Genomic DNA, 224,576 nt, shown 5'->3' with positions numbered 1-224,576 from the left:
ACTTGATGGAAAACGTTAGTCTACAACTACATTTTTAATTTAACTCATTAGCACTCCGAAGTCATGCAAACAAAGAAATTGGAAAGCATAAAGTACACTTTAGCGGAAGTAGAAAGGCATAACTCTGCGCGTAATTTTAAACTTGCTAATTTTGCGCAAGATGAATATCTGTAGCTGCTTATCTAGTCTAAGTATAAAAATAAAATCTACACTTGGGAGAACTTACTGCTCATCGTTGCAAACCAAAAAAACTGGTGATGTTATATCTGATTTATTACATATCAACATGCCATATAACAGTTTGATGTAACTTATATTAAAGTTGATCTATGTGTACCAAGTACGGTGTATTTTAAACTGTGTAAGGGTGTAATAAAGTGTAGAAGGCAGTGTGGCATTGTATTGTGCCACCACATAAAAAAGGCAAGTGTACAAGAAATAAAAAGCACTTCCATAAAATATATAAACACGCAAAAAAGCAACAGTTACTTTAAAAATTAGGCAATAAAAACAAGCCACATGTGGCTTATGAAAACGTAATCACATCACGATAACCCAAGATGCACCAAAAATATTCCCTGCTTCGGCGAACATGTTGAGCGAAAAATTTCTATTTTACGACTACTTCCTTGTAGATTGCTGCACATTCGCCTGTAAAAAAAACATATAATTAAAACATACGCATTTCTAAACTTGTCCAAATTGTGGCGTTCTTACCTCAAGGTTCCCTCGAGCTTTGCGTAAAACAGTGTGTGTACGTGACAGTTGCTGAACAATGGCATTCTCTATGCCTTCCTTGAGACGATTGGTCGTGTGAAGTCTTTCCACAGTGCTCTGCAGCAGGCGATCCTGGGTGGACAGTCGGTGACGTAACTTGCCAACCTCTCGACGCAACCCATCAGCCTAACAATACAATGGTTTGTTAAACGGTTCTTTGCTGAATTTTGTTATTCGATTATATTTTACAAAGATTCAATCTCCCCTTTGGCGCCTCTATCTGTAAGTTTAATGGTCAGGGCGCAGAAAGCAACACTTTTAATTGGTTCTGCTCCTCCATATATCTTCTGGGCAAACCGTCACACTTTTTGATTTGCTTTGGTTTTACTCTATAAAATCAATGATTGTGAAAATTACCTCTGAACTAGTTGTGCGTTCATCGATGGATCGCTGGCCGTTTACAGGGCCAACTACGTCAGAACCCGAACAGGAACACTGCCCTCCAGTGGCGACTCCGGACGAGCTGAATGACGTAGTTCGGCCCTGTGGTGGTGAGATTTTCTCAGAGGAAAGATCCACTGGCCAAAAATTTTTCTCCAGTAGTTTGTCATTTTGAGCCAGGTTATGCAACAAAGCTCCAACTTTTCTGGAAAGCTCCTTCCCTGATCGTTTGTCTACAGTCTGCAGCCAAAGAAGTCCAGTTTAATTAAATTTATACCTTGGTCGGATTTTTTTATACGTACCTTTTTGGCAAAAGCACCAGTAATATTTTCTTGCATGGAATGGGCCAAAATGCCGCTGTCCAGCAGGTTCTTCTGCAAATGGGAAAAATCTTCGGATTTGCACATCGTATATTCACCTGCAGAAATCATAACTTTAAAGGCTTGCTTTTATGCTGAGTGTAACCCACGGTTGGAAAATATCATACCGCCTTTAAAGAAGTGTGGCTTGTTTTTGGAGTGAGATTTGGCGAAGCTTTCATCATTTGGAAAGAATTGGTTGTGAAGATCTTCTGCACCGGATGAAGCGGAGGCTGGTGGCGTCATAAGTGCACTTCCACCTTCAACATCTAAATAATATAACATAATGAGTAAACCACAGTGGAATAGACATAAACTGCCGAGTACATGTTTACTTTATGATCATACATAAACGATCAATATTGAAAACCCATGAACTTCCAGTTTAATTTTAACTTTCAGATTTAGACAAATGACGTTCTTATACACCACGACTTTCATGTACGGCCAGTGGCACACAGATTGGAAACCATTTAAACAAAAACTGAACAGCAGTTTTGTTCGACTGTTGTTAAAATTTGAACATACCCAATCTCAACTTTCGTCTAGCGCTGTTTTGTCCAGATCTCGGAGAACTTTGACGGGATGATTTTCTCGGTGACATGTGATGGATGTTGATGGTGGTTAACACTGGATCCTGTTCACTTTTCTGCCCCTTCAGTTGTTCTTCCAGCTGCTTTCGAAGGGCGCTGTTGGCATCGATGCTCCGCTCCAGTTGAGTGCGCAGGGAACGAATCTCTTGCAGAAGTTCAGTGAGGTCAAGTTCGCCGTCACTTTCACCCCGACCTTAACGAGAAGAGTTGAAAGTTTAAGTCCAGATTTTGCCAATAAAAGCTTTACTGAGCTGTGCGACAAACCAATACCAATGTTTATAAACGGCGATAGCTTTCGCTTCGCTCGAACAAACTGGTTACAATATTGTGTTCTGTTGCAACCAACCTGTACGGGAGTTGCTTCTTGAGAGTTTTTCGTGCAAAGCAACCTCAGATTTGAGCGTATCTATCAGGTTTCGCGATTCTTCAAGTTGATTTTCCAGCGCGCCAAGATCATTGTGCAATCTGTCCAACAATGTTTGGTTAAAAACGGTGCTCTATATAATTTGAACTCTAACACCATCGAAACTTAAGTTTACCTGTTTGCAACGTTTTTCTCGTGCCTCAATTGGTTGACAGCACTCTGCTTTTCGTTTTCATTCTCTTCCACTTTCGCTTTAAGTTGGCGCAACTGCTGGTCACGTGACGCAAGCTCATTGGTCAAGCGTTCACTCTGCAAAAAAGCAGTATTTTATGCCAAAACTCTTTTACTTCCACAATGGTGTTAGAGTAAAGTTTTGTCACTAGCAAGAAGTTGTTCTGTTCATTAGAAATGCTAACGTGCGACAAAAGTTGCACCAGACAATTTAAAATGATATATAAAACTTCACGCATTAACAATTTGCACTTACGAATTGATTTTGCTGCTGTAGTTCGTTCTGAAGTTGGTCGATGTGTTGCGCCAATACATCGGTTTGACTTGACTTTTCAAACAAACGTTGTTCGAGTTTGTTCATTTGGTTCAAAGCGTCTGATAAAAATGTCGGGGAATTAGCCTCAATAAAATACTGTTAGCACATACTTCAAGATTTTTTCCGCCAAACAGGACAATAAAAAAATATAGTCAACGAATTTGCATTCATAAACCATGTACAACACGCTTACCTTCGTATGCCTTTCGTCCCTTTTCAGCAACGACAAGTCGATCAGACAGGTTCACGTTTTCATCTTCCAAATCATGCAAGCGTTGTCGTAAATCAGCTTGATTGCGAGGGGAATTCCCATTTTCAGACGACACATAAATATTTGCTGCCACTGAAGTATAAAGTAAGTTTTAGGCTCAAACAGATGGAAGCAAGCTAAGAACCTAGCGCTAAATTAAAGAAGAGCAATTTATTCAATTAGGGCGATAAAAAGTCTTGAAAAAACTTGTAATATTTAACTTCACCGGCGTGCATTTCCGTTTATACTTGCTTACCATGGTCGGTGTTCTTTGTATCAGCTTGCTTTAATCTTTCTTCCAACTTCACTCTCAGGTTGTCATTGGTAGCAATGCTGGCCTCCAACCTCTGCCTAAGTCCTCGAATCTCACTTAAATGCTGAGCCAGCATGTCTGAAATAACACTAAGTTATTAATTCGTCCTAACTTGTCCATGCTATAGTCAAACCCACCATAAGTCTTGCACGAAACACAACTCAACACTCTGCGGTTATAGTAAACACGAAATGGTTTAATGTTTGACATATTTGGTTTGCATATTTTTGCTTTTTGTTGATTAGATTGCTCGCAACAAACCTTAAACTCGACATGAAACATTTTGCAACAGAACTTAATGCATGTGTGCTGTTTTAAGGTTCAGGCGTAAGTCGCATCAATAAGTAATGAAACACTGCACAGTCTAACCATCAATAATTCAAAACAGCGACAGGTTTCTTTTTATATTAGAGAAATTGCGTACGATGTTATTGAACATATTGTATGTGACCGAAACATTACTTAAAAGTTCCTAATACTATTTTATAATAGTGTTATACCTGTAGTACGATGGGGCGATCTTTGGTAACCAGGTACAATGCTGTCCTTTGCTCTTTGCAAACTCCGCGTTGCAAGTTCCAACTCCTCTTTCAACGTCCTTTTAAAAACAAATACAGCACATTGTAAATTGTTGAAAGTTATTGCCATGCCAAAGTACTTCAATCCTCGGTCCAATGTTTACAATCTGTGCCTTAAAATCGAGTTTCCTCTCTACCTGTTAATTCGCTTGCTGTCCGACAACCTCCGTCGCAGTCGATCCAACTCTCTTGACATTCTGTGTTCATCCTGACCTATTTCATCATCACACGAACTGGGGGCGCAGGCACGGGAATAGCTGCACGATCAAATACACAAGTTATAACGTCTATCTATCACATTCATAGAATATACGGTGTTAAGGATATGACTTCTTATATGTCAGAAAAATAATATTAGATATGATTTTCGCATCAAAATATTACAGACACCTTTAAAGCAAGATTTCCACACACCTGCTTTACAAAACAACATATGTCGTTTGTTGTTTACCTTAATCTATGCTTTGGTGGACTGGTGACTGTTTCAAACTTCTGAGGCGTCACTGGAATCCACGCCCCCGCATAAGCAGCTGTGCATTCCGCTTCTTCACTGTTTGTCTGCAAATGTTTCCGTCTGCTGCCTGTTTTTCTTTCATCCATGCTACTACTAGAATGTTTTGGATCTGGAAACGAAAAAATACAAAATCATTTACATTTCCCAAATTTTAGGGTCATTAATAGCCTGTAAAAACACTCCTTACACGCACCAAATATTTTATTTCAATCTTTAAGACTGACAGAACTATTTCAAATTGTTTAAATGGTTTTATTGTTTATTTAATACATTCAGAATGAAATGCGTTTGTGTGACATAAAAAATCATCACTACCAACCTTTCCTGGACTTGAGGTTGGGTGGGAGATATTCCGTCACTGCGATTGTCTTTTGATACATTGGCATCGATCTGCGAGGAGATTTCCCATCAACATTGGGTGAATGGTTTTGTGTCAGTGGCCACGACAATCTGGGCGGGGTTTTCTCAAACATACTCGGCAAGGACACAAACCTGTCATCATTGTCAGTCTGCAACGTACCAAAATACTTTTGTTCAACTTACAACTACCAGACTATGCTCAAGGAATAGTAATTTAATAACCGTACCACATTTGTTGTTAAAATTAAAATTTTAAATCGATTTAGGTTTAACTGAGATTTTGATTTGCCACGTTTCGACGGAAACCAAGACAACGATCTTAAGACACACCTCGAGTTTATGCTTGAACTTTTCCAATGCCAGATATCTGTTACAATGACAAGGTTATAGGTAAAAGCAGGGCAAACGTACCAGAGCTGACGGCAGACGTGACGACTCATCCTGTGTGACAAGAAGCTCATCCTCTTGAGCTGTGTGCAATGATGGATGAGACGAAGACAGGAACGATTTTCCTGGTTCACCACGTAAATGATGCTAAAAAACAAGACCACAAACTGACAACGCGGTTTTTACAAAAAACGTTCAAAAACACTTGAATGTAGAGATTTTGTAATTACCGATAGTTCAAAAAAACCCATAAAAATACATTTAATAAAATTGAAAAGATTTAAATGTTCAAGAAAACTTGGTTTTACCTGTTTAGCACCAATGATTGATGGTGAAGAATGAGATGAGTAGGTGATTGATTCATTAGGAACTTGCAACCATCTTTCTGCTGTGTAAGTGTCACCAGACAAAGCTTGACTTTCTGTTCGGTGATCATCAATTCCATCATTCAGTTTCTCAAGTTGACTTTGCAATTCGTTGATGTAAATGTTTTTCTCGTGGAGCTGCATGGTTAGTCTATGCAAAAAACAACAAAACGTTCATGGCAAATCATGAATATACATTTCCCCAAACCAGATGGTTTCTAAAAACAAAACTAACCTTTGAACCTGTGCTGAATGACGTTTTACAACAGATTCCTGCTCAGAAGAATAAAGTCGATCGCTATCTGAGTTGGATGTGTCATCAGTATTATCTGCACAATTCCAAAAAATACTTTTCTGCAATAGAGTCCAATGTAAGACATTGCCAACAAATGGTTTTTACTTGAAAATGCACTTCGAAGTTTTCTGATCAGTGACTTGCTGTGTTCAATTTCGTTTTTCACACCATTAGCTAAAGCAGGATCAGGATTGTCATATCCATTCAGTAATGACTCAACATACTGATTGAGAACATCTGTAAACAACACATTTAACTCAACAACTAGAAGGGTGGCTTAGCACATATTGCCCTTGCACATACACTATAGCATATTTTGAAACATTAATATATTTCCTACACTTATTTATATTGGGTCCCATATTAGCCATCATCTTTTATAACCTTGGTTGTTTCTGCAAGCAAAAACTCATGGACACATGCAAAGTTGTAGATAATGCATTTCAATAGATAACAATGAGTAAGTAGGATAACTAATTGAGGTTCAACACACACAAACTTAAAAGTAGGAAACCACAATGACTCAATCAATAGTACTGCAAAATTTCAGTCCAATCTGCCAACGTTTAAAATTTCAACCACTAGAGGTGTTTTGAGCAACAACCATTAATGTTTGTGACGTCAAAGGGCTGTTAACAACCCCCGAACTGCAATGGCGCAATAACGATAATTGGCATACTTTACAAGCTATCCAAATTTTAGCCAATTCTGACATTGTTTACAAACTCACCCCTTTTAGGGGGCTAGCGGGGTAAATACTGGGGTTATCCGGACAATGTGGGATGCACATCTACATAACTATATCTACCATCTGTATAAGTTTCAGCCACATTCATCAAGCATTTAATGGCAAAACGAGTCAGACAAACTTCGGGGAAAAAAACATTTTAGGGGGCTAGCCGGGTAAATACTGGGGTTATCAACAAAAACAAAGTGGGATGCACATCTACATAACTACAATCTGTGTAAATTTCAGCCGAATCCATCAAACATTTGATAGAAAAACGTGTCGGACAAAGTTCGGGGGAAAATACCCATTTTAGTGGGCTAGCGGGGTGAATACTGGGGTTATCAACAAAAACAAAGTGGGATGTACATCTACATAACTACATCTACCATCTGTATAAGTTTCAGCCACATCCATCAAGCATTTGATGGCAAAACGAGTCAGACAAACTTCGGGAGAAAAAAACATTTTAGGGGGCTAGCGGGGTAAATACTGGGGTTATCAACAAAAACAAAGTGGGATGCACATCTACATAATTACATCTACCATCCGTGTAAATTTCAGCTGAATCCATCAAACATTTGATAGAAAAACGAGTCGGACAAACTGTGGGGGGAAATACCCATTTTAGGGGGCTAGCGGGGTAAATACTGGGGTTATCAACAAAAACAAAGTGGGATGCACATCTACATAACTACATCCACCATCTGTGTAAATTTCAGCCAAATCCATCAAACATTTGATGGAAAAACGAGTCTGGCAAACTTCGGGGGAAAAATACCCATTTTAGGGGGCTAGCGGGGTAAATACTGGGGTTATGAACAAAAACAAAGTGGGATGCACATCTACATAACTACATCTATCATCTGTGTAAATTTCATCCAAATCCATCAAGGATTTGATGGAAAAACGAGTCGGACAAACTTTGGGGAGAAGAAAAATGAAAGAAAAAACAAAGAAAAAAAACAAAAACATTTTGAGTAAAATCTTCCCTGAAGGGGACCCATAAAAACAGCTGCCAAGCATCTACCTCAAGCTGGGCTAACTTTTAAGGTACTGTTGTGCAGTATGAACTGAATTTGTTTGTAGTTCAGCCATCTGTATTAAGCGCGCAAAACTTTTTTCTACAACACATAATATAAACTGTGCAAAAAAAGGAAATTATGAATGCTTGTTACCAACCATGATAATAAAGTTTTGAAAACAGTCATTTACCCATTTCAGAGTCCAGAGCAGCTGTGTTTTCCCTGGCTTGTTGTATCTGCTGACGTATATCTGACAATTCCTTTGCTTGTGCTTGTATTAATGAATTGTACCTTGAAATATAAACCAAAAAATCATAACACAAACAAAATCCTCATACTATATATTATAAAACTGCTACTGTCTACCCTGGATCAACATTTACATGAAAACTAAATGGCAAAAAATTGAAATGAGCCAGTGATGCCAAAGAGCAGCTGCATTGAACTGAGCTGTGCAAGCAGATTGACAAACTCCCAAGGGAGACATTTAATTACATTAGGAGATACAAGGGTAGGTGAGTCATCGATCAATAAATCCCATGGCAAACTGTGCCAGAGAGTAATGATTATTTTACAGTGCTTACTTTTGTTCAACTTTGGGAGAGACGATTTGAATTCCACTGTCCACAGTTGATGTTTGTGTGCCGACATCACTAGTGTCTGAACTGGAACTTGATGAATGGTCATGGGCAGCATTTGCCTTTATGTCTGAAATATACAAACCAATTTTCTAAAGCTCTGATATATTTGAAATGACATAAAATCGATACATGCCAACAAAATTAAAAAAAACTTTATGCTAATGAACAACTGACCATCATAGGGTGTTAATTCCGGGGACATTGTTAGCATGTTTCCACTCTGAAACAAATTTGGGACACTTCGAGCAGCCCGGATCGGAGACAGTGGTGGGCTCACAATACCTGCCTCTTCTGAAATGAAACAGATTTTTAGTAAAATACATTGTTTAAGCTAATTTATAGTTTTCGCATGAAACTATACTTACTTAATGCAATTTTGCATTTGTTTAGTTTCTCTGCCTGCTGCCGAACTGTTTGTTCAGTAGATGCAAGTCGTTCATTCAATTTTCGATTGTGCATCCGAGCTCGATCAAGTTCTTGCTGTAAACTGTTGTTTCCAAGCAACCCATTTCCCACCTGGGAATAATACACAACCGTTAATACAATCTTGTTTTTGTATAGTTATGAGACAAAAAAATAAGACCACTAACCTTGTCTTTTGGTACTGGCAATTTACTTCGAAGCAGCAATGCTTTTTTGTTAAGCAGTGGTTCGTGTTTGGCAACTATTGGCTGATTTCTAAATGAAAAAGCAATTGTTAGTTAGATACTTTAACAAAAATTTAGGCCAATCTATAACTTACTTTGTAGGATAAATTTGTTTTATAACCAAAACCTTATCAAAGAACACCCGTTTCACCTGTCATTTTCTTGCAATTTTGCCTTTAATCGTTCCACTTCAGCAGATAATTCATCAACCAGTTTTGGATTGGCAGCAGAAAGTTCAGCTTGTTGTTTAGCTTCTGCAGCTTGTTGTTGAAGATGGTGTTTAAGCAAGTCATTCACCTGAACATTAACCCATGATCATTACCAACTTTAAGCATCATGTTCAATAAAAACAACCAATTCAAAGCAAGAATTGGCCAAAAAATGTACCTTTTCAGCATTATCTAGTTTCTTTCTCAAATTCCCAATAACATCACGCAGCTCCTTTCTCTTCAGACTACTCATTCCATCAGATTCATCACCAGACAAATTTCTGAGGAAACAAATTGTAACAATGATTGAAAAGTTATTTTTTTTGCCAGTACAATTACTGCCATATTTCAAATTCAAACCTGCTAAATAACATGTTAACCCAAATATAAAACACTTTACCTTGACATTTGTGAAGACACTGAAACACTGTCATCACTAAATCCATTTTCAACATTGTCATTCGATGTCTTGGATTTAGGTTTTAGCTGTCCATCTTTTATTCTGGCCAATAAGCCAAGAATCTCAGCCTCTTTTTCCATCCTACAAAACAATTGATAAAAGCATTCTGGCCAATTCTCCTTCACATAAATCCTGTGCTTACATCTTTTTCTTGGTTGCATTAAGCTCATCAGCCAAACTTGTCTTTTCTGCAATTTGCTGATTAAGATAATTGTGAAATTCTTCCAATTTCTTATCTTGTTCAATGCACACTTTTCTTAAATCTGATGCTTCTTTTATGGCATTGGACAATTCATTTCTAAAAAACAACAAAATTATGAAAGAGAAAATTAAGTTCATGAGACAAAATGCCCCACTGCTGTTGAAATAAAATTTCTGTAACTGGTTAAGTGCTTTTATGGCCTTTTAAAAGAGAGTGGACAATTAAATGGAAAGAAGTGTTCGTATTGTGAACAGAGAGACAGAAAGAACAATAGATTGCTGGTAGTTGATCTTCTTCAATGGTAACTGTAAACATTACGAGGAATTTCAAGACAGACCAATGAAACTTTACTCCAGTGGTCAAATATTTTGCACAGTTTTCTAGTGCTTTTTAATCAAAACAAACTGAAACTCCACTAAATAAAAAAGTAATTGACTTTTCATCACAAGAAAAGCTTTGTATTAACAGTAAATTATTTGTACTTTGCTTTAGTAATCACAGGCCATTAAGGCAGAAGGGTTTTGAAATGTTTACCTAGTTTGTTGAAGAATGTCTCGTAGCTCACGAACTGCATTCTCACCACTGTTTAATGACTCATCAAAATCTTGTTCAGGATTACCTCTGTATCCATCAGGCATCCCCAAGTATGATGTTTGATCAAGAGGAATACCAATTGTGTTTGACAATGTTTGATTTCCAGAACAGTTCTACAAAATCAAATGGCAAAAATGAACCAACAAAAAATTAAAAACAAACTAGAAGGGTGGCTTAGCACATTTTACTATAGCATATACACTACAACCTATTCTGCAAACTGTAATATATTCTCTATATTTATTTATATTGGGTCCTATATTAGCCAACATTTTTTATAATCTTGATTTGTTTCTGCAGGCAGAAACTCATGGGTCCCCAAAACCGCAAAGTTGTAAACAGACAACCATAAGAAACGATGCTATAAAGTCAAACACAGTGATTGGTAGTGTTCCTAAAAAAAAAGTTATGTAAAGTACAAACTGTCTAAATCTCATGCAATTGAGACATTGTTATAAGTTTGTGTGCCTAAATACCATAAAACACTGACATCTCAAAATGGCATATTATACAAACTGTCAAAATGTATTGTTGATTAATTCACACATTTTGGGGGGTTGGTAGGGTAAATAATAGGGCTGCAGGGTGAAACACAATATTCGACAGCTACAAATGCCAAATTCAAAAAAACTATCAAAAATTCATCCAAATCGGCCGTTTTTTAAAAAATAGGTGGCTTAAGCAGTAAATATTGGGCTACATGGTGAAACACAATAATCGACGCCCTAAAATGGCATAATGAAGAAACTGTCCAAATTTTATCCGAATCGGCCATTGTTTAAAAAATCACCCATTTTAGGGGTCTACTGGGGTAAATATTGGGGCTACAGTGTAAAACACAACAAATGATGCCCTAAAAAAGCACAATGAACAAACTGTCCAAATTTCATCCGAATCGGACATTGTTTAAAAAAATCACCCATTTTAGGGGTCTACTGGGGTAAATATTGGGGCTACAGTGTAAAACACAACAAACGATGCCCTAAAAAAGCACAATGAACAAACTGTCCAAATTTCATCCAAATCGGACATTGTTTAAAAAATCACCCATTTTAGGGGTCTAGTGGGGTAAATATTGGGGCTACAGGGTAAAACGCAACAAACGATGCCCTAAAATGGCACAATGAACAAACTTTTCAAATTTCATCCAATTCGGACATTGTTCAAAATTTACCCATTTTAGGGGGCTAGTGGGGTAAACACTGGGGCTATCGAGTCAAACTAAACAAATGGCACATCTACATAACTATATCTACCATCTGTGAAAATTTCATCCAAATCCATCAAACATTTCAAGGCAAAACGAGGTGGACAAACTTTAGGCAGAAAAAAAAAAAGAAAAAAAAAGAATAAAAAGAAAAAAAAAAAAAATCGAGTAAAATCAATATGTGTCCCCTTCAGGGAAGGGGACCCATAAAAAGTGAATACCTCTGGAACAATTTGTGATTGTCTCCGTGGTGTGTCTCGAGCACCATCAGTTGCAACTGCATTCAACTTGCGCGGAGATGATCTGTATGTCATGATCAAGTTAAAAGCAAACAAAACCACAATAGTTTGTTATGTATGTTACTAATTTATTTAAAATCTCATGATAAGATTTTTTGCGTTGAATATCTTAAATGATTTATTTGCAGCACCTTTCTCAATGAATTGTTAAACCACTTACTTCTTAAAGTATTTTCACTTACCTTGACCGCCTCTTTCTACTTTTTGAAGGTTTATAATGGTATGATGAGTGATATTCAAACCCATATTCATCCTCAAATTCATTACTGGATGATGAACTTTCTGAAGGAATATCTTCATGGAAACTTGTGTGGTATTTATGCTGTCTCTTCTTTGTGCGTAAATCCTGGTAAAAGTTTTAAGTTTTTAATTGTTTGATCATAGTAGTATCAATGTGTAAAAGATTGCAAGAGATCGTACCTGGATAATTTTATCTTTTGTAGCAATTTTTTTCAAAAGTTTGTGAATTTGTTGTTGTAGATCTGAAATGTTTTCATGGGCAATGTTTGGTTCTTCTTCTCCACTTGAACTAAAACAAAAAATCTATCAGTTATCATTTCAAGCTTAACACTTCCTTCAAATCAATAAAAAAAAAAACTTACCAAAAAGTTAAAACACTGCAGGAAGAAAGAAGAATGGGCCTTAAAGAATGAGAGTAAAAGAAAATGTGCAGTGAAAGAAATTTTGAGTGCAAGTAAAAAACAAACATGCAAAGAGGTAGTAATAACAAGAATTCAGACTTACTTTTCTGGTTGTTCATTCTGTGTATTGTTGAAGAATCTCTTCGTTTGCTGGTTTCTCAACTTGTCCTGAAGATCCTTGTTTATTCTGTTTTAAAAAGTTTGTAGTTTTATAATCACTACTTGCACCTTAGTTAGTAAGTTATGTACATCCCTGCCAAATGTGTAGAAAAAGTATTGAATTCAAAATTACCAACCTGGCTAATTTGTCAAGTTCTAATCTGAGCTTTGTTTCCAAATTCTGCAAAAAGAGAGTAATTTTATTGATCACTTACGAATTACTTAAATCAAATATCTTACATTCATTTCTTGTTCCTTTCTTTTTAAAAGCTCTTCAACTTGATGAATTCGAACATCTTGATGTGCAAGTTTCTGACTACTTATTTCTGCTTTTTTTTCTCCAGTTTGCAATGCCCTTTCAAGTTCGTCTCGAAGTTCATTTATATCAAGTAACGCTTTATCTTTTTCTTCATTTGCATTCTGAAAAGTTGCCATGTAGTTAGCAAAAAGTAAAAAAAAATGACAAATCATTGTCTGTTGACATTAAGCCCACTTACTTGTAGCTGTTGCTCTAAAGTTTTGATTTTAGATTCATAATCATTCTCACAAAGGCTTGTAAGGGAACCAAATTCACTGCTAGAGCGGCGGCGCAAAGTACGTTGCGCTAATTCAGCAAACTTTCGCTTTTCTTCATCAATTAACTGTTGCAGTTCATCACGTTCATTTAAGGTTTTTAAATATTCCTCTTCTTTTGCCTACAAACATTTTTTTAAACAAATTAAACTGGGAACAACAAAAGTTTAATCACAAACAACTTTAATTCACCTTCAGTTGACGAACTAATGACTTATAATCATTTTTCATTGACTCCATTGCAGCATCTCTTTCTTTAATTTGAGTGTCCAAGTGTGCAAGAGATTCATTGTACTCTTCCAACTAAAAGAAATAATATAATTTTTTTTTGGACAAAGTTCTCAAATAATACAACTTAAAAATGTTTTTTACCTGCTGTTGTAAGCTTTCTATAAGCCGGTCTTTTTCTCGTACTTGAATGTTTGTCTCCCGCTTAAATTTCTGATGTTCATCTTCTGAATGTAGCTTACCATCCAATGCATCCTACAAAGGACACAAGGTAAAAAAGAGAGCAAATATAAAAGATATTTGAACAGAAAAACAAAGTAAACACCTGCAGAGCACCATCACTGTCTTGAAGTTGACTTCTCAAGGCAGCAATCAAGGAATCCCTACTTGATGACTGTGGCTGAAGCACCACAAACACAAAATAAGTAAAAAAGTACAAAATTTTTAAATAGACACCACAAACAGAAAAAAAGTAGTTTCAACAAAAATTCAAGAAATGCCACATACAAAACAAATAACTGTCATAAACATTCTAGATTGCAATTGATCACAGAAAGGAAAATGGGTCACAGTTATTTATTTACAACCTTTTGTCTTTCAAGCTTTTCCATATTTGACAGAAATTCTTCTTCTTTCAACTCATAGGTTTTTAATTCTTCAATCAACCGTTGGATTTCTTCATCTTTCTTTTTCAACATTTGGGTTAGACCCTGAAAGATGTAAATGGTTTAGTTTTTCGTTTTTTTGCCAGATATAAATATTTTAACATACAGTTATGGCTCGGTCCCGTTTGTTCATGTCTTTTTTCATTTGACCTTCAACACCTTCCAGATTTTTTAACTGCTGTTCAAGTTCAGATTTGAGTTGATCATTTGCTTCATCTGAGTCTTTAAGAGCATCCTTTAAATCCTGCATAGATTTTGTTTTGTTACTGAATACAGGATTTTTTTATCTTCAGGAAAACAATATTACTTACCTTCACTTCTGTCTCCCTTTTCTCCAGCTCTTCTGTAATTTGTCTTGTAGCCAATTCATATTCATCAAGTTTTTGTTGCTGCTCCGTAATATGTTCCTGTGCAAAGTATGTAGACTAAAGTGATATGTTTTACAGATAATAATATGTTCGTTAAATTGCATGAATCAAGCATGCACATCACACAAAACATGTCAAACATATAATCCCAGCGATGTAAAACACACATGACATGCTTTAAATACAGAACCCAAACATAAAAGAACAAGTAAAAAAGTAAAAACAAGTTTAAAATGCATTTCCTCTTTACAGAATGTTGCATTTGCAGCAATGATTAGGAAGCATTTGCTCTTTTTCAGAATCCCAAAAGAAATATAAAATCATGAAAAACACACGATAAGAGTATCAAAAAAGAATATCTTCATGATGCAGAAATGTACACAAAATTACAAAACAATAGCATAATTTACTAGGATTTGGATACTCCAAATCACAAAAGTAAGCTATGTAATTTTTGAAGAACACCTGAAACAAGAGACAATTTTTATCATGCTTGGCACTGAAAATCTGAAACAATCCATTCATGATGCCAGCCAATTTACCTGGTATTCATCTTGTAACATCAGCATATCCTAATGATTCACAATTGACAAAATTCTACTAAACACCAATGCAGAAAACACAAGAATACAACACATGATGGGACAGGACTTTCACAGATTCATTTAGTTTTGCACCAACACTTCTGTCTTTTGTACCCAAATTTTGCTCAAGTTAATGTTGTTTAAATACATTTTATTTTAAAACAATAATTATCCTAGGTTATGTGTGTTTAAATACTAGCGCTTCATATGTTTCTGTTAGTTGTTGTTTTTTGAAAAATATTTGTTAGGTTTCAGTTACACTGCTCACATCTAGCATTGTCTCAGGGCACAAAAGTGTGGCAGTTACATGTTGTGATATGCTTGGTAGTTATATATGTGTAGTGAAGAGGTAGCCTACATAAACACAAACAAAAGACAGACAAAACTGGACAAAACAAGCGAGTCTTTTTTATGGCAAAGCTGAAACCCAGAAGTGCTCATATAGTTTTCTCTTTTGTTCTAAGTATGTGGAGGACATTCAAATACTAACATACCTGGTATGCTGTTTGTGTCACATCTTCATGCCTCTGGCTCTGTTTAAGTTTTTCTTCAGTTTCCTAAACACAAACATTCATCACATAATAAAATTTAGAAGATGACTTTCCCTGCCATTTCACTGTAATATATTTTGGCTTAATAAATGTTATTTTCCACATGTACATTTTTCACAGCAGATAAAATTTTAAACACTTTTATTGCATTATAATTTCCTTTGCATATTACATACATTTTTACTGACAGAATAACATCAAAATTTAAACATAGAATACACTAAAACACTGTTTTTGTTCAACAGAAGAATCACACATTCCCAGGTTATTTACTGTTACCACACAATCTGGCTTAAAATTTGATGCTTTAAGGCAATTTTTGTACCTTTAATGCCTTTCGAAGGTTCTCAGTTTCTTTTTGTAACGGCACAACCTCCTGATTGTAAATAGTTTCTTTTTCTTCATTCATAAGTTCTATGAGGGTTTGTTTTGAGCTTAGACTGTTTTTCAATTGTACTATTGTGCTGCAAAAAATATTTGTAAATACTTAGATGTGATTTTTTCATTATTAAAAGTTAGTTTACCTGTCCTTGGTCGTCAGTTCATCATTTAAAAACTGCATTTGTTCTGACATTTCTTTTATCTTTTTCTCATCCTCATTCAAACTTTTACCAACTGCGACAAAAAGTCATTTATCATTTTGTTACACTATTTACACTGGATCCAGAAGAGATTTTACATTACCTCGTGCTTTGTCAGCCAATTCATCTCGTAGTTTTTGAGTCTCATTTTTTTCTTGCTCAAGCTCATCAAGAAGATTTTGACGTTCCTCTTTTATTTCCTCCAGTTGCTTTTTCATTTCCAGGGCCTGTTGTAAACATTCCTCAGCATCTTGCTTGGCTGCCCGGAATTCCTGAAGTTTCCAAGCAACAAGCAACAAACAATTAACAAGTAATGTAGCTGATAAACTTGCAAGCAACACTTGTAGCGGCACGAATGATTGTTGCAACACACGAAAAATAATTGCAAGTCAAGCCTGGAACTCATTCTTTATTGTTAAATATTTTGCCCAGACAAGTGTTTATTTTAGCTCTTGGAAAAAAATAATACCTTTTCAGCATACTGTACTTTATCATTCATCATTTCACGGAGTTGTATTACTTCTTGTTCTGCCTCATTTCGAGCCCTTTGCATTTCAGCTGGTCCAGCTGATTCCATGCATGCAACTGCATTCCTAAATATTTTGTGTAGTGATAAATATTTGGTACATTTTGAACACATAACAGAATAGCATAACATACGATGCTTTAATAAGAAGGCCATTTTTATCCTGCAGATCCTTTTTGAGACTGTCACATTCAACCTTCAATTCAATATTCTGCAGAAAAAGCGAAAATTGTTAACACACAGAAACAGGTTACCATTAAAAACAGATATTTTACAACAAGAGCACAATATAAATATATAATAAAAAAGATTAACAATGCACTAATTAGCAAAAACTTCTAAAAAGCACCTGTGTAATTTTGCCAATATGAAGTCTATGTAAAGCCATTGAAACAAATATGAAAAACACTAATGTTTTTCAGGCTAATCAGCACAGTTCCTATATTGTATTCAAAAATTATCTGAAAACGCAATAAACTAATAGAAGACAAGAAAATGATAGAAAGTCGCTTAACTACAATCTTGACTGCCAACCTACTTGGCAGAACTACGCATCAAAGCACCTAACAGCAAATTGTGGGAGCGAGAAAGGGCAAATAAATTTGGAACAGTAAGAAGGACATTATGAGAGTAAGTCTGTTTGTAATTCATTTGTTTTGGATGAGTCGCAAAGCTTATAGCAGTTAAGTCTAAACTTGCCCATTCAGTGGTGCCAGTGGCTTTATAAGACATGATAGACGATGTGTTCTTCAGCCACACAATATTTGCCTTTAGTAAATAGAGTGGAAAACAATGAAATGGCCATAAATGTCAGCAGTGGTGGTTACACAATTATGGCTGGATAAATATTTGACAATTCTTGACCAAAAAAATCTCTTTTAAAATCAAAAAACAAATATATATGCCTAAAAACTTAGGGGAAGTGCAATTACGACACAATAAACACTTCAGAGTGGTTTTCCCTACAAAACCATTCCGTTTACTCTAAAGTCCACATGACATCCCTAAAAACTTATATCCTGCATGAAAACAAACTTTTATCAAAATTTGATGATTTTAAAAAAATGTTGTCATCACCAAATCCAGCCATTGCTTTTTACAAAATTTACTCATTTCTGGACAATAACAGTTAAATGGGGGTAAAAATGTTCACACAATTTGAACTAACATTATAAGAATCTTGATTAAAAATGGCAAATGGCTACAAACAAATAAATATTAATAAGAGTGAAAAACAATGAGCCTTTCTGTAAATTAGGATCAAAAATAATAAGTTGCTTTAAAACTGTACTATTTTTATTGGATAAACACACTGCTTACTGTTTTTAATAGTTGTTCATGGTCACCATCAAACTGTTCCTGCATTCGTTCCTCCATGTAAAATATCCGAAGCTTTAAACTGAAGTTTTCTTTTTTCAGGTCAGATATTTGCTGAAAAGTGATTTATGTTGATTTTGTTTACGGTGCTACTTTAGGGTGAGCTAGGCAATGCCTGATAACAAATTTCCAAGCCAACATGTTTCATTAATCATGACAAACTATAACATTAAGTACAACTTACTGTGCTGTAGTCTTTCATGTTGTGGTTGGTAACAGGGGAAAGTCTTTCTCCAACAACTTTTAGGACTATAAAACAACAATTTCTTACGTTGAACAATTTAGTAACAAACACTAATTTATGGATCGAAGAAAAACTTATTAGGTTCTTAGTCTTCGTTGCATTTTTTTTAAAGAGGTTTTGACAGTAGCGAAACTATTGTGAAGGTTAGTTTATCAATACTTTTTTAAGTCCTGTATTAACAGATTTTAAATACAATTTTGTCTGGTAAACCAACTTTTAACAATAATAATGTACCTGCAGGATAGATGACACCAGGGTCACTGTTGGGTGTATCAACATTTGCTTCTCTGCTTGCCTTGACTGGAGTGGCAAACCCAGATGTGTTGGGGTATTGAGACATATTCATGCTAAAGATACAAAATTGTTATTTATACAATTCAACCATAGTGAATACAAATTGTAGTTATGGATGTCATTAGTCCGTAATTTATCTAAAATTTTACATACATAGGCAAACTTATGAAGCTAAAAACATAAACTTTCAGCAGCAAACAATTATTATGATACAATCCTGAACAACAAAAACACAAAATATAGGATTCAAAAGTCTGTGACAAACATTTATAAAATACAACACTTATCAGTCAAGGGGCAATTCATGGTTGAATTGTTCACCTCAAATGTTGTCAAGTACTTGTTAACAAAATTAAGTGTTATTTAAGAATGCACTTCCAATCTTACATACAATATATATATTTTATTTATGCCTTTTACAAGCACAATGTTGGAATCCTACAAAAATGTCTTTAATTTCAGTGGACATAGAGTACATATAGACCCCTTTAAAATAAGGTGCATAATAAGATTTGAACAAAACCTGTATAATACACTATACAGAAGTCTTGAATTGTGCAAAGTTTAAAAACAGTACATTTTTGTGCCCCCAAAAAATGTCTTTAAAGCTCAGTTTTGTGTTTAATCAAGGATATATGTGCTAAAATAAAATTAGAATGTCAATGTATGTAGTTACACACATAGAATAAGTTGATACAAGACAATAAACTTAGTGGATACATATATTATATTCATATGCTATGCTAAAATTATGTCAAGAACAGTGTTTAACAAGTTGACCTAATATTGGGTGACACTAATTTGAAGCAGTTAGTATACATCAATGACTCAGTCAACAACTATTGAATATATGGATCATAACATTCTGATACTGTATTGAAACTATCCCAATAAACTTGAAAGACATACACAAGGGGTTTGTGAATTAACCAGTCTGTTGTCCAAGTCCAACTGTGCCATTCGAAGACTGCCTAAAGACATTTGCTAACATAATCACAATAAGCACAAAGCTATTTGCAACCAACTGTTAAGTATATACTGCACAAAATTATCGCTGGTGCATCAAAATAGAGCAGACAGACCACTAAAATGTGGGAGCACAGAATGACTAATTTATGACATTGCAGTCTGCACTGCACAAGCTCCTTTGAAGTATAATAGTATTAAGGATATTTGTTATAGTAATCTTTAATAGAATTAAAGAGGGTTGAACAGGAATTAGTCATACTTCAATACAACCTAGAAGATATCATAATCTTTGAAGTCATGCCTTAACATTAATTTAAATCAAATCCTATGCATTTTTATTCGAATTAGATTAAAAATGAAAAATTCATTTCAACACTGCAATATAATTTCATGGGGGCATGTTTAATAATAAAGTGATAAATAATTTACTGCAATAGTTACAAATAATGTAAGGTAAAAGCAACACAGAGCATAACAACTATCAAAACTTAATAACTTTTAAAAGGTAACAACTTACACTGCTCAAAACATAAACTGACCAGACTAGGTGGTAGCCATCACCGATTAATTACCCACTATCCAAATAATTGCACTAATTTTCCCATTTGAAACATCACACATGATTCACACTTGACAGACAAGTTATTTACCTGTTCTTTGCCTCAGTCCAAGATTTCAAAAAAGGAAACATCACTGGTAAAAAAATAATCCTAATCCAGATAAAATCCACAGCAGAAAGTTTTGATATTACAGTTTCAGCCGATGCCGTTTCATTTTGCTCAGAAACTTCATTGGTATTAAGGCAAATTCAACACGTAAGTGTGAACCGTGCGTTCAACAACGCAACAAACTGATGAATCGGAAAACTAAACAGATGCAATCAACGACTCAGGGAATATCAGCTGGATGTCGCGAGCATAAATGAACTTCAGTTTTAAAATATCCTGTTAATACAGATTAGAGAGTGTAAAAACTCATCGGTATTATGGTGACGAATGTACCCCCTTCGTCCAATGACACTCCGCAATTACGACACAAAAGGAAACGAACACAAACCGACCCTAGACGTTTATCACACTGTCAAACCGTCATTAGTCAAACTGCCGCCGGCAATGTTATCTAGATTTACGTGAGTTGCTGTTGTCACTGTCTTTGCTGTTCACACAATAAATTTTGTAAACCCTAACTGCGAAAAACACGTGTCACTATTGTTAATCTGCACTAACACAAGTAGTTTCCTGCAGCTCTATGTCTGTTATATCAGCGTAGCAAACCGTTCATAGGAAACCAACAGGGGCAAGTCGAACTAAAGGTGAATGCGGTTGTCGCTTAACACACCCGTTGCAAGCCATCAATGTCACTGCTTAATGAACGTCGATGTCCTTAGTCAGCTTTTCCCTCGAGTATCCTCGCCCCGCATTACGAAGCGCTGACGCGATTCAGCCAATCTTACGAGTCGAATTAGCAACCCTTCTATAACCGTGTTACAGGACACAATGCCGACTTCCAATTTTAGTCATAAATAAGCTCACAAATCTTCACACGATTTTTCAAGCCCTGCGCATCGAACAATGAAGCTCTCCAGAGACGCAAAGGTCGTTTAGTCAGCTGGTCACACTTCGTCAGCTTTGGCATTACACTTACTTTGGGTTTGTTATGCCGCGAGGAGTTCATCTTCCCGGTGGTGCCATATGTTTTTGTCACAGTACGTATGTTCGCTCAAAGATTTTATTTATCAAATTTTAGACGGACTTTAGCGTGCTTTTAACATTGAATAACCTGATTTTGTTTCAATTAAAATTCCCGAGACAAATTGCGTAGCTGGAGATTAAGAAAACACGATGGTTTAATGTCAAAGGCAGATTGCGACGTTTATTCTCTATGTATAGAGTTGATGGCAGTTGCGCAGTGAAAGCGCTGAAGTGGCATTTTTGTCTGGTAAAGATGTAGTGAAGTTCACACTGTGCTTGACGTATCCGAGACCACAATGTTGAATAGAATCGATAATTAGTAGGGCGATTATTTTTTGACCAAAAAAGCGAAAATTTTTGACTTACAAATTAAAAATGTTGACTTTAAAAAAAAAATTGACAAAATTTTGACGCATGAAGAACTCAAGTAGTTAAATTACGCATTATTGAACAAAAAAGTAAAATATAGCTGTAGGCTAATCTAACTACAACAAAGAATGTGCACAAATATAGCAGAAGGGCAAAAATCTGAACACAACAAAAATTGTTCAATACATTTGTCTAAGGAAAGATTTATGAAGTATCTAAAGCAAAACCGAAGCAAGAGCTGCACTTAAACTACAGCTGCCGTAAAATGACTTAGGACCTTCCAAAAATTTTACACGTTTTGAGGTGTGTTGAGCATCACACCAGGGGCTGATCTAGAAAAAAATGGATGGGGGGGTCCAACAATTATTTGGGAAATTCCCTGATGCGAGACTGACGTTATATAATACGATTTGGGTATTCATAACAGAGATTTGGGGTTGGGAAAAACTGTTTTTCTATCATGGACGCACAAAGCTTGTGATGTTGCATTATTTATAAATTCAAAAACATAATCCATAGTTACCGCCCTGATCATTCGCGTTTCTTTGAGTAAGAAGTTTAAACGACATTGCTTTAACACAACACAAAATGTTTACCGATAAATTTTCTCAGCGGGCCGCAAAATGAGGAACTTTTTTACACTTAAACCTGAATTTGCTGTTTAATCGTCATGGCGTTTTGAGACCTGAATATAATTACCCCAATGCACCTTTGAAGTCGCTCTGTTCTGATGTTTGCTGAAAAAAATCAACGCGTTTACATCCCAATACGCCTGACGCGAAATACTTAATTTAACTTCAAAAGGCAAGTGGTTCGTTGCCAATTTCGTTTTCTAGTTCAAAACGACGCGTTAAGCGGCAGAGTGCTTTGTCCAGAATTGCAAGCAGGTTCAAACCAGAAAGTATAAGACCTCCACATAACTCGCAACTTTGGCATGCCGCAAAGGCGAGCGAAATCTTTTTTTACCAGTTGTCCAATACATAAAAAAAAGAAAAACAACTATTGATTTTATAGCGAAATCGTCAAAATTTACAATTATGGGTCTTGGCTTCACTATCTAGCAAAAACTGCTGTTGCAAGATAAACGCGACTGTCAGGTAATCAAAATACATTGGTTGCTTAATTTTTTTTACAAGGACTGAACGCCTTTTTGAAACGATGGTTAACCTTTAAAGTTGCCCAACGTTACGATTTACATCCTCGAATATTTGTGACAAACAATTACGTGTTTGGTACGTCATAAACAATTCAGCATTAAACGATTTAATTTTAAACAGTTCAGTTTAGATTTGACATTGTTTAAATGCGAAAACAGTTTAATACATTACATTTAGTGCAGTCAGCACTTTTGACTTCAGCGTCCTTGGCGGATAATCACTTTTGTATTGTCAGCGCAATAAACTCTTCATGTTAACTCTTGTTACTTTTTTTTTAAAGTCAAAAAATAATCGCTCTAATAATAAGTTAACTTTAATCAAGTATCACTTTACTTCTAAGAACAAAATATTGTAAGTCTCAATACAATCTGACTCTGATTTTAAATGCATTTATCAATGCACTTAAAAGTTGTTTTTTTAACTTAATTTTGCTCCACTAGTATTTACACCACAAGCATCTTACCAAATATTTTATTGCCGAAAGCAGGATTTCTCAAGCGGGTGCTCCATGGCCTCCTAAGGGAGGCACCAACATATATAGTGACACCAATTTATAGACAAGTGTTTTAGGCATTCTCATGCTAAATAAGGCTGTGTGCTATGCGACATAACACATTACTTAAAGTTTCACAAGTTTACTATCTACATCTTTGATAGAAAGAAGCCACTGGCTCTGAGTTTAGTTTTAGGTAAAAGTACCTTGGTTCCCATTAGGTAAAAGTAGCTGGTACTTCTTGTGACATTAAAATGCCTTCTTTTTTGTACTGTAAGTATCTGTTTTTGGAGATAAAGACTCCACACATGTTTATGCATGATATTTTTTGTCAACATTTAAAGTTGAACTTGACCACACAAAATAGCACAGCTTAACCTTGTGGCACAGCTAACTGTTGCCATTACATCATAGATGTAGATGTTGTGCAAATTGTGAATCGCCACAGTTAAACAAAATTGTCAGGCTAGACAACTGGTGGCATGACCAGATCAGTTTGTAATGCATCATCTTTACCACAAACATGTCATATGAACTGACAATTTTAAGATTAGAAGATATGTTACAACAGGACAACAAACATACATGTATCAATAAAGCAATTTATTCATTGACTGGTTAACCAAACCTTGCCACTCTAAATAAAGAAAAAATACTCTGTGGGTTAACCAACGGAAAATGGAGGTCAAAGGTTACAAGCTGTTATATTTTGCAGGGCACATGTGCATCACAAGCTTGTTAAATTTTGATAATTTATTGAACATATTTTTTGAGTGTATTTGTCACATATTTAACGATGCCCTACACTGATACTTTGCCTTTTTCCTTGTTCATTTCGTTGCATGTCATACTTATGTTACGTCACATAGCTGATTGTGTCGATATGTGGTGTGATGTTGTTTACATACGGGACATTCATTCTATTATTGAGTTGATGAAAACACCATGTGTTGTAACAGCGTGTGGCCTGATTATAAATATAAATACAGAGCAAGGTAAAAATTGAAGTGTCCGAACCCTCACGTGTATGCAAGGCAGGCAAACCGTGACAGTATTGCAAAACATGTCCCATACCCCAAGACAATGGTTCTTAACCGGTGGAAAATTTCCCACTAGTGGGAACAAGACAGTGGTTCTTAACCGGTGGGAAATTTAATGTTTTCAGAGGGAAATTATCTAAGACAGGTAACCAAACTCGGGCCCGAGGGTCGAACCCGGCTTTGAATTAATCGTTGAAAGTTACTTTACTAATATTTTTCCGCAAAAAGATGTAAGATTTCAGCAGGGCTTACAAGACACATATTAATCCAAAGGCCGTTTGTTACATCACAGACAAGACAAAAAGTATCAATGACTTTGCTATTGTGCGCGAATAAAAGCCTTTCCTTTATTGATTGTGATGCAATAAATTACTATTGCAAGTAGAGGACACTCTTCAAAATTCCAAAAATGTAATCTCTCACAGAAGCACTATTTAAACTAAATAAGATTGCAGTATACCTTTGGAGTTCCAGACCAAATCACTTCACAAAATTATTTCATTAAAGAATATTTTTTTTGTTAGCGGAGGGCACAAAACATCATTATAAAAATAGCAGGGGGGGAATTCGAAGTTGGTGGTTGACTTTAGTGGGAAACCTCACCAAAAAGGTTAAGAACCACTGCCCCAAGATTTCGTAAATCTTTTTTCAACAAACAAAAAGTAACAATTCCCAACATTTCTAATAATCACTATGAATATTACCTCATGTCAAAGTTGAGAGGAAGAGTGGGATCTTCCCCAATTATGGAATCCATTTGTGTATATTTGTGGAGGCAAGAAGTTGCATCAAATGCTGTTGACAGATGATTGTTCACATATGATTGTATTTGCACAAAAATGGCTTTAAAGTTAGCAGCAAATATTAGACCTACATACTGAAACAAAACAGAAACAAAATGTTAAGACTGCAAGGTAAAATGTAATATACTGTGCACCTGAATATTTAATTCCCATTCACGCAAATCTATATCAATTGGCACACAGTGAACATAACAAACCCTTTTGGCAAACTTATTTTGTTCTTAACGCTAGCAAGAGGCATTAAAACTGCATTAAAAATGCAAACTAGTCACTTTCTCTTAATTCACTGGTAAACACACTATCGTATATCGTTGCAGACCAACTTCAATGCAAATGTGTGTTTGACTATGTTATGCTTATTGCTTAGGCCTGCCATACGTCCTCTTTTTGGAGGACATATCCTCCTTTTTAACAAAAAACAAGTTGTCCTCCGAGAACAAGAAAAATGCCCAAATGTCCTCCTTTTAAAGGAATTTCTGATTTATCAAATACATATGTGACAATTGTGCTATTCAAAACAGCAAAATATAGATCTCCAGCTTATTTTTTAAAGAATACAGGTTTTCCTTTTTAAAAATACAAGCTTATTTTAATGTTGTGGTGTGATAAACGTCAAACTTTATCCAAACTATATTGTATATAATTTAATTTCTGAAGCTTTTATTTTTTTGGGGCCTTAAATTGTTTTTCCATGTTCTTTTCAACAATGTGTCCTCCTTTTGGGGGATGGAAATTATGGTAGGCCTATTATTGCTTCTTGTAACACAATAACACATTACACATGCAAAACAATCATTGATAAATAATATTAGAATCTTTCCGGTACGAATAAAGTCACATAGGGTTAATTTATGTCAGCTTGCAGTGACAAACTACACATAGATAACGACCAAATTCTTCAAACATACACTCACCCACACACCCCAACACAAAAGCATACCTAAAGGTAATGCGTGATGACAAAAGTGCAATTTAAATTATTTTACGCCAACACAATAATATACATACAAAAACGTAACCGATAAAAGTTTTGAACGATTTCGTTCGCCATTTTCTCAGAATAAAAAAATACCACACTTTATTTCATACAGAGAAAAACTACTGAAAAAAGGAGTATTTCCTTTGTAAAATGAGTTGCCATTCAAAAGAGAGTAAAGTGCGATTCCGATTAAACTGTTTTGTTGGTCCACTTTTCACTATTTTTGCGGCGGTTCGGATTTCTTTTTAAAAAAGCAAGGCTGCTAGATGATTTCGAATCCAAAGGCTTAGCGATTTTCTCTGCGTACGTGGTTTAAACTATTCCTCTTTCGTTTGCTTATCTCAAAACTTCGGATGAATTTATCTGCTGAATAGTTTAATGTAGAAAAAATAAGCTGCAGAAAGGTGAATCTTGATTTCCAAATGAACTTTCCTTTTGGGCAACATTTATTTACATGCCTAGAAACCCAAAGTAAATAATAAAGTTTTTTTTTAAATTCGACCTTTTCAACAACTATAAATACAAAACAGCTAAAAATAAACGATAAACACACATCTATGGTTTCCATTCAGGTCGATTTAGGCCATGTTTTCTCTGCTTTAACATTTTCTTCATTTCTGATTCAGAAATAGTTTTATGTGGCCAATTTAGGGCTGGTTTTAGTGTTGCTGCAAGATAATTCGGTGTTTGTGTGGCAACACCACTCTTTGGTCGACATTTGACGTGGTTTTTGCATAGCTTTTGCGCCATTGACGCTTGCTCTACGTAGGTTGAAGATGGTCTTTTGTCTTGGCTGGTGTCGTTGGGCTTAGATAATGATGTGGCTGATTTAACGGACTGCAACGAAACTTCAGAGACGGTATTAGAAGAAAGGGGTGAAGATACGTCTGGAGACGTGCTTTGGTCAAGGCAGCAATCCCGGTTAGTTCCAGTTTTCATGTCAGAAACGGGACACCTAGCAGATTGGGATCTCTGTTGACTTCTGTTGGCACAGCGTACATCGGTTGTGAAACCTGAATTGACCAAAAAATTTTTTCGCAGATATTAAATATTGTATAAAATCCATCAAAAAAGAATATGGTGTTTTAACATCGTTGACTATCAATTACTTCATTCTTGTTAGTTAGAGCCTATACCTTCTGTTGGTTTGATGTCAGTTTTTCTGTAGGCGCGTATGATTTCAATCCGTTCAACAGCATCCCTCGCACATTCCATGGCCACAGGTATGACACTGACGATTCCACCGAAATGATTTTTAGCTTCGTCGCAACTGAGATGATTAACATGACTATATGGAAACCTTGCTCGTAGACGAGATATGTCCTATGAGATGAAAACACTTTTCCTAATACCAGAATGAATTGGAGGCAACTTAATTGCTTTCGTTTTACCTGGCGGCTTTCCAATATTCGTTTCCATGTGAAGAAGGTTTTGTTCAATTTTTCGTCACAGTTTTGCTTTGTAAGCTTGGAGAGCAGTCGTCGAAATTCAGTAAGGTCTCTGACCAAGGTCAAAAATATATTAAAGATCCATTTGTCTGTTGCGTTATCCGAAACTTGCTCCGCGTAGTGGTAAACCTAGGACATTCAGCAGATTTTTAGCTTAACGGATTTAAGGATCCAAAGGCAAACTTTCAGTACAGTTTGGTGCACTATGTAAAAAAATATCCCTGTTTGTTTAATCCTCGTCAACTGGGACGTTTGGAATCGAAATTAGGTCTGCTGTCAAATCTTATTACCTGAGCAATCGTTGAGATTTGTCTTGCAGGTTCAAAGGCTATTTTGCGGCATCGATCCAAAGCTGTTACAAATATTAGCTGCTGCTGAGAGAATGTTTGAAAACGACTTTCCAAGTTCGTTAAAATGCCCCTTGTCTCGTTCATGATTCGCTTTGAGCAAAACAGTTAAACAAAAGTAGTTAGTGGTAAGATTATTTATGTATTAAACATAAATCGCAGTTTTACTGCCAGCAATAGTTACTTTTTGTTGGATTCGCTGGACAGCAGCTATTTGACAAATCCTGTGAAGCTAATCTCAACAAGAATCTAGCTGAATATGCCACTCGTTCGAAAAGGCACTTCAACACTCAACAGCCTTACCTTTTCTACAATGATTTTTCGCAAGGGGCAATGGCTTCTCGCCGCATAGCTGCCATAGTAAACACTTTAAATAGAGGAGAAACGGCCGAGTTTCTTTCCGCATGTCACGGATTTGAAACACTACAAGCGCGTTTGAAAGGGTTTATTATCTGACCACAGAGGTGGAATTGTTCAGGAACAATTGTGATGAACGCGAAACAACGCCTATCACTCATAGTTCTGTATCCAACGTAAGACGCCAAAACTGCTATCTAGTTTCAATCGAGTTTTCGCTCAGCACCGTAAACTACAATCGTCGTTTTGTTGCATAAAACTGCCTATTTTTTACGTAAACACTTACCTCATATATCAGGCTCTTATTTGGGAAATATCCTTGCGCCATGGCGACGGCCTTGCGGGCCGAAAACATCGTGACAACACAAGCCGACCCGTGTGAGCTAAGTAAATACTTATTTCATACAGGTCTATGACACAACAATCACTTTTGTATGACGTGTATTACAACTAATTATTTTGTTGGGTATTTTAAAACCTAGCTCTACTGACCCGTTTCATTATAGTTTATCAGTGATTTTACCCCTTTTTAGAATATTGCACACTTTTCTTTTTGTTTTCAGTCGTCAGGATAAAGTTAGCCATTAAATGACATAGGTGGGCCAAACCAAATTTAACCAACCAATTATTGTAAATCAATGAATATATGACTGTGATGTGATAAAAGCAGCTCGCCTGTGCGAACACGGGAAAGTCTAACTGCTCCAGACGACAGTACAAAACGGCTCTGCTTGAAGTTATAGATCTTATAAATAAATATCCGGAATGTTTTAACACTATTTACTTTGCCAACAACATTAAATATCCGTAAACTTGTGACAAGAAACACGAAAGTAAACATTCACAGTAAAACACAAATAATTAAAAAATATTAACAGAAAAAATGCGGTTTGTGCAAAGTATATAATTTAAGAATGATAGGTACTCCTCACATCAAAGCAACAAAAACGTAAAAAATCTGATTGCAACTAAAATCACCAAATACAACAAAAGACAGTGGACATATGAACATTTCATTGACATGGTGGATTTATTGGGCAGTTTTCACAGTATTTAGAAAGAAAACAAAAAATATTGCAAAAGTGAGAAAATAAAATTATTCAACAGTTAACAGTAACTATAGTGAACACCAAAACATAAACATGCATATAAGACTAAACATCAGAAACAATTCATCTTTTTCCGTCTTGTTTCGAAACATAGAGGCCACGTTTGATGATGTAATTCAAAACAGAAGGATCCAACATACCTTCCACTTCATCAAGTCTTTTCTCTTTGATAGCATTTCTGCACAAAAATATAAAACTGTCAGCAGAATACCGACATGTTGACCAGCCATTTCCGTTCATTATAAACTCCACAAATTTGAATTTGATCTGAGATTGCATATGTCAAGTCCCCTACTTTAAAATTCAAATTGACGTTGCATGTTTGTTATGTATACAAAGTAGATGTAGAATAACAAGGTATTTTTTAGTAGCAAACCTGCATTTAGTTGAACTAATATGTGCTATAGCAGCCCGTCTTGCATCATTAACAATGATCACTGTGCCTTGGACATGACAAAAAATCTTCTGAAGTCTGTCAAGTGCATTCCGCATGTATTGACCTTTGTTACCATTGTCAGAAACAACAACTCGGGGAATGCAAACAATGCCATATTCCGACACTATTTCACTGATCTAGAAAAAACATACACTTTTAAAGTTTTTACAAAATTTACATACTACTGTATATACTGTAAGTTATACATTTCATGTTTGAGCTATCCTCAGGTCATGTTTGTTTGTTTGTTTTCCATTCTACAGGCAAGTTCACAGACAGTTGATTTATAGGCAATGCCCACAAAAAGAAGTATGAGTAAAACAACTTTAAACTAGGCCAACACACACCTCTTCGTCAGTCCATAAACCAGGGAGTCCAAATGATTCCAGAAAATCCCCACCACATAATAACATCACCTTAGTGCGACGAAGATCGTAAGCTGCCCCATATATCAGGTTGTCCTAAAATATCAATATTAGTCATTAGAATCAAATAAATCATTTCATGTGTTTTCTTCTTATTTTTCTGCTTTTACCTGCAAATTGAATGCAACTGCAGGAGGAGCACAACACATTTTGTGAAAATTGTTGCTCAACCGATTAAAGGCAATACCTTGAAAATAAAAACATGTGTTATAACAAAGATTAAACAAATCCTTGAACAAAACCCAATTTTGGATTACATTATTTAGTTAAAACACCATTCTCACATTTTTCATATCAAACAATAATAGTAAATACAACCTTCTTCTGCTTCAGATGCTTCATTTAATTCCAAACCATCATCCTGTTTAACAGAATTGATCATAGTGCAAGGCATAATTGAAGAGGATCTCACGGCGGTGGTTCCATTTTGCAGAACTTGATGTTGTAGCGAACCATTAGGTTGAAGTGTAACTGCACTGTGTGCATACTTTGAGTGCTTGAAGTTGATATTGTTGACTTTTGAATCCTCCACACCATAATCTGACTGTAATTTATTACGTTACCACAACATCAGTAAATTGTATGAAACTTCTCTGTTCATCCATTGAATTATTTAATCATACAATTTTCCTTGTTTTGAAATATATTTAAGTCAGGGTCATGCACAGCCTTTCTTATCAATGGCCACATCACAGGTCCAGTGTCTCCATGTTTTTTGTTTATAAATTAATGATGCAAAAATTTAGATTTATCTCATAATATCCCATCTACTAGTGCTTAAAGGTCCAGATTGATTTCTTACTTTCCCATTAGCTAAACTAATCATTTAACAAAAAAACTTTTTGTCCATGATTTTTTACATTGTTAGCATGGTTGTCAAACAAATACCAATTTTATTAGAATTATTTTTTAGCTTATGCCTAACTACTTGTGCCCAGAGCCTGTTAAACAGTCAAACTGTAATTTTTTACCCGTTGAACTAACTGAAAATCAGTTTAGGACAAGTTACTTATCTCACACTGATGAGGTTAGTTTTGGGGCACTCTTTAAAACAAACTGTGTTGCCTGCTTTTTTCAACCAACTGTTAAAAATGAGAGAATTTCTATGGTGCCAGCACAGGTAATTTACAATGACTGCGACCCCACAGATTTTAAGTTGGGTGGCACTTCACTCCTGCAACCCCAGAATCGACCATATAAATAGGTATATGTGACTATACCTTAATCCGATTAGAAACTTGGTGTAGAACTTTAATAATCTTTACCCATCCACTTTGTGAAGATTCCCAAGTATCCACACTGAAAGATATATGCATATTTTTGTAAACCTGACAAATAGGCATTATTATTTGATTTGGTTCGGCAAAATGGTTGCGTAAGATGTGTTTGTAAAATGTTATAGGACCAGAGCAACATCACAAGCATAAAAGAGCATCAATAATTGATGCAGCCAGGCATTGATCAGATCTCACATGTGGCCAAAAAAGGTGAGTGCTGGCCAATTAAACATTACGTCATTGGACAAATTGGTGACAAAACAAACTTTCCCAAAAGGGTAATTTTAAAAACAAAAAAAACTAGAATAGTGGTTTTCCTATATATTGCCAGTTTATATATACTACATCATATTTAACGATGTATCACATATACCATTTACTATATTTATAATGGATATATATTTGGCATTGGGTCCGTATCTTTTTCCTGGCACTTTATAACATAATTGTTTCTGCAAGCATAATCTAATGGGTCCCCACACATATGCATATGCAATTTGGTAACAGTAAAAATAGGGCACAATCAGTGTTAGATATTTACCAGTTTACTATGCACATCATTTGATCTACACATATGATTGTTTTTGCAAGCAAAAACGAATGGGTCCCCACACGCGTGTTTGTGCGGATTTATGGCAAACAAACATCCTGGTTATTTTTAGAATTCTCAAGTAAAAATTAACCAACTTAACCTTAACCCAACTTTAAAAGTTTTGTCCGTATTCTTTTTGCATCATTATTGTCATATAATTACAAAAAACAGTTAATAAGAACAGGAAAAATACTTTCAATTTAATCTCATGCTTTGACCTTGATATTGTCGTTCAAGGTCAGTTTTTAAACACAATTTTCCAAAACTGAAAATGAGCTTGATAACTTAATAAAACGACATAGCATGGCTGCGCAAAAACAGCTGATTTGTAATCACCAACACGACTGTCTCATAAAACGTCCGTCCGGACGTCAAGCTGAGCACTCCCGCTGCATTCACCCGTCTTAATCGTAAACGTGTGAGTTCTGAGCACTCCCGCTGTATTCACCCGCCTTAATCGTAAACAAGTGAATTACTACCTTGAGATTTGAGACTTCTATCTGACTGACATTGTACACACGTTATGGACTGTAAAAGTAACTGTTTGGCCGATTAAGGCAAATTTTTAAATACTAAACGAATAACCTACTGCAAACAATTGTTTAACATTTCAGTACATTGGGGCTTGTATTTCTGGCCTTACTTATTATTTTGGGGTTTAAGGGGCAGACATGGGTGAATCCAATAAAAAGTTACAAAATTCTTTAGAATAGCTTACATTGCATCAACCAACAAAGCATGAAACCTTTAGATTATGTACTTGGGTCAGTACAGCCGTTTATAATTTTTTTCGTTTTGGGGGCCTGTGGGTGAACCGCTGGGTCGTTTGGGGTCAAACTTCAGGAGGATCAAATTCGGAGCAATAACTAACATCTGTGCAAATTTGAATTTTTTTTGACCAAACGCACTAACAAACCAGCGTAAGACAGAAACGAATATTTTGGGGGTTAAGGGGTGAAAATGGGTAAATCTATTTTTAAGGTACAAAATTCTTTGAAATACCTTATATTGAACCAAACAACAAATCATATAACTCCAAAATGAAGTACTTTAGCAAGAACAGCCGTTTCAAAAAATTCACGTTTGGGGGGCTGTGGGTGAACCGAGGGATCAAACGGGGTCAAAATTCACATGGACCATCTTTAGACCAATATCTATAATGTGTGTAAATTTGAAAAAGTTTGAACCATTCTTTCTTGACCAAAACGTGGGAACAAATCCGCGTTAGAAAGAAAAAAAGAAAAAAAAAATATAGACAAAAACAAAATGTGTCCCCTTCAGGGAAGGACCCATAACTAATACAGCTTTTAAATATGCAGTGGATCTAAACCTACATATTTATATTTATTGTATGAAGGTATGTTCTTCACAATATTTTAAACATCTACACTTTAGTTTTATGCAAGCTACAATAACTGAAAAGTTTTAATAAACTTTTCAAAAAGAAGCATATGAAAAACATTTATGTTGACTTTTTATCGAACAACATGTGCATATTTCATTCTACATTTTAGAACATTACATTCTGTGTAAATGTCAGTTTAAAATAAAAATAAGTTGAATTGTCTGTTGTTCACTTGCACCAGATTAACTTCAAAATGTAAATGTTTTTAAAACCTTAGCCAAAGATGTTTTTTCACCGCCATGTTGCACATTGCAATGCGATCAGTTGATGACACTACAGTTGACATTGGATGAGAATCATGGCTAGGTGAAATAACTCCGCTTATCACGATATGATTGCCAGTTCGCTCCAGAAAATTTCTTGCTATCTCTGCGTGAATGACATTCGGTATGTTTCTCTCAATAAAGGATAATGTACATATAAATCAGTGAAACAACAAGATCCATCTAATAAACAACAACAATCTCATTTCATAAAAATTAATTTCAAAAAGGTTTGTAAAGCAAAAAAATAATTCTTACCAAACATTTCAGTGTGACCATGTGTGATAGGGCTGAATGCCCCACAACATAACAACACAACTGGACATCTTTGTTCCAAGGCCATATTTCGTACTTAATTTGCCAGATCACATTCCAATTGCAACAACAAAAACTTGCACCTCTTGGTATACAAGCATGGATTAAAATATAGTAAATGGGAAACTGCAATCAACAGTACACTCTTTGTACTTAGTTCTCTTTTACTAATGTGACTCGGCCTGTAGGCTGCTTTATGTGACTCAAATCCACCACTCATATACAACAATAAGGCATTAAAAAATGATGCACATTGTGGAATGCATTGTTTGAGGATAAGGATTTTGGTGTAATACTACAGTGTGCATACATTTACAGAACAGCGACAGTGGTCACCAACATAGGCATTAGGCATCAAGTAGGCAGTGGCGCAGGCACCATGGGTTTTCAAGCATGGTTTGGCTAGTGTCTTGTTAATGATGCCAAACCTGCAATTGTTTGCCAGTAAATCAATAACCATTTTGCGTACAATGTGAATGTTTTGTAATTATTGGTTATCTCAGTGATAGCGATTGTTTTTTTCTTGTTCCTTACTTTAGAGACGCCACAATAAGTTAACTATAAGTAACTGAATTCAGTTTAATTTTTCATTTGTCACCTTGTATTTTTGTAAAACTCAGCGCCTATGGTCTCCAAGTACTTACAATTTGGCTACAGCATTCTGGTTGTCTTTACAGGTTGTGTAACAGTTATAGTGTTACCCACCAGGCACCAGAAAGTGCTATTTACTGCAGATACCCAGCCGCTTTACCCTTTTTTTGGTAGCCCTCTTACCTAATTAAACATTTTGTAAAAAAATAAATATTTACAACTCAGGGAACCAAAGTTGCATAAATTTGTGAATTTAAAGGGACTACTTAATCTAAATTTTATTTCTAGCTGCAAATACATGAGCTGCATGCAGCTGCAGCTGTGTTTATTGGCCAACCAGCTTAAATGCAACAAATTATTCTTCCATCTGCACTTCTTTTCTGTTGGAAAGTTGTAAGAGACAATTAAATACTACAAACTGTTTCAATACTTGACCACTAAATTCATCTCATTCATCAATCCCAATGAACACTACAGTTACACTATCATAGCTTTTAGCTTCAATGAAATGTTTGCAGCTTCATGGTCAATTGGTCACAAATTACACTTTTCTAATCGTTAGAGCGAAGAGTTTTTAACTCACTCAAGGCAAAGCACGAGACGCGCAAATTTTTTGTTTGTCGTTTGTAACCGCATTGATGATAAAAACAACTACAACATCCTTTTTTGAATTATATTCTGCCTTTAATGAATAAAAAAACTTGAATACATGTTTGGAACTATGGCAGTATGTTTAATCCCTGCTTTTTATCCCATGATCACACGTTGGTTTCTGAAGCAATGGAGCGTGAAATGTAAACTTCCAAAGTTCTCGTGCTGTGTTTTGCTTTTTTGGATTTTGCAAACGTCTTTAATTCTTGAAAAATTATTGCACTATGCTTGAAATTTTTCAGCGAGCCTGATAACGTTACAACAACCTTAACTTTGCATATATTCAATTAGGATTATTTAAAAGTGGTATATACAGAAATAAGTTAATTGTTATTGCATTTGCATTTTTAGTTGCGACATTATAACAAAAATAGCCATCAATGTTGCAATAGTTTGTCTGTAATAGGAAATATTTAAAGACCTGTTGTATTTTGAGTTGACATTTATTGCCAACTAATGTAATAAAATCTTGCCAAACATTCACAAAAGTTCAACAACAAAAAACTAAACAGATACAAAGTTTACAAACCTAACAATTTTAGAGCCTGATTTTGGAACAGTTTTATTTGGATCAAACTTAAAGCATTTTTTTATCAATAAACAACACCTTTTTTGAAAAAAAGTATACAAATAACAAATGTTTAGAGCTGGAGTGATGTGTGGGTAATGAAGAAAAATTTTGGGCCAAAATTACTACTGGTTCTAAACTAAGTTGTGGTAAACTTTTTCTATGAAACTAATGCACCAGGTTGCTTTTACTTGTTGTTCCACCAGATTTTAATATGTACATGTACATTCTGTCACCTTTAGCACTGACTGAATAGGTGTGTATGTTATGTGTTTCTCCCAAATTGTGATCTTTCTTATTCTTGTGTAAGTTTATAAACTTTGGTGATCATGGATTCCACGGTGCAGCATTTTGTTCAAGGCCTTAAAAGTCGAAATGAGGAAAGTAGACTGTCAACAGCAATTGCGTTGCAACACTACATTAACACAGGTATCAGCTCGTGTACCCGTACTTTAGAATCACCACAAGTGAAAGGTGTAACACCGGTATTTTATTTCAGAGGTGCAAGAGCTCTCTTCTGACCAATCAACACAATTTATGAGTGATTTAAACACATGCATTTATGAGATGGTTTCTAGCTCTGATAACAATGAAAAGAAAGGAGGAATTTTAGGAATTGGTATGGAACTGATACCTAAGATATGTCACATATTCTTTCACTAGCACTAAAACTTGAGTTTTAAGATAGACAACTTAAATGACTTAAAAAATAAACATGCTTTTTTGCAGTAAGTCAAGTGGAAGTAGATGAAGCTAGCCAAGTTCAGTTGCTACGTTTCTATAATTTACTCCGAAATTTGTTTCCATCATCGGATGTAGGTAAGCTAAAATACAATTTACACAGATAAATATGTTTAATGGCAATCTAGTAATTAGTAAATTATGTTTTGTTGCAAGGTTATCATAAACCTCTAGTCGCTGTCTATCATTTGTTTTGACAAAAAAATTCTTGCTACATGCAATCCACCAAACTGAGGATCGGTGGGTAAATGTAAGCAACTATGTTGATTTCCCTTTGAAAGTAGATTTGCACAGTCCAAAATTGAGGAGTACATTGCTGATTTTTCTTGAAACTAAATAGAACAATTCAACCTCGGAAAAAAGTTTTTTTTTTAACCCTGCACATTAACAATAGTGCTTTTCCATTCGCACATATTCTCCAAAGATGTTCATGTACATCATTAGGTTAAGGTTGACATAGATTTTGACAAAAAATAAATGATATTTGATTTTTCATTTGGCACCTTACATTTTTGTAAAACTTTGTACCTATGTATATACGCATGTGGAGGGACCCATCTGTTACTGCTTGCGACTATGCTGTGAAATGTTATTTTATTGTTGGGACCCAATTAAGAATAGGTGACACATGTACATTTGTTGAAGGTATATATGAAACATTGTAACATCAACAACATAACATTATACTGTCCAATTTCACATAGAAGTCAAAATAATCATTTGAATTTGTCTTATTTATCCAGAAATATTTTCATAACAAATGATGTGTGGTGACTTGAAAGCGGCCCTGCTAAAGCGGCTATTGTTTTCTTTAACGAATGATGGGCAGTGGTTTGGGATTTGCCAAAGCATTGCTATTAACCAGATTGCTATTAATTGGTTTTTTCTGTGTTTACAAATTAAAGATTGTTAGAATTGCTTTGGAAATATGTGTTTGTGGTAACTTTTCTTCAACTATTTTACACATTGTAGGTGTAATGGAAATTGCTGCCCAAGCAATGGGTAGAATGGCAGCATGCAGTGGAACTTATAGAACTGAATATATAGATTTTCAAGTTCGGCGATCAATTGAATGGTTGGGAACTGAAAAAACTGAAGGGAAAAGGCATGCTGCTGTAAGAAAATGCTTTTATTTATATGACTAGAAATTTTAGTCCTGTTATTTAGGTGTTAATCTTGCGGGAAATGGCATTCAGTGCCCCTACAATCTTTTATCAACAAATACAGACATTTTTTGACAACATTTTTTATGCTGTGCATGACACAAAGGTATGTAAATACATTTTGTTTGAAAAAAAATTAAACTTGGCAGCCTTGTTTTTTTCTTTTTCACTGTAACATTAACAATGCCATGTTATCTAAAAAAAATTGAAGTAATAAGTAGCATGTTTTTTGTCCCCATGTCTGTTATAACACTCTTAAGCTTTTTAATAGATGAATTGTCACAGAACATGATTGATCAATTATAAAATGCATAAAAAGTTCAATTTGTTTTAGCAAACTATTCGAGAGTGTGCAATAGAGGCATTAAGGGCAGCTTTGTTTCTTGTGGTGCAACGTGAAGTGAAGGATACAAAACACAAACCAGTGTGGTACAAGGTACTGAAATGTCTGAAAAGGATTGCGTAAAAAAGTTTTTTTGGTTGAAACAAATATTTTTAGAAATGTTACAATGAAGCTATTTCAATAACTGAGTCGACCATGCATGAAAAATCTAGAGATGAACGGATTCATTCCTCGTTACTTATTTTGTTGGAACTTCTGCAAATTTGTAGTTATGCAGGTTTGTTGCAAAATTAGACCTCTTTTATTTTGTAACCATAGGTTAGCAATAGAACACAGACTGCACAAAGTAAGGTTTGTGCCATGCTTTTGCAACGATAACAATGTTTTATGTTCAGCTATACTATCAATAGCAAATGGTTTGCAACTACCATGGAGCACATAAATGCCAAAACTGGTGTTTGGCTTGATTTCTCTTTGCTTTAGTACAAAATTAAACTAAGTTTTTGCAATGAAAACAGTATATTGTGTTTAGATGATTTTGTTCTTGGTGATTTAACCCCCCCACATCAATTCAAACAAAATGGAGCGTCTTTTGAAAAGGTACTTTGCAATGGTAACCAAACAGTATTTCAAAAAATAGCAGAATCATTTGTTGTTTTTTTAGTCTAAGGTTTCCAAGAGTGGAAAGGTGTCAAGACTGTATCCTGGCCTTTATGCACCATCTTCTAAAACTCAACGTAATTATCACTGTTTTTTACCATCAGCTTTTTTGGTGGGTCCCCAACTCTGAAGGGGACACAATGTTTTCATTTGTTTATTTTCTACTTAGGGCAGATATTTTTCACAATTCGTTCAAGTAAATGAGGTTGAAATTTTTTTACAAGGAAATTCAACAATTGCATCACTTTTTTTAACAGAACAAGGGTATAGTGCAGACAAATCCAGTTAATCACTTACTGGTTACTAGGGATGTTCAAAGTAGAATAACGAATCCTTTGGATTCGAATCCAGTTAGATTCGAATCCATTTTTGCCGTTTATATCGGGTAATTGGAACCGATATAAATGTGTGCTCTGGTCGTTGGTAAAAACGTAAACACATGCGTTACGTTTTTACGTCGACGCCCGGTCATTGTACCAGTTGCAAAAGACGGCAAGTGACTCGTCGCCGTCAAATCAGTGAGCGCTATACAACGTTATAACGCCAAGTCACGAGTCACTATAACAACGCCATAGCGACGGTTGTGCGTTGGAGGCATAATTAACGATTAGCGCACTTGTTGCGCTTTTGATCACGTGATTATGCTTATGCCATTAAACGACGTACCGGCGACTTTTTGCAACGTCTAACCGGCATCTAATTGTTTCCGATTTTTTTTCCCGACACAACAAACATTTAACGGTCATGGCGTTAGGCAGCGATTGGAAGCATGGGATTGTCTGTTAATATCGCAAAAACAGTGACGGAATCCCATAACATATGACGTTTGCATCATTTTTTAACCCTATACGAACATAAGAATGCAGTTAGTACACGCTGCAAAGTTCACATTTTGTGTTGCAAAATCGCTGGTAGCTTAATTGGAATTTAAAATCACCCAATGTCCCAGCTTTACATCACCCAATGTTTTAACTTTGCTAGGGTGCCTGTTTTTGCAGTTGTTTTAGGTTAACAAACGTTATATATTAGTACACTAGGAGGGAGTCTTTGTCAGTCCTCTACCATCAACAAATCAAATTACCACAGCATGCTTACAACATAGTTACTTCTACTGAAGGCAATAATAATCACTAAATAAAATCGGAAAAGTTATTTTTTAACCTTATGCTAATTTTTCTGGCTTTGTGGATTTTGGGTCATTTAGTTTCAATGCAGTTGTGCAAAGTTTTTTTACAGTGTTTTGTTTTGTTTTGTTTGGTTCTTTTTTTACATTATAAATGAAAAATATGTTTTATAATGTATTAAACTGGTCTACTTTAGTTGTTGTCAAGGTTAATGATTGCTCAGTCAAAAATAATATAAGAATTGGATTCGATATTCTAGATTCGCATCAATTATTCTAGAATACCCAATTATTCTACTTTGAACATCCCTACTGGTTACTCAAATTGGTTGTGTGAAAAACCGGATTGGTCGAAATAAAAAAAAGCAACGGGTAGAAAAGCCATTTTTGTTGTTGAAATAGTACTCAACTACTTCTATAAATTTATGTTTTCTGATTTTGTTTATAGTTTTTTTTTTTTTTCAAAAGTTGAAAACTTTTTCCTAGTTTCCTGTTTTGTCTTGTTTTGTTTTTAGTTTTAGAACAAGTTTGGTTTTTAATAATCAATGTCCCTTGTTTGCAGCACTATTGCCTCCAATTCTAAATGGAAATGATTACAATCAAGGCCACGCTCCAAGCAAAAGCTTAAGCTGCTGTGATCTTATTGCTGAAAATTTTGATGATGTAATGTATGATGTTGTTTATGTTTTCGGATTACAGATTTTGATATTTTTTGTTGCGTAGATTTGTAAGTTTGTATTGTTGCATCGAACATCAAGAAATGTCCTTATTCAACATTCCATAATGTCGTTACTTCCAAGACTCGCTGCATTTGATACAGAAAAGTTTTCTGTGTCTTATTTCAATGATTCAATGACGTTTCTCTTTTCATGCCTGAAAAAGGTGACATCATGTTGTACTTCATCAATAAGCTGTAATATCTGTAATCTGTTCTTCCTCTATTGTTCAGGAAAGAGACAGGTCTGCATCTTTTCATGCCATAGGCCTGATGGCAGTTGCAACCGGAACTGCTATAAATCAGTTTATTTCCAAAATATTTGAATTTGTCAAGCACCACTTGCCACCCAAAGATCCCAATGCAAAGTAGGTATTAAATGACGAAATAATATATATAATGGCTATGTTTTATGCAATTTTATGTCAATTTTGTTATTGGTTAAGCTATGTTTTAAAATTAGGTCATGTGTACCTAGATTGTGTTGCTTTAAATTTGATTTAGTATAAAAAAGCAATGATTTTCATTGAAATACCTTTATTATTTGCAGGAGACAAAGAAACTTTACTGTGGAACCAGCAGTATTTGGATGTGTTGCGATGTTGGCAAGATCTGGTTCAGCTGACACAATCAGTTTTATACATGATGAGTTACTGCAATCAATGTTCAATGTTGGTTTGAAGTAGGTCCATAGTTGCGGAATGTAGTATCTGTGGCTGACAAATGATCACATTTTACCAATTGTACTTTCAACTTGTGTTTGACAGTGCTTCACTCATGCAAGCTCTGCACGAACTAAATGTGAAAACTCCATCATTGAGGCAAACAATTCGTGAGGGTGTTGTCAAAACACTTTCCTCTGTCTTTCTACCCAAAAACCTTGCATCAGGGGATCAAAATGGTAAAACAGACAATTTGGAAAATTTGGGAGTTTTAAACTAAATCTTTGGTATGTTGGCAGTTTCCAGCAATGTTGATGCTATTGACGTACCAACAATCATCCTAGCATTGCAAACTCTAGCCACATTCAAGTTTTATGTCAACCAACCTAGAAAATTAAAAACACCACCATCCCCTTTCATGGAGTTTTGTGTGGAATGCTCATCACCAAAATATCTGGGTCATGAAAACAAAGAAGTTAGATTGAATGCGATCGCAACAGTCATTTCACTGATGAGACCTTCTATTCCAGCCCCTTGCACTTCTGCTAACCAAACTACTGTAAGTACTGATAAGAAAAATACAATTGTTTTGCCACAAATTGAGGCCTTGATCATGTGGTTAGCACTGACCTGAACAATTTGTTTTTGTGAAGGTATATCCAGTCCTGTCACCGAAACTTGCAAAAATTATAGGCAGCGTTTTAAACTTAGCACTATGTGACACAGGTAAGTTTTTTTTTGTTGGTAAGTTTAGTGGCGAAACTTAAAATCATGAAACAATTTTCAGAAAAACAAGTGCGATTGCAAGTATTGACGATGCTTGATGAAAGATTTGACAGTTATTCCATTTTGGTACTTGTAACAAAAGTTTTAAAGTTAACACCAACTTTACCAATAAATCTTTTTGTTGTTTAGTCTGAAAATTTAAACATACTTTTTGTGGCTCTGCATGATGAGGCATATGAAGTTCAAGAACAAGCGATTCAAACCATTGGAAGATTGTCAGAACTTAATCCTGCTTATGTCATGCCTTTGTTAAGAAAAACACTTATCCAGGTTATTATTCTGGACTACCAAAATACCCAACACCAATGCTAATTGTAAGCTATTTTGTTTAAAGCTTGTGGCAGAATTAGAACATAGTGGAATTGGTCGCAACAAATTGCAAGCAGCAAGACTCATTGGTCACCTTGCCCGCAATGCTCCAAGCGTGATGAAGGCTTATGTTGTTCCTACTATAAAGGTGCTTACTATCAGTCAATAAAAATGACGAACAAGCTAAAATTGTTTGTGCCCTAATGACAAGTGATATAGTTTTAGTTTGGTTGCCACATATTTTTATTGATACACACATTGATGGAATGGGCCCAACTAAATAACTTGTATTTTTTATGTTTAGACCCTTATCTCCAAATTACAAGATGATGAACAGACTGCTTCAGTGTCAGTTGGCATTATGAAGGCAATAGGTGACCTTTCTGAGGTCGGTGGGTCAGAAGTTCTAGGTGTCATTGACCAGCTGACTCCCATCATTTTATCCATGCTTCAAGCCATGACATGTTTTGCGAAACGAGAGGTCAGGGAAGTTTTGTTTGAAACAAGTGCATATGTGCTCCACTTTAAATACAAAAATGTGAAATTTTAGGTTGCTTTGATTACCCTGGGAAAGGTTGTTGAAAGCACAGGTTATGTTGTGAAGCCCTACTACAAGTATCCCCAGCTGCTCAACATACTACTGGCTTTCCTAAAAAGCGAACCAAGTCTAATGTTTCGAAAAGAGGTCAGATGCACCAATTTTGGTAAATTTAGCTCATTACCAATGCTGGTTTTTAATTTGTAGGTCATGAAAGTTTTGGGGTTAATTGGAACTCTTGATCCATACAAACATAAAATCAACCAAGGAAGTGTTGAAGATGGTTCAATAGGGGCAAATGAAAGAAGAGTGAAAAAGGACCCTAGCAGTGGTATTAGAAGTTTTTTGTTTGTGCTCCCTGTTTGTTGTCATATTGTACATAGCTCAATGCACTTTCTGATTGTTCACAGAGTTTAATGTGAGTGACATGTTGATTTCTATTGGAACTGCATCAGAGGAATTTTACCCTGCAGTTGCAATTTCAACTTTAATGCGAGTTCTGAGAGATCCTCTTTTATCTTCACACCACAAAGATGTTATTCAGGTAGGATTTGGCCAACCTATTTTTTCAGTCCAACCTATTTTGCCTTATTATGGGTTCCCTGAAGGGGACACATATTGTTTTTGTCCGTATTTTTTTTTTCTTTTTCTGTCTAACGCTGGTTTGTTAAACGCATTTGGTCAAGAAAGAGTGCTTCAAATTTGTTTAAATTTTGTCAGATGTTAGTTATTAACCAAAATTTGATCCTCCTGAAGTTTGACCCTGAATGACCCAGCAGTTCACCCACAGGCCCTGAAAACGTAAAAATTTTAACGCTGGTTTGTAACGCTGGTTTGGTAAAGAAAGAGTGCTTCAAATTTATTCAAATTTGGACATATGTTAGTTATTAATCCAAACTTGATCCTCCAGAAGTTTGACCCCTAATTACCCAGCGGTTTACCCACAGGCCCCCGAAACGTAAATGTGTCTAACGCTCGTTTGGTCAAGAAAGACACTGTAGGCAGAAGTCCCAAGAGAGTAACTCACTGGTTTACGATAGCAGGAGGGCTCAGCTTGACGTCGGACAGACGTTTTACGAGACGTCGTTTCGGTGATTAGAAATTAGCTGTTTTGCACAGCAATGCTATTTCGTTTTATTAAGTGGTCACTCACATTTTCAGTTTTGGCGAAGGTTTCACACCTATGACGTGATTTAAACCTAATAAGCGTGCTTCGGTTTCGTATATGTCAAGCAAAACTTGTTAATCAAAATAAAGTTGAAAAATCAAACTTGACATTTTTGCAAGATAAATGTGTTTTTTTAAATGCTCGTTGTCAGGTTGGCCGCCGCATGACCATGGGTTACTTAAGGTCAACTAGTAGGTATTATTACACAGTTCAGAACTTTCTTTCATCATAATGTAGTGTTTTTTTGCTATAAATTTAGGAATCAACACTCAAGGCATGTATAAATTAGGTTAAACGGTTTTGTTGAACAGTAAGGACGGCGTCTATTGAAAACGGTGTCAATAGGTCAAACAGTCGTTTGGCGTGTGCACCCTGAGAGGTTACTACAGGTCAATGGTACGACAATATCTGGGTCAAAGCAAGAGATTAAATTAAAGTATTTGTTTTGTTCTTTTTTAATGTTTTTGTAATTATACGACAATAATAGTGCAAAAAGAATACGAACAATTTTTTTATTGGGTTAATGCTTTCTAAAAATTTGTTTTTAAAAATCTAAAAGTCACCGCAACATTTGTTTACCGTAAATCCGCACAAACACGCGTGTGGGGACCCATTAGTTTTTGTTTACAAAAACAATCATATGTGTAGATCAAATGATGTGTATAGTAAATTGGTAAATATCGTATAGAATATATAAAATGGAAGTATATCAGAAAGCCACCCTTCTAGTTTTTTATGGGGATTAAACCCTGTAATCCCGATAGTTTTATACATGAGAGTTTTTTTAAAAGTGGATGCATTGTAATGATTCATGACCAGTAACAAAATTGGCCAACATCTGGAGAAATGAAAGAGATTTGTTTATTCTACATACTGTAGTTAACAAGTGGATATGTGGCATCATTTTCAACCATCCATAATATTTGATGAAATAGTGTTTGAGGTTATGTGTGACACACTTGTAGACCACCCTAAACCACCTTACTATAGTTATTTGGAAGAATTTGTTTTCTAAAAGGCAACCAGATGTTAAAAGACTTTAACCATCAGCATTTGTACCACTAAGTTTCGCATTGTTTCTTAAAACAAAAAGGCACCGGTGTTTTGGTTGCAAATAATGTCATGTTGAGGGGGAAAGTATAGATAAAAAGTTAAAACGCACCTCTCTATAATTATACAGGTACAAGAAGAAAATGTCCGTCTTTGTCATAGATGAAAAAAATCCCAATTGATATTTTAATTGTTTGTTTAGGCTGTTGACTATATGTTCCAGTCCCTCGGTGTCAGATGTGTACCCTATTTGTCTGAAATTATACCCACCTACTTGGCAACCATACAAAATTGTGACCCCAGCATTCGAGAGGTTTGTGCAATTTAATAAAATCTTGTGTTTTGTTTTAACCAAATTTTCATTGCAGTTTTTGTTTAAAAACCTTGGGCTTATCATATCAACAGTGAAGCAACATGTTCGAGGATTTATGGACAGCATATTTGCAGTCATTAAGGTATGGCATGTTTTAGACATATTGCAGAAATATCTTCATGAAATATAGATTCCTTGCTCCAAGAGAATATAAGTTATAACTAATTCTGCATACTTGTGTATGTTTCAAGGAAGGAATTTGAAACCTAAATTGCCAGCATTTTTACATGGTTTATTCTGCCAATTACTTCTCTTTTGGCAGTGTTAGCTAGCTATGGTGACAAGTTTGCTTTTCACCAGGAATACTGGAACATGGGTAGTGGAATGCAAAGCACCCTAATTTCATTGACGGAACAAATTGCTGCAGCCCTTGCTTCTGATTTCAAGCTTTATTTGCCTCAAATTATTCCTTATGCACTAAAGATTTTCATGTATGATGACAGCATGGGAAAAACTGTAACACTGCAGGTTTGTATAGTGTACCATACAATATTACTTAATGAACCATCATCTATCTTTGCTACATGTATTTAGCTTTTGCATGCAATGCAAGTTTTTGGTACAAATCTGGATGACTACAGTCACATCCTGCTTCCACCAATGTTACAGCAACTAAGAGCAGCGGAAACACCAACCAACATCAGAAGGTTGAAAGACGACATGTAACTTTTTGTTGTAAATGTTTGGATTCCAGCATTGCTTTCATGTTTCAGTTCTGTGCTTGAGACGTTGTCCAAGTTATGTGAGTGCATTGACTTGCGGGAATACATGTCCCAAATTGTTCATCCACTTGCTTTCGTTCTTGACACTTCTCCTGATCTCCAACAACCAGCAGTTAAAACTCTTTGTGCTGCAATTCGACAATTTGGGCCCAGGTTTGTACTAAATTAAATTATGTAGCTCACAGCCATCTAATCTACTTGAAACAAAAATATGTTTATGTCATATCCTTAAGCTGTTGATAAATGTTTTCGTTCCATCGCAATGGTTAGTCTTCACCTCACAAACAACTCCATACATTTGTGAATCCAACTGATTCTGTTGAAGCATTGTTGCAAGTTATCTTATCTCTGTGTACAAAGATTGTATTTAAGTAGTTGACATTTCCTAAGCTTGAAGTCTGGTAAATTTCAACTTTTCACAACATGGTAAATAGTAAATAGAAGGAATTTATTTAAGTCTTACAATTGCAGTCTAGAACTTTTAGGCTCTGCACTGCTACCAAACCTAGTGTCAAAACAATACAAAAAATACTGACTTACTGAAATACCTTAGTGGGTCATAATGTTTTTTTCAGCATAAAATACACTTGATTGTTTGTATTTTGCAGGTTTGCTGTGTTTGTGCCCATGATTGATTCCATTTTGTTAAAACACAAAATAGTGAATCCTACATATGAAAATCTGGTTTCACAAATAACGAAGGTACTTTAAGTTAGTGTCATTTGTTTATAAAAGGTCACAACTGTTTTTTTATCTGTTGTGTTAGGGTTCACCTAGGACTGGTGGTGATGCATTCTTATGGAGTGGACAAGAAAAAAGTGATGAAGTTACCCCAAATGCTGCTGACATTACTGTCACTAAGAAAAGTCATGTACACACAAGTAGCCTGCAAAAGGTATTGTAATTTCTGAAATTTGCAGTTGGTACAATAAACATCACATAGGATTCTTGGTAACAACAAGTTAAATTTCCAAAAATACCAAAATATTATCCAGAATATCCTGAGATTAATGACAGCCCAAAGCAGGGATATTTAAAGTTTTTTACGTTTTTTTTAGGCATGGATTGTTACCAGACAAATATCCAAAGATGATTGGCTTGAATGGTTGAGACATCTTAGTTTGGAGTTACTCAAAGAGTCACCATCAATGGCTCTGAAAGCCTGTGGTGCTCTTGCCAAATCATACACACCTCTGGCCAGGTATTCCCAAAAATAAATTACATATGGTTTTAAAACTTGCATAAATATTCTTAATAAACTGTCAGAAATCAATTAATCAATTAAGGAACTAAGATAATACTTTTTACTTAGGGACTACCATGTCAGCAGGACTTTCTATCACCTAAAATTCAATCTGTTTGTTAAGTCTTCATCATATTCTGGGCATAAAACTTGGTTGTTTGTGCTTACAATAGTTTTATAGCTTGAAATATTGTTTTTTTAGGCAGTTGTTCAATGCTGCATTTTTATCATGCTGGAGTGAACTTGATGAAGGACAACAAGATGAGTTGGTTCATTATATTCAACTTGCACTTGATGCGAATGATGTTCCACCTGAAGTCACCCACACTTTACTCAATCTTGCTGAGTTTATGGAACATACTGACAAGGTAAAACTTGGTTTACAAACGCTAATACCAATCGTCATGCAAAGCAGTCAAGTAAAAATTTTGGATTTAACGAAATTTGTTATCATTCCTTGTCGTTGAACTTATGAATGTACAAGCAAATTGCAGTGATTTTTAACTTGTTTCATTGTTTATTTAAAATGAGTCTATCATACAGGGTCCACTGCCAATGGGAGATGATAATGGCATAGCATTGCTTGGTGAAACAGCCTCCCGTTGTAGAGCATATGCAAAAGCGTTGCACTACAAAGAACTTGAGTTCCATAAAAACCCAACTGATCAAGTTATTGGTGATTTAATTAAGTAAGTTTTACCACAACTTTTATTTTCTAAAAGACAAATATTATGTTGCATGATCATCAATTCAAGTAACTTTTATTATGGGTCCCCTTCCCTGAAGGGGACACATATTGATTTTACTCCAATTGTTTTTGTTTTTTTTCTTCTTTTTTCTTCTCCCCAAAGTTTGTCCGACTCGTTTTTCCATCAAATCCTTGATGGATTTGCATGAAATTTACACAGATGGTAGATGTAGTTATGTAGATGTGCATCCCACTTTGTTTTTGTTGATAACCCCAGTATTTACCCCGCTAGCCCCCTAAAATGGGTATTTTTTCCCCAAAGTTTGTCCGACTCGTTTTTCCATCAAATGTTTGATGGATTTGGCTGAAATTTACACAGATGGTAGATGTAGTTATGTAGATGTGCACCCCACTTTGTTTTTGTTGATAACCCCAGTATTTACCCCGCTAGCCCCCTAAAATGGGTATTTTTCCCCGAAGTTTGTCAGACTCGTTTTTTCTATCAAATCCTTGATGGATTTGGATGAAATTTACACAGATGGTAGATGTAGTTATGTAGATGTGCACCCCACTTTGTTTTTGTTGATAACCCCAGTATTTACCCCGCTAGCCCCCTAAAATGGGTGAGTTTTTAAACAGTGTCAGAATTGGCTGAAATTTGGATAGCTTGTAGAGTATGCCATTTATAGATGTCGATTGGTGTGTTCAACCATGTAGCCCCATCATTTACCCCACAAGCCCCTAAAGTGTAAAACGTATTTGTATGTTACTGGGCACCACAAACGAAAGATTTCTGTTGCTCAATAGTGTTACAAGGGCAAGCAGTTGTATGTTACTCTTTTATGACTTTGTGGATTGCTTGGTGAACGTTAGTTAGGGGGTTGTTAACAGCCCTATGACATCTGAAACATTAACGGTTGTCGCTCAAAACACCTCTAGTGGTCGAAATTTTAAACATTGGCGGATTGGGCTGAAATTTTGCAGTACTATTGATTGAGTCATTGAGATTTCATATTTTTTTAATTTGAGTGTCTGACCCCATTAGTTACCCCACTAGTCCCCTACAAAGGGTCAGTTTTTTAAACAGTGTCGGGATTGGATAAAATTTGGGGTAGTATGTGGACTATGCTATTTGTAGGTTTCAGTTGATGTGTTTTACCTTTAGCCCCAACATTTACTCAACTAGCCCCCTAAAATAAATGAACTTTTAAAAAACATTCTAATTATATGAAATTTTGCAAAGTTTATTAAACATACTCAAATGTTATGTTTTTACATAGTATTATTATTTAAGCCCAGTGCCGATCACTGCGTTTACCTTACAACACCAAACTTTCACATGGTTATCTCTTGAAATGCATTATCTACAACTTTGCATGTGTGGGGACCCATGAGCTTCTGCTTGCAGAAACAACTAAGGTTATAAAAGATAGTGGATGGTATGGGACCCAATATAAAATAAGCATAGGAAATATATCAATGTTTTAAAATAGGTTATAGTGTATATGCAAGGGCAATATGTGCTAAGCCACCCTTCTAGTTTTATGAGCAATAAACAATAACATATATTTTCATGTGTATCTTTTTTAGCATAAACAGCAAGTTAGGACAACCAGAAGCTGCAAATGGAGTTTTACAGTATCACATTAACAATATTCAACTGCCAAATGTATGTATTTACCTGTCTTTAGAAAGCAGGCGACTTAATAAACGATTTATTTTTAGCCTCAGCACAATATTAATGTAGAATGGTATGAGAGGCTGCACAAATGGGAAGAGGCAAAACAAGCTTATCACTACAAACTGAGGGTACCATTGGTTGGAAAAGAGGGTCAGAATGACAAGAGTAGAGAGGAACAGTTGATTGAGAACAAGCTGGGATACATGAGATGTCTGGATGCACTGGGAGAATGGTATGACATTACTATTCACAAATGAATAATTTATTGTCTAGCTTATATGGGGGAAAATTTATGGCACACTTAAGGATTCTTGAAACATCAAGTTGTATATGGAAACATTACATATCTTGTTTCTGTTTGTTTTTCTGTTATTTTCCAAACAATTTTGGAATTGGAAAAAGAAACTTTGTAGAAAATGTTTTTCTGACTGTTTTCTATCACTTCCCATCTATTGGTTACATTGCATTGTACTTACCAGTTATCCCACTAGCACATGAGTTGGCTGCAACAATAATTGAGTATTTGTAACATTTTCAAGGGATTCACTGTACACATGTGCTGAGGAGCAGTGGTACACATGTGAGGGAGATGCACAAAAAAAGATGGCTCGTCTTGCTGCTGCAGCTGCTTGGGGTCTTGGTAAATGGGGCAGTATGGATGAATACACATGTATGATTCCAAGAGAACATTACGATGGATCACTGTATCGTGCTGTTATTGCCATCCATCAAAATCACTTTGGTCAAGCACAAGAGGTACTTAATGTGTACACTCTCTGCCATAACGTTAGTTTTTTTATTGCAGTGATATTAAATTTAAAAAATACAAATAAGCTGAATCGCAACCTTTTGAACATTACATGCCAAATACTGTACATCTTGTGTGGAATTAATAATCACATTATGACGTGATAGTGGTTGTGTAACATTTTTTGACTTAATAGTGGTTTGTGCCAGCTGATTTGAATATCAAACAGAATAGAGGCAAAATTGGGTATGTATGCTGACATTTTGAGACTACATAATAATCATCTGAAAACAAGCAACATAATGTATATGTGCAATCAAAATTATAGGCGAATTTGCAAGTTGGGCAAGTCATAAAAAATCACCTAACATGCATGTTTATGTATGCCAGGAGTTGCCGACCCCAGTACAACCGTATGAATCTAATGCTTGTATTACCATTTTATTTGCAAGCCTGCACAAAGTTATGTATATAATAAGGTTAAAAGAATTTCACACAGAAAAAAATTGTACCACACAAAGTTTGTTAAACCCTATTGTCAGGTTTTAACTAATCTTCGGTAATCTTTTAAAGTTTTGCTTTTATTTTTTCCTCCAAAAAAACTGATTATTCCAATTCAGTGCATCGCTGAGGCCCGGGAGATACTTGACAGTGAGTTAACTGCACTCGCTGGTGAATCTCACAGTCGAGCATACCCAGCATTGGTCAACTGTCAACTTTTGGCTGAACTGGAAGAGGTTGTTCAATACAAACTTATGCCTGAAAGGAGACCAATCATCAGACAGGCCTGGTGGGACCGACTGCAGGTTTGTACAATTTAAATGTTTACTGAATCTGTGACCCCTGTCAATATGCAATGTTAGCTTGTTATTTACTTCAATACTGATGGCAACTTTCCACGGTTGGTAGATTCTAATAAAATTGTATTGATACATTGCAGGGTTGCCAAAGGCAGCTGGAAGATTGGCAGCGAATTATCCAAGTTCGTTCACTGGTCGTTTCACCCCATGAAGATATGAGGACATTGCTCAAGTTTGCAAGTCTCTGCATGAAAAGTGGCAGACAGGTAAACATTTACTGGAATAATAAAGCTCAGTTTAACTAAAATAGCACACAGTCTTGCCTGGATGTGCAGATTAAATTATGATTTTACAAACTGAAGTTTTAAATCTGATGCATGTTTCCAACTTATACATTGTGTGTTTCTATCGCAGATGCTAGCCCATAAAACATTGGTAAAACTCCTGGAAATGGATCCAGAAATGGATCCAAGCAAACCTCTTCCAACCACATACCCATATGTTTCATTTGCTTACATCAAACATGTATGGAAGCAACATAAAAAGGTGATTATTTTTTGTACTGCTTAAAAAGATTTGTGCTCTGTTGATTTTAATCCTTTTATTTGCTGTCACTTTAGGAGGAAGCTTTAGCGCAAATGCACAAATTTGTAGCAAGTATTCAAAATGTTCCGCACACTTTGTCTGACCCAGAACAAAGGAGTGAACTCAAACATTTGCTTTCAAGGTAATAAACCTAAATTTCATGTTGAATCTGTTTTTCAGCAAAGTTTTTGAAATGTTTTGTTCCAGGTGTTACTTGAAATGTGGTGAGTGGCAACAAGATGTTTATGGAATTAACGAAAAAACAATTCCAAACATAATCAAGTATCACATGTTATCTACAGAACATGACAGAAGCTGGTACAAGGTAAAATTATTGTTGAAATATTACTAGCTTGGGATTTAGACTTTGGTTGTCATGTTTTTGTAACTTATTTTTGTGACAAGGCATGGCATTCCTGGGCAGTGGTGAATTTCGAGTGTGTTCTCTTCTACAAAAACAAAATGGACACCCCAAGTGATGTGTCGACTAGGAGCGGAGTTGGTAAGTACAGTGATTAGAATAAGCGTTATAGTGGCGTGAAACCGTAGCCCAGGGTTTTGCAAAGTTGAACGCTGCGTCTCAGTTAACTTGTCATGTTAAAATGGTAACAGAAACTAAAAACAAGCCGTGTAAAAATTTAAAAAAGTAAGTCAAAAAGTGCTCTTTAATTTCTGCACCTTAAAACACCTTGCGTGTCACTGGGCATGAAGTTCGTCCGCCTAATATTCTGGTTAATTACATAAGAAAGCTTGTAAAGTTCGTTAAACGATTACCTAGGTTCGTCGGCACTTTTAAACTGTGATACGCAGTGGAATCACCAATTTAACGCATGACGCACAGTGCTGTGCATACTGCGAAACTGAGAGATAATGCTGTGAATTTGCCTAAGAGAATGTTTTAACTTTAAAATCTTGAATTTAAAGAAAAAGATGATGAAAGCAGCCTTGACTCTGAATCGGAAGTATCGGATCTGGAAATGGAAACGAAGAAAGACTTAAGTGTTGTAAGAGCAATGGCTGACACAGCTTCTTTTAGAGTTTATACTAAACGTATGTTATTTATTTCAGCATGATTGTATTTCGACTATCTTGAAGTACGCTGTTCCATCCGTACAAGGGTTCTTCAGATCTATCGCTTTATCACAGGGCAATTCTTTGCAAGATACGTTGAGGTATTATTACAAAAGCTGGCGTTTTTTAATATACCACAAATTTTATTCACAATATATGTTGTTGTCACCATATCAGGGTTCTCACACTTTGGTTCGAATATGGCCACTGGCAAGATCTTAATGAGGTACTGGTTGAAGGAATTAAAAGTATTCAGATTGAAAATTGGCTGCAAGTAAGTCAAGTTATTCAACATAAACAGTTCACTGTTTAGTCTAACTCTAACATCTTATAAATATTCAGGTGATTCCTCAATTGATTGCTCGCATTGATACACCCAGGTCGTTAGTTTCCCACATCAACCATCAGCTGCTGGCTGACATCGGAAAGCATCATCCACAGGTATTTGTTATGTACTTGATTACTTTATTTTTTAAGAACAAAAGTATATTTTGTGAAAATAATTAATTTTTTAGTCACGCAGTTTGGTGCCAATTATTAGTGGTCATACAGGGTTGTAGTTGACTATAATAGTCTCATGTAACTGGAATGGTTACTAACCATATGCCAGAAAATTGTTATGTTGTAACTTTTTCAGGCTTTAATTTACCCACTTGCGGTGGCATCGAAATCAGCGATTGTGCAACGAAATCAGGCTGCAAACAAAATACTCAACAAAATGTGTGACCATTCCAACAACCTCGTGCAACAAGCTATACTGGTACAAAATTATTTTATCGTGTATAGACCTGCAAAAAAGCTACTGTAGATTTGTGTTTCCTAGTAGTTTTTTGGAGTAAGTTTTGGACAAAAAATAACCAATGATTAAAGTTTTTTTTATCATTAACGTAACATTATATTGGAAATATTTTTGCAGTTGTTTTTTTCAGAATTTTTAAAGATGCGAATTTCACATTACAAAACCGGTCTTATGCTCTTTGAGCAGATTGACTGTTTAAAAACAATTCTCAAAGAAAATCTAGAAAAAAGTGTCAATTTTAATTGCAAGATTATTTTTTAAGGTGTCTGAGGAACTGATTCGTGTAGCAATTCTGTGGCATGAATTGTGGCACGAAGGTTTGGAGGAAGCTTCCCGTCTCTACTTTGGTGAAAGAGATGTGCGTGCAATGCTCGCGACACTTGAACCGCTTCATCTCCTTCTCGAGAAAGGACCGCAAACTTTAAAGGAAATCAGTTTCAACCAGGTCTGTCAAAAAACTGGTTATGTATTTTGGTTTAATGTATATTTTTATTTTTACTGTGAAGTATTTTTGTGTTTAAAACGAGATTGAATTATGAATGTCAGTTCAAATTAGTTTTGATTCGAACTGATTTCACTCGGCACATACCTCTGCATCATAGTTTTGGCGTTGTTTAACAAATCTGTTGTGTTGCATGTTGCTGGTCTAAGCCCACCATTTCTCACAAACAGCACTGTCTAGCAAACATTTTATATATAATCCTGCAAGATGTTTATTTTGTAAAAAGTAAAACTTTTTCGTAGATCAATTAGTACATGTGTCGCCTGTAATGCTTAGAAATTGCCTATGTGGGGATAGTACTATCAGAATCACACCTACTCTTAGACTTAAAAATTTGTTCCACTTTTCTTGCGTTTTTTGTGTTTTATCATATTGTTTTGTGTAACGATGTTTCAGGCGTATGGACGCGATCTTCAAGAAGCACAGGAGTGGTGCAGAAAGTTCATGCAATCAGGAAACATCAAAGATCTCAATCAAGCATGGGATCTCTACTATCACGTGTTCAGGCGAATTTCCAAGCAGCTTCCACAGGTTATAAATTGATCTTGGCATTATTTCATTTTTTTCTGACCAGTTTGTGTTAAAACAAAAAAAAGGGTTCATGCACTTCACAAAACTTAAGCTAAATGTATTTTTGTGAATTCGAATAAAAATATAAACAGGTAATGGAAAACCATGGTAGAGCCGTGAGGTAATGTATTGTATTATGGGGTATTATGCTGCGTAAACCAAAGGCGATTTACAAGCACACAGCAAAAAAGGGGGTTGGCTGTTGCCATGTTTTTACCTGCATGCACTTGTTGATGCAAATTGATTATTTTGCAGCTTACGACGATCGAACTGCAGTATGTTTCCCCTAAGTTGATGGTTTGTAAAGATCTTGAACTTGCTGTGCCTGGAACATACGACCCACATCGACCTATTGTTCGTATAAGATCCATACAACACACATTACAAGTTATAACATCGAAACAGAGGCCTCGAAAACTCTCCATTAAAGGTCAGTTGCTGTATATTTTATCTGCTTTGTGTGGGTCGAACATAGGGCCTTTTTCCGGTTGTTTTTGTTTTGTTTAAAACCTTTAAAACGGCTCGGTAATACAGTCACCAACTGAGCTTGTCTATTTGTGATTTAACAGGTGGCAATGGAAAAGACTACACTTTCCTTCTGAAAGGACACGAAGATTTGCGTCAGGATGAGCGCGTCATGCAGTTGTTTGGATTGGTTAACGCACTTTTAGCCACTGATCAAGCTTGCAGTCGTAAAAACCTGAGGTATGCCACGCAAATGGTCGTTGATAGTGATTTGTAATACCTTTGCGACATTTACCACCAAAAATGCTATTGGGTCGCGTACAAAGATTACAATAAATAATGACAAACGATATTGTTTTTCTGTTTTGAATTTGTGCTGCTTACGTTTTAGCGAAAACATTTTACATGGGTGTTTTGACCAACAATCAAAAAAATAAATGATCTTTCTGACCACGTAACTATCTCACTTTTAAATTGCGACTTTTTATTGCTACGATTTTTTACAGCATACAACGTTTTTCGGTGGTCCCCCTATCCACAAACTCTGGTTTAATTGGCTGGGTGCCAAATTGTGATACATTGCATGCGCTTATTCGTGATTACCGAGACAAAAAGAAGATCCTGCTAAATATTGAGCATCGTATAATGCTGAGGGTAAGTTGACCTTCACCGACTGTGCATAACAATTCGCACAAAAATCGTTTACCTCTTTCGTTTATAGATGGCTCCGGACTACGACCATCTATCACTGATGCAGAAGGTTGAGGTGTTCGAACACGCTATTAACAACACAGCAGGCGACGATTTATCGAAATTATTGTGGTTGAAGAGCCCGACTTCGGAGGTACTTCACAAAAAAACTATAATTTGACACAACCTGTTTACTCTAGGATTTACATTTGTTTTTGTTGCATGTGTTTAGGCATGGTTCGATCGGCGCACAAACTACACAAGGTCATTGGCTGTAATGTCGATGGTTGGTCACGTGCTTGGTCTTGGTGACCGTCACCCTAGCAACCTGATGCTTGATCGAGTTAGTGGCAAAGTTTTACACATAGACTTTGGTGATTGCTTCGAGGTAGGCGTCGCTTCTTAATGTGTTGTTATTGCCTCAGCTCTTGCTTACATTAAGATTGCTTTCACTAGGTGGCGATGGCGAGAGAAAAGTTCCCTGAGAAAATTCCTTTTCGTCTTACTCGAATGTTAACCAATGCGATGGAGGTGACTGGAATTGAAGGGAACTACAAACATACTTGCCATATTGTAATGGACGTACTTCGGCAACACAGGGAAAGTGTCATGGCCGTGCTTGAAGCGTTTGTTTATGATCCACTTCTCAATTGGAGACTCGTTGACAGTACGTATTATAAAATTTGTTCAGTCTGTTCTTACATTGGTTAATGATTTGTACGCTCTGTCGTTTCAGGTAATGCTGAACATTCTACTCGTGGGAGCGAAACGCCGATTCAAGAACCACCACCCCTGCCTCTACAAACACCAGGTTTGTAATAAATTCACAAGGAACTATAAGTCACATGCTATATATTGCCAAAATAGTGTACATTTAAATGCCGCTGTTTTGTTTTAACTTTATGACAGGTTTTGTGTTCGTATGTGAGTGTGTGTGTAATCTGCAGACTCTGATAGAATTTTGGAATGTTTTTTGCGTTAAACTTTTTAACATGTATCCCGTTTATTTAGGTGATAGCAACACTACTTACAGACCAGAAGTTCTGAACAAGAAGGCTCTGACTATCGTTAAACGGGTTAGAGATAAACTTACAGGTAAGTTACCGTTTAAAGCGAGACACAAGAAAAATTTAGAATGTCCTGGAAACTAAGCAAAACCTTTCTTCTTGCACCCTGCTGCTTGTTCCAATAGTATTTTAAAAGGATGTTGTATTAACACTTTTTATTCCTTGTTTTGAAAAAAGACGTGTTACGAGCAAATTCAAAAAGGAGGACACATTGTCTAAAAGAACATGAAAAAACAATTGCCCCCCCCCCCCCCCAAAAAAAAAGGCCCCCCAAAAAATAAAAGCTTCAGAAATTAAATGATATACACTGTAGTTTGGATAAAGTTTGACGTTTATCACGCCACAACATTAAAATAAGCTTGTATTTTTAAAAAGGAAAGCATGTATTGTTTAAAAAATAAGCTGAAGATCTATATTTTGCTGTTTTGAATAGCACAGTTGTCACATATGTATGATAAATCAGAAATTCCTTTAAAAGGAGGACATTTGGGTATTTTTTCTTGTCCTCGGGGGACAACTTGTTTTTTTTTGTCCTCCAAAAAGAGGACGTATGGCAGGCCTAAATTAAACGCTTTGAAATATGTATATAATGCTAATATTACCCGATAAAGTTTTGTTGCTTCTTTACCGTTTCTATGATTAATTGTGTTGTGTGATAGGATGCGATTTCAGCTCGGAACCAATGGATATTCCAAGTCAGGTTGAGCTGCTTATTGCACAGGCAACATCACACGAAAATCTTTGCCAGTGTTATATTGGTTGGTAAGTTGACAGTTTTCATTTCGTGAGGTTTCTTATTAAGCAAAACGAAGTTCAACATTTTTAATCGTTTTTAAACTTACATCTAAATACTGGCGTACATGCCTTCCACTTTATTTAATGTGAAAGTAAAAACGATTAATTTGTGTTTGGTTATGTTGAAACTATAGGGCTGTATTTCTTGCTCTATTGGCAGGAAAACCTAATATGGCCTTACTAGTAGGCAATGATATTAAAGTTAGCTTTCAAACAAACTTCATGTGGACAAGATTAAAACTGTTTTAACATTTTTTTTTGATGAATGTTTACGCTAGCATTTCTTTGTATGTTTGTTTGTGCATCAAATAATTACAGGTTTATCTATTTTTAGGTGTCCGTTTTGGTGAGAGGAAGAAAATGAGAATTACAAATGGCCATGACGTTTTGTTTGCTTTTTGATCAATGAAAATTATCTGAATGTAATAAATTATGTTCTCGTCACATTAGACTTTGTAATGAAAAAGAGTGAACAAAATCTTGTCATTTAGGTTATTATGCTCCCCTTGCCGTAAAGAAAAACATGGCCTATTGTCTTTGTTAGTATTTTTTCTGTCAAACGCAGATTTGTTTCCCACATTTCGAAAAGTTGTTCAAAATTACACGTATTGTAGGTCAGTGTTTAAAGTTGCCTGTAAATCTTTACCCAGTTATATATCAACGAGCCCCTTAAAAGGTAAAAAATTACATAGTACGAACTTCCTAGATCACACAAGTGTGACGAAATGTCCTTCGTCATTGGTTGGTTTTGCATAGTAAATTTTTTTGTAAAGTAGTTAAATTTATCCTTTAAACCCTAAATATTGGTTTCGATGATCACTGGCCTCATTAGATGAGAATTGTAAGCTACACTTTAGTTTGCTTAAGTTTTTGTGAAATACAAACATGATAGTCGAAAAACTCCAAACTTGGAGTAGGCTACGTGGTGTACAGAAGTAACACGAGTGCATAGGTGTTTCCTGAAAATGTAGGTTTAAGAGTTGCAGATGCCAAAGTTCACATTTGTGAGTTGTGGCAGGTTAGATAAATATTAACGAACAGTATAGTCCGTAGCCTATTCTCGGTTATGCAACAAAGTCCAATGTGATCGATTATTGTAGAGTGTAGATGTAGACCAATGGTTCTTAATCGGGGTTCGACGAAGGTCTTTTTGATGTACATTGTACAATACAAATTATACCAGTTTTCGTCAAACTTTAGGGTCTATAGTCGCTAGCAATTTAGCAATTTTTATTTAAGTATCAAAACACTGAAAGGTTACACTAAGATTTTGTTTTCTTTTTTTGACGTAATAATAAGCATTGTGTGCGTTTTTCGTAAGCAGCAAAACAACGAGATTTTGTTGGCAGTAAAACTTATTGCTTGATCTTTTTTAACAAGGTGCTTGTATTATTATGCCAGAATTTAACAAAATGACAAACAGTAACTGTTGCAACTACGTTTGATCAAAAGCTAATTACGTTTTCATTTACTTCTCTTTCCGTAAGTGTTGGCACCATGCCCCCCCCCCCACATTGGAATTTCAAAAATTACAATATTTTCTCGAAAAACGCGATGACTGAAAAACGATAATACTCTAAGAATGGAAGTTAGAATAGTCAAAGCAAATGTCTGAACAAGCGACTTTAACGACGTGTTCATTGTTTACGTATCTGGTGTTGTTTCCATATAGCCTCTGTCGTTTTCATGCATTTTAAACGGCCAAAATGGGTCGTTGCGTGGCTGTGCGGGGATTTTTCATCGTTGACGCAAATCTACTGCCTATATTTTATGCCATGTGTGCATAATTACTTGATATAGTAATCTATCCCTGCAAGTGTGTTTTTGTCAAAAATTGACCCCCCCTGGAAAAATTTCTGCCGGCGCCCATGGTTGGCAATGTTAATGCTTATTGTCCTGACAATTAAAATTACAAGAACCCATACTGCGCAAATATATTGTTTTATTTTAAGGGACAATAACAATACATCTTTGTTGTTGTTAGTCACTACGCAATAGCTCGATGTAAGCCTACGATCCGGAAGAATTGTATACGTGCTAGTTTCGGCCATTTGTTTACGTTTACACCGCGTGGAAAAGGTGACGTCGTTAATCGTTTTAGAAGCCTCTTTGCAAGTTTGCATGATTGGCACCAGGAAACCTAAATCAAAACGCTGATTTAGATAAAAAACGTTGCATTACTACATTTTAATTTTGAACTTTAAAATATTTCATGTAAATTAGGTCTGCGTTTGTTGTGTAATGTGTATAATACGCATTTTTTTATTATTTTATTTCAAACAAGCAATGCCACATAGCTGGCAGTATCAAGGTATGTGTTGAATAATGTCGGACAGCTTTAAAGCAGCTAATTTCAAATAAAGTATTATTTAGAAGTGACACATTAGGACCGTTTTTTCGTTGCAAATACCTTTAAACATAATTCCGGTGTTGAAGTCAACAAGGCAATGTACAGTTTGGTGCAAAACCTTTGAGTGTTAAACCTTGTGTCTTTACATGCTCATAATGTGCTGTTTAGGTAGATATAGTAAAGAAATTATGATTTAGTAAGCCTTAGGAACCATGTAGTGTTTTTAATTGTTGGTTCGATTTGTGCTGAGGTATGCGGTACTTACTTACATTTAACCTTATGTTGTCATCAGCAGTTGCTGTACAAAATACTGTAACAAACAGTTATGAAATCTTTATGGATTGGTCTTTAGAACAGTGTTTCTCCCAACCGGAACTTAGGTCGCCTGTTTTTGTTGACTTGGCTTCATTTTTCGGTTGTTGTCTGACTCTAAAAACATTAAACTATCTTAAATATTTGGGCTGAATCAGGATGTATGGCCAATCAGGCAAATATTATGGCTGAAACTACCTAACAAACTGACAGTATTTTTTGCAAAAACATAATTTCTGAAATGCTTTTACATTTAACAGATAAATATCGATTAAAATCACGAAATTTAAATTTAAAAAATATTTGGGTCGCATCCAAAAAAGTTTGGGAACCTCTGCACTTAAACTCCTATTATATGCATTTACCTAATATTTACCCCAATTAATACCTACATGAGCTAATTAATTATTTATATAATTAATTTCTGTTACAGAAATTGTCCAAACCTATTTTCACACAAAATAAGGTATAGAATGGACGCTGAGTTTAATGATAATATGGACCCCAATATTACTGAGGGTATTTCAGAAGGTATCGCTCATGATCACTTTGCTGAAGTGGATGAAGTCAACAATCTTATTGATAACATTCCCAATGCTGTAAGCGACCTCACATCAAAGGAAATGTCAGATGAAAAATTTACAGAAATTGTTGACAAGTATCTCGAGCAACCTCACTTACTTGACCCACACCTGGATAATTTACTCCAGAAACTACTTTCTTATGTCCAAAACAAGTCAACACCAGTTGATCAGTTTCACTGTGCATTTAAATACATCTACCTTCTGACAAAAGTTCGAGGACATAAAATCATGATTCGAAAGTTTCCTCATGAAGTTTCAGACCTTGAGCCTGTTTTAGAAATGCTCAGTAGACAATCAGTGCATGACCAAAACACTTGGGAAACACGCTACATGCTGTTGCTATGGCTTTCTATGATTTGTTTGATACCATTCAATATGAAAAAGTTTGATGTTCCAGAAAATATAGGTGGCAAGAAGCAGTCTGTTACAGAACGAATTTTGGAGTTTGGTAAAATGTATCTTACAATGTCTTCTGACAACTGCCAAGAGGCTGCTGTACTTCTTCTTGCAAAGTTTGTGACAAGGCCTGATATTTATAAGGATCAACTATCAACTCTTGTAAACTGGTGCATGGATAAACTTGAAAACAATGATCCTGGATTAATGGTTGGCTTAACTCAAATGAAAGGAGCTCTTTCAGTTATGGCAATGGTGTTTAAACATGGCAAAAGAGATGACTTGCTTCCATATTGTAAACTGGTACTAGATAAGGTGCAATCTTGCAATGTTCAGCAAATTAACAATACTGTTCTCCGGAAATTAAATACGAAACTTGTGCAACGACTTGGGATGACATTGCTGAAACCAAAAGTGGCTACATGGAGATATAAACGAGGAAATAGAAGTTTGGACGATACACTTAGATTATCTAATGTACCAAAACCAGAATGCGTTGTTGTTGAAGAAGAGGAAGATGAGGATTATGACATACCGGATGAAGTTGAATCTGTTTTGGAACTTGTTTTAAATGCTTTGAAGGATAAAGATACTGTTGTGCGTTGGTCTGCAGCTAAAGGAGTTGGCAGAATCACAGGAAGATTGCCAAAGGAGTTGGCAAATGAAATTGTTGAAAGTGTGTTAGAGAATTTCTCCTTTTCACAATCTGATGGTGCTTGGCATGGGGGCTGTCTGGCTTTAGCTGAACTTGGCCGTAGGGGATTGCTGTTACCAGAATGCCTTGGCAATGTTGTTCCAATTTTGCTAAAAGCTCTTACTTATGATGAGCGTAGGGGTGCAAGTAGTGTAGGTTCCCATGTTCGTGATGCAGCCTGTTATTTGGCTTGGTCCTTTGCCAGGGCGTACTCTGCAGATACTTTAAAAAAATATGTCAACGAGATTGCAGAAACCTTGTTGGTTACTACTGTTTTTGACCGAGAAGTAAATTGCAGACGAGCCGCTTCTGCAGCATTTCAAGAAAATGTTGGTCGACAAGGTCATTTTCCTCATGGAATTGCAATATTAACCATAGCTGACTACTTTGCTGTGAGCAACAGATCAAACACATACTTAAAAGTCAGTCCAATGATTGGTGAGTACAAAGAATACACCACGGCTCTAATAAACAACTTGACAACACAAAAACGCGATCATTGGGATGACAGCATCCGATGGTTGACAGCACAGTCTATGCACAAACTCACCAAGCTTAAGTCAGACTATGTTGCAACTACAGTTTTAAATAAGCTTGTTCCTTTGTGTACTGGTATGGATCTGATTACTCGCCATGGAAGCATTCTTATCGTTGCTGAAGTGTTTCATTCATTACATGAAGTTGAACAAAATGGAAAAGTGGGTTTGTTGTCTCGCAACCCTTCTGTAAAAGGTATTTTGAGAATTGTGAAACAATTATCGGATTCAAAATTGTTTCGAGGTTCTGGTGGAGAACTGATGCGTGTGGCTGCATGTCATTTGATATTCAGGGTTTCACAGTGTAGTGAAACTGTCAGTGTTCCTAAACTTGTTATTGATCAATGGACAGAACTGCTTCATGAAACTCTCTCCAACTTACATACATTTACCCGCACTGAAGAAATTTGCAATACAGCAATTAGTGCTCTTTCATCGATCAATGACATCACTCTGGTCTCAGACCCTTTTAAAGCAGTATCAACATCCAACCAGGAATGTCATGTTGAAGCTGTGGATCAGTATTTATCTCATCTTTCAAGTAATACGGAGCGCCAAAGATGTGGTTATGCACAGGCAGTTGCCTCTCTTCCAAAACCCATTCTTCAAAACTGTTTTACTAAAGTTTGCAGTGGACTTATACGTGCCACAACAGTATGTGAACCTGCTGAAACTGCATTCGCAGAGTCCAGAAGAGATGCTGTTCAAGCCTTAGCTCGAGTTTGTGCCACTGTAGGAGTTTCTCCTGAAAACAACAGCAATGTTGGTTTATGTGGGGAAAATGTGGAGGTGATAGTTCAAGCTATTTTGGATGCAATGTGTGATTATACCAGAGACAAAAGAGGTGATATTGGGTCAGAGGTGAGAAAGGCTGCAGTAAAGGCAATTGGTGGAATAACTGTTATGGTTGCACAAAAAGACACCAGTCTCATAGGTGAGAAACTTATCACACAGATAATGTGTGGTGTTCTACAACAAGCTGGAGAAAAAATTCATAAAGTAAGAGATTTAGCGGTTGCCACTTTTGTCACACTTTTACATGACAAACACATTACAAATATTCCACGAAAAAAAGATTTGACTGCTGTGTTTCCAAAAAAATTGGCCTCATTTTCCATGATTCAATTGTTTGAGAGATTGGCTAAATTATTAAGCATTGAGGTATATTCCTATCACATTTTACTAGGAATGGTTGTGTCATCTGGTGATCTAACTCAATCTTTGGCGGAAGCAAGCAGTGCTGCTCTTTTTACTTACATGGATTCCATTCGGGAAAACAGGAATGCTCTAGATCAATTTTGTGGTGACCTTCTTGAAGTCTTTAAAAACCATGTCAAACAAGACAGAGTATCTGTTCCATTGTTAAAGACCCTAAATCACCTTTTGATACAGGATTGCTTTTCTTTGCTGATTGATAATGAATCCTCCTTTCCAACAGAGCTTTTGACTTTGGTTAAGTCTGAAATATCAAAGTCAAAAGATGCACAAAAGCTATTGGTATCAATAAATGTTTTTTGTAGTTTGCTGCAGTTTAGACAAAAAGAATTTCGAATGTCAGTCATGAGCCAGTTGATGATTATGCTGTGCCATAGATTTCCAGTGGTGCGTCGAGCAACTTCATCTCAACTTTATGAAACCATTTTGACATATGATGACCTATGTGACCCAGAAAATATGGACGCTGTAGTTAATGCACTGAGTGAAACAGAATGGGATCAACCTGTTGGGGAGCTACGTTCATTGCGAAATGAACTGTGCACTATGTTTGGGGTCCAGGTTCCACGACTGGCCAAGAAAGTGGCACAATGATCTTAGTGTCAAAGTAGTTATGCTTATATCACTGTTTTTTAGTCCAGCATGTTGTTTTATTATCCGTATATCTTTGTGGAGTAATTTAAATAACTAGTACTGTGTTTAATTTTGGCTGCTTTTCTATGCCTGCTAATGTATTTATGTTTAGCCATCAATTGTATTTGAAAACTATTATTGATTTCTTTGCGCATTTTTGATTAACGGACATAACATCAAGTATTATACTACGCTGTAGAAAATTTGGGGATTGGAATTTGGAAGCACTCAATTTGCTGTACAATCGCATGTGCCTCAGTTTAAATGTTTTATTTTTTTAAGTGTTGCGTAGATTTATAATTTCACAATAAATAATTATCTGCATTTGTAGTGCTACATTGTTTAAACACAAAGAAACTAAACAAATAGATCTTAAAGTTCGCATTGAGTTAAGATTGCGACAGCAAAGTTGTGGTATAAATTGTTGTTAAACGTTACCAACCCAAACAGTGCTATTTATGATAAAATATCATTACTATCATGGTGAGAAAAGGCGCAGTTTTTTTTCCGAAAAAGTTACGGAACAGAAACTTTTACAAGATCCGGTCATTTTAACAGAGTTTTGTTAGCTTTCAACACGCGTTGTTTTGTATCAATGTATGCGGTAGGATGCGTCGTGCAGAAAACTACTGTATGTTAGGCTACTTGACGCTAAAACTCCGTACATTATAGGTGTTTTTTTGTTTTTTTAGAATATAATTTCCGGACACAGATTTTACTCCGGAATGTCCGGGAAGCTACGGACGTCTGGTTACCCTAAGTATAATATGTGCTGCCAATACGGGTTGTAAGCTAACTTAGTATAGCCTACATTAACATTGTGTTAAATTTGCAGGGTTGAGTAACGAGTCCTATCAGTCGAGTCTCAAGTCAAGTCACTGGGGGTTCGAGTCAAAAGTCAAGTCACTGGGGACTCGAGTCCCAAGTCAAGTCAAATGAGGTTCGCGTCTCAAGTCATTAGAGGTTAGAGTCAAGGCAAGTCCTAAAAAGTTCTTGAAAGGAAGTTTTTAAAGGTTAGGATAGGTATTCTTTTGGGACGGTTCGTCGCAACACTTCTGCCATTAAACTGACACTAATTCATAACAGTGATCATAACCCATCAACGGCGTCCCCTTCTTTTGAGTCTATAGAGTCACCTTTAATGAAACACGTTAATTGACAATCATTAAACATCGTGGACAAAAACCTCAAACCTTGGAGTTTTTGAAAACCTAAAAATCAAATTTTTACTAGCGCGCTAGAGCGTTCGTATAGTAAAATAGGCGATTAAAAGCAAATATTTGGTCTTGACACGTATATACTGCATTCGCTTAAAACAGGCGGCAACTAAAACGCTTAATGCAAGCGGAAAAAAGTTTTTTGCACGCAGAAGGGACTTCACATGCAAAAGCAAGGAAGTTACGTGAAAATTTGGCAAGTATAACTACGCATCACACAGTAAACTGCTGCTGTTGTTTGATTAAAGCCAAATGCTATTATCTGAACATGCTATCTGAAAATTTCCTTTTGTTGGTGAAAGTCGAGTCACTACTGTGACGAATCCAAGTCAAGTCTTTTCACAACTGAGACTTGTAGCGGCAACATGCCAATACCCGCCATTTTGTATAGCTTTTACCACAACAAAAGCACAGCCGCGTACAGCAGGCTAGAAAACTAGCTTCCCGCACGTCATAGAAGATACATCGCGCTCCATAAACGGCGCCGAGTTCCTCCTGACCAATCAATATACACTTGACCGCAAAGGCGCCGAGTTTTACAAAAATGCAAGGTGGCGGGCATAAAATGTGACCTCACTTTGTGTGACGTCACTAATGCGTGCAACCACAAGAACTCAAATTCAAAGCCAACCAAACTTCCCATAGAATGCAACTTTCGTCAAAATCAGAAAAAATATATGTTTAAAATAATGTTTAGTTCGTAATTGCAACACGTTGCTGTAACCTAACGTTTTTGAACCATTTATTACAATGACCCACTGGCAGACAATTGTGTGTTTGGCGTCACAAACAAAGCACTAACCAAAACAGGTTGCAGTTTTAAGTCACGTTTTGTGGGTTAATGGCAAGCCCGTTTGTTTAAAAGCAAAATTGTTCCTAATTTTCTTCAGATTTGACGATATTTCTTATGTTACCGCTGCAAACTAACCAAAATATCCACTAACCAAAAAAAAAAACGTTTTGGTGAAAAATGCCCTTTTTATGCTAACGTTTGGATAGGCTTGAGCTAAGTAAAGGCAAACCTGTGTCAGCTTAGATGGGCTCGAAAAAATGACAAAGTGTTTGAATTTGACTTGACGCGTTTGGACTTAGTTTAAATAGAGGCGCGCGGAATTAGCCGATTTTAACTGAAATCTGCGCGCGGGCCAGCGGCCCTTAATTGCCGGCCAAACCAAAATGGCGGCCCCGACCTCGAGTCTTCCCGCGGCCATTAGGCATACTAGGCCGAGAAGAAATAATTAATTAACCGGCAAATATAAGTCTAACTAATTAGAACTGAGACATAGAATTGCAAGTTAATACTTAACCGTGTTTGTGAAACATTACCTTTACCATTATTAAATATTTAAATCAAGTTTTGGATTCTTTTATACTTTTGCGTTAATTGCTATCTACTATTTTCTCTTTAATTACGATTCTATTTGAATAAGACTTCTTGAAATATTTCTGTCGCTGATAATAAAATAAACCAATAATGTAGTCAACGGATTATACAAGTGGTGTTTTCTGGAGTTTATCTCCAAGGAATTTTGAGGCATCAGTTTGAACTATAAACTTAGTGAGGCTCATTGCGCAAACGATTGCGTCGTTAATTCGTGAGAGTAGCATTAGCAGTAGGCTACATTGAAAAACCCGCGCGAACCTCTACAGACTCGAGTCAAGTCAAGTCTTTGAAAAAGGTGAGTCGAGTCTACTCATCACAGAAAATTTGACATACAAAATTAAAAATATTACAGCAAAATAAATAAATCGTTTTTTAACATCACGTTGATAAGGAAGGGCGGTCCAACATTTTTATCTCGGAATTTTACTCGTGACGTTTCCTAATGAATATGCTCGTTTCTTTGCCTATTCCGTTTTTCGATCTCAAACGACTTTTCAAGTGGGAAGATTGTTTTTACAGACGGGAAAGCAGGCCCGAGACCCGCTCCAACTTGCGGAGACCGGCATCAGCTTTTATTTTATTCTCGTTCCTTAATAAAAAAGAAAATGCAAGATTTTGTATTTTAATTTAAATAGTCCCGGTGTAGTTGTTACATCTTTTTTGGCAGGAAAATGCATCCCTGCTGGGTTGATGCAGGGGAATTTTTTGAAATTTTTTTATATGGCTCTTTGCAGTTAAAATCACGAGCTGAATCTCCTCTGTACTGCAAAGTTAAATTAATTTTGTGACTTCTTCTTTAGACCATATTCGTTCGTTCATTTCTAAACTCCTTGTCAGGACTGCCATGCACTCCTTGGGATTTTTCCCAAGATCTTGGGATTTCAGTTGTGATCTTGGGAAAAACCTTTGACATCTTGGATTTTTTTACATTACGCAATTAAAAATATCATAATTCTAACAACACTATATAATTTTCTTAAGTTTGAGCAACGTTTTGCGCGAAACTCCGTGTTGCAACTACTTATGGCAAGTCTGTACTGTAGGCTATTTGACGTCATAATTGTTATAACAGTTCCTTTGTCTGTGTCACACCACGTTTATAGGATGGTGGTCAATTGGTGAATATAGGTTGACTGAAAAGGTGTATTTTTTTGCTCGATCAACAATGTAAACACCACCAATCAAAAAAGTAAATGGTGTGAGCAAACTTTTGACAATGCTTGGTTAAGTGATCCGGAATTTAAAGATTGGCTGACTCAAGACGAAGAAAAAAAAGATCTCTTGTTTCGCGTCTGGGTGAAAACAAAGCGCAAAACACAAAAAAAGGTTGTCCGCAATTTCACGGTTTCGCTTCCGTCAACGTAATCACAATGTCCATTGTTAACATGGCGCGAAACAATAACGAGGCTATCGCTGTGCGTATTACCCGCTCTACGAATTGATAAGCAGTGGAATATAACCGCTTGTAGCGGAAAAGTGTTGTTGTATTCCACTGCCTATCGGCTTGCACCCGCTGTGCATTGAGCTGTAAATCAGTAAATCACTCCCCTGGGACCAGAGTGATATAGCGTTAAACTCCATCAGAAGATTTAGTAAACAGTTTAACAAATATTTGGGGCTGTAGGTTTCGGATAACCACTTGATAGATTTGACCGATATTTTAAATAACAATCGAGTAACCCAATGTTAAACATTTCAGCACATTAGGGCATGTATTTCTGGCCTAAAATTAAAACCGATTATTTAGGGGTGAATCCAATAAAAAGTTGGAAAATTCTTTGGAATACATTACATTGCATCAACTAACACAGCATGAAACCCCTAGATTATGTACTTTACTCAGTAAAGTCGATATAAATAATTTACGTTTTGGGGGGCTGTGGGTGATGAACCGCTGGTCATTCGGGGTCAAACTTCTGGAGGATCAAATCCGCTAGCATTTCTTTGTATGTTTGTTTGTGCATCAAATAATTACAGGTTTATCTATTTTTTAGGTGTCCGTTTTGGTGAGAGGAAGAAAATGAGAATTACAAATGGCCATGACGTTTTGTTTGCTTTTTGATCAATGAAAATTATCTGAATGTAATAAATTATGTTCTCGTCACATTAGACTTTGTAATGAAAAAGAGTGAACAAAATCTTGTCATTTAGGTTATTATGCTCCCCTTGCCGTAAAGAAAAACATGGCCTATTGTCTTTGTTAGTATTTTTTCTGTCAAACGCAGATTTGTTTCCCACATTTCGAAAAGTTGTTCAAAATTACACGTATTGTAGGTCAGTGTTTAAAGTTGCCTGTAAATCTTTACCCAGTTATATATCAACGAGCCCCTTAAAAGGTAAAAAATTACATAGTACGAACTTCCTAGATCACACAAGTGTGACGAAATGTCCTTCGTCATTGGTTGGTTTTGCATAGCAAATTTTTTTGTAAAGTAGTTAAATTTATCCTTTAAACCCTAAATATTGGTTTCGATGATCACTGGCCTCATTAGATGAGAATTGTAGGCTACACTTTAGTTTGCTTAAGTTTTTGTGAAATACAAACATGATAGTTGTTTTTTGTTTAATCGTTTCAGCGACCCAGTGATAACACTTACAGGCTCAAATATGTATCAAAACTCCAAACTTGGAGTAGGCTACGTGGTGTACAGAAGTAACACGAGTGCATAGGTGTTTCCTGAAAATGTAGGTTTAAGAGTTGCAGATGCCAAAGTTCACATTTGTGAGTTGTGGCAGGTTAGATAAATATTAACGAACAGTATAGTCCGTAGCCTATTCTCGGTTATGCAACAAAGTCCAATGTGATCGATTATTGTAGAGTGTAGATGTAGACCAATGGTTCTTATTCGGGGTTCGACGAAGGTCTTTTTGATGTACATTGTACAATACAAATTATACCAGTTTTCGTCAAACTTTAGGGTCTATAGTCGCTAGCAATTTAGCAATTTTTATTTAAGTATCAAAACACTGAAAGGTTACACTAAGATTTTGTTTTCTTTTTTTGACGTAATAATAAGCATTGTGTGCGTTTTTCGTAAGCAGCAAAACAACGAGATTTTGTTGGCAGTAAAACTTATTGCTTGATCTTTTTTAACAAGGTGCTTGTATTATTATGCCAGAATTTAACAAAATGACAAACAGTAACTGTTGCAACTACGTTTGATCAAAAGCTAATTACGTTTTCATTTACTTCTCTTTCCGTAAGTGTTGGCACCATGCCCCCCCCCCACATTGGAATTTCAAAAATTACAATATTTTCTCGAAAAACGCGATGACTGAAAAACGATAATACTCTAAGAATGGAAGTTAGAATAGTCAAAGCAAATGTCTGAACAAGCGACTTTAACGACGTGTTCATTGTTTACGTATCTGGTGTTGTTTCCATATAGCCTCTGTCGTTTTCATGCATTTTAAACGGCCAAAATGGGTCGTTGCGTGGCTGTGCGGGGATTTTTCATCGTTGACGCAAATCTACTGCCTATATTTTATGCCATGTGTGCATAATTACTTGATATAGTAATCTATCCCTGCAAGTGTGTTTTTGTCAAAAATTAACCCCCCCTGGAAAAATTTCTGCCGGCGCCCATGGTTGGCAATGTTAATGCTTATTGTCCTGACAATTAAAATTACAAGAACCCATACTGCGCAAATATATTGTTTTATTTTAAGGGACAATAATAATACATCTTTGTTGTTGTTAGTCACTACGCAATAGCTCGATGTAAGCCTACGATCCGGAAGAATTGTATACGTGCTAGTTTCGGCCATTTGTTTACGTTTACACCGCGTGGAAAAGGTGACGTCGTTAATCGTTTTAGAAGCCTCTTTGCAAGTTTGCATGATTGGCACCAGGAAACCTAAATCAAAACGCTGATTTAGATAAAAAAAACGTTGCATTACTACATTTTAATTTTGAACTTTAAAATATTTCATGTAAATTAGGTCTGCGTTTGTTGTGTAATGTGTATAAATAATTAATCACATGCGTATAATACGCATTTTTTTATTATTTTATTTCAAACAAGCAATGCCACATAGCTGGCAGTATCAAGGTATGTGTTGAATAATGTCGGACAGCTTTAAAGCAGCTAATTTCAAATAAAGTATTATTTAGAAGTGACACATTAGGACTGTTTTTTCGTTGCAAATACCTTTAAACATAATTCCGGTGTTGAAGTCAACAAGGCAATGTACAGTTTGGTGCAAAACCTTTGAGTGTTAAACCTTGTGTCTTTACATTAGGGTTCCTTCCCGGGAATGTCTCGACGGGAAATTCCCGGGATTTCCCGGCAAAGTTACGTTCCCGAATCCCGGGAAATTTGTTTTGAATTCCCGGGAAACAGACAATTAAGCAATTACGTGTTAATTTTGTGAAAAAATAACGGAAATGTTCAAATTTCTGCTAACTGTTACCAAAATATGGCGTTTTGTAATTTTAATCACGAAGTAAGTAAGCGTTTTTATACGAGGTGGTAAACTATTTTCGCGAAAATGCGCTTCCTAGCGGTACTAGAAATAACGAATTTATTTTTCGTAATTTTCGAATGTTGTTAACGTTAAAGAAGCTTGCAAATATAGTTTTAATCGACAAAATCATGACTAATTAGATGCCCCTATCGAAAATAAACTAATTTTAGCGTTGCAATGACGTAATTATTCACGAAAAAGTAGGCACTTTTTCGGTCGGGAATTCCCGGGAAATGAAAAAATTATTTCCCGATTCCCGGGAATGAAAAAATCCGGGAAATAGAGGAACCCTACTTTACATGCTCATAATGTGCTGTTTAGGTAGATATAGTAAAGAAATTATGATTTAGTAAGCCTTAGGAACCATGTAGTGTTTTTAATTGTTGGTTCGATTTGTGCTGAGGTATGCGGTACTTACTTACATTTAACCTTATGTTGTCATCAGCAGTTGCTGTACAAAATACTGTAACAAACAGTCATGAAATCTTTATGGATTGGTCTTTAGAACAGTGTTTCTCCCAACCGGAACTTAGGTCGCCTGTTTTTGTTGACTTGGCTTCATTTTTCGGTTGTTGTCTGACTCTAAAAACATTAAACTATCTTAAATATTTGGGCTGAATCAGGATGTATGGCCAATCAGGCAAATATTATGGCTGAAACTACCTAACAAACTGACAGTAATTTTTGCAAAAACATAATTTCTGAAATGCTTTTACATTTAACAGATAAATATCGATTGAAATCACGAAATTTAAATTTAAAAAATATTTGGGTCGCATCCAAAAAAGTTTGGGAACCTCTGCACTTAAACTCCTATTATATGCATTTACCTAATATTTACCCCAATTAATACCTACATGAGCTAATTAATTATTTATATAATTAATTTCTGTTACAGAAATTGTCCAAACCTATTTTCACACAAAATAAGGTATAGAATGGACGCTGAGTTTAATGATAATATGGACCCCAATATTACTGAGGGTATTTCAGAAGGTATCGCTCATGATCACTTTGCTGAAGTGGATGAAGTCAACAATCTTATTGATAACATTCCCAATGCTGTAAGCGACCTCACATCAAAGGAAATGTCAGATGAAAAATTTACAGAAATTGTTGACAAGTATCTCGAGCAACCTCACTTACTTGACCCACACCTGGATAATTTACTCCAGAAACTACTTTCTTATGTCCAAAACAAGTCAACACCAGTTGATCAGTTTCACTGTGCATTTAAATACATCTACCTTCTGACAAAAGTTCGAGGACATAAAATCATGATTCGAAAGTTTCCTCATGAAGTTTCAGACCTTGAGCCTGTTTTAGAAATGCTCAGTAGACAATCAGTGCATGACCAAAACACTTGGGAAACACGCTACATGCTGTTGCTATGGCTTTCTATGATTTGTTTGATACCATTCAATATGAAAAAGTTTGATGTTCCAGAAAATATAGGTGGCAAGAAGCAGTCTGTTACAGAACGAATTTTGGAGTTTGGTAAAATGTATCTTACAATGTCTTCTGACAACTGCCAAGAGGCTGCTGTACTTCTTCTTGCAAAGTTTGTGACAAGGCCTGATATTTATAAGGATCAACTATCAACTCTTGTAAACTGGTGCATGGATAAACTTGAAAACAATGATCCTGGATTAATGGTTGGCTTAACTCAAATGAAAGGAGCTCTTTCAGTTATGGCAATGGTGTTTAAACATGGCAAAAGAGATGACTTGCTTCCATATTGTAAACTGGTACTAGATAAGGTGCAATCTTGCAATGTTCAGCAAATTAACAATACTGTTCTCCGGAAATTAAATACGAAACTTGTGCAACGACTTGGGATGACATTGCTGAAACCAAAAGTGGCTACATGGAGATATAAACGAGGAAATAGAAGTTTGGACGATACACTTAGATTATCTAATGTACCAAAACCAGAATGCGTTGTTGTTGAAGAAGAGGAAGATGAGGATTATGACATACCGGATGAAGTTGAATCTGTTTTGGAACTTGTTTTAAATGCTTTGAAGGATAAAGATACTGTTGTGCGTTGGTCTGCAGCTAAAGGAGTTGGCAGAATCACAGGAAGATTGCCAAAGGAGTTGGCAAATGAAATTGTTGAAAGTGTGTTAGAGAATTTCTCCTTTTCACAATCTGATGGTGCTTGGCATGGGGGCTGTCTGGCTTTAGCTGAACTTGGCCGTAGGGGATTGCTGTTACCAGAATGCCTTGGCAATGTTGTTCCAATTTTGCTAAAAGCTCTTACTTATGATGAGCGTAGGGGTGCAAGTAGTGTAGGTTCCCATGTTCGTGATGCAGCCTGTTATTTGGCTTGGTCCTTTGCCAGGGCGTACTCTGCAGATACTTTAAAAAAATATGTCAACGAGATTGCAGAAACCTTGTTGGTTACTACTGTTTTTGACCGAGAAGTAAATTGCAGACGAGCCGCTTCTGCAGCATTTCAAGAAAATGTTGGTCGACAAGGTCATTTTCCTCATGGAATTGCAATATTAACCATAGCTGACTACTTTGCTGTGAGCAACAGATCAAACACATACTTAAAAGTCAGTCCAATGATTGGTGAGTACAAAGAATACACCACGGCTCTAATAAACAACTTGACAACACAAAAACGCGATCATTGGGATGACAGCATCCGATGGTTGACAGCACAGTCTATGCACAAACTCACCAAGCTTAAGTCAGACTATGTTGCAACTACAGTTTTAAATAAGCTTGTTCCTTTGTGTACTGGTATGGATCTGATTACTCGCCATGGAAGCATTCTTATCGTTGCTGAAGTGTTTCATTCATTACATGAAGTTGAACAAAATGGAAAAGTGGGTTTGTTGTCTCGCAACCCTTCTGTAAAAGGTATTTTGAGAATTGTGAAACAATTATCGGATTCAAAATTGTTTCGAGGTTCTGGTGGAGAACTGATGCGTGTGGCTGCATGTCATTTGATATTCAGGGTTTCACAGTGTAGTGAAACTGTCAGTGTTCCTAAACTTGTTATTGATCAATGGACAGAACTGCTTCATGAAACTCTCTCCAACTTACATACATTTACCCGCACTGAAGAAATTTGCAATACAGCAATTAGTGCTCTTTCATCGATCAATGACATCACTCTGGTCTCAGACCCTTTTAAAGCAGTATCAACATCCAACCAGGAATGTCATGTTGAAGCTGTGGATCAGTATTTATCTCATCTTTCAAGTAATACGGAGCGCCAAAGATGTGGTTATGCACAGGCAGTTGCCTCTCTTCCAAAACCCATTCTTCAAAACTGTTTTACTAAAGTTTGCAGTGGACTTATACGTGCCACAACAGTATGTGAACCTGCTGAAACTGCATTCGCAGAGTCCAGAAGAGATGCTGTTCAAGCCTTAGCTCGAGTTTGTGCCACTGTAGGAGTTTCTCCTGAAAACAACAGCAATGTTGGTTTATGTGGGGAAAATGTGGAGGTGATAGTTCAAGCTATTTTGAATGCAATGTGTGATTATACCAGAGACAAAAGAGGTGATATTGGGTCAGAGGTGAGAAAGGCTGCAGTAAAGGCAATTGGTGGAATAACTGTTATGGTTGCACAAAAAGACACCAGTCTCATAGGTGAGAAACTTATCACACAGATAATGTGTGGTGTTCTACAACAAGCTGGAGAAAAAATTCATAAAGTAAGAGATTTAGCGGTTGCCACTTTTGTCACACTTTTACATGACAAACACATTACAAATATTCCACGAAAAAAAGATTTGACTGCTGTGTTTCCAAAAAAATTGGCCTCATTTTCCATGATTCAATTGTTTGAGAGATTGGCTAAATTATTAAGCATTGAGGTATATTCCTATCACATTTTACTAGGAATGGTTGTGTCATCTGGTGATCTAACTCAATCTTTGGCGGAAGCAAGCAGTGCTGCTCTTTTTACTTACATGGATTCCATTCGGGAAAACAGGAATGCTCTAGATCAATTTTGTGGTGACCTTCTTGAAGTCTTTAAAAACCATGTCAAACAAGACAGAGTATCTGTTCCATTGTTAAAGACCCTAAATCACCTTTTGATACAGGATTGCTTTTCTTTGCTGATTGATAATGAATCCTCCTTTCCAACAGAGCTTTTGACTTTGGTTAAGTCTGAAATATCAAAGTCAAAAGATGCACAAAAGCTATTGGTATCAATAAATGTTTTTTGTAGTTTGCTGCAGTTTAGACAAAAAGAATTTCGAATGTCAGTCATGAGCCAGTTGATGATTATGCTGTGCCATAGATTTCCAGTGGTGCGTCGAGCAACTTCATCTCAACTTTATGAAACCATTTTGACATATGATGACCTATGTGACCCAGAAAATATGGACGCTGTAGTTAATGCACTGAGTGAAACAGAATGGGATCAACCTGTTGGGGAGCTACGTTCATTGCGAAATGAACTGTGCACTATGTTTGGGGTCCAGGTTCCACGACTGGCCAAGAAAGTGGCACAATGATCTTAGTGTCAAAGTAGTTATGCTTATATCACTGTTTTTTAGTCCAGCATGTTGTTTTATTATCCGTATATCTTTGTGGAGTAATTTAAATAACTAGTACTGTGTTTAATTTTGGCTGCTTTTCTATGCCTGCTAATGTATTTATGTTTAGCCATCAATTGTATTTGAAAACTATTATTGATTTCTTTGCGCATTTTTGATTAACGGACATAACATCAAGTATTATACTACGCTGTAGAAAATTTGGGGATTGGAATTTGGAAGCACTCAATTTGCTGTACAATCGCATGTGCCTCAGTTTAAATGTTTTATTGTTTTAAGTGTTGCGTAGATTTATAATTTCACAATAAATAATTATCTGCATTTGTAGTGCTACATTGTTTAAACACAAAGAAACTAAACAAATCTTTTCCGGTCCAACAAATAGATCTTAAAGTTCGCATTGAGTTAAGATTGCGACAGCAAAGTTGTGGTATAAATTGTTGTTAAACGTTACCAACCCAAACAGTGCTATTTATGATAAAATATCATTACTATCATGGTGAGAAAAGGCGCAGTTTTTTTTCCGAAAAAGTTACGGAATAGAAACTTTTACAAGATCCGGTCATTTTAACAGAGTTTTGTTAGCTTTCAACACGCGTTGTTTTGTATCAATGTATGCGGTAGGATGCGTCGTGCAGAAAACTACTGTATGTTAGGCTACTTGACGCTAAAACTCCGTACATTATAGGTGTTTTTTTGTTTTTTTAGAATATAATTTCCGGACACAGATTTTACTCCGGAATGTCCGGGAAGCTACGGACGTCTGGTTACCCTAAGTATAATATGTGCTGCCAATACGGGTTGTAAGCTAACTTAGTATAGCCTACATTAACATTGTGTTAAATTTGCAGGGTTGAGTAACGAGTCCTATCAGTCGAGTCTCAAGTCAAGTCACTGGGGGTTCGAGTCAAAAGTCAAGTCACTGGGGACTCGAGTCCCAAGTCAAGTCAAATGAGGTTCGCGTCTCAAGTCATTAGAGGTTAGAGTCAAGGCAAGTCCTAAAAAGTTCTTGAAAGGAAGTTTTTAAAGGTTAGGATAGGTATTCTTTTGGGACGGTTCGTCGCAACACTTCTGCCATTAAACTGACACTAATTCATAACAGTGATCATAACCCATCAACGGCGTCCCCTTCTTTTGAGTCTATAGAGTCACCTTTAATGAAACACGTTAATTGACAATCATTAAACATCGTGGACAAAAACCTCAAACCTTGGAGTTTTTGAAAACCTAAAAATCAAATTTTTACTAGCGCGCTAGAGCGTTCGTATAGTAAAATAGGCGATTAAAAGCAAATATTTGGTCTTGACACGTATATACTGCATTCGCTTAAAACAGGCGGCAACTAAAACGCTTAATGCAAGCGGAAAAAAGTTTTTTGCACGCAGAAGGGACTTCACATGCAAAAGCAAGGAAGTTACGTGAAAATTTGGCAAGTATAACTACGCATCACACAGTAAACTGCTGCTGTTGTTTGATTAAAGCCAAATGCTATTATCTGAACATGTTATCTGAAAATTTCCTTTTGTTGGTGAAATAACGAGTCCAAGTCGAGTCACTACTGTGACGAATCCAAGTCAAGTCTTTTCACAACTGAGACTTGTAGCGGCAACATGCCAATACCCGCCATTTTGTATAGCTTTTACCACAACAAAAGCACAGCCGCGTACAGCAGGCTAGAAAACTAGCTTCCCGCACGTCATAGAAGATACATCGCGCTCCATAAACAGCGCCGAGTTCCTCCTGACCAATCAATATACACTTGACCGCAAAGGCGCCGAGTTTTACAAAAATGCAAGGTGGCGGGCATAAAATGTGACCTCACTTTGTGTGACGTCACTAATGCGTGCAACCACAAGAACTCAAATTCAAAGCCAACCAAACTTCCCATAGAATGCAACTTTCGTCAAAATCAGAAAAAATATATGTTTAAAATAATGTTTAGTTCGCAATTGCAACACGTTGCTGTAACCTAACGTTTTTGAACCATTTATTACAATGACCCACTGGCAGACAATTGTGTGTTTGGCGTCATAAACAAAGCACTAACCAAAACAGGTTGCAGTTTTAAGTCACGTTTTGTGGGTTAATCGCAAGCACGTTTGTTTAAAAGCAAAATTTTACGTTGATAAGGAAGGGCGGTCCAACATTTTTATCTCGGAATTTTACTCGTGACGTTTCCTAATGAATATGCTCGTTTCTTTGCCTATTCCATTTTTCGATCTCAAACGACTTTTCAAGTGGCAAGATGGTTTTTACAGACGGGAAAGCAGGCCCGAGACCCGCTCCAACTTGCGGAGACCGGCATCAGCTTTTATTTTATTCTCGTTCCTTAATAAAAAAGAAAATGCAAGATTTTGTATTTTAATTTAAATAGTCCCGGTGTAGTTGTTACATCTTTTTTGGCAGGAAAATGCATCCCTGCTGGGTTGATGCACGGGAATTTTTTGAATTTTTTTATATGGCTCTTTGCAGTTAAAATCACGAGCTGAATCTCCTCTGTACTGCAAAGTTAAATTAATTTTGTGACTTCTTCTTTAGACCATATTCGTTCGTTCATTTCTAAACTCCTTGTCAGGACTGCCATGCACTCCTTGGGATTTTCCCAAGATCTTGGGATTTCAGTTGTGATCTTGGGAAAAACCTTTGACATCTTGGATTTTTTTACATTACGCAATTAAAAATATCATAATTCTAACAACACTATATAATTTTCTTAAGTTTGAGCAACGTTTTGCGCGAAACTCCGTGTTGCAACTACTTATGGCAAGTCTGTACTGTAGGCATATTTCCAAAATGTTTCCGAATTCGAACCACAGGGCTTTTTCAGCCAATCACAGCAGCGGAAATCTGCGGGTTGCCGTTACGTCACGTCTAGGTTGCTAAGCGGTTATTTTGACTTCAGTATTGTCGACGTTGCAAGTGTTATGTCAGTTTTGATTCAAAAAAACGTTTTTACAAGTCAGAACATGGTGAAGACTCATGCATTTTAGATGTTTGAACTGAAGGTAATGTTTATTAGGTTATGTATAGCAGTAAATTATACACACATAATTTTTATTGAGTGTAAAATAGCTTTTGTGCAAAATATTTTCTATTATTAATGGTATGTTTGTTTAGGATAGCAACGCATCCCCTTCAATCAATCGATGTTAAAATTTTACTTTGTATATGATGAGCACTGCATGCAGGCAAGTTTGCATGGCATAAAAACAGTGTATTATGCCTCATTGTCTCTAGTGCAAGCACCTATGATCAACGCAATTTAACACATTATGCATGCCATACCTTGGGATCAACAAACTGTTCCTAATCTACAAAGAAGAATGGTTTATAATTGTACACAGTGCAGTTCTGACATAAGTGTACACTAGGCACACCATTTGCATAGTTGTTCCAAACAACTCCCAGTATTTTCAGTTTTGAATGTTGTTCTGTGCCACCAATGTATATGTTATTTTTATTGTGCATGCTGGAATTTTGTCGTAAGTTTACAATAAAACAGAAGTGATCTTGAATAGCAAATTGAAGTAGTGTGCTTGAGAGCAAATGCAGGATTAAAAAAGACTACTACAGTATAAAGTAAATGATGAGAAGAATTACTTGTGCTAGCATATTCATTGTTTTTCTTTTGACATTGAAATGATAATAGTCACAAAAAATGTTGTACAGAATAGCTACCACCTAAAAACAGCTATGCAGCAGTGTCAGAAATTTATTTTCCTTATCTCACCTCATGTGAGCAGCTTTTTCTCAGTTATATTATCTTTTCTTGTTTACACCAGTTTTTTTTTATTTGCAATCTCATGTATGAAACAAAACACCTTTTTACCTACAATGCTCTAAATTAGGCTTAGCAAGGTTGGCTATTGACAGTACTCTATATGACCAGTCTTATTTGTCAGCAAGTTAAATTAATTTGTCTTGTCCTTGCTACACAGGCTATTTATTTTCCTTCATGGTTTACATTAGTTTATTTATTTGCAATTCTTTATGTGGAACAAAACAGCTGTACCTAAATTAAAACATTATATCACTCATTTCAACAGTCCTCCAAAAGTTTGTTTATTATGCATGCAGTAACCACAGTTAATAATAATCTGTCAACACAGTTCTATAAAGTAGATCCAATGATCTATTGGTATCACATTCTCCATGATAGTCAATATGTTTACTTGTACAATAACTTTAGTTACAGCTAAATGTCAAGCAAATGCTGCCCTGCCCTGCCCTTTCATGTAGTCCATCCCTTCTCAAGGTTTTATTTGTTTGGGCAGTGCAACTGCTCTTCCTTGATTCCAGACATACAGGCCTAAGCTCTGGTGGCTTAAGGCACACTAAGCTATAGGTAATCACTTTGGAGCATGGAAAAGTCAATTCTAATTGTTAAACAGCAAATATGATTATGCATCCATGCAGGTTCTCGGATAGCAAATAGCCCAACCTACAATCCAATAAATTAATCAAAAGCCAATTGCCCTAATCTACAAAATTACAAACCAAATTAGGTAATAATAGTAAGCAATATGATATCTACCAGCAGTAACAATTTTATCCAAGACCATTTAACAATTTATACAAAAATACATGGAAAAGCTGCAAGAAAAAAAGTAAAACACAAAAGGAAATGAATTTTTGTACCAACCATACCAAGAAAATATATAATTTTAATGTCAGTACCAAAAAAAACAATGTATTTTGCTCAAGGCATTGCGGCTGCCAATTGAGTTTCTTCCAAATGAATGAAGTGCTGATCTTATTTGTGCAACGAAATGAGCAGAAGAGGTAGAGTTCTTAAACCTTTCTAATGTTTTTTTAGTTTCCTTTTAATTAAAGTCACTAGAGTGCTTGGTCTTTATAAACTCAGAACACTATTAAATTTAAGAAAAGTTCTCTGCAGTGTAGTCCGGACATTCAGTCACTGGTTTATGAAATGGTCCAGCAATGCTATCAGACAATGAAGCGGTTGGATTGATTTTCATGGCATTTGAACAGCCACCATGATCTAATGTAGATGTGTAGTGGCCAAATCACTAAAGAATTCCACAGATGGTGCCTGCTCCTCACCCAATGCAATGCCTGCTCCTCACCCAATGCAATGCCTGCATACATTTGCTTCTGAGGTGCTGATCCCTGATACGTCCCCAATTGGACTACCACATAACAGGACTGTAAGTGAGGCATTAGTCTGATCCAGATTGGTTGTAGAAGCCACAAACACTATCTCAGAAGATTGTAACATCATTTTGTGGATTCTTTCAAAGCGGATCTTAGCCTCAGATTCTTCAACAAACTTCTGTATGGCACAAAACAAATTTATACCACTTTATGCCCAAAAGTTACATTTATGCCACTGATCTCAGAGATAGTACACAGAGCAGGGTTTTGGATTATGGCAGTTGTTAGTGACTGTACTCATTCCATCTGTAACAAGCAACTTTAATTGGTCTCATGGGTTTGTAATGTTTGAGACACTGACAATCATTGCCAAAAATACAGGAAGAAAATCTTTTTAGTAGATTCACTGATGTTTAGCTAACCAAGGTTTCCGGCAGCTTTAAGCAAGTGATTGTGGTTAACTGTCACACTTACTATACATGGATGAGTAGAAACCAACTTATGTGATGTTTAGTTGACTTGGTGTAAAGTTTGATCATAACATCCATAGACACAGGACACAAAGTGTTGAATTTGATACACCAGCTTCCTGTTGGCAAAACTGATTAAGATGGCATTTAAAGGTTTCCCCAAAATATTTTAGGGTTGAGAAATGTTTTGTATTCATTCCAGCTAGTAATAGAAAATACACAAAAAGACTCAAGCCACTCGTCCCATTCTTTTGCTGATTGTAAGGTCAATCTAAAAACCATTTCTTCATTTCCTTTTGTTACTAATTTTTCTCCAAGTTCCACCATTTGCTGCAGGGAATCCACTTAACAATATCAGATGATTATTTACAAAAAAAGCTTATAAGTAATTATCAAAAATGCCTTTTAAAATGCTTATATTTTAGTAATACAATAATAAAACCACGCACAACCTTAACTTCCAAATATTGTGACTCAAGGCAGATTGACTGGTTACTACGCAAGCTGTCGTCTGATTGGTTCAATGAGTCGACTAGGCTGATTGGTTAAAAAGTTACATGGCCCGGGAAAATCCGCCTTTGTGATTGGCTTAAAAAGCCCTGTGGTTCGAATTCGGAAACATTTTGGAAATATGCGTACTGCAGGCTATTTGACGTCATAATTGTTATAACAGTTCCTTTGTCTGTGTCACACCACGTTTATAGGATGGTGGTCAATTGGTGAATATAGGTTGACTGAAAAGGTGTATTTTTTTGCTCGATCAACAATGTAAACACCACCAATCAAAAAAGTAAATGGTGTGAGCAAACTTTTGACAATGCTTGGTTAAGTGATCCGGAATTTAAAGATTGGCTGACTCAAGACGAAGAAAAAAAGATCTCTTGTTTCGCGTCTGGGTGAAAACAAAGCGCAAAACACAAAAAAGGTTGTCCGCAATTTCACGGTTTCGCTTCCGTCAACGTAATCACAATGTCCATTGTTAACATGGCGCGAAACAATAACGAGGCTATCGCTGTGCGTATTACCCGCTCTACGAATTGATAAGCAGTGGAATATAACCGCTTGTAGCGGAAAAGTGTTGTTATATTCCATTGCCTATCGGCTTGCACCCGCTGTGCATTGAGCTGTAAATCAGTAAATCACTCCCCTGGGACCAGTGGCGTAGCCAGGGAGGGGCCAAAGGGGCCATGGCCCCTCCCAAATTTTCAAAGTTGTACATTGATAAACTTTAATTTAGTGTAGTTTCGTCACTCATCATTGTGGTTTCGTCTCTTAACTATCAAAGGAATATATAAATTACTAAAAATGACTTTTGTCACCAAATTGTAAGCCGAAATCCATGCTTTTCATAGTTATGCAGACATGAAATAAATCAATAAAGCGCTTGGCTGTAGTTACGTGTTTGGTAAAAGCACGCCGAAGGTTAGCAAAAAGTTGTATAAGACAACAAATTATTTGGCCCCTCCCAAAATTTTTGGCTGCCTACTCCACTGCCTGGGACCAGAGTGATATAGCGTTAAACTCCATCAGAAGATTTAGTAAACAGTTTAACAAATATTTGGGGCTGTAGGTTTCCGATAACCACTTGATAGATTTGACCGATATTTTAAATAACAATCGAGTAACCCAATGTTAAACATTTCAGCACATTAGGGCATGTATTTCTGGCCTAAAATTAAAACCGATTATTTAGGGGTGAATCCAATAAAAAGTTGGAAAATTCTTTGGAATACCTTACATTGCATCAACTAACACGGCATGAAACCCCTAGATTATGTACTTTACTCAGTAAAGTCGATATAAATAATTTACGTTTTGGGGGGCTGTGGGTGATGAACCGCTGGTCATTCGGGGTCAAACTTCTGGAGGATCAAATCCGGAATAATAACTAACATCTGGCGAAATTTGAATAAATTTAAAGCACTCTTTCTTTACCAAACCAGCGTTAAAAAATTTACGTTTCGGGGGCCCGTGGGCGAACCGCTGGGTCATTCGGGGTCAAACTTCTGGAGGATCAAGTTCAGATTAATAGCTAACGTATGCCCAAATTTGAAGCACTCTTTCTTGGCCAAACGAGCGTTAGAGAGAAAAAAATACGGACAAAAACAATATGTGTCCCCTTCATGGAAGGGGACCCATAATAAAAGATTCCTAGCATTAGAAACAACTCCTTAATTGTTATTCTTAATTGTCAAGCACCGGCAAACGGGACAATTTCGGCGTATTTATTTTAACCAGCAGTGCAGGTTTTCGACAAAACGCAGCGAGCTCATCATCAGTATCGAAATCAGACATTTTGTTGGACTCACGTAATACTGAATGCGAGTAACCGCATCAAACGGTCGGTTGAGCCACACGATTATGCACAGTCCTATATGTTGGTATTCTGGGCAATGAATGGACTAATCGACTGAAACAAACCGTTTTTGTACGTACTTGGGCATTATTCGTCTTAGCCCTTCGATAACAAATATATACGTAGGTCGCAGTGTTGGATTTTGATCAAATTTATCGCAGAACCTTACCATTGCTATGGCCCTGAAACCCTCAATCTTACAAACCAAACTAATTAGTGGAACAAACGCAGTTGCGTAGCGGCGTATGAGTAACGTTAGACGCGTCAACATCCGTTCAAGAAAGGTGTGCACCGGCACAAATCATACGCCAGAGGCGTCATAACGCAATAAAGACGAATACAGTTCTGCCTTTTTGGCGCAGTCATTAAACCGACGATGGGACCAGTGTTTATCTACAACAGAAGAAAAGCCACTTAAACAAAATTTTTCACAGTCGATTTGACCTAAAGCTTGTATTTTTATCCCATTGCAAAGACATCTTTTGAAAAACGTTTTCAAATTACTTTTTAAAATGGAAAGCCATTTGCAGTCTTGGCTGATCAACGAGATAAATAAAAAATAAAGAATCATTTTTATTTTTAAGGTATATATATGCCAGTAAATAATAAATGCAACACAGATATTGCAGCCAAAAATGGTCCAGATTTATTACCGAAATTTAAACAAGTTCTTGAAAGTAGTTTAGGATCCTTTGGAAATAAAATTGTTTTGTCACTGATGGAGTTAAATTTACTTTAAGTTAGTTGCAAAGATACTCGGGGCAAACATAAAAACTGTTTAACAACTAAAACAAAATTTACTGTGTCTGCCTGAAATAACATAAATGACACATCCTGCAACAAAAACCCATGTCAAAGGTCAAACCCTTAACAGTTGCACAATAAACATCATAAAGATAAAAGCTATGTTGAAAAATTAAACTCTGAATGTATTTTTTTAATGCCATTATTAAAAAAGTATGGCATTTATATCACTCGGCAGCATAATTGCTAGCTACCAGGAAACATTTTAGTAATATGTCCCATCAATGCAGAAAGAGTGCCTTGCTGTTCCTGTTTCCTTCTTTGTACTTGTACAGCAGCACAATATGCTGGAATCATAACGTTCTTTGCAGCCTTAAGTCTTTCTTTTCGGCGCAATAACCTGTGTCTGAGAACATCAGCATCTGAATGGCCATTTAAGGAAGATGTAAATGAACTTTTCCTTGATGATGGACTTGCACTTGAAGAAATAAAATCTGACGAAAAGCTAAAATTGTCCCGAAGTGCATATTGATGTCCATTTTCTGGTGAGGCAATCATCTGCCAACTACTACCAGGTTCAGCTGCAGTACAATTGGCTGGACTATCTGATCGTTTTTCCCCTATTCCATTTTCAACGCTTGCCGATTTTTCACCATTGCTTAATGGAATCCTTATAGGGTTGCTTTTACTTTGGGAATGTTGAGCTGAGCTTGTCATTTTTTTCTCATCCAATTTTTTTTGTAAAGCAAGTGAAATGTTCAATTTTGCTGTTTCATAGCTTGATGATAGGACAGAGGCTGGCAGTTGGGTTGTTGCTATGTTACCATTGCAAACAGATTCTTTTCTGTCCAAATTTTCAGTTGAGAAACAGTTGTTATTAGTTCCTAACACTGCAGCATTATTGTTAACTTGCCACATTGAGGCTTTAGTTTCATTTGCTAAGTCAAGTTCAATTTTTTTACTATTGCTGCAGCAATTTCCCACAATAACGTCATCACATAGTTGAGATACAACTTCAGATAGGATGTCATTAAGACTTTGTTGCACTTCTACATCAATGTCTGTTGCACTACAGTTTGCAATGCTTTCAACAAAAGGTTGTTCACTTTGGTGATTAGAATGGTTGTCCAGTTGGCCATTAACGTTTGCACCATTATTAAAATAAGAAAAACTCGTATCATTTTCAGAAGATTCCAGGTAAAACATTTCCTCACCCCCTGGATCCTTTTCTTCAAGTAAAACCAATTCTATGCAATTTCCTTCATTGAGAAGTGAAAACTCCTCTGACACAATGTGTTCCAAGAAATCAAAACAAAATCTCATGATCTCCTCACTTTTCTCAATTCTGTCAGAAAATTGATGACTGAATAAGAGCCAATCGTAGGCCAAAGTAAGAAACACAATGTTTTCTGCATTTAGAGATTGATGAATAAACCCATCAGCCCAAAGTGACAACCTCAACAATGAAACAAACAATGGTGTTCTATCCCAGCCAGATATGCAGTGCAGCAATATTCCTGTGCATCCTTCTTTCGATAAGCAATTCAGCAACAGTTTAAGGTAATTTTGTGTCAGTTGAACTAAATCCCAGTGAACATATTCTTTCCAGTCCACTTCTGATAGCTTTTTCATGTTATCAGGCACCTGAAGCTGAGCATCTACAAACTGTTGGGTCCAGTCGAACTTAAGACCGACACCTGTATAGTTGTTGTTAGTATAGTCAGCGAAAAACTCACAACCAGGGTAAGGAAAGCTAATCAAGTCAAATTTAGAATATCGTTGCTGCCTGTCAACCTTCTCAGATGATGTCACATTCATCCCAAACTTGACTTTCTTTTTTTCCACCATGAAATCACAAATGACATTCGTCTTTAGCAAGCACAGTAAATCAATATCAGTGTTCCGCATTTTGTCAATCAGCCATTGTTTGTTCTGATTACTTCCATTGATAGGCGATGATTGCGTGGCCACTTTTCTTTTGTGGTTATTTCCATTTAACACTACCGAACAATCCATTACACTATTTCCCATGTTTGCTTTATAATGGACTGGGGTGCTTGCTGCTTCTGTTTCAGAATAAACAGAGTTGCTTTTTAGTCCATTACTTACCAGTCTCTCATTACTTTCCTGCTGTTGAGATTGGTTTTCATTGTCTGTCACATGAGGGTCTCCATGAATGAAGTAGTGATAACCTGTCCTCGTATATATTTCTGGTGATCTGGCCAGAGTTGAGGAACGACAAATAAACTTGTCGCCAAATAGTAAGACTGGAGCAGGAAACCTTCCCCTTGTTCTGGCAAATTTTCCTCTTTGAATCAGATCAATCATTTCATCCAATTCATACTCAGGCAGATGCTTTTTGGAGTTGGGCACTTTTTGCCTCACTGGTACAATCAATTGTACAGGATAAGTACTGCAAAGAATTCCTTTTGTATTGTCAATTGTAGTGCATACATAATCCTTGGAGTACAAATCTAAGCAGTCTTGAACAAGGTCACTTGCAAATTTTTCTCCTGGCAGGACATTGTTTGTTTTACTTAACACAAAATTTAACAGCTGGTAGATTTTGCTACTTTCTCCAGTCATTTTGAAACCAAATCTGTGTGTAAGGAATGCATAGTTAAAAGAGATAAAACTAATTATTAGGGACGGGTCAGTCATTGCTGGTCAGACACAGGATAAAACTTATTGTCTGGACTAAAACAAAATTTGCTTAATGTTGATTAGCTTAGGCCAGGGGCGCACAACCTTTTTGCTATGATGGCCGCATCATAGATCTTTATTTCACCAACTACTAGGTTGGTAATACTCTTAAGTTACACAAAATGTGTTTAGAGCAGTTTGAAAATCAAAGTATTTGGCAAAAGAGTTTTTATTTAGGTCACAGCCGCACAAACTCATCTCTGCGGCCGTGAGTCGTACGGCCACAGGTTGTGCACCCCTGGTTTAGGCCTTTTACGCTCAACAAGGACACTTTACATTATGCACAACCCCAAGCATTGTGTATGGGTGCTTTGGCAAACAGAGCCTGTGCATTTTGGGGCTATACCACCATTTGCAATAAATGTATTTGGATTTGTTAGTTACTTTGTCAAACTAAAACCAGTAACTTCACTTCTGATACAAGTAGTGCATAGTCCAGTATAACCAACAATAATTTTTACTTAAGGGTTAAAAATACAGCCAAGTTTTACTGAAGTCCCAGTCTGCATGTATGGCAACTGCATGCACAATTTTTGTTGAAAAAAATATTTTGCATGCCAATTTTGCACCAAAGGCATTTTATCATTTGCTTTTCACCTGCTGAAATTGGTCTTGTAGATGGATATTATGGTCATGTACGCGCGGACGTAGGACATGTTGGTCCTACACGCCCGAGATTTCATCGGAAACTGCCATGAATGCAGACTGGCTGAGTAAGGCAGCAGCACAATAAAACTGGTCATTGTAATTGGTTTAGTCAGCATTCACTACATGTACAAAAACATTTCTGAAGTGTACAGAGTTTCATCTTTGTCTATAATCGTGGAGCACAGCTGTCATCTTACCCAGTCTGCTTGCTTGCTGCTGAATTTTACTTTACATAAAATGAGTTTATGTTGTCTTCTTAGTCAACTAAACGTGGAATCACTATAATTACTGCTCACATACTTTGAAACTCCTCAGCACAAACCAATTCTAACGTGTTCAACACAAATTTGCAACTTTAATTTTGCATGTTACATATTGTGCATAACGTATAACAGGGGACAATTCTGCAAGTACTTTTCTTTTTTTCAAACCGATTTAGTTATTTTATACAGTGTTAAAATTGCACACATTTTAATAGATTTTTTGCGACGTATTTGGAATGCAAGCTTTGCCAAAAGAGGTTATCTTTTACTGAAGCCCAACTTGCCCCTTAACATGCATGCATTTTGTATGCTTTGATTTTGTTCTGTGACAAAGCACAATTTAAAACAAGCGTAAATCATTCCATTTCGAGCCAAATCAATTAATCTCGCGCTTTTGCTACTTCCTTTTCAGAAACCATTTAACCATCCTTCCATGTAAGCAGCGCAAGCAGTGAACTTTGACCCTTAAAACAAACAGTCTTTTAGTATGTGACGTCAAATTTCCGGGTGCTTCCTTTATTAAAAAAGGAAGCATTTACTTTACTGTTTAAATTAAACCCTTATGCTTGAAAAATTTAGAAACTAATGCTGCATAGGAAAAACATATAAGTTTAATTTTACAACTTTCAGTTCAAACCAATTTTATAATTACGTACCCTGCTTGCATGCAGAAAACAATGTTTGGTTGGCAATGTTCGGCCAAACACGAAATTGCCGAAAACTGCTTCGATTTGAAAAGTAATTGTACCGGGGAAAAAACTTAAGAGGTAGTTTAACAAATAATTAGATGTATGACCAAGTATTGCTCATCCAGCAGTTTTATTGTAAACAATCGACGTTTCGACGTCCTATACAAGACGCCTTCAAATAATTAGATGTTTTTAAATATTGAGACAGAATATCACAATAGACTTTGTAACTATGCAACAGATAAAATATCAACTGACATTTTGCGTACATTTTCCTTGGTAAAATTGGATTAGCGATGCGGTTGAATGGAGATTGTGATTGTTGTGATGTCGCGTTGGCCGACGAGCAAAGACCCGAACACGCAACACGGCGTTTACACGCAAGCAGTGAAACAGCGTTGAATTTTGAATTTTTGATTGCTTAAAAGTGTACTTTTTAGTAGCATAGGAAATACTTTTCATTTTGATTTCATCTGTAATATGTGGATGGGTGAAGTGCAGCCTGTCAAACACATGAGGTTGGAATTCATTTCCCTCAGGTTTGTATTTCCTTCAAATTGTTGACATAAAATTAAAATCAGCACACTCACGAAGAAATGAATAGAGAAGAAAAACTTGCGGCGGCCAAACGAAAGGTAAAAACAGACAAGTTATAGTTACATATTACAAAACTATCATATTGAGCTAATGTAAGCCGGAAAAAGTATGAAAGTATTTTGTTTTAACAAACGAATAGTTAGTGGAATATTTCCTTATCTTTGGGTTTAACTATCTATCTCAGGGGTGTCAAACTCAAACTGCTTTGGGGGCCAAAATCAAACTTTTAAGTATGTCGAGGGCCGCACTATCGATATCGAAAATATTGATATCAAGATTAAAAAGTATAATGTTCATTTATGCCATTAGCTACATTAAAAAACAATATTATAATAAATAACAAACAGATCCACAGTGTAGCAAAGTGAAAGAGTCAACTGTGCTATATTGCTTTGTGTGCTGGAAACAATGGCCTACAATGACGCAACAATGTATAAAATATGACGCAGCAATTGCAATAGCTGATTTTAAAAATGGGCTAGTTCGATCATCCTGTAGAAATGTTGCATATACCACTACTAGGAAATGATTGTATTACGTAAACACACTTGTTTGAAAGAGTATTGTGCCTGAGTAAAACACATATTATAACTTCTAAAAATTGCTTAGCGGGCCGCACAAATACCCTTAGAGGGCCGCATGTGGCCCGCGGGCCGCGTGTTTGAGACCCCTGATCTATCTTGTGTGTGTTATGTTTTTTTTTTAAATTGAATAAGCTTGTTTCTAGCATCAAAAATTGTAAAACAACTACTACTTAATAATTAACCCACTAAAACCACCAAACTTAAAAGATTAAAACTTTAGCTAAAACTTTTCCTAAATAATGAAACAAATTCCTAAACATTGAATCTTTACTACTTTTGCTCTTCTGCATATAATTGTCTAAAAGCAAACCATAAAGGTGTTGTTTTCGAAATCATTTTGCTTGTATATTTTCAATTGTCAGTGATGTGTTAGGTAAAGTAAAAAAATAAGTTTTTTGTTCCCACTCTCTTCAATGCCACAACCCATTGCTGCAAGCACAGATAAAATATTGTTTAACATTATTATATGCACTGGATAATGTTATGTCAAGCCTGTTAGATGGGCTTGACAAATTGGTTTATTGTTGTAGGAAACGTGATGCTTGTAATACAAATGTTTCACAGGAAATCCTTAGTAGATATGTAGAGCTACCCCAGTGGTTCCCAAACATTTTCATATTTTTTTCAAAACGGTCCCTTTGCCATTATTTCGAGGGCTCGCGGTCCTTAAGCCTAAATGTGTATTTCATAAAAACGAAAGTTGATTGCAGGATTTTAGCTAGTTAGCAAAATTGCATTTTTTTTAACAATCATTCAAAGACAGCATGTGACATCACAAACAGGACAAAAAACATTACGATTATGCGTGAACAATTGCATTTTTGATAGTTGTCATTCAATAAAGGCCATTGTTTAGCAATGGAGACAGTCGATTCTCAATTCTACTTTGATTTAAACTTATTTAGTGGCACAAACTGACGCCAGATAAGATTATAGAATTACTTCAACCGCTTCGCGGTCCCCCCCAAATTGCCTCGCGGACCCCAGTTTGGGAACCGCTGAGCTACCCCAATATGTACAAACAACATTTTTTTACACCAATTAAACACCGAAGATCAGAAGTTTGTACAATTATATTTTCCAGTATGACAAAGCTATTAAAACATGAAACCTTTTTTTGCCGAAAAAATGGTCAACAATTTTATCTTTCTATTTTTTACTTATCATGTTGTTGTTTTTGTATTTTTAGCTGCGTCAATTCAAGCAAAAACGCACTAAAGAAACAAAAGCTGTACAAGCATCAAAGCCTAATGACCAAGAAAAGGTACGTGAATTAAAAAAATCTGTTCAAATTGATGGCATGTTTTGAGTGTATATTTTACTGATATGATTTTGTTGGTTCCATTGATACTTTTACCTAGAAACTTTTTACTAAGACTACTCAATGTAATAATTTATTAAAATGTTAATGTTTGGTTGTTTTGTCTTCTGTTTTTTTTAAACTGTTTTTTTTTTGTGGTAGCAACACTACTTCATCTAATGCAAAAAATATATGACACAACTTTACACTAAAGCACCAACTCAGTGTGCTCATAATAATCAAACACGTGTTGTTGTTTATTGTGGCAATTATTTTTACTTTATCTGTTTGCAGAACCAAAGAGAAAATTCAGTTGAAGCCAAACCCTTTGACATTAATAAGTTAAATTCATATGCAAGTGCTGCTTCTGAAGAGCCTGCATCTAATACTGAGGTGGTACTTAAGAACACTTTTCCTGAGAGCATAGTGGTGCATGAAAATGGATTTACTGCTGAGGGAAAAGAATTGGAATCTACAAGCTTAAATGCTTCATTCGATTCAGACCATGTATTAGAAAAGGATACAAGTATATCAACAGCAAGTTCAAAACTTGATAGAAATGCTACCGAAAAAAGTGTAGGTTTCAAGTATACCAAACAAGTAAAATTACTTTTAAAAATTGTATAAATTTAATTAAAAGTTATACAATTAGGTAGTTTTCAAAATAAGCACCCATAGTGTCACTCTGCTGAACAATAGCAGTTTGAAGTAAATTCCCAAGAGATTAGTCCCAAAATACCTTCAAGCTCTATGAGTCAGCTTGCTTGATATCATCAGCCAAGGCTTATGTGTAGGATGTTATACCAAATTTTTATTACTGCAGAAATAATGTTTTATCTTTCCGGCAGATAAATGTCGATGAAATGCCACAAACAATGACCAGCAATGGCCATGTCTCCACATCCGAGCATTTAGACAGGTATGAATTGTTTTTTATTACTGATAATTCCAGAAATATAGAGAATTCTTTTGTTGGTTTAGATGTTGTATCATTGGCTCTTTACTTAACACATATACACATGCTTTCTCTTTGTTCCTGTTTGTAAACTGAAACAAATAATATTTTACAGTGGGACAACCACTGAAACGCTTCTTCAAATTTCCACCAAACTGAATGGAATTGCTGCAGAGGTAGATAATGTGATGCAGCATGGGAATGGTGATGTAGAAGAAAATCAGTACGTTTTATCAGAATTGGAGGTTTGTTGGATGCTTTTACTTGTTAAATTTTTTTAAATACACTTAAATACAAGCTGCAATTATTGACTTATGTAAATACTAGTCACGCAACCGGCAACTTGCTGAACAACTTGCAAGCATCAAAAGACAAAAGCAGGAGCTTTCAATGCAAGTGGAAAAGCTTAACCAGCAAATGATAGAACTGCAGACTCGTATGGAATCGGTATGTGTGCAATTTACTGTGTGTTCACATTAAAGCTTATCACCGATGGCAATAAAAGCCCCCATTTATAAATGAGCCTTACAGTTTTATAATTTAACTCAGTTTCTGATAAACCTAAAAAACCCCAACTACTAACTACGGGACATTTATTGATGCTGCTAGTCTAGTGGACATGATCAAGCTATTCTTAGATTTTTACAAAAAGCCCACCAAAATCCAATACATAGTACAAAAAACATTTTATTAAAATAAAACAGTTGTTTGACAACACTACATTGTACTAAACAACCTATATCACGTATAGATTGCCATTAGCATCAGGGCCCACCATAAAATCATGCCTAACCTGTGAAATTTTTGACATATTTTTTACTTGCTTACCACCAAGCCTGTATGAAAACACCAGGCACTTCAGGCTGATAGTGGCTATGTATCAGTGATGAACATTTTGAATAAGTCAAAAGTAAACTGTTGTAAAACCTTTTTTCTGTTCTATATTTTTCAGGAAAAGAAACATATCCATGACCAAGGCGTTCAAGAACAAACTATGCTAAAACAGCAAATTCAGGTATGTTATGAAACTGAAACTTAATAATTTGGTGGGTGTGCTAATTGCAAACTCTATGTAAAGGTACAAATGCAAACAATTGGAATTTTGGTGGCTGAAAAGCAGGAAATGCAACATCAGGTTCATGAAGCACGAACAAGTGCAAATCATGATGAGCACACACGACAACGATGTCAGGATGAACTGCAGGATGCCAAAGTGAAAATTCAAGCCCTAAATCGGGAAATTACTCAAAAATCAGATTTGGTGGAGGTGCTCAGCTCTGTAAGTTCGTTCTCATTTGTTGGACTGTATTTGCATTCACTTTGGCTGTTATCAAACAAATAATTATTTGTATTTTTTATCATTTTTAAATTGATTAATTGATCTTTGATTCCATTCGCTTTATCCTACTGGCTCCTTAAATTGGTCTAAAATTAAATCTTAAAACAATGTCCAGTTTGGATAATGTTCATTTTTGTGTAAATATTTTTTAAAGTGTATACCTCTAGGTGCATTATTTATTTCCAACCTTATATACTACTGATTGCTCAAGATGCATTGGACAAGAAACTTGGCAATTTACTGTCAATTCCAGTATTATTAATGCCTAATAATAATTCAGAGTAATTAAGTGAATATGATGTTGTAATGTTAAAACTCTGTTAAGCTAGTAATAAACAGAAAGCAGTTGAAATAAAATGAAAATTTTTTTGGAAAAATATCAATGACAGGGATCATTTTCTGATAAATAGTGATTTGCTCAAAAACTGCAAATATTGTTCAAAATAAATTGAACAGAATAGCAGCAACGTCTCCACTTTTTTTCTTTTATAGCAGAAACATTACAAAGCAATTATGTTGCTATTTGATAACTTTTAAAACCTTCTTGATAACAGTCCAAGACTCCACTGTGCTTTTTGTCTACTGACCAACCTTATCACTGCTACAAACAAAATTCCTGTATAATTTTTTGTTCAGTCAAAAGCTGATTTGGAATCGGAACACAAGAAGCTTCAACTTGAACTTTCAAGACAGAAAAAAAGCAAAGATGATTCTTCCATGCACGTCACAGAACTCGCACAAAAATTAACAGCAAAGGTTTAAAAATATTTATGGGTCCCCTTCCCTGAAGGGGACACATATTGTTTTTGTCTATATTTTTTTTTTCTTTTTTTCTTTCTAACGCAGATTTGTTCCCACCTTTTGGTCAAGAAAGAATGGTTCAAACTTTTTCAAATTTACACACATTATAGATATTGGTCTAAAGATGGTCCATGTGAATTTTGACCCCATTTGATCCCTCGGTTTACCCACAGCCCCCCAAAACGTGAAATTTTTAATGTGGATTTGTTCCCACGTTTTGGTCAAGAAAGAATGGTTCAAACTTTTTCAAATTTACACACATATAGATATTGGTCTAAAGATGGTGAATGTGAATTTTGACCCTGTTTGATCTCTCGGGTCACCCATAACCCCCCAAAACGTGAAATTTTTAAAACGGCTATACTTGCTAAAGTACTTCATTAAGGAGTTATATGCTTTGTTGTTTGGTGCAATATAAGGTATTTCAAAGAATTTTTACCTTAAAAAAAGATTTACCCATTTTCACCCCTTAACCCCCAAAATATTCATTTCTGTCTAACGCTGGTTTGTTAAATGCGTTTGGTCAAGAAAGAGTGCTTTAAATTTATTCAAATTCGCACAGATGTTAGATATTGTTCCGAATTTGATCCTCCTGAAGTTTGACCCCAAACAACCCAGTGGTTCACCCACGGGCCCCCAAAACAAAAAAAATTAAAAACGGCTGTACTGACCCAAGTACATAATCTGAGGGTTTCATGCTTTGTTGGTTGGTACAATGTAAGCTATTCTAAAGAATTTTGTAACTTTTTATTGGATTCACCAATTTTTACCCCTTAAACCCCAAAATAATGAGTTTTAGGCCAGAAATACAAGCCCTAATGTGCTAAAATGTTAAACAATTGTTTGCAGTAGGTTATTCGTTTAGTATTTACAAATTTGCCCTAATCGGCCAAATAGTTACTTTTACAGCCCATAATATGTGTACACTGTCAGTCAGATAGAAGTCTCAACTCTCAAGTTAGTAATTCACTTGTTTACGATTAAGGCATGTGAATGCAGCGGGAGTGCTCAGCTTGACGTCCGGACGGACGTTTTACGAGACAGTCGTGTTGGTGATTAGAAATCAGCTGTTTTTGCGCAGCTATGCTATGTCGTTTTATCAAGTTATCAAGCACATTTTCAGTTTTGGAAAATTGTGTTTAAAAACTGACCTTCAACGACAATATCAAGGTCAAAGCATGAGATTAAATTGAAAGTATTTTTCCTGCTCTTATTTACTGTTTTTTTGTAATTATATGACAACACTGATGCAAAAAGAATACGGACAAAACTTTTAAATTTGGGTGAAGGCTAAAGTTGGTTAGTTTTTCCTTAAGAATCTAAAAATAACCAGGATGTTTGTTTGCCATAAATCCACACAAACGCGCGTGTGGGGACCCATTCGTTTTTGCTTGCAAAAACAATCATATGTGTAGATCAAATGATGTGTATAGTAAATATCTAACAATGATTGTGCCCTATTTTTACTGTTACCAAATCGCATATGCATATGTGTGGGGACCCATTAGATTATGCTTGCAGAAACAATTATGTTATAAAGTGCCAGGAAAAAGATAGGGACCCAATGAAATGTAGGTGCCAAATATATATCCATTATAAATATAGTAAATGGATATGTGATACATCGTTAAATATGATGTAGTATATATAAACTGGCAATATATAGGAAAACCACTATTCTAGTTTTTTCTGGTCTTTTTGAAGGAAGCATAACACTACACTATTGTACATGTGTGAAATAAATTGAAAATTTTGAACTGACACAGTATTTATGGGTCCCCTTCCCTGAAGGGGACACATATTGTTTTTGTCCGTATTTTTTTTCTTTTTTCTGTTTAACGCTGGTTTGTAACGCTGGTTTGGTAAAGAAAGAGTGCTTCAAATTTATACAAATTTGGACATATGTTAGTTATTAATTCAACCTTGATCCTCCAGAAGTTTGACCCCGAATTACACAGCGGCTCACCCACAGGCCCCCGAAACGTAAAATTTTTAACGCTGGTTTGTAACGCTCGTTTGGTAAAGAAAGAGTGCTTCAAATTTGAACATATGTTAGTTATTAATCCAACCTTGATCCTCCAGAAGTTTGACCCCGACTTACCCAGCGGTTCACCCACAGGCCCCCGAAACGTAAATGTGTGTAACGCTCGTTTGGTCAAGAAAGACACTGTAGGCAGAAGTACCAAGAGAGTAACTCATTGGTTTACGATAACAGGAGGGCTCAGCTTGACGTCGGACAGACGTTTTACGAGACTTCGTTTCGGTGATTAGAAATCAGCTGTTTTGCACAGCAATGCTATGTCGTTTTATTAAGTTATCACTCACATTTTTAGTTTTGGCGAAGGTTTTACACCTATGACGTGATTTAGACCTAATAAGCGTGCTTCGGTTTTTGTACATGTCAAGCAAAACTTCGTTAATCAAAGTAAAGATGAAAAAATAAACTTGACTTTTTTGCAAAATAAATGTTTTTTTAAATGCTCGTTGTCTGGGTGGCCGCCGCATGATCACGGGTTACTTAAGGTTAACTGGTAGGTATTACAAACACAGTTCAGTACTTTCTTTCGTCATAACGTAGCGTTTTTTTGACAATCAATTTAGGAATCAATACACAAGGCATGTATAAATTAGGCTTAACGGTATTGTTGAACACTAAGGACGGCGTGCTATTGAAAACGGTGTCAAAAGGTCAAACAGTCGTTTGGCGTGTGCACCCTGAAAGGTTACTACAGGTCAATGGTACTTGTTTTGCGAAACAAAGTTAAATGAAAAACAATTTGTTATGACAGTATCTGGTTCAAAGCAAGAGATTAAATTAAAGTATTTGCTACGTTTTTTTAATGTTTTTGTAATTACATGACAATAATAGTGCAAAAAGAATACGAACAAATTTTTTTATTGTTGGGTTGATGCTTTCTAAAAATTTGTCCTTAACAACCTAAAAATCACCGCAACATTTGTTTACTGTAAATCTGCACAAACACGCGTGTGGGGACCCATTAGTTTTTGTTTACAAAAACAATCGTATGTGTAGATCAAATGATGTGTATAGTAAATTGGTAAATATCGTATAGAATATATAAAATGGAAGTATATCAGAAAGCCACTCTTCAAGTTATTTTTTATTTTAAAGGAAAGTGAATGTGCTCAACTATCATCAGAAGTTGGAGATTTACATGAAAAACTGGCTATGGCTGAGGTTTTGTTGCAACAAGTAAGAAAAATGTTTTTTTGCAAAGCTTTAAGTAAAAAGACACAGAATTGCATTGGAAATAATTTTCGCATATGCACAAGTCTTGACACATTTCATTTCGTCTAAATCAAAAATTGATAAAAAATTAAGGTTTCAAGTGACGAAGACAAAAAAACTTTTTTTAAAGGACTTGTCAATCACACACAATGATTGTGCAATTAGAACTTACATGCAGACATTTTTTGCCAATTTTTGAGATCAGACTCATTACAATAGCTTGGTTGACATGTTTGCTATAAACTACAAGTGCATTACACAAAATGTCTGAAACAAGAAAAACTTTAAGCACAAAAAACAAAACAGGATTTGGTATTCTGGATTCAATACAGATGATTTAAAATAATTCTGGAATAGTAACTTATTGTGATTGCTTAAGCAAGACCACTGCTTGTCCGAGATTTTTTTGTTTTAGTTATCAAGCCCAACAGGAGAAACAGCTGAAGATCAAGTTTCCCAACTTCAGGGTGAAAGAGAAAATCTTAACCAGAAACTGATTGAGGTTAAAGTCGCATTAGATTTGGTATATATGTGTTTTTAGGGCATGGGTCAAATGCATGCTTGCAAGATGCTGCATGTGCCTGATCTTCCAAGTGACGACTCATCAATCTCTCTTTTCATGAAGATAAGATATGCCAACTTCTCTAACATTTTCACTTTCTATATTTTCTGTTTTGTGGTTAATTAATTACTTACAGTACCATCATTGCAAATAATGCTGATTATTTACTAACTCAATTATTTTGTTCTGCATGAATACTAATGTTCATAGAACCCATATAAGTTGTAGTCCTTTTTCGTTACACTATAGCCAAGGTTTCATATCATATGTCAAAAACAATAAAATTACTTTACATTCACTAAAATCGCATACATTGTTAGAAACTTTTAAAGTTTGAGTGCCCTGTGTTGTTTTGAGTATAATTTCTTAAGTAGACAATAAAAGAAAACATTTTTAAACATCTATGCTTAAGGTGAAGTTTTTTGCTCAAATAGAAAACTACATTTCCAACAACATTTTTTGCCCTATTGGTTGACGAACATAATTTATTGTTATTAGTATCAGCAAGCTTTTGAGCAATTGACAAGTGAAAGAGAACAACTATCGCGACAGTATGAGGATGTGAATCAACAAATGCAGCATCAAGTAGCAGAACTATCTGAACAAGTAATTAATATATTTTTAATTGATCAAAATATTTCTATAACACATCATTACTTATGTTAAAGGTTGATGTTCTTGAAAATGAGAAATCATCACTTTTATCTGAGCAGCAAAGTTTGACATTAAAAATTCAACAGTTGGAAACAGACAGAAAAGATGTTGTTAATGTTCAACAAACTCAGGTAGCACAATTATGAACATTGTTAAGTAACATTTTACATCAACAAGTTTGTTTGAAATAATATTATATATATTTATTGCCTTTACAGACTTCACCTTCAGATGATTTGCATGTTAAAATTGAAATGTTGCAAACAAATTTTTCCAAGATAAGTGAGGAGCGAGATGACCTTCTACAAAAATTGAACACACAATTGCGCAACAATGAGAGACTGGCAAGGTACATGGAACTTGTAAAAACTATTTACTGCTTACACTATATAGACACCGCAATCATACTTTAAACAAGATTTCATGTTAGTGAAAGAATATTGAAAAAAGTCTCATATATATAATTATTTGATGAACAATGTGTTAAAAATTAATTTACATTTAAAACAATGTCAAAAATGTTTTGTGTAGACTAAATGAGGAACAGGAATTGCAGTTAATTGAACTGAATGAAACTCTAAGCAACACTAATGTATCAGCTGAAGAACATGCAAGATTACTAGAACAGTCTCAAAATGACAAAAGCACAATATCACGTGCATTGCTACAAAACAAACAACTAAAACAACAGTTGGAAGAAATGCATGATGGATTTATTAAACTGGTTTGTAACTTTAATGTTTAGCAATTACTAATTAAAAATAAAGTAAAAGCTATAGTCAAAATGCACTTTCACCAGTAAAGACATACACCATTGCAATAATTTACCAGAATGGTGACAAATTTTGTATGTTTAAACAGAGTAATGACAAAATGGAACTTGCCACCAAGTTATCTACACAAAGTCATTCTGGCAATGAAACGAAAGAGGAAAATGAAAGATACAAAGTATTGCTGTCAGAAATGAAACTGGAGGTTAAAAAATTGTTTTTTTTCAGTTTCAGTCAATATTTATTGTATCATTGTATGTGTTAACAAAAACCTTAAAATTTCTGTATTTAAATTCAGCTTGAATCAAAAAATCGGAGCCTGATTGAAATGCAAAATGCAATAATGGAAACCCAGAGCAACAATGCTGAGCTTCAGGAGTCACAACATGAAAGTCAAAACGACACAATAAATGAAGAAATAAAAGCTTTGGAAGATACTATCAGCTTGCTAAGGTATGTGACATTTACAGTTAGTGACAACAGAGCTACAGAAGTGTTTAACCCAAATATTTTTACACAGTGAGCAAAACATGCAATTGAAGGAAATGGTTTCCCAACTCCAAAACAAGGTAGACATGAAAGATTTGGAAATTAAAAATTTGTCAGAAACTCTTCCTGTCTCTCCCTCAGCTGATCATTCGGTAAATGTCAAATGTGCCTTGTTTTGTTTAAAAGTTACAAACCAACAAATTTCAGTTTGTGAATTTGTTAAGTGAGCAGTGGCATTACTTAATATCCATCTATTGAAAGCCACTTTATTTTTAGGGTGCACAAATGGATGTTTCCTTGGAAGTCTTGCAGCAAGAAAACAAAACATTGCTTCAAAAAGTGGAAAACCAGAAACTGGAAAATCAAAAATTATCCCAAAGTTTACTACAGAGTGAATCACCCTCATCAGAAAGTGTGATTTCACAAGAAGAACATGATTCATTAGCGAAAAACATGTCTTTGCTTCAGGTTTGTTCTTCTTTACAAAGTGTTTGTTGCATTATTCCAAAAGCTAAATTTAGTGCATTTTACAGGAGCGATTTTCAAAAGTAATGACAGAAAAAGTTGATGCATTAAATAAGATTGAGGATTTAGAGCACATCAACCTACAGCTACAGAATGAGTGTGACACAATAGGTACAAAGTCTAAATGTGCTATAATGTTTTGCTTATTATGCAATGACATAACTCAAAGATTTAGTAATCAACATGTGTTGTTCTGCACACTAAGGTTTATTGGAAATGAATATGTATTACACAAATAAAACTTTTTTTCCAGATATCACTCCAACATTTCATCAGATTTATTGATAAAAATGCTGTTAAATCCATTTTTAAGGCTTAAAAATATTTTGCAACTTTTTAAGCTGTTGTTTGTTTGCAGGTGAATACATAACACTTTATCACAATCAACGGCAGTTGCTAAAACAGAGACATCATGAAAAAGATGAATATGTGTCGTCTATTGCCCAAGAACGTGAACAGATGCAGGTAGAGTATTAAACTTGAAACACCTCTAGCACTTAAAGATGTAGTCAGTGACAAATCCACTTTTTTAGAATAAACTTGACAAGCTTCAAACATTGGTTTTGACACTGGTAAACTCGAAACAGCAATCTAGCACAGACAGCCCTCATCATCAACAATCATCTACCCCACATAAAACTGCTGGCTCTGAAGAACATTTTAATGACACCTTTTCTTCAGGTAAACCTGTAACTGTGATATTAAGTTTTTTTCATTTTCCTCATACCAATAATCATGGCACCAACTTGTACTAAAAAGATCACCAGGAGAAATATTTATACACCAATTTAAATAATTTTCTCCAATAGAAATATGGTTAAATATTATGCTTATACTGTACTATGAAAATGTATGATGTTAATTGTGTATTTAAGGTAACATAAAAAGCCTTGCTAATCTTGCCTTCCTATAACGTAATGCCAATTAATAGAACTGTCTGTTATCACCCCTCATGATTGGCCAGACATGCTTGAAGAAGATGAAGTGAAGCACAGACTAAAGTCACGACCTGACATCCTTCCTGCTAATGCTTCCCTACCTGCTGATGAACACAATGCAGGAGATAACAGACAAAATTCGAGTGAAAGTTATCCTGGGAAGTCATTAAGGTTGAGTGAAGAATCTCCCACAGAAGAAAAAAACGCTGCAACAGAAATCATTAGTTTGCTAGAACAAATCCAAAAACCCTCTTATGTCAGTCAAAAAGACCGACCTCAAGGGTTTTGCCTTAAATACATGGGTCAATATACAGCAATATAATGCAGTTATGACAACACTTTAAATTGGTTTTAAGTAGCTGGTAATGTTAGCAAAGACTCCCACAAGCAATATCCCATAATCATGACTGCTTTCTTGTGCAATAAGCCATGGACTTGCATGGTAACTGGTGCTGTGTATTGGTGACTCTAGTATGCAAACTGTTTGTTTCTTGCTTTTTTCTGTATTTTTAGTTAATCTCGCATTTTGTGTACTGTATTATTTTAGAATGCAATTATTTGATAAATATATGGTGACGATGTTTTTGTGGTGTAAATCATTGTACAGGTCTGGTTGAGATATTCATTATGTGTGATAAAGACTAACTGTAATCAATCTATAATGTGTCTTAAACTCATTAACTGCATGCAGCCTTAAGCCTGTACAAGGTCACGCATGGCAGGTCCATGCCGAATTGAAGATAGCCAGAAGCACAGGCAATTAACTAGAAACAAGGATCCCATTACACTCATTGTTGTGCCAGTCTGTGACTTTGTTTTCAAAGATAGTGATAGCTGAGCTTCGTATGTCAGTTATCTCCTACACTTTTTTAACATTGTATATGACATGAATACAATATTTTTAAAGATCACTGTAACAAAAGTTCTCATAGTGCCCCTTCGGGTTACATTGATATTTATTCTTGGCCTTTTAAAGAAGCTTTGGTTTGAGAACCTGGGTCTGGCAAGCTGGCGTTTTTCCTGGTAGTAAGTTTTACATGACTGTTTCCAAAACTTTCGTTTTTTTCTGGTACAGTAGTAAGTTTTACATAACAGCTTCCATTTTCTTCACACAGAAATATCACTGAAACAAAACAATTTCCAGGCAACTACAGCATGGACAAACAATAAGTTCATGTTGTACATTTGTTTTCCAACATATCATTACTGTCTAAAACACATTTTGAAACATTTGTCAAACACACACACACACAGGCAATATGAAGGCCCCAAGATTATAAACCATAAAAAACACTACGCTGTTTTTCAATTTTTGTGTTGTCCAAGTTCCTTAAACTGTAGTTTAAAACAAAGGGGAAAGTAAAAAAAAGCAACACACTTCATTATAAACCACAATTTTTGTAAAAAAGCAACTTACAAATACAATTTATAAATCAAAAGTGTCATAAAAGCATCAATAAATAAATGTGTGCTCACGAAATTTGGTCAATTTATGTTTATTGCACTGAATATCTGTCTGCAATAAAATCATTGGAAAATCAATTATAAACACATAAAAGGTAAAAATTGAAAACATTTTTTTCTAGGAATCACAGGCAACAACATCATTCTTTTGAATTGATTCAACTGACTCCTCAGCTTTGTTTACTTTTTCCCTCCTCATAAGTAGTTGAGCAAATAGAAAAAACACAGCACCTACAAAAAAATTAAATCAAGAGCCAAATGTAACATGTGTAAAAAAGAGTGCAATAAAACTATTAAAACCCTTGTGCCTTTTTTAGATATATTAAAACAAACTATATTAGATTTAAAAGAATGAGGTAGATGTATTAGAACATTCAATTTACTTACTGTTAATGACTTTCTGGGTATTGTTTAAGGCAGGGGTGTCCAAAGTGCGGCCCCCGACGGCATTTCGCGTGGCCCGCGGCTGTTTTTTTTTAAATTGTAATGCATATGGCCCGCCATAGTTTGGAATAGGTTTTTGGGTTTTGGCCACTTGCGACTTCACGCAAAAGCCTTCCATGGAACTTTATTTACCAGTAAAATGGAAGCATACATAGTGCTGACACAACAAAATCCCACAAATTCCCTAAATCCCATGTATTTGGGTTTAATTCTAAAATAACGTTGGCCCGCGGGCGTCTTCACCTGGTAAAAATTGGCCCCCATCAAAAATAGTTTGGACACCCCTGGTTTAAGGTATTACTTTGCTAATAATAAAGCAACTAATAACTCACATACAAGCGTTACAAATAAAAAAACATGACATTCAAACAAAAATAAACAACCTCTTCAAACAAGTTTTGTGCACAAAATAAACATTCTAAATAACAAGGAAAAAGTGTAAGAAGTGCTTACTTAAAAGGTAAAAGCCAGCATACATGATGTAAAGAGCGTTTCGCAGCCCCCCAACCGCCCCTTTAAGAGATGTTACAGCTACTGGTGCATTGCCACCAACATTGCTTATCACAAAAGCACTGAGGGCAACAGCAGTTGATCTAATGTGCATAGGAACTTTTTCCACAATGACAGTTAAAGCAACACCAAACCACATTTCAGCTGCATGCAGAAAGTTAATGTATTTAAGCTTGCTGTTCTCTAAAGCGTTTTTGAGAATTTAAAGAGGTGCCCCAAATGACAGGTAGTATGGCAAATTGTGTTTGTTACAATTGTTTAAACTGGGATTTCAGCCACAAATAAAAATCATGATGTCAAACAAAACCGTGCAATCAAATACATGCAGCTGTTAGTAAAATGAGTTCAAAAAATTCAAGTAACTTTTCAGATAGTTTAAACTTACATAAACCATAAAATCCTGCATAAGTGACATACAGTGTACTTCTGAATCCAATCACAGTGCGAAAAAATGGGACAAGTAACTGAAACCCACTCGCAATATTGTTCATGACAAAGATGAAGAGAGCAATGCCTGTGGACCTTACAGTAGGTGGAAGATATTCAACAAGCACAGTAAACAAAATTCCAAACCACATTTCAGCTGAACATAATGCAAACACCCATTAGCTTTCCATTGGTGCATGCACAAATTACATACATGACATGTTGTTGGAATTAAAATTATTAAATCATATTGAGACACTTAATTTTTTTTGAGATATTATAGTTCCAATTCACATAATTTTCAATTCGCCAAATTAAGCATAGGTTAAAATTGTCTTTGAGGCACCTCCTTAACAATATATTTAAACATAAATTTATTTTGCAAAATTTTCAAACTACTTTTTAAACAATTTATTTATGTACATAAATGTAACTTATTTTTAGTTTAAATGTTTTGTCACTTCTATTGGTAGTTTTACCAAATAAATAGGCAGAGAGCAAAGCAATAAAACAATATGGTGGAGAAAGGTATAAAACAAGAGCTGCAAGTGGAGCTGCAATTGATTGGCTAATGACAAGAACCCACAATCTTGAGGTAACTCCTAAAAAATGCATGTTAGTTAGTTAGTTATGAACCAACAGCAACTTTTAATAAGTGTATGTCACATAAATTTAAGCTTTTTACTTACCAAACTTTGACACTACTTTATCAGATATAAGACCTCCTGACGCAATACCAATTAGTCCACCAATTATTGAACATAAAGTCATCCAAAATCCAAGATCAGTACCGGGATAATAATGATCAAAATATAACTGCGTATTGTAAGCCCAGCAAAAACTTGCTAAAGTATGTACAGTTAAATATACAGTTGGTACTGCAACAAAATTTATCACCTTCTTCATGTACCTGTGTGGCGAATGGATGCAGCTAACAATAAAACCAACAAAGCTGGACTTAAGGCAAATGTTTTGATTGCAAACCACAATGTAGAAAGAGGTTTTCCTTAGAAATCAACAAAATACACAAATTAATTACATTAATAACACATTTCTTATGAATAAAAAATAAGTTTATTTTGTAAGAAGTTTTGTTACTGGGTGTATGCTTTGTTTCAATCTCCTTATCCAAAGCATTATCGACAGGCTGGTTAATTAAAGTGGAGGCGGCATCCTCATTTTCCTGTTGTTTTTCTGTGTTGTTACCAATTGCCTTTCTCTGTGGCTCCTTTACAGTAAAAAATAACACAGCAGCAAGAAAAAAACCTGGGATACCTATAAGGTAATATGCCCATCGCCAGCTCTGCACACAAATTGAAAATTGTGTTGCAGTGTACAAACTTATTTCAAAGATTATTGTCATGATTTTTGCTTTCACCTGGTTAAACAATTCACTTTTGGGGACATAATTTCCAATGGTAAATGCAAGACCATACCCAATGTAGATTCCCCAATTAAAAACACTCATTCCAAGACCACGACTTTGGGAACCAAACTTATCAGCAACAATGCTTGATGTTAGTGGGGTACAAGCTGCTTCCCTGCAAAAAGTTTGGAATTATTTCCTGACAATTAAACATCTGGTGCAACTTCCATCTATTGTCAGTAAATGTCCTTTTGGAACTAATTATATGTAACACAAGACTGATAGCGATTGAGCAACAAAAAAGAAGCACATAATATGTGTGGTGATGACAAATTTGTGCCTGGCAGATTTTTACTTTGAATGCATATATCATAAGCAAAAAATGCCACTCGGTTGTTTGGGAAAAAAGGTTTTTTATTTTCTTGTCTATTTTATCAATAAGTTTTATAATTCTGTGATTAAAGTCTCTCACTCACAAATTTTTTTTGTTAAGCTGTATTATACATTTTTTGGAATGGTTATCCACCGCACATATTTAATTCAGTGATGCTGAGTACCAATAATGAATTAAAGACTTCATTTTTCATGTACTGGTATTCAGGTAAAATTTATGTTGAATTTAACATGACAGTTATAAAATTTGAAAGTAAAGCAATATGAAACATCTTACCCTGCACCAAATCCAAATCGCAACAGCACAAGTTGCCAGTATTCTGTGGCCCAACCAGTAAGAAATGCCATCAATGAGTAAAAACAAACACATGTTGATAACAATCGCACCCTGCATAAAATGCATTATACAGTTTATTACTACACAAAGTAAGCCATCATTACCTGAATCACCTATAAATGGCTTTAAGCAAAACAAATACAGTGTATACCTGTTGTACACATCTCCAAGAACCCCAATAATAATTCCTGTGACAGTAAATATTGCGATGAAACAAGGGCCTGCCAAAAGTTGATATTCAATGCCAGACCCAAGGTAGTTCCATTCACAATAGGATTCATTTTGATTTTTCAAAGACATACACCTGTTGGTTACATAAAAATAGTAAATATTTTGTGTAATTCATTATTTATTAAACCTGTGGGTTTTAACAGGTGTTTCGTAGAACATTAGCGGTCCATAAAAGGTCGTCCGGTGTTCCGTAAAAAAAATATTAATTTGATTAGTGTTCTATGAAACACCGGTCGAAATTCATTGGTTTTACACAATGGGTGTAAAAAGCTTTTCATTTAAGAAAGTAATTATTAAATTTCAATAGTTTTATTTGTTCATCCGAATTGCTTCATTTATTGTTGTGTAATATTTAGACTCTTGTGTAATAATGAGATTGTAATTGCGTTGGTGTTCCACAAGATTATTTAATGCATATTGTGTTTCGGTGCTCCCAAAAGGTTGAAAAACACTGTATAAAAATCTTCATCTTTAGTTAACAATATTACCCTTATTGTTAGCTATAATCTCAAGCTCAGAGTAAAAATGCTTGCAGTCATTTGCAACCCAAAGATTATGTAAAACTTTTAAATGTAAATTGTCAGACTGGTTAAAAAAAAACGATTTTACAAGTAGTAATCACCTGGTATAATTTGCATCAGTACATTTTTCACTAACATTATAAGCACTTGAATTGGAAATGCACCCTTTATCTCCAAATTCAATATCTTGGGCTAGTGGTTTGGATACAATACCAATGATAAAATGTCCAATTTCTCCAACAGCATAACAACTCATACACACCAAAACATAATACCAAGTATATGGTGTTTCTCCAAAAACACGAACACCCATTTCTAATTTTTTTTCAAATCAATTTTATGAAGAAATACAAGCAAAGCTGAAAAATGAAAAAATATAAGCCTACATCACAATATTGCATCACATCAGAATCACTTAGCCCCTCAAATTGGGTTCAAAAACACAGATTTTATGTCTGTACAGTCATTACCTGTATATATATATATGTACAAATATAAATGGCACTTGCTTCGTTCGCCAACAGCTACAGCTACGCACGAAAATTTGCACAATCATCTATTTTTTTAGTGGCGTGGTTGGTTGAGTCTGCGGTTTGAATTTGGGACATTCAATCGCCTGGGGTCATCAAAGGTCAAACAACGCAAACAAATAAAAACCCTCATTGCGCAGTTTATGCTATCAGTTTATTAAGAAAGAAACCAACAAACGTTTTGCTGAATCCCTGTTTTAAAGTAAACCCTTGTTAAAACTTTTAATTGATAATACCGCATAAAAATCGAAGTTGTTTCAATTTGGGTTTTTTCCCAAAATGGATAAACTTGTTTTTTTTCGTTATTTTTTCCAAAAAACTGGTAGTTTAAGTGAGATTTGTACTAAAGTCCTTTTGAATATTTTTTCAAAAAAACAAATCGGGCTAATAAAACTGTGTCAATATTTGTTGTGTTGTAATAAAATACTACTTCAGTCGTTTATTGTTAGCGGCAAACTTGGTGAACCATGGTTAAACATTATTTTGTTTTTGTCTAAAAGCACTTTAATCGGTTTAGTTAGTTCTTTCTTTTCTTATCTAATCAAGCGCGGTTGTCAAACTGAGGTTCGTGAAGAGTTTAAAGTCATTGTATACAATCAATTTTGATGTCTACTAAACTGCCATCTGTTTCCATTGCGTAATTAAATTTAAGGTCTGTCACAGTTAACAAAAATACCAATTATTTTCGCACAATTCTGATGTTTGTTTTTTCTTGTCTGTGATGTCAAACTAATGATTGTAAAGCATATTTTGGCTAAATCCTGCACCTTGCTGTTGAAAATGGGCAAATTAGCGATTGCATAATTAGGCTCTCACTTTCAAAACCGTACATTCTGGTTTATACACGAGTACACGAAATAATCGCAAAGGGGCCGTTATAAAAATAAAGTTAAAAGTTTGAGAACTAAAACTGATGTTAGCCAGTTTAAAGTTTCATAATTTAACTATGTTGTACCTTGAAAGAAGATTATTTGTTTTGTTTAGCTTACCCATTACATGGTTACTTCGAAGTGTCATTAATAAGTACACAGTTTAAGGTTCAATTGAAAACACCTTTCGGGATTTAGGTTCGGCGTGATTTTAGACGACCTCATCGCAGGTCCTTATTTCACCATCCGACAATTACCTGCTTGTTTTTGTTTTAAAATCACTAATGTAAAGAATATAGTTTATATCATATACATACCATATATAAAGGCGCCGAAAAAGCCGAGATTAATTTCTAACTTGATGCACAGATTGAGCTGCACAGTGTGAAGACCATCAGTCATTTATGGCGTCATAATCTGTATTGACGCTTGTGGTACTTCCAGGGCTGCCAAAGCTTGGGTTTTGCCCCAAGATCTTGGGTCTTTACTTGACATCTTGGGTTCTTGGGTTTTATTTTGAAAATTATAGCAATTCTTGGGTTTTGAGTCTTATTGATGAAATAAATATATGTAAGAACTATTTTAACGAGAAAAGTTTTTCGGGTAGCTGCAGTGTTTAGGCCATTTTATCATCTCTTTTATTTTCTTTATTTTCTAGACCCTAATTCTTTCCAGATAAGTATACAGGGAAAGCAATCGTTACACTTAAAAATGCAAATAAATCAATGCTTGTTAAACATAAAAACTCTAAATATACTATAGACATTACTAATTTTATGAAAAAGAAAACAGATTATGATCATCAAACAGCCAAGAGTGAAATGGCGATTGCTGCATATTTTATTGAACATAATATTCCCTTTGCTTGCATTGACCATTTCCTACCAGTTTGTAAAGTTGCATTTCTGGACTGTAAATTGTCAAAAATTTGTCAATGAACCGAGTAAATTTCCTAATTAATTGCATTTCTAACCACATTTTGCAATCTTGGGTTTTCATTTAAATTCTTGGGTTATTTTGCTGTGAGTCTTGGGTTTTGTTGAAAATCTCATTGGCAGCCCTGGGTACTTCTTTTTCTCTTATTTGCACACAATTATGCGTACAAAACGTCTGACGCATGTGGCTACTAGGCAGGTAATACTCTTTTCATTACCTCAAATTTTGTTAGAGCAGTTTAAAAGTCAAAATAGATAGCAAAAGAGTTTTATTTACGTAACAGCCGCCAGTACGTATATTTTAATAAACATGTACACGGCCGCACAAACTCGTCTCTACGGCCGTACCCCTGTGATAGACGAATATTCGGTTTTGGCCCGAACCTTTTGAGAAGGGTTCTGCGTATCACTACTAACCCGCGGGCTGTTTTGTCGTAGTTCCGGTAATGGAGAATGTCGACAAGCTATTGAAGCCTTTAGCTGGAAGTCGGGGACAAGCACAGCGTACAATACAACGCGCAAATTAGCAGCGTATTTGTGTTGATAAGGCCGTGTGTAAAGGTGGTAACTTTGTGATAAAAATTTTAAATCATTTACTTCGCAAGTTTAGCGCAACCTTTAAGGTGTTCTTTGGCAAAGTAAATCTGTTTTCTGACGAGACCTTGTATGTAGAAGTTGTATACACATCAGTCAGTAGCTAGATTTTCTTCAATGTTTTACGGTACAAAACACAGAACACAGCTAGACAGTGTCAAGTGGTTTCCATCTGAAACCTAAAGAGGTAAAATATTTTGGAACCGTCTTAAATAGTATGTTTTCAAAAAAAGCAAGAACGAATTCGGGTCTTTTCTCTTGTGTACAATTGTGCGTTGCGTTCAACGAAACATCACAAAATTAAAAATGCGTCAGCAAATCTTTGCACAAATATGATAATATCGTGCAAAATCTCACATCTTTGACGGCGCCACCCTTGTTTACACAAGCACAAACTTCGTTAAAAGTCACAATGCCAACAAAACGCTATGATAGCCACAGAAGACGTAAAAGAATAAGGTACTGTGACAAAGCACAAAAACAAGCGACAAGAAAAATTTGCTCTACCGGTATTTATCTTTTTTAGTATTAAAATATACCGCAGAATAGATAAGGAAATGGGGAACGACAGACTAAACATTTTGCATTTCAGTGATGTTGTCATTTTCTCATTTAATTGGAGAAAGGGCCAGTTAATTGTCTTTCCTTGTGATACTCGTGTCGGGTTTACTTTTGGGACCGCAGAAAATCAAACAGATGCGCAGAGTAAATAAAGTTGCAAGTTTTAGTAAAATATAGCAAACGCCGCCGTCCGTTACGCGATCATTCGTGACGAGTTCTCTCGTTTTCGCACTTTTTTCTTTTTATTGTGGCAAAATAACGTAAACGCGGGAAATCTAGAAAGCAGCCCAGAGTTGGGATTGTTGGAAATAAGAAAAAAGAAATACATTAACATCTGATCGAAGTCTATGGTTTTCTGTCATATGTAAGAACAGTCTAAATTAAAGCTGTGTCTATTTGCATTTAGATCAAATTATTTTGGTATCGTACCTTATTGGTTTGTACACATTTATTTCTGCTGTGCGTGACAAAAAAGGATCTACTGTGCTTTGATGTTTTGTTTCTAGTTGTCGTCTAGCTTGTCATTAGTTGGTACAAAATGGAAACAGAAGCTCCCAGCACAAGCAAATCTTCGCGTAGAAACGTTCCAGAGGTATTTTAACGCTGAGTATATGCCCACAAGAAACAATGGCACCCAAAATTGTCACTTTATGTGGATATCAGTGGTATTAATTTGAAACATGTCTTGATATAATGCAGTGGTTCTCAAACTTTTTTTGTTGCGACGCCTCTGGAAAAGTTTTCTGGACTTGCGAGTTGCGACGCACCAGAAAATAAATGTTAATGAGGAAACTTATTATGAAAGTTGTGTTTATTGATACAACAACAAAAAGTTACGAAACGTTACTATTCTGCGACGCCCTTAGAAAATTTAAACGACGCACAGTTTGAGAACTACTGATATAATGTATCAAAATCAATGGTGATAATTTAGTGCTTTGAAATGTGATGTTTCGGAAAATACGTTTGTTTAGACTAAGAGCAAAGCATTTTGTGATCATGACGATTCCGTGGCATTGGAAGGCGGCTGGGGTTGGGTCGTTGTTGCTGCATCGTTTTTTGTTTATGTGATGGTATTTGGTTCTTTACGGTAAGTTGTTTTGTTAAAGCCGAAATATGCTCGAAACAAACGATTTTAAAGAGCGCGCTGGTGTTTATCTTTATGCAAGTGTATGTGTAAATCAAACTGGTACATCGATTTATAACCACGCAGTACAAACAGCTGATTGTATTAAAACTGTCAACAACGCAACTTTTTACGCGCATTTGTGAAAACACCAAATGCGTAACGAGTATTCGCCCACTCATAACCAAGCCCAACAAAAACTTGACTCTTCTCCCTGACCCATTTTGTTACTAATGGGTGCGGTAAGTGAACGAAAATTGTGCGACCCACAAAAAGCTTCGACTTTCGTGTGACCAAAGTGCTTCTTTTTAGGGAAAAATCCAATTGTATCAATCGGCAATGTAGGCTCCAGTGTTTCCCAACCTATGGGTCGCCTGTAAATTCTGTTGGGTCGCCAGTTTTTGTGACAATAAGAGCATCTACCTTTCGTAGCGTTATTTTTTATTTCCCAAGGCTATAAATTGTTTCCCAATAACAATTTCATAACAATATGGCGGAATAGTAGTTACGGTAATTCTGCTTGTGACGTCATAATGTTTGTGTGAGATCACTGTTAAGCGTTGTCTGGCTCATAATGCTTTGAACCAGCTCTAAAGTTGGCGGAAAAACGAATAATTGTGTTTTGATGTTTTTTATTTTTCAAACTGGCGTAGTAATTTTCGAAAAACTTTCCTGATTTGCAAACAAAAATACAACCCAAATAGTAAGAATGCATATCCATGGGTCGCGAGAAGCCACAAAACAAAATTTTAGTAAGTATTTGGGTCGCGACCAAAAAAGGTTGGGAACCACTGGGCTATACTGTGTTATCGAGTTCTAATACCCTCGATCACATTATTCAGATGCCAGAGTGTCTTGTTTGTTCCGATCATGCAAGAGTTCGGCGCTCTTTATTCGACCGTTGGCTGGGTCGCGGCATTGGCGACCCTTGGATTGGCATTTGCAGGTAGTTCCACATTCGTTTTCAAATGTGTGATTTAGCTTCAGGGAACAGAACTCTCAACCTTTTTTGCAAAGGAATATTGTCGGCGCCTTTAATGTCGAAATTCGGTCACCGGACTACTATTATGATCGGCGGGATAATTGCATGTGCGTCATCGGTAATTGCACATTTTCTTCCTTCGTTGGAACTTTTTGACATTTTTGCCGGATTATTGACAGGTAAGACTAGGTCCACGAACAATTTTGTACCGCTAAAGTCACACTAAGCATGTTTTTAGGTGTTGGACTGGGTGTGTCTTTTGTTTCAGCACCTGTTTTAATTGGATTCTATTTTAAACGACGACGTTCTCTGGCTACAAACATTGCAAGCATAGGTAAATGCTTACATCAGTCACATATACCCGTAAAAACTATTTGTCTGTGTTACGGTCTGCCTCATTTTGTCCGTTATATAGGGTGCGAAAAGTTCTATCGGCACGAATTATCCGTCTTAATCTTTCACCAGGTGCATCCATTGGAACGTTTATTGTTTGTCCTCTTAACGGTTGGCTTATCGATTCTTTTGGTCTTCGTGGATATTTTTTGATATTGGCTGGGTTGTTTCTCAATCTTTCGGTTGCTGGAGCGTTGATGCGCCCAGTTGCCTTGTCAAACCGCTTGGCGAAAGGTCGACGTGACAAGACACAAACTCTAAAGGTGTTGGAAGTGTCGGCACAAGGAGAACAAGAAAAAGAAGACGAGCTTGCATCTGCAGTGAAATCCCCTGAACCAAAACCATGGCATTCACTGTTTAAAAGTCCCGCTTTTGTCGTGTATTGCCTAAGTCAGGTCGTTTTTCTTGGTGGATTTTTGGTTTATCAATTATACATAGTCCCATTTGCGGAGCTTGAGGTATGTTGTTTTTGACATCGTATCAAAATAGATTGTGACTTTTTTTGATAGAAACTGGGATTTGCTTTCAGCTCGGCATTTCAAACCTCAAGGCACCGCTTATTATGTCAATCACGGCAGCAACTGAAGTGATTTCAAGAATCGTGTTTGGAATCTTAGGCGACATTAAGCGGTAAATATGTTAACCGATAGATAAATGAAACCGTCCCTTACCGTTATGTCATAACATTAACCTTGGTGCTGGGTAAAACAACCTCAAAAAGCGTTATCTCAAAGGTTCATGCCTTCAAAATACCAACTCAATTCAAATCACTTTATTCAACTTTGTTTGGCTTTTTTTTTAAATTAAACCTTCGGGTTCCACTGTTTGAGCAAAGCTGATGTTTCTTGAAACAAAACGGAAGCGGATGTAAAATCTACAAACGTGCATGACGACAGTGATTGGTTAAAGGCGGAAACTTGTTTTCGTTTTTCCTAATAACTCTGATACGCTAAACATCATTAGGGTGCAAACTCTAAATAGATGAATAAAACTGATACACTTTAAATTACGATAATCAGAAGTTTTTGTTTTTTCAATAAAGTTCCATTTAAAGCGCCAAAATGTGTTTTTGTTTTCAGCATCAACCGAGTTCTCATGTTTGCTGCAGTTCAATTGATTCTTGCCGTCTGTGCTTTTATCTTACCTTTCACCAATTCGTTTGAAACACTAGCAGTGATCGCAGCTGTGACGGGTTTATTTCAGGTACGGTCGCATTTTTGTCGCTCTGCCACAATGAAGACGCGTAAATGTGTACCGAAACGGTGTATCGTATTTATCGTGTCTGTTTTCTGGTGGTATTCCACCGTAAAAAATAGTTCGAAACCGAATATTCGAAGGGCAAACAAATCTGGCCAAAAGCACACAAAAAGTCGTCCAGGATGTTTTGTAGGAAATTGCAGGTACTGGCGGAAGTAAAGTCGTTTTTATACACGTGATATTGTCGTTGATGGTCGCATCAGTTGTTTCCGAAAGTCAACGATATAAATATAAATAGTCATGTTTTATTTTAAAAACCTAGCAATGATACGTTTTGTTAAGACCGTAAATTTTTGGTCTATTTAACTAAATTGCCAAAGCGTTGTGTTTTGTGTTAAAACAATTGGTTTTGGAATTAAAATTGGATAAAAATGGAGGATTTTGGGCAAAAATCGATTTGGACAACCAAAACTTGAATCCAGTACTGTGTTTATGAGTTTTTTTGGGGTCCTTTCCTTGTAGCTTTACAACGTTTTTCTGCACAAGCTCCACCAAAATGTCTATTTTTTAAAGCTACATTGAGTCAAATAATGAGCTACTTATTTTTAGGGTGGATTTTCCGGTATATCGGTTGTTATCCTTGCTGACATCGTCGGATTAGAGTTGTACGGCACAGCTCTAGGTATCAGCACATTTCTGAACGGTTTTGCCACTCTCGCGTCGCCTCCTTTAGTTGGTAAGAGCAATTGGTCGATGAATTTGCCCAGAACCTCGTTTGTAAAATTGTAGTAGTTACCGCTTTGCATTTGTGTGCAGGTATTGCTGTGGACATAACAAAAAAGCCGAGCACAGCTTTGTTCATCAGTGCTGGAATTTTACTGCTGGGTGCTATTTTATCTTTTCTTATTCAGGTATGTGATCGCTTGTGGTATGTTTTTCATCAGACACACTAAAACCAAACTATATTTGTTTTCAAAATCATTTCTTCCTAAACCGAAAAGGTTTTAGACCGGTAATTCGCAGTTACATTTTGAAATAATTGGCTTTAAATAGCTCATACATCTCTCTGAAATTCCACAGGTGGCAATTAACTTCGAACGCAGGGAAAGACGACGCAGAAGAGATACCTGAAGAAACCATAGTTCTTCAAAACTTTTTTTGTATTTCTTAAATAAACATGTAGCCCCGAACAACACACCTACGGTTAGACTGCAAAATTTAAATTTATTCACGGTGAAATTGTTTGTACTTTGGCACACAAACTTTACGGAAATGTGATGGCCTACTTAACCATATCCGAACTACAATACCTATCAAAAAATTTAAAAGTATACTAAAATGCTATTTAGGAGAAAATGCCCGGTTATGCTGTCACCATTTGACTTGTAAATACTAAACAGTTCCAAGCTGTAACAAATGTGTTGGGTTGATAATACAAGCTTTTTGGGCAGCACTTGTTAACTAAAATTGCACATAAAAAACTTGCAATCGTAACCAAATATATAACGTTCCCACTACAAACAAATCCCTGGCACCCAACGCCATAGTATAAAATAGTTCACAACTAGAACGTGTATCGTCGCAGCTCTTTGGGGTCACGTGCCACGTATATGATTGGCTAATGCGATTTTTAATGAAGCCGCCTAAGTCGTCCTGTGCCAATAACGAATCGTAGCGAGCGGTCAATTGTCCAGGACAAAAGCAAAATGGATCCAATCACTTGTAACAATATCAAACGGTACTGCAAACAACAATAAATTTTTGTAAAGATTAATAACGAAAAAGATTATTAAATTAATATGAAATTTTGTGCATTTTACTGAAAATACTTCTTCGCTACCTCATTTTCAAATTCCACAATTTCAAACTGTTGATTTACTTCCGGAAGTGCATTGGTGACAAGAGCAACAAGGAAACTCCCCGCACCAACTAAACTGTAGAGAAGTGGTTTGTTTTCCCACAAACTCTCCATAAACGGATGCCCCTGGTAAAAAAAGCATATCGCTTTTTTGACAAAATACAAACATGTGACAAAATACAAACACATTGACAGTCGCAGTTTTTTTATAATGCTTATAAACTGACATTTTATTATTGGTGCATAAATAGTGCTAAAACAAGAGTTCCACTGTTGTAACCCCTATATTTATTTTTTTGCCAATTTGAATTGAACTTTCGAACTGCATTTTCTGTTCGCTTATTAGTTCAGACTTTTGAATTGCATGTTATGTTCCAGAAAAGTGAATCTTACCGTAACACCCTATGTGCGTCAAGCTTCGATTATAATAATACTATGTGTCAAGTAAACATGGAAACTGTAACGCCTTTTGACATCAGCTCTTATATTGAATTATGTGATGTGATTTGTTACTGATTTTTGCGCTTTTATATTATTAAAACAAAATTAAAGGAAGACTTAAAAAATGGCAAACATGACAGCTAACGTACCCTGTAATTGATGGCAAATGTAATAATTTGTGTAGCAAGTGACAGAACATATACTGTAGAATTGAGCAGATTAGCTTTAAAGTCAGCTTCAAAATCAACTTTCTCCCTGTAAAATCACAAGCAACAATGCTGCGAGGTTAAACTATACAATAAACCTTTATGTATGACTTTTAGGAAAATTCACTTGCCTTGGCTCACGTTCTTTTGCCTGGCCAACAAGGTATACAAGTGATGCAAAGTGAAGAGAGAACTGCCCACATATAGTGAGAATTGTATAAGCATTGAATATGTTGGGCAGTGGACGTTGCTTTGAGAGAACTTTCAAGGGCTAAAAACCACATAGTGAAAGAAGAGATTAAAAATTTTGGAATTTGATAAAAAAATTGGCTTCTTGCATTACCTTGTGATTTAAAATTCCTTACACTATGTTTGTTTAGAAATAAAACAGCATGGTTGTACCTTGCTTCGTGAAATGAACAAAAAGCATCCAGCCAATAGCAATCCCTGTAAAGTTGCCTGAGCATCAGAAAACTTTACACCATCCAGATACAACACAGACTGACTATAAGCCAAGACCAAAGCATTCAGGGCAAGAATTTTGAACATTTGTAGTGTGGTGACCAAAGTACACCGACCTTGCTTGATTATGTGACAAACTGAAACAGAATAAATCTAGACTCAAGCTGACCAAAAATAGAATTTTTTAACCTCTGTGATTAGTCAAACATAGTATGTATAAAACAGGACTTTACACTAAAGCTTAAGCTTTGTTGAATGTGTTATGTCTGAAAACCAGATGTCTTGATTTTTGACAAAATATATCTATTACAATTTTTGCTTGTCTAAATATATTAAAAACACTTTCTATAAGACTCATGACAAACTCACTTGCAGCAGTGCTGGACAATTTGTATGAAAAGGGAGCAGCAATACTAGCATCACCCATTTTCACAACCTGTGGGTCAGGTTCCATCTCATTTATCAAGTCCTGCATTTTCTTTTGTTTTCGTGCCAGCTCATCCTGCTTTTGTTGCATCCTAAATTAAACATTGCTACAGTTGTACCAAACATGACTTGAAAAGACACCACCCACATAAGTCCTTAAAATGTGAATACTTTTTACAATTTACCTGTTTCTCAATGCCCTTGGCTGACCCTTGTCTACAGCTTTCACTTGTCGCTGTCTTCCTTTAGCAGACGATTTTCCAGAATCAGGTTTGTCTGAAGAGCTACTCGCCTTTGGAATATCAGTTTTCGATTCTGTTTCATTGGCTTGACTTTTTTTCAGCACACTTTCTGGTGGATTGCTAAGCAAGGCAACACCTAAAAAAAATTTGCTAACAACCAAGTTCTTGTAAATATTTTTTTGTTACTTACCAACATGGGCGTGTTTAAGTGCACCAACATCATTCGTACCATCTCCACACATCAGAACATTAAATCCCAGCTGCTTTAGCGAGATAATTACCTATTGAACAAAAGGTTGATCAAATAGATTTTGTGCAATTGTACTTGATTTATACCTGTTCCTTTTGCTTAGGGCTTGTCCGAGCAAAAATTCTTACACTGGGTAAAATTTTCTTCAAGTATTTTTCATCAAAGTTTTGAAGATAAGACATTGCCTGCAAACATGAAAAAAAATTGCAGCAGCCATAGGTACAGATATATATATAAATACTTACATTGCCAGTTAAACACAAGTCATAATTTTGGGTAAAAAGTGATTTTAAATTGCTTGTATCCAATGGAAGTTCAACTTTACTATCCACTGATTGCCAAAACCATTGGCCATCTGAAAAACACTTCTTTTAAAATTTAGCTTTGAAATACTTTATTACATCATAATATGTTACCCTCATCTGATCCTTTGTTGGTCAAAATTAAACAACCACTTTTGCCAGTGAAATGTAAGACTTTGCCAACATGACAAGCTGTCAATGGGTTGTCACCTGTGATCATTGTCATCTGTCCAAAGAAACCAGTAAGTTGTACAAAAGATGCTTCGATTCAGCATATTAGAGCAAATTAACTTACATGATGAGAAGCATTCCTCAACTCTTTCATTACTGCTTTGGAGTCAGATTTTAATGGACAGGAAATAATCACAAACCCAACAAATGTCAAGTCACGTTCCACATCATCGCGTTTCATGCCTCTTATCTGCAACAAAAGAAAAAAATGAACACTTAAAAATATTTGCATGTTGTTTGATGTGGAAGAACAATTTTATTTTTTAGTGAGTATTTGAAGCAATAATCTACCAAATTTACGTTGACTAATAGTTTAATCAGAAAATTGATCAGCTTTATGTTATTTGGGCATAATAAACATATTTGGCTTTACTCAATCCAAGTGTTATAGAGAGAACACCCTGTTATGGAGAGTATAAATGCAAGATAAACATTTCTGTTGAAGTCATTTTTTACTAAGCATGCTTTTTTGACTATTATGTCTAGGGGTCGTTGTCACATTAGTAATTATTTTGTGTATCATAATCGGTTGATCCCTGCTTCAGATCAAGGTAGATAAGGTGTGAAAAGTCTGGAAACGCAATTAACTTGTAACTAATATTTCATACTTGTTTGTGTTTTGCATTATATTTTAACCATGGCCTGTATGATGTAGTACACAATTGATATAATTTTACCTGTGATATTGAGAAGCCTTTGCCAAGCATTCGGTAGCCAAGTGCCAAAACTCGAGCACCCCTTTGTGATAAGCTTTGATGCTGCTCATCATAGAATGATGGAATGTTGCTAAACTGTTGCAAATAAGTTTGCACACCATTATGAGATGTTATTTACAAACAAATACAATCAAAACATCACTTTAACTAAAAAACCACTCCAAATTACACACCATTGGTTTCAGTGCCTCAGCTGCTCCCTTCACAGTTACCATGTATGTGAGATCGACTGATCCAAGTTCTTCCTGACTCACTATTGTACTCATTCGCTGGTAAAGTATTCAGTTTATTTAAATATAGTAAAAAGTGATGTTTTTTTAACTTACTTTCAAAAGTGAGCTAAAATGAAATCTTTGGACAACTTTTAGTGGTTGAAGTCCTGGAGATCTCTTCTTGGGAATAACAACATCACCTAATATAACAACAAAAATGTATCATTGTACCTAACTTTGCATATTGTATAGTTGTGCTATATACTGAATGTTGATCTAATTATTCACCTTTTGTCAAGTTCCATTCAACTGCTTTTAGCATTGCCTGTTCCAGGGGGTCTCCCACTAAATCATCTTCCATATTAACAAGTGCGTGACATGTTGCTAAAACCTAAAAAAAGTAAAAACATGTTGAAAACTTTTTGAATGCATATTTACATTTAATGGAACAAAATGAATATTACAACCTTTGTATCAACTTACTTTCTGAGTTTCGGCTGGAGCCTCTGTCACAGGACATAAACTATAGGACGACACTTTTTTGTTGTCGTCTGTACCTCCATTAATACCTTCAAATAAGCAGTTGATTTTAAAATCAAACTAGAAGAGTGGCTTTCTGATATACTTCCATTTTATATATTCTATACGATATTTACCAATTTACTATACACATCATTTGATCTACACATATGATTGTTTTTGTAAACAAAAACTAATGGGTCCCCACACGCGCGTTTGTGCGGATTTACAGTAAACAAATGTTGCGGTGATTTTTACATTCTTAAGGACAAATTTTTAGAAAGCATTAACCCAACAATAAAAAAAATTGTTCGTATTCTTTTTGCACTATTATTGTCATGTAATTACAAAATTAAAAAAACGTAACAAAGATTTAAATCTAATCTCTTGCTTTGACCCAGATATAGTCCTCCAAGGTCAGGTTTTGAACACAATTTTTTTAGAAAGCTGTAACAGTTGTGTTACAGACACTTTAAATTAAAAAGCAATTTGCTACAAGTGTATACATAACAAATTGTTTTTCATTTAACTTTGTTTTGCAAAACGAGTACCACTGACCTGTAGTAACCTCTCAGGGTGCACACGCCAAACGACTGTTTGACCTTTTGACACAGTTTTCAATAGCACGCCGTCATTCGTGTTCAACAATACTGTTAAGCCTAATTTATACATGCCTTGAGTATTGACTCCTAAATTGATTGTCAAAAAAACGCTACGTAAGAAAGTTCTGAGCTTTGTTTGTAATACCGACTAGTTGACCTTAAGTAACCCGTGATCATGCGGCGGCCAACCTGACAGCGAGCATTTTAAAAAAACACTTATTTGGCAAAAAAGTCAAGTTAATTTTTTCATTTTAACTTTTATTAACAAAGTTTTTCTTGACATAAACAAAACCGAAGCACAGTTATTAGGCTTAAATCACGTCATAGGTGTAAAACCTTCGCCAAAACTTAAAATGTGAGTGATAACTTAATAAAACGACATAGCATTGCTGTGCAAAACAGTTGATTTCTAATCACTGAAACAACGTCTCGTAAAACGTCTGTCCGACGTCAAGCTGAGCCCTCCCGCTATCGTAAACCAGGGAGTTACTCTATTGGTACTTCTGCCTACAGTGTCTTTCTTGACCAAACGAGCGTTAGACACATTTACGTTTCGGGGGCCTGTGGGTGAACCTCTGGGTCATACGGGGTCAAAATTCACATGGACCATCTTTAGACCAATATCTGTAATGTGTGTAAATTTGAAAAAGTTTGAACCATTCTTTCTTGACCAAAACGTGGGAACAATAGCCGCACTAAAAATTTCACGTTTTGGGGGGCTGTGGGTGAACCGAGGGATCAAACGGAGTCAAAATTCAGATGGACCATCTTTAGACCAATACCTATAATGTGTGTAAATTTGAAAAAGTTCGAACCATTCTTTCTTGACCAAAACATGGGAACAAATCCGCGGTAAAAATTTCACGTTTTTTGGGGGCTGTGGGTGAACCGAGGGATCAAACGGGGTCAAAATTCACATGGACCATCTTTAGACCAATATCTGTCATGTGTGTAAATTTGAAAAAGTTTGAACCATTCTTTCTTGACCAAAACGTGGGAACAAATCTGCGTTAGAAAGAAAAAAAGAAAAAAAGAAAAAAGAAAAAAAAATAGACAAAAACAATATGTGTCCCCTTCAGGGAAGGGGACCCATAATAAACCTGGTAAATTCATAACACTTACCTGCTATACCCTCTACAATTAAACTGTCACTTGTTAATGTTCCAGTTTTATCAAAGCAACACATATCGGCTTTTCCAGCAAAAGGAATTCTGAACGGTTCGGTGCAATAAACATCTATTTAGGAAACAACGCAGTTTTTTATTCCATAAAATCAACCACTCCAACTAATAAATACTTACATAACTTGGACAAAGCTAAAAGGGATGAGTTTACAGCCAATGAAAGTTCAATTGGAAGCTCGGGTGGAACAACTGATGTCAGAATGAGGACACAGTTTAGAACCAGTTTGTAGCGGCTTCTTTCAGGATCAGCACTGCCTGAAACAATTCAAAAATTTTGCTTTGTTATACAGCTGATTCGAAGCCCACATGTTCCAGATTAACTTACCAACCACCCACACATATGCTGATGCAGTGATAGCAAATACTAGCAAAAACATAATAAATGCAAATGTTTCCAGATTGTTTGCAGTGACTCGTTTCACACCATACAAAATGGTTCGTAGCAGCTTTCCCTAGAAGCAATATATATGCATGTATATTAAAGACAACTTGAGTGAAACTAAGATATAACTATATTACTCATTGTTTACCTGAGATGTATTGAAACCCGTATGTATAACATAACCCACACATCCATTATCAGGTGGCCTTGATGCACCTTCTTTTGCTGTTGAACTTCGAGTGGGAGGCTCATGTTGAACCACTTTGGTACCACCACTAATTAAATGCAGTCGTGAATGGATGGGCAAATCAAAAACTGTTTCAGGATCAACATTTTCAATTGGTTCCTGAAATTAAAAATTATACATCTGACTGCAGGTCCATATTAAACATGTTTAAATAAACACCAACAAACTTTCATCTGGGGAACAGACTCTCCAGTAAGCATGGCCTCATCCACAATTACACGTCCTCTTAGAAGCAGCACATCACATGGAATGCTGTGTGCCAAACTACCCTCAGTTGAAGAGCGTGTGATGGAAATTATGTCACCAGCAACAAGTTGGTTACTGGGTATGTGCCTCCATTTTCTACTCCGAAACACCTGTTATATATCAATGTTTACCATACCTCAACCTTTAAAATATTTAACCTTGTCACATGAATACATGCATTTATATTGTATGGCTTGTTCCCCATTTTTCTTATTTCTGCCATATTTCGGAGTTGTTGATAAACCAAAGATGCTTCAAAAGCAACAAGCATGAATAAGGTGAACAATGAATAATACCAATACTCATCCAAACACCACAGTACGACACAGAATACCTGAAACAGAAAGTAAGATTTTTGGAGGGCCAAAAAATGACTTGCATTTGAATAAATACTGACCTGAAACACAAAGAATGGTGCAGTTGCTCTCTCCAAAAACAGTTCCTTAAACTCAGGAATAATCATTTCCATTCTATAAAATATCATTTTATGCATTTTTTGTGATTTTGCATGCTGTACATAAAAGCAAAAGTATCTGACCAACACACATTTTAGTGCAGGGGTTCTTAAACTTTTTCGGTCATGCCCCACTTGACACTATTTATATAGTGTTTATTTATTATTTACCAAAAAAATAATCTTAGCGCCCCTATAAAAATAGCCTTGTGGGCTAAGCTTGAGAAGACGGCACTAGGGCATGTAAACTTTGCGGCACGCACAAATTAGTATTAAATGTATCCGGCCCGCAGTGTAGAAAAGTTTGGTTAGTACAACTGGACATCCATTTCAGAGTAATGAAGTGTTTACTTTAAACAATAAGTTCAAAATCAGTTCCGACATAATTCTAATGCATTCATTTACAATTGTTTGCAAGTGAAAACTTTGCTGCCATAATGTGCTGCGCCCCCCTTGCGAACCCTTCACGCCCCCCAGTTTAAGAACCCCTGTTTTAGTGGTATATTACACTTTTTTACACACGGCAACTGAAAGTGTGGTGCTAAGAAAGCAAAGTTTAAGAAAGCAGAGTAACTCTTATGGAAATAGTACCTTTTAATTAAGTTCTAAACCATAATAGTAAATACATCCCAAAATAAACAAACTTTAAAGTTTTCATGCATTGACTCTCAGAAGTAAAAAAAAATACTATTTTTACAAATATTTTCATGCAAGGTCAGTAGCAAAATTAAAAAAAAAATGTTTACACATTATCGCCAAATTCCTCTTTCGACATTTCACAAGACTCCTCATCCTGATATCCTTTCCAATTCTGATAATATTTAAACATGTTATTGGTCGGAAATTCCACTGGAAGAAACCTCTTTTTCTCTTCCGCATCAAAAACATAAACCATCTATAAAAAAATTTAGCGTTTCATTGCATTTGCAAATATGCTGAACCCATACATAAGGCATTAAGCAAATCATCTATTATGTCTATTTTTATTACTTTGCTACACCCCTTTTATTTATTTTATACACTATTTTTTGACTTACATCCAACTCCTAAAAAATTAGAAATTATCAAATACACTTAGAAAATTTCTACATGTGTACAATAGCAAATATATATACATATATATATAAAGTGTAACTGGTATAGATGTCAATAGCAAAGCTGTAATTTTTATCAGCACACATACACGCAATGGAATGCAGCACTCAGCAGAATAACACAGAGGACCAACCTTTAAAAAATTAACCCTAATCTTTTGTTAGATCTATTATATCTAAGGTTGATTACCATACAAACAAAAATATAAATTGCTTTAGGTGATGTATTGGATAAATAATTTATTATTACTAAAATATAAATAAAAACAATTTATTGGCGCAAGCAGTAAATTGCATGCATTTAGTGGCTGAAGTTTGTTTAATCACAAATATTAAGGCATGACTTTTCACTGTTTATTAACATCAACATGTAAAACATCACCAAACATGTTTAATCAAAATAAGACAGAAGATGTAAAAGCATCCAGCCAATAAATGATGTGGTGCAGACAGTGCATACTGTTTCAACCTGTAAGACATGGCTTTAAAGCCTGTTACTCCCAACAAATTGAAGTGCTGTTGGATGGCTACACTAGCCAACACAACCCATCTCTCAACACCAGCTGCACTGAATAGACGTAACAGGTCGAAACAGGGTGCACTGTCTGCAGCTTAATACATAATATATTTTCCAAATTCAGAAATTTTTTTATTTTCAATTGACCAATCTGTAATAACAAAACACAGCATGTTTAGTGAATTTAAGATGCTTCTTCTAAAACTGTCTAGAATTATTTAAACCATTTGTAATGCTATTGCCAACCTTTTGAAATTCCACCCATATTTTATCTTTATCCTTTGATAAGTTTCTTTTTTGAATCAATACCAATTCAGTTGAACCATTGTGCAATGTAGGAACAACTTTGGCATAGTCTGCTTTCAATGGAACTGATACCTGCAACAAAGACATAAAACACCAAAACTACCACAAGGAAAAAAATAATAATCAAACTTACTTTGGTGTACATCATAAAACACCTGAAGTCCACAGACCAGAAGCAGAACAACACTGCTAAAATGTGGACTAGAAATACGATCAATGACAAAATAATCCAAACTTCAAACCTTTCATCATGAAACATATACCAGCAAACAGCAACCGCACAGTATATGAGAAGAAATGGAATTACAAATCCATAAAGAAGCCAGTGCCTTTTATTGTATAGTTCTATTTTTCTGACAAGATTGTCATTTTCTGGTGAAACTTGCATTTTCTTTATTCCTGCAGAAAAGTACATGTCTGGTAATTTTATTCAATCCACAAACCACAAAGGCACAAACTACCTAATACAGGGGTGGCCAACCGGTCAAAGCCTAAGAGCCACATTTTTTACTGTGTTTCCACAAAGAGCCAAATTTCTCTCCCATTTTAAAGGCTAACTTGACAAAAAAATTTTACTCAAAAGATCTTTCCTGCTGAGAAACTTTGCGGTATTTTCATCTAACGTGCATGCGCCCCAAACTTAGGCGCCGAGTTTTACAAAAATGCCAAGTGGCGAAACTAAATTCATTGCGACGTCACTAATGCATTCACCACCAACAATCGCTCAATTCAAACCCAAGAACAACTGCCCATAAAATATAACGTTTGTCATAACCCGAAAAACAACGGATTGAAGCATTATTTATTTTGGAACACATTTGTTGCAAATATTGCTGTTGCTTTGTGTCTCATTCGCATTGTACGCAACAATGAGCAACCATTCATTGTTCAACAATTGAATATATGCCATCATAATCAAGCCATCATTGCCATATAAGGTTCCAGTTTTAAGGCATGGTTTGTGGCCATACAGATAATAAGTTTGTTCAAAAGCAAAATTGTTAAAGCTTTACTTTATATTTCACGATTTTTGTACCAGATTGCCACATACTAACCAAAATATACACAGTTGCCCCAAACTTCGACAACGACGTAAGAGCCGCATAAAACCAGACGAAGAGCCGCATGCGGCTCGCGAGCCGCGGGTTGGCCACCCCTGACCTAATACAAGGCATTTAACTGAGCCAATAATAAATACATGAGACTTAACAATAACAACAGGGTACTGTTTTGATCAGCTAATTCTTAAAAATCAGTATGTTTGGCGAGGCTTGGCAGCACATGCCGCATATCACATAATAATGTGTTAGAAACTTGGAATAAAAACATTGGAATTGTTTTTTTCTTTGACGTTATTCATTTTTAGTGGAACTTTACACCTAATAGCATTACCTATAAGCAAACTGATTTTGCGGAGGTATAATTCACCTTTGGGTATTCCGTACAAGTGCCAGCAGAATGAGAAGCCTTACGACCAAGCCCAAGCTTAACGATGCTTCTGCAGCCAGAAAACCAACGTTTCACAGAATATCACGCTTGATTGCATTTGTTGGAAAAGTCCCCAAGCCGCAATTTAAACATAAAAATCAAAATATAAATCATAAAAATTTTACGTAAAAGTTTTTTAGTTGCTTAACAGTTGATACAACGCAAAACGTAGTCACTTTGCCCAATTTTTTCTAATGTTTCCGTCAGCTAAAACTCGTTTCCAAACTTGACGTTTTTTTCGCAGTGGTTGTAGTTTAAAAAAGGCAAAGATGTTTGCTCTGGAATCTAACATACGGCCAACTTTATTCTAATGCTGAAAAACACAAATTTGTTACAGATTTCCTTTTTTAGATTTTCTAACGATACGGAACGTTATACCGGAACGAAATTAATAATTTTAGGCTGAAATACTGATATAAAAAGAAATTTGGAGTCACACCATAGTCTTTACATACCCTAGTCCAGTGGTCTTCAACCTGTGGGTTGCGACCCCAAGTGGGGTCGCCTAAACTTTTTCTGGGTCGCTATAAATTAAATTTATTGGCGTTTAAATTTACCGCCAAGAAATGATACATTTTTGTTCCAGTTGGCAACTTTTGCATAGTACAGCTTGGAACCTCGTGTCACAATCTAATCATTGTGATTCAATACAACACAATTTGTCCAACCCATTGTTACGTGAACAGCCCCATGAATGACATATTGAGTCCAAAATAATGCAGCGGGTACAAGGAAAAATATACAAGTTTACTAATTTCTGCAAACTGGTGAGCTTTAACGCGAATTAGATTGGCCAAATTAAACAACACTTTTGGGTTCTAACATTTGAGCGTAGGCCAGGGATGGCGAACCTTTTTAGTTGAATGGGTCAAACATGATATCGAAATTCGGAAAGAAAACGAAGTGGGTCACATATTTTATTACATGTCAATGCTAAGATGCTTGTTGCTGCATCTTTTCTGCAAGTCTTGTAATCCTAGGTAGTTTTCAGTCTAATACACGCAGCAGTCATATCTGTGCTGAGACGATTCCTGGCACTTGATTTTATGAAATTCATGTGTGAAAACAAAGATTCGCATAAATATGTGGAACCAAACAGCGTCATCAAAGTTACAACAAATCGTTTCAAATTGTACGTGTAAATAAACATATCTGTTGCCTCACAATTGACTCAACAATCTGTATTTTAAGACAATAGGCAATCTGGCAAAGGGCCTAAAGTTAACTGTTGCGTTGCTTTTTAATCTTGGAGTCTGGTAACCCTACATTCCTACAACTAGTAATCAGTATAAATTTTTAAAACTACAAGTGGGTCACTGGAATTCACGTGGTGGGTCACTTTGTGACCCGCGGGTCAGTGGTTCGCCATCCCTGGCGTAGGCAAATGATGCACGCTGAATGCTAAGATTTAAAGTCCAATTCAAAATTAAGCGGGCAAATTTACATGAAAATAATTCAAGTTTCGGATTACTTGACTTTCCCTATCGGAAAAAATGGGGTAGCATATAAATGCTGATTTAATTTTCTTTTAAAGTGTGGTCGCTTTTAAAAAAGTTTGAAGACCACTGCCCTAGTCTGAAGGCGCAGTGGCAAAAACAGCATTAAAAGTGGGAAGCTACGTCATCTAGCGGTGGTGTGGCACTTTTGCAAGCTACACTTTTGTGCAAAGTCCATATAAAACACTACAGAAAAAAGGTGTTTTGTATATACTTTGAATCAGTGTTGAGAAAAGTTTTTTTCTGTAAAAATGTAATGTAAAATTTTATTTAATCATTAGTTGCTTGAGAAAATATGTGCAACACCTTTATTTCACTCGTAAAGTCACTCCCTTCGCCAGAAGCTAGCAATCTTTCTGAGAGATTTTGCCAATTTAGTTTGCTAAGCATTACGCGTTCAAATGTTTTGTTTGTGATGAGTTGCAACAGCCTGGTATTAAGCAGTGCTTGCCTCTGTTATTACTCATTTTCATCTCCAGTTTTTTTATAATCTGCCGATTTTTATTATTCTTTGTTAAGATAAGTGCTTTGAAATGTTTATGTAGTTCATTGTAATAGATCAGTGGTTCCCAACCAGGGTGCCGCGGCACCCTGGGGTGCCAATTGCAATGCTCAAGGGTGCCGCGAGATATTGATATTGCAATACTGCGGCCCATTATTTATTTTAACTTTAACCCGTTAAGTACGGAATTTACTTATTTCTAACCGAGTTTCAGTACGTATTAAGTTTCGCGTCTCGCAGTTATTCCAGCTCCTTATTTCATACGGTTATTTAAAATACAGAAACCTTAAAAATTTGATCCAGTTTTGTTTTGATAATGTAAAAAGGTAGGGAACCACTGTAATAGATAATAAAGACAGTCCGATTGTTTCATAATGGATTTAATTTTTTAGGTCAGTTAACAGCAAACCAACTTATATTGTGCACTGCAAGGCACTTTTAATATTGGAGTACGGTTTTAATAACGTTTCCGTTACAATCAATGTTTGCACCTTCGGAAGGGCCGAAAAAAAACTTAGGTAGGCCTGGTCGATATACCTGCTTAGTCAAATATTTCAGTTTATATACATATACAGTTTGAAACACACAATTTATGACATATAGTTTAAAATAAAACTTCTTTGCTTCATTTTTATGAGTTAAAGGCTGACCAAGTAAAAAAACGCGAATAAAATGTATCGATAGCGCTTTTTCTCAATACCGATTCCATTGTGGCCTGCAAAAGTGCCACACCACCGCTAGGTAGCGTAGCTCCCCCCTTAGTTGTCTGTGCTATGTGTTATTGCTGCATTTGCCATATATGAGCTGAGAAAAAAACGTTATCGTATAATAGTTCTCGTATAATCGATTTAAGGCAGCAATGCAGAAAGTGGATGTACGAAGAAATTTCGAGAAATGTAAACGATATTTTAGCAAACTAAATTTGTAGAGGGGAATTAGATTTGGATATCGACTAAAAGGGTGCACAGGACAAAAAAGTTTGGGATCCACTGGGCTAGGGTATGTTAAGACTATGGTCACACGTAGAGTGGAGAAAAGAGCCCCGAAAAAAAATTTGAGTGGAGTATCAGAAATGGAAAACTTGAAACCTATTACCAAACACACCTTTCATACATCCAAAAATGTTTCATTACAACGGTAATAATTACACTCAATTTTAAGAATCAGTTTATTTTTGTTTTTTTCAAACTTTTGAACTTACTACGACTAGTTTTCAAGTTTTAGAATTTTTGACAAATTCAAAGTTAACACCCACAATGTGTGTTCTTCACCCTTTCTTCCGGCGCTCGAAACTATCCGGCAGGGTTTCTTTTGGTGGTTTCTTTTCCTGTCGAACCCCACCCTCTTTCCCTAACACGGGTGGTTAGATTAGGTCCCAACCTGACTGGTTCCACCAACGTTTCACCCCCAGTCTTGACGTCCTAATGCGCCAATCTCACCCTCTGATGTGAGTCCCCGTCACATAACGCTCATAATAACGGTGTAGCTGCAGCGCGTTTCTCATATATCCACCAACTGTGCCCTCTAATTTGTCGCGCCTTTTAACGCCTCCACGTTGCGCAGCTATCTCCGGCAAGGTGAATATTTTAGTGCAATTGTGTTACTACGATTTTTTCACCGAGCGAAATAAACTCAACTCAACTCAACTCAACTTAAACGTATAATGACCCTTTTTTATCGAGCACTCGCAGTCAAAGAGAAATACATTGTTGATCACGAATTCCAGAAAAAAATGTAGGCCATATGTAAATTTTACAAATTTATGTATACTCCTTTATCCCATGCAACTAACTAAAGTTATTTGTTTGTTCCCGCACAAATCTAGGGTTTTCAATTTTGTCTATGATGTTACAAATTGTTCTTGGCTTACCACATATCCCCCGTTCCTAAAGGGGGCACATCTTGGTTTCACACAACAGAATTCCTAAATTTTCAGGTTGAGTTTGTTCGTGTACTTTTGACATGAAATCTTTGTTAGTCTTGGATAAAAGTTTTGCTGCTTTGAAATTGTCATCGACGGTATACCGCTAAGTTGGATCATTGTGGTTGCTATTTGATCAGTTTGGCTTTCAAAAATCCCCTGTATATTATTCGACCCTCATAAAGAGTCAAATTTATACAAAATGTTCGAATTGGATGAAATTAAAATATTTTGTAGCGTATGTAATTTTAGTATCCACTGTTGTGTTTTATCCGACTATAGCCCCACCATTTACTCCACTAGCCCTAACATTTGTGAAACTTGTAAACAACGTCTGATTTTTTTTAAATTGAAAGATTTTTTAAAATATGTCATTTTTTGGTGTAGATTGTAGTGTTCTACCTTGTACTCCCTTCTGTTCTACCTTGAATTTTGAGGTGTTTGTAGTTGTGTTTCTTCCTGTAAATATAGGCTATCGTAAAATGCTTAATTTACAACTTTACTTGTGTGGGGACCCATGAGTTTCTGCCTACAGTCCTTTACTTGGCAATATTTGTTTGATAATGCGCAATCTAATACAAATCACGTTCATTGCAGAATTAAAACGCAACATTTTCATTTGTTTGAGATATAACGTCAAGAATTGGGCAGGGCTGGGTCTTTTTGTCCCCTTACTACACGTATGGACCTAACGCCCTTCAGTGGACATGTTCTCTTGTTTAACACATAAACCAAGCTGAGCTCCGATAGCAATAAACAACTTGTTTTCCTGTGTTTACTCATTACCATGCAACTATTCCATAAAAAACAAAACAATCTGCAGTACATCACCTTCAACAAAATAGCCCGTATAAGAAATCAATGTAGCCCATAAGTTCAGGCGGAGTGTAAGTTGTTATGTTTGTTTGCTGACTTTAAACAAAATTAAACTTCATCCAAACCGTACTATGTGAATTCAATATTCGTTTTTATTTCTGTGAATTTGATATAAATTTGATTGAAATTTCGGAACGATATGGACCAATATCGGACGTTCATCGCTGTGCAGAACTATAGCCACTATATACACTCAACCGTGATCCACTATCTTCTTTACATAGTCATACTCCGCTGATAACAAGTGAGTAAGGAACACAGAAGGTTAACTATCCGGCAAATCAGGGGTGCCATGGTTTTTAACCAGCAATTAAGGGTTTCTCTTAAAAGTGCAGAACAAAATGAAATATCATTAAGTTTTGTTTGCGAATAGTCTTTTCCTGACTTGTGTAGAACTGTCGATGCTTCAGCACAATAAAGCAAATAAAATGTTCGTTGCCAAAACTATAACCTCTGTTGTTTGTAGCGTTGTATCATGAACTGCTGTAATTTTAGAATTGAATATCGAATTATTTATTTCTTTGTTTGCTTTTTTTTGTTTGGGGGTGTAGTTTTTCGACTTTCTCTTTACATTGTCGAGTCTTTGTGTCATGAGCAAATTCGTCGATAGGAGAAATCGTTCTATTTTTGTCATTATTATTTACAGCACACAAACGACAAATGTGATTCTGTAATTTTTTTAGATCAGCGTAAAAATAAAGATGTGCAGATTATTAATAAAATGGTTACTTTTCTAGGAAACACAAATAAAATAAACAATCAATGACCATCAAGTGGTAGTGTGATATACACTGGAGCTAGCGTAAAACACTGGTCTGCAATATTTTTGTTCATTGTATAATAAAGTTAAAAAGAGCGCAATATACACTTATGTGAGTTTAGTCAAAAGTCTTTATCCCAGCCTGACATTTCGACCTCAGCATACTCGTCATCTCTCTCGAAATTGTCGAAATTGCTCATGTCAGTCGAGTTTGTAATATTCGGGATGACTGGTCCTGGAAGCTTTCTGTTGCGAAGCGCTTGCCAGTCGAAAAGCTAAATATTTGCAGGACTAAGTAAAAAAATGAAAAAGAAACAAAGGTAAGCAAAATGCATTTACATGAAACCAACGATGGCCTTTTATTTGCGAGATGCCGTCCTTCAAGTTTCCAATCCGATCGGCAGGATTTTCGCGGCAAAGTCTTCGGATAAGGTTTTTTGGTGCGGTTTGGAATGTAAACTAAAATAAAACAAAACATAAACTAAATAGTTTTATCCCAAACTCATTTACTGAACACTTACCGGCCATTTAATCGATTCAATGCCTCTCAAAATCCGTCTGTATGTTTTGACAACATCGGATGAGCTAAAAGGAGGATAGCCGGACAGCATTTCGTAAATTAATATACCGAGTGCCCAAAAGTCCACTGCCAAGTCATGTCCCTTGAAAATTTAATATTCGACAACGGAAACCGGAGTTTATTACGATTAATAAATCTTAGATAAATGTGGCAATCTGCCAAATGTTCGGAAATCTCCTGACACCATACCTCAGGTCATCTGCACATTTAGATAAATTTTGACAGGTGGCGCAAAGAGCTCGGATACCAATCATTTAATCAAGAGGGATAAGTTTGGTAATTTGCAGGAACTTGGCCGAACGGTCTGGCGCGCCTGACCCATATACAGACATAAAAAACCCTGATCGGGATTCGTCCCCGGGAGAGTCCTGGGTTCGAACCCCGTGAAAAAAAAAATAATAATAATAATAATTTTTTATGTCTGTATGCGGTCAGACGCACCGGACCATTCGGCCAAGTTCCTGCAAATTACCAAACTTATCCCTCTTTAGCTGCTAATTGAGTTCTTTGCCCCACCCATAGAAATTTAGCTAAATGTGGGACTGACATGGGTTGCTATGCAAAAATGTCCACACCTTGCTTAAAATCACTTCCGGGGCGACATACTCCGGGGTTCCGCAAAAAGTCCACGTTTTTTCTCCGGGGTCGATTTTTCTTGCAAAACCAAAGTCAATCAATTTCAGATAACCATTCTTGTCAATCAGCAAGTTTTCCGGCTAAAAATACAATAATGACGTATAAAATATTTCAGCGTGAGAGAAAACGATATTATAAGTAACAAAGTCTATATTTTTGTTACAGTCAGGTGAGCACTTTAAGGACATGGGTGAAAGCACATATTTAAAGTGTTTTTTTTCACAAACATCAACGAATTTACTTTTAAATCTCTGTACACGATTCCACGCTGGTGCAAATAATCAATCGCTTCTACAACACATGCTGTATAAAACTTGGCACGATGTTCATCAAACTTTCCGGCATCTCGCAGCTTTGACCACAATTCCCCACCTAAGCACGCCTCCATCAGCATGTAGACATATCTAGATGTAAAACCAGCAATCCAGTTGCAAATTTACTGATGGCATCTGTTTTAAACTTTTTGTCTAAAAGAGCTGGACTGCATTAGACTTGTGAAAAATGCTACATGTTGAAAGCTTATTTGTGTGACAATACCGCAAGCTGCAGGCCCTTAGAAATGTGTCATTGTGTTAATTATTATCATAACGGATTTTGTGCCAAGCTGTACTTTGATAAATGCCAAAAGCATACCTTTGATCTTTAAATGTCTTGAACAGTTGCACAAAAAATGGCGAATTTGACTGTTCCATAATGGCCTTCTCTGAGTAAATTCGCTCTTCCTGTCCCGTTTCAAGAATGTGTGTCTAACGATATAAACAAAGAAATTACAAAACATAAAATTTAGTCGGTAAAACAGTTTACTTTACTTTTTTGAGGCATTTAAGGGCAAAAGTTCGTGTTTTGTCATTTTTAAGTTGGACGAGATCCACGCGACCGAACCCACCGACGCCTAACACGCCAAGGGTGTCAAAATCGCTAAGAGAACTTCCTTCAAGCGTAGATGATATTTTGCGAGGGACTGTCTTTGAAACTTCAACTGTAGAAGTCCAAGATTTGTGTGCTTGGGTGCCAACGAGCTTAGTAAACTTGGCCTTGTCTAGAGTAAGGCATTTGACCTGTGTTTTGGCAATTACGTTGGTACTACGCTTTCCGTCACCAAGTAGAGCCTTCTCGCCGAAGCAATCGCCCTTCTTCAGCGTACGAACATAGGTTTCCTGTGAGGATTCTTCCGAAGAATTAGGGTCAGGTTCAGTCAACAATGTTATGTCAACTTCACCACTGGTTATAATGAAAAACGTGTCGCCGTCTTCACCCTGCGTAATGATATACTCTCCTTGTTCGTAGTTGCAGGCTTCCACAGCGTCTCCAATTTTCCCGATTATTTTAGGGTCCATTTGCCTGAACTCTTCAACCTTGCGTAAACTCTTCAAAAAAATTATAAAAAAAGAAATTATACATGTGCGAACATGTACAACTTGACATCAAAATTGATTGTAGACTAAATTTCGCATGAACTTTTTTATTTCGAAATGATTTGTTGGTAAAAAAACATCAATTTGTTATAAATTTGCTTTTGGTAAAAACAGTCCTTAATAGAGAACAACAAATACAAGTATAGATTATGCAAATATCCCACCTGCATCATTGTTTTGCGTTCCGAAATTGCCGCATCGGTCATCACATAACGGAAGACACTGCCTTCCAACATCCACAACTTTGTGGCACTTGACCTGGCTCGAACGGTTGCACTTCGGTCAGTTTCATACAGAATTGCCAGTTCACCGAAAACCGAACCTGCTTCGATGTTTGCAATGTGTTTGTTTCCCTAAATAGAACACCAACTCTTTATGTGTGAAAAATTCAAGAAAGAGGTTTCGACGCTTAGAAGCTTCTGATTTGTTTGGTCTTGTCGCATATTTGAAAAGTGAGTGAAATCAAACGCATAACTATTGTGTTTTCATCTTCATTTTTGTTACCCATATGTTTTAAAACTTGGTGCGTCGTATCCGGAAACAAACAGACTATGTTAAGTAAGGCATGTAACAGTCAAACTCTGTTTAGGTTCAAGTGCTGTTTTTTATTGTACAGACATCCCCTAAGATAGGTAGTTGTTCGTTTGCTACAAGAGCCTAATAACATAGCGACCCTAATGATTTATCGCATGGTAAATATGCGTGACTCGTATAAAAGCGCAAGCTCAAGTACTTGATCAAACATGTGACGTAGATTCGAATATGTATTTGGCCTCAAAAGCGGTACCAGTATATGACACCACAAATCCCTGCCCCATATTTTTATCTACATTGTTTGGAACCATAATACGCTCTTTGTGTTTAGATTGTTTGTGAGATCATTTGGCTTAGTTCGGATAAGTCACGTTTCGATAAACTTGTGAGACGTCATGCGTTTGTCTGTGACAAACATGGTCTTGCGCAACCCGTAGCTATGCGCCAAGAGCAGATGTGGCAACATTTTCTTATTCACTCCTTCACGGTGGGGAAACCCTGATTAAAAAAACAAACTTTTACCTTTAAAACAAGGAGTTTTCCTGTTTCAAGAATATACAGTTCATTTCCTTTGGACCCCTCTCTGATAATAGTGCGATCAGTAATAGTCGTGTGATGCATGTAGTCAATTAGGTCGTTCAACTGTTTCTCGCTTTCCATCATTTTGTACAGAAATTCGTTGTTCAAAATCGCCTGTAGAAAAATGTAATTACATTTTGTTTAGTTAACATGTTTCAAAGTCTTGTGTTGTGATTGTATTGACTTTACACCTCAATCATCTGCGACTTTTTACCTGTTTTATGAATTCCCTTTGACGAGCAGTTTTCGGGTATTTTTTGGCTCCACTTGATTTTGCATCAGCACCCCCTCGAATGCCGCGTCGTCGCGATTTTTTTATTTCATTTTCATCGATTTGGTTTTCCTGTTTAAAAATTAGGAAATCAGATCATTTAAGCGTGTTGTAAAGGTTTCAGCTGTGGGCACCTCATCTCACAGTATCACAGTTATTTATTTCATAACATGAATGTTGTAGCTATCGTACCATTTGATGTTTTTGCTGTAAGTTGAAGTTAAACCTTGTCCCAACTTTTGCTTAAAGCTGATAAATATATGTTACAGTAAACACAAAAACAGAATGACAATAGCTATGAAGTGAATAAATGAATATTTTTTGATAGGTTTGTTACGCAAATTTGCAAAATATGTTTCCAACAGTTATTTGTATGCGTACAGAATTGCGTTTCGAATCTGGGTTTGTTTGCATTGAAGCCGTAGATGTTCGAGCTAGCTGTTCCTCTAGTTTTTCTATTTTGTTCTTCATTTGCTCGATTTCATCTTTGTGTCTCTTCAGAAGAAGAGTTAACCTCTAAACAAGAAGCAATGTTTTACAGATATGTCAAGAAAGATACACTTTTATGGCAATAGGCTAAGTGAGAAGTTACAACCAAGAGTTTGGTATAACACTTTAACTTTGTCAACACAAATAATGCGGGTGTTTCATAATGAGAAATAAGGTGATTTTTGTGTAGAAAATGCAATTCATCCCAACAATGCACGAAATATAAAAAAAAAAACATGATCTGGAAAACTCTGCGTGTTGATTTAATGATTTACTCTTCCACATAAAATTCCCGTGTCGTCATTTACGAGCTCTGTGTAGTTTACACAGTTTTAAGCGTTACTGAGATGGCTACAATAGCTCTTTATCTTTGTTGCAGGTTTCCCACCTCAATAGTATCAGTTTGCTCTTGAAGCTTCTCATCTTTTTCCGTGAGTTTGACTTGTAATTGTTCCTGGTTAAAATCAAATATCGCAGCATGATCATGACGAAGTTTTACATTGTCACCACACCTATACGCTTTACGTCAAAACAAAGGTGTTGCTAAGTATACATTCGCTATCAAGCCTCTCTGTTTTCACTCTAAAAATTGACTCTATAACTTTTTTGTTTTAATAATTGTTGGTGATGTTTGATTTCAATTGAGGACGCATGTGTTATTGCGCGTAACTGATGTATTCTGATGAATGTCACACTTTACACCTATATTGGACCAAAACTAGATTTGGACACGAATTGTTCCCAAAGTCGCTTAAAACATTTTTCATTCTAAACCAAACTGCTACCAATGTTTTGCTAAGGACTAATTCAGCAAACACAAATAAAGATTTCGATATTATCCTACTAGCAAACGTTGTTGTCATACCTTCAGTGATGCTTCCTGTTTCACGTCGGATGGCTCGAGGCTGGAATCAAATTGTCGGTTTATAAATCCACCATCAGTGCCAGTGGTCACCGTCGAAGGTTTTTTCGATCGGCGCCAACAGGGACAGAAAGGCATGTTTAAATCAATCAACAACTTTTCGCACAAAATAGCACCGTGATGCACATTAACTGCCTGTATGTTCTTTTACTGAGCTACAAGCTTATGTGTGAACTCAATGTCATTACAACCTAGCAATGCGCCGAAATTTATACCCTCGCCTCAATATATATGTCTGTATCCATGTTACAGCCGAAAATCAACATTACGTTTTATGAGTGTAGATACCCAGGACCGGTGGTGTCACTCGGCACACATCATCATTTGGATTGTCAACAGTACTTGCGAACGAAATGCGGGCACACTTATCTTATCAAACATTAATCTTCCTTTTCAATAAAGGAATGCCAAGGTATCAGAGAGACTATTAGTTTCAACACCTTTTAAAACTTCACCAAGTCAATCAGAGAAACATTTGATGTAAGTGTATTTGGCGACACTTTTTCATCAAAACTTTCTGGCAGTTCCGGCAGAGAGTTACTTCCGAAATATTTACACCAACTAAGTAAATTTATGCAGGTTTTTGTTTAAATTATAACAGATTGACAGGTTTGCAGGCCAAAAATTGATTTAGTGTAAGTTTGTCAACCGCAAACACAGAAACGCGATGGATAACGATTTACAGTTCCGGTCATCCATTAGGTTTTAAACCCTTAACCCTATCTACTCGCTACACGATGTTTGCTATTTTTAATAGCAGTACATGCCGTGTATCTGAATAGTAACGATGCCACATAAATTTAGGACTGTCAATGTTTTAAAGATTGACCTCGATTTCGTGAACAATGTTTTCAAAAAATATGATTTTTACTTATTTATACTTGTGCCCTTCTTGTCTTAGTTTTGACAATGCAAAATGTCTTTGTTTTGTATCGTTTTCTAAATGAAAATAAATTATAGGTCTTCAGTTGTAGCTCCAGAGTAGCCTAGAGCCCTGCACCTATAGCATTTTACAAAGGCTAATATAATGTAACAAAACGACCGTGACAATAAACCAAAACTACCGCAAAATGAAATAGCAGTAGGTCGACGAAAGTTTTATAGTCGAGTTTCCTATACCCATGCACATCCAGGTAAAGTTATTTTTTGAGAAAAAGGGGAAAGTCTTTAAACATAAGATGTAATATCCTTTAATTATGATGCGTTTATTTTCCTCTGGTGAATAAAACTGTATCGGGTACTTAGGATTAATGAAGTCTTATAAGGTTTTTGTAACCTACGAGTTTTAACAGGCACAAAAGTCAGTAACTATTTGCCATATTTTTAATGACATATTGGACAAAAAGCGCCAACTAACTGCTCATTGCATCAAGTCAAATTTCCCGGCAGACAATGTATTGATCCAATTTTTTCAGGGCCCCAAGAGGTTTAGGCCCACTGGATACATTTCCATGGACATTACATGCTTACAGACAGGACTTTAAATTTTTTATTAAAGGAAACGTCGATAACGACAATACAGTTTAAGCACAACTGTGCTGAGTGTGCCGCAAGTGTTATTCATTCGAAGAAGCGAGGTGCATTTCAAAATTTCAAACAATTGCACGTTTGACTCAATAAAAAAGAAGATTTTTAAAGTAACAAAGCGGCATTATAAAACACTTTTTTTAAAAATTTACAACAACGATTGTGCACAAAAGTAAAAAAAACACTTATGTAGTGCTGGGTTGGATTGGCGCTTGATGTAAAATGCGACATTAACGACTCTTGCCCTGATGCTTGGGAAAGCACGTTACAAACAGACACATAGCAACAGTAACGAGCCGTCTATGCGATATCATCGTACTAAGCCATATAATGACTTGATGCTGTTATATATGTTGTGTACACATTTCTGTTATGACACCGGTTAACAAACAATAAATTGCTGGGCATGTTCTTGCTTTGCTTTTTGGCACTTTCACTTTCTTCACTCCATGATTTTTCCGTTATTTTTAATTGACTACGCTTACGTATGAGATGTTTCATGTATTTTGTGGTGAATTTTGATCGGTAATTGAAAATCGTTTGTGATAAGTGTCCTATGATTTAAGCGCACCAGGGAATTATTTTGACTTCTTAAACATAAACCATCTCAAAACCTATACGTTTTTCAAAGTAAGATAAGGAAAAGGAGTTTACTAATAACACTTTTTACGTTTTTCACCGCTTGCAACATATGGAAAGCACTAAACGAATGTATGCAACCAGATTGTTGCATATGCAGCATGTTCGTGTTGTTAGAAGTCTTTATCCCAACCGGATGTTTCCCTTTCAACAAGTTCATCTTCTCGCTCGAATCGATCAAAATTACGGAGGTCCGATGTATTTTGAATTTCTGGAATGTAGGGAGCTTTCAACGAAGAGGATCGCAATCCGTCCCAATAGAAACCCTGAATAGAAGTCGTGTATAATCAGGAATTCTTTTCCAAAATGCTTTTTTAGGTTAAACCAACATGGTCAAAACGCGATGTACAATAGTTCCATGATAATGCAACATACAGTAAAAAGTATAGTTTGCTTGATTTAGTCACTTGTTTTTTTCATTCGCACATATTTTCTTTTCTTGTAAGTACAAAACACATAATAGTTGTTTACCGAAAACCAGCGATGATTTCGAATTTCTTTTACTCCTTCTTTTAAGTTTCCAATTCTTTCAGCTGGATTTTCACGACACAAGCGTCGTATCAGGTTTTGTGCAGCTTTCTTGATTTTAACCTTTTAATTTAATCAATAGCTTTGTTAAGGTATCGATTAGAAGTTGATTGATTTAAGCGACCAGCGCCACCCAGCTAAAGTAATTACATACTATTTAGTTTACCGCGATCGAAGCAGAACTTACCGGCCATTCTATGGCATCGATACCACGTAGTGCCATTCTGTATGTCTTCATGGCATCGGAAGAGTTAAACGGGGGATTTCCAGTCAGCATTTCGAAAATGAGGATTCCTAGTGCCCAGTAGTCGACGGCAATATCATGACCCTAATTGTGATAAATATTGTACTCCAAATGTCTTCACCAATGTTACTTGGTTCACATAAACTTACCTTGTTTAGAATTACTTCAGGCGCAACATACTCTGGAGTACCACAGAAGGTCCAAGCTTTTTCGCCGTGGCTAATAGTTTTAGCGAAGCCAAAGTCCACTATCTTTATGTAACCTTTTTTGTCCAGCAACAAATTCTCGGGCTACATAAACAAAAATAGTTTAAAACACTAGTTCATTAAAATGTTTCACATAAAACAAACCACCTTAAGATCGCGGTAGACAATGCCTCGCAGATGCAGATAATCGATTGCTTCAACAACACAAGCTGTGTAGAATCTGGTGCGTGAGTCATCGAAAGAACCATCGTCGCGAAGCTTGGTCCAAAGTTCTCCCCCTAAGCATGCTTCCATGAGCATGTAAACATACCTGTAGCGACACACACTCGATACTGATTGCTGATCCATTAGACGAAATGTCAACCAAGAAAACACATTACAGTTTATTTCAGTTAGCGGGGAACAGACTAAAGACTACGTTTCGCCGGCTGCTTTTTTAAAAAACATGGCGCATACTTGTCATTCTTAAATGTTTTGAAGAGTTGGACAATGAATGGGCAGTTTGAGTCTCTCATTATTCGCTTTTCGCTGTAAATGTGCTCCTCCTGCTTGGTTTCAACGATGTGTACCTGGCAAGAATATTTCCAAGGTTGGGTACACGTGCAAATGATACCACATGTTTTAGAGATTACCTTTTTCATGCACTTGAGAGCATAGCTCCGATCCGGCTGGCCACGCAATCTAACAAGTTCAACTCTTCCGAAGCCTCCGACGCCGAGCACGCCAACATACTCAAAGTCTTTCAGACCCCACGATTCTGAAGCTGTTGGCATTTTTTGAGGTTGCAACTCCAAAAAGGTGCTGGATGGTCGACTTTGTCGTTGTTGCTCAACAGACAATCTGTTTGAGAACCTTGACGAAGTTGAGGATTTGTGATGGTCTTTTCCAATCTTAGAAACAGAAGGCTTAGTAGGCGCATCCCAATCCTTGTCGGCAAGGTTTCCAATAAGCAGCAGGAAGGGCTTCTTGTCTAAGGTCATACATCTCACAGCAGCACTTTTAGCGATCACATTGGCACCACGCAATCCGCTGTCGCTAAACAACGCTTTTTCGCCAAAGTAATCACCACGTTTTAACGAACGGATAAATTTCTCTCGTGGCGTTGGATCTTCAATGCTGTCTGTGTATTCCTGGCCCAACACAGTCACATCTACTTCTCCGCTCATAATGATGTAAAACGTGTCACCGTTTTCGCCCTGTCGAATGATGTAGTCTCCTCGACGGTATGTGTCTTCCTCCAGGGCATCAGCTATCTTTCCAAGCTTTCGTGGTCCAATTTGTTTCAGAAGTGGAACTTTTCTTAAAGCCTAAAACACATAATAAAAAAAAGTTTCTCGCATGCTCCAATAAATAGTATGTAATTATTTTAACATTGTTTGATTGATACAGCTTAAGGAAGGTTATTCACGTATGTTTTGACTCACATCTGTGATTTCCGTTCTTTTGTCGTTTCCAGTTCTCATCATAATGTTCTGATAAACATTCCGTTCCAACATCCATATTTTAGTTGGCGTTGTTGCCGTTACCGTCGCCGTGCGTTTGCAGTTGTACAAAATAGCAAGCTCCCCAAATACAGAACCCGCCTCAATGCTTGCTAAATACGTGTTGCCCTATAATAAAAAGTTTAAATTGATGACTACTTTCGTAAATGATTATCGGATTCAGCCTGTATTTTATAAACATCAAATTGACTTTGAAAGCGCTTTTGGACTTTTGTTGGAATACGTATATGTTCCATTAAATGCAACAGCTTGTTGTATATATTTTGTATTGATTTCTTCTGGGTCTTTTCCGCGTACAAACTTGTTTGCACATACAATTCAAGATAAGGTTTCGCAAACATTCTCATGTTTGTTCTCCTTCAGCAGTGCTTACAAATAACGAGAGTTCTGCGCAAACTCGAAGCTATCTATCTTTACCTGTGTGACGTCGAGCTTTCCCGATTCCAGAATGTAGAGTCGGTCGCCTGTCGTTCCTTCTTTTATGAAGACATCGTTTTGTGGCAAACTACGTTGCATATAATCAATCATTTCGCTGACTTGATCATCGTTTAAATGTTTCAAAAACTCGTTGTTTAGTATGGCCTTGAACAAACAAAAAACGTTACAGCACACACAACTCAACAATTAAATTATAAAGGTTAATACCTCTTTTAGGAATTTTCGTTGTTCGGGAGTTTTTTCGTGCTTTTTTAAGTCGACCCTCACGTCGATTCTGGTTCCTGGAACAGCTTGTCTTCTGTCTTTAACTGCGACTTGTGTGTGCTAAAGTTTGTTTAAAATTCACTTTTAATTTTTCTTTGTAAATGAATTAAAGTATAATTACATACATTTTTGGAGCGGATGGAGTCTAAAATTTCTTTTAATTTAATAATTTCTTCATCCCGCTCTTGAAGTTGAAGATTTAAGTCCGATTTCTGAAAAACACCAGCATGATACAAATAAAAAACTTAATGCTTCATATGAAAGTGCATGCAACAATAAAAAGATAAACATACATTTTGGGTGCTTATTTTACTAATTGCTTCTGTTAGCTTTCGTATTTCTTCATCTTTGTAATGCAGTTGATCGTAGAACGACTTTTCCAAGGTCTGTGATATTAAAGCATTCATGTTTTGGATTTAAATCAATATTAAGGTGATATATGACAATGGATACGAATATGAAACATCTGTCGGGTTGTATTTCCAACAAAGTTAATTTAAAAACCTTGGAGCAAAATACAATACCCGACTAACGACAAAATATGAATAAATCATGAAACCATCTCTCCATTGTAATTAGTGTGGAACAATAGGAAGAGCCAAATGTTTTTTTTGCCAAATTTTGTGCGCGGCAAAGTTGTTGTACACGTGCCAAATTAGCCACCAAGATGGTTTCAATCATTAATATTGTAATGACAAACTTTCAATCATTAATATTGTAATGGAATATGTTACCAAAAGTTTAGTATAAATGATTAAATTTAGCGTGAGTTTTCAAACCAATTACCTTGACTAGATCGCCACAAAAAGATTGGCAACACTTTCAATTTTAATTGTTGCTTTGGATACAGCATTTAGGGTTCGTTTTAAATATTGACAACATAAAATGAGTTTAATTCACATACACTGCGTTATAAAATGCATTGAATTATTACTATATAAATCAGAAAAATGTTGTCAATTCTCAAATGACGTTAAATTAACAAAACAAATAATTTTATTTACCAGCAGTTCACGTTTTGCATTATCTGCTACCCCCTGTAGCGTGTCAACTTTTTTCTGCAATTCATCAATTTTTTCATTTTGCTGCACGTTATTTCCATGCATCTGCACCATTGCCCCTGGATTGGTGGAAACGTAAGTTTCTTTGGGATTTTGTAGGTTAGTGCCTCCCCTTCCCTTTTTGAAAGGCCAGCATGGACACGGCATTTTGCTGTGGCACCACGGTGATATAATTACATTAAATGTCTACATAAACAAACAAAATACGTTGCAGTTAAATGTCCAGAAGAATTGGTTAAGAGTCAAACGACAAATTTGTTTTTCACCATATGTCTCTTCATCAGAAGAATTAATGACGGGCGTATCATACTAAAACTAATAATCTGTCAGTGAAAAAAAGATATTTATAAAAATGTATAATGAGCTAGGTTGTTGGACATAGCGCATCCAACATAAGGTTTGAAAGACTAACGGGAATTTAAAATTAATAAACTTTTAAATTTTGTCATCTCACATTTTCTCTTTTATCTGAAAGTAAAAAAGCAAAAAAATGTAATGTTGTAATTTTCTGTTTTAATTATTGTATGTCTTTGATTTGTTACGATTTTTACAATAATTACAGTCCACCTATATCAAGTACTAAACCTTAATACAGCTACAACTACCTTAACCTTAATAGTATTTCTATAGCACAGTTCCATTGCTTGCTAAACTGGCAAAAAATGCGCAAGAAATGTACGATGGCTAATTCATGATTCACAGTTATCGAAGTTTTCTCGCTCACGCAGCAATTAAAATCCTAATATTTTGAGTTGCTGCCAAAGCTGGTTACCCGCTATTTCGGGCGCACAACCGATCTCTACAGCAGTGATTGTTGCAAACCACTGGTCTTTCTTAACTGGTGCCTTTGATGTACAACACAGAATTTTTGCATTGGATGCAAAGCACCCAGGAAAGACAAATTGAATAATTCAGTTCAACCACATAGTATAACGTGGCAGTAAAATGAAGACAACGGCCTGAATAGACATTTGCTGCTCTTCCCTTGGCAAGCCGACATAAAGCACAAGTCGTTACGTAACTGAAACTGCTTATTTCTGCTTTGTCCTCAATGAAGTTGGATAGTGTGACGCGTTTATTGCCAGCAACAGTTTGAACAAGGCAACATTACATTGTAAAGATACAACAAAATGTTACAATGTTTGCCGTTCAGACCACTTCTGTGCTGGTTAATATGTGACCACGAAAGAAACAAAATTGAGGACAGCTGTTTGCTGAGCATGATCACCAAGTACAGATAGTTTACAGCTTTCATTATGCCCTATCAATCTGCACTGAATGTAAGCATTGTACGCAACACCCTTTAAATAACTTTTTTGAATAAAGACCCTTAATTTTTAATACATGTCGCTGGAAATAAACACTTAAACAGGGAAGATATGTCGACCGCGTACACCTAAACGAAACGCACTGACAATCATACCATAGAAACATTTCTCGTCAGCCATATGCGGGTAAAAGTTTTACAGTCGTGCTTTTAGTGCATTACTGAGCAATTTTGTGGCCCAGCACAAAAAACGCGACTGTAAATGACTGTTTACTTGTTGAGTATATTCAACCGCATGTGTGAGGTCGTACTGTCTAGTTAAACTAGTTGTAATAACAGCATATCAACCCTTTGCCACAACAAATAATACAAATCTTTACTGAACCTAACAAAAATCTAAGTCTTGCTCCAACTAAATTTACTCCATACTCCCTGGTAAGTGTCTGGCTTGTACGTTAGTCTGGCCGCATGACAAGCGCCCTGGTGCGTTTTCCGAAGGTGAGATCAGCTGTTTTAAGGGCTGCAGTTGGTTATCAATTAACACATTTCGAATGTACACCACATTTCAAAATTGAATACAAAATTCAGCCAGCAAAATCCTAGACATCATCTCAAAAAAGAAATCAAGAAAATGTAACTAAAAACTCACATTTTTTTATCAAATTAACAGCCTATGATAAGCCTCCTTTTGGGGATAGCTTAAATTCGCACAAAAAGGCTTCTTTAAATATATTTTAATGGTCGTCAACAAAACAGGTCGAGAGTGAAATCTGTGACATGCAAAACACGCCTAACAGCGACTTAATAAGCAAGAGCTTATTGTTTGCTGTAGGGGCCACCTGGAAACCGCTGAAAAAGTCGATTACGGGTACAATTAGGCAATCGATCGAAGTTTGCCTTTTTTGTTCTTTTAAGGGTTACCAGGAACGCACTAACACAAGCTTTCTGTCTACTGACTGTCTAAACCAGCTTTATTTTTACCCGAACTTCATTGTAAAATGCGGTTTCTATCCTTTTTTGGTAATTGTATGCTATTTTCTCAACTCCCCTGTTGGCGCCTTAATATTTGCTTTCCGTAAATTCTGTCACTTTTAAGGGAACGAAAGCAAAAACACTGAAAAGCCCTTTGCTTATATCACAATTCAAAAGCAAATTTATGTGGGTCGCTTTAATTCCTGGATGACATGCCGCCTTTGCTGACAATGGGTCAATACCGTCGCTTACGGTTGCCATTAACACACGAAGGAACCTATGATTTCCCTTGAGATTAGACGTAGCTCTCTTTTGTACACCTTGACATTTTATTAGCGTTTTTTGGTCAGCGCTGATTGGATTTGATGTAATGTCAAAGCTATACGTTTTATTGTAATAAAATCGTTATATCCACACTGTAGGCTACAGTTATATTCTGACTTATAAATTATGTTTCTTATTTCATCGATATGGTTTGTAATTCTTTGTTGGAGATTTCATTTCAAAGCAAAAACCATTTCTTTGTCGGAGTAATAAAGTATCAGGTACCCAACTTTAACTTTAAATCACGAATACTTGTCCAACTTTCGTACATTGAAGGGAAACAGTGTTTCAACGTTTTTTGGTTTAATGACTATGTATGCTAATTTGTTAACAAAGGTAACATAAGGTACGACAAGGAGAAGAAAAATAAAATACGAAACATAACGTGTTATGTACTAGCTAGGCCGATGTTGTTCGTTGCTTCCTCGCTAGGTTATTGACATTTCCCAGTTAAATTTTGTTTCAAATGGTTAAATCTAACACATTGATGAAAAAGGACGAAATATACACGGTTTTGTCGCCATTGTCCCCAAAACAAGGCAGTCCGTTAGATATCGACAGTATAGTATCAGTAACATAATACATATTTGCGCGGGCGCTAACCTAAAATTTTTTTTATAATTCTCTAGAGCAGGGTTCTTAGCCTGGGGTGCACGCACCCCCAAGGGGTGCGAGAACTGTTCCTAGGGGGTGCGGGGATGCTGACCCATTAAGGTTGGTTAGGTCTATTCTATTTAAGCAATTACAGAAGGGGGAGCGAAAATTGGTTAGTGATTTGAAAGGGGGTGCGAAAATTGGTTTGTGATTTGAAAGGGGTGCAGCAAGGAAAAAAGGTTAAGAACCACTGCTCTAGAGGCACAGCAGATTGGTTCAGATACGTTTGGCTATATAACTAAAGTAAATGCGATGTGTTTGATGGGAAAATATTTTAACTTCATTTTACCTTAATATAAGCTACAGTATATCGATATAGTTTCAATTTGGACTGCCGCTTTACCATTTCGAAATAATTTATGAGACAGAATGGCGCCAGAATAATTATCGCCAAATATTTTTCTGGAGCCAGTACAAAAAAAAGGTTGTGACAAACAAACCAAAAACAGTTGCATTGTTTCAAAACGATCGATGATCCGTTATGTTTCCTAGGCCGACGAAATTCCTTCAGATTCATTCGTCACCACTGCAGCTAGTGGAATGGATTCAGTTGTTCCATTTTTGGTTTCATTTTGTGTCTCCACTTTTTTCTGTGTGTTGCTTTCGGCCGCTTTCTTTTTCCTTTCGTTGCGTGCCTTAATTTGCAGGAAATATTACACGTTTTAAGATCTGTTTTTAAGATCTACCTAAGATTGAGTGTACATATTTGACCGCGATGTCGTGGGTATGTTTTAAGTTAAAATGCTGCTTGTTATTTAGATTGTATTAGGTATTTTGCTTTAGGCACCTTTGCAAATAAACCTTTACAGTGTTTGTACAACAATATTCAACAACTTTGGCACGGTTAACAGAAATGTATAAATTAATCTTCTGGTTTTGATGCAAAAAACAGTGGTTGTCCGCGACCGGCAATTAAAAATTTCTAGCCTATAAGTCAGTGGTTCCCAACCTTTTTGTAGTCACGGACATAGGCGCCGAGTTTTACAAAAATGCAAGGTGGCGGACGTAAAATATGACGTCACTAATGCGTACAAGTACAACCACAAAAACTCGAAGCCCAACGTACTTTCCATAGAATGCAACGTTCGTCAAAATCAGAAAAAAACGAAATGTTTCAAATAATATTTAATTGGCAATTGCAACACCGTTTTTATTGGTTTAGCAACGTTTAAAAATGTTTCGTCAAGTTGTTGCTGCTTTTTTACAGCACATTTTACAACACATTTGCATTGTGCAATGGCCGAACATTCACTCGCAGAAAATTATGCGTTGACGTCATAAACAAGGCACTAACCACAACAAGTTGCAGTTTTAAGCCACGTTTTGTTGCTAACATTCTTCAGATTTTACGATATTTCGTACGATACCGCTATAAACTAACCAAAATTTCCACGGTGGCCGCCACCGCCTACTCGGCGCCAATGGTCACGGACCCTTTTTATAAATTTTCTAAGTCTGCAGGCCCTCAAGGTATTAATTTAACGTAAGTCTGTTCATGTTTCACGTTTCTTGCATTATACCTTGTTACGCCTTTGGAGCATTTTAATTCACCTTCACAGTACACTGATCTCAATCTGTACTGTAGCAGTGAATTCAACAAAAGCGATGCTTTTTATGATGTATAAAACTTGACACAACGCTATGTTTATGATGTATATTGTCCATGTGTGTTATGATGTCACAATGGGAAACAATAACAAATAGTAATAATTCTTGGCCAAAAGTTGTGACACTAGGGATGTCAAACATGGGGCCTTTAAGAGTTTTTGTGCGGCTCGCGAAGTAACTTCTAGAAGTTATGTGTTTTACTCAGGCGGAATGCCCTGTCATCCCAGTGAGTTTACACGATACAATCACTCTTTATTAGCGGGAATAGCTATTAACACCATACCTCACGGGAGGTTCACTTTCACAGGAGGGCGTAAAGAGCTGATTTTTTTTATTTAGCGGCTAAAGGGGGGTTTAAGTTGGGAAATAAGTTTTTAAATTTTTTACATTAATAACTAAATCTTTTAGTTAGTTTTATTGAATTTTAAATGCTAATAGCCCTAACCGTAAGCATTTTTGAAGATATAACGTTTCAAAATAAAAAAGTGCTCCACTGCGCCACCTGACGAAAATTGACGAAAAAATAAGCGTTTGGGTGTCCCGTGAGGTATCGGGTATGGTGTTAGTAGCTCCACCCTATTTTGGCAGTCAAACTTCGATACTATGCCACCCTTTGGGACCGAGAGAAAGTGGCATAGTAGCGAGGGTGGCATAATAGCAAGGGTTGTTTTTGAACATAGCCTTGTGACGTGACAATGTACTGAAATGCCACGTTATGTTGTACCATTATAATTTATTACAGTATAAAGTACAGTATACAGTATAATTTATTACAAAAAACGAATAGATCGTGCCTAGAACAAACAAGATCTGTTAGTTTTGCCGTGACACAAGCACAAAACGGCATTTACATAACTCGCTGCAAAGCCGTGAAACCTCTTAACATGACCACGTTTGTTTATTCAACGATTTGTTTTTCGTGTTTTCTCTGTTTTATCATGAGCTCAAACCGAAAATTGTCAGAAGGCCCAATTTTTCAATCCATAACCGGACCGTTAATACAGTAATACTGTACTCTCGTGTGTCATAGTATCAACGGTAAGGGGTGGCATAGTAAATATATTTTCTATTGAATTTAGTTGGTGACGATCAAAAATGGTTTAGTAGCGAGGGTGACATAATAGCAAGGTGGCATAGTATCGAAGTTTGACTATATATGCAACGTTTTAATAAGATGATCGAAATAATCCATCTTTAGAATCAGCAAATTCGTTGCGTTTGTTGCGTAATTGTATGCCATTGTTTTCACACAAAGCAGTAAATCACAGTTGGTTCTTTCACTTTGCTACACTGTATATCTGTTTGTTATTTATTAAAATGTGGTTTTTAATGTAGTTAATGGAATTAATGAATCTTTTACTTTATAATCATGCAATTTTTATTGTCATGTTACACTGTAAAAAATGTTTCCATAGTGCCGCCCCTCGATTTACTTAGAAGTCTGTTTTTGACCCCCAAAGTTGTTTGAGTTTGACACCACAATTTGCTGAAAAATGTTTCGCGGACCCCCTAAAACCATCTAACGGAGGTTGGGAACCAGTGCTATAAATGACTAAGAACCGTTGAATATTTTGGGTTTTCCTTTCCTCTTGCATTTTACGTTATTTTTTGGGGGGGCATGAATTATTTCATGTAGAAACACAGGTGACTTCCCATTTTCTCCAAATTCAAAAGTTAAATGTAATTTTAACGAAGATAAAAAAGAAAGAAATAGTATAAGCTGGACGAAAAAGACACGGTGAAATCGAAATACTTATGTTAAAGCAAAGAAGCATTAAAATGTCCCACTTACCATCCAGCAGACGCCGACAATAATTACTGCACCCAACAAGCAACATATTACTATCACAGGGATCATCACATCAGCGGATGACGAGTGCTGATTGTTGCCTTCGAAAATACTTTTCTCTCCGCATCCAATTCTACGTAAAAGAGTAGTGAACACAAGAAAGTCATGTGACATCAAAATTTGTCTTTTTAATTTATCAATAGCTGACCTTGCTTTAACTACATTCATTTTAAGGCGTTATAACTTTTTTGTGACACTTTAGTTTTGTTTCAATTAGACATACGCAATTTTATGTTGGGACAATATGGTATAAATTCTGAAGAAACAGCTGGATCCTCGAAGTTTTCATCCACCAGTGTAGTCCCGCATTTCGAAAGTAAGTTGTTCTGTAAATCGCGCGTTTTTTTGTATAACCTGAAAATATTACGTAAAATGGTTGACAAATTAGACGTAGCCTAAAGTAGTACTAACAAATTTGTATCTCTTCCAGCAGTTTTTATTGTAATATGCCGACGTTCCGATGTCCCACACAAGACACCTTTATCAGGGTATTGACATAAATTGCAAACACAATGTTTGGTGATAAACAAAATTGATAAAACCTAGCCCAATGGTGAAAAAGCGACCGATAAATTATCGGCACGTCCGTTTTTACGTAAAGTAGTATGTAGAAAATGTATCAAAACACATATTTTAGCAGTTTCGTTACGAGTACAAACGTCCCAAATTACTCCCTACTCGCAAAGTTTGGAGCTGGATGCATTAAGATGGAACTGGTCATAAAAAGGCTGTTCCACACTTTTTATCATTTCTTTTGTAACAGGCCCATGGCATTTATCTTGATCGATTCCATCAATGACTGGTTGAATTGTCCTTAATCCTCCGTACAAACAGTAGGTATCCTCATCTCCAAAACGTTGTAATTCCACAGCTTTATACTACGCATAAAATAACGTTTACATTACCTTAATTTTCCCCAAAAGACATGCACTTTTATAACCGCTTTACACTCCTTAATGACCTTTTATTAGCGGAAAATAATCAATTTTAATTTCCTTGCATGCAAAATTTTGATTTGGCAGACGGACCGATTCAAAACCTTTGGAGAACCTTACCGCCAACCGTACTTTAAAGACTCCTAAAGTAACCAGTCATAAAATATGTAATTTTGGCGCACAAATTATTTGCAAACAGTCAAAAATTTATTTTGAGTTAGACTTGCAATTATATACTCTACAACTTTAAAACAACTCTACTCAACAAACTTTAAAACAGTTTTCTCACTTGTAAATTTTGTTCTGTTTCTTCGTGATAGCATTTCTTAAACATTTTTTCGACACACTTTTCCCCCGCCGCATAAACTTCACTAGAAAGAAAATAGTTTTCGAAACACAGACATATAAAGTCCACACAGTATGATAAATCCACAAAACCTTTAACGTATGTTATAATAAATTAATAAATAATGACCCAAGTGGTTGTAAACGAATTTGGCCTTTAAAATTCTGAACACGTCGCTTTTAAGTGTCCTTCTTTGGTATTACTGTTCAAATTCACTGGTAAACGATAGATGTGAACACCGTGTGGTGTGAGACAAACTCGTGATTTATTGGTCGAATCAGTATTTCGTTCCGTCGATAAAGTTTGTCACAACCTGTACTTTGGGGTATTATTCGACGTGAATTATGTCATCACTGAAATAAGGGAAAAGTAATCAATATTACTAGGTTTGATTCGGTTTGTATGTCGTTTTTACAGCAATCTGTAAATAGACAAAAGGAAGCATACGTGCATGTAGTTAAATTTTTTTGAAGATCGCCTATTGTGACAGCTTGGCAGTATTTCATGAGATACGAGAAATCCAGATGTGTGCAATCATCACTTCGTTCCGCACATGTCACCGCTAAACATAAGGTAATTACTTAATCCCAACAAGTGTCTAGGGGTAATTTAAGCTACATCCTACTTACCAAGCACAGCAACCAACCAAAAAACCTCGTAATAAACCATTGTTTTCTTTCTTTTTCCTTTCTTCAATTTTGAAAATTACAGATTTTGATTTCGGGTTAGTACAATAAACCTGAAATTAAGATTTTATTGGCCCATTTTACAAAATATAAGCAAACAGTGCATACAAGCCAAGGAAAGTTAAAGCAGTTTTGATTATGAAATATAAATACTGTTCTACTACTAGTACTGAGGGGGTTTTCTTCTCCGACAGTAGGCCACTAGTTCGGTATATATTATCAGATAACTTCTCGGCACTTTAAAAGCTCTCAGACTTCCCCTTCAAGAAATATTATTTTTTCGGTCTGTTTTCACTTCTCGCGAAACCGTTTAGTTCCTGTCTCCATTGTAGGAAACGGCTTTGTTGTGCCTAGACGAAATCTGCCGTTTGTAAAGTGTTTCAACCATCGTCATTTGTCATACGACCCTCGTACTGAGGCAATCGTCTCTTCTGCCAAGGTAACCGTTTACAGCCTGGGCGGAATAAAAACATCATCAAGATATTACTAATAAAAATCACGCGGTTCGATTCCTTATGTGGCTTAATAAGAGTCGCCTACGTGCTGCTCAACCACACCTATGTCTGTTTGACAGTTTGTTCCAGGCTGTTTTTCTCTAAACCCAGTCAACTATAGCGAGGCCTTTTCAAGCGCATCAAGTTGCTTTTATTCTCCATTTCTCCAACGAACAACACAAAGCCAGTCAGTTGTGGCAAAATAAAACTACACCGCCTACACACCGCGCATCACTGCCACAGCCTTACTAGATTTCTCTATAACGCGATCAACTTTTGGCAAGCAACTTTCAGTAAGGAGGAAAGCGTAATATGTATTTGTGTTAACGTTTTGACGGCCCTTATTTAAAATCCTTATCTGGTAAACAGGTACACGACCTTTCAGGCGACTCAGCTGAAAATTTGCCTCTCTGCTATTTACATTTAATCAAGCTTCTCTTTAAATTTGTTCGTAATCGAAACAAACTTATCCCAAATACAGTTAAATCTGTTTTTTTGTTTGGTCCTGTTCTGTAAGTTTTTTTTACATTGCCAACTTAGTAGGTAAAAATCTCAATTATGCTGTTATCAGAATAGTTCTTAAACCCAACATCAAGTTTATAACAAGCTTCTGATTTACTTGCATGATACATTAAAAAACAAAATTAAAAGCACACGATTAACACGAGTAAAACAAAGATACAGTGTTATCAGCGACCAAAGCGTGTAACTGTATGAAAGTCATTCAGGCGTCAGATTGCTTGAATTGCTGTTGCATGGACATCGTCAAGGACGCTTCGGAATGTCTCCACTGAAACTTCACCCCGACCTCGCGGGTCTCGTGTTTTCGCAACTTTCCACGCTTCATTGAATAGTTCCGGTGTCATTTCCAGTCCAATATTATTAAATATGCGTTTAATCTGTGAAACGAAAAACAACCTTTGCAAATTCGCTCTGTTAAACAAAGAGGATGTATTTCGTGGATAAAGCTTTAAAGACCAACTGGAGTATATACGAGGTGTGAAAAAGATGCCTAGATGTGGCGAACATCGCAGCAAACACGTTCACACATAATGACATGCAGAAGGTTAAAAAGATAAAAGCTATACGATTTCGTTTCCGTATCGACCAAGTAATGATATTGGCGTGATCACTTTCAAAGTTTTTTAAAAATTTAGTTATTCTTTACCTCATCCTGGGGTCGGGCGGCAAAAAAGTCTGTTTCATAAACTCCCTTTTGCGAATAAATTGAGGGGTTTACTAAAGCTAAGGCTTCCGATTCGTCTCCGTAGTTCACAGTATCACTAACACGTCTGCAAGAGATAAACATGGTCAACGAATGCATCACTCTTTTAACTGTTAATTGGTGTTCTGTTAAAGCAATAGCCAGACTGAGTTAAAATCTGTTTTCGCACAAAGATTAAGTGTTTGGCTTCTTAATGCTGTTGAAAACAAGAGCGTTGTTCAAATCAGTCTAAAATGAACAAAATTTCCAAACAGTTGTATGTGATTCACAAACATGGGAAATTCGAAGTTACCTGTTACGTGGTGCTGCGAGGTCTGTGCGAACAGTCGGTGTTCCATACACCCGATAGTCGTGTGTGGACACGCCTGACAGAGCACCAATCATTGACGAAGACGTCATGTGATGTGTCACCGCCCGATCAATTTGTTTCATTAGATTTGGGGTTTCGGGTGGTTTGCTGCCATCTATACGAAAAAAATTAACACGTTTGGCGAAAACTCACTGGTTTTGACATTAAAAAAAGTTCTGGTCAAAGAAATGGTTTTCCAAGTTGCTACGGTGGAAACGACAGTGCCTTTACAATAAAAACATTCCTTCTCGCTCGATCACAAGATAAGTGACAAATTATAAGTGAATACCTTTATCGTCAACAGTAATTGGTAATTTGTCTTTCCAGTTGAGAAAATTAGCAAACTTTAAGTAGTCAATCAGGGTAGATTTCTCATCATTATTTTCCTGGGAACTCGAGCTGCAGCAATACGACATGAGCAAAGTCAGCATCTCGTCTTCGATAGGGACGTTTAGTTGAAAGCAAACGTCACGCAATTCTTGGCCGTCAATAAAACCATCCTTGTTCTAAAATGCAAAACATTCTTGGTAAAAGCTCCAAACACAAGAGTATTTTGTGTAGTTTTAATAAACGAGAAATAACAAAAGCATTTGCTACAGAACGGGATACTTCGACAACAAAATTTTCATTTTCAAACACAGGTACTACAAAATCGTGGGCTATGCGCAACAGTTTATTTTAAAATATTTTCGAGGGTGAAAACTAAAAAAAATCATAGCTACCCAACACTTTGGCGACTCGAAAAGGGGACTATACATGCGTTTTCAGTGTAACAAATCAGCTGTGTAGAGAATGATTTCGAAAAAGCTGCCAGAATTTGGTAAAATGCTCGTTGAAGTTTATTTAAACGCCGGTGTAGCAAAAAGTATTACATGAATCGTGTAGGTTATTTTTTAACCAAAACGTTTTGACCAAATTATGCTTAAATCAGAAATTAATATACTTCGGGATGATACAGGGGTATCAATGTAAAACTTTGCTGTTTGCTTACACACTAATCCGTACCTTATCATAGTGCGCAAATGCTTGTGACAGACTGTCAAAATTGTGATAGTTGGCTTTCTTCAGATGTTGCCTAATTGCATGTAAAACTCCTCGTTCCCGATCCCTTCCACGCAAATAAGCATCAGGCGATCGACCATGAATCAAATCTCCAGCTCCGTATTCGTCAGGTCGCAGCATCATCCCAAATGTGTGATCAGGCTCTACATTTAGCGTATCGACGATGCTAACAATTAAAAAAAACGATATGTTATACATTTAAAATATTGGTACCAGCTTTAATATCCAAGTAAATTCAAACAATTAATTTCAAATGACCTGAAACCAAAGATTAATATTATGTACTGCATCTATATTAATAAGTCAAGTCAAGTTTTATTTGCGCTGTCACTTTATCAAATTATCTTGCTTAGATGGTCATAAAACAGCAAGAGGAGAACAAAAAAGCTGGTGTTATTGAGTCAACTATCCTGCTAATACAGCGGTTCCCAAACTGGGGTCCGCGGTCCTTTAGGGGTCCGTGAGGCAATTTTGGGGGGACCGCGAAGCGGTTGAAGTAATTCTATAATCTTATTTTGCGTCAGTTTGTGCCACTAAATAAGTTTAAATCAAAGTAGAATTGAGAATTGACTGTCTCCATTGCTAAACAATGGCCTTTATTGAATGACAACTATCAAAAATGCAATTGTTCGCGCACAATCGTAATGTTTTTGTCCTGTTTGTGATGTCACATGCTGTCTTTGAATGATTGTTATGCGCAATTTTGCATAACTAGCTAAAATCCTGCAATCAACTTTCGTTTTTATGAAATACACATTCAGGCTTAAGGACCGCGAGCCCTCAAAATACTGGCAAAGGGACCGTTGTGAAAAAAAATTGAAAAAGTTTGGGAACCACTGTGCTAATACAAACTAAAAACGAATTTTGTTAGCAACAAAATAACAAAAGATCTTGATTTGTTTTAACATCCAGAAGTTAGTTTTATTTTGAAGGTAAATTCACTTGGTTTCACGAAACTTATCAAAACTTTGAAATATTACAAACACAGTGAGCTTACGGATCGTGGACAATTCCTAATTGCGGCTGGGACTTTTCCCGGAAGTCATCAACTCGCTTTGAAACGATCTTTGCTCCTCTTTCACTGCAAGACACACAACAAAAAAAATTTTAGGGTTCTACAGCATACATATGTTTTTAAAACTTACACATTCAGGTCATGAATCCACTTAAGCGTCTTGCCTGTTCCTTTACCACTGTTGTCATGTGGTGTTGGAACTCCATACACTGAATCCTTTTTAAAACAGCTCCAGTCATATCTTAAAACAGTAGTTGTATTACCAGTTGAAGCACATTATTTTTATTTAGGGTATTATTTCTTACTTGCGATCATACATTTCTTCAACATTGTAATCATTGTGACTACGCACATACATATCGTGGCCAATGCTGCTTTCTTTAACTACCTCGATATGACTTTTATCAGGATTTACCACCTCACCAGCTGTTCCACCTTGTAAAACAATTTGGATGGAAAATTCGATACCACAACTAGAAGGGTGGCTTAGCACATTTTGTTGTTGCATTTACACTATACCCTATTTTAAAACATTAATATATTTCCTATGCTTATTTTGTATTGGGTCCCATATTAGCCATCGTCTTTTATAACCTTAGTTGTTCCTGCAGGCAAAAACTCATGGGTCCCCACACATGCAAATTTGAAAATAATGCAATTCAAGAGATAACCATGAGAAAGTTGGGTGTTGTAAGGCAAAACACAGTGATCGGCACTGGGCTTAAATAATAATACTATGTAGGATACAAACTATCAAATTAGATTCACCCCAGATATTGTTTGAAGTATGTCCTATTTAATGTTTTAAAAAACTGACCCATTTTAGGGGGCTAGTAGGGTAACTAATTGGGTTCGACACACAAACTAAAAAATGTATAAAAACCACAATGACTTAATCAATAGAACTTAAATAATAATACTATGTAGGATACAAACTATCAAATTAGATTCACCCCAGATATTGTTTGAAGTATGTCCTATTTAACGTTTTAAAAAACTGACCCATTTTAGGGGGCTAGTAGGGTAACTAATTGGGTTCGACACACAAACTAAAAAATGTATAAAAACCACAATGACTTAATCAATAGAACTGCAAAATTTCTGTCCAATCCGCCAATGTTTAAACTTTCGACCACTAGAGGTATTTTGAGCAACAACTGTTAATGTTTCTGACATCATAGGGCTGTTGACAAGCCCCTAACTGCCATGGCGCAAAAACGACCACCAAGCAACCCACCAACGAGCAACATACAATTGGTTGCCCTTGTAACACTATTGCGCCAAAGAAATCTTTCGTTTGTGGTGCCCAGTAACATACAAATACGTTTTACACTTTAGGGCAGTGGTTCTTAACCTTTTTGGTGTAGTTTCCCACTAAAGTCGATCACGAAGTTCGAATTTCCCCCGTTATTGTTTTAAGATGTTTTGTGCTCTACATTAATTTTTTTTATTTTTTTTATTGAAATACTTTTGTGAAGGGATTTGGTCAGGACCATATAGGCTTAGTGCAATGTTATTTAGTTTGAAAAGTGCTACCGTAAGAGAGTAAAAGTGTGCGGGATATTGAAATGTCCTCTCTGTTGCATTACTCATTTTTTTTGTCACAATCAACAAAGGGAAGACATTTATTTGCGCACAATAACAAAACCATTGATATTTTAGACATGTCTGTGATATAACAAACGGCCTTTTTACACTAGGTGAAATTAATTTTACATGCTGTTACGAAAAAAATGTAGTAAACTAACTTTTAACAGTTAATTCAAGGCCGGATTAGACCGACGGGCCGGAGTGTGGTTACTCCCGACTTAAAAAATTTCCCTCTGAACACAACAAATTTCCCACTAGTGGGAAATTTCCCACCGGTTAAGAACCACTGCTTTAGGGGCTTGTGGGGTAAATGTTAGGACTACAGGGTTGAACACAACAATCGACACCTATAAATGGCATACTATACAAGAAATCCAAATTTCAGCCAATTCTGACACTGTTTAAAAACTCACCCATTTTAGGGGGCTAGCGGGGTAAATACTGGGGTTATCAACAAAAACAAAGTGGGATGCACATCTACATAACTATATCTACCATCTGTGTAAATTTCAGCCAAATCCATCAAACATTTGATGGAAAAACGAGTCGGACAAACTTTGGGGAAAAAAAAGAAGAAAAAAAAAGAAAAAACAAACAAACAATTTGAGTAAACTTCAGGGAAGGGGACCCATAAATACTGTTGGTAATTTCTGTGTATTAGTACCAAATGCGACCTCAAAAGTAAAAGAAGTCTAAAAGCATAAATTGACATTATGAATAAAGAATACCTGGAATACTTCACTTGTGCAATGAACTGTACATTAAATTCATGCCCTTACTTCGAATGGTTGGTTTTCCAAATGCAGTATCCACTCTGTCAATGGAGGAGGGCATGTAAGCACTGTTGTCCCTGGATTTTCCTAATGGCTTTTCTTTTTTGCTTAAGTATAATGATTCTTTTTTTTCTTCCAGTTTGGTTTTGAAAAGAGACTTGAATGGAGGGTTGACTAAATCAACAGCCTGTAAAAAAACAAACACATTATGCACACAAGTATATTCAGCAAATTTTACTAATAACACCTTTGTTGACCCAGCAGTGCTGACACCATGATAAAATTTAGATGCATGGTCCTCATCATTCGCTCGACCATGGTGGATTCTTGGGAAAGCTACAATTGGCCGACCTGCATCTGTGTTGCAAAACTTTTCAACAGCAGCTGGTACTGGTGGCTAAAAAGACAGAATGTCCATGCGGATTGTTGAATTTATTTTCATTGGTGACACACATATGCACTTAACATTTAATACACAGAAATATTTGTGTAACTTTAAAATGCTACATGACATTATTGTCTATAGGAAGGAATTTATTAAAACCACTCAAGCTTCGTGTTTAACTGTGACAGTCCACTAAAATTAGGGATAAACAAAAAAATTCAAAAATGTAGTTTCATTCTATATGTATATTCTAAACGCCTAACATTGAAGCTGAACACAAACATGTACTGATACACACCTCTGGTCCTCGACCATGAATACACTCACTGGCAGTTCCACCTTGATCGAAAACTTTCCCTGCAGGTTGAATGTCAGGAGTTGAGTCTTTATATTTTCCCGCATTACTTTGCATTATTAAAATTTGGTAGGTAAATTGCAACACGAAACCTAGATTTTCGAAGCAAACGTATTTTATTTTGGTAACAAATTGTAAGAATCAGTTTAGTTTACACATGATAAAAGCCAAAATGGGTTAAACTTCGCGGTACGACAAAACAACACTGAGAGGACAGCAGCTTCTCTTGTTGCTAGGCAAAAACTTGACTTTTACAAGCCTATTCCGTTAGGGGCAGCAAAGTGCAGACGTCAGGATTTTACTTTTGTGCTAAGACAACAATTTTGTTTAATCTTGCTAGCTGAGTTGGGGGGGGAGGGAATCTAACCACCCGTGTTAGGTAGGAGGGTGGGGTTCGACAGGAAAAGAAACCACCGAAAGAAACCCTGCCGAATAGTTACTTGTAAACTAACTGCAGTTTTTTACTTTAACAGAGTTGGTAATTAAATCATTTAAATAATTTAAACCATTTGAAATGGTAATAAAAGCATCATTTATGAGACACATCAAGAACAAAAAGAAATAAACAAAAAAGACAAAAAGGAACAGAGAATAGCCTAAACACAAAAAATGCGGAAATAAATGCATTTGAATCGGTTGTCGTCAGCCCAGCTTACTCGGGACGCATGGCAAAAGGACGCTTCAAACTTGTAATTCCCCTGCAACAATAAAAAACAAAACACGGCAGCAAATTACCAATTCCAGCTTGTAGCCTATGCAAAATAAATCAGCACATATAGGGCTACAAGATTAACTTATTACTTGACGGTTTGCTGTGCTTGTCTAAAACTTATGTGATATACTTTGAAAACTCTTAATGAAAACAAAAACACTGCAAACTTGTGAGTGTGAGTGGTTAATATTGGCATGCAATCGATTTTAGTGCTTTGCTCGTATATGCATAATTATGCTAAAATCATTACAATGTGCAATATTTATTTGGTATTGATCTGCGTGATCGGAGCGACGAAAGTGGCCTAGCCACATTGTAGTGTTACGGAATTATTTCGGCAGCTTTGGGAATTCGGCTAAGAGATCTTTCAAGTGGCGATATTAAATTCCAATCAACCCCTTAAGCCTAATTCTGTACCTTTAAAACCAAAACTGCCTCCCTAATTCGGAAACGGCCCGAACCCTGCAATAACGGCTCACCACTAAGCCAAAGAAAGACCACAAACTGGTTTCACTAATGGGCGCCTTGTTTAAGTAAAAGCGATAAAATACACTGGCGTAAAACAACACGTATTTCCAACTTCAATACGCTGCGCTCAATAATCAGTAAACGCCAGTACAACACAGAACAGAAACCAACAGGTGTAACCACTGATCTCTATAAACCCTGGATTGCGCTACTGGCCGTCACGGTTGAAGCAAATTGAAGCGTAATGGCGGCTGCAAAAGGAAGCCCCAAAAATGCATTGCGGGCAATGGGGAGAGAGTGGAAAAATGTCGATAAATTTTGTTTTAGGCATTTTTATAGCGATTTTTTCAGATATGATCAGTAGTTTAATAGGACGCATGTCTTCCAGTGTGTAATAACCAATAAATATGCGTAGATTGACTGTGAGGTGTATGTATGTGTGCTGGAAATTAAAACATTTTTAAGTTAGTGTTGAAATAAATCTTTACTGAGTGGTAATCAATGTTTCTTGTGCAATATAAGTAATTTCCGTGCTTTTTTAAGTATTTAGGACTTACATCCAACAAGATGGCTATTTTTTTCACACAAGGTAATGTGATACTTTGTGTGACATTACCTTGCTTATCCAAACTGCTGTTTTTGACTGTCATCAAACTCCAGGAAATTTTGAGGAACAGGTGGTTTGAACGTTTTAATCAAAAACACAAAATAATAATACAATATTTCAACTATTTTGCTCAAAATATTTTTAACAGTATTTGACTTTTTTTCTTGATTGAGTGCATTTGATTTGGGTGTTTATTATCTATTATAAAATTGGTGTTATTATAAAATTTAAAAATTCTCATGAAGTTGTTTCTAAACATTTCAGACACAATCGGGTTTATGTTTCTCCAATAAGCAACATTAATTGTCTTAGGTAAAGTCCACTGAAAGTGTTTTAGTCTCTTCCCACACCCTCAAGCTTCACGACACTGCAAGATTACAATGCAGCCTTTTTCTACAACAAATACACTATGAAGGAATTGGAATTACATTAAATATTTTTTGTGTGTATACTCTTTTACTAGGACTAAGTATGTCTTGTAATCATCTCTGTAACATGATATGCTGCACATTTTAAACTTAATTAACAACTTTGAGGGTTTTTTATCTGGTGAATGCACCATCTGTTATAATGGGATCACCAATAATAGTGATGCATCTGACAATAACTGCAGGATATCTGTATGAACTTGCCTATATAGTGCATTTGTAATCATTGCCTTCATTCCTGTTTTGCAAGAAAGAATTTAAGTGTTGTGTAGGCATGTTTCTTTGCAGGAAATTGCATATTGAATGGAAATGAAATGGAAATAAAGCAATATGTCATGATTCTGACTAAAATAGTACATAAATAGGCATCTCATTTGGGTGTGAGGTCTTAAATGCATTTATGTACATGCACTGGCGTAGAGTACGGGGGTGCGGGGGTGCCGCGCACCCCCGGCCTTGACCTTTGTATAACGTCAAAATCGCATCCTTGTTCAAGTTACGTCGGTTTTAGAACGTGTTTCCAGCTAAACAAATGCGCCCGCACTCATGCCATTGATCGAACAGACGTCGGTCGAAACGTAACAATTGTAATTGTTTCGCAATAAACGGGCATTTTAATGCAACATAAACATGACATGGAAGTTAACGTTTTAGTATTATTTGTCGCAATAACTTTCTGCAATAAAAAATAACTGGGAAAATAGTCAATGAATTGATTCCTAAGCGTGTTTAATGTCCGTTTGCAAAGCACTGCAACGGTCTAAACTTGATCCAAGGTGGCCTAAGTTTAGGCGTCAGCAATACGTAGTCGGCTATGTTTAAAACGTGAATTGCTTTTACTTTTATTTTCCGCGTAACTAAATCGTTGTTAAAATTGCTGATTCAGCAAATCGCCCTTTCGTTCCATCAGACGTACAGCAAACGTTCCAATCGAACACAAACAAATAGTGTCAAGTGACTATTTGCAAATTAATTTTATGGAAACTACAGGCTAAAGTAAGTAAAAGGTGGTATTTGGTCCTATACGGGTATACAAATACTGCACATGGCATATAGGCATCGGCGTCAATTATCAAAAGTCGCACCCCCGGTATTTTTTAAAACTCTACGCCTATGTGTACATGTATCTCTTTGAGATTTTGGAGTTTAGTTAAGTTTGAGAATTGGAAACATTCTACCAAAAATTTATTCTACACATGTTGGTTGCAAACTGAAAAGGTTACATTAAATAAGCTAAAAAAAATTGAGCATTCTAGGTTTACAGTTCGTAGAAACCTACTGCAACAAACTTTTAAAAAACTTTAAAGTCACATTTTAGTTCCAAGACTTTGGTGACAATCAAAAACAGCAGTTTGGATCAGCACAAGATGATGTTAAATGAAGTATCACATCATCATGTGTGAAGGAAAGAGCCATTCTTGTTGGATTTATGTCTTAAATATAGAGGAACGCATGTAAACTACTCATATTGAACCAAAAAACATTTATTACAACTCAGTAAAGATTTATTTCAACACTAACTTAAAAACGTTTTAATTTCCAGTACACATACTTACACCTCACAGTCAATCTACGCATATTTATAGGTTATTACACACTGGAATACATGCGTCCTATTAAACTACTGATCATATCTGAAAAAATCGCCACAAAAATGCCTAAAACAAAATTTATCGACATTTTTCCACTCTCTCCCCATTGCCCGCAATGCATTTTTGGGGCTTCCTTTTCAGCCGCCATTACGCTTCAATTTGCTTCAAAAATCACCCAACCGTTCAACGGAGTAGCGCAATCCAGGGTTTATAGAGATCAGTGGGTGTAACTCGCACGGCGCCCAGAGGAAGACTGACCTTCATTATTTTACTCGCACGTGCGACGCGGCCACGTACGTGGAAGAAACAATCACGTGACGACCAAAGGCACACCCGGGTTACGATACAACAATCAAGCGTAAATTAGTGGCGGGGAAAGGGCGATCATACAAACGGAGAAAAGACAACTATTACAATATAAAACAAATAGGTGAACGGTGTGTAGTAAAACAAGATATATACAGTGTGTGGTAAAACAAGATATATGCCGTGGAAATATGATATAGTGAAAATATGATTGGCAAAACAAACCGATTAAACACAACAATAATAACGGGTGGTAAAACAAGATATATGCCATGGAAACATGATGTAGTGAAAATATGATTGGCAAAACAAACCAATTAAACACAACAATAATAACAGAGTTAAGTGCCAGGATACCCAATAGGCAACGCTTCAAACAAAACGATTATAAGTCCACGTAGGTGTGTGAAAATAAAGGAGTTAACCAGCTCATTATTACAAACGGTGAAAGTGCTAAAAATTCGCCAAATTCCCCCCAACTCAAAACTGTCCTACAACCGTCTAAACCAGGGGTGGGCAACCTACGGCCCGCGGGCCGGATGCGCGAGCAACTTTGGAACGGCCCGCGACTCGTATTTTATTTTATTTGGCCAGACGGAATGTGTGTGTAAAATCCCATTTTTGTACCAAAGAGTTGTTGCATTGAACGTTGATAGTTATTAGTTGATTACTAAGAATAAGTATTGTTACATACAATGACAAAATTGTTGTGTGTATGACTTTGCCTAGCAGTGCTATGTTATTGCATGACCATCGTTGCGGCCCGCCGCGGCAATATATCATTACTTTTTGGCCCGCGCATGCAAAAAGGTTGCCCACCTTTGGTCTAAACCATGGTTTCGGGTGAATATCGCGCTGGTTGACGACGTACCCGAGTCGACCTTCTACACCCATCCGAATTGCCCTGAGGATTCGACTCGATTGTGTCTTCCTGTAAAAATACTTTAGGGTTGTAGACATACACGATTGCAGGCACTTCCGGCTGCGGTTGCAGATGTTCTGACGGTTCTTCCGTGGGGCAGGGGAATGTACTCGTCGTTGGTTTTAACCTGTTAAAATGTACAGTTTGCCTTTTGCCTGTCGCGTCTTCGATCACGTAGTTCACAGGACCGCGAATATCGGTGATCCTGTAGGGTCCCTTGTATGGATACTGAAGTTTCTTACTTTGTCCAATCGGGACGACCGGGTTTGTTAACAAAACAAATTCGCCTACCGAGTAGGGTCTTCCTTGTTGTCGTTGATTGTACCAGTCTTCCATCCGCTTCCGTTGCGTCGCGAGACTCTCCCTCACTACCTCTTCTGCAAGCTGTAGACCATCACGAAGCTGATCAATCTCCACTCCGTACGAATGTGCGGTGTCACGCGCCATAGACCCCATCAAGTCTGCCGGCAATCGCAATGGTCGTCCGGTTAAGAGAGTATGCGGAGCTTCTCCCGTTGCATCGTGGGCACTCGCATTGTAGGCGGCCACCACCCCTGGTAATGTTTCGTCCCACCGCCGGTTATCTTGCTGTATATAATTCCGGATCATAGTGATAATGGTCTTATTGTTACGTTCGACCCCACCGTTCCCAGGCGCGTGGTATGATGTCGTGCGACTTTTCCTACATCCCATTAGGCGTAATAATTCTGCGAATAAATGGCTTTCGAAATTCGAACCGCGGTCGGAATGAACAGTCTCCGGCACCCCATGTACAGTGAACCAATTTCGATATAACAAACTGGCGGTCTCGTTAGCAGTTTGATTTCGCATCGGCCAGGCTCTTACGTATTTTGTGAAAATGTCACACGCTACCAAAATAAACTGGTAACCCGACTGGGTTAGGGGTAGAGGCCCGACAACGTCCACTTCGATCCTTTGCATTGGCCTGTCCTCCTTTGAGGGCATGAGCGGAGCTTGAAAATGATGCGTGGGTCTTTTATTGTATTGACAGGTGACGCAGTTGCGGCAAAATGTTTCGACAGAATCGCGCCATTTATACCAATAAAAGCGTTTCGCTATCTTAGCCAGGGTCTTAGCTATGCCCAAATGCCCTCCCCTGTGTACATTATCATGAAGATTTGACATTGCTTCATCGACTAAGCTCTGTGGCAAAACAATTACAGAATCGCTGCCTAGTGTAGAGTTTCCACGACAACAAAGTACACCTGCTTTAAGTAGGAGGCTGGGAAAGCGAGACCAATAATGGCGAAGTACTGGTGATTCTTTTTTAACGGTTTTAAATTTCGGACGCGTACCTTTATTCAACCATTCCAAGACGACTGCTAGATCAGGGTCATCTTTCTGTCGTTCCAACAAGTCTTCGTGTTGATATCCTACCGTAGACTTTAAGTCAACGACGTGAACTTGGGTATGTTCGAGTCCCTCGGCCAATTTGTATGGACATTCCTCGCAATCTTCTATGTCATCAAGGCGTGACAGAGCGTCTGCATTCTTATGTTTGTTTCCTGACCTGTGATGAATTCCAAAGTCATACGCGGAAAGGTGCTCTACCCAGCGGGCGCACTGCCCGTATAACTCCCTAGACTTCCAAAGCCATCTTAAAGAAGAATGGTCAGTCCGTAAGTTAAATTTTTGACCCAGTAAGTAACACCGGTACAGCTTTGTGGCGAATGTAACAGCTAGAAGCTCTTTTCTCGTGGTGGAATAGTTACGTTCCGACCTGCTCAAAGTGCGACTACCATAGGCGACCACGCATTCCTTACCGTCGATTTCCTGAGAAAGGACACAGCCAATGGCAGCGTCAGACGCATCCGTATCCAGTATAAACGGCATGTTAAAGTCGGGGTATCGAAGAATTGGTGCAGTCGTCAAGTGTCGTGTTTAATTGAGAGAAGGCATCCTGACATAGGTCATCCCACTGGAATCGTCTTCCCTTTTCCGTCAACCGGTGAAGAGGACCCGCGATCTGTGCGTAACCGCAAATAAATTTACGATAGTAGGAAGTAAGGCCTAGAAACTGACGGACTTCTTTTACGTTGCGGGGAGTCGGCCATTTAGCAACTGCCTTTATTTTGTCAGGGTCGCACCGTATGCCCTCTTTCGACAATACGTGGCCCAAAAAGTCTACTTCGTGCTTAAATAGAGTGCACTTGCTAGGTTTCAAAGTCAGACCAGCCGATTTGATTCTTGCCAGCACGTCCGACAGTCGCTTTAAATGCTCTTCGAAAGTTTTCGAGTATACAATGATATCATCCAAGTACGCTAGAGCCCCCTGCCACTCGATTCCGTTCAAGACAATACGCATCAGGCGCTGAAAAGTCGCTGCAGAATTGCACAGGCCCATGGGCATCACATTAAATTCAAAAAGCCCGACGTGGCTAGTGAAAGCCGTTTTCTCCCGGGAGGAGGCGTCCATTGCAACCTGCCAATACCCGGATTTTAGATCCAAAGTAGAAAAATAGGCGGCGTTGGACATTTGATCTAAACTGTCATCTATCCGGGGAATCGGTTAACTATTTTTTTTAGTTAACTCATTCAACTTGCGGTAATCAACGCAAAAACGAGTCTCACCGGATTTCTTTCGGACCAACACAATCGGGCTGCTCCATGGTGATTTCGAAGGTCGGATTAGGCCTTGTCTGTCCATTTCAGCTAAGATCTCCTCTACCTTTGCTTTGTTGTGATGAGGCATGCGACGCGGTGGCTGTCGTACAGGGCCGTTGTCACCCGTGTCGATAACATGACGTACTATGTCGGTTCGTCCCAAGACAACATTGGAAGTCGAAAACGCTTCTTGATTGGATAAGGGCAAATCGAACAATTCACCTCGTTGACCTGCCGTTAATTGTTCACCGATGGTGACTTGGTCTGTAATGTCCTGGAACGCATCTTGGTTAGATATGTTCTCAGCCGATACGGAACAAATCTGTGTGTCTGTAACAAAACACTCAGGATGTTTACATCCAGGGACACCTCCCTCTACCACTATACAAGAACCCGGGATTTTGCAATCGAGGTTACCAAAAGCATACACAGGTGTAACCGTAGCGAATCTTGCCCCACTTGGTATTGTTACATCTTCATCCCCCAAATTTGCCACAAACACCTTCACCCCGCGGCTTTGTGCCATCGTTACACTTGTCGCAGTCAATAAGCCAAATCTCTCTACGAACCCAGCTATTTGCTCCGTTAGAACCGGAGTGGCCCACTCTTGTGAATTAAGAGATTCTTGACATAGACTGCCTGTTACACATACCTCTGCGAACGCTGGGATAAGGACGTCATCAGCAACACATACGTCACAGGGTTGGGACAAGGCTGTCGGAGAACTGAAGAGGGGAAGTCTGGCGTCTCCTGCTGTTAACGTATTTTCCCTGTAGCAGATTCTGCACGCATTTGCCTGAAGAAAATCCAATCCTAGAATAAAATCATGGTTGAGGTTCTGCACGATATAAACGGTCGCATGATTCGTTATGCCACCAACTCTAAGGGGAAGGCTAATACTGCCCTTCACCGCCAATTGCAGCCCATCGGCACCTACCAAGTGCTTGGAAGGGGACCTATTTATCTGTCGGTTTTGTTCTGCGCCGAATGAGTCCCATTTTATCGCACTCATCAGACATACACCCGAGCCGGTGTCTAACAAAGCACACATGGTTGTCTGCCCAACCAAAATGGAAACAAACCGTGCCAGCGCTGGCGGTGATTCGATTCTCTCCTTAGGCATAGTTTCCGGCCCTGGTCTGTTTGCTCTGCCTGGTGCGGTTGGTTGTTGACTTGGGGATTCTTTTACGTCCACTGGGTGTTTGGACGGTCTGCGAAAAGAAGTTAGTAGTGACCTAGCCTCGCGACTTACCCTAATCATTTTGGGGCGCATACCCAGGTGTGGACAGTCGCGACGAAAATGACCTGGCTGCCCGCAACCGTAGCACTTTCGGTTTTGCTCGTGGTGGCCATAAAAATGTCCTGTCCTTTTAAGGGAATCAACTTCAGCTTGTAGGGTCTTCAATGTGTCTTCGAATTTAGCACTCCGTTCCGTCGTGCGTCGTTCCATGTCTTCAAGCTTTTTCAAAATCATATCAATTTCCGATGTTTTTGCGTTAACTGTGGCAACCTGAACAAAGCTCGGTACTTGAGCATCGACCACGACCTGGGCGGCGGCTCTGAACGTCCTTGTGTACTTGGTTGCCGCAGGGATATTTTCAGCAAGGCGTCTGTCTTGCAAGCCTTGTAGCAAGGTAATGTACAGCACTTCGTTTTTAAGGGCAGCTTCTGAAGAGTTGCTGTAAGCGTTATCCCCCAGTGTTTGCAGGGCATAAACAAAATCTCGCGCGGACTCGCCAGGTAACTGCACGCGCCTTATCAGCTCGGCGCGTTGGCGTTCCGCGTGTTGGCCGCTAGACTTATGACGCAGTGCGCGTTCCTTCAAGTCCTTAAACGGAATTGTAAAGAGATTGGAGTCCTTCTCTTGTATTGCCCATTTCAGATCGTTGCCAATGCTTGCTAAAAACATATGTCGTTTCATTTCTTCTGAAGCATCAACGCTCGTACAATAAGATTCGAGCATATTAAAATATTGACCTAGTTCCTCCCCAGGCCGCAAAGGCGGAGGTTGCATTAAAACGTTAAAAGACATTAAAATCAACCTAAAATACAATACTTAAAAACACAAAACGGGGAGTCTTCCTAGTAAAACCAGCGGGTAGTGGTGACAGGGTCCTGGCGTGCTCGCCAAGTTGTTACGGAATTATTTCGGCAGCTTTGGGAATTCGGCTAAGAGATCTTTCAAGTGGCGATATTAAATTCCAATCAACCCCTTAAGCCTAATTCTGTACCTTTAAAACCAAAACTGCCTCCCTAATTCGGAAACGGCCCGAACCCTGCAATAACGGCTCACCACTAAGCCAAAGAAAGACCACAAACTGGTTTCACTAATGGGCGCCTTGTTTAAGTAAAAGCGATAAAATACACTGGCGTAAAACAACACGTATTTCCAACTTCAATACGCTGCGCTCAATAATCAGTAAACGCCAGTACAACACAGAACAGAAACCAAGAGGTGTAACTCGCACGGCGCCCAGAGGAAGACTGACCTTCATTATTTTACTCGCACGTGCGACGCGGCCACGTACGTGGAAGAAACAATCACGTGACGACCAAAGGCACACCCGGGTTACGATACAACAATCAAGCGTAAATTAGTGGCGGGGAAAGGGCGATCATACAAACGGAGAAAAGACAACTATTACAATATAAAACAAATAGGTGAACGGTGTGTAGTAAAACAAGATATATACAGTGTGTGGTAAAACAAGATATATGCCGTGGAAATATGATATAGTGAAAATATGATTGGCAAAACAAACCGATTAAACACAACAATAATAACGGGTGGTAAAACAAGATATATGCCATGGAAACATGATGTAGTGAAAATATGATTGGCAAAACAAACCAATTAAACACAACAATAATAACAGAGTTAAGTGCCAGGATACCCAATAGGCAACGCTTCAAACAAAACGATTATAAGTTCACGTAGGTGTGTGAAAATAAAGGAGTTAACCAGCTCATTATTACAAACGGTGAAAGTGCTAACAATTCGCCACAGTAGGCTACACGCGAACAAACTTGAAATGTCAGAAATAAAACTTGTCAACAGAGTTACAATTATAGATGTACCGAATCGACTTAATTTGGGTTCGGCTGAAACCTTTGGTTATTCTTCGGCAGTTTTGCCGAATCAACCGAATCTTTTATGGCGTCACGCAAAGTCATAAGATACGCGTTTGATGGTTGCCATATTTGTCCGGAGTGGAAAAAATCAAATGTTTTAAAAATCATAATAATTGAAACAATTTTAGCTTTTTGTCTTAGCGAATAGTTCGCTTTCGGCCGTATCGCAACAAATTACTCGGCCAAAACCGACTCTTTGCAAAAATGGCCGATTCGGACGAATTAATTCGGCAAATCGAATGTTCGGTACATCTCTGGTTACAATACAATAGGCGACTCGACGGCGTAGCCTACATGCTATGACGCATCAGGCGTTGCCCACTCACCAAAGACAAAAAAAGAAAAAAAGATGCAGGCTTCAGTGGGTTTTGTAGGAAGTTTTAATTGGAAAGCGTGAATGTGCGGCTAAAAAGATACATCGTTTTGTGCATGGGCAACATACGAAAGTGGTGATAGCCCATCGTGCTGGACTGCTGGCGTTTACAAATTTCAAATTTCCTTTTCCTGCAAACACTGAATTGTAGGCCTATTCATTTCAAATTAATTTTCTTCTCAATTGGATTTGAGTGTCACATTTACTAAGGCTAATATTAGTAGCCTACATTATGATGATCATTTTATCATAATCCGCTGTGCTCAATCGATCCTGCGAACTGCGAAGCTCTTGCTTAGTTGCTTTTTTTTCTCTTTGAGATAATGCTTGGCTAATTTTGTGGTGCCATTCCTCACTTAACCAAAACCAAACGTCGTGCTTAGGTCTTTACGCACCATTACGCTTGAGACGTCGAGAAAACTCGAAATGCAATCGTGTTGTCAGCAAAACGTTTTCATCACGGCATTTATCGGTTTGCTGTATTTTAATGTTTGTGCAATGTAATGTAAGAAATGTCGCGACATTAAAGAGTAACATATTCAGCGCAAACGATAACGATAACAGTCTACGTTTTTTGTTTCAAAAACTAATCAGCTTGGATCAAATGGGTACAAATTAGTCACAGAACTTGGAGAATTTAGTTATTCTATAGGTCTGCAACAAGAAAGAGTTCACAAACTTCACAGCAGCTGAGAGTGTGACTAACTGTGCCTTGCTTTGAGCATGGTTCTGGTTGAGTTTGCGCTTGTTTGTTTTCAATACACATCGAAACATTTTTCTTGGTACTGTTGTTCCTGGTTTCTTATGTGCATCCAACCAAAGGGTGGACACATTTGGTCGTAAATAAAACAAAAATGTATGATGTATGGTTAATTTTAGGTATAGTGTGTATGTTATCTTTGTTGATTTGCAGTAAGGTTTTGACCTTTGACCTACCCTTTGATGGCATTTATTGGGGAAAGGTGTTAAGTGATAGAACCAACACCTATGTATTCCATACAGATGCACATTTTTCATTGTATTTATATTGTTCTGTTGGATCAATAAATTATAAGGGCATAATACTTTTGTAATTTTGTTTTATGCATTATGAGTTTAACTCTCTAAGAACAGGTTTGGTTAAATCTACATTTAGTAGGTGTGCTAACCCTTAAAATGGCAGGAAGCTGTATATGATGTAATCACTTAATTGAGTCAAATTTTATTTCTTTGGTTGCCCCCCCTCCCCATGAGTCTGTGATTTGGTGTTTTTTGCAAATCATAAAATAGCAATGCACCAACATTGTGGCTGTGCCATGCCTATGTATTTGCTTGTTTGTTCTTTATAACGAGACATGATTATCATCCTTCAAAAGTTTTTTTTTCTGTTTTAGAATAAAATATGTTAACTGCTAAAATATGCAGTTGGACCTTATGTAAGATTCTGTATTAATGCTTTATTGGCATCATTGTTGTTGACAGCTGTAATCCATAAAATATGTTGGTTGTGTTGTGTGTAGGTAGATTGAACGCCTGTGCCTCATAAAATCATAAATGCAAAAACCAGTAGAAGGTGCTTTGAAGTGTTGGCAGATGTGATATTTTGTATTAGGTATTGATTGCTTTGTAACAACTTTGGGAATGGTTGACTTCACATAATGAAACCCAGTGTTTTTTGCAGGTGTGTTCTGATAAGGACCAAATAAACAAGTTAATAAAATGGAATGTTGGCAGCAAATGATTTATCTGCTATGAAAGGCGTTGCTGTGAAACTTCCACAATCTTGGTTACCAGTCATTGTCTGACCAATGCTTTCATCAAACATCACATCAAACAAACTGGACAAATTAAAAAAGAATTCCTTTTCTCTGTACAGTAACAAATTTGTTTTTTATACCATTTAACAGTTGTAGGATGCACCATATACATATAATTAGTAAAATTGTAAAAATGAATGTGTTGTTGAATTACAGCTGGATTTTAGAAAGTAGTAATAGGGTGAATAAAATATGCTGTACAGTGCAATGAACATGTTGGATGATGTATGAGTATGACTGAAGTATTTCACAGCAATTGCAAGTAAGCAGTAGCTGAAAATTATGTCTAACATGCAATCGGTATACACATATTGTTGCAAATTAAAAAAATATTCTGTTATTATGTACATTGTTGTTTTTGAGATGACATCTAAGCATGGAATTGACACAAGCTATTCTTTTCAGAAAATATATATATATATATTAAAAAATGAAGTTTGGTTCAAATCTTCAGGCTCACTTGACCCCAGAGTGGAGGAGTCAGTATATTGATTATGAAGTAAGTTTTTGCATCTATTTATTATTGTTGAATTAACCTCACTCGCAGACTTACATGTAGGCTAAACTTAAAACAACACGTAAATACTTGCCTAGGTGAAAATATTTTTTTGGTTTTATAGGTTTTGAAGTCAATGTTGTATGACTGCAAAGAAAACTTTCCCATTTCAAATGGTAAATGTCATTTTCTATTTTACTTCTATTAGTGCCATACTAACATTTATGTTTTTAGCAACAAATGTTCAAAGTGATGAAATGATAAAGCGACATGTAGCTCATTGGGAGGAACAGTTTTTTGCTGAATGTGATATGCAGCTGACAAAAGTAAACACATTTTTTGCAGGTCAGATTTGATTAAAAACTGAAACCAAAATAATTTATCCTAAAAACTTTTATTAAACCATTATCATCAAATGATGTTTTTATCTGTTTGTAGAGTTGGATGTAACATAAGTCAAATAACAAAAAAAAAACAAGTTATTGACTTTACCTGCTAATTTTAGAAAAACTTGCTGAGGCTACTAGAAGATTTGCTCTGTTGCAAAGTGAAGTTCAAGCTCATAAAGAATCATTGATACAACCTACTCCATCTGTTTCATCCACTGCCAGATTAAGGAGACGAGTTTCACAGGCAGTTGTTTTTCCTTTAATGAAGGTTGGTATGTTCTATTATGTATAATTTCAAAAACAAAAGAAAGTATCGTTTCTATTACCAATTTGACTGGAAATGACTGGAATGAATCAGCATGCATTAAAAATTACTATGTAGTGTTTTATTAGAAGATTTTAAAGTGAAAAAAAAGTTTTCGAACTTTACATAAATCCTAGAATATGTTTGCAAATGCCCAGCTTTAGGTGATCAGGAAAGCATGCTAATTTTGCTACATTAACCATCTGGTGAGTTTCAGGAAAAAGTTTCTGTGAAAACATTGAAAGATTTAAAACTTGCCTTCACGGAATTTTATCTTAGTTTGATACTGCTACAAAATTATCAGGTATAAACTACATCATTGTGGTATTGTCACATGGTTAAATGTATTTTCAACAATATCAAATTAATAGGAAATGAATTTCACCGGATTTCGAAAAATTCTGAAAAAGCATGACAAAATGCTGGAAACTAAAACTGGAGGGGATTGGCACAAGAATTATGTGGAAACTTCACCATTTCATAAAGACAACCTTATTTCAGAATATATCCTAAAAACAGAGGTATGTAATCCATGTACACAACAACATTAAAAAAATTAGAGTTGAAATATTGCCAAATGCATTTGAATTTAGAATTTGTACATTAATGAACTGGAAAATGGTGATCGGTCAAAAGCAATGAAGAGGTTGCGTGTACCACCCTTGACGGAAACAGTAAGTGGCATTTGTTTCATGTTCTTTTATTTGTATGTAAACAAACAATTTTATTTTTAGAGAACTTATCCGAAAGGGACAGTGTTTCGTGTTGGTTTGTTTCTGGGCATGTTTATTGTGATGGTAGTTGTGTTCATTCTTGCTGCAATTCTTCTCCCTATAGACGCTGATCCATGGCTTACTGTCAAGTATATTCACTTTTAGTTTTGTAGAACTATTTTTTTTAGTAGATTTGTTGTCTAAATAAAATTTACTGATGTATTCTTAAGTCTTAATAATGTTTTTTGAAAAATATTTAACTATTAAACTTAAATAATTTTCGAACTTCTAAATTGTGCAAAATATGGTGTATTATTCAAAAACAGGATGATATAACATGCAACCAATTATGTCATACCATTTAGGTTGCATGGTTTCAGTCAAATTATCAGATTTATTTTATTCATGATATTGTTCAGGCTTCTATTTAAACTTTTGACATGTCTTCTTTATTTTAGTTTGTACAGAGCAGGATTCATTGTATTTTTATTTATTGCCTGCATGGGGTTAAACACTTGGGGTTGGAGGTCTGCAGGAGTCAATCATGTTTTAATATTTGAGATCGATCCACGCCAACATTTATCACACCAGCATTTATTTGAAGTAAGTAAACTCAGTGTAAGTGTTCTACAAACTTTTCCTTGTTTGAGATGGATACAAATGCAATTTTACCATTAACAGTGTGAATCTTGACTGAAACTATTTTTTAGGTTTCTGCCATGTTGTCAATTGTATGGAGTTTCAGCATTATATTGTTTCTATTTGGCAATTTGCCAGCACTAAGTAGCACTTTGCCAGCATATCTTAATCCAGGTCTAGTCTATGCTGCTTATCTCCTGTTTTTATTCAATCCGTTTCCAGTATTGTTTCACAAAGCACGATTTTGGCTTCTGCGGCGACTGGTATGTATTGCAAGAGCCATGAGTCTCACGCATACCACATTTTATTAATTTTGTTTATGTTTTGCTAGTGGCGGCTTGTTGCGTGTGGATTTTATCCTGTGGAATTTGCAGATTTCTGGCTTGCAGATCAACTAAACAGTCTTGCAAATTTGTTTGTTGACGCTGAGTTTATTATTTGTTTTTATGGATTTGACAGTGATATTTGGACCGGGAGAATAGGTAATCATTTTGTGAAGTATGATATTAACATTAAAAATAGACCAACCAGAAGTATGGACACCATATTGTTTTCATAACCTGATCACCAACAAGTCCTGATCTGCCTAATGATGACCCTCATGGTTATGTGGGTCCCCTTCCCTGAAGGGGACACATATTGTTTTTGTCCGTATTTTTTTTCTGTCTAACGCTGGTTTGTTAAACGCGTTTGGTCAAGAAAGAGTGCTCCAAATTTATTGAAATTTGGACAGATGTTACATTGTAATCCAAATTTGATCCTCCTGAAGTTTGACCCCGAATGACCCAGCGGTTCACCCGCAGGCCCCCAAAACGTAAATTTTTTAAAACGGCTGTACTGACTAAAGTACATCATCTAGGAGTTTCATGCTTTGTTGTATGGTGCAATGTACGATTTTTTTAAAGAATTTATATCTTTTTTTCGGATTCACCCATTTTTCACCCTTTAAACCCGAAATAATCGGTTTTAGTTTTAGGCCAGATATACAAGCCCTATGGTGCAAAAATATTTAAAAATTTTAACAATTGTTTAAGCAGGGTATTCGTTTAGTATTTAAAATTTTGCCAGTTACCTTTACAACCCATAATATGTGTACGCTATCAGTCAGAATGTCAGATATAAGTCCCAAGGGAGGAATTCACTGGTTCACGATTAAGGCGGGAGTGCTCAACTTGACGTCCGACAAACGTTTTACGAGACAGTCGTTTGGGTGATTAGAAATCATCTGTTTTTGTGCAGCAATGCCATGTCGTTTTATTGAGTTATCACACGCATTTTTAGTTTTGGCGAAGTTTTACACCTAAGACGTAATTTAAACTCGATAAACGTACTTCGGTTTTGTTTTTGTCAGGCAAACGTTGTTGATCAACATAAATATGAAAAAATAAACTTAACTTTTTCGAACGCCGAGATAAATGGTCTTTAAATTCTCGTAGTCAGCTTGGCCGTCGCCAAGAACAACGGGTCACTAAAGGTCAACTTGTAGGCATTACAACACAGTTAAGAATTTTTCGTCATAACGTATCTTCTTTATTTTTGACAAATCAATTCAAGAATCAGTACTGTAGTCATGTATAAATTAGGCTAAACCAGTGGTTCCCAACCGGGGAGGAATTCCTCCCTAGGGAGGAATTTTAGGAGTTCAGGGGAGGAAATTCATAAAAACTGTAAAAAAAATTTACATTGGAAATGTTACACAATATTTTTGTATACACATTATTATGTCCATTATAATTTGGACCCGGTTCACATTTGGAACCGGTTGTAAAGGATTCTGAAATGGACATCCCTAATTATAAGGTCTATTTCAAATTGCTATAATTTTTTATGTTAGCCTATTTGTTTTTCGTCTTATGGGGAGGAATGAATAGTTCGAAAATGGGCAAAGGGAGGAATGTAACAAAAAAGGTTGGGAACCACTGGGCTAAACGGTATTGTTAAGCACTAAGAACTGCATGCTGTTAAAAACAGTGTCAAAGGTCATTAAACGGTCGTTTTTGCGAAACAAAGTTAAGTGAAAAACAAGTTGTTATGTATACCTTTCCAGCAAACGACTTTTTATATAGAGTGTCTAATATAACAGTTAAGGCTTTCTAGGAAAATTTGTGTTTAAAAACTGAACTTGAACCACAATATCAAGGTCAAAGCAAGAAATTAAATTGAAAGTATTTTCCCCATTCTTTTTTTTTACTGATTTTTTGTAATTATGGGTCCCCTTCCCTGAAGGGGACGCATCTTGATTTCACTCAGTTTTTTTTTTCTTTTTTCTCCGGTGAAGTTTGTCCATGCACTTTTGGCATGAAATCTTTGGTGGATTGGGATGAAACTTTCACAGATGGTAGATATAGTCTTGCAGATGTCCCATCTGCTTCTTTTTCTCCGGTGAAGTTTGTCCATGCACTTTTGGCATGAAATCTTTGGTGGATTGGAATGAAACTTTTACAGATGATAGATATAGTCTTGCAGATGTGTCATCTGCTTCATTTGACTTGATAACCCCAGTATTTACCCCGCTAGACCCCAAAATGTAAAACCGAATATTCGGCCATGAGGCCGAATAATTTCGGCCGAATCAGGCCGAACCTAAAATCCCCGTTTCTTTGGATGTTTTCAACAGAACCTTGTGTTGTTGATGCGAGTGAACTCAATTTTGACAAACTAAAATCACTTTTACAATGCGTAAGCTTTGCTAAACATATAATATTTTGCAGACAACGTGGCTAGTGTTTTATAGATACAACAAATAGGTAATTTATTATGTTTCGTATGAGCGTAAATAAAATTTAAGGCCTCAATTCCATGCAATAAAAAAGTTCGGTTTCGGCTGAATTTTCAAAAACGTTCGGGCCGAAACCGAAACATCGGAAAACAGCGGATTCGGCCGAAATGTTTCGGCCAACCGAAACTTCGGTGCATCACTAGTTTCAGCCAATATGTTGGTCATTAAAGGTTATAATGCAAGACTGTAATTTTGTCAAATTATACCAGAAAAACATTGCCACTAGCATCACTAAAAAGGGGGTGTAAAATGTAATTATCTGCTCTGCTATTAGAGTGAGAGGTTATTGCAGATAGAACTATGTTCAGGATATTACCAATTATGATTGTTTTTTTCTCTTGGGACGGCTGATAAAACAATCATATATGTCAGTGGTTCTTAAACTTTTTTGACCACAACCCAAATCGGAGTTTTATGAACATCTCACGACCCAAGCCTCAAACATAAAAAATGTATTAACAGGACGCAATTTCGAGGCCACGTCGTCGCCGCATAGGAGTCTGCCCATGTCACAATGGCTGCAGGCTTAACGAAGTTGATTCGTTCGCTAACACTGCATAACACAACACACATTGTGACTTTGCAGCACCATGATCATTGATAGAAGTGAATCCCAAATCTAAAAATGTTTCCTTGTACGAATACTTACTCATCCTTAAACGCTTACTGTTATATCTCCAAGTTCAGTTTCGCATGATTAACTTGTCCTATTATTTCCGGTGCTTTGATGTTACAATCGCCATGTGCATAACAGTAAAGTTGGAAGGCTATTGTCCTATGTGGTCTGTATGTGGTAATGGTTGGTTATGATTGTTTTTTTCTCTTGGGACGGCTGATAAATGGCACATTTGTAACTATGTTATTTTTGCTTAGCGCCACTGTATCTTGCTTTAAACATTGTCCAGTCACTGATCAGTAGAGAGGGAAATCGACATCGAATGGTTTGACGCTCTTACATGGCTTTCGTTAGTTGCATTTTTACACAGTTACATGCTTATACTGCAGCGAAGCAAGACCTTTGAATTACAATTTTTTGTGACTTTGTTGCACAGCAAGCGTTCACATTTTAAACAATGTTTTTGTTTTTTGCCGTTAACATGGTATATTTAGGCCCTTTACTGCAAACAAAATATCAGCTTGAAATATTAGTTAGTGCCTACTTTACTACGGATAATCGACACCGGCCTTACAAAACATATTGGTCAATCTCCAGGCATGTATTGCGATGCACAGATATGATCTGTTGTAGTTTGCCACAAAATGATTTCTTAATTTGTCATTGTCTGTAATACTTTTGTGCTTTTTGGTAGAAGTGTAGACTGGTTTAAACCTAGTTTTAAGACAAAAACATTACAGCTAAACCAGAATCGTGATAATGATGTAAAAAGAACACAGACAAGAAGTTTTCAAGCTTGGAATGAATTCTACAAAATTACCAATTTATCTTTTGTAATCCAAAATTTATTGCATTGATTTGTATGTAGTCATGTGTGTGCAGAAACAATTATGTAGTTATTCGGATGTAAAAGTGTTATTTTTTCAACAGGTGAAACATGTGGATCATATGTATATGGAATCAAGGCAATAGTTTTATGTTACCCAGCTTACATTCGATTTGTTCAATGCTTGAGACGTTTTTATGATAGTCGTAAATGGTTTCCCCATTTGGTCAATGCTGGAAAATATTCCACCACATTCTTCAAAGTTACTTTTTCTGCACTTTTTACTTTACACAGTGGTAAGTTGTAATTTTTGTGCATGTTTTGAACCAAACGAAAAGGAATGTATGAAACGGCTGTTTAAGAAGACAACTTTATTTTTTGTTTTTCATTTTCAGAACAAACTGGTGACAAACAAAGTGTATATTTTTTTCTGTGGCTTGCAAGCTTATTTGTAAATAGTTGCTACACTTTTGCTTGGGATATAAAAATGGATTGGGGCTTTTTAGATAGTAATGCCGGCGAAAATAAATTCCTCAGAGAGGAAATAGTTTATCCATACAAGGTAAGATCAAGGATATTTCTGGTTTATAAATTGTTGAACATATTGCAAATTATTGCAGGCTCTATATTATTTGGCAATTCTTGAAGATTTTTTGATTCGATTTTCATGGATTGCTACTGTGAGTGTCAACCAAACTCCAGTAACAGAAAATGGGAAACAGATTCTCTCAAATGTGCTGATGGTGTTGGAGGTTTTAAGGTCAGTTTATTGCATGGTATGGTATTTGCTATGCATTGCAACTGCATTGTATTTTTAGCAACGTATAAAAATGTCAAGATTCATATTTGATTGTTATACCCTACAACAACACTACAAATGTATAATGTGTAATAAACAATAACTACCTAGAATTCACAATAACAAATATTTTGTTCAAAACAACATGCAAACATGTAATGACTTGGTTAATTTCAATGCAGGAGGTTTATATGGAATTTTTTTCGACTTGAAAATGAACATCTAAACAACTGTGGAGAATTTCGAGCTGTTCGTGACATATCAATTGCCCCTTTGCATGCTGATGATTTGGCATCACTTGAAAATATGATGGATGATATTAGCGGTGCTGATATTATTTTGTTAAAAAGAAGAGGAGGATTAGCTGTTCCACAACCTCCAAGATTTTGTGACATTTCAAGGTTACTGTTTAAAAAATTTCAACCTATCCTTACTATCACTAAAGTTACATACAATAATAATACGAGAAAAGTGGCTTTCTGATATACTTCCATTTTATATATTCGATATACTATTTACCAATTTACTATACAAAACGAATGGGTCCCGATTAAGGAAAAATTTTAAATACTTAACGAGTAACCTACTGCAAAATTGTTTAAAATTTCAGCACATTAGGGCTTGTATTTTTGAAACAGGAACTAATACTAAAAACGATTATTTCAGGGTTTAAGGGGTGAATCCAATGAAAAGTTCGAAAATTCTTTGAACCTTACATTGCACCAACCAGGAAACTCCTAGATTATGTACTTTAGTCAGTACAGCAGTTTTGAAATATTTAGGTTTTGGGGGCCTATGGGTGAACCGCTGGGTCATTCGGGGTCATACTTCAGGAGAATCAAATTTGGATTAATAACTAACATCTGTCCAAATTTGAAGCACTCTTTCTGTGCACACTGTTTCGACCTATAAGGACTCATCAGTGCAGCTGGTGATGAGAGATAGGTTGTAATTAGTGTAGCCATCCAACGGCACTTCAGTTTGTTTGGAGTAACAGGCTAAAAAGCCATGCCTCACCTATTCTGTTAAATGCCACAAATGGGCATAAACCACAGAGTAAACTTGCTCACAAATCGCCCAAACAACTGGTTTGGGAACCAAAGTGAAGGTGGCTAAGTGTCACAGTATCAATGCAAAAGCATCAAGCTATTAAAACATAGATGATAATCAATGTCTGCACCTCATTATCTGGTTGATACTTTTACAATAGTAATTATGGGTCCACATATTGATTTTACTCTAATTGTTTTTTTCTGTTTTCTTCCTTTTTTTTCTTCCCAAAGTTTGTCCGACTCGTTTTTCCATCAAATGTTTGATGGATTTGGCTGAAATTTACACAGATGGTAGATATAGTTATGTAGATGTGCATCCCACTTTGTTTTTGTTGATAACCCCACTATTTACCCCGCTAGACACCGAAAATGGAGAAATTGGCTAAAATTTATAGGTATCGATTGTTGTGTTCAACCCTGTAGCCCCCAAAGAGAAAAGCGTATTTGTATGTTACTGGGCACCACAAATGAAAGATTTCTGTGGCGCAATAGTGTAACAATGGCAACCAGTTGTATGTTACTCGTTTGTGTGTTGCTTGGTGGATGTTTTTTCGCCGTGGCAGTTAGGGGTTTGTTAACAGCCCTATGACGTCAGAAGCATTAACGGTTGTTGCTCAAAACACCTAATGGTCAAAATTTTAAACATTGGCAGATTGGGCTGAAATTTTGCCGTACTTGATTGAGTCATTGAGGTTTCATATTTTTTTAGTTTGTGTGTCGAACCCCATTACCCTACTAGCCCCCTAAAATGGGTCAGTTTTTTAAGCAATGTCGGAATTGGCTGAAATTTGGACAGGTTGCAGAATTTACCATTCATAGGATCTGATTGTTGTGTTTAACCTTGTAGTCCCAATTTCACCCCACTAGCCCCCTAAAATAAGTGATTTTTTTGAAAAGTCCTAATTATATGAAATTGGCAAAGTTTATTGAACATACTATTTTAAGTCTTTTACCCCATTATGCCACTATTTGCTTTAAAAAAGAGTGTTGAACAGGACATACTTCAAAAAATATGTTTGGTGAATCTGATTTGTATAGTTTTTACTCACATAGTATTATTATTTAAGCCTAGTGCCGATTACTGTGTTTTACCTCACAACACCTTGACAGATATTTTTGAAACTTTTCTATTTATCCCACCATAAAAGAACCACGGATTTAATTGCGGTGTTCATGCTTTTAGGAGACACTCATCAAGTGCTTTGTTATATGTTGGAGATACAAGTGCAGGAACATCTTCTGAGCCTCAAGTGTAGCATGACAATCTAAATACTTAATTAACAAGAAGAAGCCTTTCTTGTCACCTGATATTTCCTACATTAGACGGTGCTGATCCACAGACCTAATTTTATATTGTTCGGTGTTGTAAAGCAAGCTTGTTTGTCACTGTGAAATTTACTATTTAATCACTCTCAAAGTGTGCATGTGGTATAAAGCAATTTATCCAAGACACAAAGCTTTTACTGTTTGTGTGCATGGCTGTTTATTGTATGTTTTATCTGGTGCAGTTTCAATAAAAAGTGCTTGTTCTTAAAAAGGTTCTGACACAATATCAATCACAGAAAAGTGACTGAAAAATGCAAATCATACAGAATTTACACTTATTTTTTAAGCTGTTATTGCACTAATAACATGTGATAAGAAGTTGGGGATCTCTATTATAAACTTTCCACATACCTTGGTTTGAACCTCAGTTGTTTCACCAAGTCACTGTGCAATAAACGCAAAATTTTAGGGTGTAGTATTGTAGATATATATTCATTGATGTTACCAAGAAGTGGGACGAATAGGAAATATATGATTTGGATAAATTTCCAATGCTTGATACATTACTGTTTCTGGCATGATACATTACAAAACACAAATATACACTAACAACTCCACACCACACTACATTTAAAACACCCATTTACGGTGGAACTGAATAACATTAGATGAAAGAAAAAGATTAAAAATCCTGCAACAGTTCATTTTCATAATTAGTGGACAATTGATGTTAAAATGCAAAGTTAGCAGAACAGATGTATTTATTTAGTTAATGCACTTAAAAAAAACTTGTTTGTTACTTCTATCACAACCAATTAAAGCTGAAATTCTACAGAAGATCCATTTACAATAGGCCAACTGATTTTTGCAAGTCTAACATGACTCTTAAGCACAACTCATCTTTCCATGGTTTAGCGATGCACAACTGTTAATGCTTCTGACATCATAGGGCTTTAACAAACCCCTAACTGCCATGACGCAAAAATGTCCACCAAGCAACCCACCAATGAGTAACATACAACTGGTTGCCCTTGTAAGACTATTACGCCACATATTTTTTTCGTTTGTGGTGCCCAGTAACATACAAATACGTTTTACACTTTGGGGGCTTGTGGGGTAAATGTTGGGGCTACAGGGTTGAACACAACAATCGACACCTATAAATGTCATACTCTACAAGCTATCCAAATTTTAGTCAATTCCAACATTGTTTACAAACTCACCCAATTTAGGGGGCTAGCGGGGTAAATACTAGGGTTATCTGGACAAACAAAGTGGATCCCAAACACATCTACATTACTATATCTACCATCTGTATAAGTTTCAGCCACATCCATCAAACATTTGATGGCCAAACGAGTCAGACAAACTTAGGGGGGAAAAAACAAACCCTTAGGGAAGGGAACCCATAATTATTTGGGGTAACTTGTAGGATCAACAAATAAATTTGACATAATTTGGGCACTGAGATGATCATAGGAATTAACACTGCAAATAATATGCCAGATGCCACAATGGCATTCTTTACATCTAAGTTGCTTGCAATTGGAGCTTGTGTGCTAACCACACAAAGTCAAACTAAAAAACTGAATACTTCATACGGGTGTCAACAAGGCTAAAAAATAACTGCAAATAAAACTAGAATAGTGGTTTACCTATATATTGCCAGTTTATATATACTACATCATATTTAACGATGTATCACATATACCATTTACTATAATTGTATTGTATTAATTTTGAAACCGTGCATGAAAATGGTACATAGGAATACGAAAACACTACACTAGCGCCACGGAATCGGGAAACAGCTGCAAAAACCTCGCGGTTGAAAATACGCCAATGTCAAATTTTTTACAAAAAATGACATAATATTGTCAGACGCAGCAGCCGCACCCTTAAAAAGACTACGTTATAAACAGTAACGAACGAAATTTAAAAATGAATAAAAAACAAAACAAAAACACACAAATTTATTTACACTGTATAACACAAGAATTAAAACACAAAAGTTGTTCTAAGTGAATTTGTCAGCACATTTTCTTGGGTCGGCACTCCTGTTCCTGTTGGTTTTGGATGCTCCTCTCACGAATAGTTCGAATTGTTTAACTTGGACATGGAGATGAGGCTACTGAAAAAGAATACTACAAGCAGCATTGTTTGTCCTTATCTGAGGCAACAAGAATTAACATTTTTAAACACTAAGTATATAATTACAGAATGTGCAGTGAAAGTGCACAGTACCAAATCATGGTGTTGTTGGCTGCTGTTTTTCTAGTAGTAAATTTTTAGTTAGTTTTATAAACAATTTTTTTGATATAGGTACATCATTAAATTTCAAGTCATTCCAGTATTTAGGGGCTGTATACTTTATGGACTGATAGTACTACTGCTGCAAAAAGGTAAAAGATAACCGGTCTTGGTTTGACGAGTAGACACCCCACTAATTAAGTTTTTATTTTTAAAAAAGTGTTCAAATGCTTTAGGTAATAAATCATTTTGCCAACTATGCAAATACCTTGCACATTCCAGTTTAAACTGTTGTTCATTTGTTAATATTTTATTAGTTATCATGTTTTGTTCCAAATTTTTAAGATTGATTCCTAAAGATTTCTGAGATTTGTTTATCTACCTCAGCCAGGGCCTCTGCTGTTGGACCTGCAGAAGCAGTGGATTCAGTAGTCACTCCTGAATTTGCAACTTTATTTTCATTAAACTTAGCTTGAGTTTCTTGGACTGTTTTCAGGACCTCCATCAGCTGGATATATATTTGGCACCTACATTTTATTGGGTCCCTATCTCTTTCCTGGCACTTTATAACATAATTGTTTCTGCAAGCATAATCAAATGGGTCCCCGCACATGTGCATGTGGGATTTGGTAACAGTAAAAATAGGGCACAATCATTGTTAAACTATAATAGTGGTTTTCCAATATATTCCATTTTACAGAAACTGTGCCATATTTACGCACCATTTTACAGCGCAATATACCGTAATTTTCCATGTATAATGCGCAAAATTTACTTAATTTATTGTCCTAAAATCTAGGGTGCGCATTATGCATGGGTACAACAAATTTTGAAGAAAATCTGCCTCGAAATAAAACTTTAAATCACACCTTTCTTCTTGTTTGTTGTCAATCGCGCATCACATTTAGCTATCCTGCCCAACACACTTAGTCAGTAAAATTCATAATTGACGACACATCGTTTGATGCGATGGTGCAATCCTTGATGGTGTGTTATTGTCAAATACTGCACACTGCCCATTTAGCGACAACGCAAATGGGGTGATATCATTGCCGATATGCAACGGATCGAACTAAAATTTTGTATATAAGTTTGAATTTAATTATTCTGATTTTTAGGTATTTTAATCTGATACATATTAAACTTCATTTGTGTTTTAAAAATAAAAATGTTCTCTGCAAGTATTAAGATCGGTTCCGCTTGAACGCGACCAGTAAGATCTCGTTTGCTGTCACGATGTACCCTACACAATTCCTAAACATTTTTTTTCGAGTTTGCGAGCGCATGCGCAGTGATACTGACCGGCAGAATAACATCCGGTTGTTTCAAAAGATGATCTTTTTTCTGAAATAATTTTTTGTTTACGGATTTAAGAGTAAAAATTTGGGTGCGTATTATACATGGGTACAGGCTTTTTTCCAGCATCGACATGCCATTTTTAGGGTGCGTATTATACACGGGGGCGCACTATACTTGGAAAATTACGGTAACTAACATTGTAACATCTTAATTCCAACCAGTGAGAAAATGGTCAAGTGACGACTGCGTTCATGCGTGAAGCAGACGCATTTTTTCCATGCGCCACTATCGTCAATCACTCCCATTGCGTCAGCTGTGCACTGAGCGAGCAGAAATTTGACAAAAGACAGTATGTAAAAACATATTTGGGGCTGTAAGAGTAGTTACTGAGTCGATTGCACTGCAATTTTTAACAGCCAACAAGGAGCACCCTATCCACAACTGGTAAAATTTCAGCAGGTTAAGTCTTGTATTTCTGACCTCATTACCATGTGAACAAACAAACAAATATTTGGGGGAAAAGGGGTGAAAATAGATATATACAACTCCAAGTTACAAAATACTTTGAAATACGCTGCAATGTGCAAATCAAAAAGTATGATTTCACGTTTTGGAGGGCTGTGGGTGAACCGAGGCATCAAACGGGGTCAAAATTCACATGGACCATCTTTAGACCAATATCTATAATGTGTGTAAATTTGAAAAAGTTTGAACCATTCTTTCTTGACCAAAATGTGGGAACAAATCCGTGTTAGACGAAAAAAAAATCGACAAAAACAATATGTGTCCCCTTCAGGGAAGGGGACCCATATAATTATTTAAAAGTCACTTTGCATACTATGGTGCATAATGAAAAGTACAACTGTTGAATTGCAAGTTTTTTTGTTGTATAAAACACCAGAAAATTGCTGGCTTGAGAAAAAAGCAAAACTGAATTTAATACCATGTAGTCCACCAAGACTAAGCCGGTTGCAAGTTGGCTTAAAACCACACATTCCACACAAATGTGAGGGCAATCTGATGCTTCCTCCTGTGTCTGTTCCAAATCCCAATAGAGCGCCACCACCACCAATAAAGCACCCTTCCCAGATGATGAACCACCCGGTGTAAACTCAAGCCGGTGTGGATTATATGTATTACCATAAAGAGGATTGCTACTAGCCAAGCTAAACAACATGCATTAAGCGATTTTTGTGAACTTAGTATTTGTTAGAAATGCTATTATTTTATTGTATTAACGAAGCAACAGCTACATAAACGAAGTGGTAACATAACAACACCTGAATGTTAATTGTGACAAGTTTGTCTTGACAAATGGCACAGCACCCAGTGACTTTAGAACTTTCACCAAAACACAATCATCCAAGTCTCGACTGTTTGTGTTGGACATTAAACCAATCATAGCATTCATATCCTAGAAAAATACAATATTGCACAAAGGTCTTTGGTATCTTGGTACAGATGAGGATTTTCCAGTCTTGTTGACATCAATTTAAACAAACAAAATTAAGGACTTGACATTGATTCTTTATTAAGGGAAGAATGAGTCAACCCCACTTTATGTCCAAATTTCCAAATCCATGCAACAACAAGCAAGTCATTAAATCATTTTTTTACACGTTTGTATGCTAAATTTTATGTGCCAAGTATAAGAATAACATAATAAATTGACCAAGCAACTTGTTAACTTATTAGTTGTTTTTTTTTTAACTTTCTGCGTACAATTAAAAAATTGCTATGAATGAGGTATAAAAACTTGTTGAAAACTAGAAAGGTGGCTTCCCTATATATTCCATTTCATATATAGTGTACCCTATTTATCAAATTACGATACACACCATTTGATCTACAAGCATGATTGTTGCAAGCAAAAACAGATGGGTCCCCCCCACATGTTTATGCGAATTAGTCATGGTGAAAGGTTTCCAAATTCGTTTTTTTTTTCAGATTTTATTTTTCTATTCTTTTAAAGACAAATTAGTAGAAAGCATAAACACAAACTTCAAATAGGATTTGTCTATATCCTGTTATATTATCCTACATTTACGAAAGTAGTAAAAATAAACAGGAAAAACACTCTGCAATCTGAGAATTTAATCTCTAGATTCAGGTGTGCCAGGCAAGTAGTCAAATTGTTCTTTAGTAGCGTATCGTGGTGTAGTCGCCGAACGACGGTTTAGTGATCTTTTGACACAGTTTTCAATAACATGCAGTGATTAACAACAACGTTTCTACCAATTTATATTTAACTTACGCATTGTTTTTGAAGTTATGACTACAAAAAGTCAATCTTAATTGTGTTCTGCGTTATCTATCATAAGTTGGCCAACTCCTAGATTTTTACCTTTATGTTAATCAACGCCGTTTGTCTGTAATGTACGAAACCGATGTATTGTTTTAATCATTTCTAAGATACGAAACTTTTGCTAAAACTGAAAATATGTGTGCTAACTTAATAAAACCACATGGGATGGGCTGTAATGGTAACCATTTGGCTATTGAGCCAAAATTTTGAACACTGAATGAGTAACCCACTGCAAACATTTTTCAAAAAAAATTTAGCACATATAACAGGCGTGCATTTCTGACCTAAAGGACTGAAAAAACTAAAACCGATTATTTTGGGGTTAAAGGGGTGCAAAATGGGTCAATCCAATTAAAAGTTAGAAAATTATTTGGAATATCTAACGTTGCACCAACCAACAGAGCATGAAACTCTTAGATCATGTACTTTAGTCAGTACAGCCGTTTTACAAACTTTACATTTTGGGGGCTTGTGGGTAAACCGCTGGGTCATTCGGGGTCAAACTTCAGGAGGATCAAGTTTTAAACAATGGCTAACATCTGTGTAAATTTGAAGCACTCTTTCTTGACCAAACGCATTTAACAAACCAGCGTTACACAGAAACGAACATTTTGGGGTTTAAGGGGTAAATTCTAATAAAAGTTACGAACTTCTTTAGAATACATTACATTATACCAACCAACAAAGCATTAAACTCCTAGATCAGGGGTTCCCAACCTTTTTACGATCTCGTACCAGTTGGACGCTCTGTACTGCCATGCATACCACTTCTTGCAGAACAACTAATTTGATCGAATCATATTTTATTCTTCTTGTTGACAATTGACATAACCAGTATTTTGAAGATCGTAATGATACGAAACAGTAGAAATAGTTACGTAACAATAAGAATTAACTTTGGGATTTTTTTATAAACAAAACTAGATAAACAAAATACAAAGTTGTGAATCGGAAGCTACTCGCGCACTACCTGAAAAACCTTCGTGTACCACAGGTTTGGAACCGCTGTCCTAGATGATGTATTTAAGTCAGTACAGCCGTTTAAAAAAAAACGTTTTGGGGGCCTATGGGTGAACCGTTGGGTCATTCGGGGTCAAACTTCAGGAGGATCAAATTTGGAATAATAACTAACAAGGCGAAACGGGAAGGTCTTTCAATACGCGCCGTAAAGAACATGAAAGGGATGTAGCCAAGAAAGATGCCAAAAAGTCGGCATTAGCACAACATGCTACTGTCCTCAACCACACCATAAACTTTTCTGCCACCCAGGTGTTAGCGAGAGAAACCGATTTTCACAAGCGAGGTTTCCTGAAGTCGTGGAACATACATTCCCACACCAACACGATGAACGTTAAAACGGACGTTCTAATGCCGATAACTTATCGGTCGCTTTTGCACCATTGAGCTAGGTGTTATCACTCGACCATTGGTGCGCACTGCGTTTTTTGCCACCGCCCCCTTTTTTGTATGTGTGTTTCGCCGCCGTTTTCGCTTTATAAATACTTGTGTTTGCAATTTATGTCATTACCCTGATGAAGGTGTTTCGTATGGGACATCGAAACGTTGGCATATTAGAAATAAAAAAACTGCCGGAAGAGCTGAAATTTTGTTGATAACTAACATCTGTCAAATTTGAAAAAATTTAAAGCACTCTTTCTTGACCAAACGGCTATAACAAACTGGCGTTAGACAGAAAAAATACAGACAAAACAATGTGACCCCTTCATAGAATGGGAGCCATAATTGTAAAAGGTGCACAATGGAAAACAGGATAAAGAGCACTGGCATAGTGTACTGTACAACTGGTACCTTAATTCCATAACATTCTTTTACACTGGAAGTCCAAAGAGTGGAAATTGGGGGGGATCAGTGTAGGCACCCAACTCTTGTGCTTCAGCTTTTGCAACCTTTATTACTGATGTGATACAGTTTGTTGCTTTTGTGCATGAAATTGCCTTGAAGAACGAAACAGTTATTTACTCCCTTGGCATCCAAAATTGACACATGTATGCATTAAAAAAATGTGTGAAATAAAAAATTTTCGATTTCATACTTTGATCCAATATGTTTCCAAAATTTTTAAGGGTGAAAATTTTCCCTGCTGAGCTGCAGACACCAATTCAACCGCATTTAAGCTAAGAATTTCTGTTTGTTCCTGATTTGTCTATGTAAAATAAACAAAACAAAACATTATCTACATAGCAAAAGAACTATTATCACAAAGAAAATTTACACATTTTTTTGCAAGTTGTTGCACACAACTGTTCATTTTCACGCTTTTTTCTGAAGTTGTCTTTTTACCTCCAATTTGACAGCACAACAACAGTCCCATATGCAGTTGTCAAGCCACACAAAGTTAACAAAATAATATTACAATTCTTGGATTCAGTAGAAATGAGCATTTTGGTTTGGCCCTGTAAAAGTATCAGTGTAGACACATGTAGTTAACTACATATTCTGCTTGGTTTTAAGAGTTTTTTGTATATTCTAGCAACGAAAGAGAGAGAAAAGTGATAGATCTGTGCCATGTTAACTTGGTTTCAGCTTGGGAATTGCAAAAAAGCAGCTGTGTGAACAGCATGTAATGTCTTCAGAATCCGGATTAGTTCCTAAGCCCTTTTCTTTTGTTTTTGATTTGTATCAGACCTTGAGGAATTTCTCAGCCATTTGTGGTCCAAGCTGAATATTATGAAAGACAAATGTCTACCTTTGTAAAATAAAAGCTCACAGTAACAACTGAAAGATAATTTGCTTCTTATGATAGTATTTCACCTCGTTTTGCAGGACATGTGTGATTTTGCACAAATAATCGCTTTTTCATAACTTGTGGTAAAATGAGACAGTCGTACTAATGTAGAACATTAAAAAAACATTCTGTGCATATTTATGCCTATGTGGTCCCATGATTTGAAAAAAATTAAGACATAATGCAACTTCAAGCTTTTGGCAGCCCTACTGACTTTGCTTCAAGTACATTTAACAGACCTCGGACCCAAGTTAATGAAGCTATGGTGCTGAGTATGATTTTGGTCGTGAATCTGGCCAAATCTTTAAAACTTAAACCCTAAACAGATCTAACCCTGAGCCGAAAAGCAGGATCCGTTTAAAAATACAAAAAAATACTGGTTAGCCGAGACCTTTTACAATGGTTTGTTTCGCCATGCAGCATTTTGAAGTAACCATAATTTTGTATGTTTTTCTAATTATGTTTCATAATTTTTGATGTAAGTGTGGTGGGCTGCACTAAAGACCTTGGCGGTCTACATCCGGAAGACCCCGGCACTAAAAAATGCAAAAGTCATACAGAATTTACACATATTCTTTAAACTATTATTATAATCGATTCTTCCACATAGTTTAGTGTAAACCCGGATGTTTCACCAAGTAACTGTTCAGTAAAGGCAATATATTAGTGATTAGTACAGGTATATATTCTTGATGTAAGCAAGCAGTAGGAAAATAGGAAATACATGATTTGGATAAACTACCAATGGTGAAAACTGTTATACAGGTTTTGGGTACAATGCAACAATTCCCAATAGTTGACAAACATAAATGTACACTAACAATTCAACACCATACTACATTTAAAACACCTGTTTAAAGTGGAACTGAAAACATTGGACGAAATCAAAAGATAAAAAGCCTGCAACAGTTCATGTTCATAATAAGAGGACACTTGATGTTAAAATGCAGTTAGTAGCACAGTATGTACATAAATTTACTGTATGTACACAAATTATCCCTGGAACTTGCTTAATATTTATTTCAAAATCCATTTACAATAGGCCAACAGATTTTTGCAAGTCTAACATAACCCTCAAGCACAACTCATCTTTCCATGGTTTAGTGATGCATTGAACACCCACTGGGAGCCCCACACTATCCATGCATGCCTGCAAAAAAACAACAACTGATACTCATTAGTTAAATTGCATTTCATGTATTTTAAACAAGCTTACATCTTTTGTGTTTTTATCCCATGCATCACCAAAATGTCCTTCATAGTTTTTAAGTGCATCAATATCATCCTGAGTGACCTTAGTTACAGGAACACAACCAGCAGGGCAGTTGAGCAAGACGTACAGTGCTGTGTAGCTCAAAATTGCTGTATTAAGGAAACAAACTTTTGAATACAGTATAAATTGCTGTTAAACTGTCTTTAATAAACATGTGGAACCTAAGAATTACATGGGATAAAATAAGGATGAACATCAGAAACCACAAACACAGGGTAATGTAATGGTAGGTAGGAAAGCAGCTGAAATAAATGTGATGATAAATTGTTGGTTACACAAAATAAATTGATGCAGGAGCACTATTGCTACATAAAATGCCTGGCCACAACAGCACATTTGTATAGAATCAAATGTTCTGTTTATTGATGCATTGAACACATTAGATTTTCCATTTTATCTGTTCTTTATCCTTTTTACCGATTTAATATCTACACCATTTAAGCTACTAACATAATTTTTTATGTTATAAATTTGCAACAGTAAAAAAAGGTTAAAAAAACTTTTAATCCTTTGAGAAATTAACCTCTACCTTTCGCCCCAATATTGCTGTCAAAGGCCAGTTTTAAAACAGTAAAAAACTAGAAAGGTGGCTTTCTGATATACTTCCATTTTACATAATCTATACGATATTTACCAATTTACTACACACATCATTTGATGTACATATATGATTGTTTTTGCAAGCAAAACACGCGTTTGTGCGGATTTAACGTCCTGGTTATTTTTAGATTCTAAATAAAAACCTTAACCAACTTTAGCAATAACCTAGCTTTAAAAGTTTTCTCCATATTCTTTTTGCATCATTATTGTCATCTAATTACAAAAAAACAGTAAATAAGAACGTCGTTCAATGTCAGTTTTTAAACACAATTTTCCACAACTGAAAATGTGCTTAATAAAACTGACATAGCATAGCTGCGCAAAAACAGCTGATTTCTAATCACCGACACAACTGTCTCGTAAAACGTCCGTCCGGACGTCAAGCTGAGCACTTCCGCTGCATTCACATGCCTTAATCGTAAACAAGTGAATTACTCCCTTGAGAGTGTGAGACTTCTATCTGACTGACAGTGTACACATATTATGGGCTGTAAAAGTAACTATTTGGCCGATTAAGGCAAAATTTTAAATACTGAACGAATAACCTACTGCAAACAATTGTTTAATATTTCAGCATATTAGGGCTTGTATTTTTGGCCTAAAACTTATTATTTTGGGGTTTAAGGGGTAAAATGGGTGAATCCAATAAAAAGTTACAAAATTCTTTAGAATACCTTACATTGCACCAACCAACAAAGCATGAAACTCTCAGATTATGTACTTTAGTCAGTACAGCCATTTTAATTTTTTTCGTTTTGGGGGCCTGTGGGTGAACCGCTCAGTCGTTTGGGGTCAAAATTCAGGAGGATCAAATTTGGATTAATAACTAACATCTGTCCAAATTTGAATAAATTTAAAGCACTCTTTCTTGACCAAACACATTTAACAAACCAGCGTTAGACAGAAATGAATATTTGGGGGTTTAGGGGTGAAAATGGGTGAATCGAAAAAAATATACAAAATTCTTTAAAAAACCTTACATTGCACCAAACAACAAAGCATATCACTCAGAGATGCTGTACTTTAGTCAGTACAGCCGCTTTTTAAAAAAAATACGTTTTAGGGGCCTGTGGGTGAACCGGTGGGTCTTTCGGGGTCAAACTTCAGGAGGATCAAATTTGGATTATTAACTAACATCTCTGTTAATTTGAATAAATTTAAAGCACTCTTTCTTGACCAAACGCGTCTCACAAGCCAGCGTTAGACAGAAAAAAGAAAAAAAAATACGGACAAAAACAATATGTGACCCATTATTTACCTAGAAAACAGAAACAGTATATTGACACTAAAAATTCGTTTCACAAAACATTAACTGTTAACCTGCAGTAGCCCCTTGACAAAGGAACCCAAACAACCGTTTAACGACCTTTGGACGTGGTTTTCAATAACATGTGGTCTGCAGTGTTCAAAAATTCCGTTTTGTCAAATTTTGCACAGACGGTTAATCGGGATTGCAATTTGCCAAGCGTTTTATCCCGACTAACCGTTTTTCCCGATTATCCGAATTCTCTATAAACAGTAAAACATGTCAATAGAGTTGCTAATTTACGCTTCCCCAACTGAATTAACACTGTTAATTTAAAGCTTATTTAAGACATTAAACATGCTTACTCTCTCTTTGATAGTCAAAAGTAAACGAATTCTTTCGCATAACTAGGTCAGCACTTACACTACCGCACAGAAGGTGACGTCACGCCTGCAAACTTGATGTGTGGTGCAATCGCATTAATGCCACAAACGTTGCACATACATTTGCAACATTGCTTTTGAAGTAATAGCATCGATTTTTTTCCAACTTAATCCAACCTCTTTTTTTCTGATAAGATTTGTCTCAATGTAGTTGTCACGATTCTTTATGCACATCGCATTATTTTAGTCAGTTTGTTAACAGTGAAAACAGTGAGAAAACCGGTCAATTAAGTAAAGAAACAAACAAAAAAACAAGGTTTCTCTCGTTTCAGTGTAATTTTGTTTATTATAATCGCATTTTTCGTATAAAACACTGTTTAGTCTGACCGACTGTTCCCTGAATTACCCAGCGCGTAGTCTGACAAAGTGAACTTGCATGTTTAAAGCAACACATGCGCACAAAATCTATTCCGGCGGAAAAAACGTGTTATCAGTAGGGCAAATATTTTTTGACTTGTCAAAAAAAGTCAAAATTTTGTCAAAATTTTTGGAATAGGTCAAAAATTGTCAAAATTGTTTACAAAGTCAATTTTTTTTACAAAGTTAAAATTGTTTACAAACTGCATTGTCGTGGTGTTGTAGAGGTTGCACTGCCAGTGAACTTTTTATTTTACACCTTGTAGCTTACTTTGTACTGTTATAATTGGCTCATTGTCTACTTATTGTGAATCATAAACCATCAAGTGAGTGAAACAATTAGGTTGATATGACGTGATGCTGAACACACTTCAAAACATGCAAAATTTTGGTAGGTCATTTTACGGCAGCTGCAGGTTATGTGCAGCTCTTGCTTCGGTTTTGCTTTAGGTATTTCATGTATCTTTCGTTTAGACAACTGTATTGAATAATTTTCGTTGTGTCTTAGCTGCAGTTTTTTGGCAGTGATTTTTAATTAGCTCATTTCCCTTTTCAGAACAGGGTAGGTCTGTGTTCAGATTTTTGCCCTTCTGTTAGACATTTGCTCTACAGAGTAGCCTACAGCCATATTTTAACTTTTTGTACAATAATGTGTAATTTAACTACTTGAATTTTTCATAGGTCAAAATTTTGTCAAAGAAAAGTTTTTTAAAGTCAAAATTTGTCAAACTTTTCAATTTGTAGGTCAAATTTTTTCATTTTTTAGGTCAAAAAATAATTGCCCTAGTTATCAGACGTATTTAAAGCCTAAACCGTGATATTACGCAACCAAACGGTCGTAGTGGTCTGATGCAATGAGTCGCGTGTCTCCATGATACACCAGGGGTGGGGAACCTTTTGATTCATACAGGCCACCCAACGTTTTGTCTACACTCGTGTAGGCCGCATTGTCTATTTCTCAAGTTTAAAACAGTGGTTTCCAAATAGTTGTGTTTACATAATGGTCTTTTGTGTTTTGTCCAAATAGCATGGCCAAAGCTGAATGCAACGTTAAACCTAAATAAATCTCCCACTACAATATTCAGGATTTATTTTATCTGCAGATATCATTTTTTATGCATATCTATAATTTATTCTCAGAGACGTTTGTTACATCACAGACAAATCTAAAACATTGCTTTATGCGCAAACAATTGGTTAATTGTCACATAAATAAGATTGTTGCGCAATAAGCTCTTACTAGTCTCGTGAAAAAAACTGGTGCGGAAACATCTGGTCTAGAACCAATTAAATATTAATCTAAGAAAGGAAATAAAGGTGAATAAAAATAGCATTTTAACATATTTCTTTTTTTCACTGTAGCGTTCAATGTCAAGGTCTTTAAAGGGAATTTGACATCGAAGGCCGCACTTACTGCCCCAAAAGGCCGAATCGCAATAAATTATTCGACCGAAATCTTGGGCCGATTCAGCCAAATAAATTCGGCAAGCCGATTATTCCGTACTTCAATAATTACTATTTAAAATGGCAGGATACGATTGCTATTAATAGGTAGTTTTTGCTACTTTATTAGTGGAGATGGTAACGAGATCAATTCTTGTCCTGATAAAGATTTTTAAACCATTTTTTTTTTTTTACATCTAGTCTTCAACAACATTTTATCACTTAACATTTAAAAAAACGATGGACTGCGCAACTTTCACACAGAAATTAACAACGCAGTTGATAAAAATATTCGGTTAAAATAGTCCGTTTATCCGACATTATCTTACATGACAAATGATAGGCGACAATTTGCAAACTGTTTTGATTGTGGCTTTCACGACAAATGGATTGCCACATTTAACCAATTTATTTTCTCAACATAGGCAACGGTTTAGGATTTACGATACCTATCCTCAGGTTTTTTTAAGGTTTGGTTTGGGTGACCGCTAAGTAGTTTTAAGAGACCGCAAGTGTTTCTAAATACCAAAAAATAGCCATTTTTGCTTAAACTGTAGTTGCAAGTCCAAATTTTGGGAAACCGCTGGAGAAATTTGGGGGACCGTTTCGGTCCCCCAAAACACCTTAAAAAAACACTGGGGTACCCTCAAGTTGACTTTCAGAGTTTTTTTGCCTTTATGTTAATCAACGACGTTTTGTCTGACATATAATGTTTATGTTTAGCCAGTTTAAATCAAGTCGCCAAAACTAAAACTGCACATCCCAACTTAAAAAACCGAAGCAGAGACCACCCGCTCTGCAATAAACTGCCACATTTGTAAAACCAGTGAATCACTCTCTTTTGACTTCTCTGACTGTCCAGTGTATTTGACTGACTGACCAGTGTACACATATGTTGTGTACATGGTATTTGGGGTCTGCTCTTGAACTGTTGGAGGCAAACTTTGTATAACTAACTAACATGTGTGTAAATTTGAATAAGCTTGAACGACTCTTTTTTTGACCATATGCGTGGAACAAACCAGCGTTAGACATAAAAAGAAAAAATACAAACAAAAATAATATGTGTTGACAAAAGAAAAATATAAAAATCTAGATTTTACCAGTTGTGTCTTCGAAGTGTTTTTGTGGCCCAGCAACCATTGCAGATGGTGGACCAATCAGTGCATCCAAGTTTCCCTCTGGTTGAACCCAAGTTGAAAAAAACTTTGCCTTGTATTCAAAAGTTTGTGCCTCCAAATTCCAAACAGTTGAGATATTTCTTTCTTTCTCAGCAAGCAAGGAAAAATCTTTGGCTATTCTTGGAGACTTCCAACAGTTCTAAATCACATACTTAAGTTTACCAACGTTCAATATTAGGATTTTGTAACACAGATAAGTTTCATCTCAACGATGGCTTCAACATACTGTGTTACAATTCTACACACACTATTGCCCCCTTTATAAAGCCCTGATACAAACAACTATCATACAAGGAACAATAGTTATGTCATCAACTTATTGACAAAGTTGTAAATAAACGTAACAAATGGTAAGTTTAAAAGATATGCAACATCATGGTAACATACCCTGAGATTCACTAAAAAGGAACCCAGTTTTCCCAAGCACTTGGGGAAGTATAACTTCTGAATCAAAGGCACAAGAACTGGATCTATGTCTTCATTTTTTAGTATTTCTTTGCACCTTTTTCCACCATCAGCAAAGCATACTGAAAAAAATTAACATTTATATAAATCACATGTCATTTGTCATTATTTTATTGGGTTTATTGTTAAATTGTTTTTTTTTACTAGTTTAATAAAATATACATAAATAGATACACCACAATGGCTTTATAATTAAATTGTCAAGATACAACCACTTTAGGCTCATACCATGATTTTCGGTTTAAAGGCACAGGTAATACCATCATATTATTCCTATCTGTAAGGAATCTTTTTCAATTAATTGCACCAGGTTGTAATAAAGAGTTTCAATTTTACCTAGGTTTCGGTCATGTGTCATCATAAATGTTTGGAAGGCAATTTTTCATTTTTATTCTAAAAAATTACACAATGTTTCAGCAGCAATGACATACATGACATAAAGAGCTCCCAGGCCCTTTCCACGTTTGGTATTTTGTAAGGAACTAAGATATGTCCAGATGTCTCCAAATGTTTTTTGGCCATCATCACAGCCCTTTGCACTGCAGGCACTGGTTTATTAAATCCATCATCCACATAGTACCCAATTCTTAAAGGTTTGGTGCAACCAAACAACTAAAAAACAAGTTGCATGTAAAACTTTTTTGATGCCTTATATTTGCACACTTGCTGTTTTACCTTCTCATCAAAAGGCATTGGCACAATGTATGGGTCAAGTTCAAACATCAAAGGACACAGAATACTTCGCATTGCAAGAACAAGAGTGTCCACATCTCTTGCCATGGGGCCAATAGTTGTGGCTATGTTTACATGTCCAGGTATAGGACCTGCAGCAAAATAGATTTATTTGCAAACAACATTGATTGTATTTATGGTATTAACAAACTATGACATTTTTTACAGTGTACATAAGCTTGAACCAATGTGCCAGATGCCACAATGACATTCTTTACATCTAAATTGCATGCAACTGGAGCTTTATGTACTAACCACAAAGGCTGCAAGTGCTAGACAAAAGTCAAACTAAAAACTCTTTAACGAGAACCGGTTTATTGCTTCAAACGGTTGCCAACAAGAAAGAGTGGACGAGTTTCTGATTTATGAGTTTAAGAATAGCTGCAAATATTTAACTGTTTTTATTTAAATATCACTTTGCATATCATGATGTATATTTCTACAGTGAAAAGTAAAATTGCTGGCCTAAGAAAAAGAACCAAACTTAGTAGTTAGTACCATGTAATCCAGCAAGACTAAGCCGGTTGCAAGTTGGCTTAAAACCACAAATTCCACACAAATGTGATGGAAATCTGATGCTTCCTCCTGTGTCTGTTCCAAATCCCAAGAGGGAACCACCACCACCAATTAAAGCACCCTCCCCAGATGATGAACCACCCGGTGTAAACTCAAGTCGGTGTGGATTAGATGTGTCACCAAAAAGAGGATTGCCACTAGCTAAGCTAAACAACATGCATTGATGCATTTTTTTGCGAACTTTGTTTTTGTTATAAGTATATTTTTTTGCATTAACAAAAAACAGCTTCATAACCAAAGTGTAAACATAACAATACCTGAATGTTATTTGTGACAAATTTGTCTTGACAAATGGTACAGCACCCAGTGACTTTAAAACTTTCACCAAAACACAATCATCCAAGTCCAGATTGTTTATCTCGGACATTAAACCAATGGTAGCATCCATATCCTACAAAAATACAATATTGTACAAAAATAATTTTACCAACATACTTTAAGACATGGTCACTATTAGGGTGACTTGCTGCTATATTGCGTTCTAAATGAACTAACTTTTAAAAAATGATTTTATTCCAACACTAAAAGTTGACAGTGGACATGTACAAATGCTGATGATACATCTGATCAACACAAATAGCATTATAGTATATATACAATGGTTTCCCAGACAATAGCCACTGACCAACAATTAACAGAACGATTGGCAGAGTTATCTGGACAAACTAGCAAAATACCAAACCAAACGCAATACCCCACCCAATAAATTTAAAGCTTCCATTTTTTCACAATTTTAACTATAAAGCATTCAAGTCATACTTTGGACACATGCTCAATACCTAGGCCATTAAGTTAAACATTGACAATATCTTTTTACTGTGAATAGTTCTCCCCAATCTATCAGACAAAAGTACATGTTGAAGCTAAAAGTGTAAAAACATAAAACTGAACAACTTATTTATAATTTCATGTTTTGGAAATGGTGGGAAATATATAAAACTGAAATTTGGAATAAACATGTATTGTGCTTTTAATTACATATTGACTGCTACCTTAATTCCATAACATTCTTTTACACTGACTGGAAGTCCAAAGAGCGGAAATTGGGAGGGATCAGTGCAGGCACCCAATTCTTGCGCTTCAGCTTTTGCAACCTTTATTACTGATGTGATACAGTTTGTTGCTTTTGTGCATGAAATTGCCTTAAAGAACCAAACAGTTATTTACTTCCTAGGCATTCAAAATTGACACATGTATGAATTAAAAAAGGCAAATATACGTTTTACAGTTTATACCTTGGTCCAATATGTTTCCAAAATTTTTAAGGGTGAAAATTTTCCCTGCTGAGCTGCAGACACTAATTCAACAGCATTTAATCCAAGAATTTCTGCTTGTTCTTCCTTTGTCTAAGAAAATACAAAAAAACATTTTCAAAATAGCAAAAGAACTGTTTTACACTGAAAATTTACATAATTGTTTGCAAGTTGTTCCAATAGTTGTTGCATACACAACTGTTCATTTTCACGCCTTTTCAAAGCTTTCTTCCGAAGTTGCCTGTTTTTCCTCCAATTTGACAGCACAATAACAGTCCCATATGCAGTTGTCAAGCCACACACAGTTAACAAAATAATATTACAGTTCTTTGATTCAGTAGAACTGAGCATTTTGATTTCATCCTGTTTAAGTATCTATGCAGACACATTTTAATTATATATTTATCCTGGATTCGAGAGAGAGTATTTTTTTATATTCTAGCAATAAAAGTGAGAGAAAAGAGATGGTTAAGTGCCATGTTAACTTGATTTTAGCTTGGAAATTGCAAAAAAAACGGAAGTGGTAACATTGGCTAATGTTCATACAGCATCCAGATTATCGCATAATCGATTGGTCACCTAAAAAAGCTTAGCAAGTTGGTTATTCAATTACTGAGATTTATCTTTATTACACCATTTTAATGATCATGATCAACCATATGCTATATTTTACTGGGTACACAAATCATGTTGGGACCCTATCCATATTTATGGTAGTCAAAAATGGACCCCAAACACTGGTGAACAGGTAACATCATTAATAGGGTGCAATCATTTTTAGATGCGAAGGCAAATTGGTAAAAAAGCAGAGTTTGGTTTTGTCAACATTTTTGTTTTGTTTTTATACAAGCATTACAAAATTCTGCAAGAAACTCCAATAGTATTATATACACTAATGAATCAACAAGCTTCATTGTGGCATAGGTATCCTTTTGAATAGCATTTTGCAATAGTTATACTTGTTATTGGTTGACTTGAAGTAGTCTCTCGCAACATGAGTGAAACCAGCCAACAATCACAAGTACACAACATTAAAAAAGATACCATACTGTTACTATTGTGTCAAAACTTCACATCTTTTTAGTTTAGGTGTAATTGCAATTGTTGGCTGGTTTCATTCAGGTCCTCTTGCATGTGGTAGTTAAGCCGACAATGACCAGTTAATACAGAATGCATGAAAATATAAGTAGTCAACAATCCTAAATAATTTTAAGAAATTAAAGATATCACCTTCCAGTAGTAATAGAAAATCTACAAGTGTTGCAACATAACTGAAGTTTACAAACAACAACAACCCAAGATATAAATTTGTTAACCACGATCTGCAATAGCAGTACCGTTAATATTAAGTTCTAAAAACAACATGCACGATTGAAATGCTTTAATTTGGTTGAAACTTAAAATCCTCGCATCAAACACGGGAAATTCCCAGATAGAGAATCAATCACGAATAAAAAGTCGCTGGATTCCAGATTGCAACTGCAGGCAGAGCTCAATGTCGACGTTTGGGTATTTTGTACCGAAGACCAACAAGACTTTATCTCGAGGCTGTGGCCTGTCTGGCATGATTTTCTTTCGCGTGCAGACCGCAAGCGCGTATGTTCAAGGTCATGCCTCAGAAGTCAGAACGCCAGGCAGGGACTCTTAAATGAATGTAAAGAGAGCATTGCATTAGCGTTAATTGTGCATGGCATTAAGCGTTAATACAAATACAGCCACTATGGGTTAGTCACTACCAATCGGACATGTGTGCAAGGCGGTTTGCGCAGATTTGTGTGGTCTTCACTTTCATATCTAGTTGCAAGACGTATTTTTAGTTGTTTTGCCATGTTTGTTATTATTTGTTGCCAACGGCTACGACAAAAATAATGGTTCTGTTTTGGTGCGAGTAGTTCATTGTTTTATTTTTAGGTTTTCTTTTATACACTCAGTTGAATTTTGACAAATTTCTTTCACACACTCAGTGTTTACTATACTTTTCATTAATAATAACACGTGGTTTATGACTCTTACTTTAGTTTGCAGCTCTCTGCTTCAAACCTCACAGTAAAACTTGATTTTAAAGTACTGTTTTACTGAAGGAAATTAGTAAACAAACGTGACAATTATGATTTAATTGCATGTAATAATTGCACAGAAAGATTATTGCATACATAAACAAAATTAAATTTAAAAAATTGCCAAAAATATACACACTGGAATAGCAGCTTTTAGACTGAAACAAAAACACAATTTCAATGTTTTTCTGAAACAAACTAAGCCAACTTGTGTATGAAAACTTGGTGGATATACTAAAATCCCAAGTTAGATGTTACCCAATCCCAGCTCTACTTCACGCATAATTTTTAAACACATTTCATCTTGCCATGGCTTGGCCACACACTGAACTCCAACTGGCATTCCAACACTTTGTCTACAAGCCTAAAAATATTGTATTTTTACAAAAATTAAACATGTTGTTTTTGCACTAGACCTGAATACAGGAAGTTATTGTAAATGCAAAAAGGAAGTTATTTCAATGTTTAACAATGCAAAGTACAAAAAATATGCAGTGAATATTACTTCATTCCGTACAACTACAAATGTACTTACATCCTTGACGTTGGCATCCCATGCATCTCCATAATGTCCAGCAAAATCATGTAATTGATCAATATCAGCTTGTGTGACTTTTGTAACTGGCAACACACCGGCAGGGCAATTTACAAGGTTGTAAAGAGCTGTATAACTCATCAGGGCTACATAAAACAACATATTGTTGCCAAAGTCATGTCCGAAATAACAGGTTTGCAAAGCTATTTTATTAACAACCTGTCATGTTTTCATAATGCTTGTAAGGTCCAGCAACAACTGGAAATGGAGGACAAATAATTCCATCCAGTTCTACCTCTTTACTTTCCCACAAATCAAAAAAGTCCTTCTTATACTTTGCTGCTTCACATTCCAACTTCCACAGCCTATCAACAGTACAGGACTCTCCACCATGGAGAAGAAAGTCCTTGGCTATTCTCGGAGACTAAAAATACAAAAGCAAACCTGAAAAAAATTGAAGTAAACCAAAAGAAGTTAAGCATCAGCAACCTACTTTCAGACTAAGGTAAAAAGTAATGATCCATCGGAAAACGGAGGGCATCCTCCACTTTCTATAAAGTGACTTTAGTCTAGGCTCTTCCACCTCACCTTTAAGTCGATTTAGTGTCATTTTGCCTCCATCCCCATAAACAGCTGAGCGAGATGAAAATATAAATATTGCAGTACTATTAGCAATGCTATATTTTAGTTATTTCACCAGCAGTGAATATCCGCATTGCTTCGTCAATTTTAGGCACTTGAAAGGGAATCAATTTGTGGCCAGCTAATTCCAATGCTTGTTTTGCTTTTTTAACAGCTCGTTGCACAGCAGGAATCGGTTTATTATAGCCATCATCAGTGTAAAAACCAATACAAAGTTTTCGTTTTGTAGTGTATACCTTGGGTTAAATTATTTTAAACATGAAAAAAGGTCCCTTGGTACCACTTATACATCTAAAAGGTCCCACTTATATACATACTTTACCTCAGTATTGAACAGCATAGGAGGCACAGAAGGATCCAGTTTAAACATTGTTGGACATAGAAGAGTTTTCATTGCTAGCACTAATGTCTCAACATCTCGTGCCATTGGACCCAAAGTGGCAGAAATGAGGGTTTGGCCAGGAAGACTTCCTGAAAATAATATTATTAATCTATGATGATTTTCCGCTCTGCTGATGGAAATGGCTAAACTACAACCACAGTTAAATCCAAAACTAATCTACATAACATTTACCTTGAAGTCCTTGCTTACTGAGTCTATTCATTGTTGGCTTAAAACCACATATTCCACACATGTGAGCAGGTTGTCGTATACTTCCAGCAATGTCTGTTCCGAACCCTAAAAGGGAACCACCTGCACCAATCAATGACCCTTCACCAGCCGAGGAGCCACCAGGAGTGAAACCAAGTTTATGTGGATTGGAGGTTTCCCCATAAATTGGATTACAACTTGAAAAACTGAAACAAAAATTGGAGAGGCCTATATATAAATTGTCTTTTTATATGTTCTATATCGTATTTATAGATTATCTATTTAAAAAATATGACCTTCCAACATGATTGTTTGTGCAATAAAAAAAGAATTGGTCCCTACACACCTGTATATGCACATTAGTAACAATATCAAAAAGTTTTGAATGTTTTTTGATTTGTAACGACAAATTAAGCACGGCATCAACACAAACTTTAAAAGTTCTACTTCATATTCTGTTTACATGATGATAATTTTATACATAATGACAAAAAATAGTAGAAAAATAAGGGAAAAAATAACTTTTCTGGAAAACCCACATACTTTTACAGATATGACAAAGGTGAATAAAATGTTTGTAACTGTTTTGCATATGTGTCTGTTGATCGGCAGTAGCCTCTCGCAGTGTTGTAGCCAAGCTGATTGACCCTTTAACATAGTTTCAGTTAATTATGGGTCCCCTTCCCTGAAGGGGACACATATTGATTTTACTCAAATTGTTTGTTTGTTTTTCTTTTTTTTTCTTCTTTTTTCTTCTCCCCAAAGTTTGTCCGACTCGTTTTTCCATCAAATCCTTGATGGATTTGCATGAAATTTACACAGATGGTAGATGTAGTTATGTAGATGTGCATCCCACTTTGTTTTTGTTGATAACCCCAGTATTTACCCCGCTAGCCCCCTAAAATGGGTATTTTTTCCCCAAAGTTTGTCCGACTCTTTTTTCCATCAAATGTTTGATGGATTTGGCTGAAATTTACACAGATGGTAGATGTAGTTATGTAGATGTGCATCCCACTTTATTTTTGTTGATAACCCCAGTATTTACCCCGCTAGCCCCCTAAAATGGGTATTTTCCCCCGAAGTTTGTCCGACTCGTTTTTCTATCAAATCCTTGATGGATTTGGATGAAATTTACACAGATGGTAGATGTAGTTATGTAGATGTGCTTCCCACTTCGTTTTTGTTGATAACCCCAGTATTTACCCCGCTAGCCCCCTAAAATGGGTGAGTTTTTAAACAGTGTCAGAATTGGCTGAAATTTGGATAGCTTGTAGAGTATGCCATTTATAGATGTCGATTGGTGTGTTCAACCATGTAGCCCCATCATTTACCCCACAAGCCCCTAAAGTGTAAAACGTATTTGTATGTTACTGGGCACCACAAACGAAAGATTTCTGTTGCTCAATAGTGTTACGAGGGCAAGCAGTTGTATGTTACTCTTTTATGACTTTGTGGATTGCTTGGTGAACGTTAGTTAGGGGGTTGTTAACAGCCCTATGACATCTGAAACATTAACGGTTGTCGCTCAAAACACCTCTAGTGGTCGAAATTTTAAACATTGGCGGATTGGGCTGAAATTTTGCAGTACTATTGATTGAGTCATTGAGATTTCATATTTTTTTAGTTTGAGTGTCTGACCCCATTAGTTACCCCACTAGTCCCGTACAATGGGTCAGTTTTTTAAACAGTGTCGGGATTGGATAAAATTTGGGGTAGTATGTGGACTATGCTATTTGTAGGTTTCAGTTGATGTGTTTTACCTTTAGCCCCAACATTTACTCAACTAGCCCCCTAAAATAAATGAACTTTTAAAAAACATTCTAATTATATGAAATTTTGCAAAGTTTATTAAACATACTCAAATGTTATGTTTTTACATAGTATTATTATTTAAGCCCAGTGCCGATCACTGCGTTTACCTTACAACACCAAACTTTCACATGGTTATCTCTTGAAATGCATTATCTACAACTTTGCATGTGTGGGGACCCATGAGCTTCTGCTTGCAGAAACAACTAAGGTTATAAAAGATAGTGGATGGTATGGGACCCAATATAAAATAAGCATAGGAAATATATCAATGTTTTAAAATAGGTTATAGTGTATATGCAAGGGCAATATGTGCTAAGCCACCCTTCTAGTTCTTTATGTGTAGCAACAACAAGTTTATTTCAATTAAAAACTAGAAGGGTGGCTTAGCACATATTGCCCTTGCATATACACTATAACCTATTTTAAAACATTAATATATTTCCTATGCTTATTTTGTATTGGGTCCCATATTAGCCATCGTCTTTTATAACTTTAGTCGTTTCTGCAGGCAAAAACTCATGGGTCCCCACACATGCAAAGTTGAAAATAATGCAATTCAAGAGATAACCATGAGAAAGTCCGGTGTTGTAAGGTAAAACACAGTGATCGGCACTGGGCTTAAATAATAATACTATGTAGAATATAAACTATAAAATTAGATTCACCCCAAATATTGTTTGAAGTATGTTCTATTTAACGTTTTAAAAAACTGACCCATTTTAGGGGGCTAGTAGGGCAACTAATTGGGTTCGACACACAAACTAAAAAATATATAAAAACCACAATGACTCAATCAATAGTACTGCAAAATTTCAGCCCAATCTGCCAATGTTTAAAATTTCGCCCACTAGAGGTGTTTTGAGCAACAACCGTTCATGTTTCTGACGCCACAGGGCTGTTAACAAGCCCCTAACTGCCATGGCGCAAAAACGACCACCAACGAGCAACATACAACTGCTTGCCCTTGTAACACTATTGCTCCAAAGAAATCTTTCATTTGTGGTGCCCAGTAACATACAAATATGTTTTACATTTTATGGGCTTGTTGGGTAAATGTTAGGACTACAGGGTTGAACACAACAATCGACACCTATAAATGGCATACTATACAAGAAATCCAAATTTCAGCCAATTCTGACACTGTTCAAAAACTCACCCATTTTAGGGGGCTAGCGGGGAAAATACTGGGGTTATCAACAAAAACAAAGTGGGATGCACATCTACATGAATATATCTACCATCTGTGTAAATTTCAGCCAAATCCATCAAACATTTGATGGAAAAACGAGTCGGACAAACTTCGGGGGAAAAACACCCACTTTAGGGGGCTAGCGGGGTAAATACTGGGGTTATCAACAAAAACAAAGTGGGATGCACATCTACATAACTATATCTACCATCTGTGTAAATTTCAGCCAAATCCATCAAGGATTTGATGGAAAAACGAGTCGGACAAACTTTGGGGAGAAGAAAAATGAAAGAAAAAAAAAAAGAAAAAGAAAGAAAAAAAAAGAAAAAACAAACAAACATTTTGAGTAAAATCAATATGTGTCCCCTTCAGGGAAGGGGACCCATAATAAGAAGCCACACAACAAATCAATGTTAACTGAATTAAAGAAATCAACTTGTGTTTAAATGAAGAAGCTATGTTGTGCTGAAGATGCAACAAATCATTCTTAACTGCCATTCACAAACCGAAACATGTTTGTGGTAACCTTTTGTGGTCTGTGAGCCTAGCAGAAACAAACCTTAATAACCTTTTCCCTCAGTTTTAGCGACACACATTTTATCAGTCTATTTAACCACAAAGCTTAACCTGACATGTACAAAACATGAAACTATTTGCAACCTTGCATAGAAACTGAATATTTGCAACCTTGCATAGAAACTGAAAACAAATCGGTGTTAATAGTTTAAACCAGAAGGGTTACCACTAGTTTAAGAAGAACAAATAAACTGATAAAATTACAAAGCAATAGAACAAGCTCAAGATTTAGAAAGAAATCTTGCACCTTAACATTAACTGTGGCAAGTTGGTTTTCACAAAAGGAACTGCACCACAATGTCGCAAAACCTTGACCAACACAGCGTCCTCCAACTCTGGTTTTCCAATATACTGTGAAAGTCCGATAGTGGAATCCATACCCTAAAAAGCAAACTGTAGTTTGGTACTTGAACATTTTCCAGTGGACAAATGGTGATAAACATAAAAATAAACTGTTTCTAACAAGATAACATTATTTTTCCATTTTTAAGACATCTTTCAGTTACGCTCCCAACCAAATTCAAGTGGCTAGCTGAGTTTCAATGACATTTTCAGCTAATATAAAAAAGCATTTAAATTTGTGCAAAAATGCAAAGATGGACTTAAGAGAGGCTTGTGCACCTGACAATACTGACCTGGGTTTTAAAAGATTCCTTTAAACTCACAGGTAAACCAAACAAAGGCATTTCAGATGCATTGGCCTGTTCCAGGGTCTTGAGGTTTTTCTCTGCACTGGACATGACTGATGTAACACAATTGTATTTTTTTGTCACTGCGCAGGCCTGAATCAACAAATGAGAACATAAAATTATTAAAGACTTATGTGAACTTATGCAAAGAACTGGGTAATAACTAAGATATGATTTTTGAGTAAAGTTCAAGTTTTCTGCATAAATTCATGATTAGCTACAAAACAAAGAAAATTGCTATAATTTTTTGGAAACAACATCGGTGTCTTGTTAAAGGTTGTGCTTTAGTGATAAAAGTGATTGCTATAATTTATGAACAATGTATAAATATATGTATAATTGTTGCTGTGGTTTAAGCAAAAGGGTTTCTACACTGAGTTGACCAATCCATTAAATCAGGGGTGTGCATCATTTTTTGTCGGTGGGCCATATAACCCATTTCGGAGATCAGGCGAGGGCCACAAAATTGTTTTCATGTACACAATAAGTTCTAAATTCTTCGAAATCATCAATACATTTATTTTCCATCAAAACATACAGAGTTTTGCTGCAGCCCGCAATACTTTCACAACAAAATAATTGTTTACTAGACAAAGGGAATTATTATGTCACATTCGGAAGTACTTGCAAACTGCTGTATGGCCCACCGATTAGAAAACGCCGGTTTAGCTTATACTTGTTACATATAGTATAGCAACTTTGAATATAAAATGCTTCAAAAGTGCAATAAGATATGATGCAAAAAACATGAAATATAGAAAGATCTGCGGTAAATTGGGTTGGGGGTCCGCAGACTTTAAATTTATAAAAGGGGTCCGGGACTACAAGAAAGTTGGATTAGGTGGTATGCAGCAATGTAAAATGGTTGTTTGGTGATCCGTGATCCGTATAAGGTTGAGAACCACTGTTTTAGACAAATACAGTTGGACACAAAAAAAGGTTCCAACATGTCAACATACCTATGTCCTATGTTGCACCCATGCATTATAAGTCTATATGGGTCAAATGGTAGTCAGCTGAAATATAAAATGCAATATACAAAATTACCTAGTTTTACACATAAACCATTTTTTACATATTTTCCAGAGTGACATGCATGATATTACCTTTAGCAAAAAAGCATCTAGAACACTCTGCAAATCCAGTTCTCCTCGTTGCAAAGCCAAAATGATTTCTTTAGCATCCTTCTCCAAAATGATTGCTGCATCTTGTTCCTGTAACCAAAAATAATAAAGTTGTTTTATAATAAAGTTGTGGCAATGTCATTTAGGACTGAAAGTAGAAGCTACATGAAATTTATACTTTAGCAAATTCACTCCAAGGTTTAATTTAGGTACTATTTCAGTCATCATTTTGAGGCAATTTTTTTTGCCACCAGTACAAGTTTTATCCAACTCAGCATGGAGCATTGATCTCTCATAACTTGTTTATCGCTAATACCAATCTACAAATACCAATGTGAGACCAAGGCCCAAAGCTGTCATTATAAAATTAATCATTTTTCTCGTTTAAATTATTATCAATTACAATCTGCAGTCCTTCTCTTTAATTTGGCAAACAATATTAAAAATTTTTGAGTGAATTATCACACTCTAACTACAAAATGATCCCAAACATCATTTTCCACATGTTATTTTTTCTAATATTTTACAGAAACGTAGAGAAAACGAGAACGGTGGCTTAGCACATTTTGCCATTGCACATACACTATAACCTATTTTGAAATGTTAATATATTCCCTATACCTGATTCAAAATGGATCCCATATTTTCCACTGTCTTTTATAACCCTAGTTGTTTCTGCAGGCAGAAACTCATGGGTCCCCACACACACACAGTTAAAAACAACATTTCAAGAGATAAAAGTTAAAAACAATGCACTTCAAGAGATAATCAGTTAGTTTGGTGTTGTAAGGTAAAACACTGTGATCAGTACTTGGCCAAATAATCATGCTATTAAAAGTAGTGATGCACCGAAGTTTCGGTTTATTAAAAGTAGTGATGCACCGAAGTTTCGGTTTTTCGATGTTTTTTCGAACTTTTTGATTGCATGAAATTAATACCCAAACTTTCATTTTCGCCAATACGAAACATCATAAATTAACTATTTGTTGTATCTATAAAATACTTGCCACATTGTCTGCGAATTATTACAAGTTTAATGAAACTTTCGCATTGTGAAAGGGATTTTGGCTTGTCATAATTGAGTTCACTTGCATCAACTACACACGGTTCAGTTAAAAACACCCATAAGAAATGCGGTTTTAGGTTCGGCCTGATTCGGCCGAAATTATTCGGCCTCGTGGCAGAATATTCGGTTTCGGCCCGAACCTTTTTAGGCGGGTTCGGTGCATCACTAATTAAAAGTACAAACTACGCAAATTCACATATTGTGTGAAGTTTGTCCTATTTAATGTTCTATTTTATAGGAAATAAGGGGTAAATAGTGGCTTGTGCGGCAAATATTAAAGCTATACAGTGAAACTTAACAGATTACACCTATTAATGGCACATTTTACAAGCTATACAAATTTCCGCCAATATCGACACTGTTTAAGAAACTCAACCATTTTAAGGGTCTAGAGGGGTAAATATTGGGGCTACAGGGTTAAACACAACAATTGACACCTATAAATGACAATTTCTACAAGCTGTCCAAATTTCATTCAAATCCGACACTGTTTAAAAAACTCACCCATTTTAGGGGGTTAATGGGGTAACTGATGGGATGCTACACCCAAAAGTATAAAATATAAAACCACAACTAGAATAGTGGTTTTCCTATATATTGCCAGTTTATATATACTACATCATATTTAACGATGTATCACATATACCATTTATTATATTTATAATGGATATATATTTGGCACCTACATTTCATTGGGGCCCTATCTTTTTCCTGGCACTTTATAACATAATTGTTTCTGCAAGCATAATCTAATGGACATATATGCATATGCGATTTGGTAACAGTAAAAATAGGGCACAATCATTGTTAGATATTTACCAATTTACTATAAACACATCATTTGATCTACACATATGATTGTTTTTGCAAGCAAAAACCTATGGGTCCCCACACGCGCGTTTGTGTGGATTTATGGTAAACAAACATCCTGGTTATTTTTAGATTCTTAAGGAAAAACTTAACCAACTTTAGCCTAACCCAGTTTTTTTGTATTCTTTTTGCATCATTATTGTCATATAATTACAAAAAAAATAGTAAATAAGAAACAGGAAAAATACTTTTAATTTAATCTCATGCTTTGACCTTGATATTGTCGTTCAAGGTCAGTTTTTAAACACAATTTTCCAAAACTGAAAATGTGCTTGATAACTTAATAAAACGACATAGCATAGCTGCGCAAAAACAGCTGATTTCTAAGCACCAACACAACTGTCTCGTAAAACGTCCGTCCAGACGTCAAGCTGAGCACTCCCGCTGCATTCACACGCCTTAATCGTAAACAAGTGAATTACTACCTTGAGAGTTGAGACTTCTATCTGACTGACAGTGTACACACATTGTGGGCTGTAAAAGTAACTATTTGGGCGATTAAAGGCAAATCTTTAAATACTAAATGAATAACCTACTGCAAACAATTGTTTAACATTTCAGCACATTAGGGCTTGTATTTCCGGCCTAAAACTTATTTTTGGGGGGTTTAAGGGGCAAAAATGGGTGAATACAATAAAAAGTTACAAAATTCTTTAGAGTAGCTTACATTGCACCAACCAACAAAGCATGAAACCCTCAGATTATGTACTTGGGTCAGTACAGCCATTTTTAATTTTTTTTGTATTGGGGGCCTGTGGGTGAACCACTGGGTCGTCTGGGGTCAAACTTCAGGAGGATCAAATTCGGAACAATAACTAACACCTGTGCAAATTTGAATAAATTTAAGGCACTCTTTCTTGACCAAATGCATTTAACAAACCAGCGTTAGACAGAAATGAATATTTTGGGGTTTAGGGGGTAAAAATGGGTAAATCTTTTATTAAGGTACAAAAAAAATTTGAAATACCTTATATTGCACCAAACAACAATGCATATAACTCCTTAATGAAGTACTTTAGCAAGTATAGCCGTTTTAAAAATTTCATGTTTTGGGGGGCTGTGGGTGAACCGGGGGATCAAACGGGGTCAAAATTCACATGGACCCTCTTTAGACCAATATCTATAATGTGGGTAAATTTGAAAAAGTTTGAACCATTCTTTCTTGACCAAAACGTGGGAACAAATCCGCGTTAGACAGAAAAAAAGAAAAAAAAATATAGACAAAAACAAAATGTGTGTCCCCTTCAGGGAAGGGGACCCATAATGACCCTGACCCCATAATTATCAGTTATTTTTTTAGGGAATGGGTCTATATGGCTGGAAACACATGTTGCTGTGCATTTTTTAATCTCTATGTTACAAAAATGTCAGTAATTTGTTCAATTAAATTGATTTTGCACCTTCATTGGGTTTACTGCATAGGGAAAAAAATATTTGACCATTTGAAATTGACTAAAAATTATTTAGATTTTTAAAAGTTTTGAATAAACAATAATTGTTTAATAACAGCCCTAGTCAAACAACATTTGCTTATTTGTTGCATTGCATCATTTCTTTTTACTCAATCCACCCTCCCTTGTTTTATCAGATGTAGTTTACGCCAAAAAAATTATTTTACACTTTAAAACTGAAAAGGTCATTTTTTAAATGCATACATAATCTATAACATGTACATACATTTGCAACACTGTCTTTATGGTAGTAGCATTGCCTGTTTCTGCTCTCTGTTTAATAATAATCAGGGTTGTTTCAAAGTAGATGTAACAGCAGGGGTGTAAAAGTGTGTGTGTGCGCGACCTTAATTTGTAGCCACAATTATATGTGGTTTATATTTTTCTAATTTTTGTCAGAATAATAATCAAGTTCTGATGTGGTGACACAGCTAGCAGAAAAACAGAGATTAGGCACTTATCTACAAAAATTATTTTCGCGAAAAACACGCTTTGATCAAGGCACGACCGAATTACGTTAGTCGCATACTGAACTGTTTAATTTTTGAGGCACTATTGCGATGCTGTGCTAACTGTGTAAAACGTGCAATCATCAATTGACATGACGTAACTGTCATCAATTGAAGTTGTGGTTTCCATGCTCTCTTTTATAACCTAAAAAGAAAACTAGAAGGGTGGCTTAGCACATATTGCCCCTGCATATACACTATAACCTATTTTAAAACATAAATATATTTCATAGGCTTATTTTGTATTGGGTCCCATATTAGTCACTGTCTTTTATAACCTTAGTCGTTTCTGCAGGCAAAAACTCATGGGTCCCCACACATGCAAAGTTGAAAATAATGAGATAACCATGAGAAAGTCGGGTGTTGTAAGGTAAAACACAGTGACCGGCACTGGGCTTAAATAATAATGCTATGTAGAATACGAACTATAAAATTAGATTCACCCCAGATATTGTTTGAAGTATGTCCTATTTAACATTTTAAAAAACTGACACATTTTAGGGGGCTAGTAGGGTAACTAATTGGGTTCGACACAAACATTAAAAAATATATAAAAATCGCAATGACTCAATCAATAGTACTGCAAAATTTCAGCCCAATCTGCCAATGTTTAAAATTTCGACCACTAGAGGAGTTTTGAGCAACAACCGTTAATGTTTCTGATGTCATAGGGCTGTTGACAAGCCCCTAACTGCCATGACGCAAAAACGACCACCAAGCAACCCACCAACGAGCAACATACAACTGGTTGCCCTTGTAACACTATTGCGCCAAAGAAATCTTTCGTTTGTGGTGCCCAGTAACATACAAATACGTTTTACACTTTAGGGGCTTGTGGGGTAAATGTTAGGACTACAGGGTTGAACACAACAATCGACACCTATAAATGGCATACTATACAAGAAATCCAAATTTCAGCCAATTCTGACACTGTTTGAAAACTCACCCATTTTAGGGGGCTAGCGGGGTAAATACTGGGGCTATCAACAAAAACAAATGCACATCTACATGAATATATCTACCATCTGTGTAAATTTCAGCCAAATTCATCAAACATTTGATGGAAAAACGAGTCGGACAAACTTTGGGTAAAAACACCCATTTTAGGGGGCTAGCGGGGTAAATACTGGGGTTATCAACAAAAACAAAGTGGGATGCACATCTACATAACTATATCTACAATCTGTGTAAATTTCAGCCAAATCCATCAAACATTTGATGGAAAAACGAGTCGGACAAACTTTGGGAAGAAAAAAAAAGAAGAAAAAAACAGAAAAACAAACAAAAACAATTCGAGTAAAATCAATATGTGTCCCCTTCAGGGAAGGGGACCCATAATTAACTCTCATAAAAAGCATTCTTGTCACGCATGGTAATCGTCGTGGGTATGGTGCAGTCGCACATGTGTGTTTCAAAAAGAATTGGCAACGCACATGTCACTAATGCCGACAAACATTTACAACGGATTTGTAGCTATTAGATTTGTAGCGGCACAATAATTTGGCAAAAAAAGTTTTCCACAATAAATTAGCTAAGGTCATAATTTCCAATATTCGTATGATGCGTCGTACAACACAGATCAACGCATGGAGATGTAGTTAGGATTGGCATGATAATACTGTTTTGCTACTCACCCTAAACTTAGGTGGCGTCGAAACACAACATGCTTCACTCTGCCATTTCTGCAACTAATTTTGCAAACAGTCACTTTATGCGAACTTTTGACTCAGTTGCCGTTGCAACCATAGGCGCCGACTTTAATTTTCACGGGTATGCACTATATTACGTCACAAAATTCAAAATTAATTTCCTGTCGCTACATATGATGAGACTACGTTAAAGCTTGCAGTATATAAGTTAACACACCATAGTTCCACTGCCAGGCCCTTCTGCTAATGTTGCAATTCAACGCATGTTGTGCGCGGTAACGCAGTAACATTACAAAAAAAACGGGACACACTTGCCGAAATTACGGGGAGGTGGAACAATAAAGATAAAAAAACCACCTTACGTCGCAACCGAACCTTAGTGACGTAACAATAAGCGCCAACACCTTCGTTTTTTGCTTTTTTTCCACCCTTTAATGTTCAAATTCCAATGCTTCTTGAAGACGTTACAATTGCAATAATTGTAATGAATGCGAATAATTCATGGGTTGTGAACAATAACCGCAATTGAAATCAATTGTGTATGTTACGTTTGGTTCGTGTTAAGAAAGCATATACCGCATTCCTAAGGTTGGTCTAAATCTCGGGTATGCGGCAAACCCGATGTTTTCGTCCGGGTATGCATGGCATACCCGGCATACCCGTGTTCGGCGCCTATGGTTGCAACACAATCTCTGCGCTAGGTTTGGACGTTTGTTGTTTGTATCTAAAAACATATGAGACGATATGAAAAAACGATTTGCCGATTCAGAAATTTTAATGACGATAGGTCAGGTGTCGGATTAAAAACTGGATAGTGGGCAAACCGCAATTTCAAAACCTCTGCCATGATGTTATCGAAGCGCAGTACTCCACAACCTGCCGCCATATGCGTACTCGGAGACGAATAGTGCAGGCGCGAAACTGTATATGGAAGTATATGTGTTGGCGGTTATGCTGCTGATTTATTCTTTTTTTCAGCACAAAAATGGTACAAATAGATTTTGCAGGACGACTAAGGAGATCTCAGAAGCAATATGTGACAGACTTTTTGTATGCTAATGTGTGCAAACAATGTCAAATATTCAGGCAACACACACCTTAACAATTTAGATCAGTGGTTGCAAACCTGGGGTTCGCGGACCCCGAAGGAGTCCGTGAGATGGTTTCAGGGGGTCCGTGGAGGTAAACAATTGTAGTAGCATTAACAACAGTACAATATTTTTAAGTTCTCAAAGCGTTTTTACAATCCTGCATCTGAGTGCAAACTGTTTATCAAACCCTTGGATCCGGAAAACTTGTAATTGTTACCTTCATTGTGACATCACAACACACATTAACAATAGAACTTATTGTGCTTTGTTTCAAATATTGTACACCAGAAAATTTATCTCTTCGTTGCATTGACTGCTACAGTACAGAACTTTATTGAGATTGAGGGACTGTGAAGGTTGATCTAATTTCTGTCCTGATAAGTATAATAATGTATAATGCAGGAAACAAAAAAGCATAACAAGACTAAATTGCGTTGGGGGTCTGCGGACCTATAAAATTTATAAAAGGGGTCCGTGACTACAAAAAGGTTGGGAACCACTGATTTAGATAGTGGCGTCATTAACAATTGAGACCAATCACCAAACTGTTCAGTTTAATCTATGGATTGTGTATAAACTTTTAGCCAAAAGCAAATGGGATATTGTAAGATATATCAAAATTCTTCAAATCATTAGATTATAAACAAAAACATTGATACATTTGGTGGCCATTTGGAAAATAGGAACCTGTGATATAGCTATTAATAGCGAAATGGTTGTGCATTAGGTGGAAAGACACACATACACAAAAACTATGTGCAACTAAAATCTTCTGTGCTCTACCTAATTCTGAAAAACATTTGCACCCCTGTGTTACAGTTAGGGATGTTCAAAGTAGAATAGCTGGGTATTCTAGAATAATTGTTTCGAATCTAGAATATCGAATCCAATTCTTATATTATTTTTGACTGTACAATCATTAATCTTGACAACAACTAAAGTAGACTAGTTTAATACATTATAAAACACATTTATCATTATTAACTAACATCTCTGTAAATTTGAATAAATTTGAAGAACTCTTTCTTGACCAAACGCAGTCTCACAAACCAGCGTTAGACAGAAAAAAGAAAAAAAATACGGACAAAAACAATATGTGTCCCCTTCAGGGAAGGGGACCCATAACTACCTGCGACTTTGCAACACAAAACGTAAACTTTGCAGAGTTTACTCACTACATTTTTATGTTTGACCAAATCGTCATATGTTTGGGGTTCCTTCACTGTTATTGTGATATTAACAGACAATCCCATGCTTCAAATCGCTGCCTAACGCCATGACCGTTAAACGTTTTTTATTGCCAAAGTCGGAAAACAATTAGATGCTGGTAAGACGTTGCAAAAAGTCGCCCGTACGTCGTTTAATGGCAAAATGATAACTTTAGTAATAGATCAAAACCATCAACAGCATGCCTTAAACTGACGATCACTGTTTGCCTTTTTAACTTTAATACACTAAAACCAAAAGACTGTAAATCCTTGGTTAAACAGAATCAGTCGGTTTTAAATGAAGGAATATATATTTCGCCTATGTGGCATCATCAGTTCCTGTAACCGAAATACAATACGATATAAAAATGATTGCTGAAACAAACACGATAAAATAAATAAAAGCAGTAAAACACTAAAACAAGATTTTACTGTTTCAAACTGTCAACGCTGTCTGAGCCAACCTCAAACACAAACAGAACAAGCGAAAACTCCGGGCACTGAATCAAGGGAGAAAAAAATGAAAATACAGATAAGAAAAGTAGGGCAGGCACGCGCATGCAGGGATAAACCAACGGTGGTGGGTGCCGATGGAATTTCTAACGTATTCGAGGCAGGACCATTTCTTGAATATTGATTGTCGGGACAGCACGCAATATGTGGATGCCGTAAAAAAGTGGAAAGAAGCTCAAATAGAGCTGAACAAATAGGACGTCGCATTATCATAACGGCTGCAGACGTCGTTGCCCTGTACCCAAGCCTTCCGAGGTCACTGATCAAAGATGCAGTTTCTGAAGCGCTTTCAGAACAGACGAACTTCAGCAGCAAGGGACAGAATCAACTACTGCACCTAATAATATTCACCATTGACAATGTAGTTACCAAGTATGATGTAAAGTATTACACACAAACCGAGGGAATAATAACCGGAGACAACCATTCGGTATCTTTAGCTAATGTAGCCCTTCACTACATTATAAAGAGCGCAAAAGGCATATTACAGCAAGCACTAATTTTTAAAAGGTTCATTGATGATATTATTTGGGTTGCAAGCGGACCTGCTTCAAATAGACAGATACAGGCGGCACTGACTACGGGACTGGAGATATACAATCTTCAACTGACGTTTCGCAGCCTCTGCACTGCAAAGAAAGATGATCAGGTGGAATTTCTGGAAGTGCTGCATGTATGTTTTCCCCAAAATCCTTTCGGTTTTATTTTGACTGATTTCGTTAAGCCAACTGCAATCAATCGCCTTTTTTTACACGGAACATCACACCACCCACTCAGCATATTTAAGTCCATTGTTGTTGGGGAGGCAAGGCGATTGCGGAGACTTAACGAAACTGACGAGCTCTATAATACCAGCCTGGAAAGACTGCAGCAGAAATGTTTGCGATCGCATTTTCCGAAAAATCTAGTAATGCACAACCTTAAAGTTGCCAAAACCTGGACCTGGGACAGCACAACGGCAACAGAGTCAAAAAAGTCAAAAAAGAACAACACCACAAGACTTGTCTGGCCAACGGCTTTTCCTAAGTCGCTACAGATTTCAGGAAAAGAAAGGAACCTGCAACCCAATGTTTGCGTGGTTTACAAACGGCCAGTTACACTGGGAGGATTACTGACAAACTACAGGCGCATTGCGTGTGAGGAGCGTAAATCAAGCACAGCAGGAAGATCCCATCCATGTCAACACTGCGGCCTTTGTGGGCATTACGGCAACTATAAATCAATGGTGCCCAATACTACCACAATTAATACACCCGCTGGAGAAATGCGTCTCAAACAAACCCTTTGTTGCCGCGATTACATTATTTATGTGGCTAAATGCATAAAATGCAATGCTTGTTATGTTGGCCAAACAAAGAACCCATTTGCTGTACGGTGTCGCGGACACAGAGCGGTGTGGAAAACTTTCAATTTCAAGGAAAAAAATGACAAAGCAGCCTTATTACGGCATTACGCCAGCAACCACACTGATATTTTAAAACAGAAACCCGACATCGCTACATGTTTCTACATTACTTTTGTTGAAAGACCTAATAAAGAAAATTTAGACTTGTGCGAGGCCAAATGGCAGAAAATATTGGACGCTACAATCAATATTCAAGAAATGGTCCTGCCTCGAATACGTTAGAAATTCCATCGGCACCCACCACCGTTGGTTTATCCCTGCATGCGCGTGCCTGCCCTACTTTTCTTATCTGTATTTTCATTTTTTTTCTCCCTTGATTCAGTGCCCGGAGTTTTCGCTTGTTCTGTTTGTGTTTGAGGTTGGCTCAGACAGCGTTGACAGTTTGAAACAGTAAAATCTTGTTTTAGTGTTTTACTGCTTTTATTTATTTTATCGTGTTTGTTTCAGCAATCCTTTTTATATCGTATTGTATTTCGGTTACAGGAACTGATGATGCCACATAGGCGAAATATATATTCCTTCATTTAAAACCGACTGATTCTGTTTAACCAAGGATTTACAGTCTTTTGGTTTTAGTCATTTAGTGTATTAAAGTCGTTTAATGGCATAAACGTAATGACGTGATCAGATGCGTAACAAGTGCGCTAATCGTTAATTATGCTTCCAATGCACAACTGTCGTTACGGCTTTGTTATAGGGACTCGTGACTTGGCGTTAAGGCGTTGTATAGCGCTCCCTGATTTGACGGCGACGAGTCACTTGCCGCCTTTTGCAACTGGTACAATGACCGTGCGTCGACGTAAAAACGTAACGCATGTGTTTACATTTTTACCAACGGCGAGAGCACACATTTATATCGGTTCCAATTACCCGATATAAACGGCAAAAATGGATTCGATATTCTACTTTGAACATCCCTAGTTACAGTATGTTGAACACTAAGAAACCTTCATGTGAGTCTCATTTTAATGTAATTACACACAAGCTTGTTTGTAATAAACTTGTTTACAAAGAGATTTTACAACGCACAGCCATACCGCAACATGTCACACACGCCTTAGAGACGCTGTCTATAAAGTAATACCAATATTTTATTGCTGAATATTTGAGGAAAAACTTTGCTGAGCGACTTTCCCATAGAAATCTACAATACAGTTGATCAAAATATTTGTTTAAATTCATCTCAATTACCTAGCGTTATTGTTTTAACAACTGAGATGTGACAATTTAAAAACCATTGTGATTAATCAGATTGCATTTAATGGACATATTTTCCTAGTAAATGATAGACATTCACTAAACCTCCCCGATTAACCTGTTTTTCACATTGTATTGTAAATTGTAATGACAAAATTTAAATTGTCACAAATTTTCACCTCAGTTGCCCTTTACCCAATATGCAAAATATGGCCGTTCCCGACGATTTCGTGGGCATGCAAGACAAATAAGTCCCACAAGCATGTGCACCACTATTAGGTCTGTGTGAAAAAAACAAGTTCAATGGGTGCAAAGCAATTAATTGTTGTTGACGAAAACTTTCAGCTCGCAGTCAATAAAAAATGACTCAAACAATTTTTTTTAGGAAACATGTAACATTTTCTTTTAAGCCTGCAACATTACCCTAGGGCAGAGGCCTCCAACTCAAAGTTTGTCCAAGGCCCATTTTCGAATCGCCTTGAAGTCGTGGGCCACATGTGCGCTTAGATGTCAAAATGCTTTCAAAGACCTTGATACTGCATGTTACACCACACTATTAACACTCTAGGCCAGCTCTTTCCAAACCAAAGTTTTGGGTTCTTCAGTGGCCAAAGGCGCTATTTTCATTGACCTCCAAATGGTTATGTCTTTACAATCCTACTTGCGTGTTCAAGGTTTTTTTTTAAGTAACAGTGAAAGCAATTGTTTGTGCATAATTTATGTGTATCATATCCTACATTTGTGTGTGATGTCACAAACCACAAAGCTGTAGTGGTAAAACTAAAAATTAATTTCAGCAGCGTAAGATTTCGTTTTGCTAAAGCGTTTAATTTATCTTGGACCGCAAGTTCAATTTGCTTCTTATGAAAATGAAATGGTTTGGAAACCACTATCCTAGGCTTTTGAAACAATCTATGCGGCCTACTAAAGTGTCAATAAAATGTTGGTTGCTCCTCATAAATTTGAACGTTCCTCATCCATAAGCTAAACCTATACAGTAAACTCAAGTAACTAAATGGATTCTGAAGTTTACGCTTGATGATCAGACTAAGTTCACATTATTTCATCATAATTGTGTATCACACAAGGTTGAATTTTTTTAACGTACCGATATATGGATGTGAGTTATAGTTTGATTACTTTTCCTTTGTTGAACACTCAACGGGTGAGTAAAACAAAAAAGTTGGTCATATTTAACAAGATATTAATATTTGCTAATGACCCCGCAGGCCACAGAAAATTGACTCACAGGCCGCGTGTTGGAGACCCCTGCCAGCCGCCAGGGCATTAAAGCTTAACCCCATGATGGAGGACATCACAACAATCTGCAATCAATGTGTTGTATTTTGTTCACCTTGATGCAACAAACACAGTAACACATTATAGTAGTTTGGCACTAAAACACATTAACAGTCTGCTGGACTCTCTGGTTATTCTGTTTAATAATTTGATCATCAGTTCAGTAGAAACAAAATAAAGTTTCTACATTTAATTTATTTACCTTATCATGTAGTTGCTTTAAACATTTGTCAATCACATCATCCTCTTTCATCTTTTTTTGCCTTATCTTTGATTGCAAGCGCTGATATTTCAACCATCGTAAGATTAAAATGCTTGTCCCGCCAACTAAAAATGCACTGATGCAAGATGCCCTTATAGATCTTATTCCATATAATGTGGCAACTTCAGACATGTTGGTTCAGGTAGAAAAACTGAGCTATTAAAAATAATAATCTTAGTCAGTCCCACACTCACAAAAAACACAGTTCATCTTTTTTCTGGTCTGCCCCTGGTTTGTTTATTTCGCTGCGCAAAAGTCATTCAACCATGAAATGCTTGTTTGCTCAACCAAAAACACGTTTAAATTTAAGTCCGTGAATAAATCTGACACACAATATAGTTAATATAAAGTGAATGAAGTATCTAAAATAAAATGACCTTATTATACTTAAAATTTTTGACCATACACTGCGCAACACCCTAGTTTGTCATTTACTCCTCAGCAGAGTATTAACGCGATGCGCAGGCAACGTTTGCGTCGAAAAATAGGCATGAAAAGCTGTGAGTGATGCACCGTCAGTGCCGGTCTGCCGAATTAAGGGTCTGTTGTCACATTTTATAAGTGGCCCGAAAATCAGGGTTGCCAACTAAAAAATTAGAATTCGTCTTTTTTTAACGATTTCTGCAATCTTTAATTCATCTGGAAAAACAGAGCTATTAAGATAAATAATTATTAGTTTAGAAAATAATTATTCTGAAAACATGACTAAATTTCTACTGGTTTTAAAGTGGCCTGGATTTTTGACTGGCCTGTAGGCACGTGCCTAGGCCTACTTTGCCTAATGGTTAATCCAGCACTGTGCACCGTGCCCTCCTCTGAAGGTTTGAGTCATAACCGAATACGCAGGCAGAAGCCGACAATTTCGGCCAAAACCTATGTAAAGACTACATATGGCCGAACCCATAAGCTACCTCCTAATACAAGGATGTTTTCAGCTGCACCTTCCAAAAGAAGTTCATTACCCTTAATGTCTGTCGAAACTTTGGTCCTTCACA

General features: G+C 36.3%; 20 protein-coding genes, 2 long non-coding RNA genes and 2 pseudogenes across 43 annotated transcripts; 8 read left to right on the top strand and 16 right to left on the bottom strand.

Annotated features, from left to right (window-relative positions):
• Positions 1-255: 255 nt before the first annotated feature.
• On the bottom strand, positions 256-25,474 carry LOC145205131 (uncharacterized). 7 transcript variants are annotated; one of them, XM_080077779.1, is made up of 54 exons: positions 25,309-25,474; positions 18,826-18,938; positions 18,532-18,596; positions 18,291-18,401; positions 17,105-17,181; positions 16,914-17,037; positions 16,548-16,716; positions 16,388-16,478; positions 16,189-16,327; positions 15,807-15,869; positions 15,271-15,300; positions 14,672-14,767; positions 14,467-14,604; positions 14,283-14,405; positions 14,021-14,095; positions 13,840-13,950; positions 13,660-13,770; positions 13,392-13,589; positions 13,135-13,314; positions 13,032-13,075; positions 12,839-12,922; positions 12,697-12,735; positions 12,515-12,623; positions 12,277-12,440; positions 12,017-12,098; positions 10,529-10,701; positions 9,935-10,090; positions 9,733-9,873; positions 9,511-9,613; positions 9,275-9,420; positions 9,067-9,154; positions 8,842-8,992; positions 8,651-8,767; positions 8,420-8,543; positions 8,026-8,126; positions 6,189-6,320; positions 6,024-6,117; positions 5,732-5,939; positions 5,448-5,570; positions 4,996-5,185; positions 4,614-4,785; positions 4,300-4,419; positions 4,085-4,182; positions 3,528-3,662; positions 3,215-3,364; positions 2,962-3,080; positions 2,650-2,783; positions 2,457-2,575; positions 2,046-2,303; positions 1,646-1,786; positions 1,461-1,576; positions 1,135-1,398; positions 718-903; positions 256-651 (listed from the first exon to the last, which is right to left on the bottom strand). In XM_080077779.1, exons 1-54 carry the CDS (start codon positions 25,359-25,361, stop codon positions 622-624), a joined length of 6,678 nt encoding a protein of 2,225 aa, XP_079933905.1. In that variant the 5' UTR covers positions 25,362-25,474; the 3' UTR covers positions 256-621. The 7 variants fall into 7 exon arrangements, with proteins under 7 accessions (XP_079933905.1, XP_079933910.1, XP_079933904.1 ...); XM_080077784.1 differs by having other exon boundaries at positions 14,672-14,785; positions 25,309-25,466; XM_080077778.1 differs by lacking the exon at positions 25,309-25,474 and adding an exon at positions 20,505-20,850 and having other exon boundaries at positions 14,672-14,785.
• Positions 25,475-28,503, bottom strand: LOC145205132 (uncharacterized). Its single transcript, XM_080077785.1, has 5 exons — positions 28,366-28,503; positions 28,125-28,274; positions 27,778-27,963; positions 27,523-27,709; positions 25,475-27,399 (listed from the first exon to the last, which is right to left on the bottom strand). Exons 2-5 carry the CDS (start codon positions 28,266-28,268, stop codon positions 26,942-26,944), a joined length of 975 nt encoding a protein of 324 aa, XP_079933911.1. The 5' UTR covers positions 28,269-28,274; positions 28,366-28,503; the 3' UTR covers positions 25,475-26,941.
• Positions 28,504-29,304: 801 nt separating this feature from the next.
• LOC145204512 (nicotinamide/nicotinic acid mononucleotide adenylyltransferase 2-like) lies at positions 29,305-35,444 on the bottom strand. Of its 2 annotated transcripts, XM_080077102.1 has the most exons (9): positions 35,005-35,444; positions 34,304-34,445; positions 33,995-34,151; positions 31,729-31,807; positions 30,827-31,052; positions 30,619-30,695; positions 30,431-30,544; positions 30,024-30,220; positions 29,305-29,825 (listed from the first exon to the last, which is right to left on the bottom strand). In XM_080077102.1, the coding sequence occupies exons 2-9, from the start codon at positions 34,386-34,388 to the stop codon at positions 29,711-29,713; spliced, it is 1,050 nt and encodes a 349-aa protein (XP_079933228.1). In that variant the 5' UTR covers positions 34,389-34,445; positions 35,005-35,444; the 3' UTR covers positions 29,305-29,710. The 2 variants fall into 2 exon arrangements, with proteins under 2 accessions (XP_079933228.1, XP_079933227.1); XM_080077101.1 differs by having other exon boundaries at positions 34,304-35,444.
• A 925-nt stretch (positions 35,445-36,369) lies between these two features.
• On the top strand, positions 36,370-58,676 carry LOC145204508 (serine/threonine-protein kinase mTOR-like). The gene is made up of 59 exons (XM_080077099.1): positions 36,370-36,599; positions 36,670-36,789; positions 36,900-36,989; positions 37,884-38,026; positions 38,079-38,180; positions 38,409-38,510; positions 38,574-38,694; positions 38,950-39,017; positions 39,082-39,154; positions 40,763-40,863; positions 40,924-41,082; positions 41,150-41,283; positions 41,466-41,597; positions 41,683-41,816; positions 41,877-42,136; positions 42,231-42,303; positions 42,365-42,429; positions 42,493-42,633; positions 42,698-42,820; positions 42,977-43,153; positions 43,223-43,357; positions 43,418-43,541; positions 43,621-43,754; positions 45,631-45,741; positions 45,797-45,883; positions 46,102-46,269; positions 46,336-46,448; positions 46,515-46,676; positions 47,132-47,225; positions 47,290-47,418; positions 47,582-47,724; positions 47,969-48,134; positions 48,310-48,455; positions 50,045-50,123; positions 50,180-50,367; positions 50,675-50,891; positions 51,504-51,689; positions 51,824-51,949; positions 52,098-52,229; positions 52,304-52,410; positions 52,476-52,593; positions 52,674-52,770; positions 53,193-53,272; positions 53,337-53,440; positions 53,517-53,613; positions 53,682-53,780; positions 53,977-54,099; positions 54,401-54,583; positions 55,037-55,171; positions 55,466-55,640; positions 55,780-55,915; positions 56,182-56,329; positions 56,397-56,519; positions 56,598-56,753; positions 56,822-57,032; positions 57,102-57,176; positions 57,377-57,460; positions 58,092-58,194; positions 58,562-58,676. Exons 1-59 carry the CDS (start codon positions 36,500-36,502, stop codon positions 58,575-58,577), a joined length of 7,428 nt encoding a protein of 2,475 aa, XP_079933225.1. The 5' UTR covers positions 36,370-36,499; the 3' UTR covers positions 58,578-58,676.
• A 2,625-nt stretch (positions 58,677-61,301) lies between these two features.
• LOC145204510 (tubulin-specific chaperone D-like) lies at positions 61,302-65,271 on the top strand. The gene has a single exon (XM_080077100.1). It carries the CDS (start codon positions 61,363-61,365, stop codon positions 64,906-64,908), a length of 3,546 nt encoding a protein of 1,181 aa, XP_079933226.1. The 5' UTR covers positions 61,302-61,362; the 3' UTR covers positions 64,909-65,271.
• Positions 65,272-72,892: 7,621 nt separating this feature from the next.
• LOC145204509 (tubulin-specific chaperone D pseudogene) lies at positions 72,893-76,862 on the top strand (annotated as a pseudogene). Its single transcript, XR_013853494.1, has one exon. The product of XR_013853494.1 is annotated as a tubulin-specific chaperone D pseudogene (transcript).
• A 1,645-nt stretch (positions 76,863-78,507) lies between these two features.
• LOC145204507 (uncharacterized) lies at positions 78,508-80,056 on the top strand. The gene is made up of 2 exons (XR_013853493.1): positions 78,508-79,546; positions 79,659-80,056. It is a non-coding gene; the product is annotated as an uncharacterized LOC145204507 (long non-coding RNA).
• Positions 80,057-80,587: 531 nt separating this feature from the next.
• Positions 80,588-83,218, bottom strand: LOC145204785 (uncharacterized; annotated as a pseudogene).
• Positions 83,219-85,037: 1,819 nt separating this feature from the next.
• LOC145204639 (uncharacterized) lies at positions 85,038-87,844 on the bottom strand. The gene has a single exon (XM_080077230.1). It carries the CDS (start codon positions 87,810-87,812, stop codon positions 85,473-85,475), a length of 2,340 nt encoding a protein of 779 aa, XP_079933356.1. The 5' UTR covers positions 87,813-87,844; the 3' UTR covers positions 85,038-85,472.
• A 2,059-nt stretch (positions 87,845-89,903) lies between these two features.
• Positions 89,904-102,876, top strand: LOC145204203 (golgin subfamily A member 2-like). Of its 3 annotated transcripts, none has more exons than XM_080076672.1 (23): positions 89,904-90,164; positions 91,900-91,974; positions 92,305-92,586; positions 92,859-92,929; positions 93,081-93,210; positions 93,293-93,412; positions 93,918-93,980; positions 94,044-94,244; positions 94,941-95,060; positions 98,239-98,319; positions 98,771-98,878; positions 99,416-99,523; positions 99,586-99,702; positions 99,790-99,920; positions 100,103-100,295; positions 100,433-100,546; positions 100,640-100,794; positions 100,862-100,982; positions 101,107-101,298; positions 101,364-101,466; positions 101,714-101,820; positions 101,889-102,036; positions 102,320-102,876. In XM_080076672.1, the coding sequence occupies exons 1-23, from the start codon at positions 90,126-90,128 to the stop codon at positions 102,613-102,615; spliced, it is 3,075 nt and encodes a 1,024-aa protein (XP_079932798.1). In that variant the 5' UTR covers positions 89,904-90,125; the 3' UTR covers positions 102,616-102,876. The 3 variants fall into 3 exon arrangements, with proteins under 3 accessions (XP_079932798.1, XP_079932796.1, XP_079932797.1); XM_080076670.1 differs by having other exon boundaries at positions 89,905-90,164; positions 102,287-102,876; XM_080076671.1 differs by having other exon boundaries at positions 89,906-90,164; positions 98,771-98,857; positions 102,287-102,876.
• Positions 102,877-103,442: 566 nt separating this feature from the next.
• On the bottom strand, positions 103,443-108,730 carry LOC145204204 (uncharacterized). Of its 3 annotated transcripts, none has more exons than XM_080076675.1 (11): positions 108,456-108,514; positions 108,087-108,344; positions 107,385-107,537; positions 107,174-107,284; positions 106,516-106,678; positions 106,236-106,440; positions 106,048-106,143; positions 105,827-105,982; positions 105,617-105,739; positions 105,097-105,294; positions 103,443-103,988 (listed from the first exon to the last, which is right to left on the bottom strand). In XM_080076675.1, exons 2-11 carry the CDS (start codon positions 108,296-108,298, stop codon positions 103,876-103,878), a joined length of 1,530 nt encoding a protein of 509 aa, XP_079932801.1. In that variant the 5' UTR covers positions 108,299-108,344; positions 108,456-108,514; the 3' UTR covers positions 103,443-103,875. The 3 variants fall into 3 exon arrangements, with proteins under 3 accessions (XP_079932801.1, XP_079932800.1, XP_079932802.1); XM_080076674.1 differs by lacking the exon at positions 105,097-105,294 and adding an exon at positions 104,655-104,855; XM_080076676.1 differs by lacking the exons at positions 105,097-105,294; positions 108,087-108,344 and adding an exon at positions 104,655-104,855 and having other exon boundaries at positions 108,456-108,730.
• Positions 108,731-110,813: 2,083 nt separating this feature from the next.
• On the top strand, positions 110,814-116,707 carry LOC145204331 (monocarboxylate transporter 2-like). Of its 3 annotated transcripts, none has more exons than XM_080076834.1 (12): positions 110,814-111,100; positions 111,992-112,066; positions 112,449-112,564; positions 113,443-113,546; positions 113,618-113,761; positions 113,821-113,916; positions 114,048-114,433; positions 114,505-114,605; positions 115,055-115,178; positions 115,782-115,908; positions 115,989-116,083; positions 116,253-116,707. In XM_080076834.1, exons 2-12 carry the CDS (start codon positions 112,013-112,015, stop codon positions 116,301-116,303), a joined length of 1,398 nt encoding a protein of 465 aa, XP_079932960.1. In that variant the 5' UTR covers positions 110,814-111,100; positions 111,992-112,012; the 3' UTR covers positions 116,304-116,707. The 3 variants fall into 3 exon arrangements, with proteins under 3 accessions (XP_079932960.1, XP_079932959.1, XP_079932958.1); XM_080076833.1 differs by having other exon boundaries at positions 111,981-112,066; XM_080076832.1 differs by lacking the exon at positions 110,814-111,100 and having other exon boundaries at positions 111,130-112,066.
• On the bottom strand, positions 116,377-127,601 carry LOC145204330 (endoplasmic reticulum transmembrane helix translocase-like). 2 transcript variants are annotated; one of them, XM_080076830.1, is made up of 28 exons: positions 127,462-127,601; positions 126,203-126,468; positions 126,010-126,141; positions 124,899-125,047; positions 124,096-124,168; positions 123,877-124,032; positions 123,620-123,808; positions 123,354-123,551; positions 123,149-123,275; positions 122,941-123,078; positions 122,762-122,875; positions 121,002-121,087; positions 120,807-120,909; positions 120,633-120,718; positions 120,480-120,575; positions 120,268-120,381; positions 119,655-119,780; positions 119,474-119,585; positions 119,303-119,412; positions 119,144-119,242; positions 118,998-119,088; positions 118,751-118,943; positions 118,509-118,657; positions 118,080-118,276; positions 117,805-117,948; positions 117,621-117,722; positions 117,013-117,156; positions 116,377-116,913 (listed from the first exon to the last, which is right to left on the bottom strand). In XM_080076830.1, exons 2-28 carry the CDS (start codon positions 126,455-126,457, stop codon positions 116,803-116,805), a joined length of 3,594 nt encoding a protein of 1,197 aa, XP_079932956.1. In that variant the 5' UTR covers positions 126,458-126,468; positions 127,462-127,601; the 3' UTR covers positions 116,377-116,802. The 2 variants fall into 2 exon arrangements, with proteins under 2 accessions (XP_079932956.1, XP_079932955.1); XM_080076829.1 differs by lacking the exons at positions 116,377-116,913; positions 117,013-117,156; positions 117,621-117,722 and having other exon boundaries at positions 117,763-117,948; positions 127,498-127,601.
• A 5,446-nt stretch (positions 127,602-133,047) lies between these two features.
• Positions 133,048-138,776, bottom strand: LOC145204631 (cGMP-dependent protein kinase 1-like). The gene is made up of 13 exons (XM_080077221.1): positions 138,482-138,776; positions 138,005-138,070; positions 137,509-137,643; positions 137,071-137,199; positions 136,800-136,970; positions 135,908-136,096; positions 135,138-135,695; positions 134,962-135,074; positions 134,570-134,732; positions 134,268-134,408; positions 133,634-133,774; positions 133,452-133,571; positions 133,048-133,387 (listed from the first exon to the last, which is right to left on the bottom strand). Exons 1-13 carry the CDS (start codon positions 138,614-138,616, stop codon positions 133,235-133,237), a joined length of 2,214 nt encoding a protein of 737 aa, XP_079933347.1. The 5' UTR covers positions 138,617-138,776; the 3' UTR covers positions 133,048-133,234.
• A 1,233-nt stretch (positions 138,777-140,009) lies between these two features.
• LOC145204941 (cGMP-dependent protein kinase 1-like) lies at positions 140,010-145,257 on the bottom strand. Its single transcript, XM_080077556.1, has 13 exons — positions 144,891-145,257; positions 144,180-144,272; positions 144,012-144,098; positions 143,830-143,946; positions 143,602-143,766; positions 143,107-143,292; positions 142,315-142,989; positions 142,139-142,251; positions 141,830-141,992; positions 141,626-141,766; positions 141,420-141,560; positions 141,176-141,295; positions 140,010-140,970 (listed from the first exon to the last, which is right to left on the bottom strand). The coding sequence occupies exons 1-13, from the start codon at positions 145,092-145,094 to the stop codon at positions 140,818-140,820; spliced, it is 2,358 nt and encodes a 785-aa protein (XP_079933682.1). The 5' UTR covers positions 145,095-145,257; the 3' UTR covers positions 140,010-140,817.
• A 6,317-nt stretch (positions 145,258-151,574) lies between these two features.
• On the bottom strand, positions 151,575-153,457 carry LOC145205322 (uncharacterized). Its single transcript, XM_080078011.1, has 5 exons — positions 153,350-153,457; positions 152,846-152,927; positions 152,300-152,499; positions 151,845-151,975; positions 151,575-151,694 (listed from the first exon to the last, which is right to left on the bottom strand). Exons 1-5 carry the CDS (start codon positions 153,406-153,408, stop codon positions 151,630-151,632), a joined length of 537 nt encoding a protein of 178 aa, XP_079934137.1. The 5' UTR covers positions 153,409-153,457; the 3' UTR covers positions 151,575-151,629.
• A 1,216-nt stretch (positions 153,458-154,673) lies between these two features.
• Positions 154,674-160,962, bottom strand: LOC145205215 (EF-hand domain-containing family member B-like). The gene is made up of 11 exons (XM_080077886.1): positions 160,780-160,962; positions 160,344-160,493; positions 160,103-160,283; positions 158,039-158,168; positions 157,864-157,974; positions 157,716-157,799; positions 156,662-156,884; positions 155,946-156,162; positions 155,600-155,771; positions 155,251-155,374; positions 154,674-154,981 (listed from the first exon to the last, which is right to left on the bottom strand). Exons 1-11 carry the CDS (start codon positions 160,891-160,893, stop codon positions 154,814-154,816), a joined length of 1,674 nt encoding a protein of 557 aa, XP_079934012.1. The 5' UTR covers positions 160,894-160,962; the 3' UTR covers positions 154,674-154,813.
• Positions 160,963-161,876: 914 nt separating this feature from the next.
• Positions 161,877-163,182, top strand: LOC145204773 (uncharacterized). Its single transcript, XR_013853526.1, has 2 exons — positions 161,877-162,693; positions 162,936-163,182. It is a non-coding gene; the product is annotated as an uncharacterized LOC145204773 (long non-coding RNA).
• A 6,459-nt stretch (positions 163,183-169,641) lies between these two features.
• LOC145205107 (uncharacterized) lies at positions 169,642-171,555 on the bottom strand. Its single transcript, XM_080077755.1, has 2 exons — positions 169,772-171,555; positions 169,642-169,707 (listed from the first exon to the last, which is right to left on the bottom strand). The coding sequence occupies exons 1-2, from the start codon at positions 170,526-170,528 to the stop codon at positions 169,682-169,684; spliced, it is 783 nt and encodes a 260-aa protein (XP_079933881.1). The 5' UTR covers positions 170,529-171,555; the 3' UTR covers positions 169,642-169,681.
• Positions 171,556-173,465: 1,910 nt separating this feature from the next.
• Positions 173,466-183,947, top strand: LOC145204416 (solute carrier family 53 member 1-like). 2 transcript variants are annotated; one of them, XM_080076953.1, is made up of 19 exons: positions 173,466-173,592; positions 173,662-173,850; positions 173,954-174,059; positions 174,203-174,296; positions 174,418-174,469; positions 174,528-174,638; positions 174,799-174,950; positions 175,204-175,290; positions 175,358-175,507; positions 175,580-175,660; positions 175,721-175,848; positions 176,158-176,302; positions 176,410-176,601; positions 176,670-176,820; positions 180,664-180,855; positions 180,955-181,121; positions 181,180-181,319; positions 181,541-181,759; positions 183,594-183,947. In XM_080076953.1, exons 4-19 carry the CDS (start codon positions 174,228-174,230, stop codon positions 183,664-183,666), a joined length of 2,109 nt encoding a protein of 702 aa, XP_079933079.1. In that variant the 5' UTR covers positions 173,466-173,592; positions 173,662-173,850; positions 173,954-174,059; positions 174,203-174,227; the 3' UTR covers positions 183,667-183,947. The 2 variants fall into 2 exon arrangements, with proteins under 2 accessions (XP_079933079.1, XP_079933080.1); XM_080076954.1 differs by lacking the exon at positions 173,954-174,059 and having other exon boundaries at positions 173,490-173,592.
• Positions 183,948-185,504: 1,557 nt separating this feature from the next.
• On the bottom strand, positions 185,505-191,545 carry LOC145205433 (fatty-acid amide hydrolase 1-like). 2 transcript variants are annotated; one of them, XM_080078160.1, is made up of 4 exons: positions 190,248-191,545; positions 188,506-188,639; positions 188,169-188,391; positions 185,505-185,820 (listed from the first exon to the last, which is right to left on the bottom strand). In XM_080078160.1, exons 1-4 carry the CDS (start codon positions 190,287-190,289, stop codon positions 185,782-185,784), a joined length of 438 nt encoding a protein of 145 aa, XP_079934286.1. In that variant the 5' UTR covers positions 190,290-191,545; the 3' UTR covers positions 185,505-185,781. The 2 variants fall into 2 exon arrangements, with proteins under 2 accessions (XP_079934286.1, XP_079934285.1); XM_080078159.1 differs by lacking the exon at positions 185,505-185,820 and having other exon boundaries at positions 187,712-188,391; positions 190,248-191,544.
• LOC145205434 (uncharacterized) lies at positions 188,444-192,806 on the bottom strand. The gene is made up of 3 exons (XM_080078161.1): positions 191,764-192,806; positions 191,584-191,694; positions 188,444-191,485 (listed from the first exon to the last, which is right to left on the bottom strand). Exons 1-3 carry the CDS (start codon positions 191,860-191,862, stop codon positions 191,360-191,362), a joined length of 336 nt encoding a protein of 111 aa, XP_079934287.1. The 5' UTR covers positions 191,863-192,806; the 3' UTR covers positions 188,444-191,359.
• Positions 192,807-192,939: 133 nt separating this feature from the next.
• On the bottom strand, positions 192,940-203,519 carry LOC145205429 (fatty-acid amide hydrolase 1-like). The gene is made up of 11 exons (XM_080078153.1): positions 202,002-203,519; positions 201,828-201,938; positions 201,585-201,734; positions 200,850-200,983; positions 200,515-200,738; positions 199,960-200,108; positions 199,716-199,896; positions 199,207-199,346; positions 198,742-198,958; positions 193,493-193,638; positions 192,940-193,426 (listed from the first exon to the last, which is right to left on the bottom strand). Exons 1-11 carry the CDS (start codon positions 202,194-202,196, stop codon positions 193,310-193,312), a joined length of 1,764 nt encoding a protein of 587 aa, XP_079934279.1. The 5' UTR covers positions 202,197-203,519; the 3' UTR covers positions 192,940-193,309.
• A 425-nt stretch (positions 203,520-203,944) lies between these two features.
• On the bottom strand, positions 203,945-223,818 carry LOC145205430 (fatty-acid amide hydrolase 1-like). 5 transcript variants are annotated; one of them, XM_080078158.1, is made up of 12 exons: positions 216,592-216,879; positions 211,044-211,151; positions 210,897-210,953; positions 209,884-210,030; positions 209,496-209,629; positions 205,654-205,877; positions 205,402-205,550; positions 205,135-205,315; positions 204,931-205,070; positions 204,657-204,861; positions 204,438-204,583; positions 203,945-204,266 (listed from the first exon to the last, which is right to left on the bottom strand). In XM_080078158.1, exons 4-12 carry the CDS (start codon positions 209,986-209,988, stop codon positions 204,150-204,152), a joined length of 1,401 nt encoding a protein of 466 aa, XP_079934284.1. In that variant the 5' UTR covers positions 209,989-210,030; positions 210,897-210,953; positions 211,044-211,151; positions 216,592-216,879; the 3' UTR covers positions 203,945-204,149. The 5 variants fall into 5 exon arrangements, with proteins under 5 accessions (XP_079934284.1, XP_079934280.1, XP_079934283.1 ...); XM_080078154.1 differs by lacking the exons at positions 210,897-210,953; positions 216,592-216,879 and adding an exon at positions 223,522-223,818; XM_080078157.1 differs by lacking the exon at positions 210,897-210,953 and having other exon boundaries at positions 216,592-216,878.
• Positions 223,819-224,576: the final 758 nt, after the last annotated feature.

The sequence above is a fragment of the Phallusia mammillata genome, chromosome 8 (genome assembly GCF_965637545.1).
Source record: "Phallusia mammillata chromosome 8, kaPhaMamm4.hap1.1, whole genome shotgun sequence".
NCBI lineage: Eukaryota > Metazoa > Chordata > Ascidiacea > Phlebobranchia > Ascidiidae > Phallusia > Phallusia mammillata.
This window is presented reverse-complemented; position numbering and strand designations above follow the sequence as displayed.

Bases quoted from the DNA above. Each gene is read 5' to 3' on its own strand.
- LOC145205107 (XM_080077755.1), bottom strand. From the start codon at position 170,528: ATGTCTTTTAACGTTTTAATGCAACCTCCGCCTTTGCGGCCTGGGGAG. The intron at 169,708-169,771 runs GTATGCGCCCCA...TTCTTTTCGCAG, and splicing joins TCGCGACTGTCCACACCTGG to ACCGTCCAAACACCCAGTGG.
- LOC145205429 (XM_080078153.1), bottom strand. From the start codon at position 202,196: ATGCTCAGTTCTACTGAATCAAAGAACTGTAATATTATTTTGTTAACT. The intron at 201,939-202,001 runs GTAAATTTTCAG...GTATTTTCTTAG, and splicing joins AACAACTTGCAAACAATTAT to ACAAAGGAAGAACAAGCAGA. The intron at 200,109-200,514 runs GTACTAACTACT...ATTTTGCTGCAG, and splicing joins TAGTCTTGCTGGATTACATG to GTCCTATACCTGGACATGTA.
- LOC145205434 (XM_080078161.1), bottom strand. From the start codon at position 191,862: ATGGGACTGTTGTTGTGCTGTCAAATTGGAGGTAAAAAGACAACTTCA. The intron at 191,695-191,763 runs GTAAATTTTCTT...TATTTTACATAG, and splicing joins AACAACTTGCAAAAAAATGT to ACAAATCAGGAACAAACAGA. The intron at 191,486-191,583 runs GTATGAAATCGA...TCGTTCTTCAAG, and splicing joins TGGAAACATATTGGATCAAA to GCAATTTCATGCACAAAAGC.
- LOC145204508 (XM_080077099.1), top strand. From the start codon at position 36,500: ATGGATTCCACGGTGCAGCATTTTGTTCAAGGCCTTAAAAGTCGAAAT. The intron at 39,018-39,081 runs GTACTTTGCAAT...TTGTTTTTTTAG, and splicing joins ATGGAGCGTCTTTTGAAAAG to TCTAAGGTTTCCAAGAGTGG. The intron at 41,284-41,465 runs GTAGGTATTAAA...TATTATTTGCAG, and splicing joins CCCAAAGATCCCAATGCAAA to GAGACAAAGAAACTTTACTG.
- LOC145205433 (XM_080078159.1), bottom strand. From the start codon at position 190,289: ATGGCAGTACAGAGCGTCCAACTGGTACGAGATCGTAAAAAG. The intron at 188,640-190,247 runs GTTGGGAACCCC...GTATTTTTCTAG, and splicing joins TGGTACGAGATCGTAAAAAG to GATATGAATGCTATGATTGG. The intron at 188,392-188,505 runs GTGTTGTTATGT...CATGTTGTTTAG, and splicing joins TTGTCACAATTAACATTCAG to CTTGGCTAGTAGCAATCCTC.
- LOC145204512 (XM_080077101.1), bottom strand. From the start codon at position 34,388: ATGGCCTTGGAACAAAGATGTCCAGTTGTGTTGTTATGTTGTGGGGCA. The intron at 31,053-31,728 runs GTATAGTCACAT...AATAAATTACAG, and splicing joins AAGTTTCTAATCGGATTAAG to TCAGATTATGGTGTGGAGGA. The intron at 30,545-30,618 runs GTAAAAGCAGAA...TTGATATTTTAG, and splicing joins CAGTTGCATTCAATTTGCAG to GACAACCTGATATATGGGGC.
- LOC145204204 (XM_080076674.1), bottom strand. From the start codon at position 108,298: ATGGGTGTTCGTGTTTTTGGAGAAACACCATATACTTGGTATTATGTT. The intron at 106,441-106,515 runs GTGAAAGCAAAA...ATTTGTGTGCAG, and splicing joins AAAGTGAATTGTTTAACCAG to AGCTGGCGATGGGCATATTA. The intron at 104,856-105,616 runs GTAAAACTACCA...TTCTGCATGCAG, and splicing joins GCTCTCTGCCTATTTATTTG to CTGAAATGTGGTTTGGTGTT.
- LOC145204631 (XM_080077221.1), bottom strand. From the start codon at position 138,616: ATGCCTTTCTGTCCCTGTTGGCGCCGATCGAAAAAACCTTCGACGGTG. The intron at 137,200-137,508 runs GTACGCATACAA...ATTTTTAAACAG, and splicing joins CAGATTCGAAACGCAATTCT to GAAAACCAAATCGATGAAAA. The intron at 136,971-137,070 runs GTAAAAAGTCGC...ATTTTTCTACAG, and splicing joins AAAGGGAATTCATAAAACAG to GCGATTTTGAACAACGAATT.
- LOC145204941 (XM_080077556.1), bottom strand. From the start codon at position 145,094: ATGCCGTGTCCATGCTGGCCTTTCAAAAAGGGAAGGGGAGGCACTAAC. The intron at 143,293-143,601 runs GTAAAGATAGAT...TTTTTATTATAG, and splicing joins GAAAGCTCGACGTCACACAG to GGCAACACGTATTTAGCAAG. The intron at 141,767-141,829 runs GTGGTTTGTTTT...TTGTTTATGTAG, and splicing joins TTGTCTACCGCGATCTTAAG to CCCGAGAATTTGTTGCTGGA.
- LOC145204330 (XM_080076830.1), bottom strand. From the start codon at position 126,457: ATGCAAGTTTCACCAGAAAATGACAATCTTGTCAGAAAAATAGAACTA. The intron at 121,088-122,761 runs GTAAGTGTTATG...GCTTATTTGAAG, and splicing joins AATTGTAGAGGGTATAGCAG to GTATTAATGGAGGTACAGAC. The intron at 119,781-120,267 runs GTAAAATTATAT...CTTTTGTTGCAG, and splicing joins AAGGCTTCTCAATATCACAG to ATAAGAGGCATGAAACGCGA.
- LOC145204331 (XM_080076834.1), top strand. From the start codon at position 112,013: ATGGAAACAGAAGCTCCCAGCACAAGCAAATCTTCGCGTAGAAACGTT. The intron at 113,917-114,047 runs GTAAATGCTTAC...ATCTTTCACCAG, and splicing joins TACAAACATTGCAAGCATAG to GTGCATCCATTGGAACGTTT. The intron at 114,606-115,054 runs GTAAATATGTTA...TTTTGTTTTCAG, and splicing joins ATCTTAGGCGACATTAAGCG to CATCAACCGAGTTCTCATGT.
- LOC145205322 (XM_080078011.1), bottom strand. From the start codon at position 153,408: ATGAAATACTGCCAAGCTGTCACAATAGGCGATCTTCAAAAAAATTTA. The intron at 151,976-152,299 runs GTAGGGAGTAAT...TAATATTTTCAG, and splicing joins TCCAGCTCCAAACTTTGCGA to GTTATACAAAAAAACGCGCG. The intron at 151,695-151,844 runs GTATGTCTAATT...TCTTTTACGTAG, and splicing joins TTGTCCCAACATAAAATTGC to AATTGGATGCGGAGAGAAAA.
- LOC145205430 (XM_080078154.1), bottom strand. From the start codon at position 223,713: ATGTCTGAAGTTGCCACATTATATGGAATAAGATCTATAAGGGCATCT. The intron at 205,878-209,495 runs GTGCAAGATTTC...TTTTTGTTTCAG, and splicing joins TTGCCACAGTTAATGTTAAG to TTTTTCAAGTTGTAATCCAA. The intron at 205,316-205,401 runs GTAAAGTATGTA...ATTTAACCCAAG, and splicing joins CTATGCTGTTCAATACTGAG to GTATACACTACAAAACGAAA.
- LOC145204639 (XM_080077230.1), bottom strand. From the start codon at position 87,812: ATGACTGGAGAAAGTAGCAAAATCTACCAGCTGTTAAATTTTGTGTTA.
- LOC145204203 (XM_080076670.1), top strand. From the start codon at position 90,126: ATGAATAGAGAAGAAAAACTTGCGGCGGCCAAACGAAAG. The intron at 90,165-91,899 runs GTAAAAACAGAC...TTGTATTTTTAG, and splicing joins TTGCGGCGGCCAAACGAAAG to CTGCGTCAATTCAAGCAAAA. The intron at 92,930-93,080 runs GTATGAATTGTT...AATATTTTACAG, and splicing joins ACATCCGAGCATTTAGACAG to TGGGACAACCACTGAAACGC.
- LOC145205132 (XM_080077785.1), bottom strand. From the start codon at position 28,268: ATGAACGAGACAAGGGGCATTTTAACGAACTTGGAAAGTCGTTTTCAA. The intron at 27,710-27,777 runs GTAAAACGAAAG...TTCATCTCATAG, and splicing joins GAATATTGGAAAGCCGCCAG to GACATATCTCGTCTACGAGC. The intron at 27,400-27,522 runs GTATAGGCTCTA...TGGTCAATTCAG, and splicing joins TGACATCAAACCAACAGAAG to GTTTCACAACCGATGTACGC.
- LOC145204416 (XM_080076953.1), top strand. From the start codon at position 174,228: ATGAAGTTTGGTTCAAATCTTCAGGCTCACTTGACCCCAGAGTGGAGG. The intron at 174,470-174,527 runs GTAAATGTCATT...TTATGTTTTTAG, and splicing joins AAACTTTCCCATTTCAAATG to CAACAAATGTTCAAAGTGAT. The intron at 176,303-176,409 runs GTAAGTAAACTC...ACTATTTTTTAG, and splicing joins CACACCAGCATTTATTTGAA to GTTTCTGCCATGTTGTCAAT.
- LOC145204510 (XM_080077100.1), top strand. From the start codon at position 61,363: ATGGACGCTGAGTTTAATGATAATATGGACCCCAATATTACTGAGGGT.
- LOC145205215 (XM_080077886.1), bottom strand. From the start codon at position 160,893: ATGCAAAGTAATGCGGGAAAATATAAAGACTCAACTCCTGACATTCAA. The intron at 160,494-160,779 runs GTGTGTATCAGT...CTGTCTTTTTAG, and splicing joins TTCATGGTCGAGGACCAGAG to CCACCAGTACCAGCTGCTGT. The intron at 154,982-155,250 runs GTAAAGAATAAC...TTCGTTTCACAG, and splicing joins CCGCCCGACCCCAGGATGAG to ATTAAACGCATATTTAATAA.
- LOC145205131 (XM_080077784.1), bottom strand. From the start codon at position 25,361: ATGGATTCCATAATTGGGGAAGATCCCACTCTTCCTCTCAACTTTGAC. The intron at 2,576-2,649 runs GTAAACTTAAGT...ATTGTTGGACAG, and splicing joins GAGAAAAACGTTGCAAACAG to ATTGCACAATGATCTTGGCG. The intron at 2,304-2,456 runs GTTGGTTGCAAC...CTTCTCGTTAAG, and splicing joins AAGAAGCAACTCCCGTACAG to GTCGGGGTGAAAGTGACGGC.